Below are 288358 nucleotides of genomic sequence, written 5' to 3'. Positions count from 1 at the left end.
CTGCTAGGGCTTCTTCTAAGCTATGAACATAAAGGGTAAAAAGAAAGAGGGCCAGATCACACCCTTGTCTGACCCCCTTCCTAAACTTAAAAAAATCAAGAACATTCCCCCTTCAACCCATATATGACCTTTGCTTCCACGTCACTATGGAGTTGCACCAACAAGTGCCCGATCTTAGGATTTGCTCCTTGTTTAACCAGCATTGCCCATAGTTTACCCCTCACAGCATTATTAGATGTCGCAGTTAGATCTATAAACGCCAGGTATGAACATCCTTGCCTGGCCCCTACATACTTTTCTCTTAACAAATGGAGATTCAGACATTGGTCAACCATCTCCAGCGCCATCCAAAAACCGTCCTGTGCTTAGGATCAAATATTATTGTCATACACCCAAAATTCCATCCTGTCTAAAAGAATTTTGCCAAAGATTGTCACTGTAACGTCAATTAATGTGATAGGACGGTAACATGCAGGGTCTTTCTGATCTCCTTTTTTTTTAAATTGGGACAATAGTAGCTTTAGACCAAGCCGGGGGAGGAGTGGAAATGACAGCAGCTCTAAACACATTAACCAGTATCGGTGACACAGATCTAGATTGTTCTTAAAAACAGCAGCCAAGACACTGTCTGGTCCTTGAACCTTCTTTGAGAGTGAACTGTTAATTGCCAATATCACATCACTCAAATGTATAACCACTTCCTCACTATTAGGGCTATCAGGTCCGTCTGTCACACATTCCATACAATCACCATAATGCAAGAGTACATATTTGTGAAGTGAGTGACCCATCTGTGTTCCGGTATAAAAATCTCAGTGCCCTTGTTTGAATTTGGAGAAAAAAATGGAGTATTAACTATTTTCCAGAACTGTGCTCCATCATTTGCAACTGAGGCATCCATTAGTTTCTCCCATGTCTCCTCTTTAATCATCTTTTTCCTCAATGCAATTGCCTCTTTATACTAGGCTCTACACTTCTTGACTTCAGACTGATTCGTAGGAGTAGCATTTAGGACCTGTATAAGTTCAGCGTGGGCACAAGTGCATGATTTATCAAACCATTTAACTTGTTTTTTTCGGTCAGGGATATTTGGTGGAGTTAATGGAGTTTAAAAGATGCACAGAAATCTGCAAAGGCTCCCAGCACCTGATTTGGTACAATTTCATTGCTTAAGCATTGTTCAAATTTTACCTTGTTGCTGTCAACAACATGGGACAAGAGAATCTTCAAAACCATTTACATTGCACACCATTGTTCCTTGAATATGCAATAGGACATCCAACTACCTGTTCACCCAATCTCAAATATCCATTATGAATTGTAATGACTAGAGGATTATGGTCACTTAAACCACAAATTAACTGGAAGGCACCCATTTTATTAGAAGAGGACTTGATATCATTATGTAGTCAATCGTTGAACCTCGCCCCCGCCCCGTAAAAGTTATATCAGGAGCAGTATGATTAAGTGAGATATCAATCATCAGGACTAGATCACAAATCCTCATAAGATTATTTAGTTTATCCCCACAGTGGTTATGAGTAAAATGGGAGTAATTTCTAGAATCATTATACAATCCCCCACACACCTTAACGTCCCCAAAATAACGAAGGGTGGCATTAAAGACCCCACCCCACACAATTACATACTCATTATCCATGGAGGATATCATTTCCTCAATACTATTTGCAAGAGAAAGTATAATTTGAACATTAGATCCCACAAAATTGTTATGATAAAAATTAACAATTACCATTGTCGGACTACCTTTCAAAGATAATACTACAAATTGATAAAAGGGGGAGTCGGTCTGGGCTTTAACAACTTTTACTCCTGAGGAAATATCGATCAAAGTCATCAAACACTGCTACTTTGCCCGGCAGGGGCTTGTTTCGCCAGTGTTGTGACTGATTGAAAAACATTATTAACCTCTGAGCTGGCCCATATTTCTTGTAGGCAAACTATCTGTTTATATTTTAACATAGAAAGCCAATTACCATTTGTGATTTTCTCCCTGATTCCGGCCACATCCCAAAAAAGTATATTCAAATCATGTGTAGAGTTCTCTGCAGCTCCTGCAGAGTGTACAGTGGGTTCTGACCAAAATGTATTGGAGCTACTGAGCTCTCTTTCCCACAAATGGAGAATACACCATTCCTCCCCGACCATCTTAACCTCCATACCATCACTCAACTGGACACTGATTAAAGCACCACTCTTAAACCCCTCCAAATTTGTATTGCAAGTATAAATCGTAGTTATCAAATTGGTTGGGAGAGACGGTCCCTCAGTCTTTCCCTGTCAATCTACCTCTCCCAGGGGGGCATCCAGGAGGGTGTAAAGATTCTGGTTGGGCACAGCAAATTTGATATTTTCCCCCATTCGGGTGTTCTTGCCATGTTTAGGTTGATAAAAATACCCCAGAGGTACCACTTGCATATTATAGTCGAGCTCCTGCTGTCCTCCAAATTGGTTCAGTATCCATCCTACCTGAGATGGGTTCCTAAAATGTACTACCACACAATCACTAGCTATTTGCTTCTTAGAATAGCCTAGCCACTGAAAAATCCTTACATCAATAATACCCTTCCAAAGAGACTCTGTGGTTGCACCCACCAATAAATTATTAAACCAATGGACTACCTTGTTATTTAGTTGATGATCCTGTTCCTAAACTGGGTGGGATAACACAGGAATTTATTGTGCACAACTACATATGGAGTACATTGAGAGGGAGCTGCAATACATGTAGATTTTGATCCTTAAAAAGTAAACCAGCCTCACATTTCTGAAATTCTTCACCTTCAGAGCCCCTCAACCTCCCTTCACTCCCCTGAGATGTCGCTGCTAACTTCTCATGGAGTACTTTAGTACTGACTGGTTTACCCATAGTAACATCCATTTTCTGAGTGTACGCTGTAGGTCTTAATTGTTCCTTCCTGTTTTGCCCATCACTAACACTAACAGTCTCTAATAGTGGATGCAAGGGTAGGTCTCTTTAACCCCCTCTACACCTTGAACAGGTGAGACATTGACTTTCACACACTCCGAAAGATCTTTTAAGGTAGAATCGATACTATTCAATTTACCAATCAAAGGTTTAAGTGCTTTCTCCACGATACGTTCGACCAGTCTCCATCCAGGGACTTACCCTTCTCATGCAAAGAGCCCAGGGGAGCCCCTGTAACTGTCTGACCTTTAGCCTGTAACTGATGCACCTGGGGGTAACCCTAACAGGCCCATTGGATTTAGTTCCTTTAGTCTTACTGATACCCAATTTTCGGAGGGTGGAGAGACAGTCCCATCCAATCACACATTATTATCATTAACAGTCACGACAGCACCACCCACATCACCTCCAGTGAAATGTCTAGGTCCTTCCGAATGATGCAGCCATTTTGGGCACATGGAGTATCGCCTTTGGTTCTTCCCTCCACAACCTTCTGAACACACCGACTAGTCACTCCTAGCAAGGACTGTTGGCTAGGGTCCTTCAATGCAAGCTGAGGAGGGGAAACCAGTGACTTCCTAAACACGCCCAATCTCTCCTCTTGTGACTGAATTTCAGTATTTAGGGCAGACATGGCTGTGGTGAGAAAAGACATAATGGAGACCTTAGTTGTAGTCTCCTTCATGGTGGCTATACTTGCAGTTGCACTCACCTTCATTTAGCCAATTAGGAGCAATTAGAAGGCATCTGTAGCTTAAGAACCCAAAACCAAGAGGAGAGGCCCGTCCCAGCATCGTCCAGATGCGAACGGGCCCACTCTTTACCCAGACTTCGCCTGGGCACGCACCCGGGCACGTCCCGCATTGTGGGAGCAGCTGGCTCTCCTTAAGCGTCCCATAGGCACGAATGGGAAACTCAGCCCACCTTCTGCAGCCGAGAGTGCCGGGAAGTGAAGTTCAGGCTCCCCCCGCTGTAATTGAACGTCCCACGTCGCAGGAGCAGCTCGCTCTCCTTAAGCGCCTCCAGGCGTGAGTGGGAACCGTGGCAGCCATCCTCCTGCAGCTGTGAGTGCTGGGAAGTGAAGTTCAGCTCCCCCCCCCCCCTTGTAACAATAGCACGTCCCCGTGTCTTTACGTGCATTCTGTGAGGCTAAAGCGTGGACTTGCCACAATTTACATACATACTGCTCTGTATGTTTCTCAATAGTCAGTAAGAACCCTTAATTAAATGCTACACGGGCTTTCAAGTTCGGCACTTTTTTTTTTTTATAGGAAATGCATCTTTTCTGCTGCACACTCCAGTAGTGTTTTTCAGATTTTTTTTTTCATGATTTATGATTGAGATTGCTAATCACACACAAATTAACCAGTGCCGCTAATTATAAAAGAAGTAGTAGGCTTTTAATTAGCAGGAACACCACGCACATGAAGAAACAAATCTGGAAATTACAGTTGGTAAACTCTCAAAAATCTAGAATTTGTTCAGTGAGCATCAGAGTGTGGGGATGGTCCATTGGAGTTTGTTTCTAATCTCCTAAATGTTATGACACGTTAATGGCACAGAGTAAATAAATCTCTGTGGCCGACCCTGCCCTGCTGTCATGAGACATCACATCATTTAGATGGAGGAGGCTGATGGCCGTGAAGGGCTATATCTGGGCGGATGCAAAAGGATCCGATCAATGACTCCAGCCAATACTCCTTGTGTTTAGGGCCTGTTCCCAGAACACTTAACAGCTGTAGCAATCACCGAATTTTGGGCCGACAAAACATTCACAGAAAGGCGAAAGCTACATTTTAAGAAGCTTGTCTAAGGAAAAATTACCAACGATGTAATTTCATGCACAGTTTGGGCCGACAAAATATTCCCTCAAAGAAGAAAGCTATAATTTGAGCAACATGCCTAAGGAAAAATTACCGATGAAGACATTTCATGCTTAATAGTTGTAAAACAAGTGTCCCTAGTCCATTTAGCATCCGGCGCGTTTCGCTGTCACTAAACAGTCACTCACATTTAGCAGAGCCAAGGGCATCGCTGTAACCATGTTTAATAGCATTGTAGTGCAATCTCCACTGGGTGCCTGTGCAGTTTTGTGCGGATCTGCGAAGGCTATCAATGTTGCTTACGATGTTTGTACCACCTACGGCCACATACTGCAATTATTCCACTCAGCAAGCCATACAATAAAGCTAGTTCCAGGGCACACACAGATTCAATGTTCTGCAAATAATCTAAACAAACTTTTCGATGATGGGCAAACAAAATGCCTGACTTTGGCCTACTGGAAGACACTGCAAAACCCATGTGGGCAGTAATACTGGTGGCTCGCTTGATTTCAGAACTGGGCGTAACAAATTGAGTTGTTGAGACATATTTGCTTTGATCACATGAACTGGCACAATCAACTGTGAATCGGTGTTTCGGTTCAGCACAAACATGAGTTTAGTAAAATGAGCACTTCCTCCAGGTGCTACTTAAGAATGGCTTCCAACTGTCTCAAGTTTCATAGATTGTCATTCATATTTTCAGAAAGAAAAAGCGCAACATTCTCTGATTAACTTCTTTATTCTCTTTCGCATGCATGTGAGCTTACCATCTCAGGACAGTCAGGCCCGAGGGACTGAGTCAAAGCGGTTTTGTTATAAAATGTCAAACCAATTGTTGATTAGTATAATACATAACTAAAAAAAGAAATTAGACTAGGCCCTCAGTACGAGAGGCCCTTTAGTTCTGAAGGGACAGTAAAAACGACTTTCTGGGCCCATGGAATTATGAGTTAAGTAGGAATATCTCTGAAAAGTGGTACAGCACTCAGGGATATCACCTACTTAAAGCAAGCAGTCTCAGGGTTGAATACTATGAAAAAACATGTGGGAATTGGCAGGTAAGTCCTATTTCCACATGTCACTCCCCAAACATTCTGAATTCTCATTTTTTCCCACCTCACTGATACCAGAACCTCTGGTAAAGGTAAATCCAGGGTGAGGAAAGTATAGGGACAATTACATGCCACTCGTCATGAGTGCCTAGCTGTGAGCTGGAAATGTTCCTGCAATAAAATTAAGCCTCATGCAGACTAGGTTTAAGTGTTCTCTAGTTTATGGACATACCTCTTTTGGCTGGTACCATGATTTCCACAGTTATAAAGAAAGTTAATTGAAGGACATAAAGCAAATAGTCAGGGGGATGAGACCTCTCTGATATCCTAGGAAACCACAACCTTGATGTTTTATGATCAAGATTTTTATTGGTCGAGACTCTCTGGTTTTGAAACATGACCTCTATATTTTTAGATTACACCTTTTGGTATTCTTTTACTCTTTTACATATTGGTCATCAGGGGAGCTCCTCTGCTAAGGCACAGGAGCGTCGCCCCACTGGATTGTGGGGAAAGGAAAAATAAAATGATAATAACAACATGCTATTATCATTTTATTGTTCCTGGGAGATGGGGCGGGCGGGCTGGGCTGGAGGGAGGTGGCAGGAGGAGGGCTATGTGCACCACAAAGTTCACATGTCTGTTTGGCCAGCCGTGTTGGGTCGGCCAAACAGACGTGCACTTTGCATGTTCTATGCCAGGCTGTATTGCACAGCCGAGTAGAGAACATGCACAAGCTCCCAGTCCCAGTTTGAGCAGCGAAGCAAGCCGCTCAGACCAATCACAACGCTGCTGTCATGCTGGTGACAGCAGCGTCGTGATTGGTTGGGAGCCTGTGTGCAGCCCGGAAGAGGAAGAGGACGGCAGGGAGACGAACGCTACTCCCTCCACAGGCAAGTGTTTATTTGCTTTTTTTTTCACCCCCTCCTGCCCTACCAACCTCATTAAGTGGCAGCCGCCACTGTTGGACATTGTTTCAGAGAATGAACTGAATATGAATCTGACTGAGCTGAGTATTTATCATAGTCTCCCTTTTAATTTCCAAAGCAGCTTCTCTCTAACACTGTTTGCCTGACACGTTGCAAATCTTTCACACTCTACTTTTAGGTTAAAGTAACACTGGACTCAAATACATTTGCTCCTTAGTTTTCCACTTCCACAGAGAAGGAGACAACACAGTGTGTGTCTATCTTCAAAACTTCCATGAGTACAGAGATTTCTCTTTCAAATTGTCTTCTGAATTTGTAAGGCTCAAAAGCTTTCTAACCATTCTCAATCAATTCCAATCCATACTTTTCAAACAGGTATTTAACTAATTACAACTCCAGCATGGCAGTGACCTAATGATGCAAGATCTAGGCCCATCCTATGCATGTGGCATGGTTCTACCTCCCCTCTGATCAGAACTTGTCAATGCTTGTGTCTTTTTTGGATTGCTGGAGCGCTCTCTTGTGATCAAGGTGACCTAAACCACTATAATAAATTCCCATAACTAAATAAATAATTAAATACACATCTTAAACTATTCATAGGAAGATTTATCCTAATGATTTATTTGCAGGTAAACTATGTATACTTGAGCAAAAAATGATAAAAACAGCTGAGTTGAACAGTAGGTTTTAATGTCTGATTTGAAGGCAAGCAAGAATAGAGAGTTCTGATTGCAAAGACTGTAGTTCCAAAGTGTCATTATTACTATGAAGACAAAAAGGTTACTTATGTGCTGCACTGGTTCCTTTTCAAGTGTATGGCCGTTAAATTCGTGAAAACTGTGCAGTCCCACAGAGTCAAGAGATCAGAGAAGATGTTTTAAAATGAAGAAAAAGGATCTCTAAACGCCTAAACAAATAAGAAAGACAATTCAAAAAGAACACTTTCCTTGCATTTTTGCATTAAAAATTGTATAAATACTAAGAAGAACATTATAAAAATAAAACTACCACCGCTGTGCTGCATGCTGGTTTCGAGTTCCCCGAGTGGCTTTAAAGTGCCAATGTTTCATATTTTTTAGGTTAAGCTACATGCCCGTAAACACGTGTTTCTCTCATCGTTTCTATTTTACAACGGGGAAACGAAAAGTATTTAGGTAATAAAGCAACTGTACGTTTTCGGCTCACTTCTATGACAGAAATTGACATCAAGAATATAGAAAAGACACAGCCCAGCTCAGATATTTTCCCTAAATACCATATTCAGAGAGATCCTGACATACGATTGGGGGACCAGTGTGGAATTCTGCAGAAAAATTCAATATATGAAGACTCCTACACTCCCTCTACCCAGCTCAACATGAATCGTTACACTGAAAGGGGGCAGTTGGGGGTCTGCAGAGTTTTGCCAAACGTTTGGATAGAAAGGGAAAGGCTAGAGTGGTTGTAGGGGTTAGATGGCAAACGATATGTTTCCAGGAGAGCTTAACCATTGCTGCTAATTCTTTGTAAAGTACCCCAGAGTGATAAGTTGATAAAATAACCTATGAAAGGACTGATCACCTATCTGATTTCCTTCATGACTTTGATCTTCGATAGATCAGAGAATAATCAGTGGCTTTGCAAGTTATAAGAAGTTTAAAGAAGCCCCCTCGGAAACAAACTTAAATGAGTGGTTAATAGCCATGATAGGTCACCATCCACAACATATGGCTGGCCAGAGAATGAAAAACACAACTTGGCCTCAATGATTGTCTGGATTATTCTGCCATTTATTTAAAACAAATACTATACATATTCACAGAAATCTAACTAAAATACCTACCAATTTTAAGTGCAGAAAAATATGTTACTTCTCTAACAGTATTTCTAAGAATGTTAAAAAGGCCTTTTGCTAAACTTTGGTTTTCTAGTGTTCATGTGTGACAGTGTAACCTTGAAGCTGCTGCGATAGGCATATGTATTAGCGGGGCTGTAAGAATATCGTGCCTTTCACCATAGTGGGGCTCAACTTGCTCATTTGGTACTTCTATTAAAAACACTTTCAGTAGTATTGCTGTTGATTTTATTTTTTCCCCTTTATCTAAGAAATGTTATCAAAGGCATGACTAATAAAGGCATTCGGTGGCAAGAGGCAGTTAGTTGAATCATGCACTCTATTAGCAGTCAGGCGTTAAGACATTGAAGGAGCCAAGATTCCATTAATACCACTTCTGATGAACATAGCATTCATATGCTGGTTTGTCGTCAATAAGTTTTGTTTAGGATCAGAGCCTAATTTCCAATTGCCAAATTTCCATTGTAGGTTATTTTGCTCACTGACCCTTGAAGAAAAATGACCTGTTGTGCTTTGGACTCTATTAGGTCTCTAGACAGATTGCTATTTGGAAGACTTATTGATTCTACTAGATCTCCAAGCAATACATCTAGAGTCTCTTAATATTAGATTGTGTGTAGTTACTCAAAAGTGCTCAATATCTACTCAACATCTGAACTGTCTGTTTTTCATCAACGCTTATCTGTGGGTTCTTACCCGTGTCTAATCTTATTTTCTCTGATGTTTACAAAGTCTTTGCCACATGGTGTTCAAATATTACACGGATGGTTCACTCCACTCTAATTTACATGTGATGCAGTGCTCTCAAGTTGTTACTTGTTTTGGAAGCAAACTTAAAGATTTACTCAATCTTAAATTTGATTAATCATTTTGTGTTTTGTGACATTAAAGGCATTATTTTGCTTTATGATCTACTTGTGAAACCTCCCTCATGATCTATGGTTTGATTTCAGTGTTGTCCTGAAAAAAGTGGTGAAATGGCTATGTTGCCACTTGAACGTGCATCAACCATTTTAACGTAGGCCCATCGTTTAAGATCACCAGTACATATGAATTATGAAATAAACTTTACTGTTTGTTGATCTCTGAACATTTTTTTTTTTTAGAAACTATGAGAGAAGGAGTGTGTGCACTATCTAGAGCAGAGGTTTCTTGGCTCTCATATTCAAGAGAAGACTGACTGAACTGAACTGATTAGGGTTGTATAAAGTATGATTTGTCTTTTGCTTGATGTGAATTATTGAACTAATTTGAAATAAAACTATTCATACGATTGTATAATTCTGAACTAAAATGAGTAAGAGGATTTAATCAAAAGAACATTGGTTACTTACCTATAACTATGGTTCTCCAGTATTGGTATCTTTCATAGATTCACATGCTTGAATCATCCCAGTCGTCAAGGTGGGAGTCCCACAGTAACCTTAAAAATACACAGCAGTAAGTGTACTACACTAGGCCTCAATTGTATAGACAGTCACTGCTATAGCCTATTAAAGTTATTTTTTTTAAAATAACCAAACCTGAACTACAACCAATCAGGCAACAGCACCATCTGGAACACTCCCAACAGAGGCTGATTTCCTCAGATTTTATGGTAAGAGTGTGAAGTATATAGTTTCATATATGAAAGGAGCCTCTAAGGGGAGGAGGGTGGGTCGCATGTGAATCTACGAAAGATACCAATACTGGAGAACCATAGTTACAGGCAAGTGATCAATTTTCTTCTCCAGTATTGGATCTTTGATAGATTCACATGCTTGAATTAGAATAGCAAGCAGTAAATTGTTTTTACCATAACTTTACTGGTTATAACAATAATAATAATAACAATGATGATAGGCATAGTTAAAATAATAGTAATAATAGTATAGATAACGTACCTATTATGTGGAAAGTGGGAAAAAACACAGAGGCTCACCTTAATTGAATAGATCTCTTAGCACTGCTTGCACGTCGGCTGTTTCTGTTTTGTACATCTCATCCAGGCAGTAGTGCTTCATGAACATACATTGACCGGACCATGTTGCTGCCCAGCAGATATGTTGCCGGGGCACTCCAGCAAATAGAGCTGCGGATGTGGCTACAGCTCTGGTAGAATAGGCTTTAACCTTACTGCATAAAGGGTTTCCTGGCTGAGAATGACAAAATTGTATAGTCAGTCCAATCCATCTGGCGATGGTCTGCTTAGATACAGAAGAGCCTTTCTTTGGATCTCTGTATGCTACGAACAGCTGGTTTGATTTTTGTATTTGATGCGTTCTTTGAAGATCAAACTTTAGACATCTCCTTACATCCAGCCAATGTTGAGTCTTTTCCCCTACTGTTTGCGGATTAGGAAAAAATGTTCTTAAAATCACTGGCTCATTCAGATGGAAATTGGATGGTATCTTCGGTATATACGTAGGATTTGCTCGAAGTATAACACTGTTTGGAGTGAACTGAAGAAAAAGATTCTTGATGGTGAAGGCTTGCATGTCACTCATTCTCTTCGCTGATGTGAGAGCTAATAAAAGTGATGTCTTCCAAGTAAGGAATTTTAATTCTATTCTGTGAATCGGTTCAAATGGTGGCTTCATGAGTTGCCCTAGCACTACATTTAAAAGCCATAACCGTGGAGGTTTTTGCACCGGAGGGAACACTTTAGAAAGACCAATGAAGAATTGTTTTACAATCCTGGAAGAGTATAATAAAGGACCATGCTGAGAGCGTCGGAATCGTGAAATTGCCGCTTATGTACTCTTATCGATGAATAAGAAAGCCCGGATTTTGCTAAATATAGCAAATAAGGAAGTATTTGCTCCAATGGCGATGACATAGTATGGATTCCTGAAGTAACACACTATAAGCAGAAACGCTTCCATTTAAGCTTATAGGTCTTACTGGTAGTTTCGGCCCTGGCTTTTGCTAATATTTCTCTGCAGTCTGGTGGAAGGTTCAAGGTGGAAAACTCATTGAATTCAGGAGCCAGGCTGATAAGTGTAAAGACGATGGGTCTAGATGTTTGACTTAGCCCTGGTTCATGGTCAGCAGGGCTGGTGTCTGTCTGAGTTGAAAATTGGTTTTTCGGAGTATAGAAGGAGTTAAGTGACCGAGAACTGTCTGGGCCATTTGGGTGCTACGAGAAGGAGACAACATCCCTCTGTTTTCATCTTGCTGATCACAGGGGAATCAAAGGAATCGGGGGGAAAGTGTAGGCATAGATTCTTGACTATCTCATCAAAAAAGCATTTCCCCATGACCCTTTTTGGGGATGCCAGCTTGCATAATATGGGCATTTCTTGTTTTCACCTGTGGCAAAAAGGTCTAGATTCGGCTCGCCCCATTTCTGGAAAAGATGGCCGAGAATCTCCTGATACGGGATGATCATTCAGCTTAACAAGTCCGCCAGGTGGTTGAACTGTCCCGGCACATGTTCTGCTTTCAGAAAAATTTCATTCTCTATGGCCCACTTCCAAATGCTCTGGGCTTGATGTGAGAGGCCTCCATGTTTGTTCAGATGGAACGTACTTGTGGTGTTGTCCATTCTTATGAGGACAGTTGAGTTCTGTATTTTTGGCAAGAAAGCTCTTGGGGGCATATTTAAACCATGTTTGCGCTGAATTTGCACCATTTGTTTACGCAAATTCGCCACAAACTTAACTCCATATTTGTATTTTGACACTAGACACATCTAGTGTCAAAATATTGGAGTTAGGACCATTTTTTGGATGCGTGCACCTACCTTGCGTCAATGAGATGCAAGGTAGGCGCTCCCATCTAAAAAACGGTGCTAACCCCATAGCGCCATGCTTATCCCCCGTGCTAAAATGACACAAAGGTAGCTTTGCACCATTATTTAACACCTGGGTCAGACCAGGCGTTAGGGGGCTGGGGACCATTTCCATGGTGAAACAACATGGAGTGTACCCACAGGTGCCCACCCCAACCCCAGGAACAACTCCACACACACACAAGGGACACCAGAGGATGGGTGAAACCCCATCCCAGATAAGTAGGGTAAGTATAGGTAAGTATTAAAAAAAAAAAAATAAGTGCCATTGGGGGCCCTGACATGGCCCCCCCTGCCTGGCACTGGGTGCAATGGCCATGCCAGGGGACCCTGGTCTCCTGTGCTGGCCATTGGAGTGGTGGGCGGGACTCCTGTCTGTTATAAGACAGGAGTTATGTGGTATGGATGGTTTTGCTTCAGGAAATGACGCTAGGCTGGTTAGAGGTATTTTTTTGCCTCTAACCAGCCTAGCGTCATTTTTTGAGGCAAAACCCCCTTCACCTGTACCGCCACCCCCACCCGACTAACGTCATTATTTCTGCCGCGAGCCCAACCTAAGCGCTGGCTAGCGGCATTCCATAAATTTGGCACCCAGCTGGCGCTTTGGAATGTCGAAAGCCGGCGCTATACTTTTTGACACAAAACTATGTTTTCATAGTTTTGCGGCAAAAAGTATAAATATGGGGGTTAGTGCCAAATCGATTCCCTTTAGCTCCAGTTGGTTTATGTGAAGCTTTTTGTCCCTTTGCGTCCCGTTGCCACTTATTTGCAAATCCTGAAAGTGGACACCCCAAACTTCGAGGGATGCATCTGTCGTTATTATGAAATTCTGAACCTGCTGCAGAAATGAGAGGCCTTTTGACAGATCTGACGGTTTTGTCCACCAAGACATGGCAGTTTTTATCCCTGATGTGATCTGAATCTGATCCTCAAAGGAGCCATTCACCTGGTCCACTAGCTGTCTAATTGTTCCTGTAGAGGCTGCATATGTAGTCAGCAATTCTGAATCAGCGAAATACATGAAGAAATCATTCCCACGAGCTACTTGTAGATCTGTACTGAAACACACTTTTTTGCTGATAGCTTGTGAGCCATCTGGCAGATTTTTCACTGTCTCTCCTGGGATGTAAATGGTTTGCTTTGTGTACTATCCAGTAATGCGCCCAGGAAATTCAATCTTTTTGTGGGATGGAAATGTGGTTTTTGATAGTTGATGGTAAGGCCCAGACTTTTGAACAACTGCTGGCAAATGGACACGTGTTGCACCACCTGATGTCCTGTGGATGCCTTTATGAGCCAATCGTACACGTATGCAAAGATCTGCATTCCTAGTTGTGTTATATGAGCTGCTACTGGTGCTAGCATCTTGGTAAATATTCTGGGGGCTGACTTTAGCCCAAATGGTAGGACCCTGCACTGTAGATGCATACCAGTTACCAGGAAGCAGAGATATTTTAGATGATTTCGATGTATTAGGATATGAAAGTCGTGTCCCGGAGATCCAGAGATGTCATGTGATCTCCTGTACTTAAGAGGCGTAGAATGTCCTGAATCATTACCATGTGAAATGTTTGTTTTTTCAGGAACTTGTTTAAGGCTCGCAGATCTAAAATGGTACGCCAATTGCCCGAAGGTTTTTTCACCAGAAAAAAGAGGGAGTAAAACGCCTGGCCTCTCTGAAGAGGTGGGACAGTTTCCAATTCTCCTTTGTGTAGCCTGGAAGCTATATCCACGAGAAGTTGCTTTAAACGTGGAGGCAGTGGTCCTGATGGAGGAGTATTTGGAGGTTTCTGGAGGAATTCCAAAGTATGCCACTTGGATACTATATCTAGTACCCGTTTGTCTGATGTTATCGCTGACCACTGAAGGATGTGGTAACTTATGCGGTCTCCAATCTTTGATACAAAAGTGGGGTAGGTAGCTGGTATCCATGTGCGGTCACTGTTTTCTGCCTGTTTCTTTGCGACAGGTTGAAAGTCTTCCTCTTGTGGGGCGCCTGTAGGCAGCAGTTGGTGGGAACCTGTATTGCTGTTGCTGTTGTCCATAATCTGGTCGAGAGCCTGTTTGGCCTGCTTGATATTGTTGCCTGCATGGCTAGTATCCACCGCAAAAGGAATAAGTTCCTCTGCCTTTGGCCCCTCAAAAGGATTGTTTTTTGTACTGCAATGTGCCCAGAGATCTGGCTGTGTCCGTCCCGCCTTGATAGACTGCAAAGCTTCATCCACATGTTTGCCAAAGAGGCGTTCACTATTGTATGCCATATCGAGTATCTTGCTCTACACTTCTGGTCTAAAGGAGAAAGATTTCAGCCAACCCTGCCTGCGCAAAACTGCAGCCCCTGCCAGCTACCTGAACCCCATTAGTGAGATGTCAATGGCACAATAAATTATTTTGACTGCAATCCGTTCCCCCTCTTGTAGTAATTTCTTTGCCTCTAGTTTAGCATCTTCAGGTAGGTGGTCGATGTGTGTGGATATATCTGATCACATTTGTCTATCGTATCTGTCTAGAATGGCCAAAGACTTTGCAGCTTTGACTATTATTGCTGCAACTGAGGAGAACATTTTGCCAATACTATCAAAACGACATCCCTCTCCATCTGGTGGGGAGGATAATGGCGAAGAGGGATTCTTTGAGTGGCGTTGTGCTGCCTAAAAGACCACGGAATCTGGTTTAGGCTGTCCTATTAAGCAAGTTGGAGAATCCTCTGGGGCTTTATACTTCTTCTCTAAACGTGGTATTTGACAAGGTATTGTAGCTGGATTCTTCATCACTTTTAGCCCTTCCTGCCATATAAAATCTGCAGTAGGTATGGCTCTCACTGACTTCTTTGCTGGTTCCTTTCAGTCATAGAGGAAACACTCTGTCTCTCTAGATAGGATGGGTAACTTGATGCGTTTTGCTGCTCTCTCCATTAGGTTATGGAACCCACCTATATATCTTCAGGTAGAGAGTCTACAGGTCCTGCGAAAGGTGGTGATGGAGTAGGTATTGGGTATTTGTTCCACTCACTAGGTGTAGCATCTGTTACTTCTCTATCTTCTCTTTCCTCATCTGTGGTTTGAGGGTCATCCTGGGATGGTTGGTTGAAAGGCATAGCCACATCTGGTCTGTATGGAATTCCTGGATGTATAGGGACATGAGTCTGTGGTACTGCTTCCTGTTCATAAGGTTATGTGGCCGGTGCTGCCGATACTGGAGGTGGAAACCTTCTATAGTAATCGTCCAACATAGTTTGAAGATTCGTTACCAATGACATTGGCTTAGTTATGAAGGTATCCCTATTGTCGAATTCAGAATGCGAGGGATCTACCTGGTTTCTTGCTGAGTAATAGTTGTCCTGGTAGTGATTATCATCACCATCATCTAGATCTTGACACTTGACATTGAGCTGCGATGGACTTCTGGCTACCCACTTTTTGTCCTGAGAGTATACATCATCCTCGTCGTCTAAGAGGTGTTGAGGAAGGTATGGTAACACTTTGTTTGGTCGTAGTATGCATTGGTAAATTGTAGAGGATTTTTTCCTCACTGTTATCAACGACAGTGGCAAAAATCTTGCTTTCTCAGTGTTTATCATTGACGGGTTTCGCGTCGATGGATCTTTCGTCGAAGGGTTACTCGTCGACGGGTCTGTTGTTGACTGACTCTGTTTTTGTGTTTCTCGTTGACATGTCCCTCGTCGACGGGTGTATCATCGATGGTGTACTTTTACATATTCTAGCAGTTATAATCGTCGTCGATGAGAAATCGCGACGATTTGAGAATCATAGGCGGCACTGCTGTGGTAAACATTAAAGTGATTGCCGTCGTCTTTATCATAGACGTCGTTGTCGAAGCATGTGTCATCAACAGTTTTTTCACTGACCAGGATTGTGTGTCAGACTCTAGAGGGAATTTCTTTATTTTTGTAGTCAACAGTAAAGACAGTGAAGCACTTTTTGGGGGTGCTTTCTTCACGGATGGAGTTGTAGGCTTTGAGTGAACCTTTTTTAAGGCCTTTGAATAAGTTTCTGTTGATGAGGCATAGCTTTTCTGACCTTTCTGTTGTGCCATTGAAAAGTGCTTGGATTTTTTGAGTACTTTCTTAGGTGGTTCAAAGGAAAGTTTATCTTTACTTTTAGGCCTTCTAAGAGATTGAGAGGCCTGTGAGGAGGCCTCACTCTCATTAGAAGAAGGGCATTCCATTGCTTTTTGCCTCTGCAGCCATAGTGTGTCTCCGATCTCTGTCTTTAAGAGTCTTATGAGTAAAGGTTCGACATGTTTTGCAATCTCTCACCTTATGATCCAGATGTAGACAGTATATACACTTCTTGTGTGGGTCATCAGTTTGAAGCCTTTTCTTCCTACAAGTGTCACAAATTCTGAAGAGTCTTTTTTTAGTTTGTTGGGACATCATGTCCAATGAAAAATACAATATATCTGACTGATATTTTCCTGTCAGTTTAGCTAGAAAGAACAGAAGCTGAGCAGAGCTCAGAGAGACACCCTTCACACGACGTGCAGTAGAAAATCTGAGGTGATCAGCCTCTGATGGGAGTGTTCTAGAGGGTGCTGTCGCCTGATTGGTTGTAGTTCAGGTTTGGTTCTTTTTTTTTTTAAAAGAGCAGGGATGTGCTATGGCAGTGCCTCTCTATACCATTGAGGCCTAGTATAGTACACTTACTGCTGTGTATAGTTAAGGTTACTGTGGGACTCCCACCCCGACAACGGGGATGATTCAAGCATGTGAATCTATGAAAGATTCAATACTGGAGAAATAACAATTTCTCAAAGAACTTTGTAATAAATAGTGTGCAACAAGTTGCAAGGTCTTTTTATTCACCAGATTGATCAGCAGGGTCTTTGTGGCATTTATAGTATATGTTAATCCCCTCTACCTGTACACTGAAGTAAATTCTGGTGTTCCTTGAATACTGATTTTCCACATTTCCAAATGGTAATGGAGAGGGAACTGGCCATATCCATCATCACTTGAGGTCCAAGAACTAGTACTGGAAGTGGAATCAATTAAAGACCAGGTGAATGACAACTCTATTTTGAACTGGTTTCATTCAAGATAATAATCTTAAATTGTTGTTCAGTAGGTAAGAAGGCAATATTGAATGACATTTTGAAATTACCATGCTTGTCAAATTTGTAGGGGTTTTGCGCTACAAGGTTATATGCCAAAACTTGAATTTAGGAATTAATTGGCCACATAGCAAAGAATGTCCGTCATGGGATTGGAAATAACATAAAGTTCAATGAGCCAAAGTTTTATAAAATATATATATTTATTTATATTATGTGGTCCTGATACTGAGGGTGTAGTTTCGGTGTACAGTCCTGCACATTGCATTGTAGGGCTTATTGTGTGTACGATAGAGCTTATCACTGAAACAGTTAAGGTTTCTCCGTTTATCTAATAACGTTCGATTCTTCTATTCAGTTTCAGCCAACTGAGCTGAAAACCTGTATCTGCTTGTAATATGTATACATGTACTTTAAGCAAAGGGAAAGAGTTCTCAGTCTTAGGTTAACCATTGTGTAAAACATGTCCAACCGCAATGCTCTTTTGACAAGAAGAAAAGGTTTGAGCCAGTCAATAAGGTTATGTCTTTTGCAGTGTTTTCTTCCCAGAATCAAAGCTACTACCATTGACATTGAAGAGTACGTGCTTCCATCCAGGGTGAATGTCAGTAATATACGTATACAAATGCTGGAACAAACATTAAAACAAAAAGTATTGACTTCTTAAAAGATCTGTACAGCAAATGTTCTGTAGACCATTACACTTGAACAAAAAGGGCTGGCATTATGGACAGACTCACGGTAAATTCTGCCAAGCCAGAGCGCAAATTCCTGTATGAAAGGTAATACCTTTGACAGGTAGGAGACAGCTGAAAGATGCTTCTGCCGGACAGACGCCTAAAGAAAACGATTTCAGAGGAAAAAGCAGGTTATCTGCGTATTGTGCAGACTTACCCTGTTGCAAATACACGCATCATTACTAAAGATTAACAAAGAGAGGAGTTGCCAGAAAATTAAAATACCCAAACTTGGAACCATACATCTCTTTGCACGCCAAGTGCGTGAGCCAGACCTTCTTTTAAAGAGTTCCCTTCTTTATATCACAGTGGTGTCTCTAGAACTGCTTTTTAGGGTGGGACAGAAATAAAACTGGTGGTGCCACCTACAAAGGGCAATCATAAAGAGTGTGTGTGCACGCGTGAGGGCTTGTGTGTGTGCATGTGTGTATATATACATATTTAAACTATTTAAATACGACTACTTATTTATATGTGTATAATGCTTTAAATGTAAATATAAATACTACACAGAAAGTCATGTCTAAAAATGTAAAGTAAGTTGAAGGTTCACGGATTGCTACAATTACTGCTATGCAGCAAAAGGCATGTGTTTGCCGAGGTGAGTTGTGTGTGTTTTCTGTGATATATTCCAAGCGACAATCTATAGCTTTGCTGGTGGGGCCCAACGGGCCTGGGCAAATGTAGATGTGGCATGTGGCCCATCTGGCTCCCCTCTAGGGACACCAGTGCTCTTTCTTTTCCTTCCATTCAGCTATCCACCCATTCTTTCGTCTTTCCATGAATTCAGCCACCCATTTGTTCTTCCCATTAACCTTTCCATAATTTAAATATACTTTCTTGCATCAACCATTTAATTTCTCCTTACATCTTGTCACCTATTTACCCATCAATATATGTATTTATCCATCCGTCCTTCCAGTCACTCTTACTTTTACTTTCATCCACCCTCTTCAATCCTTTCATTCATCTTTCTTTTTGGAATCAATCCGTTCTGTTATCCATCATGTAACCCCTCCTCCTATTATTTCATCATTCTGGCCATCCTTTCACAGTGTTAATAAAAAAAAACTTTTGTCTTCAAACTTGCAGCTAGGAGTTACCCATAATCAACTAATGACAGTTTTAGTGGGATCCAGTTCACCAAACAAAGCGGACCTGAGGCAGACCTGCTTTAGCGGGCTGGACGGGTACTAATCCACAGCTATCAAATAATGTATCTAAGTTTTATTTAAGGCACACAGAACGTAATCCCTGGAATCCTCGTAGCATGTTTTAGTTTTAATACTTTTTAGCTTTTGCGGGTGGCTATAGTGTCATGGCACTGGTCTCATTGACTCCTGCGCAGGATTCCTGCTTTATGTGTACTCATACAATTATTTGCCTGTCTGGCAGTCTCTTAAAGAATCAACGCGGGGCATTTCTACCTTGTCTTGAGAGGAAGGGGATAACGTTTAAAAACATAATTTATAGTGGATAGAGGAAAAGGGAGTGCTGTTTCAAAATGGATGTGAAAGAGTATGAGAATGGTAAGTTCAAACCGAGTCAGTCTGGCCTATAGGGCTGTCAGGCAGGCGGGCCGTTTTTTGGCTGTTTTTGGGCCTGTTTTATGGTCTGTTTTTTACCTTCGAATTCCCGGCTGATACCACAGACGTTGCCTGCAGCAAGCACACATACATCAGGACTCCTATACCCTGCAAAACACCTGTGCAGTATATTTTATAAATTCAAAATGCCCTAATTTGCATATGGGGACATTTTTTTATATCTGCTTCGCTAATGGGCCCACTTTTATTTTGTTGCCCAGGACTGTTTTCTGTCCCAGTCGACTCTTAGAGTTCACAGAATGGTAGGATGGAGCCAAAAGCATTTCAGTATGCATAAGCTAGGAGAGAGTGGGAATTTCCTTACTGTAGTAGATGATGCAAACCACAGGGATGGTGTGAGGGGTCAAATTCTGCCACAAATGGCAAAACCACCTTGTGGAAAGAGCAGAATATCAAGTGTATTATTTTACCAGACAAGCCTGCAGTGTGAACGCCTCACTCTTAGGGGCCAGATGTAGTAACAAAGCAAATTGCGACTTGCAATTTGCGAGTCCCTGCGACTCGCAAATTGCAAGTCGCAATTTGCTATGCAGAAAGGTGTCTCAGACACCTTCTGCGAGTCGCTATGGTGTTGCAAAGACCCACCTCATTAATATTAATGAGGTGGGTCGCAATTTGCGACCCCATAGCGACTCAGGGCACTCACAGGGATGGAGGCCTGCTGGGTACAGCAGACCTCCATGTCCGTGACTGCTTTTAAATAAAGCAGTTTTTTTTTTCAAAGTGCAACCCGTTTTCCTTAAAGGAAAACGAGCTGCACTTTGAAAAATAAACCAAAACCTTTTGTTTCGGTATTTTTCAGAGCAGGTAGTGGTCCATTGGACCACTGCCTGCTCTGAAAAATGATTTTTCCCATGGGACCCCTTCCCGTTTGCGAGTGGGTTACCATCCACTTCAAGTGGATGGTAACTGCGAGTCCATTTGCGACCACTTACGCGGTCGCAAATGGAATTGCATACCACTGCGACTCGCAAATAGGAAAGGAACACCCCTTCCTATTTGTGACTCGGAAATGCATTTTGCGAGTCGATTCCGACTCGCAAAATGCATTTCTACATAGCAAACACGCATTTGCGACTCGCAAACGGCGATTTTGCTACATCTGGCCCTTAGTTCAGTAACAGACTGGAGTCGTGCTCAAAAGAATAGCATTTTGCCAATCTGCAAAGTTTTATTGTGTATTGATCATTTTTCTAATTTTGCACATCACTATGATGTAATGTGATGTGTGCACGCACAAACACACTTGTTGAGAAACGTCGGGTGAGAGGAGTTTATGGCTACCCACATAGCATAAAATCTATGTTAAGGTAACGAGGCACATCAAACTCCTTCAGCACTGTCACTACATGCGACCTCACACATTATATTGCACATTACATCGGTAGTGAGCCATCGAGTTGTAAAACGTATTCAGAGAAATGTAAGAGAAGCTTATGCCCATGCATTTTATATACACAATGCAATAAATATATAATTTACATAAAGCTTTGGTCCCCGCATGGAACTTCGTTTGCGGACTTCAACAGTGAATTTTATCCCTACTACGAAATTAAGCGCTAGTGTGTAATGTATCATCAAGGATTCGTGGATACTAATCAATATTGTTAAATTGCCTTACATTTATCTAATACTCTGGACCAATAGTCATTTGTGGTAAAAATGTGCCAAAATCACAGTTGCTGCATATATTGTGCATGCTTTGGTAAAGCCCGGAGATAAAACTTGGCAACTGTGATAAACAGCGTTTTTAAATTTTTTCCACTGAATACACAAACCCGGGATGGTAACAGCTAACATAATCTAATTTGTTAAATGTACCACGTGCTCCCAACTACTCAGAGCCTCAGTATGGTCAGGGTCCAAAGATCTTAGATCCTCGAATAAACTTTCAGTATATGGCCAGAAATGTCAATTTATTTGGAGTTTCTCAAAAACTGATTTCAACATTTTCCCCTTCCAATATTGATCACAGTAAGCTTTGGCTGTGAATCGAATTTGATAAACTTACGCTCATATTTACAAAAAGGAACAAAATCAAGAGGTTGCAATAAGTAATACAGTAATTAGGGCTATTATGTAACACAACCATTTACCTTTCAGTAGAAAAAAACACACCTTCTCATGGACAAATAGAAATGGAGATGTGGGGATGCTTTCTCATTGCACTTCTTCTTACAAAATTTGAAGTTACAGCTATTGCTAGCAAACGTCAGAAGGAAAAGGGGTTTGAGCCATGAGACAAACATAATTAATGTGCAAGAACCGAAAGACTTTCCATGAGTCTAGCTGGTGCATGGAGTCTACTGCAATCAGAATAAGTGATCAAACCCAAAAGACACCTCCGAGAAGGGAAAGTACAAACGTGGTACCAGTATTAATGGATAGAGCGATGAGGAAAGTACAGAGTTTATGTTACGTTACTGGGTCGTGGGTCGTTCTTCTTTCATGGACCATCATCTGATTCCATCAACAATATGTTGAAAATATCACAAATTGTACCAGCTGCCAGAAGCACTTATTACGTAGTTTAATGTAATTCATTCTCTGTGTATTGGTCACATTCTACTTCTTTTGGCTGGTGAGCCTTGCATAGAAGCACCTTTGGAACCAATTTACAATAAGGTCCCTTCAATATGATACAGAAAAATCACCCATTAAATGGCACTAGTGACTCAGTGGGGAAGACAGATATTTGCACAAAAACCCACCATTACACCTGAACCTAGTTCATATAATCGAATTATACTTTTGTACACCTGGCATTCCAATGGTGCAGATTAGACCCGACAAGATAATGAAGTTCACTATGTTGGTAATGCTGGAAATAAGTACACATGGTCAGCATTAACTAAACACAGTTGAAGTGTAAGGGATGACTGGACTCCATTCAAGAATTCCGAAGTGAGATAGATAAGGTCATTAAGACAGAGATTAGGTCATTAAGTGAGTGAACGTCCATCGAAATAAGTAGAGACCGTTATATTAGAAGTTCACAACATAATTGAATTTAAAATTGAGCCAAACCTTATGAAAAAGCAAAGGGAGATGATAATAGGTAACGAGTCAGACTAGGGAGAATTCACTTTAAAATATGTAGGAAAAAGGCAAGATGTCATTAAAGTATTGGGGTGAACAAATGATTTCCCTTTACTTGGCATAAATCCTTAACTGTATTGCAGTGCAACTCTTATAAAGGTCACCTATATGTTATAAACATTACCTTTCTTTCTAAGGGTTCAAACACTTAGAATGTAGGCTTCCACAACAAACAAGATGTTTTAATGAATCTGTTTGCCCAGCACCGTTTAGTCTGACTGGTTTACAAAGTAGTCTTTCTCGAACAATAACTAAATAAAGAAAGAGTCTTATTTGGTTCTGGTCGTAGGGATGAGGTAATTAGTTATTTGTGGTTTCGAAGTGTGCTTGACGGAGTAATGGTCTATCAGGTTTTCATGGAAAACAATTGTAAGACTGGATATAACCACCTTCCCATGAACGGAAGAAAGTTCTTACAGGTTAATGGGCACAGTGGTCCCAGCTAAGTCAATAGAGGAATGGGCCCTAATGGGTCAGGTTATTAAAAGAAATACCTGTGTGCATTTGAAGGCCACAAATGGGAGATGGCTAAATAGGGGGAACATATTACAGTGAAACTACAAATAATAAACATCCAAGTGTATTGATGAAGTTAACAAAGATCGCCCAACACAAAACTTCTGAATATGTTGTTGGTAAGTCAGAGCTCTGGCTGGTTGTGGCACCATGGTAGTGAGGATGACTCTACAGTTGTAATAGGTCACACAGTATTTCTAAATGTTGTAAAGGTCATTGCAGTTTTTGCTGTAGAACGGTCTTTTAGATGGAAAGTCAACCATAAATTTACTTGAACTACTTCAGCAGGGCACAGTTCAACAATTATGACACATTTCTTGATTGTAAATGTACATTATTACTTGGATAATTTATTTTAAACCGCTTCCAAATAAGGATTGAACTGATAACTTCTTTAAGTGAAATTAGCAATGGGATTTGCTGCATTTTTGGACCTGGATCAGAAAGGCCTCATTGTGGTGGTGCATGGAGATAGCTTATGAAGTTAAATGATGTAAAAAAAACAAGTATAGTATGCTTAATAATTCACTGCTATAAGATCCTAATTGGTTTTGGAAGCATTTGAAATCTCTTTAGACCAAACAACAACTAATAAACTGAAAGAAAGAAGTCTGTGGGGGCTTCATTTGAGCAACAGGCAGGTGGCATATTATGGGTTTATTACCTTCTCTGACTCCTCAATGGCTTTTTGTATCTCTGTTCCAAACCTTCTTGCCCACTCCACTTCCTAGCCATCCAACTGGACAAACAGAGCTTGGGAAAGGACCTGAAGGCCTCTTCAGTGAATCCTAGCAGACGGTTACTCTTCGGCTCTATCTATCTGCTGATGGAAGATACTACGCTTCCTGAATTGCACTGGTGCTCCATCCGTCCCCGGGGCTGATGTGCGCTAATGGCAAATATCTGATGTTTTATTGTTGGTTTTAAAAGTGTAATTAGTTCAAGTGTAAACAAAAAAAATCTGCTTAATTAAGAATTTTTAAACAGGGCAGAGAGAGATTCCGGAAACATTAACAAGCGCAGGCTGGCATCATAAAATTGATCGGCGAAGAAGGAGAGAGGAGGAGGTGGAGGGCATTAGAGGTATTATTCAGTTTACATTTGACGTTTCAAGCAAAATTGCCTTCTGAAGCTGGAGTAGGTTTATGGCAATGGATCTCGGCAGAAATCTATAATGATTTTTTCATGCATTAATGGGAATAACGGACAGCAGTGAGGTATTGTTTAAAGAGATGGACGGCATTCATGCAAAGCTGACAAGTCATACATCATGGCGGACAGCAGGCCGGACGCAGTCTGCTCTGCCAAGGTTAATGCCTGGGAGAGTTAATGCACCTCTGTATCTTAAAAATGTCATAAAATGAAAAACAGGGACTGGAAAGGATGCTTTTTTTCACCTTAAAGATTTCTTCTCCTTATGCTTCTTCATGCAAAGGCCCATTGACCATGGTTAGAAACCTGTTGTGCAAGAGGACCCAACCATGTACAATGCTGTTGTCACCCTTGATCTTTCCAATGGGTCTCTGATCCTGCAGTATAAAGAATACATTTTACTTGCTTCATCACCCAAATTCACAAGTCTTCACAGTCATGAAATCCATTATTTTTGATGTTATCAGTAACCAAAAGTCTTCTACTGACAAGGTTGGTGATTCTATTGCAAAGACAATGCCCTAATATGAGCAAGCAATTCGTGTTCTATTCAATCCTAATCATCAATTTAAATGAAACGTGGCTTGGGGGTGCAGTCTTCAGCAAACAGTATGATCTATGACTCCCTATTCTTTTTAGTAGAAAATAAATCATCTGCTTAGAGGGAAGAGTTAATGCATAATAATTCCACAGCCACCAGGAAGTCTATCTCCTTCCTTTGCAAGTTCAATTTTCGGATGACAACCATTCTCCTACCATGTTCCTTCTGCATGTAAAAATAGATTACTACATTTAAAACTTAAAATTCCAAGTAGAAACTGACAGTTTGGAAATTGGTGAGTAAATAGAGAAACTGTGCGACAATGAAAGGGGGTGGGGCCACGGCCAACCTCTGCTGATTCCTACTGAAGCACACATAGTGACTTTTTAAGGTGTCCCGCTGTCCTTGCATGAGGTGCTACCTCATGAGAATGCGGTGTATGGATGTGCTTTTAAGACATGGGATAGCTAATTCTTCTGTTAAGTAGGAAAGGACGAACTGGCTGCTCACTTCTCCAGACATTTTCCACGTTAGCATGACCAGTTCATTTCTTGTGCGAATATTATGCTACTGCTTTGGACTACAAAAGATACCCATTCTACATAATGATAGGAGGGAACCGTATATGAAATCAGAAGTAGGTGCCATTTTCCAAATAAACAAAGAGAGCCTGCTCATTGTAAGGCGAATACATTAATACCGCTTTTACAGGAGGGTCACCATTAGAGCACCAATTTCAAGAAAAAAACCCGAAATGCACCGTGTTTCTCTTCCTTAGGAGCAAGTTCCTTTGAGTATTTGCTGGTGGCGAAGATCTCTTAGTAAAAAATAAAAGAAATGAAGTTCGAAGTCTGGATGTTTTTTAAAGGCAAGATAATAATTTTAACGTCCCAATGGTTATTGTGAACTAAAGACTGTAGCTGGTTTACATGTAAAATGTGTGAATAACGTATTTTATGTATAAAATTAACTATTTTATACATACAATTACCTATTGAGTTAAAACTCTATCTCAATCCTCATTTTTAATATTTCAAAGTAAACAATCAACATATATATATATATATATATATATATATATATATATATATATATATATATATATATATATATATACATTACACTACTACAGTACCTTAATGGAAAAAACATAGTATTTGAAAAATAGATTGAATAGATTGCTCTAGGGTTCTGGGGGTGGGGGGTGTGATTTTGATTTCTCAGGTAAAAGGTAAAGAAAGTAATACATCTCCTTTGGGTGACATCCACTGCTGCAGCCGCCTTTTTTGGTGAAATTGTATTCATTAAAACTAAAGTGGCAAACAACGAAATACTTGCTACGTGCCCCTGACTCTTCTTAATTTCCATCTTTGAAATGGCTGACTCTTGCAACTAATGGCTTAACAATAGACGTTTCACAAGCGTAAGGTGTAATGGCACTTGCATCCTTCGTGATAAACACATTTCCTTCTGCCACTGGCTCCTTTGTCTTCAGGTGTTGGCTGAAGACATTGCCAGTCACCTTGTGAATCAGCCCACTGGCGTATTCCAGTCCCCCTATCTTTCTAATGGTCGTTTAGATGTATCGTTCCACTTGCACTGGCATACACGGGTGACCATGTTATATTTTAAAAAGTATGTTCAACATACATTTAATTCTTTATCTCACCCAGGCGTTGTACACACAATGATTTAATTTTGGTTGTTTTTCACGGCATCATGCCTTTTTTATTGGTTTTGATAGCATTGGAGAGCACATAACAAACCTATTGCGTATTTATTTTTAAGTTCCATCAATGGCTGAAGCGCCTGCTTTTGTCTTTAATCCTTGCTGCGCTTTAAAAACACCAGGAAACAGAAAAAGTGAAATCATGTCCTTTCTTGCTTCAGATGCTGAGAAGGTAACAGGATATATCTTTCTTAATGTTTTATGTTGCTCTGTTTTCTTTTTTTTATCACGATCGGACTTTCACCCCTGCAGCCTAACAGGTGCGGAAAGTTGCACGAACTCCATGCCAGGATCTCCTCAGCTGAACAACAAAATGACTGATTCTTTATAGAGTGTCCTAGCTCCCAAGACACGTCAGGATTTAATTTAGTTTGTTTGTCGGAGCTTTGAAAATGAAAGATCCAAATTTAGTTTTCATACTTGTTGTTTCAGGATGATATCGTTCTACTCTCCACAAAGATGTGTATTTTTCTGAGTCCCTAGGCGTAAAAAGATTAAGACCTTTCTAGGGTTTCATTGCGGCACCTTCCATGTAAATGTAATCTAGATTTTGCATTGCCGAATTGAGTTGATCAGAATCACTCTTTCTCTCTTTTTTTTAACCTTCTGTGTACCGAAACACATTTTGTAGAATAATGCATTTTAATATTTGGGTTACTACGGTAATCTTTAGAGAGAGGAGGGAGGATAGGATGTAAGTACTGGCAAGTGAACGATGAATCAGAGTAATGAGGACTACTGATAGGTATTCAAAGCATAACTTCATCATCTCCTTCCTCGTTCTATCTCTTAAGGTATGAGGATCTACCGAAGCACTATGCTTTCATTTTCAGCATCCTACCTTAACACAACGAAATATTGAGAGATAGTGTAATTCAGAACCAGGGGCCATATGTATCATGCATTTTTGTGGTTACAAACGGCACAAATGGGCCGCATGCAATTTCAAAAATGCATTTTGGTATGTATGAATTCCAATCTGCGATTCGGTAACATGTTATAGAATCGCAATTTGGAATTGCGTATACATATCGATTCGGTATTAGGAAGGGGCGTATCAAGGGCGTCCCTTTCTAATACCAAATCGCAGCGGTATGTAGGAATGTTTTGTGACCGAAATGCGGTCGCAAAACATTCGCATTTTACCACTTAATTCAAAGTAGGTGGTAAACAATTTGTAAACAGGCTTTGTGAATGGTAGCAAAGAACAAGTTACTTACTTTGGGTAACGCATTATCTTGTAGAGACTCTTTCTAGCTGCAGATTCCTTACCTTTGATTTTCCAGAGGCGCCAGGCTGGATCCAAAATCTTTTGCTGAACAAAACCCTTACGCCCGCCATCGGGTGGCTCCATTCGGCTCCACATGGCGTAAACTAGCGCAATGTGTAAAAACTATGTCCTTGATAAAGGAACACCTTAACCCTAGTTACAAGTCCACAGAGTGGGAAGGCATGGGTGGGTGTAAGGAATCTGCAGCTAGACAGAGTCTCTACCAGATAATGCATTACCGAAGGTAGATTAACTTGTTTATCTGATAGAGATTTCCAGCTGCAGATTCCTTACCTTTGATCAGATACTCAAGCCATATCCTATTGGCAGTGGGCTGCGGATAATGTTGCAGACTAAAAAGTCCTGTAGGACTGAACAGAGTAAATGCCCGTCCCTGCAGACCTGACTGTCCAGACAGTAGTGTTTGGCAAACGTGTGCAGGGATGCCCACATTGATGCTTGGCAGATGTCCAGGACTGGAACTCCACGTGCTAACGCCATTATCACAGCTTTTCCCCTGGTGGAATGGGCCCCTAGGTCCTCAGAAGGCTGCTTTTCAGCCAGTCTGAAACTAATTTTAATATACGGAATGACTCAGCGCGAAATGGTCTTTTTCTGTACTTTCCCACATACCCCACAAAGAGTTGGTCATCCAACCAGAACTCTTTTGTGCGGTCAGGGTAGACCAACAACGTGCTTTTTGGGTCCATATGGTGGAGTCGCTCCTTCTCCTTAGAGGGACGTGGGAGAGGAAAGAAGGTGGGCAAGGTGGCAGTTTGACCTAGATGAAATGGGGTCACCACCTTGGGAAGGAAAGAGGCACAGGTGGGCAGCACTACCTTTTCTGGAAACACTGTGAGATATGGTTGCTTGGATGATAAGGCCTGTTTCTCACTCACCCTCTGGGCAGATGTTATTGGCACTAAGAAGGCTGTCTTGATGGTGAGCAGCCAGAGGGGACAATTGTGGAGTGGCTCGAAAGGAGCACACATGAGGTATGTGAAAACTAGTTTAAGATCCCACTGAGGCATGACAAAAGGCATAGGGGGAAACATATTTACAAGCCCTTTAAGAAACCTATTTACAAAAGGGGACTTGAAAAGAGGGGATTGATCAGGCACCCGCAGAAAGGCTAATAGAGCAGATAGATAGCCCTTCAGTGTCCCCAGAGAGAAACCCTGCTGGGCCAGAGAAAGAATGAAGGGAATATCAGATAGAGAAGCAGAGAGAGGATCTATAGACTTCCCTGTACAGTATCTTACAAACCTTTGCCAATGGCAGGCATATACCCTTTGTGTGGAGGAATGCCTGGTTGCCAAGATAACGTTACAGACTTCGGGAGGAAGATCAAAGCTGTCAATTGCTTCCGCTCATCCTCAATGCTTGAAGGCGCAGAGTTGACAGATTCAGGTGGAGGACCCTCCCCTCCTGCTGCAACAATAGATCCTCCCAAAGGGGCAGCCTAATCGGAGGATCGATGCTCATTTGGAGAAGCTTGGGATACCAGACTCTCCATGCCCAGTCCGGAGCCACAAGAAGTACTTGTGCCCGGTTGGTCCTGATCTTCTTGGGAACTCTGGGTAGGAGTGGTATGGGCTGAAAGGCGTACAAGAGGCCTGAGCTTCACTCGTAACGAAAGGCGTCGCAGAGAGAGTGCCGCTTTAGAAACTCCAACACACAATACTGCTGACATTTTACGTTCTCTTTGGAGGTGAATAGAGCTAACAAAGGCTCTCTCCACGACCACCGAATGGAGACGCCACTCGTGAGCCACTAGACATCGATGGCTAAGTTCATCCGCCCTGACATTCAGAGGAGCTGCCAGGTGTTGAACCACGAGTGTTATGCTCTGCTGTTCCAGCCATGTTCAGAGATGCAGGGCCTCTTTACAAAGGGTACATGACCCCACCCCCCCCTGCTTGTTGCAGTACCACATGGCATTGGTATTGTCTGTAAACACCTGTACTAATTTCCCCTTGAGAGAGGGAAGAAATGCCTTCAATGCTACTCTGGTCGCCCTGAGCTCCAACATGCTTATGTGGAGTCTGGAATCCACCAGAGACTAGAAGCCTCTGATCTCCCCCTTTCCCAGTGGCCGCCCCATCCCAGGAATGATGCACTTGTCACTACTGTGAGGTCTTGTTGAGGGAAGGGAGAACAGTCTTCCTCTGACCCAATCGTGGTTTGTTAACCACCACTGTGGGTCTTTCACAGTTCCCACAGAGATCTGGACCATGTCGGGGAGATTTCCCTGATGTTGCACCCACTGGAACTTCAGGTCCCACTGCAGAGCCCACATATGCCATCTGGCATGATTTACCAGAAGTATGCAGGAGGTCATTCTGACCAAAATCCAGGACAGAGGCTGAAACATCTGTATGATAGCCAGGATATCCTGGACTTGCTGCTCGGGAGGATAAGCCCGAAACTGCATTGTGACCAGAACAGCTCCTATGAAAGAAAGTGTCTGAGAAAGAGAGTCAGGTGTGACTTCGGCATCTTTATAGTGAACCCCAGCAAATGCAGGAGGTTTGCTGTAGTCTGGAGTTGGGAGACAACAGCCTGGGGAGAACCTGCCTCCAACAGCCAGTCATTGAGGTAGGGAAAGAATGAAACCCCTGATCAGCGTAGATGAGCTGCAACCTCTGCCATCTCTTTGATGAACACTCAAGGGATTGCTGGTAGAGTCAAATGGCAGCACGGTGAACTGAAAGTGTTCGTGGCCAACCATGAACCGCAGGTAATGACTGTGGGCAAGCAGGATGGGGATATGAAAATATGCTTCCTGCAAGTCCAGCACTACCAACCAGTCTTCTAGGTTTACGGCAGACAAGACCTTAGCAAACTTGAGCATCTTGATCTTCTCCTTCCTGAAGAAGAGATTTATGGTCTGTCGGTCTAGACCAGGGCAAAGACCCTTATTCTTTCTGGGTATCAGAAAGTAGCAGGAATAACAACCACTGCCTACTTCTGGTATCCGGACCCTTTCTATGGCTCTCTTAGCCAACAGAGCAGTAACTTGCTCTCGGAGTAGTGACAAATGATCCTCCACCAGCCGATCGAATATTGGTGACATAGGAGGAGGAAAGGATTGAAAAGGCAGGGCATAGTCCTTCCTGATGATCTGCAGTACCCATGTGTCTGATGCTATAGACTTCCAGTGGAAGAGATGATGGTGTAGTCTCCCTCCAACTGGGCAAGCATGGTCTTGCAGATCCAAACCAGGAGGGCTTTGAGGCTGTGGGGGGCTCTGTGGCAGAATAATTTTGGCCTGCAGACCCTCTAGGTCTGAAGGTACCGCACCCACCTCCTCGCATACCCTTGGTTTGTTGAGTAGGACAGTGGCTGGCATAGGGCTGGCGCGGTGCCACGCCCCTTCCATAGTCACGAAAGGCAGACGGTGGACGAGGGGTCCCCGAGAGGCCCAAGGAATTCGCCATACCCCGGGAGACCTTAAAGTGCTCCAGCTCCGAGTCTGCCTTCTCACCAAACAAGCGAGTGCCATCGAAGGGCATGTCCATCAGATTTGCTTGGACATCCCCTGAAAAAACAAAATTCCTCAGCCAGGCTTGTTGCCTTAAGGCCACTGTTGACGCAACAGTTCTCTCTGGCGAGTCAGTCGTATCTAAGCACACCGAATGGTGAACGTAGCTGCGTCCCTCCTGTCTTTCACTGCTTAGGAGAGCATGGCCCACACCTCCTCTGGGACCTGAGGCAGCACTTGTGCAACCATGTCACAAATGGTATGGGAGAAACGTACCAATAAGCAAGAGGTGTTCACCAACCTCAGTGCCAGGTTGGTGGAAGAAAACAATTTCTTCCCAAGATGGCCCAACCTCTTGGATTCCCTATCTGGGGGAGCGGAAGGTAATGCGCCATGGAAGGCTTGGACTACCAAGCTCTCAGGGGAGGGGTGTTGACTGAGAAAGCTAGGGCCGGCGGGAGCTGGGCGTTGGCAGTGGGCAATTGTCCTCTTAACAGGAGCCCCTGTACAGGGCTTGGACCAAGTTCTCAGCAGGACGTCTGTAAGTGCTTTGTTGAGGGGCAAAAGGGTTCAGATGTAGAAACCCCAGGCGAAAGCACTGCGCTCAAGATATTTGTCTTGACAGCCAATGAGGGCAGTTTGAGGAACTCCGCTGCTCTACGCATCACCATTGCATAGGACGCTCCCTCCTCCATAGCCACAGTGGGGGGAGAGAGAGCAAGCCAGTATCTGGAGAGGTGTCTAGACCATTGGCCTCTTCAAGCTTCTCATACCAGTTCAAAGATCTTTCCAACTGGTGTTCTAAAGGGTCCAGTGACCCCTCCCACTCTTTTTCCTTGCCTGGCTGTGAAACATAAAGCTCAGGCAATGATCTGACACCTGTGGACGCCGTCGGTGGTGGAGTCAGCGGCGTGCGACCCTGTTCCGCGTCCGCATCATTAGATATAAGAATAGGTCTGGGAGCATTGGTGTTGTGACCAGCGTCGGAGAAGGTCACCTAGGTACAACCGGCACTGAATCGGATCCAGACTCAGATCCACGAGACTCCCCTGGAGCTGAGACCAAAGTCGCTAGTGTGGATCCGGTTGGAGCCTCTTCCAACCCCACAGAACCCGAAAGCACGCCATCGGAGTTTGCCCACTGGAATACACAGCGCATGGCCTTGTAGAACTCCTTTAATTGAGCAGGTGTCAATCCGCTCCCAGAAAAGGTGGGAGGTGCAGAGTCAAACTGGTTAGTGGCTTCCCAGAACCGTGCCGGGAACGCTGATGTTCCCCGCTCATCGGCCAATGGACGAAGTGAAATGGAAGTACTCTTGGACTTATTATTATTATTATTATTCTTTCCCGAGTGTACCAAAGACCTTGAATGGGAAGAAGAGGTATTGGGGCTCCAAGATCAGACCTGTGACCTCCTTCTCGAACAGGATTGAGACCGTCTCAGAGTCACATGTGCCTGTCATGGTCACGCTCAAGGCACCAGAGGCAAACGAGATGGGGGTCAGTGACCTACATGGTGCGGTAAAAGGCGCCACATGGTTTGAAAAAAGTTGAAAAAAGGCTTGTCAAAAAGCGACAGAGGAATAGCTCTCTCCAGATCTGGCCTCACGCACGTGGAAAGAAAGGATCTGATGCCTGTGTGGGGCCTATACAGGTGGCTGCAACATCACTTCCGGCACCAATGACACCATGCGGAGCCGAATGGAGCCATCCAATGGCACGCACGAAGGGTATTGCTCCGCAAAAGTTTCCAGATCCAGCCTCACGCCTGGGGAAAATCAAAGGTAAGGAATCTGCAGCTAGAAGTCTCTATCAGATAATGTTTTTTATGAGCAGACAGTGGTTCCACGGACCACTGCCTACTCTTAAAAAATGAAGAGAAAACTTTTAATTTTTCTTTTTAAACGCATCCTTTTTTCCTTTAAGGAAAACGGGCTACATTAAAAAAAAAAGATTGCTTTATTTAAATCACAGACATGGTGGTCTGCTGAGCCCAGCAAGGCAACATCCCTGTGATTTCAAATGGGTCGCAAATTGCAACCTGCCTCATTAATATTCATGAGGTAGCTCGACTTGCGACCCATAAGGAAACGCTAAATGAAACTCATGGAGTTTCATACATTCAAATAGCGATTACTCAATTGCGATTCACAGAGAATCTCAATTAGGCAATCACAATTTGGAATAGTGATACATATGGCCCCATATCTTTATTAATGTACTACCTAGAGAAAAACAAGTAGAGACATTTTATTTCAAAGTAGCCCAGATTGGACAGGAGTGCCAAAGGCAACTTGAAAGTCCCAGGTAACATCAAGTTGCTTGCAGGAGACGAACATGGAGAGGAAACCCACGTAGCAGCATTATACATTTTTTAAATGGAAGCTCCCCTACATTCTGACCAGGAAGCAGCCAAGCCTCATGTAAAGCGTCCCTGAATGATGAAGAGACAATTCAACCTGACATTTTGCAAGAGAACGCGGGTCTTCCCCAAATGACCAAGGTTTGAAGATGACGGCTTGCAAACCATTCATGCAACTCTGAAGTTAATAAACAAGTTAGGCCACTGGTGAAACATGCTCTTATATCCTGAATTTCGTCCAGCAGGTGAACACTTGATTCAGCCTCTGAGGACAGTTTGCAACAAAGGAAGGGAGGACAACCTTCTCAAGGAAAGCAGAGTTTAGTTTAGGAAGAAACCCTGTACCCAAACGTAAAATCATAGCATCCGTAAAAATCAGTATATAAGGAAGTTTGAACTGGAGAAATCCTAAATCATCCAGATGCCCATGTTAGCTCCCAGAAAGGACACTTTGCAGGGGAGAAATTTATTAGATGCCTCTTCTAAGTGTTTGAAGGGAGTAACCTGGTAGGTGGATAAACTACATCTACGTCCCAAGGGAGTGTCACATTCCAAACCTGGAAGGCAGTCTATGCTAAGGTTCTCAAAAGGCTCAAATGCCACTGATAGACCAAAAGCAAAATCATCCTCTGAGAAATGAAGTACTGATTCAGAATTACACTGAAGGGTGACAGACGATGAAGAACACACTATTTAGTGGAGTAAGCCTAATGATGACCATAAGCTCACCATGTGCAGGGCTTGTGGGAGGAATGAATAGAAATGGAAACATGTAAACCAAACCACAAGTAGCAAATGGCTACCCTCTCAACTTTCTTGGCATTAAAGTCTGGTGCAGGCAAGAGGCTTCATTCACAAAAGGACAGAGATAGAAGGGAGCTCCAGGATCAAATGAGTGAACCAATTTTTTGCAAATCACCATGAGAGAAAGTAACTGGAACCAGGACTTTCTGGGCCAAATGGGGGAACCACTAACAGTAATGCAAACTTCACAAGAATCCTTGATAAGAGGCAGCAAATCAGTGGAAAGGAAAGCAAACAGTTGACCCAGTGGCCAAATGCACAGGAGGGTATCCATCCACAGAGCTCTGTGAAGTGGGAAACAGGGAAAGAACTGTGAAATCAGAAGACTGAGGCCCTCCTTATGACAACGGCGGTCTTTTGCCAAGACCACAATGCATAATGCCGCCATCATACCGCCAGTGCAGGCAGTACAGTGACCACCGTATTTTGTGTCACCAACGGATTTCTGCTCATTCACTGGTGGAAATCCGACACCGTAGGCCTGACCAAAGGCAGGTGAGAGGCTGTTCCACCTCCAGCACCGCCACGCCACAAGGACTGCGCCCGCCATATTCCGATACGTAATGCGGCACAGCGGACCCTGCACGGTGGCACGGGGCTGGCAGTGGAACAGCCAATACCCATCCCCTCCCAGAAGACCACCTCCTCCAGACAGGTAGATGGATTGACCGAAAGGTGGGATGTGTGTGGATGCATGGAGGGGGTGGGTGTGTATGAGTGTGGAGGGGGGAGGTGTGTGTCTGAATGAGTAGGGGGAAGGAAGTGTTTACATGTGGAGGTGGAGTGTGTATGAATGTGGAGGGGGTGCATTTGTCAGTGTGAGATCAAGGGGGTGCATGAATGTCAGAGTGAGAGCAAATTGGGGTGTCTGTATGTATGCCTGTGGTCTGGTGGGGGTGTGTGTGTGTGCAAGTGTGCGGGTGAGTGGGGGGTGTATGCAAGTGTGTGGACAGGAGGGGGTGTTGTGTGCATATGTGTGGTGTGTATGTGTAGCAGTATGGGTGTGCATGAGTGCATGTGTGTTGCATGCTAGTGGGGGTGCATGTGTGCAAATCTGCAAGCGAGTGGGGGTGTCTAGGTGGATGTGTGCAGTTAGGTGGGGGTGTTCGTATGGAAGTGTGAGGGAGGTGTGTGCAAGTGTGTGGATGAGAGGGGTTGTGTGTGAATGTATGCGTGCGTGGAGGGGGTGGGGGTGTGGATGATTGCCGAGGGGGGTGGGGTGGTAGATGATTGTGCAGGGGGTATGGATGATTGCCAAGGGGGTGGGGGTGTAAATGATTGCAGAGGGAGGTGCGTATGTGTGAGTGGGTGTGTGTGTATGTCAGTGGGAGAGCAGGTGGGGGTGTTAGTATGGATGTGTGTTGTTGGGGGGGTGTTTGGAAGTGTGGGACGTGTTGGGGGTATGTCTGCCTGTATGTGGATGTGTGGGGGGGTGCCGACGACAAGAACGGGGATTCCTGTTGCCGGGTGCATTACCACAAATGTTTTTGTGGCGTGGTGACCACCGCTAAAAACCTGGCGGTTCGCTGCCTCTTAATACGGCCAGCAGCCTTAGGCCTGCCACCGGCCCAGAGGAGCTCATCGGTGGACCAGTGGGACAGTGGCCGCTGCGAAACTGGAAGTCTTGTGAAACTCAAACTCATAAAGAGGGCCTGAATCTGTTGAAATAAGTTGATCACTGCGATATTAAACTAAACTAATTTCAAATCTTTTGAAACATCAGAGGACATAGAGATATCTCCTAGCAGGAGGTAAACGCTTGATAGCAAGACATGTCCCAGGACACAGATGCAGGCAAATCCAGAATACTACAAACAGACGGGCTGCCTAAACATGAAAACAAAAAAATAAAGTGTCAGTCAACCAAAGAGGACTAAAAAGAGGAGCTGTATCCAATAAATAACAACAGCTCACCATGTCCTCCTGCACCGTGAGCCAATCCTTAGCCAAACCACATTCACTGTGCAACAAAGGCGATAGCTGTGAGTGTAGGCCTATGCCAGTGGGAGAAGATCAAGCCACCATGAGTCTGTAAAATGTCTCTATGCTCTACAGGTTCTGGCAGAGGTGAGGGTGGGACGTGACTGGGTTTCCGAGAAAATTGTGAGTCTGTAGAAGTTGGATGGTGCAAGTAGATCCTGAAGAGCATGATGTTAAGGCGAAGCAATGATCAAAGGTGACTGGGAAGGCATGAATCATTATCTCCTCTCCTTATAAGACAGCAATCAAAGGGGACAGAATGTTCAATAATACACATAGATCTAACTTCAGGCAAGATGGAGAGAACACAGAGTTGCTGATTGTCCTCTTCCAAACAGAACTACAGGAACTAATGATGAGGTGGTTGAAATGTGGTGAGTAAGCAGGTGCCCAGGAGATTGACCAAGGGCATACCTCTCTTGCATATACAAGTGGCAAGATTCTCTGAAGTGTGCCCATTTTGAAGTAGGAGGATACCACAAAACGGACGGTTCAGCCTCTTCAGATCTATGGTCAGACAATAATTCTGTGATTACTTTTTGACCAGGAAAACAATGACGTACCACCCTAGATCCTGATCTGCCAAAGGCACAAGGACCAGAGCTTCCTTTTGGACCAGAACTCAGTATATCTCTCCTACTGGTACAGAGGCGTTGGAGTCTGAAAGATGCCAGCATCGTGAAGGCAAAGATGAAAAATGGATGATATACCCTATCTTCAACATGTCCAAAACCTGAGCAACAGCAATTAACTGATGCCTATAAAAAGAGATCAAATCTGCCTAACACACAGGCTCTTAAATGCCAGAGATATGGTATAGTGAAGAACGCATTTGTTTGATGGGAGGGTCTGTTTGATTCCTAGGAAAACCACTGCAATCTGGCTTATTTAAAAGGGCCGGTAGAAGCTGTTTCATACCTTCGATATTTAGAACACAAGTAGTAGGGTTACAACATACTTTGGGCTACATGTACATACGTTTTGCGACTCGCAAATTGGCTGCAGCGTTATTTGCGACCATGCAAAAAGTGAAATGGTATGTTCCAATGCCATTTCGGTGCCCCAAATAGCGATGCGACCAATTACAGAATTGCAAAAAATTGCGACTCGAGATTGCGACTCACAATTAAGAAATCACAATTTGCGAGTTGCAAACCGCATGTACAAGGCAGTCGCAAACTGCAAATAGTTGCAAAAAGCCCGTTTTGCACACCCAGATTAGCACTGATTCCAAACAGGTGGTAACCAGAACCAAAGTATAAAAGCAGACCCAGAAGGCATCTGGGTTTTTCAAAATGGCTGCACTCTACGTGACTGCATGGAGGAGGCGCGTCCAGGAAGCTCAGCAGAGGAGGAGGAGCTGGAGACAGGAGAGGATATGCAGAACCAGGCAGACCATATTTCAACAAGCTGAGGAGGAAATATATGACAAATACAGACTGAGCAGCACAGTCATCTTTAAGATTAGTGAACTGCTGAAACCTCAGCTAGAACACCAGACCTTGCGCAGCTGCTCCATCCCCACACATGTGCAAGTGCTCTGCTCACTGCACCTCTTGGCCTCAGGAAGGTACCAGGGGGTGATTGCAGTTGCTGGTGGGGTGTCCCAAAGTGCCCTGTCACGATTCTTTAGACAGTTCTTAGATGCCCTATTCACACAAATGTCCAGATACATATACCTACCCAGCAATGAGGAGGAAATACACAACGCCAAATTGGACTTCTACAGAATTGCAAACTTTCCCCATGTAATGGGGTGTGTGGACGGGACACATATACTAATTTGCCGACCTGCAAATCTGGAATATGTGCTCTGCAATAGCAAATGTACTCAGTCACTCAACACCCAAGTGGTATGTGATGCCCATAATGTAATAACTGATATAGTGGCAACATTTCCAGGGAGCACACATGATGCATACATATTCAGGCACAGTGGGATACCCCAAAGCCTAGAACGTGGGGAGTTCGGTGAAGGATATTTATTAGGTACTGTGTAGTACGCACCAATGTCATAATTAAATGTCACTGCATAACCATGTGAAGCCATGCTCATATGTGCTGTTTTGTTCCAGAGGTGACAGTGCATATGCTCTGAGGCCATGGGTACTCACCCAATATCTAACACCTGCCAATCATAATGAGAGGCGCTACAACATTGGACACTGGCGCACCAGAACCGTCATTGAGAGGACTTTTGGCATGTTAAAGTCAAGTTTTCGATGCCTGCACAAAAGTAGTAAGGCACTCCAATATGCCCCAGAGACTGCATGCAAGAATGTGGCGACATGTGCTATCCTACATAACATAGCAACCAGACGTGGGCTACATATCACCCTAGATGACACAGATTCAGAGAATGAGGAGCAAGAGCCACCGCAACGACAGCCTGGGGATGGTAGCATCGCACAGGAGGGCAAATGGAGACGGGACAACATTGCAACGCACTACTTTGGCAGGTACATGGCAACCCTTACAGCACTCACAAATGTAAGACACACATAGCCTGGTTGTGAAACTAAAAAATTCCTTTAATGTCAGGAGTGTAGTATTGAACTGTTGACGTTTAGCTAGCAGTAAAAGAGTAAAATGTAACAACGTCTGACACATTAATATAATGTGCCTCAGGCTAATCCCAAAGAGGCAACATCACACCCTCCTACGGCTACGCCCACCATGGCCCGTGCTTGGTTGGTCCCCTGATGTCTGGCGGGCACTCCTACTTCGCAGGATGCGTGCACCTGAGGCAGAAATGCTGCTCATGCTTGAGATGTCCTCACTGTCCTGAGGGGTGTCACCAATACCCCTTGCTGCCTGGGAGTTCTATATTAGGCCCACTGCATGACTAATGTGCCCTAGTCCCCTTGCCACATCTCTGGCAAAATGGCTGAGTTCCACCTGTAGCGTAACAGCGCGCCTTGACCGGCAGGTAGTTGTCGTGGCAAGGCGGCCAATGTAATGACTGAGCCGATCCAAACGGGCAGCAGTGTTGCGCTCTCTGCGCCTTGCATGGGCCCGATCAGCTACCATTTCCCTACACAGGTCATTGATGGTGGTGGTGAGGTTTACAATGTTGTTATTCATGTTTGTAAATTGTGTTTCAACATTGGCAAATCCCTGTGTGAGGATCTGTTGCAGTCTGTGCAGGTTCCGGTTCATCAACCGCATTTGTTTATTTTGCAGGCGGTGACTGCTCAGTAGGGATGCCTCTAGTCTAAAGAAATGTTCACTTGTGACATCCTTCTCACCTGCAGCCTGTGTTTGAGGATGCCGTCTCCACCCACATCCATCTGTTCGAAGTGGCCGACTCACACCCATCTGTGGCACCGGTGTCAGGTTTCCTGTCTCAGTGTCCACATCTGTCGCTTCAGTGGTCTCACGTGCATGGTGGACATTTGGTGTGGTACTGCACTCCCCTGCAGAAATGCTGAACACCTTGTCTATTGTGATGGTGGCATCGTCATCTCCCTGCACACTAGGGTCATCGGTGGATACTTGAGGAAGACCTGTGGGACACAGGGGATACACTGTCAGTGCCTCTCTGATGTGTGGTGTAACAAAATAAATATTCCTAAAAAGTTGGACTACTGTACTACATTGCCCATAATGCATTGTCCTTTAGGTTGCAATATAGGCATGGAACAAATTTGTATTACTGTGGTTGTGTGCATGGTGCATTGAATGGTGTGATTAACTGAGATTTGCTACTTACTTTTGGAGGTTCTGAACTGTCCAGGTCTCCAATTCCTATGACAGCCTCTGGCTCCAGAGTGGTCTCCACTATGCTCTCTATAGCTGTAGGAGGTGGTACTGTGGATGGTCCTCCACCTGTTCCGTGTGCCTCCCTCATCCGCTTTGCCACCCTTTCTTTGGTTCAGGACCTGAGGTCGTACCACCTTTTGCGAAACTCCTCGATGGTGCGATGGCTGACTACAATTGCATTGATCTTGCTCTGAATGTCCAGCCAGGTCTTCTTTTTCTGTGTGTCAGGGACACTCATTGCTGCCTTGCTAAACAGGACCTCATGGTGCAGGCAGCACTCCTCAGTCAGGACCTCCAGCTCCTTATCAGAGAATTTGAGTTTTCTCTTCCTCCCTGCAGTGGTTGCCTCCTTAGTCTGAGTTGCCATGGCTGCAGTTGCTCCTTTCAGCTGGGTTTGCCTCTGCTGTCTGTGCTGGCTAGACTCCTCCCAGTTCCATGGGGGGTACTTCCAGGTTCTGATGTCATCAAACAGCACCAGGAAGTGAGTTTTCACATTTTTCTTGCACCCGTTTGCAAATTTGCGACTCTGGGCCACACCCATGTGCAATTTCGCAAATCGCGATGCGACTCCACACTGAATCGGAAAATGGAATTGTGATTTGTAGTTACATCCCGTTTTGCAAGTCGGAAATAGCAATTCGTATTGAGTCGCTATTTCCGACTCGCAATTTTTCTGCTTCGTACATGTAGCCCTTAGTACTTAGCTCATGAATGAAACATCAGGGATAGCTTCGTGTTTTTGAAGGATTTGTGAAGCACTGATGCCAATTTTTCAGTAAACTATTTTTGACCTATAAAGGCATATGTAAAACGCAGTTTTTGCAAGCCCAGTCCATTTTCTACTTGTGTAAATGAAAGTGGCACTGAAGCCTCATCAAAATGCCAGCAGTCGAAGCCTTCAAAGTGTCACAGAAACATCACAAAGAAACTTTGCCCTCGTCCCCATGATGGCCAAAAGCTGAAAAAGTGCTTTAATTCCAGCACAGCTGTAGATGAATGTGCTTAAAACTTTTTAAGGCTGCACGCCCAGCTTATAAAATAATGCAATCAACCCCACTAAAAATGTCCACATTTGTTTTCTGACCCTCATCACCTTCAGTCATTCGATGCCCATTGTAGGTTCACTATGCCAAAGTCACGTAGGGCAGGCCCTGTTTAATATGCTGCATCTCTGTTAGGTTCTCCACAAGGATTAAAGAGACACAGGCCTTAGGGTTCCAACTGCCGAACAGGCAAATGGTGTATAATCACTGGACTAAAAAGGTGAGCGATAAATGAACTGACATCAACACACCTAATATCTGTAGCCAAAATTGTGAATTCTTTTCTCTGGACTTAAAAATGGGTTTCTGGTTGGCTAAGGTAAGCACCTCGGCCAGACAGAACCCATCACTCTAGCCATGGTAAGGGAGTTACACACTCAAGAAAACCCCTGCTGGTAGCTTGGTCAGAGCAGTCAGGCTTACCCCAGAGGCAATGTGTAATACATAATAAATACACCCCAAAAAAGACTCCCACAATGTTATATAAAAATATTAATTATATTATACATAGAACAAAACAACAGAAATCAATATTTACTTTGCCAACTAGGCAATTGCCGAAACCCTCACAATGTGTGCAATAAAGAGAGACTGTTACGTTGCAAAACATCATGGAAGAAAACAATACTGGGAACCTTATGTAGCCTCTAAGACAGTATTTGTGCGGCTGTCAGTAGAAACCACAACATATTTCATTCTCAGAGCTTAGAATGCCACATGTAATGAATCAGGCAAAGGGACAACCCAATAATGCCCACAACTGTAGTCAAAATATAGATATTGTGCCTCTGTACTCATATTACATGTTAGGCTGCAAGTTGTTCCCAAACATAGGTTACTGGCCCACCTGCCTACCTACAGCATTGAATACAGTAATCGAGGGCTCAGCAGGAATGGGGCCTCAGTCGAGGATTGCTTCCTGTCCTGCCAGGTACTTGGTGAATGCCCCCTTACAGGTATGAACGTCGGCGGGGAGACCTTTCTAGGTCCCCCGCATGGGGAATAACCAAAGGTGGCTAATGTGGGCTTTTCCTCTCAGAGAAGTATGATACTATAAAAGAGCCTCCTGGCTCTGGGGCCGTGCCAGAGACCTCGCCGGGTCCCTCACTCCCAAGAGGTCCCACTGCAGCTGTCCCAGAAAAAATATACTTCTCGATGTAGTGAGCCCGTGTGGGTCCTGGGAGCAGTCTCTTTTTGGGAGACGGCTGCTCTCCTCTGCACCACTCACCGCTTCTCCCTCAGTGCTGCAGGTAATCCAAAGCGGATGCTAGTGTCCGCGCATGCCGGCCGCATCTGACACTCCAACACTAAAGGGGATGCCTGCCTGTGCCCCTAGATAGTGCGTGCTTCATCTGCGCTCACAGGACACTGCTGGTGGTCACCGCTGTAATCCCCCTTTTCCCCGCCCCTCCTCAAAGGGGGAACAGTGTAGCACTCCTGGTATCAGAGCCAAAAAGGAAACACTACCCCAAAGGGATGCAGCAAAGCTGCCTAGCTTCTCTGGGTCACAGTGCTCAGCACGTGCTGATCATGGCTCCGCACGACCTAAAGCACTCCCCACGCGCTGTCTTTTGGGAAGTCCAAGCACTCTTCATGGCTGACCAGGGGAGAAAGGGGCACTCCAGTCTAGCCCTCCTCACGCTGGAAGGAAAACTTATGGCAAAGCAGGGAGGGGAACACACCACCCAGTCCCTGGAGACCAACTGAGGAGCACAAAAGCAGCGAACCAGCAGCAGACCAGCACATAAGGGTCCTTGAAGTAAAGTGACAGTCTTTCTGGTAGCCCAGCAGGCCACAGGTCAGCACAACAAACAAGTCAGTCCAATGGCAGTTCCTCCTGGCAGCATAAAAGTTACTCCTGCCAGTGTGAAGTCTGTAGAGTCGGCAACACCTGGGTACAAATCCATACGGTGTCTCCATTCATGGGGTCACAGCCCCTGTACTTATACTCAAAATGTCTTTGATCTAGGGGTATCTTCAAAGAAACCTTAGAAGTGTGCAACATCCCCTTTTAACCCCAGCCCTGGCTCCAGGCATCAGTAGGGGGTAAATTGGCTCTTTGTTTAAGGGCAGGACACAACCTATCCAAATGTAAGTGTGCCCGCCTCCCTCTCTCCCAGCCCAGGAAGCCCATTCAGTATGCAGATGTAATCTTGTTACACCCTTAACCCTCTCAGCGTGATGGCTGTCAGGAAAGTATGCACAAAGCCCAGCTGTCACTCTGTCCTAGACGTGTATTGGAATCAGGCTGCAAAGCACAAGAGTCATAAGCACAATGAAATGCTCACCTTCTAATAGGGGCATCTCTATAATAGTAATGAAAAATCAACCTACACCAATAAGCAGAATTTCTCACTACCCTTCCAAACATACCACACATGCCCACGCTACTCCTCACAGATCGAAAATCACCACTTAAGTACCTTTAAGGGAAGTCCCAATGCTAGCCTTTGAGAGAAGTAGACCTCACAGCAGTGAGAAACTAAAATGGCTGTTTGTCACGACAAGTACATGCCACACAATGAAGACAAATGTCCTACCTTTTAGCAAAACAGCACCCCACCCATAAGGGCCTACTTTAGGGGTGACCTATATGTAAAAAAGGGGGAGTTCCAGGCTTGGCAAGTGACTTTAAATGCCAAGTCAATGTGGCAGTAACTGTACATGCATGCCCTGCAGTGACAGGCCTGAGACAGGCTTGAGTGGCTACTTCTGCGGGAGGCGCAATCTATGCTGCCGGCCTACTAGATGGATTTAAATTACAGGCCCTTGGATACTACTGTACAAGGGACTTACAGGTAAATTAAATGCGTCAAACAGGTATAAGCCAATCATTCCAAGTTTAAAGGAGACAGCACATGCACTTTCACATTGATAAGCAGTGGTAAAGTGCTGAGAGTCCTAAAGCCAACAAAAAGATGGTCAGAAAAACAGGAGGAGGAAGGCAAACGTTTAGGAGATAACCTTGCAAAAAGGGCCAGGTCCAACACGGACCATGACCTTTCTCACTTATAATACAGAATAAAATACTTGTGAAACTATTGTTGAAATTTGTAGTAAGCAGAAATGTTATTCTATGTTAAGGGGATTTACAGAGCACACAGCTGGCCCGGAACAGGGCTTCCCAGCGCTAAACCACTGTCACAGGAGTACCACACAGATCATACGAAGACAGACCATCATTAAAGACACAGGGAACCAATACAGAAAATAGCCAAGACACCAAAGACATTAAAATCAGATTATTTGATTGCCAGTGAAGAGATATAGGCCCTCATTTTGACCCTGGTGGTGATGTATCCCGCCCCATTATGAGTGTGGCCGGTTGGCCGCTGCCAAACTGCCACATCTCCACGCATCTCAGACCGGCAGTCCACAGATGAACGGCGGCAGCATTATGAGCCGGCCTATCGCCATGGTTTCCGCAGCAGTAGTACCACCACGAAAACCCTGGCGGTAGGGCTACAGGTGACAGGGAAATCCTTCCCTGTCACCGGTATACGTCCCCCCACCCCACGAGCAAACACCTGATCCCCCCACAACACTACAGTCACAGCATCCCCACCCCTCAGCAATCACCTGACACCCACCCCACTACAGTCATAGTGCCCCCCACACTCCCAGCAATCACCTGACCCCCGCCCGCTACATTCACAACGCCCCACACCCCTGCATCATGCACACACACACACACGCACCAGGCATACACCCATTCACCTCCACTTCCAGACACACATCCATTCACACACATCCATACACGCATTCACTCACACATACTCACCCAACTGGCACCGTGCCTTTAAGGCCCTGAGCACCTCCAGTATCCCACCATGCCTCACGGGTAAAAGTGAGGTGACAGTTGGTTCAGAGTTAGGTCAGTACCTTTCTTTTTACGGTGCTAAGAAGAAATGGATTAGACAAATGAGTACTGCTGTACCTCTAAAATCACGTCTAGGGAGGAGGGTGGGTTGTTTATGACTTTGATGCGGATACCCCTGAAAGAGAACTAGGATTTACAGGTAAGTAACATATCCTTCTCTTCCGGGGGAGCCTCATCAATAGTCATAAATACTGAATAGATTAGCAAGCCCATCCCATACTCCTGCGGACAAAGAGGTTGAAGCGCAATCAGTCTATTTATCTTAGTTAAATAAATTTCTTAATGAAGCCTCACTCACTTGAGTGTCTGTTTTAGCATCTGAATCCAAACAGTAATGCCTTGTAAAGGTATGCACCGAACGCCATGTTGCAGCCTTGCAAATTTAGGAGATGGGTACATTCTTAAGAAGTGCTATTGTCGCTGCATTGCCTCTTGTAGAATGAGCTTTAGGCTTGGCAGCCAATTGTATGTTAGCCAATTGGTATGCAGTCACAATACATGAAACTATCCATCTAGAAATCTTCTGTTTTGAGGCCGCCCTGCCTGTTCTCATGTGTCTGTAGTTTATAAACAAGCTATCAGATTGTCTGATGCTCTTAGTCTTATCAAGATAAAATTTTAGCACCCTCTTCAAGTCCTGCGAGTGCAATGTTCTCTCAGCCGGAGTAGCAGGTTTGGAAAAGAAAGTTGGAAGCGATATGGTTTGATTAATATGGAAGTCTGAAACCAACTCAGGTAAAAACCCCGGGTGGGTCCGTAGACCTACTCTGTTATCGTGAAAAACTGTATAGGGTTCTTTTGAACAGAGAACCTGAATTTCGCTGACCCTTCTAGCTGAAGTAATGGCAACAAGAAAAGCTGTCTTCCACGTAAGGTGTTGCAAAGAAGCTTTGTGAATGGGCTCAAAGGGAGCGTCCATAAGTCAAGACAAGACCACATTCAATTCCCATGGAGGTGAAGGTGTACAAATTGGTGGAAAAACGTTTTTCAAACCCTCTAAAAAATCCTTAACCACTGGCATAGTAAAGAATGATTTTTGTGAGGGCGATTTACGAGAAGCCGTAATGACAAATGTACCTTATTGGAGGAAAACTGCAGTCCTGACTTCACAAGGTGAAGGAGGTAGGGCAGAATAACCTCCACTTGCGCCAGAATAGGAATGAAATCATTCTGTCTGCACCATATGTAGAATCTTTTCCATTTGAGCACATAGGAGCGTCGCGTTGAGGGTCTTTTGGACTCCTTTAAAATATCCATGCATTCCTGTGAGAGGCCTAGATGCCCATACTGCAGGAATACAGGAGCCATGTCATCAAGTTCAGCGAGGGAAGGTTGGGATGTAGAACTTTCCCCTCTAGTCTGTGGAGAAGATCCGGTCTGCACGGCAATCTCTTGTGAGGTTTTTCTGACAACTGGAGGAGATCTGTGTACCAATATTGGCGAGGCCATTCTGGGGCTATTAGTATCATCCTGGTTCTGGGCCTATAGAGTTTGTTGATCACTGTGGAAATTTGGTGAATGGGTGGAAAAGCATAGAGAAATGTTTCTGACCAATCTATCAACAGGGCATTCCCCTTTGTCCCTGGTCGGTGCAACCTGGATGCGAAGTCTGGGCATTTTTTGTTGCTTTCGTCAGCAAACAGATCTAATTGAGGATGCCCCCATAGCTGCAAAATGTCTGCTACGACGTCGTCGTGAAGCACCCAGCGGTGTGAGTCTGATAGATTTCGGCTTAGGGCATCCACTTTTGAGTTTTGTTCCTCCTGCAGGTGAACCGCTGTGATTGACAGTCCCTCGGTAGTAACCAGTGCCAGATGGTTTGTGACTCTCGAGACACAGGGCGAGATCGAGTTCCCCCTTGTCTCTTTAAATAGTACATCGTGGTCAAGTTGTCTGTTTGGACTAAAATGGATTTGCCCTTGATGGATGGGTAAAACTACTTGAGCACCAGATGAACTGCCCTCAGCTCCAGAGCAGATTGATGTGGTATTGCTGTTCCTTTGTCGACCAGAGGCCTTGGGCTTTGAGAGGACCAATGTGAGCTCCCCAACCCTGTAGTGATGCATCCGTTACAAGGGTCTGGTTAGGAGTGATCTGATGAAAAGGTACCCCTACTAACAGATGTTGTCTGCGAGTCCACCACTGTAGCAAGGTTTTTGCCACAGGTGAGAGAATGATTCTGTCTTCCCATCTGGCTGTGAGTTGACTCCACTGATCTTCCAGGTTCTCCTGAAGAGGCCTTATGCGTATTCTGGCATTCGGGACAATGAAAATGCAGGAGGTCATGCAGCCCAGTAGCGACACTATTTGCCTGGCTGTAGGTCGTAGAGTGTGAAGAATAGTGTGACACTTCTGTGCTATTGATAATAGTCTCTCTTCCGAAGGATACACTCTTTCTAGATTGGTGTCCAGCATTGCCCCTAGGTAATGGAGCCTCTGGCTTGGAGTTAGTATGATCGTTTGAAGGCTGACCTGTAGACCTAGATTGTTGAAGGTGCCCAAAACGATCTTGAGGTGCTTCAAAGTTTGCTCTGCAGTGCTGCCTTTCAGTAACCAATCGTTGAGATACGGGTAAATGAAGATTTTCTTCTTTCTCAAGTGTGGTGCTATTATTGCTACACATTTGGAGAATGTTCGAGGAGCTGATTTTAGCCGGAAGGGCAGTACCCTGAATTGGTAATGTTGGGATGCAACTACGAAGCGAAGCAATTTGCAGTGTTTCACTGTAACATGGATGTGAAAATATGCATCCTGTAGATCTATGGAACACATCCAGTCCCCTTGATGGAGCTGAGGAAAAATCTGATGAAGGGCCAGCATTCTAAACTTTTCTTTTCAAATTTACTTGTTCAGATGTCTCAGATCCAAAATGGGTCTGAAAACCCTGTCTTGACCTTTCTTTTGTACTAAGAAATAGCAGGAGTACACTCCTTTTCCTCTTTGCGAAGGTGGAACTTTTTTGATAGCCTGTTTGTGTAGCAGAATAATAACATCTTTTTGTAGCAAAGACTGGTGGAGACACTTTGGCCCTCATTTCAACCTTGGCGGGTGGCAACCGCCGCCTGCCAAGTTGGAACCGCTGGGCGGCCGACAATAAAGCCGCACTCCCGCCTGGCCTATTTGGAGATCTCCATTGGGCCGGCGGGCGGAAACCTGGTTTCCACCCGCCGGCCCAGCGGGGATCTCAGCCCCAATATGGGAGCCGGCTCCAAATGGAGCTGGCGTTGTTGCGGCTGTGCGACGGGTGCAGTTGCACCTGTCGCGCTTTTCACTGTCTGCTATGCAGACAGTGAAAAGCTGCATGGGGCCCCTGCACTGCCCATGCCAGAGGGCCCCGTGACTCCCCTTTCCGCCAGCCTTGTCATGGCGGTTCAAACCGCCATGAAAAGGCTGGCAGGAGGGGGACTCGTAATCCCCTGGGCAGCGGGATTTAAACCGGCGGGACAAAAGTGGCGGGAAACCGCCGGTCCCGGTGGTGGGACCGCAGCACTTTCGCCACAGTCGTAATTCCCAAGGAAGCACCGCCAGCCTGTTGGCGGTGCTTCCGACAAAACAGCCCTGGTGGTCAAAGATCGCCAGGGTTTTAATGGCCCCCTGTTTTTGTTGGTGGCACTGGACAAGGAGGAGACTTGAAACGTAGAGAATACCTATTCTCGACAATATTTAGCACCATTTGTTGTTTGTTATGACGTGCCACTCGTTTATATAATTCGCAATAGTTCCCCCCACTGGAGTGGTTGACAGAATCAGGGGAAGCGAGTCCTCATTGTTTGCCCGATGTTTTGGGGGTAGACTGATTTTGCCTACTTTAACCACGTTCTCTTGTTGTCTTGCGGGACAGATAGAACGGTCATCCTTGTCTTTGCTGCGGCCTTTGGGGCCAATGAGCGGTTTGAACCATCTGCTGATATGGACGCCTATCATATGGCCTATACCTTCTTCAGTATTCCTTGCGTCTGTCTAGCCCTACGGCTTTCAGAGTGTCCAACTCCGACTTCATTTTGGCCATCACATCATCCGTATTGGTCCCAAACAAAGAGTTACCAGTGAATGGCAGGTTGAGGATGCAATATTGAGCCTCCTGTTTTAAACCTGTGAGGCTCAGCCAAGATGACCTCCTTGCACATATTCCATGTGCATATCCATGAGCCGCTAAGTCTGAGCCATCCGCAGCTGAACTGATCACCTGGTTGGCTACTAGACTTCCTTCCTGAAGGATCTCTTGGAAATCCTGTCTGTCATCTCTCGGCAATTTGTCTACGAACCTGTTCAGAGAGTCCCACAAAGAACAGTTGTATCTTCCTAAAAGTGCAGAGGCACTAGAGACTTTCATGAAAGCTGCCGAGGTACCACACATTTTCCTACCCAATGAATCCAGACGCTTGCCCTCCTTATCTGGAGGGCCCGTTGATGAGGAGGCCACCAGACGGGTCTTTCGGGCAGCAGCTAGAATGACCGAGTCCGGTGGAGGCTCAGCTCTGAGAAATAAAGGATACTGGTCTGGGTCCACATATTTCTTTAGGATCTGCGCCAGCGCTGCATGCAGGATTGCTAGTGTCAGAAAAGTGTCCATGGCTGGCTGCAGAAGACCAGGAACAAATGGTAGCAGTTGCCTGGAAGAAGTACGATGGTGTAGTGTTTAAAAAATGAACGACAATGATGTTGACAGTTCCGGAAGGTCCATATTGAGCTTCTGGGCTCCTTTAACCAACACTTCATTGAAAGTGGTTATATCGTCCCCTGGGGAAACTCTTGCCGGAGGATTTTTTGTCAGAGTAGGCAAATAGGCCCTCATTACCACCCTGGCGGTCGGTGATAAAGCGGCGGTAATACCGCCAACAGGCCGGCGGTAACAGAAATGATATCATGACCATGGCAGAAACCGCCAACAGATACAGCCACTTTAACACTCTGACCGCCACGGCGGTAGCATCAAACACCGCAGCGGTAACCACCAACAGCCAGGCGGAAGACAATGTACCGCCCACTGCATTACAACCCGCCCATCCCCCAGCTTTTCCGGGGCGGTACCAACACCATCAAAAGCACAGCAGAAACAGAACATAGAAGGGAAATGACTCACCTCTTGACATTCAAGGAAGAACCACAACGCCATGGAGCCCAAGCTGCAGGTGTTCCCCATGCTGGTGTATCTTCTCATACACCAGGAACATGAACGCCGGCAACGACGACCATGGTGAGTACTACACCTAGCACACAGGGGTGGGGGGAGGAAAAAGAGAGTGACACACACATGCAACACGCAACACCCCCACCCCCAACACTATACACACAAACACATGCAACAACATTACATATACACCCCATAACCGTCTGGAATAACGCAAGGACAAATGGAATGGAGTAAAATTAGTGTAATATTAGTAATTTTAAGAAATACGTTTATAAAGAAAAACCAGTATGTACAATATATACAATATATACAAATGGAGGGACAATGCCCACTCAAAAATGTCCATGGTCCACTGGGCAAAAACACATAGGCCAAGCCCACACTTGACTCCTGCCTCAATCCGGAGAGAACACTGCATGGGCATCAGGTTGAAAACACACAGGCACCTCAGGGGGAGGAGGAATGGAGGGGCACCTCAGCTGGAAGAGGGTACAATGCCACTGGTCCTGGAGGGAGCTCCATGCCCACTGCTTGGTCCTGGGGAGTGCAAAGCCACAGTCTCTCAAGTGGGAGCTTTGCCCACTGCTTAGTCCTGGGGAGTGCAAAGACACAGTCTCTCTAGTGGGTGGTTTGTCCACTGATTGGTCCTTGGAGTGCAAAGCCACAGTCTCTCAAGTGGGTGGTTTGCCCACTTTTTGGTCCTGGGAAGTGCAAAGCCACAGTCTCTCTAGTGGGTGGTTTGCCCACTGCTTGGTCCTGGGGAGTGCAAAGCCACAGTCTCTCAAGTGGGTGGTTTGTCCACTGCTTGGTCCTGGGGAGTGCAAGGCCACAGTCTCTCTAGTGGGTGGTTTGCCCACTGCCTGGTCCTGGGGAGTGCAAAGCCACAGTCTCTCAAGTGGGTGGTTTGCCCACTGCTTGGTCCTGGGGAGTGCAGGGCCACAGTCTCTCTAGTGGGTGGTTTGCTCACTGCTTGGTCCTGGGGAGTGCAAGGCCACAGTCTCTCTAGTGGGTGGTTTGCCCACTGCTTGGTCCTTGGGAGTGCAAGGTCACAGTCTCTCTAGTGGGTGGTTTGCCCACTGCTTGGTCCTGGGGATTCCAAGGCCACAGTCTCTCAAGTGGGTGGATTGCCCACTGCTTGGTCCTGGGGAGTGCAAGGCCACAGTCTCGCTAGTGGGTGGTTTTCCCACTGGTTGATCCTGGGGAGTGCAAGGCCACAGTCTTTCAAGTGGATGGCTTCTTCCACTGGTTCTGGAGGGGCCATTGTGCCCAGTGTGCTTAATCCTGGCAAGGAGGGGCTGAGTGTATGCCTTCTTCCACTGGTTCTGGGGGGGCCTTGTGCCCAGTGTGCTTCATCCTGGCAAGGAGGGGCTGAGTGGATGCCTTCTTCCACTGGTTCTGGAAGGGGCATTGCGCCCTGTGATGCAGATCTTTTCGAGTGCAAGGTCACAGTCTCTCACCTGGGTGTCACAACATCATGTTTTGCAGGGGCCAGGACGCACTGCAGCCCATGTAGTCACCACTACACACAGCACTCCGGCGGTGACGGCTGCTCAGTGTATGCCAGTTGCGCTGCAGGTGGTGGTGCAGGCAGTGGTGGTGGTAGCCTCCAGGCCTTCACCTGCAGCCTCGGATGGCTGCCCACTGGGGCTGCTGCTGCTGGCAGTGGTGCTGCTGGCGGTGGTGCAGGTGGCGGTGCTGGCCACGGTGCAGGTGGCGGTGCTGGCCGCGGTGCAGGTGGCAGTGCTGGCAGTTCTGGTGGTAGCCTCCAGGCCTTCACCAGCAGCCTCGGACGGCTGAAGTGCCATGGCTGGTGTTCTGTTCCCCTTTCTGCCCTTGGCAGATGGCGGTGCCTCCTTGCTTCTGCAGCTGGAGTCTTTGATTTGCCCTTGCTGGCTGGTTGTGCGTCCTTCCCCTTGCTGGCTGCTGTCCCCTTCTTGCCCTTGCCAGGTGGCGGACCCTTCTTGGCCTTGGCAGGCGTTGCTGGCACACTGGCTGGGATGACAGGTGCCTCCTTGGAGCCTCTCACAGCTGCAGAAACCACAGTGGCCATGGACTGGGTGGCTGAGGTGCTGGGATGGGTTCTGGCCCCCTGGCCCGAGGTGAAGGGTGGGGGGGGGGGGGAGGGTTAGGGAATAGGTCAGTGTTGCAAAGGAAAAGCTTCTTAGGGACTCTGGGGTAGGAAGAGGGTGAAGGTATGGGAGTGGAGGAAGAGGGAGTGGTTGTAGGAGGTGTCAGTCTGCTGTGTTTGGGTGCAGGTGCATGCCTGTTCGGTGTGTGTGCTTGCGTTTGTATACTTTGGGAGGAGAGAGGACACAGGGGACATGTGCATGGATGTGGGGGTGGTGACTGCCAGTGAGTAGCTTGTAGTGATAGGCGTGCTGGTGATGGAGGTAGTGGATGAGGATGTAGTGCATGCAGGTGTGAGTAGAGACGCTACTGGGAGGGGGGCTGGACAAGGTGGAGGGGGGGACACAGTGGAGACAGTGGATATTGGTGTGTCTGCATGGGGATGGTGCTTGTGTGAGTGCCTGTGAGATGAAGTATGCTGCTTATGTTTGCCTGAGCCACTTCTGTGTGTTGATTTGGGTGATTGCTGGTCTGAAGGTATGCTTGGGAGAGGCTGGGGTTGAGGGGATTGGGACTGGGTAGAGGAAGTTGGAAGGGGTGAGGCTGGAGACAGGGACAATGGCTGCCAACAGTGCGGAGGCCAGAGCCTGGAATGCTCTCTGTTGGGCCACCACGCCAGAGGAGCTTCCATCGGAGGAGGAGTCGCTGTTGGCAGTGTCCCCTCCTGTCTCCGTTGTGGTGCTTCCCTCGCCCTCTGTCCCACTGGTGCCCTCACCGTCGGTGGATTCAGCCTCCAGGCCCATGTGGGATGCAGCTCCCTCCGTCGCTGGTGCCTCTGCTCCTCCGCCAGATGATGCTAATGGACAGAAGGACAGGGTGACAAAACAAAAAGGGGGGGAAGACAGAGGATAAACTTGGTCAATGCCAGCAACAACACTACAGTTGGCGTACACAACACAGAGGGAACAGTCCTATGCAGTAGGCCATTTACTACCAGTTACAATGCTAGTCACCAGGCCATGAGGTAGGATGCCTAATGCCATTAGCTGCACACCTGAAACCCACAGGACCCTGCCCAGTAGTAGATACCCACTAACATTTTTGGGGTTGGAGTGCTTCTGATCTTGCCCATCATTGAACATACTCTCCCATGTTTTCCCTGGCCTAGGGGCACCCACAGCCCACATCCCCACCCAGGTAAAACCTTAATGCGGGCAAAGTCATGATTCTTATTCTGTACTTACACCCTTGTGGCTGCTGTGATGCCTTCAAGCGCCTATCCAACTCCGGATAGGCCACCGCCAGGATGCGGAACATAGGGGGGTGGGGTCAGGGTACGACGGGCACCCATTCCTCCTTGGGAGGCCATCCCCAGCTGGGCCTCCGCTGTCTTCCTTGCCCAGCGGCACAGGTCCTCCTAACGTTTGCAGCAGTAGGTGCTCCGCCTGTCAAAGACCTCCAGGGTCCGCACCTCCTTGGCGATGGCACGCTAAATACCCTTTTTCTGATGGCCGCTTACCTGCAGAAAACATACAGCAGAAAAGGAATTAGTCATACCATCCGGACTGTCATACTCCTGGCCCACCATATCCCTCCCAGACCCGTCCGCACATACATTCCCCACCATAAATGCAGCACTCTGCCCAGGACCCCTCAGACCCCCCCTACATGGGGCTTACACACACAGCAATCCATACATTTATGGGCCACGCATCATGCTCACAGTGTACTTACTTGTTTGTCTGGAGGGCCATAGAGTAAAGTGTACTGGGGTAGGACCCCATCCACTAGTCTCTCCCACTCCTCTGAAGTGAAGGCGGGGGCCCTTTCCCCAGACACTCGAGCCATTGTCGCTTCCAGACACAGTTCACAGCAGCACCTGCAGTGTAGGTCCTCCTCTGTTGAGGGTCAGGTAGCAAGTGAGTGAACAGATCAAAAATGACGGTCACGACCGCGGCGGTGCGTACCGTCACTGCTGGCGTACATCGCCATTGGCTCCTGGAACCAATAGGGCCCAATGATAACCACTGCGATGTTATGCAGTGGTCATCGACCACCGACCGCAACGGCACACAACGCCAGCGTAATTACCTCATTTCCACTTGTCCCTCCTCAAAGGTCAGGCAGCCCCCATTTCAGGGGGGCACAGACCATGGCACCTTACTGCGTCACAGCAGACATTGGCACGTCAACTAACTCTCGAGTTCACATACTGTTTCTGTAAATGAAGAAATTAATATTAATATTGACATATGTGTGAATATGACCCTCTGCTCTCCGTTGTTCACCCTAGAGTTCAACCGCTGAGGATGAATAGGAAATAGAGACATCCCCCCATGTACAGACCCCTGGTGGACCTGGAGAGAATAGAGGACAGGCACATTTTCCTGACCTACAGACTTGATAGGGCCACAATCCAAGAACTGTGTGCCCAATTGGAACTAGTCCTGATTTCAGCTATCCGTTAGCCCACAGGTATCCCCCCTCTAGTGCAGGTCCTGTCAGTGCTCCATTTCCTGGCAAGTGGTTCCTTCCAAGCAACAGTGGCCATGGCATCAGGGATGTCTCAGCCAATGTTCTCAAATGTGCTGACCAGAGTGTTGTCTGCCCTGATGAAACACATGTGCAGCTACATCGTATTCCCCCAGGTGGAGGATTTAGCGACAGTGAAGACTGACTTTTATGAACTGGGACATATCCCCAACATCATTGGTGCCACTGATGGTACACATATTGCATTTGTTCCCCCCCCACCCCTGGAGAAATGAACAAGTGTTCAGAAATAGGAAAAGCTTTTACTCTCTGAATGTGCAGATGGTGTGTTTGGCAGACCAGTACATCTCCCATGTCAATGCCAAGTATCCTGGCTCTGTGCCTCTGTGCATGATGCCTTTATCGTGAGGAATAGCAGCATTCCATACGCGATGTCTCAACTCCAGAGGCACAGGGTGTGGCTAATAGGTGAGCCCATGGTCCCCACCCAGTTGATGTAGGTATATGGGTGTGGGTTTAGCCCTAAGGGTGAGTGTGTGGCTAACAGGTATCCCTCGAATATTTGCAGGTGACTCTGGTTACCCCAACCTCTCATGGCTACTGACCCCAGTGAGGAATGCCAGGACAAGGGCAGAGTAACGTTACAATGAGGCACATGGGCGAACAAGGAGGATCATTAAGAGAACCTTTGGCCTCCTCAAGGCCAGATTATGGTGCCGCCACCTGACAGGTGGATCCCTGTACTACTCTCCCAAGAAGGTGTGCCAGATCATCGTTGCATATTGCATGTTGCACAAACTGGCCTTGAGACGCCAGGTGCCTTTTCTGCAGGAGGATGAGCCTGGGGATGGTGGTGTGTCAGCGGTGCAGCCTGTGGACAGTGACGAAGAGGAGGCAGAGGAAGAAGATGTGGACAACAGAAGTACACTGATTAAACAGTAATTCCAGTGACACACAGGTAAGACACTGTAACTTCACCTTCCATTGCAGTTTTGTGTTTGACATTGAACATGGCAGCCTGATTTCCCTATTTCTATGGCCACTTACTGTACCCTTTGGCATCTCTATTTTCAGATCTCTGTGCCCCACTCTGGCTCCTGGTGTGATTACTGCTGCCCACTGCAGGCCATACCTATGTAAATATTACAGTACATTTGAATTGCAATGTTTACAGTTTGTGAAAGTAATACATTTGTCATAGGATTCACAGACTCAATACTTGAATTTGTTCCAAGGGTGTTTATTTATGTGCTAATAAGTGTAGGGGGTATTGAAATGGGCTGGGTTGCTGATGGAGGAATGTCCAGGGTAGAGTCCATTCTATTTGTGTCCCAGGTGCATTGTCCAAGGGGGCATAGGATGTGGAGCAATGGCAGTTCAAGGTGGACAGGGTGACAGAGTGGGACAGAGGGTGACAATCAGGAGAGTCTTCTTTCCTGGCGGGGGTCTTGGCAATGTTCTCTGGCTTCTGCCTGGATCGCAGGGCCCGTTTGCGGAGTGGTTGTCCTTCTGCAGCGGGTGGGGTGCTGGTGGCCTGTTGTTCCTGTGGCGGGGCCTCCCGTCCACTAGCGCCGGCGGAGGTGGAGGCCTGTTCTTTGGTTTGGCTAGTGTAAGGGGCCCGCTGGTGTGCCACTGCCTCCCTCATGGTGTTGGCCATGTCTACCAGTACCCCTGCAATGGTGACTAGGGTGGTGTGGATGTCCCTCAGGTCCTCCCTGATCCCCATGTACTGTCCCTCCTGCAGCCACTGGGTCTCCTGCAGCTTGGCCAGTATCTGCCCATGGTCTTCTGGGAATGGTGGTATGCTCCCAGGTTCCCTGCAAGTGCCTCGTGAAGAGTCGGTTCCCTGGGCCTGTCCTCCCCCTGTCGCACAGCAGTCCTCCCAGCTTCCCTGTTGTCCTGTGCCTCTGTCCCCTGAACCGTGTGCCCACTGCCACTGACCCCAGGTCCCTGATCGGTCTGTGCTTGTGGAGTTGAATGGGGTCCCTGTAGTGGTGGGCACACTGCTGATTGGTGTATGGGTGATGGTGTTTTGTGGCTCTGATTCAGTGAGTGCTCCTGGCTTGTCTCTCTCTCACTTGCCAAAATGTTTGGGTCGTAAAGGTTTGTGGGTATTGTGAGTGTGTGTTTTATATTGGTGTGGGTGTGGTGTGTGTATGTGTGTCAGGTGTGTGTATTTTGAATAGTCCAATGTGGTGTTGTTTTGTATGTGTGTGTGTATTTTGAGCGCATCGGTTTATACCGCCAATGGTTTACAGCGGTTGAATGACCGCCGCAGTGATTCGTGGGTCATGATGCTGTGGGCATATTTCTGTTGGCGTAACAGTGTGGGTTTTGGTACTGCCAGTTTATCACTGACCTTTGGTGTGGCGGACTTGTGTGGGTGTCTGTATTTTGGCGGATTTCTCTGTGTGGGTCATAATACCCGTAGCGGTATACTGCCACGGTCACAGTATGTTGGTGGCAGTCAGCATGGCGGTAGGTGGCACTTACCGCCAGGGTTGTAATGAGGGCCATAGTCTCTAATCGAAGACTCAGAAGCCGTGGACCATGGAGGGGATCTGGTTCTCTGGTGACAAGATCTAGAGACCTGAGATCTTGATCTTCGCCTGGATTGTGATATACTTCTTGTGCGCGACCATGAAGGACTGCACCGTCGTCGTGGTTTGGGCTGCTTTGAGGATGGCATTGTCGTCCTCTTGGCAGGAGTTGTTGGAGATGGCATTTGTGGAAAAGAAGCCGAGGGAGTATACAGCTGGGAATATTGCGAATCTGGAGATTGATGAGCCAGAGTATTGTTAAGGCTTTCCAACCACCTCGGCGATAGATTTATGGGGGAGAGCTTCCTTGAGTTGAGGCCCTTGAGGACGCCACAGATGATCTACTCGGTATAGTGACAACCGGGTCCTGAGGAGGTAAAGTTGTCTCAGCAGGTGAAGTTTGCCCTGTCGCTGTCTTTTGTGGAGGACTGGGACATTGAGAAGTCATTTGTGATGCGACCGTCAAAGGTGAGGAGTGTCTCGACGTCGAACAACGGTGTAATGTCATCGACTGAGATCTTTGAACCCTTGACGTCGAATGTGACCTTCCTGACTTCTCTAGTCCCGACGTCGAATGCCGCGACGGATGACCCAATGGAGGGGTATGTCTTGACGTTGACCGCCTCGACGTTGAGCGATGGCCCAATGGTGGCGAGTACCTTGATGTCAAGTGGCGTCTTGTTGTCAGTGGAGAACTTGACCTTGCCTTTGAGGTCGACTTTGAAGTTGAATGTTTCGATGTCAGAGGATCTTGGTTTGCCTTTGACGGCGTATGTGTACTCCTGTGCTTACTCAACATCAATTGGTGGGTGGCCGTCGACGGAGATCTATCCCGATGAGGGAGTTGTTTTCTTGACATCATGTCCCTCGACGTTGTCTGAATCGCCATCGACGGAGGTGTACTCCTCGACGTTGGTTGACGATGTTGATGTGACGACGGAAGTGATGATGTCGACGGCGAACAAACAGGAATTTTCCTACCAGCTGACGTTGATCTTGCTCGCCACTTGTCAGAAGATTCTTTGGCCCTCATTACAACCCTGGCGGTCGGTGTTAAAGAGGCGGTAATACCGTCAACAGGCTAGCGGAAAACAAAATTGAATTACGTTAATGGTGGAAACCGCCAACATAGACAGCCACTTTAACATTCTGACTGCCACGGCGGTACTAACAAACAGTGCGGCGGTAACCACCAACAGACAAGCAGAAGACAATGTACCACCCACCCTATCACAACACTGCCAATCCGCCACCTTTTCCGGGGCGGAACCAATGCAAATAAAAACACGTCGGAAACAGTACACAGAAGGGAAATCACTCACCTCTCCACACCCTACGAGGAACCAGGATGCCATGGAGCCTGAACTGCAGATCCTGCCGGCGATGGTCTTCCTGCTCCTCTATCAGGAGCTCCAGAGACGGCGGCGACGACCACGGTGAGTACTGCACCTACAACACAGGGGACGGGGGAGGGAAAAGAGAGCGACACACACACGCAAAATGCAACATCCCCACCCCCACCATCACCCACAACACCATACACACAAGTACATGCTGCAACATTAAATATACACCCCCCCAACTCCCCTTGAATAACGCAAGGACAAAAGGAATTGATTTGAACTATTGCTATCAATAAAAATCCAGTAGTCAAAACTCTAAATACAGTATATACAAGTATGTACACCAACTACACATGTCCGGATAGTGCACCAATCATTGTCTGTGGACCACTGGGCCCAAAATGCATGGGCGAGGCCCACACTAGATCCCTGACTCCAAACGGAGAGAACACTGGAGGGGCATCAGATGGAAAATAAACAGGCACCTTAGTGGGAGGGGGGGCGCCTCAGCCTGATGAACGCACGACGCCACTGCTCCACGAGGGGGCTCCATGCCCATTGATGTATCCTGGGGTGTGCAAAGCCACAGTCTCTCAAGTCTCTCAAGTGGGTGGGTTGCCCACTGCGTTATCCTGGGGAGTGCAAATCCACAGTCTCTCAAGTCTCTCAAGTGGGTGGTTTGCCCACTGCTTTATCCTGGGGAGTGTCAAGCCACAGTCTCTCAAGTCTCTCAAGTGGGTGGGTTGCCCACTGCTTTATCCTGGGGAGTGTAAAGCCACAGTCTCTCAAGTCTTTTCAGTGGGTGGGTTGCCCACTGCTTTATCCTGGGGAGTGCCAAACCACAGTCTCTCAAGTCTCTCAAGTGGGTGGTTTGCCCACTGCTTTATCCTGGGGAGTGCCAAGCCACAGTCTCTCAAGTCTCTCAAGTGGGTGGTTTGCCCACTGCTTAATCCTGGGGAGTGCAAAGCCACAGTCTCTCAAGTCTCTCAAGTGGGTGGTTTGCCCACTGCTGCATCCTGGGGAGTGCAAAGCCGCAGTCTCTCAAGTCTCTCAAGTGGGTGGTTTGCCCACTGCTTTGTCCTGGGGAGTGCAAAGCCACAGTATCACAAGTGGATGCCTTTCTCCACTGGTTCTGGAGGGGGCTTTGTGCCCAGAGTGCTTCATCCTGACAAGGACAGAGGTAGTGGATGCCTTCCTCCACTGGTTCTGGAGGGGGCTTTGTGCCCAGAGTGCTTCATCCTGCCAAGGACAGAGGTAGTGGATGTGATACTCCACTGGTTCTGGAGGGGGCTTTGTGCCCAGAGTGCTTCATCCTGCCAAGGACGGAGGTAATGGATGTGATACTCCACTGGTTCTGGAGGGGGCTTTGTGCCCAGAGTGCTTCATCCTGCTACGGACAGAGGTAGTGGATGCCTTTCTCCACTGGTTCTGGAGGGGGCTTTGTGCCCAGAGTGCTTCATCCTGCCAAGGACAGAGGTAGTGGATGTGATATTCCCCTGGTTCTGGAGGGGGCTTTGTGCCCAGAGTACTTCATCCTGCCAAGGACAGAGATAGTGGATGCCTTTCTCCACTGGTTCTGGAGGGGGCTTTGTGCCCAGAGTGCTTCATCCTGCCAAGGACAGAGGTAGTGGATGCCTTTCTCCACTGGTTCTGGAGGGGGCTTCGTGCCCAGAGTGCTTCATCGGACGAATGACCACTGGAGATGGCAGCCATGTCTGCGGTGGTGCCACTGGCTCAGGATGTCGCAGGGCCGCTGGCAGTGCTTGCGGCGGTGTCAGTCGCTGCGGTGCTTGCGGCGGGCTCTGTGGTGCCGGTGCTGGCTGCGGGCCCTGTGGCGGCGGTGCTGGTTGCGGGCTCTGTGGCGGCGGTGCTGGCTGCGGGCTCTGTGGCAGCAGTGCTGGCTGCGGGCTCTGGGACAGCGGTGCTGGCTGTGGGCTCTGTGGCAGCGGTGCTGGCTGCGGGCTCTGTGGCAGCGGTGCTAGCGGCGGGCTCTGTGGCGGTCTTCTCCGCTGTACAGGTTGGCGTCGACGTGGACAGAAGGTGTGACACTAGTCCCTCAGTCGGTGCCACCATGCCCTCTTCTGACCTGCCCTTCAGTTTCTGGCCCTTCCCCACATTTGAAGGTGGCGCAGCTGTCTTGCCACTATCCCCTTTCGTTTTCCCTGACCCCTTGGTGGCAGGTGTTTTTGGCTTCTCCCTCCAGTATGTGGGCAACGTTTTTAGCTTGGTAGGTGGCAGGATGTCCTTGTCCTCGCTCCGTGGCACACTGGCAGCCCTGATGGTTGGCGCACTCCAATAGCCTGCAGTTGCTGGCACCACTGTGCCTGGGGATGTGGTAGCTAAGGTGCTGGGTTGGGACCTGCCCTAGAGGAAGGACGGGGGGAGGTGTAGAGAAGAGGTCAATATAAGCCAGGAAAAGTTTTTTAGACACACTGGGATGGGTAGATGGAGGGTGTCTGGGAGTGGAGGAAAAGGTAGTTGTTATAGGAGGTGTACGTCTGCTGGATTTTGGTGAAGGTGCATGGGCCGGAGGCTGTTGTGAGGTGGATGGCTGTTAGGTCGGTGTGTGCCTGTGTTTGTGTAGTTTGGGAGGAGGGCTCACTGACACACTGGGAGAGGACACTGGGGATGTGTGCATGGTAGTGGGGGTGGTGAGTGCACGTGAGCGGTGTGTGGTGATGGGCATGCTGGTGATGGAGGTAGTGGCTGAAGATGTAGTGCATGCAGGTGTGAGTGTAGACGAGACTGGGCGGGAGGAGGGAGACGTGGAGGAGGGGGACACAGTGGAGGCAGTGGATGTTGGTATGTCTGCAAGGGTATGATGCTTGTGTGATGCCTGTGGGATGTGTGGTACTTATGTTTGCCTGAGCCACCCTTGTGTGTTGATGTGTGTGCATGCTGGTCTGATGGTGTGCTTTGGATAGGCTGAGGTACAGGGGATTGGGTGTGGGTGGAGGAAGTTGGAGGGGGGAGGCTGGACACAGGGACAATGGCTGCCATCAGTGCTGGGGCCAGAGCCTGAAATGCTCTCTGTTGGGCTGCCTGCCCAGAACGAATGCCCTCCAGGTATGCATTTGTTTGTTACAAATGCCTCTCGACACCCTGGATGGCATTCACAATGGTAGACTGCCCAACAGTGAGGGATCTCAGGAGGTCAATAGCCTCCTCACTGAGGGCAGCAGGGCTGACTGGGGTAGGGCCTGAGGTGCCTGGGGTGAAGGAGATGCCCACCCTCCTGGGTGAGCGGGCACGGGACACATGCTGAGGGGCTGCTGGGAGGGAGATGCTGGTAGGGGGGGTGGCGGCTGTACCTGTTGATGCAGGGTGCACAGAGGGGCCCTCCACCGCAAGGGAGCTCCCATCATAGGAGGAGTCGCCATCACTGCTGTCACCTCCTGTCCCCGCAGTGGAGCTCCCCTCGCCCTCCGTCCCACTGGTAGCTTCACACTCCATTGCTTCACCCTCCAGGGCCAAGTGAGTTGCAGCTCCCTCCTGCTCCAGTGCCAATGCTCCTCCGCCTGATGATGCTATTATACAAAAGAACAGGGAGACCACCGAAAGGGGGGGAAAGACAGAAGAAAGACATGTTCAGTGCATGCAACACCACTACCGTTGGCAGACACAACACACAGGGAGCAGCCTCCTGCACTACGCCATGCACTGACAGTTCCTAGGAATTTCAGCTGACCATGGGGTACGAGGCCTAAGACCAATTGCTTCACACCTGGAAGTCACAGGAGATTGACTAGGTGTAGAGGGCTCTTACCACTGGTGGGGTTGGGGTGCCACTTAGCCTGCCTCACAAGGGACCTTGCCTACCAACTTCGGCCTGGCCTAGGAGGACCCACTGCCCACATCCCACACCCAGACAACTCGTAATGCTTGTGGCTGCTGTGATGCCATCAAGCTCCCATCCAACTCCGGATACGCCACCACCAGGATCAGGAACATCAGGGGGGTCATGGTGCGATGGGCACCCCTCCCACGTTGGGAGGCCATCCCCAGATGGGCCTCCGCCGTCTTCTTGCACCAGCGGCGCAGGTCCTCCCACCTTTTACGGCAGTGGGTGCTCCGTCTGTGGTAGACCCCCAGGGTCCAGACATCCTTGGCGATGGCACGCCAAATACCCTTCTTCTGCTGGACGCTGACCTAGAGGAATGGTAGAGGGGGAAAGGAAATTACTTACCTGTCCGGGTCGTCATACTCATTGCCCACCAGTTCCCACCCATGCCCTGAGGCACATACACTCCCCATCCGCACATGCAGGCCTCAGCACCCCCCATGTATCTTCCATCCACACCACTCAAAACAGGCATTGCCCATGCAGCATGCTCACAGTGTACTCACCTGTTTGTTTGGAGGACCGTACAATTGCGTGTACTGGGGGAGGACCCCATCCACTAGTTTCTCCAACTCTTCCAAAGTGAAGGCAGGGGCCCTTTCCCCAGACACCGTAGCCATTGTCGCTTCCAGACACAGGTCACAGCAGCACTTGCAGTGTCGGTGTAGGTCCTCTCCTGCTGAAGGTCAGGTATCAAGTGAGTGAACAGACAGAAAATGGCGGTCACATTCGCAGCGGTACTGTCACCGCCGGCGTGCATCGTCATTGGCTCCTGGGACCCATAGGGCCCAATGTTAACCAATGCAGAATTGCACCGCGGTCTTCCACCGCCCACCGTGACGGTGTACAACGCCAGAGCTGTTACCTCATATCCCCTTGTCCCACCTTATAGGTCAGGCAGCCGCCATTTCAGGAGGCCACATGGGATGGATGTTAACTGCGTCAGACGTTTCTGCACATAAAACACATTGTGATACCTAAGTGTTGGATGACCCTCTGCTCACTGTTCTCCTCCATAGGGCACGTCCGCTGGGGCAGGTGATGAAATGGCGGCATCCTCCGGTGTACAGACCCCTGATGGACCTGTCGACAATGGAAGAGTCACATACAGACTTGATCGTGCAACAATCCAGGAACTGTGTGCCCAGTTGGAGCCAGACCTCATGTCAGCTATCCACCATCCCACTAGAGGGGCAGGGGAAACGATTGTCCTGAGGTCATAGATGGGCCGGGCTGGTCATCTTGATCCAGGCGTGCAGAGCTGCTGACAACTCTGTGGGCCTCTTATGTAGGAGGACTGGATATGTCTGGCACCTCCTGTCCGGTGACGTTGAGTAGGGTTTCTGTTGGGGTGTAAATGCATGGTGTGGGTGATGTGTGAGGTGGTGTTGTGATGTGTGAGGGGATGTGTTGGTGTGTGTTGTTTGTGGTACGTGGATGTTGTGTAAGTGATGGTGTTGTGTGTCTGTGGATGCTGGTGTTGTTTTAGGTAGTGTCTCTCTCTGGCCTGCTTTCAAATTTCTGGTAGTAAGGGTTTGTGGGTGATGTGGGTGTGTGTTTTATATTGGATTGGGTGTGTGGGTGTGGTATGTGTATCAGGTGTGTGTATTTTGAATTGTCCAATGTGGTTGTGTTTTGTATATGTGTGTATATTTTGAGCGCGGCGGTGTGTACCGCCAATGGTTTACCGTGGTTGAAAGACCGCCGCGTTGATTTGTGGGTCGTGATAGTGTGGGCGTATTCTTGTTGGCTTGACGGTGTCGGTTTTGGTATCGCCAGTTTATCACTGACCTTTGGTGTGGCGGACTTGTGTGGGTGTCTGTATTGTGGCGGATTCCGGGCTGTGGGTCGTAATACCTGTAGAGGAATTCCACGGACACAGCGGTATGTTGGCGGTCTTCTGCACGGCGGTAAGCTGCATTTACCGCCAGGGTTGTAAAGGGCCTATGTTATTAGATCTTACACCGGTGTGGCTGCAGCAGCAATTGTATGCCTTTTCTCAATATAGTAAGGGGAATGATTTAAAGATGAATACAGCCAAAACAAAGGTAATGTTTTTTACAAAAGGTAAGAGGCTTCCCCTTAGGTTCAAGTGGTGGCTGAATGGTGTCCAAATGAAGGTGGTTAAGGAATACAGATACCTTGGTGTGTTACTTAGTCATAGCCTAGACTTTCAGGGTCTTGTCTCTTCGCATGAATCAAGGGTCAAGGCCATGGAAGGTTCACTCCAGAGACTAGATTTGCCTTTGGGACACAAGATCAGTTGAAGTGTTGAGAAAGGCATATAAAGCGAAAATAGTTTCCCTGTTACTCTACCGGTGTGTGGTTTTGTTACAAAATGATGCTAAGCACTTGCAAATTACTGAAACAACCATCTGGAAAAAAGTGTTGGGGTAACTTAAAGGCTCAGTGAGCAGAGCACTGATATTAGAGTTGGGCCTCACTAATGTTTTTTTTTAATATAGCCCAAGGTTGCTTAATTATTGGTCAGGTTTGATGAAATCGGATAAAGGCTCCCTGTGTTATCTTATATTACTTCAACTGCAAGGGAAACTGTAGCCGGGTGGCGGACTTACCGGCTACATGCAGCATCGGGAGCCGATCGGAACGGCATCCCTGGGATAACATAAGAAGCCCACTCACTGACATCGGGAATCCGGACATCCGGATTCCTGGAAATCTGCCCATGAAGGACGACCCGGAAGAGCAGAGAGGGGAGGAGGCGGAAGCCGCCGGAGTCGGGAACCCGGATATCTGGGTTCCCGAGAGCTACAAAAGTGAAAAAGGACTGCGCACACGGTGCGCAGCAGAAGGAAAAGACACCGAAACAAAAGACACGGAGAACACGGACAGAGGAGACAGCCGAGAAAACGCGAGGAGGCTAGAATCATACCATGAGGAAAGAGGGACTCCTACCCTCCGGGACAACTCGACAGAGGAACAACGCGGTCCCAATAAGCCTGAACTCCGCAATGTCCCTGGAGGGACATATCTAAAGCAGGTACGGTCCTGCCTGAGGGAAAAATTACGGTCTATGGTGGGAAGGGAGGAGGGTGGAGAGGGCGAGTAGAGGGAGGAATAGAGGGGAGTTTGGGAATAGAATACTTCACAGTGTAAGAGAAGCACAAAACGTTAGGCACAGAAAATAGAGAGGCTCTATATTTATAAACAAAAAGCTTAAATACACAGAGGTGACGTGATGGGACCTATTCCGCACACAACCCTCCCCCCCCTTTCCTGCACTCCTATTTCCCTTTTGTCCCTTCGGGAGTGGAAATATATATCCAAATCACCCAGTCACGCTCTTTCTCTCTCTCTCCCTCTCCCTCTCTCTCTCTCTATCTCTACACCCTCCCTACACAATAAAGAATACAGATCAGTTCCCAGACACACGACTTACCTGCTTTTCGTTCCTCTTTTTCTGGTCTTCCCGATCATACCACCAGCGGAGAATCATCTTCAGGCACCGGGAATCCTGAGAGGGAGAAGAGAACTGAGGAGATCACCAACCGTAAAGAACACAGATAGTGACTGTTATAAAGACATAAGCGAATCATAATAAAATCACGTATATTCACCCACCTACCTGAGTGTCATTTTACTCCCTATCGCTATACCCACTGCCACAGTGGTGTCAGAAGTGGGATTTTGGAAAGAGCGATAGAGGATAGACCACAGGAGACAATATGGAAGTAAAACCCACACTGGAAGATATGATACAGCAACTCGCAGAAGGCCAACGCCATCTTCAAATGGTATGGGAGGCCCAACAAAGGAATGCCAAGGAAGATAGAGAGGCCCTCCAGAATGCATTAAAAAGTCATGCCACTATTATGGCAAATAATCAGTTGGTGCACGAAACGGCCCTTCAAAAGCTAACGGACACCATTGCTGCTAGTAAGGTCCACCCTAACGTACCAAGTTCGGTCCTCCAAAAGTATCAAGAGGGGGAGGACCCCGACGCATTCTTTACAAATTTTGAAAGAGTAGCTTCCCCTGCCCACTGGCCCGAAGAACGTTGGGGTCAATATGTGGCCCCCTTACTAACGGGTATCCTACAAACTGCATATCAGGCAGCCTATCCAGATGGGACAACTCCATATAAAGACATCAAAAAGAGTATCCTAGAGCCGGTAGGACATGACGCAGAGTACTACCGCCTACGATTTCGGAAAATAAAATGGGGCCCTACCGAAGGCCCCCGGACATTATATTATAAAGTAAAGGATCTAGGACTCAAATGGTTAGGCCCCATTGGCACAGAAATAAAATGGGGCCCTACCGAAGGCCCCCAGACATTATATTATAAAGTAAAGGACCTAGGACTCAAATGGTTAGGCTCCATAGGCACAGAAAGAGAAGATGTTATAAAAGCTGTTATCCTGGAACAATATTTGGAATCCCTCCCTCAGCTCACCCGTAGTTGGATCCGACAGCACCCTAACGTCGATACAACTATGGCAATTGATTTGGCCTGTGCCTACCACAGGTCGACGGAGTTTAAGAGCGGAACCTCTAAAATAACAAGTCCTTCGACCCGACCTCCGACAGTACCTACTCGGTCCTTTCCCCACAAAACTGTTGAGGATGCTACGTTGCCCAGAGCAGGTGAAAAACCTCCTATCCAGCAACCTCAGTGCTATAGTTGTGGGGCATGGGGACACATAGCACGGGTATGCCCTCACAAGGAAGACAAAACAGAACCCATGGAAATCGGGATTACTAGGGGAAGAGTCCTATGCACAGGGAAAGGTAACACCCGATATAAGCACGAGATAAAGGTCAACGGAAAACCATTACAGCCCTGATAGACTCGGGTTGTAGTCAGTCTGTTCTCAGGACCGGTGTGGTAGACCTGCCAGAATATCAGTCACCACAATGGGTTTCCATATGCTGTATCCACGGGGACAAAAAAGAATATCCCCTGGCCTCCGTTCGTCTCGAGTGGGGAGGGAGACAGGAAGAGGTCCAAATGGGGGTTATGGACCGTTTGGTCGAAGAATGTATTTTAGGGACAGACTATAGACACTTTCCTGAGGTATTACAGAGAGTAAAAACCAGAATCCAATCAGACTCTTGGTGGGCAGAGGCTCCCTTTTCATGTATAACAATAGAGAGTGAGCCTCTCTGTTACAGACCCACTAAATGGGAGAAAAGACGTGAAAAACAACTCTATTGGACATGGGAGAAGGAAGAGGACCAAAGGAAGGTCATGGGCACTATCCCCACTCACTTACCCTCATTCCGGGGCAGTCAACGGGAAGACCCATCCCTTCAAAATGCATGGAAAACAGCCAAAACAGAAAGCACAGGCGAGGTGGGTCCATACTTCCTTATCCACAAAAACCTCCTGTACCGAGTTATCAAAATGATAGTACTGAGAAAAGAAAATTAGTTGTACCTGAACCCTACCGTACACAGGTGCTCTATCTTGCTCACAATCAACCATGAGGGGGTCACTATGGCAGAGAGAAAACAGAGGAATATTTATTATGCAGGTTTTATTGGCCGGGGGTTTATGCACATATCCGACAGTACTGTACCCAATGTCCCAAGTGTCAATTAGTAGATCCAGGACCCCAGAGAAAAGCACCCTTACAACCCTTACCAATTATAGACATTCCCTTTTCCAGAGTGGGGATGGACTTGATAGGCCCCTCCTCCCATCCACCAAAGGGCATACATACATTTTGGTTCTCGTCGACTACGCCACCAGGTATCCAGAAGCCATACCCCTCACTAGCATGACGACCAGAAATGTAGCCCAGGCCATGATTGGCTTCTTTTCCAGAGTTGGGTTCCCCAACGAAATCTTAACTGATCAAGGTACCCCGTTCATGTCAGCTTTAATGGCGCACATCTGTAAGACTTTGGGAGTTAAACAACTTAAAACCTCGGTATATCATCCACAAACCGATGGCCTAGTCGAACGATATAACCGTACTATAAAATCACTATTGAAAAAAAAGTCTCAGAATCAGGGCGAGACTGGGATCGGAAATTCCCACTGGTCCTTTACGCCATAAGGTCCCACAAACAAGCCTCCACGGGACACAGTCCTTTCAAGCTTGTTTTCAGGCGACAACCCCGCAGTTTACTAGATATGGCGGCCAAAACATGGGAAGAGGAAGAAGAAGGCGACAAGCCCCTTTTAGACTATGTCCAAGAACTTAAGTCCCAACTACAGACGGTATGGGAGGACGTCCGTAGTCATATGGAGAGCGCTCAGAGCAAACAAAAGAGTTATTATGACCAGGGTACGAAAGCAAGACAATTCCATCCCAACGATAAAGTCCTCATACTACGTCCCAGTTTCGACAACAAACTGTTAGCGAAATGGGAGGGCCCCTACACCGTATTAAAACCGATCTCTCCTGTTACCTACCTCATAGAATTGTCAAAGAACCAAAATGAGTACAAATCTATCATATCAACTTGCTGAAGAAATGGGAGGAGCCCAATATGTCCCGTAGTGTGACAGTAGAGGGCAGGAGGGAAGTAGAAGGGGCACCAAACTAACCTTACAGGGCAAGTGCCAGGAGTTGTGGCAGCACAATACATCACACAGGGCAAGTGGGAGGGCAGGGCAGCACAAAAGACCATGGAAAACAATAGGGAGGCAGCGGGCCATGTACACTGACAACAGAGGGCAGGGGAAGAAGGCAAGGGAAGCAAGCTGACCATACACGGCAGGCAGGAGGGGCAGTTGCAGCACAATGGACCATAGAGGGCAGGAGGAATGAGGCAAGGGAATGCCAAAAGACCATGAAAAGCAGGAGGAAAGGGATAGGGCCAACAGAGGGCATGAGGGTGTGGCAGGAGCAGCAAGCAGGACTGGCAGGATGGGCACTGGAAGCACAGCATAACATAGAGGACAACAGGGAGCCTATAAAGGCATACATATGGACAACAGAGGAAAAGTGGGAGGGGGTCAGAGGCAGCAAGCTGACCACACATGGCAGGTGGGAGGCGCAGAGGCAGCACAAAAGACAAATCATGGCAGCAGAAGGGTTAGTGGCAGCACAATGGCTATGGTGAGCATGAGGGAGGCGGCAGGGGCATGCCGAGAAGACCAAGGAGGGAAGAATGGACGGGTAGGGGCTGGACACACACAACAGAGGGCAGGAGAAGGGGTTAGGGACTACATAAAAGACCACGCAACATAACAGAGCATGGTGGGCAGAAAGGGGTGGCAGCAAAATGTGCCATGGAGGGCAGGGAATAGGGGACACTGGAAGCCACCTGACCATGCTGGGCTGGAAGGAGGGGTTGTGGCAGCTCAACTGAGTTCTCAGAGTAAGCAGAAGGGGCAGTTGCAGCTCCATGGAACATGGTGGGCAAAATGGAGAAAGCAGGGAATTGCACACAGACATCGGAGGGCCGGGGGAACCAGGGTGGGGCAGCAAGCTAAGCATAGAGGCTAAGCAGGGTGACAGTGACAGGGCCATAGACTCAAGCAATGGAGGGCTGATGGAGTGGGCAGGGAGGGCAAGCTAACTGGAGGGAACTGGCAGCACATCAGGACATGCATGTCAGGAAGGAGGGGGAAGGTGCATGGCTCAGACAACAAAGGGCAGGAAGGAGGTGGCTACAGGCAGTAAGCTAACCATACAGGGCAGACAGGAAGGTGTTGGTAGAAAAACAGCCAAACAGGGCTGGATTGTGAGGGCAGCTGGCAGGGACTTTGATAATGGAGGGCAAGGAGGATGGGCACGGGACATCACAATGGACAATGCTGTGCCAGGCCCTGTGTCCAAACCTCTTCCCCGCCACCCCCAAGTGCATTGTGATGGACATCTTACTTTACATTAAAAAAAAACTAGAAAAAAACAAAGGTTAAAGTGATGTTATAGTTAGGAATTGTAAAAATATCTAACTTTACATTAAAATATAACCTTAGAAATTCACTGAACAAACAATGGTTAGAGGGATGTTATAGTTAGGTGAAAATGGTACATAAAACATAGCATTTGATATTAACAAAACCACTGAAATTCACCAGTTATAGCTATCTCAAGTAACTATAATGTGCCATATAATAACTATAACTTGCGTCCCCGCCATGCAGAGTATTATGAACAATGATGGCATTTCAGACGTGATTAGGGATATTCTAAATGTAGTCAATAATTATGTAATGAGTGATTTAATATGAAATGGTAAAAGCAGGGTGGCGGAGCCCCTGGAATCAATTAAAGATCAGGCAGGGGGCTTACATGACCTCCTCCCCCTAATATATATGTTTTAGCCCCAGGGGATGGGGTTGCCTGGACCCAAAGGCTGTGCATTGTGTAGGGTTTGCAGCCTGCTGGGGGGTTTTGGACACAGGGCCTGGCAGCAAGCGAATCTCTATGGCTAACCCCCAGCTGTGCATGACCAAAGGCTCTGCGCGGCCTGAGGTTAGCTCCCTCCAGGTGACTGCCTATGTCAAACTCCATACCACGTGCAATGAGGGGCATTGTGCAGCGTGGGGTTGGCTGCCTGTGAGGGGGCGGGGGTCTGCTGCAGGGCCTGGTTGCATATCTTATCATTAGATAGATAGATAGATAGATAGATAGATAGATAGATAGATAGATAGATAGATAGATAGATAGATAGATAGATAGATAGATAGATAGATAGATAGATGTGGCAACATGCAAACAATCTCTTTATGGACTCCAGTAGGTATCAGCAGAAGAGATACACTACAGTATTTTTCACATATCTATATACGTTTTTATCACTCCCAACTGTGTTCTTTAACTACACACATTCCTTTCTAGGCTTTGCATTCTGTGCTTATGACAAAATTGAATTTCCAATCATTATACTTGCCCTGGTATTTCCTCTTTGCTTCTTTTCCTCTTTTTCCCAAACGCGCAATTAAAATGATGAGGACCGCCTGCAGAATGTGAAGAGGGCCCCCCTCAGGTCTTCCATATCTCACACACTTTCATTAGCCTTGGGGACGTAAGGGGCCCCCATAAACGATTTGGGGGCCCCTGAAAGGTCGAGGGCCCCTGCGTTGCAGGGGCTGCAAGGGCTTGTGTTACACCCCTGCTTTCCCCCTTGTTGTCGACAAATTAATGTGTTCTATCGCTGATTTCTTTATATTGTGACCTCTGCTTCCATCCCAGCCACACGTTGTCTCTCTTCTCTAGAAGTCTCTCCTTCATTTCTCTTATTTTCTCTGTAGATCATATAATAGCCACTCATTTTTTTCTCCTAGATCTCTCACCCTTTCTCCACCTGCTGTCAATCTATTCAACTCATTCCTCTTTTCCCAACAGGTCCTTATTGTATTTATTTGTTGATTTAGATCGGAGAGACCTTCACAATAAAGTGATTTACAAATAGCTCTGTCATTGTTCTCTTCGTCTCTTCTTTTTGCTCTTTCTCGCTCCGTCTCCCTCACGCATACCCATTTTACTTTCCTGCTCTACTTTCCCTTTGTCTCCTTCCAACATGTCCTTTTCACCTACACCTAGCTTTATTTAAAAGTGTGTTTGTATGCGTATGCTTTCCCCCTCTTTTTTGGCACGTTGGCCCATATTTAAATATGGGCTTTTGTCTCCAAGCTTTTGTACGCTCCTCCCCTTTATTACTATGTTCCCTGCTTCTCAGTTCAGGCTGATATTGTCCGATGGAGGTCACTTCAATATTGATCTTCCTTCGCTATCGGTGGTCAGCTGAGCTAATCAGCCCTGCTGGGTCACTCGTTACCGTGATGAATAATAACAATCACAATAATAATATCTGAAAAGTGGCCGCTCGCTGTAAGCATATGGGACTCTAAGTATATCCTCTTCTCCCTGCTCCTCCCCCACCCAGCCGACTCCCAAACACTGCATTCACAGACACAGCTACAGGCAAAATCAATAGAGTATGGAGCCAGCAATGGAATATTTGTATTCTTTAATTGGGAAACGTGCTTTGACAAAGCCCAAGGATGGAGGACGTGGGCTGCAAGAAGGCACTCCAGCAAAGAAGAAGGGAGGCGGGAGGGAGTGAAAAGGGAAGGCCAATGGGAATATAAACCACATGGCAGAGAGGGGGAAAGACTAGGGAGACTAGCAATAAAGAAAAAAAGACTGGAAATAGTTAAGGAAGAGAAAGATGTTCTGGGGGGGTGCAGAGTGCTGGTTCAAACGGAGACGGGGAAAGGCGCTACGAAAACTGCACGGATAATAAAGATAAGGGAAGAAGGAAGCTAGAGAAGTGATTTAAGTGGACATGCAAGAGATGAAGAACGAACTGGAGAGGTGGAGCGAGCAGAGGAAGTGATAACAAGCCAGAAAACACAGCGACAGGAAAAGATAAAGGTTAAGGAAAAAATAGGCTGAGAGAGATATTATAAGGAGAAATATGGTTGTGAGGGGAGACGATCGGCGGAGAGGAGGTAGAGAAAAACAGAGGTGGGACAGCAAAGAGAGGAAACAAGAGGAAAGGGAGAAAATTGAATAATAGATTAGAAAGGAAGCAGAAATCAATGCAACAAAGATGAATGAAGTGTGATGGATGGAGGGAAAGAGAAAGGGAGAGGGAAGGGACGGTCCAAGAGAGGAACATGAAAAGAAATCACAAAAATGCAGAGCTGACAAAAGGCGGGGACAGAGACAAAAAGGTATGTGAGGAAAGGCCAGAGAGAGATAGCAAAAGAAACAACAAACGCAAATAACTGATACACAGTGCAAATTATCAAAACTGAAAGCAAATGAAGGATCTGGGGTGAAAAGCTCAAAGGAAGGGAGACACTAATAAAAAAAGGACGAGGGGCATAGATAAACAGAAAAACTGAGAAAGTGAAAGTGAAAGTGAAGAAGGAAAGACAAAAGAAAGTAGAGGGTGACTAGGGTAACATGCAATACAGGAAAAAACATAGCAAGGAGACCTAAAATAAAGAGAAACGACGTTATGAAAACGAGAAAAGGAATCACATACTGTGGAAAATTAATTTCAGCAGTATTGAGGAAATCCCTACATTGTTGTGTCACTTTATACAGTAGCATATTTGATACTAATTTGTGGCAATGCAACTGCGATTTCCTATAGCAACGGACATATTTCTAGCATTGATTGTTGTGAATTAAGACCAGGACTCAATGAGCTGGGATGGCACCTATGAAAAGTAAGCAACAAAACCAACAGCTTTTAAAAGAAACAACTTTGTGGGTTATATTTATTGTATAAATAAATTATGATTAATGTTAAACAGTACATCAAATTATGTGACATTAAGAACAATGGATATGCATAAATGAAAACTGACAATCCTGTATACCTTTGGTCAGCATCAACGTACCCACACATCCAATTTGCTAAGAAAACAAAATTCCTCTTTTTGTCCTTGGGCAGTTTTCTTTACCCCAAAAACCTTATAACTGGAGAGAGGACTGAATTCTCAGAATTAAAAAAAACTGTGTGCTGGTGGCCCGGATCTTGGAAACTATTTTCTAGATCCCAGGCGAATAACTAACTCCTGCACGCATGAGTAAAGATAAACTAGCTGCAGAAACAACCTGCACCAGCCCACTCCTAGGGGACAGATAAAATCTGATAACATGCTTGCCTTATATCAACCTCTAAGTGCTAAAAACACAACCAATCACAAATATGTATGACAATTTCCAAACAAGAAAGAATCAACTTCAGGGGTCACATTTGCTGTACCAACCATGATTAAAACCCACCTCAAAAGGATCCGTAAAATTAGTAACAACGATCACACCAGCTTTAATGACAATTGAAATACTTTAATATGGCTGATTCTGGCACCCTGCAAAAGATTTAGGGTGTCATTTTGGATTTGTTGGATGAATCGATCACCATGCTTGCAGTTCTCTCACAGCATAGAGAGGTGGAGAAACCACAGGTTATCCTATGACACAGCCTTATCTGACGGAAATCCTTAACCTGGCAACTCGCCCACCACTGGGCAATAGGTCACAGTGATATACAGTCTGACCTATTTAGGACCTAGTGCGTGTCGCACGATTTCCCTGCTAAGGATCTTCTTGCATAGCATGGTTTGTTGAGTGGCGAAAATACACAGCACCCACTCAGCAAACAACTCTTCCTACAAAGTCTCCACCACACTAGTAGATGGAGTTTAGGTAGTGAGATCCCTGTCAGGTGGAACAAGACCACAAATTTTGAGGGTCGCTACAGAGGTCTAAAAGACCTTATAAGAGATATACTAGTGTGGTGAGGCTAGTTTAGGGAACAGTGGTCTCTTCTGGTAATAACTGGGCTGAGCTAAACAAAGTCTGTAAAAGGCTGCCTGCAGGTATGGTACTGTATACTTTATTGGTATCAGGCTTAAGTTTTCACGAGTTATGTCCTAAAATGGTGCAATATTGATGGTCAAACAATAGGTAAAGGCATACATTGGGTTCTCATAATGATGAAAAGGGAAAAAACAGAAGAGAGGCTCTTTGTACATTTATCCCTGCCTAATTCATTCTTGCAAACATTAAAATGATGACATTGAAGTCGCACTTACATACTAGACACGTTTATTGCCCAATTAGCAATCACTATTGCTAGAGCGCCTGGTCCTTAGTAAGTAAACTTACAAGGAGACGCGTATAGGCCAATGAACCTTTTGATTTGCATGGAGTATCCTAATCATGTAGTAACCAATGTTCATCAATAATCAATACACAAATCAATAACCACTAGGAGAAACACTAATCATTAGTCAATAGTGTCAACATTTCATGAATAACCACAACTAAATATACGTTTAACAATTTTATTTCTCTATTAATTACAATACTAATTCATGAGGTTAATTCAAACTTTATTCAATCAACTCAAGATGAATTCATTAGCAACCACCAATAACATAATCTAATCAGAACTTCAGAAAACATATGTTCTAATGCTTCAGCCTCAAGACAACAAAGATGAATATGACAACATCAATAGCAGAGTTCAGCAAATCAGTCCGTCAATCATTTGTCACTGTCAGCGTCACATCATAGGCACCTTACCTGACCCAGATTAGCATTAGCATGTGGGACTTCATGCAAAAACAATTTAGAACATGAATTTGGAATAACATCTAGCTAAGAGAAAAACTATTTAGACAGCGCAGTTGGTACCTAGAAAGAAAAGGCACAAAAGTTAATCAGTCACATTGTCAGAGCTACCTATCCACGGAATGGATCAGCAACAAAGTCAGTCTTCGTCTTCAGGTCATCAATCGATCAGCAACGCATCAGGCTCTCAAGAATATCGAATCTCTTCGAACATCCATGCCTAACCTCCGACATCTAACATCTGCATCAGTTCTGAAGTTTTTTCCCTTTGTCACGACATTATCAAAGTTACCCATTCCATCGTCAGTTGATCACCAGTTATTTCCCTAACCAGTAACTTTAATTTTACAAATCTATGGATTCTAATATTACGCCGCTCTCAGGTTGTTGATTGCTTCACTGTACGATGTCCTCATCATCCAGCTCATCAGTTATCGAAAATGTTGCATCTTCTTACCCAGTCTGTGTCTCTTTTGTTCGAGTCCTGGAAAAGTACATCTTGTCTGCTCTACACAGTCCTTGTTGCAAATTTGATTCCCTCATCTCCTGTTCGTCGGTTCATTGCAGAAAATTCTAGCTAAGCAGACTTTATTAACAGGATCAGTTCAGCACGTTAGCTTCTCTACACTGCATGATTATTCTGCTTCTGCATGAGGCCTGGCAAAACTAGGCCACAACTTCGGCTAAGTTAGCTCTACAATATAATGTAAAACATACGTTATACATCTCAGTATGACATATTACTACATTATTATAACACATTTTCAACATTTCACATATTTTTAGTCATTTTTAGTATAATTCGTGAATCTTGATGGCCACTCTTCGTGGGCACATTTTCAAACGTGCACATTTATTTTTCCATTTTTAATTATTTCTACCATTTTCTTGTTCATCAAAATGCACAAACACTCATTAATATTTCTCATAAGATATCTGCTTCAGCAATCCCTCATCAGATGACTAAATATGTCATCACACTACTTTTACCATCATCATTTTCATAGTTCAATCTCCTCAGTGTTTCATCTCCTTCTCAAATCTTCTCTATAGATTCTTTCCTTGTTTTGTTCTTCCCTCCTCTGATTATTTTTAGACCTTTTCAATTTAATCTTTTGACACAATTTACATATACCCCATAATCCTAATATGCAAGCAATCACAATTAATATTCCCTGATGATTTTTAACAATACCCCATTCCAAATGTTACTAAGCCAATTTCCCACTAAAGCAAATCCCTTTCCAACCTTTTCCCAAACACCTGGTATTGTTAGGGATATATGAGCAGCAATGCCTAGAGTTAATCATTTTACAGATTCCGCCATCCTTTGCTACAAGGATGTATAAAGCAAGGCGATTTTGAATCGTCATAGTTCTATCGTAAGCTAATTCATTATCTATCAGGAGTATTGCCCCTGGTAAATTTGTCAACATGTTACCAAAATAGTAGACAACTTTCGTATCTTGATCGAAATCAGGATGACTCCCAGTGAAGGAATCACCGCACCAAAGATATCTCCCACAACTGCAGAAGAGGTTTCCCTCCTCTGTCTCTTGTGATGTAATCCAGTCAATTTTTGAATCTTCTCTAAGTCATCTATCTGATAAATCTTTGGGAAAACTATCCCCAAATTACATGTCCCATACCATCCTCTTGGAAGACAGTAATAAGCATTAAGTCCACAAATATAATAGATACCAGGAATCACAGGGTCCTGACTGTTCAACATAAAGGTCCATTTACTCTGAAACAAAAACACATGCCTACATTCACTCGTTCCCACAAATAAAGTGTCAGTGCATGATTTTGACCTATAAATACAAAGCTTCCCTACGTGTAATGCATCTAATGCTAATTTCCCTTGCGTTTTAATTGCAGTGTAAGCATAATCATTCTTATAAGCCTTTTTCTCAAAACCTTTTTCTAATTTTTCTTTTAATGCTTTTCTCCTGTCATCAGAAGCTCTTTTCTAAAGGTGTAAGCAAGCATGTGAGGTTATTTCTGTGCGTCTATGCGGTTCCAAATATTAGTGTAGGCTCAAAGAATCCTTTAACTAATACTATATCATGATCCTTAACTACTCTACTCAGATACCTAATAATAGGAACAAACAAAAACACTACATCGTAATTAGAGTAAAAATATTGTATATATTCTTGATTATAGAATCTTGTTAGTAGCAAACTACAGATTATTCCGTAGGTTAGCGGAAGACTGTGGTATGTAACTCCTTCCTCTACTGAGGAATTTGCATACACACAAGACAATCCCTTGCATCCATCGTCTCAACATACTCACTCAACAAGCGATAGAAAACTTTAGAAGAAAGCTCTCCTTGAGCATTAGTATAATCATGCAAGTATTTCTCATTTGACTTAAAACTTCTCCAAAGCCATTAGTGTAGTAGTCTCAGGAGCAGAAGTATGAGTGGCTCCTTTCACATCAAGAACAGACATTCCCACAATCACCACTATAAACAAGATCCCACACGTAATCACCAATCCAACACTCATATATCTACAGTGCCTAGCATTTCTACCTTGATTATTCAACTCAGCCATGATCTGTAAAGAATCAGAAGTAACTCTTATATAAAGTGCAGTAAAAATCAAAAAGGAATTCTTCTCTCGCAGTTCAATCTTACATTCAGGAACCCTTTTCTGTATGTCAAAATTGATTAGTAGCTTGTCACATCTGGTTTTCAATGTCAAATCAGGTTATCAATGCCTCTTCTGGTTTATTTTCAATAGTCTCTTAAGGATTCTCAGATTAGTTCAACAATTCAGCTTTTTGTTCCCCTTCAGGTTACATCAAAGTACTGACTCGGAACCTCTCTATCAAAACAAAAGGACATAAACTTGTGTTGCCATTCATTAGTTGTTGCATACGCCCATTCAGGACCTGCGTAAAGACGACTTGCTATTCTCTTTCTTTTCAACTTTCGATCACCACTTAGTTCTCCTTCACTCAATTTTTATTTTCTCGTAGTATCTACTTCTTACTCTATTGTTTCATTTATGACCAATTCCTTTCCTTTCCCTACCTTCGACTCAGGCCAATTATCTCCTTTTCTTGATCCTTCTGTCAGTATTCTTCTCAGGATTTGACTCTTCTCCTTCTCTTTCTCTACAGTGTTTTCTCTTGATGGACCTGCAACAGGCTCAGGAGGAGTCGGATCATTTTGACTTTGATCCATCTCAATTCTTTCCCCCTCTTGGTCTGGCACTTGCTCTGTCTGCTTTTAAGCACCGTCTGCTTCTGGGAGAACCCCTGCTGTGCTAGGCTCTCCTGCTGTATCCGTTGAGATTGATTCTTCCGCACCCTCCTGTAAATCTTCAGTTTCATCTCTTACAGGGGTAATAGAACCATCTTCCACAGGCTCTTGTTCAAGTTCAGGCTCTCTTGGTTCCTTTTCTGGTTCAGGTGCGGCAACCTGTTTCGCTGTTGTTGGTACTCTCAACAACACTTCTTCATGATCCTGTGGACATCCCACTCTCTTCGTATGACTCATGTGTATCTAGTTCGGGAGTCCTGCACACTTCACAGCTGTCGTAGTCGTTAGGATCACCTGATAAGGCCCTCTCCAGCGTGGCTCTAAAAACATCTTGGGAACATGTTTTTGGACAACGACCCAGTCACCGTCTCTCCGATTGTGCCCTGGATCATGGATGGGTGGCAGGATGGTGGCCTGCACCTGCTGAGAGAAAGAGCCAACTACATCAGCCAGACCCTTGCAGTAGTCCAACACCATATCATCTATAATGTTTACAAGTGCATTTGGTGGAACTGCTGGTAATCTCATTGCTCTGGTCATGAGGATCTCATGGGGCGACAGCCATGTTTTTCTGTCAGGTGTTTTTCTGATCGACATCAATCAGATTCGTACCTGCACACATCTTTGTAATTCTGGATTTAAAGGTACCATTAATCTGTTCCACTAGCCCTGATGCTTCAGGGCGATAGCTACAATGCAACTTTTGCTCGATGTTTAGTGCTGCACAAAAGAGTTTAATCACCTCGTTGTTGAAGTGAGTTCCCCTATCTGATTCTAAAGAGATCGGAAACCTGAAACGTGGTATCAACTCCCTAAGTAACAACTTCGCTACTGTTAGACTGTCATTCCTTCTTGTTGGGTATGCTTCAACCCAGTGACTAAAAATGCACACAATCACCAACACGTACTTCAAACCTCCACACGCAGGCGTCTCAATGAAATCCAATTGCATTCTGCTGAATGGACCTCCTGCTCTTCCAATGTGACTCAAATTCACCACTGTCCCTTTTCCCACATTTAGATGCTGACAGATTATACAGCAATGAAATACTGCTTCTGCTGCCTGCCTAAATTTGGGATTGAATCAGTCGATCTTAAACAAACAAACCATGGCATCACTCCCAATGTGTGCCTGGCCATGATAATACCTGGCCATCTGTAATAATAAACTATTTGGCAGGACCATCTGACGCTCCTCAGAATCCCAGATCTCATCAGGTCTTTGAACACATTTTAATTTGGACCAAAGTTGTTTCTCTTATTTGTCAACATTACTCTGCAATGTTTTCAATTCTTCCAAAGTATCGATCACCTTTAATGCAAAACTTGTACATGTGTTATCTTCCGCTGACATTAATTCCCACTTGTCTTTGAACGATATACAGTACAATGCGCAAAACCTTGCGACTTGATCCGTATATCCATTTCCTAGTGAGATGTAGTCCTGTGTCTTTTGATGTGCACTGCATTTCACCACGGCAATTTCTTCAGGCAACTGTATTGCATACGGCAATTCTTTTATTCTGTCGCCATTTCTTGCTGGTGAACCAGTAGAGGCCAGGAAACCTCTTTGCGACCACACCTGACCAAAACCATGAACAATTCCAAATCCACACTGGCTATCCGTATAGATAGTGACTCTCAGTCTAGCAGATACGTGGCACGCTCTAGTAAGAGCTACCAATTCTGCTACTTGTGCAGAATATACACCTCAATGCCAAGAAGCTTCTAATGTACTTGTAATCGCACACACAGCATATCCTGCTGTTAATGTTCCTTTACCATCTCTGAGACGTAAGCCATCAACAAAGACAATTTGGTCATTTACTTCCAATCATGTATCTCTGATATCTGGTCTTGGTTTTGTACATAACTCAGTTACCTCAAGACAATCATGCTCAATGTCTTCTTCTTTTTCAATTTCAACAGTATCACTTGGAAGTAATGTTGTCGGGTTCAGCACTGTAAATCTTTTCAATGTTACATTTGGAGTACCTAGAATAGTCCTCTCATACCTTGTCAGTCTGGCACCAGTCAAATACTGTGTTTTTGTCCTTGTCAGTAAAATCTCAACAAAGTGAGGTACCATTACCATTAGAGGGTATCCTGTCACTACTCCCTCACATTGAGAAAGACTTTGACCAACTGCAGCAACTGCATGCAAACAACCTGGTAAGGCTGCTGCGACTGGGTCCAAGGTAGCTGAAAAATAGTCTAGTGGGTGATACGCACCTCCATAGACCTGTGTCCAGACAGACAAAGAACAAGCATCACGTTCATGACAAAACAATATGAATGGTTACGTGTAATCAGGCATTCCCAACACTGGAGCTCTGCACAAACTCTCTCTCAACTCAGTAAATGCTTTCATCCTGATCCTGATCTAGTGTAATGGGATCTGTAACATCCTTGTGTGTCAGCTGTTGCAATGGTTTGGCAATCTCAGCAAAATTTGGAATCCACTGATGACAATAGGCTACCATTCCCAGAAACGTCCTGACATCTCTCTGTGAAGTCAGGGTGCTTCTCTGCAATATCATTGTAATCCTTTCTCTGGAAATTCTCCTTGACCCTTTCTCAATTTGGTGTCCCATGTATTTCACTGATTTCTGACAGTACTGTAATTTAAAAGGTACACTTTATGTCCAACTTTTCCTAAATGATTCAACAGGGCAATCAAGTGGTACTTACACTCGTCCCTCGTTTTGGACGCAATTAGTAAGTTATCAATGTACTGCACTAGAGTCGATTGGTACAGTAGTTCCAATGACTCCAGATTCTTTTTCAAGTTCTGATTGAACAGAGACGGTGACTCCTTGTACTCTTGAGGAAGCCTGTGCACAAGCTGTGGACTCTGTCTAAGAACTTGAAACTAAAGAGAAACTGACTATCCTCATGAAGAGGCACAGAAAAGAAAGCTTGTGACAAATCAACCACTGTGAACCACTCTGCATCGCAATGAAGCTGAAACAATATTACTACTGGGTTTGGCACTATAGGGCAACACTTGACCACCATGTCATTCACTTTTCGCATATCTTGCACAATGAGCACTTTCACACAAGGCTTCTTTAAGCCCATTATCGGTGAATTACATGGACTGCTCCAGACTTCTTTCAAAACTACTTGTTTCAGAAAATCTCCAATTATTTGCGCCACTTTCATCAGAACATCCTGTGCCATGTTATACCGTGGAAGCTGCAGGAACACTACATTCGGCTTTAAAGTGACCTTAATCGGTTCCACTCCCTTGATCAGACCCACTTCTGTACCTGTCAGGTCCCACACATTCTCCTGTACTATTCCCTGAAAGTCTGGATGCAATTCTTTCACAGTAAACATCGGGAAAAACTCATTAGGGATTTCATTCTCAGTTTCAGGAGTTTGTTCTTCCTCATCATCACTAATCATCTGAACAGTAATTGGCAACGATATTGCATCTGGTGCTGCTCTGACACCTGCATTTTGTGACAGGGCTACTCCCATACTCTGATTCATCACTGGTGTCACATCTGACTGTGTCCCTGTCATTGGTGTGAACTTCGGCAACCCCTGTGGCTGTGCTTGAGGCAACAACATTGGAGTCGGCTCAGTCTGAACTAGCATCAGCCTCGGAACCACTCGCTCCGTAGGAACCACTAAGTTTGAAGTTGTCTCAAGAATTGGTACCTCTGGATAAATTCTCTGTAACGGTGGTGGGTGCATCTGTGCCTGGAACACCGAAGTAGTCACTGCATTAGGAGTACTCTGCACTACCCCTTGTACCTATCGACTATCTGTTTGCACTGGTCCCACTGACCCCGACACTTAAGCTGGGGCAGTTGGAGCAGAACTAGTACTTGGACCCACTTCATGCACTGCAAATGGTGGAGTTCAGTCTCTCAACACCTGAGTAATAAGATCCTCAACATCTGGATCTTCTTCTTCCACATAAGTCTTTTTCTTCTTCTTACCCCTGACAAATTCTTATCACTTTTTCTACTATCCTCTTTCCCTTCTGACTCATCTTCCTCTGTGATAGCAGCAAACAACTTAACACCCTTCAATGTCACCATTCTCCACTTCTTCTGTTCCCAATCCCATCTCGCCTCTGCTAAGGAGTTCTCTACCCTTCTTATTCTCCTCTGGAATTTCATTTCTTGCTGCTGTCTTGCTATGGGCTCCCAAACCGCTAATGCCTCGAACTGTGCCGGTCTTGGAAGTGGCTTCATCTCATACAGTGTCATTTGTAACTGATCCAAAATTCTCAAACGCTAAAGCTCCCTGTTTCTCTGCCAATTTGCACCACTGCATTATCCAAAGACATGGCACGACACCTTGCTCCTCCATCACAATAAATGCAGCAGAATTTTCCAGTGGGGTAGGCTCCCCCACTGTCGCCTTAATGTATGTAGCGCCCTGGCACTCCTAAACGCTTTGAAAAACGTAATCTTTCTATCTTTTGTGTGTTCGATCCAAAAAGGATATGACTTTTACTCCCAAGATTCCCTTCACCCGTTTTCTCAACCAATTGGCTCTCACGGACGGCTGCTAATCCGCTCACGACTCTTCTTACTAACCAACCTATCCCAGCGTGACTCACTCTGACGTCACACTCACACACTGCAGCTGACAAAGTCTTGCAGCTTGTCCTCCTGAGCTTCAATTAACGCGAAACGAATGCAAAATTATTGCGAGCACTATACAAAAACCAATAACCAAAACAAACCTGCTGGTTTACTACAGGAAGGTTCACAATCGCTTCAGAGACCTTACAGTTTTCACTGATGGCCCTTTCGCTCCTGCAGCTATTCCTCTTTCTCAGTCTCCCACATTTGCAAGCAAAATCTGACCCGCGAATTTCACTCTCAACTGATCAAAATGGGTCTGTGTTGGTGCACATAGGACTCGCCAAATCTCAGTCGAAAATTTCTCTTACTCACTTAATTTACACACCGACTTGTTGACCACGCCCAATCAACCTACTAAACCAGACAGATTATAACATATAACCAAGTGTCTCCTACACTTGTCAATATACTCCGGAGTCTTAGACCATGCAGGGTCCGTACATCACCAACAACTGTGGACTATTTTTCAGCACAAAGCGCCACCCTCATGTAAAGTTCGATGACTTCCCTTCTCTCGTACTGCGAAGTACGCACACTTCTACTAAACCTCAACTGGAGTATTCAGACTCCCTACTTTACCTCTCATTCATCACAATTCACCTACGATCTGTATAAGCCTTTGCAAGTGCAGCCTACCACTTTTGCACTATCACTAGAACACCGAGAACATACCCAACTTTACTAATGAGATCCAGGATCTGGGAAAGTCATTTCTGGGCTGACATCATGCTTGCTACAATTGCCGTTACGAAAAATGAAATCCAAATCACAATAATAATGAACAACTAACTCTAACTCAAACTACCACCATAACCATCAGTCACCACATAACTAGTTCTCCAAGCAAACTAACCATCACGCTGCTACCAAAATCTGCTAGTGCGCCTGGTCCTTAGTAAGTAAACTTACAAGGGGACGAGTATAGGCCGAAGAATCTTTTGATTCGCATGGAGTATCCTAGTCATGTAGTAACCAATGTTCATCAATAATCAATACAGAAATCAATAACCACTAGGAGAAACACTAATCATTAGTCAATAGTGTCAACATTTCATGAATAACCACAACTCAAAATACGTTGAACAATTTTATTTCTCTATTAATTACAATACTAATTTATGAGGTTAATTCAAACTTTATTTAATCAACTCAAGATGAATTCATTAGCAACCACCAATAACATAATCTAATCAGAACTTGAGAAAACATACGTTCTAATGCTTCAACATAAGACAACAAAGATGAATATGACAACATCAATAGCAGAGTTCAGCAAATTAGTCCGTCAATCATTTGTCACTGTCAGCGTCGCACCATAGGGACCTTACCTAACCCAGATTAGCATTAGCATGTAGGACTTCATGCAAAAACAATTTAGAACATAAGTTTGGAAAAACATCTAGCTAAGAGAAAAACTATTTAGACAGCGCAATTGGTACCTAGAAAGAAAAGGCACAAAAGTTAATCAGTCACATAGTCATAGCTACCTATCCACAGAATGGATCAGCAACAAAGTCAGTCTTCTTCTTCAGGTCATCAATCGATCAGCAACGCATCAGGCTCTCAAGAGCATGAGCCCAATGACAGAATATCGAATCTCTTCGAACATCCACACCTAACCTCCGACATCTAACATCTGCATCAGATCTGAAGTTTTTCCCCTTTGTTATAACATTATATCAAAGTTACCCAGTCCACCCCCCAATTCCTAATTGGTCAGTTGATCACCAGTAATTTCCCTAACCAATAACTTTAATTTGACAAGTCTATGAATTCTAATATTACGCCGTTCTCAGGTTGTGGATTGGTTCACTGTACTATGTCCTCATCATCCAGTTCATCAGGTATCGAAAATGTTGAATCTTCTCCTCCAGTCAGTGTCTCTAATGTTCGAGTCCTAGGAAAGTACATGTCCTCTGCTCTACACGGTCCTTGCTGCAAATTTGATTCCCTCATCTCCTGTTCATCGGCTCATTGCAGAAAATTCTAGCTAAGCAGACTTTATTAACACGAGCCGTTCAGGGTCAGTTCAGCATGTTAGCTTCTCTACATTGCATGATTATTCTGCTTCTGCATGAGGCCTGGCAAAACTAGGCCACAACTTCGGCTAACTTAGCTCTACAATTTAATGTAAAACATACGTTATACATCTCAATATGACATATTACTACATTATTTTTACACATTTTCAACATTTCACATATTTTTTGTATAATTAGTGAATCTTGGTGGCCACCCTTCGTGGGCACATTTTCAAACGTGCACATTAATTTTTCTATGTTTAATTATTTCTACCATTTTCTTGTTAATCAAAATGCATAAACACTTGTTAATATTTCTCATGAACATATCTGCTTCAGCACTATCAGTCTATGACAGGGATGGATTATTAACCCATCATTGGCTGATTAAGCTCAAAAGAGAATCCTTGTGACAGATAAAGGAAGAAAGAAATAATCTTTTAACGAAGTATGATTAGCAGTACTGTTGAGATTAAGAATTAAGTTATGCAAGAGATCTGAGTATTGGTTGAGGGGGGTGAGAACTCACCTAAAATAATAATCACAATCCTTGTCAGGGTAAACCACAGAAGTCACTAATCAAACCTGTTCTGGTGGCTTGGCACAAAAGCAGTCTGGCTTAAAACAGAGGCAATGTGTAAAGTACTTATGCAGCACTCAAACCATAATGAATTGAAAAAAAAGATCCCAATCCAATTCAGAAAAATAGAGTGCATTTTAATAAATACAATGACACTAAAAAGGCACAAATAAAATAAGAGATATGATTTTTTTTTATTTTATAATAAAAATGGCTCCAAAAAACAAAAAGTGCCAACTGTGATTATTTGGTTGCGTCAGACTGGGTCAAAGTCAAAAGGTAAAGCTAACTGCGATGCAGGGTGGGTCTGATACAGGGACCAGGTTTACCTTGGTGAAAGTGTACCTTCTGACATAGAAACTTTTATGAAGAAAAAGTGGTCATCGACGAGTCATAAGCGGGGCAAGCTGGAAGCTGGATCTGAACCGGGGCTTGACAACGGCATGCTGCTGATTAGCAGGATCGTGGTGTGGCCATCGATGAAGGATAGAAAGCTCCCAGCAGCTGAAGTCTAAAGTGTGTGCCCAGGAAGGCCTCTACATTAACAGGTTGCTACTCTGCATTGGTCCACATAAAGCCCTCTACATTTGGACTTAGAAACTTTTCTGGAAGTCAGCTCTCCTTCAGATGGAAAACAAGCAAGTTGAGGCCGACCAGTGAAATTACATCTACAGTTGCAGTTTTAACGGCAATCCCCATCTCTGTCGTTTCTCCAGGCAGAAAGTTGCCAAAACGTTTCTTGTAGCTTGGTGACAGGAGGAGTAAACTCCAACACCAGTCAAGGGTCCAGAACCTGGGCACCATTGGTGATTAGAACTCAGTTTAACAGAGGCCAGCAGCAGGGTCCAGAAAAGGTCAAGTTGGTTCTGGGCAGCTGGGACATTGAATGAAAAGGGCCTCTGGAAGCTTGTGGTTTCCCTGTAGCTCAATCAGGGGGTCAGCCAAGCCAACTGACCCTTGGAGTTACTAGTGGGGTTCTTGGTTCAAGGCAATCAGGTCCAGTCTTCCTTCAGGGTTTCACACAGCAGGGCAGTCCATCTTCTGTCTCTCCACAGATCCAGGAGTTTTCTGAGGAGAGGTCAGTGAGGTCCACGTTTATGCACAGGCTGGGTGGAGGTCAAGCCTTTGCCCACCCCTACGCCACGTCTGGTCAGTTCCTCCATCCTCTACCTCTACTGGGTATTGTGCCAGCCCGACTAAAGCTTATTTTCAGATGACAGTGGTTCTCATTGGAGTATAAATGGCTTACCTGAATTATCAGAAAAATTAATAAGTAAACAAGCTAAAGTCAGTCGGTACATCAATGTATTTGTGCAGGGTTCATAAATGATTGAGTAAAGCCCCAAAACAACTGTGAAACCTATAATATTCAAAAGACACACACATTAACACATTACAACATAAAAAAGCTTTTTAAAATAGGCCAAAACAACCTAAGATAATTTAAGTCCATACTTGTGACCCAATTAATTGAAAGAGTCACATTTTTAGGTTTGTTCTGAGCACCATTGACGATGTTTCAACCCTTTAAACAATGCAGGGTCTCATCAAGACAAAACAGATAAAAGGGCGCACCGGAAAGAAGAACACAGACATATAACAATGAACATGCTGTAAAAATAAAGAATAGAATAGACAGAATTAAATTGAGGGAAGAAGAGAAAGTGTTAGAACACGCACCTAATCCAAAGCCAAAACCCGTGTGCACAACACCAACCGTGCAGTCATATAGATCCTATTTACAAGGGTAGCTTGGTACTGTATATAAACAGAAAATAGAGGTCCAATGAACAAAACTTGTTTGTGGCTATTCTCTGTCAAAAGTGAACCACACAGGTGTGAGAATATGGCAAACACAGCTTACTCCCAGAACTAAAGCCACAGGTAACTGATATATCCAGCGGTCCTACACATACTCCTGGTCCACTCCTGGTATAAATGCAATCAGGCGGTTAGTCAAAATGTAAATATTACATCGCATTACAGAGCCCCACGGAACCACGTGGCTTACTTGCACCGAATGGTGAATACACATAAGCCTCTGTGTCAGCCGATACGTAACAAAAGCACTGCTTTTAATTTTTAATCTGGTATTTGTCACTGATAAAAGGCGTGATGGGCGCACAATGTTCTGGTCAGTTGGGCCACTCAAGGAAAAGGGCCTCTGGAAGCTTGTTGTTTCCCTGTAGCTCAAAAAGTGGGTCATTCAAATGGCCCTTAGAGTTACTTGTGGGGTTCTTGGTTCATGGCAAGCAGGTCCAGTCTTTCTTCTGGGATTTCACACAGCAGGGCAGTATATCTTCTGACTCTCCACAGGTCCAGGGGTTTATGAGGAGAGGTCCTTGGGGGTCCAAATTTATGCCCATTGCCAGCCTTTGGTTGTAGGTCAAGCCTTTGTCCACACCCCTAAACCACTTCTGGTCGGTTCCTCCATCCTCAACCTCCATTGGGTATTGTGCCAGCCTGACTAGAGAGTCAAAGGGTGATGCACGCCTAGGTGTGAGGTTTATCTGCCAGTGACAGAGTTAGACACCCTTTGAAGATTTGGCAGGGCACAGACCCCAGGTCATCCTGTCAAGGGAGGAGTCCCCCTCCCTACTCCCAAGTCCAATGTCCCCTCTCTGGGAGCAATACATATTTCACCACAAGAGCCGTCAGGGGCCAGGTGAGAGCTGGACAAGTCTTTTGGATTTACGTGGGAAAATGATAACTTTCTAAAAGTGTGTTTCCCATAATAGTGATATAAAATCCTACTTGACCATTACATTTGGCTTTTAAATTACAATTAAAAGGAGGCCTTGAACCATTCTCCTCTAGCTACTCTAAAAAAAACAAGTTAGTACTTATTAAAGGTAATAGTGCACTCCAGGGTTGCCTTATGGGAGAGTCAGCCTTGCCACAGTGAATAACGACTGTACGACGAAACAACGACTGCAAAAAAAACTACTGCCTTAACAACGAGGTCGGAACACCGACCTCGTTGCTACTACTAATGATTTTACCACGAATGCCTTAACAATGATATTTTGTTGTAAAGGCATTCCTGATAAAATCATTAGCAATAGGCACCATTCACCCTACAAGCCTCACCCCACCCCCCCAACCCCACCCCAAAACCTAAAACCCCCTGACCCCCCACCCACTCCCCAAAACCAAAAACGCCCCACCCCCCCAACACCACCCCAAAACCTAAAACCCCCTGACCCCCCACCCACTCCCCAAAACCAAAAACAGCCCCACCCCCCCAACCCCACCCTAAAACCTAAAACCCCCTGACCCCCCACCTACTCCCCAAAACCAAAAATGTCCCACCCCCCCAACCCCACCCCAAAACCGAAAACCCCCTGACCCCCCACCCACTCCCCAAAACCAAAAACGCCCCACCCCCCCAACCCCACCCCAAAACCTAAAACCCCCTGATCCCCCACCCCCTCCCCAAAACCTAAACCCACACTTACCTTCGCCAAGTCCCTTCTTTGTACCTTAACAACGCATGTTCGTTGTTCAGAACATACGTAGTTAAGGCACAAAAAAACGAAGTCGTGGTTAAAAAAAGCGTTGTCGCGCTTTCGTTAACCACGACCTTCGGAAAAAAAAAGTCGTAAAAAAAGATGTTTCCCGTGAATAACAAGTGTGTACGCTTTTAATTGCCTTGACATATAAAACCTAAATTATACATATTTTACTTTTTAAATACCATGCACCCTGCCACATGGGCATTAAGGCCTAGTTAAAGGTAACTCATAATGATTAAAAAGAAGATTTAGGCTTGGCAAAAATTTTGCTTTGCCAAGTGAAAATGTCAGTTTAAAACTGCCTGTCCAGGCTATAATAGAAATCCTGGAAGAATTTTTGTACAGGCTACAATGGCAGACCTGGAGATATGTTTTACAGGGTTATGTTAGTGGGTGGCACAATGAATGCTGAGCTCACTAACAGCATTTAATTTAAAGGTCCTGGGTACATGTAGTGATATATACTACAAACGTATAGGTAAATTAAATATACAATTTAAGTATATACAATTTTTACGTTTAAAAGGAAACATACAATAACCTTACCACTGGTTAGCATGGTTAAAGTTTGCAGTGTCCTATGGCCAACAAAAATGGGTACAGGAAAAGAAGGCAAAATAACTGATGTGACACTGCAGAATGTGTACATTTCCTGCAAGTTCTGTCCAAGGAATGTTGTCATTAAGACTAGATGTGTGGAGTTTATACAATGATCTCTGTTCTTTGACTTGTAGTTTTTGTTGCAGTGAGGACTGTTCACCATTTTTAAGAAATGTCTCCAGCACTATGTCAAAATTAAAGATAATGGCTTGTCATGTAAGTATAGTATAGCTACTCCCATGTTCTAAAATTCTGAAAAATACTTTATGCTTTGTCATACCAATGTTATGTAGCAGCAGTTCATTGTGTATGTAATCTAAGTTGTTGGTTACTACTAATACCCAGATCCATTTCTTTGGTGATACTTGTGTAAGGGAGCTCACTACATCTGACGCATCTAAAGTGACTGTGTGCCTAACTTTTTGAAACAGAACAGCGGTTATTGCCACTTCAATCGTCCTGTGTTTAAAATGTTCCAACGTTTAAGGCAGATCTTTTTGATTTAACTGGAACTTGTAGAGAAGGCTATCACACAAATCAGCTGCTCCTTATGAGGGCAAACATGGTCCTCCAAGAGAGCATCATGAATGTTGTTACATCCTGTTTTATAAACTCTTATGCCGATTTTATTTAGATACTGTCATAATGTAATTCTTAATGATAAGATCTTGGATCTGTTCATCACTTTTTTGATATTGGAACAGTTCTGTCATAGTCTCAAGCACTTATTGTATGATATGGTTTCCTCACTGCACAGGGATGATAACTGTCAAATCTCACAATTTTGCCCCATGGAGGGAGAGGGGACTCACTCGCCTGGGTGATCTCTATGGCGACGGCTCATTGCGCTCTTTTCCAGACCTTGCGGAAGCACATGGCGTGGGGCCAGGACAGTTTCTCTCTCACACTGCCGTGAGAACAGTGATCAGGGAGATCTGACATTCGGGCCCGTCTGAACCCTTACCCCATTGGGGGCGACACTGCATACTGACTCACTGTCTTGGCGGGAAAGTAGTCTCAGACCTGTATATGACGCTGCAAGAGGTCCGTAGTACCCCACAACTGCGCAGTAAAGCTAGATGGGATGACTGTCTGGGCTTTAACTTAATAGACAAGCAGTGGTTGATGACACCGGAACAAGTGAAATATGTCTCACTCAATGCCAGGCTAAAATGTTCGCAGTTCAACTACACTCACCAAACATACCTAACACCCCATCGCCTTCACAGAATCTTACCCGAGATGTGGTCACAATGATGCTACCTTTCTACATATGTCATGGAAGTGTCCGTTACATCGCACCATTTGGTCCCAGGTACTACAGCAGATCAGAGATCATTGGCACACCGTTTGCCCCAGACCCACTCCTTTGCCTTCCAGGGGTTACAAGGAGATCAAAGCAGACCAAACATACGTGTCCCTTGTATTTGGTGGTGTTATCTGACCTTCAAATTCAAAGTAGTTTGTGGTAAGTTGGAGCCCAGAACAGTCAAAGCTAAACTTTTTAGTTATAACATAGTTCCAGTCCTTCTCAATTAACCATTATTCAATAACTCATAATGTCTCCTCCTGTTGTATATTTGTGTGTGAAGACTCTATATCAATCCCAATAAGAAACTAATTATTAAAATCAAAGGTGAAGTCCTATATAAGATTCAGGACATTTTTGGTGTCTTTAAAGTCTCAAAGCATCGCAGTCACAATAGGTCTACGGAACCAATTGAAGAATTTGGAAAGAGAATCCAGGACAGATCTAATTCACAATAAACTGGAGAAGCTATTTTTAGATGTATTTATTTTAGGCAGGGTATAGAAAAAAACCTAACTACTGCTTAGTGATCCACCCCTTAGCCTTGCTTCCTCGAAGAGCAAGTTACTTACCTTCGGTAACGCTTTTTCTGGTGGATACACTAGCTACCTGTGGATTCCTCACCTAATGAATTCCCCCCATGCGCAGCATTCAACGGAAACTTCTTTCCAGCTCTGCATGTCGGCGAGGACGTCACAACTGCCCGACTCAACGCGGCTCCGCCTGACGTCATCGTGGCAATAAAAGGCCCTCGCCGGCATGCTGACGTCAGTTTACGCCATTTTTGACGTGCCTTTGAGACGAATAGATAAATATTGACATTCCAAACACCTCATATCTATATCCAAGAAACCTTTATAGAAAAGACAAAAGCCAATAATAATAACAATACCAATACACATTCGTAAAAGTTCTGCTCAATCATGAATAAATGCCAAAACATATAAATATAAACATATATACAAATATATATATATAAATGCATAACCTCATAATGCAGAAAGAATGAAATATACATGTACACACCCAAGGAAATCTTGGCATGACCAGACAGACAACAGGGAGGCGGGAGGGACCGTGAGGAATCCACAGATAGCTAGTGTATCCACCAGAAAAAGCGTTACCGAAGGTAAGTAACTTGCTCTTCTGATGGATACAACTACCTGTGGATTCCTCACCTAATGAATAGAGTCCCAAAGCAGTACAACCTAGGAGGAGGGTGTCCGTCTGGTCATACCAAGAACTCCTGCAGCACAGACCGCGCAAAATGGCCATCCCTCCTCACCTCCGAATCCAAGCAATAATGCTTTACAAAGGTGGTGAGGGATGACCAAGTCGCGGCCTTACAAATGTCTGCCACTGGAACACCTCTAGCCAGGGTTGATGCAGTCAATTTAGCCCTGGTGGAATGGGCTCTTATCCCCTCAGGAGGATCTTTCTTCGCCAATAAATAATAATTCTTAATACAAAGAATGACCAACCTGGATAGCGTTCGTTTGTGGACAGCCTTCCCCTTCCTCTTCCCAATGTATCCGACAAAGAGTTGGTCGTCCAAGCGGAACTCTCTCATTCTGTCTATGTAAAAGCTGAGAGCCCTCCTTGGGTCCAGTTGATGGAGCCTCTCCTCCTCCTTAGATGGATGCGGAGGATGGTAGAATGTCGACAGAGTGACGGACTGTCCCAAATGAAACAGAGTCACTACCTTGGGAGGAAAGCCGCCCTGGTCCTCAGTACCACTTTGACCTTATGAAAGGTTGTAAAAGGTGGGTGAACCGAAGGAGCTTGAAGCTCACTCACACGCCTAGCAGACGTGAACGACATCAGAAACACAGTCTTTAGAACTAAAAACCTTCAAGGGCAAGAATGAAGTGGCTCAAAAGGGGAGCCCATCAAAAAGGTTAAAACCAGATTTAGATCCCACTGGGGCATGAGAAACGGAGTGGGAGGAAACCTATTGGTAAGCCCCTTCAAAAACCTTAACGCTAAAGGGGATTTGAACAAAGAGGGTTGATCAGGAAGACATAAGAAGGCCGAAAGGGCCGAAAGATAGCCTTTGACAGTGGCCACAGCGCAACCTTGCTGCGCCAACGACAAAGCAAACATCAATATGTCCGACAGATGGACACTAAAGGGATTAATTTGTTTCTCTCCACACCAATGAACAAATTTAGCCCATCTGCCCGCATAGACACAACTTGGTGGAGTGTCGCTGGGCCGATAAAATAACTTCCACCACATCCGATGGGAGAGAAAAAGCACTCAGGTTGCCCCGTTCAATCTCCAGGCATGAAGGTGCAGGCTCCGGAGGTGGGGGTGTAGAACCCGCCCCTGCGACTGCGAGAGGAGGTCTGCCCTGAAAGGGAGACAGAGCGGAGGGCACAGCGAGAGTTGGAGAAGGTCCGTGTACCACACCCTTCTTGGCCAATCCGGAGCTATTAGTATGACCTGGGCACGGTCTTGGCGAATCTTCCTCAGGACTCGAGGAATCAAGGGTATGGGGGGAAACGCGTAAAGCATCTGGCCGTCCCAGGACATCTGAAATGCGTCCCCCAACGCTCCATGCATTGGATACTGAAGGCTGCAGAACGACGGGCAGTGCGCGTTCTCCTGAGTGGCAAATAGGTCTATCTGGGGAAAACCCCACATCCGAAAGATGTAAAGAACCAGATCCGGATGAAGACGCCACTTGTGATCGTTTTGAACCCGGGCCAGATGGTTTGCTATTACGCAAACCTGATGGTCCTGTGCCCAGGACCAGAGCCGCAGAGCCTCTCTGCAGAGAAGATACGACCCTACTCCTCCCTGCTTGTTGATGTACCACATCGCAGTCATATTGTGCGTCAAGACCTGAAACGACCGACAGCGAAGGGAAGGGAGGAAGGCCTTGAGGGCCAAATGTATCGCCCACAATTCCAGCAGGTTTATATGAAACACCTGCTCCACTGGAGACCAACGACCTTTGATCTCCAGGTCCCCCAGATGAGCTCCCCACCCCAAAGTGGAGGCATCCGTTATCACTGTGGTCACTGGAGGTGGCAACGAGAACGGCTTTCCTTGAGACAGGTTGCTGACCGCAGCCCACCATTGAAGATCCACTGCAGTGTCTCTGGAGATCCTTATTGATTCCTTGAGATCCCCTTTGTGCTGAAACCACTTCCTGCGGAGACACCACTGAAGAGCCCTCGTGTGCCAGTGTGCATGAGTGACCAACAGAATGCAAGAAGCGAACAAACCGAGCAAATGAAGGACCTTGAGGGCTGGAACAACAGCTCCTTCTTGAAGCATTGGAATAAACACCTGAATGTCCTGAATCCGCTGTGGCTGAGGAAAGGCTTGATTCAATGTAGTATCCAGCCCTGCCCCTATGAACAGGAGGCATTGAGAGGGCTCCAGGTGATGAGACTTGGGCACATTTATCGAAAAGCCCAGACTGAACAACAACAACTGGGTTTCCATCTGCAGATGATGCAGCACAAGCTGCGGAGACTTGGCTTTGATCAACCAATCGTCCAGGTAAGGGAATACTGCTATTCCCTTCCTCCTGAGGTCTGCTGCAACAACCGCCATCACCTTCATGAAGACCCGAGGTGCGGAAGTAAGACCAAAAGGAAGGACCGCAAACTGGTAGTGTTGCGACCCTACCACAAAATGGAGATACTTCCTGTGGGACTTGAGAATAGGAATATGGAAATAAGCATCCTGCAAGTCGACAGACACCATCCAATCCTTCTTGTTCAACGCCATAAGTACCTGTGCTAGAGTCAACATTTTGAATTTCTCCTGTTTGAGGAACCAATTCAAAATCCTCAGGTCCAGGATAGGCCTCAAACGACCATCCTTTTGGGGATCTGAAAATACCTTGAATAACATCCCTGACCCCTCTCCTGCTCGGGAACCAACTCTACTGCACCTTTTGACAATAGGGACAGAACCTCCTGTTCTAACAACAGATGATCTTCTGAACAAAAGGAAGGATGGGGAGGGGAGGGAGGAGGAATCTCCCGAAAGGGAAGGGCATAGCCTTTCTTTACCATACTGATGACCCAGGAATCGGATGTTATCAACTCCCACATGGGAAGAAAAAGAGACAACCTTCCCCCTACTGGAGAGACATGGGACGCAATGGTTAGAGGACTAGGGCTGCTTCCCCTGTTGCATGGCCCCTCTAGTGCGGACTCTACCACGCCCCCTAAATGATCTATAAGGGAGGCTTGAAGACTGTTGGCCTGCCTGCTGCAATCTCCCACGAAAGGAGGCCCCTCGTCCAAATACGGGCAGCCGCCTAAAGGACCTAAAAGAGGTCGAAACAGCCTGCAGGCCCAAGGATTTCGCAGTGGCCCTACACTTCTTAAAGCGCTCCAACGCAGAGTCCGCTTTAGTGCTAAACAATTTAGCTCCATCAAAAGGCAAGTCTAGAAGCGTGGCTTGAACATCCGATGAGAACCCAGATGTGCGCAACCAAGCATGATGCCTGGTGGCGATGGAGGTTCCCATGGGTCTACCAACAGAGTCCGTGTTGTCAAGTCCCGACTGTATGACCTGCGTTGCCGCTGACTGGGCATCCGAGAGGAGTTCATGCAAGTCTTGGGGCATGTCCGGCAACGCTGCCTTTGCTGCATCCATTATTGCATGAATGTATCTGCCTAGGATACACATAGCATTAGCTGATTTCAATGCCATGCTGCACGTGGAGAAAACCTTCTTGGCCGACTGCTCCATGCATTTGGACTCCCTGTCAGATGATACACCAGGGAAGGAGCCAGGAGCAGACCGTGACAAACAGGACGCCTGCACGACCAGACTCTCTGGAGACAGATGTTTCGAAAGAAATTTGGGGTCTCCAGGCGCTGACCTATACCATCTGGCCACTGACCTGCTCACTGCTGACGAAGAAACCGGCTTCTTCTAAACCTCTCCTATGGGATCCATGAGAGCTTCATTAAATGGTAACAACGCATCCGCAATGGCCGTGGCAGGATGAAGCACCTCCGTCAGGCTATTGGTTTTAACTTGTGCAATCAGAAGGGGGAGTTCCAGGAAATCAGCAGCCTTCCTGATGACAGAATGGAACGAGGCTGCTTCCTCAGTATATTCCCCTGGCGAGGCCAAATCCCACTCCAGGGAAGTATCCAGTCCACTGGCCGTGTCCAACCCCTGAAACTCACTCTGGGGCTCCACAATCTCCCCTTCCTCAAGGAGCTGCCTCTGGTACTGTCTCTCCTCCAACAACCTGAAGGCCTTCCTCCTGGACCGCAATTTGGCCTCCAGTCCCGGCAACGACAAAGAGTGTACTGGCATAGGAGAGCGTCGCCGAGAAAGCGTCATCACAGGATCTCCAGACCCCTCCGACGCCAGAGATGGATCCATCAGCACCGTGGATACTCGACCTCCACCCATCAACGCCATTCAGCTTCGGGACTCCTCCATCTCAACGGACACCGGCGTCGACGGCCTCTCTCTCGACGTCGACGGCTGTACCGCCGGCACCGGTGCCGGGCTAGTGTCTCCTGCCGGACAGAATGGCATAAATGGCGTCGGCCATGATGGAATTGATCGTGTAGAGAAGAAAGTATCCAGAAGTTTTATTGGAGCAGGTATAATGGCAATTTTGGCAGTTCAAATACCAGGAGCACTTAAGTAATGTACAGTAAGTAGGTTGGGTTGAGGGACTTCACCTGTATGTGCATGTTTTGAAACACATGGAGTTCTGACACGTCACTATAGACTCTGATCTTAATATATTGGGTCTTTGTACAATGATTGCTCCCCCTTTGTCAGCTGGTTTAATCACTATTTGAGAGTGAACGTAATTCCATGAATGCCTATCTCTCGCTTTTCTTTGGCTTGTTATTGAATGGGATATCATTGACAATGGACTCTACTTCTGAAATGACTACTTATTTGAAAGTAAGATTGGGACAGAAAGAATTGAACAGATGATGGAATTGATCGTGTAGAGAAGAAAGTATCCAGAAGTTTTATTGGAGCAGGTATAATGGCAATTTTGGCAGTTCAAATACCAGGAGCACTTAAGTAATGTACAGTAAGTAGGTTGGGTTGAGGGACTTCACCTATGTGTGCATGTTTTGAAACACATGGAGTTCTGACACATCACTATAGACTCTGATCTTAATATATTGGAGAATAACAAGGTTTTCACAGTGATGTGTGTTGATCACTAGTGTGTTGATTTCTACCAGGCTCTATATAATTAGAGTGCATACATTATTATGTAGCTTTACATTTGTGCTTGTGTACAAAGTATAGAAATAGAAGAGATATAATGGATATTTTTATGTTCTTCTATATACACTGTTCACAGCCTTAAACGTTCTGAGGAAGGCAAGGGGAGATATAACCCAGATGAAACACGTGTTGACTTGGCTGGAACGAAAGTGAAGAAATAATAAAGAAGAAGAATTTTGGAACATATCATAACTTATTGTTTGTATACTAAATGGAATGCGGGTGCTTTTAGTTGTATGTATGTGTAGAACAATCTTCGGATTGCTCTTTTACAAGGTTTTGCAGGGGAGGTACCTTGTTAAGCACTGTTTGGTTTACTAAGTATATACTTGTGGAGAGCGCCTTGTCCATTTAATACCACCCGTTCAAGTAGTTAGAATGTGTGAGAACCTTCTCTGCATCGCAAAACTAAGTAGTAATAGTGAATTAAAATTCACTAAAAAGGGTCATTAATAAACATCAGAAGATCTTAAACACAGGAAAAATTAAGTGCCAACAACCACTAATCTCTTTCAAAAGAAGCCTACGTTTGAGAGGTGTATTGGTGCACAACAGACTCACACCAATACATAAACCAAAGATAGACACCACATTATAGGGGTTAATACCCATTATGGGACCAATCTATATGTGACAGATGTTGCACATGCCCTTACCAAGTTTCACAAAAGAAGTACATCAGGATACTGTCAATAACTTGCCACTTAGATCACATATGAACTGCAAAACTGAAAATATGGTTTAAGTGGTCATCTGATGTAGGCTATGATAGATCAGTATGACCAACATAAAGTATCTATCAGAATCAGATTACACTGAAGTAGCGTTAGGTACCAAAAGTAGCAATATCTTAAATTTTCGACACAGTGAGAATGATCTTAGTTGTATAGCCCTGGAGAAACTTAATAAAAACCATTAATGGCCCTCACTGCAACAATGACTACTAATCAAAGAACAGAGATGGGTTTATAATATCTGTACCATTGTGATGATCTTAATGACAATATTACTAGGACACAGCTTAATTATTAAGATTTTCATATTTTCACACATGTTGGCTACATGGCTATCTTGACACTCCAGCTAATCATTCTTCATGGAAAAAATATTTCTATCTGCTTTTATGCCTGACACGGAGAGATTGCCTTTTGATTTAATGGGCCAACAGGTAAATGGGCACTGTGTCCTGCCATAGACTGATAGAGATTGTTAACTGGCAACAAACTCATTCGATATCTACGTACGGCTTAAATATCATAATTTTTATTTTCACAAGAACTAATCAGCCAGAAATAAATGCACAATCTTTACTCTTTACCTCTGGGTTAAATCACTACTGCCTCACAATCTTTAAGTCTACCTGAAAGCCCATATACTAGAAAGAAATCTGGGTTATTCTCCCTTCTACCCACATATACCGATGGAGTTGGTTTTGCACTGTCTCCTGCCTTGAGTTATCAATTTCAAACTCGATGTTGTACAATACGTTTTTCGGTCTGTTTTCTCATTTATTTATGTTTCCTATGTAATGTTCTAGTTCTCGTGGAAAGTGCTCTAACACTTTTGGGTGATGTCCATTCAATATAAAACCCCATAAATAAATAAAATAAAGACAAAACCGTTTTCCGTTTTTATTTACACTTCTCATAATTACAAGAGAATAGTGTGTCCTCCGTCAAACTGATCGTTCATCCTATTTTGACACAGCATTCTATGATACATCTCATGAACAACTGATCAAGAAATTAATGAATTCAGCAAATCCACACAAGAATGTAGCCTTTTAAACACTTTGGCTCAGACACGTCCAATTACTACAATTAAAGACCACTGTCCTCTCTAAACTAGTTGCAGCATGCTAGAATAAAGCTCATCTAAAATTGATCCAAACATAGATGTTAGCACTAGGCTACTGCATGCTACACCAAGAAAACACCCTTATTCATAATATGACTTAGATCCACCCAAATAAGTACAATGACATTGGAAGGCTACTTTCCCCTCTGTAGCAGACAAGAAATCACGGACACATGCCCGGTCTGAAGCTTACTTGGTGATCACGTGACTGTGTCATGTGACTTCATCGTATTAGCATTCACATCAGGCTCCTAGCATTAAACGTTTGCAGCATATCTCATAAAACCAGCCTTGTGGGACACAAGTTTGTCTTTAGAAGGCTGACCAAATCTATAGGTCAATTAGGAAGAACCTCTATGAGAGAAGTGAGCTGGAACGCACAGATATATGAAGGCACTCTATTTATGAACCGTGCCTTACTTGTATGCTCTACCTCCCAGTGTTTGACTACATATGGACCCTGTGCCTCCCCCTTCTTGACGTTTTCACTCAACCCTAATTGGGTAAGGACCAAACTGACAGAAACTGCTTTGCTAAAAAGTGCACCTTGACTGTTTGTCAGTTGGCTTTTCGGTACCTTTCAAACTGGGTAGTACCTTGTGCATGTGTTTACTGCGAGGTGTTGTTTTAACCGCTAATAACACTAATGTATTATGGGATTCTATTAACTGATAAGGAAGAAAATAAGTTACTTACCTGTAACTGTGGTTCTCCAGTACTGGTATCTACATAGATTCACATGCTTGAATCAATCCGCGTTGGGAGTCCCACGGCACCAATGGAAAGCAGTGCAATTATAAGTATAGACTGGAAAATCCTTAGGCCCTTCAGTTTAGTAACATATGCCAGTTGTTTTAAAAAAGAGACTAAACTTAACCAATCAGGTTGCAATACCCTCTAGGACAGTCCTCTGAGAAGCTCCAGTCCCTCAGATTTTTTTAGAGCATGACTGTAAATAAACCCCAAATGACAGAGGAGGTGCGCCTCTCAGGGGAGGAGTGTGGGATGCATGTGAATCTATGAAAGATTCCAATACTGGAGAGCTACACTTACAGGTAGGAAGCGTATTTTTCGTATGCCAGTATTATATCTTTCATAGATTCACATGCCTGAATCAAATTAAATAACGGTTAAATAGCACATTTGTACGAACCTTAAAATACATTTATATATGTAGGAAGTTAGCTCTGTATATACTATCTCAAAGTGAGAGATAGTGTGCACAGAGTCCAAGGTTCCCCTTAGAGGCTGATAGTGGCAAAATAAGATAATACTAATGCTCTATTTTGTGGTAGTGTGGTCGAGCAGTCGGCTTATCAGAGGGTGGTGTTAAGTATTTATTCTACACACACAGGCAATAAATGAGGAACAAACACTCAAAGACAACTCCAGGCCAATAGTTTTTATATAGAAAAATATATTTTCTTAATTTATTTTAGAACCACAAGAATCAAGATTTGAGACAAGTACAAGACAAGTACATATAATGCAAGGTAATTCACACAGGTAAGTAGAGAACTTTGATTTTAAACAGTAGTACACACAGTTTAGGTTAAAATGGCAATAAGCTATTTTAAAAGTGGAAACAGTGCAAATATCAACAGTTCCTGGGGGAGGTAAGTTTGGTTAGGTTTCTCAGGTAAGTAAAGCACTTACACAGTCAGTCTCCTGGGCATAGGCAGCCCACCGTTGGGGGTTCAAGGCAACCCCAAAGTCACTGCACCAGCAACACAGGGCCTATGGTGCTCTGGTTCCGGTCTGCTGGCAGGTAAGTACCTGCGTCGTCAGGGAGCAGACCAGGGGGTTTTTGTAGAGCACTAGGGGGGACACAAACAGGCACACAAAACACACCCTCAGCGGCACAGGGGCGGCCGGGTGCAGTGTGTAAAGTAGACGTCGGGTTTGCTATTGAAAGCAAGGGAGGGACCCGGGGGTCACTTAGGCGATGCAGGCAAGGCACAGGGGGGCTTTTCGGCCAGCCAACAACTAGGCTAGGAAGGGGGTCGCCTGCTGGTCACTCCTGCACTAGAAGGTGGTTCTTCTCGGTCCTGGGGGCTGCGGGTGCAGTGCTTGGTCCAGGCGTCGGGTTCCTTGTTACCAGGCAGTTGTGGTCAGGGGGTGTGAGAAGGTAGCCTCTTTCTAGCACTGTTACCCCCACTTTTGGCCTGTTTCTGAGTATATGTCAGTGTGTTTTTACTGTCTCACTGGGATCCTGCTACCCAGGGTCCCAGTGCTCATAGTGAAAACCCTATTTGTCAGTATGTTTTCCCTGTCTCACTGGGATCCTGCTAGGCAGGACCCCAGTGCTCATATTTCGTGGCCTGTATGTGTATACCTGTGTAGTGCCTAACTGTGTCACTGATGCTCTGCTAACCAGAACCTCAGTGCTTATGCTCTCTCTGCCTTTAAAATTGTCACTATAGGATAGTGACCATTTTTACCAATTGTAATTGGCACACTGGAACACCCTTATAATTCCCTAGTATATGGTACCTAGGTACCCAGAGTATTGTGGTTCCAGGAGATCCCAATGGGCTGCAGCATTTCTTTTGCCACTCATAGGGAGCTCAGACAAATCTTACACAGGACTGCCACTGCAGCCTGAGTGAAATAACGCACATGTTCCTTGTCACCAGGCAGTTGCGGTCAGGGGGAGCCTCTGGATCCTCTCTGCAGGCGTCGCTGTGGTGGCACAGGGGGGTCGACTCAGGGTACTGACATCGTCGTAGTCGCCTGGGAGTCCTCTCTGCTGTGTTTGTTCTCTGGAGCTCGAGACGGGGGAGTCGGGTGCAGAGTGAGAAGTCTCACGCTTCCGGCGAGAAGAGAGAGTTCTTTGGAAGTTGCTAAAATATTGCAAAGTTGTGGCAGTTTTTCAACAGTGCCGCTGTTCTCATGCGTTTCTTGGTCCTTTGGGTTCAGGGCAGTGCTCTGAGTCCTCAGAGGTTGCTGGTCCCTGTCGGATGTGTCGCTGTGCAGGTTTTTTGAGTCTGGACACGGGCCGGTAGGGCTGGGGCCAAGTCAGTTGGTGTCTCCGTTGTCTCTGTGGGGCTTTCAAGTCAGCAGTAGTTCTTCTTTCTTCAGGTTGCAGGAATCTGATTTCCTGGGTTCAGGGTTGCCCCTAAATACTAAATTTAGGGGTGTTTTTAGGTCTGGGGGGCAACAGCCAATGGCTACTGTCCTGGAGGGTGGCTACACCCTCTTTGTGCCTCCTCCCTGAGGGGAGGGGGACACATGCCTATTCCTATTGGGGGAATCCTCCAATCTCAAGATGGAGGATTTCTAAAGGCAGGAGTCACCTCAGCTCAGGGCACCTTAGGGGCAGTCCTGACTGGTGGGTGGCTCCTCCTTGTTTTCCTCATGATCTCCTCCAGCCTTGCCGCCAAAAGTGGGGACAGTGGCCGGAGGTGCGGGCATCTCCACTAGCTGTGATGCCCAGGGCTGCTGTAACAAAAGGCATGAGCCTTTGAGGCTCACCGCCAGGTGTTACAATTCCTGCAGGGGAAGGTGAGAAGCATCTCCACCCAGTACAGTCTTTTTCTGGCAACAGAGTCACAAAGGCACTCACCTCATGTGGTCAGAAACTTGTCTGGTTGTGGCAGGCTGGCAGAAACTGTCAGCCTAGCACTAGGAGTCGGACTGGTATTCAGGGGGCATCACTAAGATGCCCTCTGGGTGTATTTTACAATAAATCCCACACTGGCATCAGTGTAGATTTATTGTGCTGAGAAGTTTGATACCAAACTTCCCAGATTTCAGTGTAGCCATTTTGGAACTGTGGAGTTTGTATTAGACAAACTCCCAGACCATATACTCTTTATGGCTACCCTGCACTTACAATGTCTAAGATTATGCTTAGACACTGTAGGGGCATAGTGTTCATGCACTTATGCCCTCACCTGTGGTATAGTGCACCCTGCCTTAGGGCTGTAAGGCCTGATAGAGGGGTGACTTACCTATGCCACAGGCAGTGAGAGGTGGACATGGCACTCTGAGGGGAGTGCCATGTCGACTTAGTCATTTTCTCCCCACCAGCACACACAAGCTGTGAGGCAGTGTGCATGTGCTGAGTGAGGGGTCCCTAGGGTGGCATAAGACATGATGCAGCCCTTAGAGATCTTCCAGGCAACAGAGCCCTTGGTACCAGGGGTACCATTTACAAGGGACTTATCTGTGTGCCAGGGCTGTGACAATTGTGGGAACAAAGGTACAGTTTAGGGAAAGAACACTGTGGTGGGGCCTGGTTAGCAGGGTCCCAGCACACTTTCATGACTGCCATCAACAAAAGGCAAAAGGTCAGGGGGTAACCATGCCAAGGAAGTAATTTCCTTACAATATATATATATATATATATATATATATATATATATATATATATATATATATATATTTACAGTTATACATATGAATATAGAGAAATTTGCATATTGGATTAGAGGATGGCAGGATGTTTTAATACCGGTTGGCCCACTGGTGCATCTCAGTGAACTGCAGCCTCCAAGCAGAAGTGCTCCGTAAAAGTGTATCCATTCTTCCAGGTCACTGCTTTGCATATATATCTTGGAAAGACACACCAGCAAATAATGCTGTTGAGGTTGACATAGCTCTTGTGGAATGAGCATGCACACTTGTTTGCAACAGCGTGCCAGCCTTCTGGTGACAGAATTGAATGGTGTTAGATACCCTTGTTGCTATGCTCTGCTGTGAAAAAGGATAGCCTTTCCTCAGAGCACTGTAAGCTAAGAAAAGTTGGTTGGAACTGCGGAAAATCATCGACTCATTCAGGTGAAAATCTGATGGAACTTTTGGAATAATTTTTGGATTTGTTCGAAGAACCACTCTTTCGTTCCTGATATGCAAGAAAGGTTCTTGAATGGTTATAGCCTGTATCTCCCTGACTCCTCTTGCTGATGTTAAAACCAAGAGAAGATCCAAATTCCAATAAAGAAATTTAGGGGATGATTTAGATTTCATCCCGTAGCAAACAATGGGGTTTAGATTTTGGCAGATGGGATATCTGTAACCGTTGGGACCGGCCCTTAATGTCTGCTTTATGGATGGGCTCAACATGGCCTCTCAGTTGTGAAAGTACAGTGTTCAGTTGAAATGGCTGCTATGTGAACTTTAATGGACATAGAAGCAAGACGCGATCTTGCTAGATGTAGTAGAAAAGGAAGGATCTCTTCCAGTGCAGATGATATTGGATGTACATTACAGCATTGACACCAGATGCAAAATTGCTTCCATTTGAAGCCATAAGTGTTATTTGCATCTGCACGAGTTCTGGCTAAGATTTCTCTGCATTCTCCTGGGATGTTCAGATGCGCAAACTCATTGAATTCAGGAGCCAGGCTAACAAATGCAAGGATCTGGGATCCGGGTGTCATACTTGACCCCGGTTTATTGTTGGTAGGGATGGAAGTGGCTTTAGTTGGATGTACTGTCTCTCTGAGAGGAGAAGTAACTCCCTGAACCAAAGTTGGCATGGCTATCTCAGAGCTATGAGAATGATCTGACAGGGTTCCGCTTTTATCTTCATGAGAACTTTTGGGAGGAGAGGAATCAGAGGAAAAGTGTAGGCAAAGATTCCAGACCATGCAATCAAAAACACATTCCCCCACGATCCTGGTTGCGCATCTCAGCTTGTGCAGAACAGGAGTTTTCTATTCTGGGATGTTGCAAACAGGTCTAGGTTAGATTTGTCCCATTGGTGAAATACTTTCTCCAGGATTTCCTGGTTCATCTCCCACTCCTGGCAAGCTGTTTTTATTTTGCTCAGAGTGTCTGCTACGATGTTCTGCTTCCCAGGGACATGTTCTGCTCTCAGATGCACTTTGTGATAAATCAACCATTCCCAAATATTTTGTGCTTCTTGGAATAGCGTGTGACATCTGTGCCGCCCTCATTGTTAATGTAGTGCTTGGTTGTGGTGTTGTCCATGCAAATGAGCACTGCAGAGTTTTGTATTCAGGGAATAAAGGCTTGTGAGGCTAGATATACAGCCTTGAGATTGAGCAGATTGATGTGTAGAAATAGCTGAGAGTTGCTATTTGCCACTGACTTGCAGATCCTGGAAACAAGCTCACCAACCCCCTAAGGAAGCATCTGTGGTGATAACTAACAGAGAAGCCTGTGGCATAAAGGTCAGACCTATTGAAAGGTTTGTTTTTTGAGTCCACCAGGACAAGGCAGCAATCATGTCTGGAGGATAAGATTGTCAAAAGATCTTGTTGTTTGTATCCACTGCCTGTCCAATTCTTCCTGTAGCCGAAGCATTTGTAGGTGGCAGAATGGAACTAGAGAAATGCAGGATTACATCATCCCTAGCAGGGACTTGTAGAGGCAAAAGGAAAGTTACTTTTTTCTTTGCACCAGTTGTGCCAGAGCTAGCAATCTCATCTGTCTTTCTGGTGTGGGATATGCTTTGTTGAGCGCCGTATCCAGTGTAGCGCCTTAGAATGTTATTCTTTTGGATGGCTGGAGAACGTTTGTGGATTGAATGTGAGATCCAGCTTGTTGGACAGGTATATGCAGGTGGTTGACCTCTGTGCAGCATGGCAGTAAGCTGTTTTGACTAGAAAGTCGTTGAGATAAGGAAACACTTGATGTTTCTTTTGTCTCAGGAAAGACGCAGCTGGTGCCTGAGGTAGGTGTTTGGGTTTCTGAGATCCAGGATTGGTCACCACTCCCCTGACTCCTTCCAGACCAAGAAGAAATAGGAATAGAAGCATTTCCCTTTCTGATGTACTGGAACTCTTCTATGGCTTCTTTTCTGAGCATGGTCTTCTCTTCCAGTTTAAGAAGTTGCAGATGCTTTGTGTGGATTTTTTGGGGCGGGGTTGGTAGGAGGTTTTGAATGAATTTCAATGTGTGGCTGAACTGAATGAGATCTTATACCCACAGGTCTGTTGTTATTTTTACTGTTGGAGACTGTTAGACATGTCAGCCTTAGGGTCGGCTTCCTCAAAATGTTTTGCCTTCTTACCTCCATTTTGCCTGGATTTTTGCTCTGTTGGCCTTTGGACTCTGTGGTCGTTACCACTTAAAACTAATGCTAAAGTGCATGTGATCATTCCCCTAAACATTGTTTCATTGGCATATACCTGACTGGAATATTTAATTTGCATGTAGGTTCCTCGTAGAGTGGTATACCACATACCCAGGGTGTGCAAATTAAACAAATTAAATGCTACCAGACTCCCAAATTTGTTTTCTCACTACTGAGAGGCCTACCCCACCCATAGGGTAACATTGGGGATTCATTACTAAAATTAATAAATTGTAATCCCTATACCAGAGGTGGTAGATCTGTCATGTTTGCTACCTATGAACTTGTAATGAGAAACCTTCTTTAATGGTAAAGTCAAATTTATCACAGGTTTGAAAATGCCACTTTTAAAAAGTTGCCATTTTCCTGCCCTTAGCCTTCTGTATCTGTAACCTGCCTTAGGTCACATGACTGGGTGTAACTGACAGTTGGGACTTTGTGAATTCACCCCAGTCACACAATAGGGGAATCAGCACAGCCTGAAGAGCCATTAACTGACTTGATGGGGGGGAAGGGAAGAGCTAATTATAGCTCCACTTGCAACTGAATAGGCTGGGCTCTGCCACCACACAATAAACTTAACAACCCTGTATTTGTCAGTGCAGCCAGCTAGTGCCAGAACAGGGGAGGCAGGAAATTCCTCGAACTTCACAGAACCCTTCTGGAAACTTCTCCGAACTTCTAGGAGCAGAGTACCAGGGTATAAAAAGAGGGCTCTCAGACCTACTCCTGAGTTAACTACTGGACATGTGGAAGGACTCTTAGCGGACTGCCAGCTGCTGTGACCTGCTGTGCCCTCTGCCTGACTGCTACTGTACCTTGAAGGACTGCTTTTCTGCCTGTAGCCTAATTGGGACTTTTTGAGACTAGCCCTCCTGCAGAGCCCTGCATCACCAACTACACCCAGGACTCCAGAAGATACAATAAGGACTAGTTCAGCTGGTCTCCTGTTTGAGCTACAGGGACATAACAGGCTCCCACCATCTTAAACCTGCTCCTGGGCCCAGCCTGAGTGTGTCCCGTACCCCCAAGAGGTCTCCCTCCTCTCTTGGACCCTTGGTTGGGGTGCTAAAGATGCCCAGGTGGCCATTTTCTAAAACTGAGGACTTGATATTTTGAAACTTATTTTAAAAATTCAGAACTCTGGTTCTACTAATTGGATTTTCATGGTTTTGGTGTCAAATATTTTATTAAAATGTTCTCTATTCATCTATATTGGTTTGGGGATTTTATTGTGTTGTGTTTTCACTGTGTTGATGTTTGTGTACTGCACAAATACTTAACACATTGCCTCTAAATTTAGCATGACTGCTTTTTGTGCCTAGCTACCCAGGGTTAAGCACATGTTAATTTACTGACTTTTTGTGGTTCACTGTGCAAGGGATTGTGGCTGTTGCTTGACCAGGGTTCATACCCCGGTCAACACACAGCACAATTTTTCACAGAGATGTTTGTATATCCTCCCTCTCAAATATGTTGTAAGAAACAGGGGTGTAGCTGGTGCCTGTAATTCATCATTGACGGCGGCCTGTGTCTTTTCTTTGCCGGCCCAACTTTCCACTTTGAAGTGGTCTAGTATAGGCTACCTGTGGGGTTGCCTCTGTTGGTATTGTGGGCGAAACGGTTGTGACGCCACTGGGCACGTTGGGAACCGGTATTGCTGGTAACTTCTATAGGAGGGCTGCCCACTTCCAAGTGCCCCTCAAAAAGATGTTTTCCCATACTGCAATGTTCCGAATGATTTGGCTGTATCAGTCTTTGTTTTGATTGCCTGGAGATCGTCATCAATACGTGTCCCAAAGTGGGCTTCACCATCATATGGAAGATCCAGGATTTTACTTTGAACTTCTGGCCTGGGGGGGGTGGCCTTGAGCCAGCCCTGTCGCCTTAGAACTGCAGCCCCTGCCAGTAGACGAAAACCAGTATTGGCAATGTCCATGGCACGATCAATAATCTCAGATGAGGCGCTCTCCTTCCTGTAATATCTTTTTGGCTTCAGGCCTCACCTTGTTAGGAAGTCTGCAATATTTGGCCACATTTGGCAATCATATCTCTTTAGGACAGCCAAAGAGTTTGCTGACCGTACTGTAAACGCTGACACTGAGGAAAGCAATTTCCAATGTTATCAAGGCACCTACCTTCTGATATCGGAGCAGACAGGTTTTTTGAGCGAAGCTTGGGTGATCACGGAGTCGGGTTTTGGATTCCCGGTGAGGCATGCAGGATAGTGTTTTGGGGCTTTAGGTTTCTTATCCAGGCACGGAAACACAGCAGCTACTGTGTCTGGATTTTTCATGGTTTTCATTCCCTTATCCCAGATATAGTCAACTATGGGTATAGCCCTGACACCCTTACGGAAGGGTTCCTTGAAATCATATAGAAAACAGTCTGACTGTTTTGTTGGCATGGAAAGTTGAACCTTCTAGATGCTCTCTCAAGGAGATTATGGAAACCCCTTATATCCTCTGGAGGAGACTGTGTGGGAGGTGGCATTAGAAAGTATGGTGTTGGTATTAATAGTCATCCCATTGTAAGACTCAGGCAACAGCAAGGGGTCAAAGTTTGCTTATCGGCATATAATTATTTTATTTAGTGTTTATACAGTCCCAAGATAAAGATGGTCGTAGAATAACACGTCTTCTTCTCTCTCTTATTTCAGATCCAAAAATAAGTACAATGTGTCACTGGTACCTCGGAGAGAAGGAATCACATGCAGGCAAGTTATCATTTCTTTTATAGGGTTGAGTACCACCACCTGCACCATGTTTGTAGTATTCAGTGATTCTTTTTAATCTGAGCTTTCTATATATGTACAGTGCTATGAAATCCAATAGGAAATTAGACAAAGAGTGTATAGAAACCTACACAGCCCTACCCCTATAGCATTGCCACCATCAAGTGCCAGTATGTGCACAGTGGGAGAAAACACAGGAGTTTACACTTAGGTTGAAAAAAGCTCTATGCTTTTGATATTCCACACTCTTCCCAGTCAGTTTCCCTTTCTGGTCTCCTCCTGTCTTCCTCAATCCCATTCCCAACCACACACCTGCGATAGCCACACTCTTCCTGGAGCGTGGCTGGGATTGTCAGCCTGCCGGCGGGGTTCTTCTTCTGCGGCATCTCCGTGTTGCCGCTGACTCACTCCCGCTTTGCCTCTGGATCACACTGTGTGTGTGTCTTTCTCATGGCCTCCTGCGGTCATAGCTCTGGTCTTGGTCTCTGTGAATGTCAGTCCCTCTGAGTTGTTGGCGTTTTCTATCTTCCCAACATCATGCCTCCACAACTCACCCTCCAGCCATGATGATGCGTTCTCTTGGTTCTCTGGCATCTCTTTGGGTTGGTTCTGGAACCTGAACCACATTCCTAGTCCTGCCTTCTCTGTTTCTGGAGAATCCTCCTTAAAGGAGTAGTGGCCAGTGTGCAAATAAAAGGGTTCCTTTATATGTGTCCCAGATGCCCGATCACACCCACTCATCATGAACATCACGAAGCTCACCCTTTTCTCTTTATTACCTAATGATGAAATATCTTGTAGGGGAATGGTCTGTGGAGTATGCCTCATAGATGCAGGTGGAGGCAATGTTCGTGGTGGTTGTGGGGTGGATGGCTGTAAAGGAGGAGACTTTGAAGACAGAGCTATCTACCTAGGCGAAGATGACATAGGAGGAAAATGCTTTCAATAATCTGCCATCATATACTTCAGATCAGAGACCAGAGATCTTAGGAGACATATCATTTTCTCCTGATAGTGTTGTTGAAATTGTTCTTGTTGAGGAGGGTAATATATTTGCTCCTAATAGCCTTCTTCCTTGTCATCATCATCTTGTTGATATTTCACATGCAGTTCTGAAGGACTGTGTGTGACACCAAACAAACCATCATCATCTGAATCATCCTCAGTCAAGAGGTGGCTGGGTAGTAAAGGTGATACTTTACTCGATAATGTATCCTCTGACCTCTGATATTTGGTTTTCTCTGGTTTTTGGAGTTTCTCCTTTGATTTCTCTCTCGTCTACAGCAGTTTCACCTATGATGACACTAGAAATGACTTTGTCGTAGATAGCGTTATTGCGGTCTACGAGGCGGGAATTATCTTCAGTGTCGACAGTACTGGTGCAGCAGAGTCATCTCGAGGATGTGACCGTACCTACTGTGGTCACCGTTGTCGTAGACAAGGTCGTAAATACTGCCTTAGTTGTTCTCGTCATCAACTGTATCGAAGACGATCTCAAATGTTACAAATATGCAAAAAATCTTTATTATTTCTTTATTTTAACATATTTTATTTTTTGTATATTTGTAATATTTTGGGTAAGGTGGGGCTGTCACATGCACTTTACACAGTACAAAGCTCCAATGAGGCACTGGTAAAGTTGGTATTTGAACTGATTTGTATACTATGGTTATATGTAATGCAGATATGCTGGAGGATCCTAGTTGAAGTGGTTAATTTAAGGATGAATTATTATTTTGCATAAACGATTTTCCTGTGAGTAAGTTGGATTCATTGTTTACTTGACAAAGGCTACGTGGTAGCTGAAACTTGTTGTGTGCCAGTAAATAACCTGAAGAAGGAAATCGGTGTGCAGGCTTTATTATTGTTCGATTTGTGGATTAATAATGTGACTTGATCTATATATCTAAAACTGTATAGAGCTCATTGGGGAGACTCCCTCACATGACATGCAGCAGAAAATCTGAGGGACCGGAGCTTTCTCAGAAGAGTGTTCAACCTGATTGGTTGGAGCTTAAGGTGAGTCTCTATTTTAAAAACGACTTGGATATATTACTAAACTGAGGAACCTAGGGCTTTTACAGTCTATACTATGCTTTCTAATGGCACTGTGGGACTCCCATCTCAACAACGGGGAATGATTCAAGCATGTGAATCTATGAAAGATCCAATACTGGAGAAAAAGGATTATAATGACTCTGTTGTGTTTCATATTTTCATGATATTTTTACAGGTTAGGGCTCATCCTTGAGCATTCTAAACAAATATGAGATTATTCTGAAAATATGCTATGCATGTGTGTGTGTGTGTTTGACAGGTGCCCACACACCAATATTCATTTTTTAGGAAAATTACTAAATAGGGATATCACAACACAGATGTACTTAAATTAGGGTCCAGTTCCCAAAGAAAGCCCTAGACCTCGTATGAGACTTTAAGCAAAGGGCTGAAACATGTAGACTAAAGGGAGTGGAGCACCAGTGTCTGGCCTGCAACATAGCTGGTCTTCTGATTTTAATATTACCACAGGTATTCGCAAAAAAATGACTGGGGGGTTCTTTAGATCATTTTAGTTTGTTTTCAGAGGATCATACTGTCAACTGTGTTTGATCTAAACCACAAAACAATCCCCATTGAGCGCTCCCAATTGTAGAAGCCCACCTGAACTACAAACAATAAAGTGTGGATGAGCAGTCACCCAAAGACGAAGCAACCACCTAGGCTGGCAGGTGTGGGGGGTTGCATCCTTTTTAGGGGCACAGTTTGGTTGTTATTATTCACTTTTTTCTAACTCTTCTGATAAAGTACACAGGCCAGATTCATATGTCAAAGGTTTCCATTGTTATTGCCTTTTTGGAATGTCCCAATGAATCCTGATGGTGGCCTCTCATCATCGTCTGAATAAATAATTTCTTCTTCCACCTGCTTGTTAGAACGATCACCATCATCTTCACCATTTCCATTGACAAAGTTCCAGAATATTTCTTAATTGGTAAACTAATCAACTGCAGTGAACCAGTGGTCATGAACAAACTTGTTGGTGGCAATGTAGTTTAAATTGTCATTGTCATTATTCTCATCGACTAGGACACTATTGTTAGAGCGAACGGCAATGGTTGTACAGTAGGCATCCATGACGTTAACAGGATCACCACTGATAGGATTATCGTAATCACCAAGGTTGTTGTTATCAAAGAGCAGGATGTAATATATTGCTGGTCATCAACTAGGTCGGTCTTCGTTCGCAAAACACATTGTTATTGTTGACAGTGTTTTGATTGTCACCGATGGAGGTGCAGACAGTGATTTCTTCAGTGAAGATGGTGTCTTCATTATTGCTGTTGAAGTAAGTCCCATCCTGCTTGTTGACTGGATATTAGCAGGTGTTGCTGTTGAAGAAGTTTTATGAGACTTCTTTGAAGTAGATGCAGTAGATCCATTGCTGGTTTTTGGGAACGTAACTGCATATGAGCGTTAGTTCCAGCTCCAAAAGTATTTTCCTTGCCGGCAGAATCAGATAGCATCTCACCTGAAGATGGCTTTACCTCTACTGAATTCCTGAGTGTATGAGAATCCAATTTGTACTTCTTAGATTGTAAAGTGGCCTCGTGGGGAGCACTCATGGTTAACTCACAATTAGGTGAAGCTGGTTTTAGAGCCAAAAGAAGCCACCCTGTCTCTAACTTTAAGTGATTCAATGCTGAAACCTTTACATGTGAAGCATTTCTGTGCAGAATGTCCATCCATGTGGAGACATAGTAAACACTTTTTGTGTGGATCATTCATGAGAAAACATTCATGCCCCATAGATGCTAAAAGGATTGAAGAAGCTTTTCTTCCTTGAAGACTCTGCCATGGGTCAAAAAATACTACGTCTCTGGATCAGCCACCCAACCCCGGGAGGCTGATCCAGTCGGTGGTTCAGAAACCATGTTTTAGATGTAGTGGTATCAGAGCCAGGAGGATAGTGGAGATGTTCCCAGAAAGTCTACTTCCCCATACTCCAAAAGGGACTGACCATTTACTTTTACAATAATGCACATGCACCTACAAACTTATGCACATTGGAACTCTAGTGATTCCATGAAAAAACAATCCTTCTCTAGTTTCTCTAAGATTACTTCACTCTAAAAAGTTATTTGGCATTAAATTTCGAGTCCCATAAGAATCCATTGGCTAGAAGTAGACTTGGTATTACAAAGTAAGGCAATCGCAGGGGTAAAATCAACAAGGAACAATGCCTGACATCGATAGCAATCTTATGGAGTGTGTTCCAAACTGGCATAAACTGCTACTTGAAAAATAAATTCACGCTGAGGAAGAGCCACCTCAGAAAATTGTGTAATATTGCAAAATCCAATCATAAATATGTATCAAAGCGCAAATATGTATGATCGTGTTACTCTTCTCATTTCTATATGCGCTTACTATACCTGTAGACCTTAGAGTTCTTTGACCTTGCAAGTGGTTTAGAAACGTATGCACTATTAAGGGGTTCGGTCATGCTTCGACCATTGGAAGGCAGCTGCACAAATTGTTTTCAAAGTGAAATACTCCCAACTACATTTATTCTTAACACATTTTGTTCATTTCTTTTAAATGAGCACTCCTCTTGAAAACAGGAGTCCACGTTGTGATCGCTCAAGAATAAACTCAATAAACAAAAAGTGTTTATTACAAGTGCATGAAACAAACCGCATGCTGTCGAAAGAAATGTCCTTAATTTATTACGGGTTGGAAGTAATTTACTTTGAATACAAATTGTTTGTGACACAGCACCAAACAGCCTTCCGGTGATAATGTGCTTTACGGATACCTCCCCACAACCATCATGAACATACCATCAAACGGCAAAAGCAACTAAATTGATGATTTAGAAGAATTTCATATCACTGGCTTCCAGAATGCGGTGTTTGCTGGTGGTGAAAATAAATGAGATTTTTAGATTACAACGTCTCCCTTCATATTTGGAGATTCCGGCCCTCAAGAGCTGTCCACAGTTTGCCTTTACACATGTCAGCTTATGTACTTTCGTACAACAGCAGATATAAAATTCCGCTTCCTGAACAATGGATGATCAAAACATATTTGAGTTTAGCCCATTCATAGGAACATCATTAGTTGGCACACTCAGCAGGCAGCATGTCTCCCAATGAACATGTACATTTGCTGAATGCCGTTGCCATGGCGTTGTCTTTTAGTATGCTCCATCTATCTCTTGATCGCCAGGTCTCTGCACAGTTTCCGTCTACCCTGAGTTCAATGCCTTCCACCCTTGGCTCTTTGAACCTCCAGGGACTCTTAATGGAAAATGACAAATAATAATGATGCCAGCATCCCCTTCACGGATATGTGTATTTAGTTTAATAAGGCAGAGATATCATCTTTTCAAAATGAACGAGGGCAACGATCACATCCCACATAATCCAGGATGGCACGAGTATACGAGTCAATGAAAACCAGAGCTCTATGACACAGCTCTCCATGTTTAAGCACCAAAACCAACCTCCACTGCCATTAATTAAATATCGCCGATATTACAGCCCTTCCTAGTACGGATGAGAACATTGGGTATTAGTTTTGCATTAAAGACCTGGCGATGGCAGGGACCCTGAATAACTACACCCTCACTTCTGCTTTGTGGATTTCTAACACAACAACAACCATGTTACACTGTGACTGGGTATCCAATGCACTCTGAGGGACACAGAGCATATTTCAAATTAATCCTTAAAGTTAATAACTGATATCTCTATTTTTGTTTTTTGTTGAAAGTTGGGACAGAGATCTCCCCTGTATGGTATACGGGTTTGTTCCCTTGCCCTGAGTGCCCAACTGCATGTATGCATCCTATCCTGACTTTTTATTTGTTGGCCCTGCTGCTACGCAAATCTAGCCATGTGCACAGAGACCTAGGCATATCTCTGACACAAGGTCCTGGACCTGTCTTGTGACTTGGAGTGACGCACCAAACATATCCTCATTGTTGACAATAGATAACTATCTCTGTTATGGGTAAAGCGTATAGATTGGTGGTGGCAGCACACCTTGGTTAAAGAAATCAATTGTGTGACCAGATCTTTTCCTTTATCAGTGGGTTGCAACATAGTGGCACAGCTGTGTAAAGATCCACTTCTATTTGTATACCTGGTCCACTGTGCTTACATCCAAATGCATGTTAACCGTCTGTTTATGTAGAAAGGGTATCACATCCATGCATGATGTGTGAATAAGCCAGAGTAACAAAGGCCAGTGGAATAAATTTTGGATACTTCTGTCCTGGCCTAGAACATGATGGAGAGCAAGGACTGTGATTACTGCCTGCAGTCCTGTAGCTCAGAAAAGTCCTACGGTTATGAGCCCTTTTGGTTAGTATGGAGCTGCTGATTAGTCTTAAGAACTGACAGTAGCCTACTGTCCCAGTAATGAGTACAGTGCATAGAGTGGTGGTGGCGGCACGCCACTGTAAGAGAATTAATTGTGTAACCAAACCGTTTTATTTGGGCCACTCAGGTTGAGAACTAGCCGATCAATGTAAAGTTCTGGTTCTTTGTGCATGCTCAGACTCTTCTGCTGACACCAGAGTGTGTTTTAGGCATGTTTGGGATAGCAGCAAGTGTAACACATGTATGGTGAGTGAGTCAAGGAATGGAGAGCACAGGATACGTTTTGAATAACCCTGGCCAGGCTTAGCTCAAGATGGCTGGCGACAACTGTGCTCCAAGACAGTGGAAGTGTATTGCCTGCATTCCTGTGGGTGGAGGGAGGAGACCCAGACAGGAAGTGAGGGATGGAGACAGGGATGCCTTTAGAAATTCTCTGAACCTTTTGATTACAGAGGAGCTGCTGATTAGTCTTCCTGGACAGTGCCATCTGGTGGGTGGTAGGTGTGAGATGTGGGACTGCTATTGTGAAATGTGAAGTATTTACGTGAGTGCTGGCCTTTTGTGTTCCAAGATTATTCCTTCATTAGGGCTGTTAACAGACAGGTGCAGAAACTTCACACCTCTTTTTTGTCTCCAAGTTGGTACCTCCAAGTAGCGACAGCACCCAGTGTTACCAGAGGTGAAATACCCCACTCTACACAAAGGCTGTTTATGAAAAACGGTCTGGGAAGAGCACCTGGAAGAAGAACCACTTCAAACACATTCTATAACTTGAGGTAGTGGATCCACATTCCCTACCTATAAGTTAAGTGGTACTGAAACCACCCTGCTTTGTTCCAGTTCCAAGTTGTTATGAGCAAGGAAGGGCATTCTTCACAAAGTACTCAAAGAATTGCTGTGCAACCACAGCTGGCGTATTCCTGATGGCCAGTCACCTAGAGGTGAGGATGCATCACCTTGAGGAGCCATGTACCTGCCCTGACGCACCTAAAAGCCAACATGCCTGCTGAGGGCGACCAAGAGCCTTGCAGGAGAGACATCCTAGGAAAGAACAAGGTACAGCGCATCTCCAGTGACTATGGGGCATCTCTGAAGCAGCAGAATGCACAAGACCAAATTGGAAGTACCCTGATGTCTGTGGGCTCCCAGATTCTCACTCTGGTTCCTGAAGTGAATTGCATGATTGATGAATGACCAGTCTGGGCTGCAACTGCTTTACCACAGATGGCTCAGTCGGGTTGCATCTGCCAAATATACAGGCCTAGACAGGGGCTGCACTTGGCATTTGCTGAAGGTCCAGATGGGACTGTATATACCGAACTGTAGGCCCGGACAGGCCACTGAAGGCTCAGTCGTACTGCATCTACCAAATATTGTTGGCAATGATGAGGACTGCAACTGCTCATTTCAGAGAACCCCCCTGGACTGCATCTACCTTTGGTCCAGTCAGTGCCACAACCCTTCAGGACTGTAGATCGCTTGACCCACAGGCTACACTTCTATGATGGAACAGCACCACGAAGACCCCCGCAGCCAGCATCTGAACCTCATCCCCGCAAAATGATGTGCCACATTTTCTGAAGGAAAAGCTGGCAGACACCTACTGACAGCCTCTGGTAACCAGCTCTGACGAGCCTGGCTCTGAAGATCTCTAACAAGGGCTTGTCTTTTCTCCAGGGCCCTTTTGAGTGCACAAGAGACCAAGTCTGGGGGCGTGGTGGCAGTACAAAGGACAAGTGAGAACTTACCTATTCTGAGAAAGGGTTCAGATAAAGACGGCTCTCATATCCTTGAATTTCATGGCCTGTCCCTTATTAATGCCAGCATTTTATTTCTTCTACTGTAGGACCTTCCAACTCAGTTCAACATAGGAACTAAACTAAATGGAGTAAAGGGGATGTGTCCAGGATCACATGATCTGATTAATTACCTGGGCTGGGAGACAAAATCAGGTCTCATGGTCGACATTCCACAACTTGGCCCCAGGGCTTCATGGTCTTCTGCCTGTGTGGTCAGACACTGTGTCATGCCTTAGTAAGCAAATGCAGGTACCCCCATTACATGATAAACTGATGCCTTTCCTTGTTGTCTTTCAAGTGGCCATCCCCTTACTTTCCATCCTCTGCACGAGTCCTTTTCTGGAGTACAGCCTATCTTAAATCACATGCATGTTTGCCAACATCTCCATTAATGTATTGCTCTAAAAATGCCCACACTTCATTTAACAGATCACAAACTTGTTCTTTGAAAACATATCCCTGCAATCTAATAATACCTAATCTTCTCCAGCCTATTGGTTAACCCCAGCAATCGTTTGCATGAGATCACACTAACGATCACATCTAACCCTAACAATTTAATCTGACAGAAACAAGAGCAAATGCTTGGAATGAACTCCTTAAGAATACAAAACTAATCGCAATAATCAACAACTACCATTAACCACTTGATCAACTACTTAGCTTGGGCTTCAGACCAGAATGCTACCTGTCGTAAAGTGCTTCAATACCTCATCAGGGTAGTAAGCACTATATAATTTCACATATAAAACAATTCCACCTTCAAAATGTTCCAATCGTTAACAAGATATAAGATCTGCTGGAATGAAGGGACTGCAGGAAAGATGCAAGAGTTTTAGGTACGTGAGATAGATGGGAAGGGCAGAGGCAAAGCAGGGCAAGGATCGATGGGGGGAGGGTGTTAGCTTTTCAGATTCCCAAGATCCAGTTACCACACTGTCGAATAGGCACCGTCATTAGCGATTTGCTTTATTCTGCATGGGCTGCCAAGGTCTGTGTGCTCCACAATAAGCTTGAAGGTGATCCTCACCTCTGCCCTACCGGTAGATTTCCTTGCCTGCCGTCCATCCATCACAGAGTCCCTTCGGCAGCCACTCTCCCATGCAACTGATTTCAGCTGGCCTACATCAGCTATTGATCTATCGATCGGGCCGGCACTGGATGATTCAGAGGAGCTGCTCCCCACAGAACAATCTTTTAAAGGAGTAGATTTGATGTTCTGTTTATTCTGTCTTCAATGCGATGGATTGAGCAAGCTTCGGGGGCAGCAAAGGGGATCTCAAACACTTAAAACAAAATCCGATCGCGGGGGCAAACATTAGGTGCCGTTCACGGGAAAGATCATTTCATCCAAAGGAAGTGTTTTTGATGACTGCAAAATCCTCATTAAAAGAAAGAATTTTATGAGAAGTCTTGTGAAATGTGAGTCCAGGCGCTTGCATTTTCCACCAGCACCCCCCTTTGCGGCGTGGCCTTTCTCCTTATTGGCAGCTCCCACACTGGAATCCAGTTCCTCTCAGCAGCAGAACACAAAAGCATTATGATATACAGTTTAGAGCATGTTTGTTAAGAGACTGCAAATCGATTGGCAAAGAGCTACTCATTGTGCTGTTACTTCGTTGAATTTAGCTCGCAGATTTCCACTTCTAAAAGGATGAAATACTTTACCGACTAATTTGGGATTAGAACCTGTAGCCCTGGTGTTCAGAATGCCAATTCCACAGCTAGGGCCACCTGTACGTAGCCTTTTGCACGTCGCAAGCAGCGAATTGGGCCGTTTGCGATGTGAAAAATGCACTTTGCCATGTACCAAACCATTTTTGCGATTCGGTAAACTATTTACCGAACCGCAAAAAGGGATTGCGACTCGCAATGAGGAAGGGGAATTCCCTTCCTAATTGCGACTCGCAGTCCGATGTATGATTGTTTTGTGACCGCGAATGCGGTCGCAAAACAATCGCAGTTAGCACCAGTGTCACACTGGTGCTAACCCATTCGCACATGGGAAGGGGTCCCCATGGGATTCCTTCCCCTTTGTGAATGTCAGTTAAAACATTTTTTCAGAGCAGACCACTGCCTGCTCTGAAAAAATGAAACGAAAACGTTTCATTTTTTGTTTTTGAAATGCATCTCGTTTTCCTTTAAGGAAAACGGGTTGCATTTAAAAAAAATTTTAAAAATGCTTTATTTAAAAGCAGTCACAGACCTGGTGGTCTGCTGTCTCCAGCAGGCCACCATCCCTGTGAAGGCCGCCATTCCCAAGGGGAATTGACACTATGCAACATAAGGTTTTGCAAGCTGCAAATTGCGAGTCGCTCTGACTCGCAATTTGCGAGTCGCAAAACCAAACGTTGGTACATGTAGCCCCAAGTGCCTTAATCAGCTAAATGAAATTCTCTAGTAGCTAGTGGAAATACTTCGAAAACAACACAGTTTCCAAAGCACCTAAAACTGCAGGGGAATGAAACGGAAATAAATAGAGAGAAGCAGGGCTGATCCTAGGAGTCTTAGGGCCCCACGCAGAGTGTAAACATGGGTGGGGGCTCTAGATGTAACATCACAGAAAGTCCCAGCATTGCTAAAGCAGCTTTGCAAGAAACTACTTATCTAATGTGGATATCACTAAAATGGCTAAAAATGTAAATAACAATCCCAATAAAATAAGCACATATATTTAAAGCTGCACAATGTGATTGAAAAAGCTAGGCCTATGTCTCTCCAAAACTGATATGATTCCTTATGATACTCACTAACAGTTTCCAGATGAGGGCAACAATTAAAGACGACTCATTAAGGTCCTCATAACAACCCTAGTGGTAAATCCTGCTTACCGCCGTGCTGACGGCCGCCAACATACTGTGGTCGCGGTGGAAATCTGCTACAGGTGTTATGACCCACATCTTGTAATCCGCCACAATACAGACACCCACACAAGTCCGCCACACCAAAGGTCAGTGATAAACTGGCGACAGCAAAACCTACACCGTCACGCCAGCAGGAATACGCCCACAGTATCACGACCCACGAATCAACGCAGCGGTCTTTCAACCGCAATAATCCATTGGCGGTACACACCGCCACGCTCAAAATACACACACCATTTACATAACACAACCACATTGGACAATTCAAAATACACACACCTGATGCACATACACACACCACACCCACACACTCACACCACTATAAAACACACACCCAACATTACCCACAACGCCTTACAACAATATTTTCGGAAGAAGCAGAGAGAGAGAGAGAGAGAGAATAGCAAAGACAACACCAGCATCCAGAGGCACACAACACCATCACTCATACAACATCCACGCACCTCAAAGAACACACCCCAACACATCACATCACACATCACAACAAACATCACCTCACACATCACCCGCACTACATTATGGCACCTCAAAGACACCCCATGTTTTCTAAGGAGGAGCTCAGGGTCATGGTGGAGGAAATCATCCGGGTAGAGCCACAGCTATTCGGATCACAGGTGCAGCAGACCTCCATTGCAAGGAAGATGGAGCTATGGCGGAGAATTGTCGACAGGGTCAAAGCTGTGGGACAGCACCCAAGAACACGGGATGACATCAGGAAGAGGTGGAACGACCTACGGGGGAAGGTGCGTTCCGGGGTATCCAGACACCAGGTAGCCGTACAGAGGACTGTCGGTGGACCCCCACCTCCTCCCCCACAACTAACAACATGGGAGGAGCAAGTCTTGCCGATCATGCATCCTGAGGGGCTCGCAGGTGTAGCAGAAGGACTGGACTCTGGTAAGTCAAATCTTTACTATTATATCCCCCCACACTGCCTGCATGCCATCACAAACTCCTACCTCTACCCTCACACCCATCACCCCAACACCTCACAGATACCCCACTATCACAACCCACACATCCCAATACCAAGCCCTACATGTAACAAAAATGCATGGACACCCATTACAGACCTGCATGGACACCCATCACCAAAGCATGTCCAGTAGAGAGACTCACCCAGGCCACAAAATCACCACTCACACAAGGGCCAAGGCAATAATGCAAGCACAGGAGTAGAGGGAAACACTGCCTAAGATGGCACATACAGACACAATAACTATGCATTTACAACCCAACAGGACCCCTACCCAACGTCACCAGACAGGAGGTGTCAGCCATATCCAGTCACAGAAGAAGCCCACAGTGACAACAGCAGCTCTGCACGCCTGGATCAAGATGACCAGCCCGGCCCATCAGGAACCTCTGGACAGTCGGTTCCGCTGCCACAGTCCCAAACCACCACTGAACCTCCTCCCTCAGGAAACACCACCACACCACCCACCCAGCTGGTCCATGCCACTGACTCCAGGACACGTCAATCAGCAGTGTGTCCACCACTACAGGGACCCCAGGCAAACCCACTGTAATGGGTTCTTGGTCTACACGTGATGGATATTGAAATGACGCTATAGGCACAGGGCTTGGTTGATATTTCCTTTATTTGTATTCTATTCCAGGGTCTTTCTTATCTCTTTCTTGGGGGAATGTGTCTTCTTCCTTTTAGTTGATAACTGTGAGGTGATGTATTTGCTTTCCTTCAGGTCGTTCCGGTGGATGCCCGAAACCCATCTGTCTGATGGTCGAGTAGGGTCAGGAGCTCGTCCCAGAAGAGGTGGACCGGTTCCCCAAAACAGTAGAAAGGACGGAAAAAAGGTAAGTGTAGATGTTGATTTAGGGTTTTTATCGGGTTAGTGCGGTTGTGGGAGGGTAGGGGCGCAGGATTGTGCGTGGGGACTAGATTTATAGTGTTTTCACCTTCCTGTATATAGATTCTCTCTCTCTCTTTATAGTAGTTTTATATAGGAGGATGGTTATTTTCACCACCTTGTCCGTGTGTTAAATGGTATCGCCTTCCCTTAAACACCTCTTCCCCAATCCTCCCTCCACTCCCTCAAGGCTTCTCCCACCCTTCAGCCATTCAGGTAGAAGTTTAATGTGAGGTACGATCGTACCTGAGTATGCCACGCCCCTCCTGGGACGTGGCGTCTTCCTTCGTTTCTCCTCAGCGTCTCTCTGGGGATCTCCGGATCCTCCCGCAGCTGTTCTCCGGTCTCAGGTCTCCGTCGGTCTTCGTTTGCGGTCTCCCTTCTTTCAGTTTCCCCGGGTCGCTGTCCTCCTTGGGTTCCGGGCGTTTCTCTATCTCCGGTCTCCGTCCACAAGTCTTCCTCCGGCTTGTCGGACCCACACACGTTTTGTCCTACGGCTCTCTCTATTTCCGTGTTTGTGACTCGGAACTCCTCCTCTGACGTCACTTCCGGTTTAGTTGTTCGCTCTGCCGTACCCCCGGGGTATGGGGTTATCGACTCGTGGTTCTGGTTCGTAACCGTGGCAATAGACGCCCGGTTACACCCACAAATCCAGGACGATCAGGGACCTGGGGTCAGTGGCAGTGGGCACAAGGTTCAAGGGACAGAGGCACATGACAACAGGGAAGCTGGGAGGACTGCTGTGCGACAGGGGAAGGACAGGCTCAGGGAACGCACTCTCTAAGAGGCACTCTCCAACATCATGGGAGCATACCACCATTCCCAGGAGACCATGGGCACGGTACTGGCCACATTTCAGGAGACCCAGCAACTGCAGGAGGAACAGTACCCGGGGATCAGGGAGGACTTGAAGTCCATTAACACCACCCTGGTCACCATTGCAGGGGTGCTGGCAGACATGGCCAACACCATGAGGGAGACAGTGGCACACCAATGGGCCCCTGACACATGCCCGAACGATGAACAGCCCTCCACATCCGCCAGCGCTAGCGGACAGGAGGTCCTGCCACAGGACCAACAGGCCACCAGCACCCCACCCCCTGCAGAAGGAGAACCACCCCGCAAACGGTCCCTGCGATCCAGGCACAATACAGAGAACATTGCCAAGACCCCTGCCAGGAAATAAGGCTCTCCTGATTGTCACCCTTCTGTCCCACTATGTCACCCTGACCACCTTGAACTGCCATCGCTCCATTTCATATGCCCCCTTGGACAATACCCCTGTGATACAAAGAGACCGGACTCTACCATGGACATTCCTCCACCATCACCCCAGCCCATTGCACATCCCCCTCCACTGATTAGCACTTAAATAAACACCCTTGAATCACAAAACAATCTGGAGTCAGTCTGTACTTTCACAAATGTGTTATTACAACCTCTCTGACAAATTTCAATGTCAATGTTTATTTGCACATACCAAAGTATGACAGTTGTTGGGCAGCAGTGAACATAGCAGAAGGCAGAATGTGGTACCTAGATCTGTGAAAAGGAAAGGCAAAGTGAACTGTCAGGGTCCACACAGAGGTAAAAAGGCAGACTCATGCAACGTCCTAAAGTAGTCTGATATGAGAGGAGCAGTGCCAGTCTCTTACGTGTGTCTCACTGGAAGTATTGCATGATGATGTTGTTTCAGTTGTCAATATCTTCTTCTTCTGCCTCCCCTTCTTCACTGTCCACAGACCTCCACAGCTGCCGCAAGACCAACATCAGGACCATCCTCCGTTTGAAAAGGCACCTGGCGTCGCAAAGCCAGGTTGTGCAACATACAGCATGAGACGATGATCTGGCACACCTTCTTCGGTGAGTAGTATATGGAGCCACCTGTCAGATGGAGGCACCGGAACCTGGCCTTCAGGAGGCCGAATGTCCGCTCTATAATCTTCCTAGTTCGCCCATGTGCCTCATTGTAGCGTTCCTCTGCCCTTGTCCTGGGATTCCTCACTGGGGTTCAGCAGCCATGGCAGGTTGGGGTAACCAGAGTCACCTGCAAATATCAAGGGGTATCTGTTAGACATACACAAACCCTTAGGGGCTCTCCCATACCCAGACACCTATTCAAACTGTGTGGACCTTGGGCTCACCTATTAGCCACACATGGTGGCTCTGGAGTTAGCCCATCACATAAGGGATGCTGCTATTCCTCAAAATGTAAGCGTCATGCACTGAGCCAGAATACTTGGCATTCACATGGGAGATGTACTGGTCTGCCAAACACACCATCTGCACATTCATGGAATGGTAGCTTTTGCGGTTTCTGTACACCTGTTCATTCCTGCGGGGTGGGGCAAATGCCACATGTGTACCATCAGTGGCACCAATGATGTTGGGGATATGTCCCAGGGCATAGAAGTCACCTTTCACTGTGGGCAAATCCTCCACCTGGGGGAAAACAATGTAGCTGCGCATGTGTTTCAGCAGGGCAGACAACACTCTGGACAACACGTTAGAGAACATTGGCTGAGAAATCCCTGATGCCATGGCCACTGTTGTTTGAAAGGAACCACTGGCCAGGAAATGGAGCACTGACAGGACCTGCACTAGAGGGGGGATTCCTGTGGGATGGCGGATAGCTGACATCAGGTAAGGCTCCAACTGGGCACACAGTTCATGGATTGTGGCACGATCAAGTCTGTAGGTGATAATGATGTGTCTGTCTTCCATTGTCGACACGTCCACCAGGGTTCTGTACACCGGAGGATGACGCCATCTCATCATCTGCCCCAGCGGATATGCCATATGGAGGAGAATGGTGAGCAGAGGTTCATATAACACATAGGTTGCACAAGGGTGTTTTGCACTATTGTGATTTCATTGGTGTGTGGCGCTGTCTGTCTGTATTCCTGCCCAAAAGTGCTGGGATGCAGTTAGGTGGCCTGCCATATTCCCCCCTGAAATGGCGCCTGCCTGACCTGTAAGGAGGGACAAGGGGAAATGAGGTAACTGCGCTGGCGTTGTGCAGCATCGCGGTAGGCAGACGAAGACCACTGCGCAATTCAGCATTGGTTATCATTTGGCCCTATGGGTTCCAGGAGCCAATGACGATGTACGCCGGTGGTGACGGTACACACCGCCGCGGACGTGACTGCCATTTTCTATCTGTGCACTCACTTGATACCTGACCTTCAACAGGAGAGTACCTACACTGCAAGTGCTGCTGTGAGCTGAGTATGGAAGCAACAATGGCTACAGTGTCTGGGGAAAGGTCCCCTGCCTTCACCGCAGAGGAGTTGGAAAACCTGGTACATGGGGTCCTCCCCAGTACATGCTACTCTACGGTCCTCCAGACAAACAGGTGAGTACACTGTGTGCATTGTGGATGGGACATTAATGTATGGAGTGGTGTGGATGGAAGATACATGGTAGGGGGGGGGCTGTGGCCCGCATGTGAGGATGGTCAGTGTATGTGTTCAGGGCATAGTTGGGAAGTTGTGGCCAATGAGTAAGAAGAACCGGACGGGGAGTAAAATCCATTCTTACTTTACCTTTTCTGTAGGTCAGCGCCCACCAGAAGAAGGGTATTTGGCGTGCCATCGCCAAGGAAGTGCGGACCCTGTGGGTCTATCATAGACGGAGCATCCACTGCCGCAAGAGATGGGAGGACCTGCGCCGCTGGAGCAAGAAGACGGCGGAGGCCCAGCTGGGGATGGCCTCCCAACGTGGAAGGGGTGCCCGTTGCACAATGGCCCCCCTGATGTTCCGGATCTTGGCGGTGGCATATTCGGAGTTGGATGAGCGCTTGAGGGCATCATAGCAGCGACAAGGGGGTGAGTACAGTCTCATTCAGCTGACTCTGTACGCTTTACGAGGTGTCTGGGTGGGGGATGTGGGCTGTGGGTTCCCCTAGGCCAGGGCAAACTTGCTAGGGTAGGTCCCTTGTTAGGCAGGCTCTGTGGCACTCCAACCCCAATAGTGGTAGTGGCCATCTACAACTAGTCAGGCTCCTGTGGGTTCCAGGTGTGCAGCAAATGGGCTCACTGTTGGGCAGTCAACCATTTTGAATGCCATCCAGGGTGTCGAGAGGCATTTGCAGCAAACAAATGCATACCTGGAGGGCATTCATTCTGGCGTGGCGACAAAACAGAGAGCATTTCAGGCTCTGGCATCAGAACTGATGGCAGCCATTGTCCCTGTGTCCAGTCTCCCCCCTCCAACCTCCACTACCCCGACCCAATCCCCTCTACCTCAGCCTATCCCAAGCACACCATCAGACCAGCATGCACACACATCAACACACAAAAGTGGCTCAGGCAAACATAAGCACCACACATCCCGCAGACACTCACACAAGCACCATACCCATGCAGACACACCAACATCCACTGCCTCCACTGTGTCCCCCTCCTCCATGTCGTCCACCTCTCTCCCAGTCTCGTCTCCACTCACACCTGCATGCACTACATCCTCAGCCACTACCTCCATCACCAGCACGCCCATCACCACACACCGCTCACGTGCAATCACCACCCCCACTACCATGCACACGTCCTCTGTGTCCTCTACCAGTGTGTCTGTGAGCCCTCCTCCCAAAGTACACAAACGCCGGCACAAACCCACTCAACAGCCATCCACCTCACAACAGCCTCCAGCCCATGCACCTTCACCCAAACTCAGCAGACGTACACCTCCTACAACCACTACCTCTTCCTCCACTCCCAAACCCCCTCCATCTTCCTGTCCCAGTGTGTCTAAAAAACGTTTCCTAGCTACTGTTGACCTCTTCCCTACACCTCCCCACCGTCCTTCCCCTAGGGCCAGGATGTCTAGATACCAGCATGGCACCTCAGCCACCAAATCCTCGTCCAGTGTGGTCCCTGCAAATCCGGGAACATCGAAGGCGGCACCCATCAGGGCTGCCAGTGTGCCACCTAGTGAAGCCAAGGACCACCCTATTCCGCCACCTGCCAAGGTAAAGAAGGGGCCAGCATGTCGAAGAGAAAGGTCTGCACCAACCACCCAACTAGGCCTCGTCCAGAACCAAAGAGGACAGTGCCAAGGTCCCAGCAGCGACTTCCAAGGTGGGGAAGGGACACAAGGGCAAAGGGAAGTCAGCTCAGGGCACGGAGCCTCTGGGTGAGGGACTGGTGTCACCTCTTTTGCAAGACAGACCAGCAACCTGTACGGTGGTGGCCACCGCCACAGCGGACGCCACCTGCACCGCGACCTGCATGTCTGCTGCCTCTACTACAGTCACCAGCATCATCCCCAGTGGGCACCCTTCTGAGGCTGCAGGAGACGGCCTTGTGTCTCCCTCCACAAATGCGGACACCTGCACCACCGGCAGCATCTCCGCTGCAGACACCGCCGCAGCCACCGCCACCTGCCACGTGACGTGCCCAGCCAGTGCCACTACAGCGGACATCAGCAGCATCCCCAGTGGGCAGCCATCCGAGGCTGCAGGAGACGTCCTGGACCCTGCACACACTACATGAGGCACCACCACCAGCACTACCAGCAGTTTGCAGGCTAAGTCGCCGCAGGGTGGAGTGTGGCTCTGCCTCCATGGAGTATCATGCTACCTGTTCCCTGATAATCTTGTGGCTCAGACACCCAGGTGAGGGAATGGGAACTACCACACCACAGGTGCAGCATCACTGGGCACCTTCCCCCCTCCAGACCCAGTTGAGAACAGCATCCACTCCCCCTATCCTTGGCAAGATGAAGCACTCTGGGCACCATGCCACCTCCAGAACCAGTGGAGAACAGCATCCACTCCCCCTATCCTTGGCAGGATGAAGCACTCTGGCACCATGCCCCCTCCAGAACCAGTGGAGAACAGCATCCACTCCCCCTATCCTTGGCACGATGAAGCACTCTGGGCACCACGCCCCCTCCAGAACCAGTGGGGAACAGCATCCACTCCCCCTATCCTTGGCAGGATGAAGCACTCTGGGCACAAAGCCTCCTCCAGAACCAGTGGAGAAAAGCATCCACTACCCCAGTCCTTGGCAGGATGTAGCACTCTGGGCACCATGCCCCCTCCAGAACCAGTGGAGAACAGCATCCACTCCCCCTACCCTTGGAAGGATGAAGCACTCTGGACACCATGCCCCCTCCAGAACCAGTGGAGAACAGCATCCACTCCCCCTATCCTTGGTAGGATGAAACACTCTGGGCACAAAGCCCCCTCCAGAACCAGTGGAGAAAAGCATCCACTCCCCCTATCCTTGGCAGGATGAAGCACTCTGGGCACCATGCCCCCCTCCAAAACCAGTGGAGAACAGCATCCACTCCCCCTATCCTTGGCAGGATGAAGCACTCTGGGCACAAAGCCCCCTCCAGAACCAGTGGAGAACAGCATCCACCCCCCTATCCTTGGCAGGATGAAGCACTCTGGGCACCATGCCCCCTCCAGAACCAGTGGAGAACAGCATCCACTCCCCCTATCCTTGGCAGAATGAAGCACTCTGGGCACAAAGCCCCCTCCAGAACCAGTGGAGAACAGCATCCGCTAGAGAGACTGTGGCTGTGCACTCCTGAGGACCAAGCAGTGGACAAACCACCCACTTAAGAGACTGTGACTTTGTACTCCTCAGGACGAAGCAGTGGGCAAATCACCCACTTCAGAGACGGTGGCTTTCTACTCTCCAGGACCAAGCAGTGGGCAAACCACCCACTTGAGAGACTGTGGCTTTGTACTCCCCAGGACCAAGCAGTGGGCAACCCACCCACTTGAGAGACTGTGGCTTTGCACTCCCCAGGAACAAGCAGTGGGCAAACCACCCACTTGAGAGACAGTGGATTTCTACTCCCCAGGACCAAGCAGTGGGCAAACCACCCACTTGAGAGACTGTGGCTTTGCACTCCCCAGGACCAAGCAGTGGGCAAACCACCCACTTGAGAGATTGGGTTTGCACTCCCCATGACCAAGCAGTGGGCCTGGAGCCCCCTCGAGGAGCAGTGGCGTCGTCCCATCATCCGGCTGAGGTGCCCCCGCTTCCCTTCCCCCTGAGGTGCCTGTGTTTCTTTAGACCTGATGCCCCTGCAGTGTTCTCTCCGTTTTGAGGCAGGTGTCATGTGTGGGCTTCGCCTATGCTTTTTGGGACCACTGGTCCACGGACATTTAATGGGACAGTATACAGACTTGTGTACTTGCTGTAAATATTTGTATATACTCATGATTTAAAGTTATCTTGGCCTATCTGAATTTTCGATTATTACACTTGTTAAAATCATTTTATTTGGTCCTTGTTTTCTTCCAGGGGGTGACAGGGTGTATCTGTGATGTAATTGAATGTGTTAGTGTGTATGTTGTTCTGGGTGGGGGTGTTGCATATGTGTTTCACTCTCTTTTTCCTCCCCCCTCCCCTGTGTGCTAGGTGCAGTACTCACCGTGGTCGTCGCCGCCGTCTTTGATGTTCCTGGTAGATGAGGAGGTAAACCAACATGGGCAGGACCTGTAACTCGGGCTCCATGGCATCCTGGTTCCTCGTTGGGTGTCGTGAGGTGAGTGGTTTCCGTTCCAAAGACTGTTTCCACCGTGCTTTTGATGGCGTTGGTAACGCCCCGGAAAAGCTGGCGGATTGGTGCTTTGTAATAGTGTGGGCGGTGCATTGTCTTCCGCCTGTCTGTTGGCGGTTACCGCCGCGGAGTTTGTTGCTACCGCCGTGGCGGTCGGAGTGTTAAAGTGTCTGTCTGTGTTGGCGGTTTCCACCATAGTCGTGATTCCATTTTTTTTCCCGCCGGCCTGTTGACGGTATTACCGCTGCTTTGTCACCGACTGCCAGGGTTGTAATGAGGGCCTAAGACTTGATGTCTTAAAGAGATACCCATGTAGTGGCTGAATTGCACAGTGAAAAACTGGAAAATCTAGAACAATCAGGGTTCCCCACCTTGAACATACTGTGTAATCCTAGGCAAATGCTTCATTTCATCAACCGTTATTTTGGTCATTATCACACTTTAGAGTACGTTCAAATATGTGCAGTCACAGTGTGTACTGCACAACACCTCTTGTGTTTGATTAAATAGACTATACTTTTGTTTCATGTTTAACAAGAATCTAGTCCACATGTAGGGACCACATGAACCCTGGCAGGTTTCTTAGTCAGAGCCACTAGAATTATGTGATGTTGTGGTTGTGTTTTCAGCATAATTATGAATTTTCTGCATAAGCCGTTGGCTGCATAACTTGCAGCATTTAACATAAACTAATTTTGTTAATAGCTCAAATGGATCAAAAAGTTACAAAAAATGCAGCAACACTTATTTCACAGTGGAAAGCCCTTCACAAAAGGTAGACTGGTCATCTGTATGTTGCTTAGGCCCTCATTCTGACCTTGGCGGGCGGCGGAGGCCGCCCGCCAAAGTCCCGCCGTCAGGTTACCGTTCCGCGGTCGAAAGACCGCGGCGGTAATTCTGACTTTCCCGCTGGGCTGGCGGGCGGTCGCCTTCAGACCGCCAGCCAGCCCAGCGGGAAAGAGGCTTCCACGATGAAGCCGGCTCGGAATCGAGCCGGCGGAGTGGAAGCTGTGCGACGGGTGCAGTTGCACCCGTCGCGTATTTCACTGTCTGCGCAGCAGACAGTGAAATACATGTAGGGGCCCTCTTACGGGGGCCCCTGCAATGCCCATGCCAGTGGCATGGGCACTGCAGGGGCCCCCAGGGGCCCCGCGACCCCCCCTACCGCCATCCGGATCGCGGCGGTCCGACCGCCGGGATCTGGATGGCGGTAGGGGGGGTCGGAATCCCCGCGGCGGTGCAGCAAGCTGCGCCGCCGCGGAGGATTCAATGGGGCCGCGGTACACTGGCGGGACCCCGCCAGTGGTGCCGGTCCGACCGCGGCTTTACCGCCGCGGTCGGAATCCCCATTGGAGCACCGCCGGCCTGTCGGCGGTGCTCCCGCGGTCCTCCGCCCTGGCGGTCAAAGACCGCCAGGGTCAGAATGACCACCTTAGTGTTGCATAAAAGTGTTGGACAGGTAGTAATGAGATTAAGCCGTTGCTCAGACAGTGTTACCTCATTATTTTGTCATTTTTACTGTGTTATGACTATCACAAAATGTGCAGCGTTATGCCACATAATTTGCCTTTTCTTGCTGCATAAGTTAGTGCCTAATTTGGTCCTTTCCTGCCACATTTGAGTGGCCATGCTCTTACTTTATTGATGCCATTATCATCAGGGACAGGGGCAAGAATGTTTTTCAGTTCATGTTTAAAAACTCACACTTTTACTAAATACATCTCAGTGAAGTTATATAATCTGTTCTACAAAACGTAAAATGCTTCTCTGTGTTAAAGAAATATGATTTTTTCAGTTTTGATAACACTGTCTCCCTTTCTCAGACCTCCAAGGATTTTGCGGCACAGATTAGCATACTTTGCAGCACACATTTTTTAATTTTGCAGCACTTTCTATAGCCTTACAGTGACACTTATTTTACTTGCAATCATTCCGTTTCAGCTATAAATTAATGGAAACTACTCCATTTATACTCTGCTTGCTCCGCTTTAGCGTCATTTTTTTACGCTAAAACTGCACAAACTTAACTCCATATTTATATTTTGACACTAGACACGTCTAGCGTAAAAATATGGGAGTTAGCTCCATTTTTGGAATGCGTGAACCCACCTTGCCTCAATGAGATGCAAGGTAAGCGTTCGCATCCAAAAAATGACTCTGTTACTGTAGCGCCATATTTATCCCCCCATGCAATAAATGGAACACAGGCGGGAGGCAGACCTAAATAATGGCACTAAGGGGGTCATTACAACATTGGCGGTAAAAGGTGCTTACCGCCGTGCAGAAGACCGCCAATACACCGCCGCGGCCACGGAATTCCGCCAAAGCTATTATGACACACAGCTCGGAATCCGCCGAAATTCAGACACCCACACAACTCTGCCACACCAAAGGTCAGTGATAAACTGGTGAAAACAAAACCTCCACCTCCACGCCAACAGAAACACACCCATGCTATTACAACCCACGAATCCACGCGGCGGTCTTAAACCGCAGTATTCCATTGGCGGTACACACCGCCGCGCTCAAAATACACACACATCTCCAAAACACCGCCACATTGGACAATTCAAAATACACACACCTGATGCACATACACACACCACACACCACACCCACACACTCACACCACTATAAAACACACACCCACATCACCCGCAAACCCCTACGACCGAAAAATCACGAACGAAGGCCAGAGAGAGAGCACAGAATAGACAACCCCATCACACAGAGGCCCACAACACCATCACCCACACAACATCCACGCACCAAACACCACACACCACTACACATCACCACACTCATCACCACATACACCACCCCACACATCACACACACCACCCCATGTCACGCCAAAGACACCCCCGCTTCTCCGAGGAGGAGCTCAGGGTCATGGTGGAGGAAATTATCCGGGTAGAGCCACAGCTATTTGGCTCACAGGTACAGCACACATCAATAGCCAGGAAGATGGAGCTATGGCGCAGAATAGTGGACAGGGTCAACGTCGTGGGACAGCACCCAAGAAATAGGGAGGACATCAGGAAGAGGTGGAACGACCTACGGGGGAAGGTGCGTTCAACGGTCTCCAGGCACAACATCGCAGTGCAGCGGACTGGCGGCGGACCCCCACCTCCTCCCCCACAACTAACAACATGGGAGGCGCAAGTCTTGACCATCATGCATCCAGAGGGCCTCGGAGGAGTCGGTGGAGGATGGGACACTGGTAAGTCAAATCTTAACTATCAGATCCCCCACCCTACCTGCATGCTATCACACAGCCCCACCCTCACACCCTCCCCTATCACTCCAACTCCTCACTAATGTACTAATAACACAAACCACACATCCCAACACCAAACCCTGCATGACACAACTAAGCATGGTCACCCCTCACTAAAGCATGCTCACTGCACATAGCCAGAACAACCCCCTAACCATCATCACACAAGCCTCCACACAGGAATGTTTGCACTGGGGTACACAGACACCCACCCATTGCACACCATCACACACACATGCAATTATCATGCTCTTATGCCCCTGCAGGAACCCGAAGGACCGTCACCACACCAGAGGGTCCAGACAACACCACTCCACCCCCAGAAGAGGCCCACAGTGACGATAGCAGCTCTGCCCTACTGGATCCTGATGACCAGCCCGGACCATCGTGGGCCTTGGGACAGTCGGTTCCCCTTGCACAGGCACAGCCCAACACTGACCTTCCACCCTCTGGTAACACCAGCACAGCACCCACCCAGCGGGCCCAAACCTCCCAACCCAGGACAGGTCAATCAGCGGTGTGTCCACCACTACAGGGAACCCAGGGTAACCCACCACCCTAACAACAACAGGGACCTGGGGGAAGTGGTAGTGGGCACACGGTCCAGGGGACGGAGGCACAGGAACACAGGGGAACTGGGAGGGCTACTGTGCGACAGGGGGCGGACAGGCCAAGGGAACCCACTCTACACGAGGCCCTCTCCTCCATCATGGGAGCCTACCACCACTCCCAGGAGACGATGGCGACGGTCCTGGCCAAGTTTCAGGAGACACTGCGCCTGCAGGAGGAACAGTATTTGGGGTTCAGGGAGGAGCTCAGGACCATCAGCTCCGCCTTGGGCACCATTGTAGGGGTGCTGAAGGACATACAGAACACCATGAGGGACACCGTGGCACTTCAAGGGGCCCCTGACACTAGCCAGGACGATGAACTGCCCACCACCTCCGCCGGCACTAGTGGACAGGATGCCCTGCCACAGGACCAACACACCAGCACCCCACCCCCTGCAGGCGGACAACCACCACGCAAGCGGTCCCTGAGATCCAGGAACAGGACAGAGCAAGATGGCAAGACCCCCGCCAGGAAATGAGACCACCCTGTTTGTCCTCCCACTGTATCACCTTGTTACCCTGTCCATACTTAAACTGCCCCAGCTCCACTTCCTATGCCCAGATGGGCAGTGCATCTGTGAGACTAATAGACTGGACTCTGCCATGGACATTCCTACGCCATCACCCATCCTCTTTTTACAACCCCCTCACATTTCTAAGCACTTCAATAAACACCCTTGAAACACAAAACAATCTGGAGTCAGTCTGTGATTTACTAATTATGTATTATCAATGACAGTGTCATAATGCGTTTCCCATTGTAAGGCTAACATACCTATGTCACACATCACAAGTCCTTGAAGGATGCAAGCAGATGACACGTTGGTAACCACACCGGTGAAACCGTAATGGAAAGGTACAACTCAGTTACCAAATAGTGTTTGAAATCGACAAACCGGATAGAGGTAGACGTGTGAAAGTCAATGTAATGTTAAACATGCAAATGTTCTCACCTGTGTGTCACTGGAAATATTGCTGTATGACTGACTCCCTGTTGTCGTTGTCTTCTTCCTCAGCTTCCTCCTCATCACTGTCCACAGGCTCCACAGCTGCAACAACACCGTCATCTGGATCATCCTCCTGCAGAAAAGGCACCTGGCGTCGCAAAGCCAAATTATGGAGCATGGAGCAGGCGATGATGATGTCGCACACCTTCTTCGGTGAGTAGAATAGGGATCCACCTGTCATATGGAGGCACCTGAACCTGGCCTTCAGGAGGCCGAAGGAGCGTTCGATCACCCTCCTAGTCCGCCCATGGGCCTCATTGTAGCGTTCCTCTGCCCTGGTCCTGGGATTCCTCACTGGGGTCAATAGCCAGGAAAGGTTGGGATAACCAGAGTCCCCCAATAGCCATACACGGTGCCTCTGGAGTTGACCCATCATATCAGGGATGCTGCTATTTCGCAGGATGTAGGTGTCATGCACTGAGCCAGGGAACATAGCATTTACCTGCAAGATGTACTGGTCTGCCAAACATACCATCTGGACATTCCTTGAATGATAACTCTTCCTGTTCCTATACACCTGTTCACTCCTGTGGGGGGGGACCAGAGCTACATGGGTGCCATCAATGGCACCTATGACGTTGGGGATATGTCCAAGGGCATAGAAGTCACCTTTTACTGTAGGCAAATCTGCCACCTCAAGGAAAATGATGTATCTCCGTACGTCTTTCAGCAGGGCAGACAGCACTCTGGACAACACGTTGGAAAACATAGGCTGGGACATCCCTGATGCCATGGCCATTGTTGTCTTAAAAGACCCACTTGCAAGGAAATGGAGCACTGACAGCACCTGCACGTCAGGGGGGATTCCAGTCGGATGGCGGATTGGTGACATCAGGTCTGGCTCCAACTGGGTACATAGTTCCTGGATTGTGGCACGGTCAAACTGGTAGGTGACGATGACATGTCGCTCTTCCATTGTCAACAGGTCCACCAGCGGTCGGTAGACCGGAGGATTCTGCCATCTTCTCAACTGTCCCAGCTGATGGTGCCTACGAAGGACAACAGCGAAGAATCAGTCATTATTCCTCCAGGTATGTACCCACAGTTACACACAAGACTACACCACCCACAGAACCCTTCCTGTATGTGTGTTGAGTGTAGGCCTAGCTATGTGTGACGCAGAGGTAAATTAAGCCATGTGGGCCCCTGAAATGGCGGCTGCCTGACCTCTAAACTGGGACAATGGGATTGTGGGGTAACAGCGCTGGCGTTGCACACCGTCGCGGTAGGCGGTCGTAGACCGCGGAACAATGCTGCATTGGTTAACTTTGGACCCTATGGGTCCCAGGGGCCAATGAACAGGTGCGCCGGCGGTGATGATGCGTACCGCCGCGGACGTCACCGCCGCGGACGTCACCGCCATTTTCTATCTGTACAATCACTAGATACCTGACCTTCGACAGGAGAGGACCTACACTGCAAGTGCTGCTGTGACCTCGGTCTGGAAGCGACGATGGCTGCTGCGTCTGGGGAAAGGGCCCCTGCCTTCACTGCACAGGAGAAACTGGTAGACGGGGTCCTCCCCCAGTACACGCTGCTCTACGGTCCTCCAGACCAACAGGTTAGTACACAGGGAGAACGTGGGGTGGGATGGGCTAGGCCTGGGTGTAGAGGGCTGGTTGGAAGAGGGAAGGGGGCAGAGTTCATAGTACATTAATGCATGGGAATGAATGGGCCACATGGCCAGAGTAGGGAGGGGGGCTAGTCACAACGACGGTGCAGTTGTTAATGACTGTTCCTCTTTCCTTGTGCATGTCATGTAGGTCAGCGCCCACCAGAAGAGGGACATTTGGTGTGCCATCGCCAAGGAGGTCCGGACCCTGGGGGCCCACCAGAGACGGGGCACCCACTGCCGTAAGAGATGGGAGGACATTCACCGCTGCAGCAAGAGGATGGCAGAGGCTCAGCTGGGAATGGCCTCCCAACGTGGGAGGGGTGCCCGTCGCACCATGACCCCCCTGATGTTCCGGATCCTGGCGGTGGCCTACCCGGAGTTGGATGGGCGCTTGAGGGCATCACAGCAGACACAAGGGGGTGAGTACACTCTCATTCAGCAGACTTTGCACGCAGTGGAGGTGTCTGGGTGGGGGAGGTGGGCTGTGGGTGTCCCTAGGCCAGGGCGAGTTCGGTAGGCAAGGCCCCTCCGTAATGTAGGCCATGTGGCACTCTACCCCACCTCAGCAGAGTGCCAAGTCGAGGTATAGTTGCCCCTGTGGCATCCATGTGCACAGATGTCCACCATTGCCATGTAGGCCATATCCCAGGAATTGCATGTGCAGAGGGCAGGAGCACGGCGTAATGCAGGGGGCTGCTGTGTCTGTCTTGTCCGCCAACGGTAGCAGTATGCCATGCACTAAAACTCTCTTTCTTCTGTCTCCCCTCCTTTTTCTGCTCTCCCTGTCCTTTTGTACATCAGCATCATCAGGCAGAGGTACAGTGGCACCGGAGCACGAGGGAGCTGCATCCCACATGGCCATGGAGGGCCAGACCACGGACTCTGAATGCACCAGTGGGACGGAGGGCGAGGGTAGCTTCACGTCGGCCACCAAGCGACACGGACTCGTCCGCCGATGGGGGCTCCCTTGTGGTGGCAGCACCATCTGTGCGCCCCACTTCTACAGGTACAGCCGCCACCTCCCCTACCAGCACCGCCCTCCCAGCAGCCCCTCAGCGTTCGCCCCGTGCCCGCTCACCCAGGAGGTTGGGCATCACCTTCGCCCCAGGCACCTCAGGCCCTGCCCCAGTCACCCCTGCTGCCCTCAGTGAGGAGGCCATTGACCTCCTCAGGTCACTCACTGTTGGACAGTCTACCATTGTGAATGCCATCCAGGGTTGCAACACAGTAATGCATTCCTGGAGGGCATTCATTCTGGTCAGGCTCTCCTTCAGCGAACCCTGCAATCTCTGGCCTCAGCACTGATGGCAGCCATTGTCCCTGTGTCTAGCCTCCCCCCTCCAACCTCCTCCACCCAGACCCAATCTCCTGTACCCCAGCCCATCCCAAGCACACCTACAGATGAGCATGCACACAAGTCAGCACACACAGGTAGCTCAAGCAAACATAGGCACCACACATCCCACAGGCACTCACACAAGCATCACCCACATATAGACACAGCAACATCCACTGCCTCCACTGTGTCCCCCTCCTCGTCGTCTCCCTCCTCCCTCCCAGTCTCGTCTACACTCTCACCTGCATGCACTACATCTACAGGCACCAGGACTCGCACCAGAACACCCAGCACCACACCCCGCTCACCTGCACTCACCACCTCCACTCCCATTTACACGTCCCCTGTGGCCTCTCCCAGTGTGTCTGTGACGCCCCCTCCCAAAGTACACAAACGCCGGCAGTCACTCACCCAACATCCATCCACCTCACGACAGTCTCCAGTACCTGCACCTGCACCCAAAACACCTAAAGTGACACCTCCTACAACCACCTCCTCTTCCTCCACTCCCAGGCCCCCTCCAACTACCCATCCCAGTGTTCGTCAGAAACTGTCCCTCTGTAAAGTTGACCTTTTTGCCCCCAATCCCCACCCCTCCAATTCATCAGTCCCGTTGCAGCGCCTCAGCCAAAAAGCCTCCAATACCAGTGTTGCCTGTTCAAGGTTTGTGGAGTGCTCCGGCCACCAGGGCAGGCAGTATGACCCGGAGCCAAGGCACTGGCAGCCCACCCCCTGTAAAGGCTCTAAAATTGGAGAGTGGACGACGGGACCGTGTGAAGACTCCTGGTGGGAAAACAACTCACATGGGTTCCAAGGGGATTGGACAGTCAGCTGTGACTCCACCAAAGGTGGGGAAGGGCCAGAGGAAGTCTGCCCAGCCTGTTGTGAGTGTCACGGCGGAGAAGTGCGCCATCATTTCCGGCGGTCTAGACACAACCGCCAGCACCGTCGTCACTGGTCCAGAGACCACCGCCAGAGTCATTGCCCAGGAGGGCACAAGTATCGTCAGTGGTCAGGAGACCACCGCAAGAATCACAGCCCAGGAGGGCCCAAGTATCATCACTGTTCAGGAGACCACCGCCAGAGTCATTGCCCAGGAGGGCCCAAGTATCGTCACTGGTCCAGAGACCACCGCCAGAGTCATTGCCCAGGAGGGCACAAGTATCGTCAGTGGTCAGGAGACCACCGCCAGAGTCACAGCCCAGGAGGGCCCAAGTATCGTCACTGGTCCGGAGACCACCGCCAGAGTCATTGCCCAGGAGGGCACAAGTATCGTCACTGGTCAGGAGACCACCGCCAGAGTCACAGCCCAGGAGGGCCCAAGTATCGTCACTGGTCAGGAGACCACCGCCAGAGTCACAGCCCAGGAGGGCACAAGCATCGTCACTGGTCAGGAGACCACTGCCAGAGTCATTGCCCAGGAGGGCCCAAGTATCGTCACTGGTCCAGAGACCACTGCCGGAGTCACAGCCCAGGAGGGCCCAAGTATCGTCACTGGTCCAGAGACCACCACCAGAGTCATTGCCCAGGAGGGCACAAGTATCGTCACTGGTCAGGAGACCACCGCCACCGCCGGAGTCACAGCCCAGGAGGGCCCCGGCTGCCACAGCCCAGGTGGGCTATGATGGAACGTCATGCCACACACCAATGCCCAGTGTAGGGAACGTCATGCCACACACCAATGTCCGTACCAGAACCGCCATGGCAAAGCACCACTGAACAGTCCTGAACCAGCATATCGAAGCACCGCTGAACAGGGCAAAGCCCGCCATGGCAAAGCACCGCTGAACAGTCCTGAACCGCCATGGCAAAGCACCGCTGAACAGGGCAAAGACCGCCATGTCGAAGCACCGCTGAACAGGGCAAAGACCGCCATGGCAAAGCACAGCTGAACAGTCCTGAACCGCCATGGCACAGCACCGCTGAACAGGGCAAAGACCGCCATGTCAAAGCACCGCTGAACAGGGCAAAGACCGCCATGGCAAAGCATCGCTGAACAGGGCAAAGACCGCCATGGCGAAGCACCGCTGAACAGGGCAAAGACCGCCATGGCGAAGCACCGCTGAACAGGGCAAAGACCGCCATGGCAAAGCACAGCTGAACAGGGCAAAGACCGCCATGGCAAAGCACCGCTGAACAGGGCAAAGACCGCCATGGAAAAGCACCGCTGAACAGGGCAAAGACCGCCATGTCGAAGCACCGCTGAACAGGGCAAAGTCCGCCATGGCAAAGCACCGCTGAACAGTCCTGAACCGCCATGTCGAAGCACCGCTGAACAGGGCAAGAACCGGGTAGGAATGATTAGACCGCCACATCAGGCATCCTTATACCATGTGCAGCTGGGACAGTGACAGGACAGGAACTTTCACGGGGAGACTCATCCAGTCTGGGCACCAGTCCCCCCCAGTACCAGTGGAGACCTGCATCTACTTGAGAGACTGTGGCTTTGCACTCCCCAGGATGGCACAGTGGGCACCCCACCCACTGTAGAGACTTGAGCGACTGTGGCTTTGCACTCCCCAGGATGGCACAGTGGGCAAGCCACCCACTGGAAAGACTTGAGAGACTGTGGCTTTGCACTCCCCAGGATGGCACAGTGAGCAAGCCACCCACTGGAAAGACTTGAGAGACTGTGGCTTTGCACTCCCCAGGATAAAGCAGTGGGCAAACCACCCACTGGAGAGACGTGAGAGACTGTGGCTTTGCACTCCCCAGGATGGCACAGTGGATTTAGGCCCAGATCACTGTACTGGGGGTGAATGTTTGACAATGTTCAGCATTCCGTCCATCACTTGTTGTTTTTGCTTTGTCGCCCTAAGTGGGAAGGGTATGCCCAGACGTGGGTCCCGTGCTTCCCATGCCACTGGATTCAAGCTAGCCTGGCTGATGAGGGGTGAAACCCCGAAACCGGTCCCAGGATGCTTGTTTCCATTCCAGGGAAGACCTGGCCTAGCAGTTCGGGCTGGACTGTTCCCATGTGGAACAGGGTCAAGACTGATTTGCATATGGCTGGGTCCAAACTGGAATAGCATGGGCAGCAAAAAAACGATGGATTTAGGCCCAGATCACTGTACTGGGGGTGAATGTTTGACAATGTTCAGCATTCCGTCCATCACTTGTTGTTTTTACAGTGGCCAAGCCACCCACAGGAAAGACTTGAGAGACTGTGGCTTTTCACTCCCCAGGATACATAAATGGGCATGGAGCCCCATCGTGGATCTGGCTTTGCAGTCATCCGGCTGAGGTGCACCCCCTTCCCTTCCCCCTGAGGTGCCTGTAGTATTTCTATCTGATGCCCCGGCAGTGCTCTCTCCGATTGTGGTCAGGTTTCCTTTGTGGGCCTCGCCCATGCATTTTTGGGCTGTTGGTGCACAGACGTTGTGTACATATCTGCACTACTTCTCGTACTGTATATAATTATGACTGATTTTCATATATATCTGTATATTTTTGTATGACATGTATATTGCCACATTACAATGTTTGACCGAATTTCGCTTTGTCTTTTCATTCTTCCGGGGGGATTGTGGGTTGTTACTGTGATTTTTGTGAATGCTTTGGTGTGTATGTTGTATAATGCAAGGTTGGGGGTGGGGGTGTTTGGTGGGTGTCCCCCTAACTTTTGCCTTCCCCCTCCCCCATGTCGTAGGTGCAGTACTCACTGTTGTCTTCGGCGCCTACGTAGATGATGGTCGTAGAGGAGCAGAAAGACAAGGGCAGGGAGTATTTGGAGTTCCGGGTCCATGGAGTCCTCGTTCCTCGTGGGATGTGTTCAGGTGAGCGTTTTCCCATTGCCAAAGCTGTTTCCACCATGTTTTTATCCACGGTGAATCCGCCCCGGAAAAGGTGGCGGATTGGCGGGTTGTGATACTATGGGCGGTACATTGTCCTCCGCCTGTCTGTTGGCGGTGACCGCCGCGCTGCTTGTCTGTACCGCCGTGGCGGGCGGTGTGTTAAAGTGGCTGTCTATGTTGGCAGCTCCCGCCAGGGTCATAATTCTCTTTTTTTGTCCGCCGGCCTGTTTGCGGTCTTACCGCCGCTTTAACACCGTCCGCCAGGGTTGTAATGACCACCTAAGTCTGCTAAGCGTCATTATTTAACGCATGGGTCAGACCAGGCGTTAGGGTAGCTGTGGACCCATGTCCATAGCTTAACACCATGGAATGGGCCCACAGATGCCCACCCCATGCCCCAGCAACACCCTCACCCACACCAGAGGGAAACCAGAGGATGGGGGACCCCATCCTGGGTAAGTATGGGTAAGCATAAGTAAGTATACCATTTTTTGGGGCTGTGCCATTGGGAGCCCCTTACATGGGCCCCCTTGCATGGCACTGAGTCCAATGTCCATGCCTAGCGGACACTGGTCCCCTGGGCATGGCCATTGGGGTGGTGGGCATGACTCCTGTCTTTACTAAGACAGGAGTCATTTTTGGGTGCTATTGCATCAAGAAATGACGCTAGGCTGGTAAATGCCAAATATATTGGCGTTAACCAGCCTAACGTCATTTCTGGTGCCCTAACACCATTTTCTCCTACTGCCACTCTACACCCGGCTAGCATATTTTATTTTGACGCTAGCCGATCCTTACTACCGACATGCACCATTCCATAAATAGGGCACCCGGCTTGCACTCAGGAATGGCACAAGCCGGCGGCAAACCTTTTGACGCAAACTGCATTTGTGCACTTTTGCGTCTAAAAGTATAAATGTGGGCCTCAGTTCACTCATAGCACTGTCACCATGGTGGGGGGCAGGAATAGTTCTACATTCGTATTTAAAAACTCTTACTTATAATAAATACTTCTCAATGCATTGCTATAGCATGAAGTATTAATGTCAAAGTGCCCACGTGTTATGTGCAGTTTCCTCCTCAGCACTGTAATGACATCTGTGCTTAGCCACTCAACCTCAAGACCTTTGGGTTTTTTTATGTCCTGAGGGCAACCTCTCCAAACCTCTGTCTGTTATTAGGACTCTTATCATGGTCCTGGCTTTCTGCTCAGGTCAACTGTAAAAGGAAGCGGTTACTATTTGAGGCTGTACAGTGGTAGGTAATTCTGTAAGACCCATTTAGCAACTAACTACCGCCTCCTTTGCCCTTGTTAACTGATTTTGCAATTATTTTGTGGATCCTAAAATTGCTAAATGCTGCTTTACTCCATCCTAGGCGAGTAATCCCCATTGCTGATGGAGATATATTCTTTCTTTTCCTGGAAGCCCTGCAGCCTGCAGGACACCCTGCTTTTCATTCATGCATGGACAAGGCTCACTTCACACCTAAGGGTGCCTTATGCACCCATCTTATCGCTGTTATTATGCAAATTTGGCGATTAGATTTTTAAAGCCCTTACATCCCATGGCTGGGAGGCCTAGTGGAGGGGGCCTCTCTCTCCCTCCCCTGGGCCTCACAGCACTGAACAACTGCAGCTCCCTGGGTCTAGTAACACCGAATGATTGAAAAGTCGGTGTTTTGGTGTGGGGCCCCTTAGATGTGAGCAGCTGCAAGGCCCTGGGCAGCTGCCCACACTGCATATGCCTAGCGCCGGCCCTGGACGCAAGATACATAGCTGTAACCTTGGAACCATGTTTTTGTGGCACAAGCGTGGTACCAGGCATGTAATATCTCCAATGTGAAGGTAGGATTCCCTGGTACAAGGCACACGGTAAGCATTTACTTATTTAGGGGTCGTAACAAACATTTCAAACACAAATGTTTACAAAAGAACAGTAGCAGTGCCTAGTATTTTAGGCAGATGACTAATTAGCTAGTACCAGACAGAAACGTTATAATGGGGTAATTAAAGCCGTTTTGCGAGCTTAATAAAAACATAGACATCCATGTTAACACAGACTCATAACTGGAAAGAGATAAAAAATGTATGAAAATATATGTGTGTGTGTGTTATCAGCTTCTCCTGGATAGTGGGGCTGGCTGTTACGATTAGAGTAGGAGACTTTTAGTGGGATGACAGTGTAGTGTCAAGGACCTGCAATTGGATAAAGAAGAGAGTGGTTTGCCTCAAAGCATAAACCCTCAGCATCAACTTTTAATTTGCCTTTTTAGTGATCAGTACATTAATGGGCAAATTCCACTTTAATGGCATTCTTTTTCAAATTCAATAAGCCCTAAAAGAAAATATATTTTCCCTCAGGTTACTTCGTCCCCTCCATTCATTTCCCCACGCATCCTCTTTTTTCTTCCCACTCACCTCTGCTCTTCTATTGCCCCCGTTATATAATTTTCCTTTTCCTTTTTTCCCTTTTTTTTCAAAGGCCCTGCAGCTGCATATAGCTGCCAGGATATTTGCATCTTTATTTTTGTTCTTCTGCACAGCTTCTTGGTCATGTAATTTACAGCTCGAAAATGGTCACTGGCCATCTTCAAATGGTTATTTTAACTTAAAAGCAAAAAGTCAAAATGACCTTTGAGATGTCACGACATGTGGACATAAGTCATTACATCATGATGTATAGACATTCTAGAGGCCATCTTGGAATGCTTTTTTTCAAAATGGTTGCCCATACATGCGTATAGTGCATTGTGTAAAAGATTTTCTCAAACAAAAAGCATTCCAAAATGCTTCTGGAGGTGAACATATGCTGTCACACACCAGAGGCCATTTTGATATTTTGCCTGCTTTTTTAAAGGAATTGGGGTATTAGCTAAAATTTGCAACTACTGACCTCAAACAATAATCCCAAGCCTTGTCATGGTGAACCACTAAAATCACTAAATAAACTTGAGTTCAAACCCCGGTAGCTACGACACACAGCACAAAGGTGCAAATTTGAGGTAATATGTAAAGTATTTATGCAGTACCAAAACACTAATAAAGCCAAAACACAACACAGGAAAAATCCCAAACAAATTTAGAAAGATATAATACATTTTAACAAATAAAGTGATACCAAAAACAGCAAAAACCCAGTAAAGGGAACTAGACATATGAATTTCTAAAGCTGAAATAAAAATCGCTCCAAACAGTGTTAAGCACCAACTGCAGTCAACTGGTTGCAGGAGAGCAGGACCTAAGTGTGATTTGAGGCTGACTGTGGTGGACTGCGGTTGGATCCAGACACCAGGTTCAGTCTGATTTGAAGTATTACCTTCAGACTTAGGATCTGATTTGAAGTACAGCGAAAACTATACTCCATAGCAAAGGCAAAGAAACATACTTTCCACTTTATTGAAGGTCCCCCCACCCCATTTCGAGTCGAACTGACCTTCAGTATGTCAGCGGCAGAGACTACTTTATTTCCACCGCTGACATATTCATCCAACGGCCTAATGCAGTATGGATGTCTTAGGTTTGGCATCTGACTGCCCACCCGATTCAGAGTGGGCAAGCAAATGGGCTGTTTCCACTAGTAAGGGACAGTGAAAACCTGTAAATGATCGCCACACCATGAGAAAAATCTTCCATGGCGAGGGAGCTCTTGCTTTTTTTCCTAATTTTTAAAAGCAAAATCCCACTTTGAGACTTTGTTTTTGAAAATTAAAAAAATATTGAATGTTTGCGGTACAGTGTCCGTCAAAGTGTCAATGTATTGACAGGAACTGCTATGACAGTTGTTCCTGTCAATGCAAGAGATTTCAGCTGGGGCAGCACAAGTCTCTTAATTTGGCAGGCAGGTACTATGTCAGGACAGAAAGTACTTCACTCTGTCACCTTGACAGAGTAAATCCAGTCCACCAAACCGTAAATCAGCCCTTAGTTTCTGAAACAGAAGTCCAAAATATTCAGTGAAGCTATGAAGCAGGCTGTTGTGGAGGAGGGCGCCACGAGGTTAGATAGTAGTCGGACGAGGTCCCAGCGAAGCCTGAGACTTTTGGCAGGAAAGCTCTGTGTTGGAAAATTCGAATTTCACACCCAAAGAAGGACCCTCGCCAACCATATACTTTAAACACCTTAGTCTGGAGCAGATTTCTTCGCTCATTTTTAGTCACTTTTTTGGAGCTGAGATTATTCCAGCAGGGAAAGGCTGCAGGCTGTAGCTGAACAGGGCTTCACGAGGCCAGATAACTTATATGAAGGCTTTGCTGAATTGGATTTGCTGCTGCAGAAAAGCTCAGAGGGGGAGAAACCTGAAGCTCTAGCCCAGCAGCACTGCACCTCTGTCAGACTGTCTCTAGCAGGTTTGTCCAAAAACTGCGGAGGTCTTTGGAGCCAAAACATTTCTAAGTTCCAGGTTGCGAAAGATGTTAGGAGGAGTATATTCTTAAAAAGCCCAGAGTTTCAGGACCTAAGGGACAGCTCTTGGGTCAAGACTCCCTCCAACCATGGCTAGTAGCAGAGTCCAGGGCAGGTCGCTTGGAACTAGTCAGCTAGGCAGTTGCAGAAAATACCTCTTGCAGTTTGTGCCCTTGTACTTTGAACAGGAGGTCAGTAGGTGTACTCTTGGGAGTGCACTTCTTTTTCCTGGGTGAAAGAGGGAAAGCAGGTCCCCTTATCTTCCGAAGTTTCAGTAGTGTGCTGAGGAGTGTATTCAGGATGCCACATTTATGCCTGACATCAGCCTGTAGGTGAGGATGACTACTGACTCCTTTCTAATCAATGGGGAGTAATGGTTTGCAGGTTTAACCCTACCCACATTTGAAGCATGCTCTGTGTGCCCTCCAGCAAACAATCCTACAGTTCCCCTCTCTGCCTACATCCAAGATGTTCAACCCCTTCTCTGCTTGTGCAGCGCCTATGTGACCTCCCCAGGGGTCACTTCAAACAATTTCTAGATGCAGCTCCCTACCCACCATGACTGGAGCATGGCTTACTGGAGGAACAAAGAAGGGGCTGTGCAAGTGTCATATGACATGCGCCTGTAACGGGGGAAGCCCCTCTGAAGATAATTAAGATCCTGGGCATTTCCTAAAGGCTCATCCTGCCAGTGGAAAAGAAACACCTCCTCACACCTAAGCCTTTGCCTCATACTACAATGGGAGCAGTTTTCACAATTCATTTAAGGTTAAGCACTATGAGGGTAGCAGCTGGAGGCTAATGCAAATTAGCCTCCAGAAGCTTTAGGCAAGGAAAAGATAACTTTCTAAAAGTACTTTTTCCTTAATATCCACTAAACCTCTGACTTCACCAGGGAATCGTGCTTTTAATAAATATGACAAAGGGTCCAAGAATTACATTTCAAGCTGCTTCCTAGCTGGAGACAGTATAATTTTATTTAAATTGAAAAACTACATTTAATATTACATCCCAGTTTTTTCTATGCTGTAAAAGAGTAACCCATCTCCCAAACTCTAAATCAGGCCCTATGGAGGATTGAAAGTAGACAACTTAGTCATCAAAGCCACTTTTCAGGCTGGAGACTTCTGGTCAGTGCCAGTCTCCCTATGGGCACTGTAGACTTAACAATAAAACTGCCTTGGGGGGATCTAGAAGTCAGATAATACTAGCACTTGTCCTTATGTCGATGGTGCAATAGACAGTTTTGGACATCATACCAGCAGGATAAGCAATAGCACTCAATGAAAAACAACAGCTTGATAAATTAAAATCTAGTAGAGTAATTAAGAAATGTGGTTCCAAACTATTCCTGAACTTGAGGAGATTATTTTCAGGACTTGCATGGAAAAGAATTGTGATCCACAATGAAGTGTCACATATGCATAGAAATTTGTTGCAGAATGTCTTGTGTCTGAGTAATTTGTCAATTTGTTGTTGCCTTTAAGGAGGCTTTGAGTATGTATGATTCTGAATGTTCTCTGAAAACTCTATTATCTTTTGGAGAGAGTTTTCCTTGACCTACCTACCAGTCACCTACAAACATACACATCAGAAACCGAAAAAGGGAGCACACTGACTCACACTCATACACATCACGTTTTTTGTTACCCCAGAAAACCTGACAATACAGTTGTGCACTTGAACAAGTGTGTGATGTCAGCTTTAAGCAACATGACAGGACTCTTTAAGGATTGTGCGGGGTGCATATTGAACAGCAAAGATGTTTTCTGTGAATTCAGACAACTGCAATATTCAAATATGTATCTTGAGAAGCTATGGCACATTTGAAACCTCATTCTGTAATTGAAGGGGAATTTAGTGCAGCACAAGTATTTAGAAATGTTTCTCTACAGAGTCATTTGTTTGGGGTTTTGAGATCTAACATGGGTTTAAATTCATCTGTCACGGTGTTTCTTTCAACCAAGAAGTAGAGAGATTATGGACCCTATGTATAAAACTATTAACCTAACACAACACCTGTGATTCACATAATAACAGGCTTTGAGACCACAAAATAGTGTTGTGTTTTTAACTTTATAAAAGCTACCTGCCAAGTCAAACGAGCCTTTCAACATCAAAGTAACTTTGGAATGTCTTCCAAACTGCAACTATAAGGGAGTGTGAAAAGAGTGCTCTCCTACACCTTGGTCCCATTTGCACATTTGAAATTCAAAATGCTCTGTATCAATGGTTCATGGCCACAATTATAATCACAATCTTTTCATCAGTGTCTTGCTTGAGGGAGGATGATAGCTGGTTCTGAGAGTCAAGTTGGACGGCCTTAGGAAGAACAGACAGTGGTAGACCAGACCATTGCATGCTGTCCTTGATGACAATGATCCCAAGTGAACACTTTTTTAACATAGCCCGTGTTCTTAAAGGTTCATGGGCTGATTTAAAAAACAACTGCGCACTTGGAAAGAATGTGAACACAGGGATGGAGGTCTGCTGCCCCCCATAGGCTTCTAGCTCTATATTCTGCCTAATTAATATTCATTATGGCATGTTTTGCGTCCTCCTACAAATCCATATTTTCTGATGCCACTCATCAATACATCAGTCACATTGCAAAATGTACTTCAAATTGCAAAGTGCAGTTTGCAGATACTGGTTTATGACCTGGGATTCATACACCAGACCCTTTATTCCTGTTCCCTGGTCTGTCAAAACTGACCTTCATCAACACATCCTTCTGGACCAATATTTGTACTTCATCTGCAGTAGGTGCACAAGAAAACATATTGATGTTCCAAGAAGACTGGTGGATGGGGAACTTAAGGTCATAACAATTCTTTGCAAGATTTAGCACCCATTTGTCTTTGGCTATAGTCTGGCATGCTGGAAGATGCTTTCAAATATTGCTTTCTGGTTTCTGGAGCTTTTCACTGGCAACAAAGGGCTGTCAGTTTTCTCACTCCCATTAGAACATTGGAATGTTGGCAGCTCCATTGAAAACAATGGAGTGCTCTGGGCATTTACTGGCCGGTAAAAGCCAGCAGCACATTCCAATCTTCTTTGATCACAGCAGCAGCTGTGAACAAAGCCTCACGGAGCCTGAGGGGATTGTAATCCCCTCCGGTTCCGTGAAGCCTTTGTTTTATTTAGGAGAACATTCTGCCCTCTAATGGCAGAATGTTCTAATAGCCTTAGAACCCGCCGTAGCAGGCTCTACCGGCTATTAAAGGCCCGAGCCGCGGGAGCAGGCTTTAATAGGCAGTAGAGCCCCCTACGGCGGGTTCTAAGGCTATATTAAATTGTTTTTCTTTCTGCTAATAAACATGCAAGCTTTTGATGTTGCTGTTGCAGCTGTGTACAGCATTAAGGTGTAAGAATCCACTGGTAGGTAAAGACTCTGCCATGTGTTCTGATTCTGACCTTCAATACATCATACTCATGGACTTGGTTTCTGTATTTACATTTTAAACTTTTCATCCACATATAATCCTAAGAGCATGCTCCACAGAAAGGTTAATTCTGTATTTTCTGTTAAGCATGTGGAGTTAGTAAAGTGAGACCTTGTTTGGGGGCCATGGGGAAGGCAAGAGCTGCAGGGCCTCAACTATGGAGATTGAGGTAATTTGCCACTAATGTGCCATTGCCTTCTGTACTATGGCTCTGCAAACTAGTCCAGGTAAAGCGCTTTCTGCATTTCATTCTAAGGGTAGCAGGACAAGCAGTCTCAGACTTCTGGGGGAGGTAGTGTGGCATTGCTCAAGCACAGGGCTCAACAATCAATCAGCAGATATAGGGCCTGATTTTAACTTTGGCGGACGGCGGAGGCCGTCCGCCAAGGTTCCGCCGCCAAATGACCGCACCGCGGTCACAAGACCGCGGCGGCCATTCTAACATTTCCTCTGGGCCGGCGGGCGCTCTCCAAAAGAGCGCCCGCCGGCCCAGAGGAAATGCCCCTGCAACGAGGACGCCGGCTCAGAATTGAGCCGGCGTAGTTGCAGGGGTGCGACGGGTGCAGTTTGCACCCGTCGCGTATTTCAGTGTCTGCATGGCAGACACTGAAATACTTTGCGGGGCCCTCTTACGGGGGCCCCTGCAGTGCCCATGCCATGGGCATGGGCACTGCAGGGGCCCCCAGGGGCCCCGCGGCACCCCCTACCGCCATCCTGTTCCTGGCGGGAGACCCGCCAGGAACAGGATGGCGGTAGGGGGTGTCAGAATCCCCATGGCTGCGGAGCGCGCTCCGCAGCCATGGAGGATTCCCCCGAGCAGCGGAAAGTCGGCGGGAGACCGCCGACTTTCCGCTTCTGACCGCGGCTGAACCGCCGCGGTCAGAATGCTCGTGGGAGCACTGCCAGCCTGTTGGTGGTGCTCCCGTGGTCGGTGGCCCTGGCGGCCACCGGCCGCCAGGGTCAGAATGACCCCCATAATCATTTAATTTCTCACCCAGTGATTGCCTCTACTAGGAAGAAAGTGCTTTACATTACTGTACTAAACAATTCAATGAGCACACAAAACAGTGTTCCAGAGTCCAAATTGTAGTCCCACACAGCTCCTTCTTAACCCCTTTCTGAGTCAGGAGTAGAGTAAATTAGATCCAGGTGCAGTTATAGACGCTCACAGCTTAAATGTGATGTCTTTGAGTTACCTTAACCCTTATTGGGATAGGCAATACATCTCAAGTCCTTCTGATGTTGCGTTGTACTATGACGGCCCTCCGAGCACTTGTCAGGAACTGCACTGAAGCAGCATGTCTTTCGGCTGGTGTCATAGCCGGCACAGACATCTGGCAACATGCGCACCCAGCCACCGCTGCAGAATTCACGGCACTGAGACCTCTGCTTGTGTAGTGTTGGGCCAGCTGCAGCAGTTTACTGCGATGCAGCTCTGCCAGAACAAATATAGCCTGTGAGTCAGGCGTTCAGCAGTCTTAGAAGGATGCATCCCAGGTAGACTGAAGGTGAGTGCAGTCCAAGGTGGGCTGGGAGCAACCCTGCATTTGTAGCTCTTGTCTTGGGCTACAGCAATCATGCAATTGCAGCCCTTATCCGGACTGACAGCGGTCAGGCAATATCAGTCCACGTCTGGAGCTATGGCAACCAGGCCCATGCAGCTAGGCGTCTACAGCAGTCATAAAGCTGCAGCCTCAACCAGACCTAAGGCAATCAAGATGTTGCATTCTGCTTACAGGTAGACAAAAAGTACACTGTTGCTGTTCCTGGAATGAACCAATCTGTGTGATTTAGTGTTCCATAGCCATTATGGTCCCCTCTAGGTTCCTCTCTGGCAGCTCACATCTTCCTGCTTCTCTCACAGCCACCGGGGATGCACTGTAACATGCCTCCCCTGTATAGTCTGACATCCTACAGGACCAGGCAGATTCTTTTGCTCCCTGAGCAGGCAGGCAAGTTTCTATGTGCTTCAGTACAGGCCCACAACTTTTACAGTAGAAAGACCAGATTTCAGGTGATGTCCTCTCAACTCTCGAAGACTGGCCTTCAGTCTGACACCAGCCCTTGGTTGCACAGCAGTTCTTTGAGTACTCTGCAGAGCACACCTTTGTTTGACCATAAAGGCCCCTGGACCTCGAACCAAGAGGTGTTGTTTGGGTCCCTATGTTACACGCAACTTCTAGGCCTAGGATGTGGATCAACTGCCTCAAAGTGTAGAACCAGTGTGGGGTGGTTCATCTTTCAAGTGTCCTCTACATGCTGTAGAGTGATGCTTCTCATACAAGGTGGCACTGATGGTGCCTCCATCCTGGAGCACCAACAGCGGAGGCACAAAGAGGTGTGAATATTCTGCACTTGGATGTCATCAGTCCAACTGATGGAGTAATCAGGGACAAACAAAAAGGCAGGCTCACCCAGAGACCTCCTCACCTTTCGCAACAGTTTATTTGTGGCTTTAGAAAGGTGACTATATCATTGCCCAGTAAGTTTCTCAACAGTATGGATTGAGGAGACTTTGTGGAATACATTTCACCAGTTTAAGAACTGAGGGCCTACCCTTCTGCAGTTTTCCCTAGTGTAGAAGAACTCTGACCAACACCATTCTTGTGGTGGAGGCATACTACAGGCTGTAGTGATAGAGGGAGTACCTCTAAGAGCTGTGCCTTAGTTTTAGAGGTGCAAGACAGGAATCATCTTCCTGAGGACATAGACACTAGAAGCTGAGATTTTTCTGCTGGAGATCATTTTTGTGTTGGTGACATGGTCTTCTGTTCTTTCTTAAGTTAGCCCTTTCCAGTATTGCTTATCTAGATGTCAATATACGTCAGTGGTAGAACATTAGCTTAAGGTCAAAGACTGTAATGTCTCAACATTGAGCAAGTCGCTGGCAAAGCTCTTGCAAAAACTTGATTTAAATGGTGTGATTTTTCAGAGTCCATGAGGTATCAGAGTGGATCCTACATAGGGCAGAGGTGGAGTAATCCTCTCCATCTGCCCTATCCCTATAGCTTAAATAGGACTATGAGCAAAAAGGGTATTTTCTCTTCATTATAAGAGGTAGGTTAGCCCCAAGGTAGGCTTACTGAATGCGTTCAAATTCCTACATAGCTACATACCTTCACCTTCCATATGTCATATAGTCTCATGAAGTGAGAGCCTAGAAGACAAACAACATCCTTCTAGGACATCTTTCCAACACATGATTGCAAGTATTGAAAAGAGCAGGCACCTTGTCTCCTCTGAAAAAAAAGACAAAAACAAACTCCAGAAACAAAAGTTCTATAGGTGACACTCTTGGAAGTCAAGTGAAATCAAACTGCAATTGGCATTAAAAATGTAATCCAACAAAGAAAATGTCAAAAAGGCTAAGCTTTTTCAGTGACAATTGCTCAACAAGGGAGAAAAAAGAACTGCCCAGCTGGCAGTACAGTGCGTTCTGTTAAAATGGCAGTAGTTGATTCCTCAACAGAGCAGAGTCACAATTCTTATAAACAAAAGGTGTTCCTATATGCACCATTAAATTATTCATTTTTGGGGGGTTATTAAAGTATGTTTTTAAGTCACAAGTACATTATATTTATAAACAAAAAGTCCTGGGATAGCAAACTTCGGTCCTCATTATGGGGTGTTTGGATACCTGAGGGCCAGAATTTCTAATTACTGAAAAGTAAAAAAAACAATGGGCCAGACATGCAGAGATAGCTTGTGCTATCCTTTGGAGCAATTGTTTGATTTTCCTATCCAGCTCCTCCATGCCTCATATGAATGTCAATAACAAGGTAATGTGGTTGTGGCTGCCTCACGCTAAACATAGCAATGAATTGTTATTGTGACCTGGCAGCCCTATGGGAGATGGGCCACCAGCTCAAGGGTTTCCACTGATATTAACTGCAGAATATGGCCCATCCTTTTTTGAAATGTGAAAGCCTTCAATGCCACTGTGTCCAGTATGGCCATAATGATCTTAATGAAGGATTTCTACATTAAGACAAAAAACACCATTCGGCAATAGTTCAGTTCTTTGATCAACCAGTCATCTAAGAGAGGGAAAGCATGAAAAACTGATTCTATTTCTGTAAATTTCCGTAAATGTAATATGTGCTCCTTCAACTGTCAATACTTTGGTAAAGAAAATAGGTGTTGAGGTCAAGTTGAAAAAAGCACAGCCAATTGAAATTACTCCTTGTCCACTGCAAACCAGAGGAACGTTCTTTGACAATTCATCGAGGAGTATGAAAGTGGGTTCTCTGAAAGTTCATGGATACTATCTATTCACTGCTGTCTAGAAAGCATTGCAGAGAGACCGTCTTTATTTTTCTTTAGAAATTTACTTAGAAGTCCAACATAGGTCATTTCACTTCTTGAGCACCTTTGCTCTCTTTCTGAAGGAGATGTACTCTATCTCTCTATGGCCACTTTGGTCAGCATAGACAATATTTATATCATCAAGATATTTGTGAATGTGTGAGATGGAAAAAGAGGAAGGAGGCATGGGAAGGGGCATCCTGGATAATCAAAGGGAATACCTAATTTGACACACCTGCTGTTCTGAGATACCCTTTCTCCCTTCTTCATGGGTAATTCATCCCTCATCCTGCAACGGGTGTTGTGTGACCAGAATATAGAGCAATGTAGGTGGTTTCACTGTTGTGTGAAGAAGAAATTAAATATTGATTTGTTCTAGTTATATTTCAGCCCGTGGATGCCTGAAATAAGTGCTGCTACTGTGATTGCTGATAAAGTGGGCTGCAGGATCCTCACACGTAAACACCAAACACTAAAGCTTACAGTGTTGATCTGAAATAGATGCCGTAACCCTTTCTGTCTGACTGCTGCATCACTGTGGTGTTCTGAATCCAGGCCATAGTGCTGCATAAAGGTGTGGATGCTCTTCCACACTGCAGCACGACAAACCCTTTCGAGAAGAACACCTGCAAACAGGGCAGCTGGCGTGGAATCTTCCCTTGTGAAGTGTGCCTTTACCTTACTTGAAAGTGGTTTGCCCACTTTGGAGTTGCAGAACTGTACTGTTGCAGAAATGCACCTTCTGATGGTTGCCTTTGTAACTGGAGTGCCTAGTCTAGTCTGTCCATAAGCAACCTATAGTTGCTCAGTTTTACAAAACTGTTTGGTATGATGCAAGTAGAACTTAAGACATCTTTTAATGTTGAATGTAGGGAGAGATCTCTCTGTTGGAGATCTTGGATTTGGGAAGAATGTTCACAATATAATGGTTTCATTAGGATGAACTGCGATGGCACCTTAGGAATTAATTTTGGATTAGTCCTTAGAATGACACAATCATCCTTGAACCTGAGTAAAAGCTCTTGGCTAGTGAACGCTTGTATCTCACTCACTCTTCCAGCGGATGTGAGACCCAACAGCATTGCTATTTTCCACGTGAGTAATTTCAGATCCACTTTGTGAATGGGTTCCAACAGAGGTTTGATGAGTTGTGAGAGAACTACATTAAGGTGCCAGGGTGGAGGTGTTTGAACTGGAGGGAAGACTCTGAACTGTCCATCCATGAATTTCTTGACTCTCTTTGTGGAACACAATGAGAGAGATTGTGAGGAGCATCTACATCTAGATATTGCAGGACAATACGATGTACCTATTTAGACACGTGCACTAAACCTGAAAGAGACAGAGAGAGAGAAGATAAGGTAAGATTTGTTCCAGTGAAGCCACTGACAGATGCAGGTCGGATTGTTGACACCATAAGCAGAATCTCACCCATTTCAATCTATAGGATTTGTTAGTTGAAACTGCTCTTGCTTTTGTGAGGATATCCTTGCATTCTTGGGGAATAGTCATATCCTGGAATTCATGGAATTCAGGAGTCATGCATGTAAATGGGGAGAGCTTGGGTCCTTATGAAGAATTTGGCCCTGGTTCATCGTTAGTAGTGTTGCTTGGTATGAAGACGAACAGGCTTGTACTCCGACATGAGGCGAAGCTCTTTGAACCAGTATTGCCTGGACCACCTCGGATTGGGAAACATCCTTTTTTACGACTTTTTTATTACGAAATTCGTGGTTAACGAAAGCGTAACAATGCTTTTTTTAACCACGACTTCGTATTTTTGTGCCTTAACTACGTATGTTCTGAACAACGAACATGCGTGGTTAAGGTACAAAGAAGGGAGTTGGCGAAGGTAAGTGGTGGGTTTAGGTTTTGGGGTGGGGGTGGGGGGTCAGGGGGTTTTAGGTTTTGGGGTGGGGTTGGGGGGGTGGGGTGTTTTTGGTTTTGGGGAGGGGGTGGGGGTTAGGGGGTTTTAGGTTTTGGGGTGGGGTTGGGGGGGTGGGGCGTTTTTGGTTTTGGGGAGTGGGTGGGGGGTCAGGGGGTTTTAGGTTTTGGGGTGGGGTTGGGGGGGTGGGGCATTTTTGGTTTTGGGGAGGGGGTGGGGGTTAGGGGGTTTTAGGTTTTGGGGTGGGGTGGGGCGTTTTTGGTTTTGGGGAGGGGGTGGGGGGTTAGGGGATTTTAGGTTTTGGGGTGGGGTTGGGGGGGTGGGGCGTTTTTGGTTTTGGGGAGTGGGTGGGGGGTCAGGGGGTTTTAGGTTTTAGGGTGTGGTTGGGGGGTGGGGAGTTTTTGGTTTTGGGGAGTGGGTGGGTGGTCAGGGGGTTTTAGGTTTTAGGGTGGGGTTGGGGGGTGGGGCGTTTTTGGTTTTGGGGAGTGGGTGGGGGGTCAGTGGGTTTTAGGTTTTGGGGTGGGGTTGGGGGGGTGGGGTGGGGTGAGGGATGTAGGGTGAATGGTGCCTATTGTTAATGATTTTATCAGGAATGCCTTTACAATGAAATATTGTTGTTAAGGCATTCGTGGTAAAATCATTAGTAGTAAGGACGAGGTCGGTGTTCCGACCTCGTTGTTAAGGTTAGTAGTTGTTTTTAATTCGGTGTTCCGTCATATAATCCCTCGGATTAATCATGTGACACCTCTCCACTTTTATCTTGCTGAGAACTTTCAGTATCATGGGAATGGAAGGAAAAGCGTATGCATATATCTCAGGCTATTTTGTCAAAAAGGCATTCCCCCACGACCCTGGGAGTTGGTGCAGACTGGTGCAAAAGGGGCATTTACTTTTCTCATTTGTCTTGAGGAGCTCCAATGCTAGTTTGCCCCAAAGCCAAAATATTATGTTGAGTTCCGTCTGTTTCAGTTACCGTTTGTAGCAGCTCTCCAGGGATCTGCTGAGCTTATCTGCCAAAATGTTGTATGCTCCTGCTGCATGATTGGCCTTCAGAGTGATGTTGTGTGTTGCAAGTCAGTGCCATAGCTCCTGGGCTTCCTGAGAGAGTGGCAGGGACATTCTACCTCCTTATTTGGTGATGTAGTGCATGCTGGTCACATGTCTGTACGGATCAGCATTGAAGAACCCGGTATGCAAGGTAAGAAAGCTTGGAGGGTGAGAAAGATAGCCTTGAGTTTCAGGCAGTTTATATGCATGGACGTTTAGATGGTAGACCATCTCTCCTGGATATGAAGGTCCTGTAGATGTCTGCCTAAGCCTTCAAGGGAGGTGTCCGTTGATATGATAAAGTCGGGTATTAGAGGCAAAAACATAAGGCCCTTTGAGAGATCTGGGACCACCAAATTAGTGCATGGACCATCTGTGGTGAGATATTGATGGACACACCGAAATGGACTTTCTTCAGGAGACTTTGAGAGTCAGCTGACTTCGTTTTTGCTGTCTTTCTTGGGAAAGAAATGCCTTGCTTGTATGGTATTGAGGGAGGAGCCCAGAAACGTTATACTTTACTTTGGAACAGTGGATGACTTCTGATGATTTACTGTGAGACCCAGTTTGTAAAGCAATGTAAGACAAGCCTCTATTGCTTTGGCAACTTGTGTAGGTGTCTGGGCTTTTAGCAGGCAGTCGTCTAGCTAGGGAAATACCTGATGATCTTCCTTTCTGAGGGTGGCTGCAACTGAGGCCAGAATTTGGTGAAAATGTGGGGAGCTGATTTGAGACTGAATGGGAGGACTCTGAACTGGTAATGGGTGTCAGCGACGGTGAAGCAAAGGTTCTTTTGATGTTTGGGATATATGGGGATGTGAAAATATGCATTCTGTGAGTCAAGAGTTGTCATATAATCCCCCATGGTTTAGGAGATGCAGGATGTCGGACAGAGTGACCATGCAGAATGCTTGCTTCCACAGAGATTTGTTGAGCTTTCTGAGGTCTAGAATGGGTCTCCACTCTACTGATTTCTTCTTGACAAGGAAAAAACGTGAGTAGAAACCTGTGCCTTTCTGGGAAAAAAGGAACTCTTTTGATTGCTCCCTTGGCGAGCATAATCAATAAGTGAAGAAGAGGGGGGTGCGCTCCCCTTGGTGGTATGTTTGGCGGTCTTTCTATAAACTTCAGGGAATGACCATAGGTTACAAGATCCAATAACCATCTGTCTGTAGTTATTTCCTGCCATTGTGGAGGATAATTTGAAATGTTCACACCCATGTAACAGGGAGAAGTAGGAGTAGCTGGCACCTGATCAAGGTCAGTGCTTACGAGTGACGTCCTGGGAATGGATGGGCTGCTTGCATTGAGTACTCTGTTTTGTGTAGGTTGCTTATGGTGGCGGATGGTATGGCTGCTGCTGGTAGGTAGCTCTATACTGAGGTTGAATGGGCTGGTATTTCTGGTAATGCTGGTATCGTCCTCTGTAGGTAGGAAAGTCTCTACTGCATGCTCCCAGAGAGGGTAATTTTCTAAATTGCAAAGTGTACAGGGATTTTGCTGTGTCTGTCAGTTTTGATGGCTAACAAAGCATCATCTATGTGCCCCACAAATAATGTCTCCCCATTGTGTGCCATATCTGGAATTCTGGGCTGTATTTCTGGCCTGAAGGATGTTGATTTCAGCCACCCTTGCCGACACAAAACTGCTGCTCTTGCCAACTGCTGGAAGCCAGTGGAGGCTGTGCCCATCATGAGGTAAATAATTTCTGAAGACATGCGCTCTTCCTCTTGCAAGATCTTCCTTGCATCTGACTTCTTGCCTTCAGGCACTAGTTCTATCAGGGCACTGATGTCAGACCACATCTGCCTATCGTAACAGCCTAAGATGGGTAAGGAATTGGCCACACAAACTATTATGGCAGACATGGTTGAGCACTGCTTTCTGATGTTATCTAAGCGCCCGCCTTTCTTGTCCAGCAGTGCTGAGATGGGAGTAAAAAGATTGTGCAGCTTGGGAGACCACTGAATCGGCTTAGGATGTCCAGTTAGGCAAGCAGGGGAATCTTCTGGGGCTTTGTTCTACTTCTTATCTATACGTGGTACAACCGCCACTACTTTTGCTGGGCCTCACATTAGCTTCCCATACGTAGTCTATAATTGGGACGGCATGAATAGACTTCCGCGTCTGCTCCTTAAAGTCATAAAGGAAGAAGTCTGACTGCTTCACTGAAATGGGTAAATCAAACTTCGCTACAGCCTGCTCCATCAAATTATGAAAACTCCTAATGTCTTCTGGGGGGAGTCCGCAGGATGAGGTGGAATAAAGAGCAGATAATCATCCCATTCATCATGGGGTGGGTAAGAATCCGGGATCTCACCTTCTTCTCTGTCATCCTCTGATGACGTTGAATCCTCCCTTGGGGTGCTGATATAGTGGAAGCAGGTGTGATCTTGGAAGTTATTGGTGGAGGAATACGTTTTGTTGTTACCGGAGATGCAGTAGAAACCGGTGGAGGCAGAGCCGCCGGCTGGTCTTTTCGGGGTTCTGGAAACCTTCTTCAGTAATCCTGCAGCATGGTCTGTAAATCCTGAAAGAGCAACAGAGGCACCTGAACATCACTCTGTCCAGTGGGTGGCTCTAGGTAGTCTTGGTAGTTTTGCAAATGTCTTTGCTTGGTGTAAGGATTTAGTAGTGGCCATAATATGACTCTTTTCCTCCTCATTCTAGTATTTTCCAATGAAGTTCCGATGGGCTGTGGGATGGTCCAAAAGAGCCTTCATCCTGTGATTCCTCAAGTTCCAGCAGATGGTGGATATGGTGAGACTTTGCTAGGGGATGTATCCTGAGGCCTTAAGAAGGTCTTAGAAATAAATTTTTGTCATCATCAACGGTGTAATCGACGATGTCGTCATTGAGGTAATACTATTGTCGTAGGTTTTGAAGCACTCATCAACGGAGTCTCTGATGACGAGAAAATCTTCGCTGATGGTACTGGAAAGTCGATGGATGGTGTCATCGTTGTCGCCACTGTCGATGAGACAATGGTGACCGTGGTTGAAGTGGTCGTTGATGAGAGTGTTGTCAATGGTGAAGTTGTCATCGACAGTGGTCTTGAATGCTTTCCAGTCCTCGTTATCGACGGGTTTGAGGAAGAAGTATGAGGGTGATCTCTAGCCCTGGCGGATGGCGTGTTAGGTTCACAGGAGGCAGTTTTTTAGGAGAATTTAAGCTGTTTCTCCTTTTTAGGTAGATCTTTGAGTGACCCGTGATAAGAAACCTTAAGTACCTTCCTGCTTTCCTCAGAGGTCCCTTGGTCATGGGACCTTTTTCTCTTGTGAGACGTAGTAGTGGTGTCCCTATCTTCCTCAAAGGATGTAGGTTTCTGCATCTTGGCTTTTTTGTAGCCATAAGAGTAGCCTCCCCTCTCTGTCTTTCAAGACTTTGCGGCAAACTTTGTAATCCTTTACCTTGTGTTGGGGGTAGAGACAGTAGAGGCAATCTTCATGTGGGTCATCCACATGAAGTCTTTTCTTTCCATATGTCTTGCAGGATCTGAAGATACATTTCTTTGATGCATTAGACATTATGAAGTGTTGATTAAAGATTTCTAGAAGCTGGAATGAAGAAAACTAAGCAGAGCTCAGGAAGACTCGCTTCACCTTACTAGCAGTAGAAACTCTGAGAGACTGGGGTTTCTGTGATGAGAGATCTAAAGGGTGCTGTCATCTGATTGACTGGACTTTGGGTCTTTTCTAATGATGTGAATAAACTGTGAAAGTGAATGCACTTTAACATTGTTTCATTTGTAAAATGTCTTTATACTGCTATTTAATGATGCACTGGGACTCCCACTTTGATGACGGGGAATAGTTTAAACATGTTAATCTGTGAAAGTTCCAATACTGGAGAACCACAAAGCTTACAGTGTTGATCTAACTGGTGGGCTGGGGAAGGGCTAATCCTTGCAAGCATACAGTTACATTTCTACGGCGGAGGCTCTCAAAGTGCCGCCTGCCTTATTGTTAAAAATGTCTTTCACCATCAAAGGCATTTCTATCATCTAAACATTAATAAACCTGGTGATAGGCATACATGCATGCTTTTGTGCTCTTAGATTAGGCTGCCTGGGTAATTGGGTCTAATCAAGTGCATATCCTTGATTAAATACAAACATTCTATTCCTCGTGTTGCAAAAATGGTCATCCTATACAGTCAGACAAATCTGCTGTGTGTGAAGCAGCTAATTCTCAAAGGGTGTGGTAATACCAAGCAGTGAGGCAGATGGCATGGAGGCTATGATGCGTAAACTATACAGGCAAAGTTCTTGTGACTCACTGAGCCCGATTTTTAAATTTATGGTTAGTGTGACCATAGGCAAAACATTCGTGCATAGGATGGGCCAACGGACATCTCGATAACTTGAAGCAGCATTTAGGACCTGAGTAGCTTGTATGTTAACGCAAGCATTACCTGTGGGTTTTGGAAAGCAAATGAGATTAGTTTCATCAATTTCTCATTACAGTAAAAGAAGATTCAACTGTTTGTGAATTTTCTGAAAGAATTTGGAGTTAGAGGAAGGGCTTATTCTTAATAGAGGATTGAGGATAACACAGACATTCTGCTAACTTTGTAATTACTGCTGTGAAGAAGTATTTTATTAGGGAAACAGGTGCAATAAATTCACCTGCTGGATATATGTCAGTTACACTTTGAGTGTGCAGGCATAAATTTTCATCTCGCTATTATTGTTCTTTTCCAGTTCAGTATAACATTATAGAAACCTTACATTGCATTGGCTGGAAAACAGAAATTATTTTTTCAATTGTAGATAAACATACCAGTCAATGGTGTGGAAAAACCCTGGTGCACATTTTCTCTCTTTGGGTGTGAGTCTTGTGCCTTTGAGTACAGTCTCACTCCGTGAGTTTCAATGAATAGAACCCACTGTCACTCACTGTTTGTAAGTCTCACTTCTTGGATCACAGTCTCACTAATTGTAAATCTCACTTCTTGAAACACAGCCTTTTTCATCTGAAATAAGTTCAACACTATGTCAGATAGTGTCACTTACAGGGTGAGAGTCCCAGACGTATGTCCAAAGTCTCTTTCACCAAGTGTAAGTCTCATTCTTTAGAGCACTGCATCTCTCATTTGTTGTGAATTCAACTTCTTGAAGTAAAATCTTACTGAGTGTCAGCTGCAAGACTTGGGGCCCAATTACCAGATTTGAGGACATTTTTCTGAAGATTCTGGGGAGGAATTACCAATGCAGCCTAGAATCTCCACATAGAATTCCTGCAATCATGAGTTAGTCTTCTAGGAATGCAGAATAACTATGAGGACCTGTATTTTAACAAGTGGAATTCCTCATGATATTCTCGGTTCCACAAGTTTAACACAGACATTTACCACTTACTCTTAGCCAGATTGACTGGCCAGTAGCATCGGATCTGATGTTTTATGATCTGGAAAATCTGGACCACTGATGACTAAGCAAAGCAAATTCCACACAGAAGTTTGCTGCACACAATTTTTTATCCAGGCCTTGGAGCACATAACGTAGTCGCTTACTGTGAGACCCACACTTTGGCATACAGTGTTGCGCCGTAGACGCTGCCTTAGCCCGCAGCACGACCCACCCTAATACCAATGACCTTCCTCTGGGAACGCTGCGGGTCAACGCAGCGGCCCACTGTGATTGTTCTGGCGTCGTGTATTAAATCTGCGATGTCTGCATACAGAATGACTGGCGGCCCTTAAAGCACAAAATGAATGTGGCGGCTCAATTTGGAGCCACGGTTCCTACGTCACATATGTAGTATACACTCACCTTCTTCCTGGGGCCATGTTCTGCCCTTTTTCCCTCCTTCTTTTCTTGTTCACAGCATGCTCAGGGAACTACATACATATATATATATATATATATATATATATATATATATATATATATATATATATATATATATATTTAATTCAAATATGGCGGTTTCTCTCTTTTCTGTATTATTCTTTCCCTATACAAGATGGTTGCCTCTTACATCCTGTTACCTCACTTCCTTTCTATGGGTACATAAGGCACTAAGTTTTTCATTTTCTTTGCGTTGCAACACTCTTCACTTCCTGTTAAGGTGTCCACGCTCCATTGGTGCATCTTGCTCCCACTTGGTGTATCTTCATATCCTGCTGGCTTATCCTGCTACTTTGGATCCTCCTTGTCTTCTGTTAATTCCTGTTTTCAGTACAGGTCCTTTGTTGTCTTCTTCTGGACTCTCCTCTGCTTTCCAGTTGTGGTCATCTTTTCCTTCTCGGGTGTTCCAGCCTTTACCAGAGGATTTTTCCCTTCTGTGTTTTTTCCCTCTTGGAACTCCTTCTGGAGGGCACAGTCTGCTCTGACGTTTCTTCATAGGCAGCACTGTGGCTACCAGAAAGGGTCACCCTTACCTTAGACAGACCAGAACTTTTAAGAACGACATTGGAAATCTTCAAGACGTTTCAAAGCCAGAATACAAGATATAGAACCTGACAGATTGCAACGCCCAAAAACCCGTTCTGGCTCCAACACCATGGAAACACCGCAACCCACGCCTCCAGAAGTCTTAGTAGAGGCAACCCAAGCCTCCTGAGACCATGCAACAACAAGCCCACGAGCTGGAACAACAACAAAATTAAAATGTAGCATTTCGCCAGGTTTTGGCAACCAAGAAGTCTGATGTACAGACTGGTTCGGCTACAACAAATTGTTATTCTAGCAATCCAAATGAGTTTAAAGAATTCCTGATTAATTTACGGTGTTTTTTTGTCCAGCTCAATTTTCACGGGATAGAACCAAGGTTGGTTATTTGATGAGCGCCTTGTCTGGTACTGCACTGGCTTGGGCGATACCCTTGGTAGCCACAGAAGATTCTCGATTATCCAATTACACTACATTTATAGCAGATTTTAAACATGTGTTTGAGAGACCTGGCTTAGAAACTTCTGCGGAAGAAGCCTTGTGTGCAATTCAGCAAGGAAATCAGGATGTCTTACAATATATGACTCAGTTTAGACAATTGGCTGCAAAAACCACGTGGGTAGAACAAACCCGGGTGATGGTCTTCCATGGAGGTCTACAAGATGAAATCAAGGATGATTTAGTACATCCTCCTCGTGCTGAGACCATGGCCAGCCTTATGGATCTAGCATTGTCAACTGAACACCGCCTTCATGAACGTTGATTAGATAAAAGAAAAGCACGTGCCTCACCTCATCTGGGGGCAGCGCATTCAATTATTAACCAACCTGTTCCTTCACAAGGGGAGACTTCAACTACAACAGGTGAAGAACCCATGAAGATTGGTCTGACTAGAAAGCCCTTATCTGAAGCTGAACAAGAAAATACGATAACAGCAGGCTTGTACCTATATAGTGGTTCCTCTGTTCATTTGATCCTTAATTGTTCAGTTCATCCAGAAAAACTGTTGGAAAACACCGGATCCCATCCTCTGTGAGAAGGGAGAAGACGGGATGGTCAGGAACACCTCCCATATGTTCTTCTAACGAGACCTCCAACTCTCTTTTTTTCTGCCCATGCTGTTAAGTTTACCCAATGGAAGAGAAGAAAGACTTGGACCGGGGTGTTAGAGGAATGTATTTAGATGAGAGTTGAGCCATGGAAAGACAAATAGATTGTGTACCGAAGGACACACCGGAACAAGTACACACAGTAGACAGTACTCCTCTTGTATCAGGACCTGTCAGAGAAACGACTCAGTTGTTACGTTTGACTTTTGGAAAACATAAGGAGTATCTAACTTTTGACTTGATAGCCTTGTCTAATCATGTCATCATATTAGGTATAACAGGGTTGGTCAGACATAATCCTTATATAAACTGGGAAACCAGGACCATCCCCCTGATGTCACAGTTCTGTCAACGCTTTTGCTATACTACTGAGAACTATCTAGTACACAAGGAGGATGTACTAACTCACCCATGATTTCATCTCGTAGACCTCACCTAGAGATTCGCCCCAATTTAGAGAAGACATCCATACTTCAATCATCGTAGTACAGGGAATACCCAGTCATTACCAGCTATACGATGAGGTTTTCCAGAAACCAGAGAAACTGGTTACCCCCTCATAGGGAGTTCGACTGTTCCATACACTTGAACAGGGAGCCATGGTACCCTTCGTAAGACTGTACACCTTCACTGAACCAGAAAAAGAAACACTAAAACAGTACCTTGATGAGAACGTTCGGAGTGGCATGATCACACCTTCTTCTTCACCAGCAGAGGCGCCTCATTTTTTGTACCCAAAAAGACAAAAGATCTTCGTCCATGCATCGACTTCAGAGGATTAAATAAGGTCACTATAAAGATTGATATCCTTTGCCCTTAATCAAGGATATTCTGAAATTCACCAAACTGAACCTCTGAGGCGCCAATCATCTCCTTTGTGTCAAGGAGGGAGATGAATGGAAGACTGCATTCAGAACACCTTTGAGTCACTTCGAATACTGGGTAATGCCCTTTGGACTAATTAATGCTCCTGCTATCTTTCAAAGATTCATGGATAATGTGTTCACAGATCTTTTGAATATATTGTTGTAATATATTTAGATGACATTTTGGTGTATTCTGTGGATCCTAAGTTACACCAAGCACATGTCATTCAAGTCCTGGAAAGATTACGACAGAACAGCCTGTTTTGTAAACCAGAAAAATGTGAGTTTGATAAGTCAGGGGTGGAATATTTGTGGTATTGAATAAACAAGACAGGAATCACCATGGATTCCAAAAACGTACAGGCAATATTGGACTGGTCTTCACCTACAACAACAAAAGAAAATCAGTGTTTTTTGGGACTGTCAAACGTCTATCACCGATTCATCAGTAGGACCGGAACACAAGGTACAGAACGTGACATACAGTCTCATTCACATGGCCTGTCTCCCACGTTTTGAACATGTCTAATGGTCTATTGACTCTAACAGAGTTATACACTTCTTGTAAATCAAGAGCATTAAGACTCAGTTCTTGGAATACACCCTCATTAATTTGATGTAAATTCTGCACCTTGGGCCTAGGCTCATTCTTTTAGTGTAAGTCTCAAACCTTGGTGCACAGATTCACCCGGAAGACCACTGTACTGTGTGACACAGCATGTGCACCACATTGTGGGCTGCTGTATCGTCATGGTAAGCACCATTATTTGAGGGGCTCCAAATCATCCTCCTTTTTATCTGTGTTATAAATATTTCTTAGATGTATATACATATAAAACGTATCCTTGTATTTTTAGATAATTTTAATTAAATCAATTTACATTCTTTAACGTTATTTTTTAATTATCATTTTTTTGTAGGAACCTCCAAACTATTTTCCTTTCCTTTTTAATGTTTATTCAATAGATGATTTAAAATGCAATAAATGACCATTCTTTACATTGTTTAAATGTGAATGAATTCAATTTGTATTTAATATAGCAATTCTAATAATACTTTAATATATGTATTTGAGGAACAAACTCTCTTCTTAATTCTATTTTAAATATTTAAATATATGAAACTATATTTAAATATTTAGTAAATGTATTTATATTAAATAGATTACAGTATTTAACTGATATTCCTAATTTTAATTAAATTAAGGCACATCATTTTTTTTATTTATACTTAGTTTCTTTTTTTTGTATGTATACCTATTAATGTTAATGTTGATGCGGTGCCAGTCAACGTAGCTGTCACCACAAAGCACCTGGGTAGTGGCCCGTCGATGTACTAGTGGCATTGTAATGAGCACTGAACTCTAACATTTTGTGGTGGGGGCACCATGATTGTGCAGAGTCTGACTCACTGGGGTAAATCTCACACCCTGAATCATCCTATCGGATTCCTTTGGTGTAAGTTTCACTTCTTGGAGCAAAATATAATTCACTAAGTGTGTATTTCATATCTTAGAGCACATACTCACATACTGAGTGTGACTCATACTTCTTGGAGCAGATTCTCACTCTTGGACATTCTCCATTGTCCACCTGGATTTAACAGAATGGCACGCACATGATTGCGATCCAACCCCTTCAAACCTCACTCCTGGGTACTCTTGGCCTTGAAACCACTGCTGAGGACTTGTCTAGTGCTCAAGAGCCCATGAGTTACCCATTCAGACTGCTAAGGAGTACAGCAGCTGAACTGCTAGGGCAAGATTTCAAAACATACTTTTACTTGGAGTGGTCAGAGCAAAAGGGCAGGGTCTGTCCTATGAGCACGTGCATAACCACACATGGTGGTGCCTTGCTTCAAGGGCAAGAATTGGTGGCTGATGTATGCAGGAACGGGCAGGGACAACGTAGGCAGAGGTTTAATTATGAGGGCAGTACAGATGTGTTTTATATAGCATGAACTTGGCCCACGATCAACGGAGGACCTTACATGAGAGCCTTTTTAGGCACGGGGAGGTTACGTAATTTACCCAAGGTAAGAGGATGCTGAGCCGAGGCCTTGATTGAAAGCTGGAATGCCGAGTTTCAAAGTCTGCAGCGCTAGTCATTAGGCGACATAACCTTCCTTGTGACTGCGGACACAATAAAGTTGGCATAAAATAGTGGCCATGGTGTACAGGAACCAAGGACAGTATATGTGGAAGGGTCAGATTGTTCGAGGTCGAGGTGAACAGAGTAGTGGGAAATGAGACATAGGAAATAAAACCTCTGAACACTGTAACAACATGGTGGTTGTGGTGTGAAGGAAGGACGTGAACAGCCACCCTACAACGTGCAGGATAGCAGGGAACGAAATTGAAAAACAACCTAGGGTTACCAAAACAGCATGGAAAAAGCAATATGCAGTATGAAGTGGGTGGAACAACAAAGAAGGTACAAGGTGGTGGAAGCCAGATGAAAGAGAAGCCGGAGTATGACAGCACAGAAAAAAAGAACAAATGCCAACGCCTGCAGCAATAACATAAAAAAGGGGCGGCAGAATGTGTAGCTGTCTGTTTTGAGCTATCATGGGGCTAAAGGGGGACGTCAACCAAATTCAGGAGTAGGAAGTTGAACTAAAGCCTGCAGGACTCTTGTTGCCAGGGGCATAGGAAATGGGACCAGGAGAGAGTAGTATAAGCAAGGTAAGCTGGTGCTTGCCAAGGCTAGCAACAGCTTGTCCTAAACATGCAAAGCTGCTATGGGCTTCTTGTTATAGATATTGACTTATGAAATGCAGCCTGACACTCTAGGACCGGCACAATTTGACACACAGATTACATGGCAGCAGGTAAGCAAAAGCCAGGAGGCATCTTATGCTTCTCGTCATCCAGAAGAAACTGGAATGAAAAATGCATAGGGTGCCTGATTCCGTTTAGAGTTCAATTATAATTATTATATTGCTTGTGAAGTTTATTGTTTGGGGAAAGGTGCAGAAGTTTAAACAGAGCATTTTAACTAATAACTCAAATCTGTCATCCCACACAACTCTATTTTGTTCTCTTACTGTAAGTCTTTGACTACCTTAGCCCAACCACAATGGACTACTACTGAACCGTCAATAAATGCTTACTATTGTTTTATGCAACTTAATTAATGCTAAACTGATATGTAATAATTTACTTTACCTATCGGTTCTTAACCAAAAAACTGTTGGGCTGAAGGAGGATTCAGAAGGCAGTCTTCAATATCTTGTGCGAATGGTACTGTGAGCCAACTTAGACATGCCCAAATTTGGACCAGCCAATGCCCAATGAGAGGGTTTCTATGACAACCGCGCAGCTAGCAGCGATGCTGAATGCTTCCTCTCGTCTCCTCTCCTGCTCCTTTCCCCGGGACGAGACCTCAGCATCGATTCCAGAATATGCTCCTCGCATGTACGATCCGTGCAAACAGTATGTAGGTATTGATCGGACTCCCTTGCTGCGCTGCTCTGCGCTGCTGGCAGAAACAAAGAGAAAAAAACAGGCGTAAAAAGGGAAAGGCTTGGACGTCAGCCTGCAGCTCAAAATGTACCCCATAGTGCGATCCTTCTGTGTGCAGGAGATCTGTGCGGCTCACAATACTACCACATGGATAGGAGACGTCTCACCCCTTAGTGAGATATTGCACCAAACCAAAATCACGCCAGAAATGCCCGGACTTTTCATATGATGCCACAGTTTAAAATGTACATTGCAGCCTTTGCAACGTGCAAGCAGGTCGATCTAGCCTCGCCTGTAAAACCCAATGTACATTCAGCCTTTGAACAGTGAGATCATATGTGGATATCGTAAACATCTTTCGTGAATCGGGCCGTTCTGGACCTACGTCGGCACCCTACGACTAAGGTAATATCTAGGCCAAGATACCGTCGTTACTGGACACAAAGAATTCAGCCCAAAATATAATGACACTTATATATGTAGTCCCCTACTAAAGTAAGGATCTCACAATCAGGTGCAAAATCCACCATACTATTCCTATTGAGGCGATATCCTTCAGTTGAAACCCTGCCTATGCCAACACTGGTGTCACCCAGTTAGCCAAAATCTACAGCTCCTTGGTGGCAGTGTTGCATCTCCTCAGAAATAACAGAAGCCAGCTCTGAAAAATATCCATCAGATCTTTCACCCATCATTATTCACCTCTCATGGCCCCTCGCCAAGGTACCATATGTTCATACCCCAGTAATCACGCCCTCTGACACGCTCCAAGGCACAGCGACATTTCATGCCACCTTTCACCTCATGCCTGATCATATGGACCCTGGAAATGTACTTTCAAAGTGTGGTGAATTTTCAAGACCCATATTCTGAATTATAATTATACAGAGGGAGTTTTTACGAAGTATGTCAGGAACATTCTTTCAGGTGTCTATACGAGACAAGCATAGTCACCATTTCTCTCTGGCACAGAAGAGACGCTAGTACAAATATTTCATCCTGCACCACAGCTGCCAAATGACTGCTCCATGGAGTGGAGCCAATGACTGTAAAAAAAAAGTAAGAAAAAAATATATATATATTTCGGCCACTAGGGCCATAAAAGAGTACATAAACACATAAAATACAAAATAATAAATAGTTAAAACCCGTCATCTTCGCATTAGAGAAACAACTCTTACCTAGTTTAGGAATTCGTATCAATAGCAGAAAAGTAAACAAGGCATGATTGATCGAGGAGTATACCCACATGAGCACAGTAGTAAGGAAAGAAAACAGCTTGAGGATAGCAGTCAAGTGGCAGATGCAGTGGATGGGCAAAAATCCCCTCATTGATATGAAATGCAACATTATATAAAATAGACCAATAAATAAGCCAGAAGAGAACTGCCCTATCACCTCTAGAGGGAAAAAGCCATCCTTCTTAACAGCCAGATTGCACCCAGAAACGTATCCACTGCGCAGGCACATAATAGCCAAGAGTCGGATCTTAAGATTCGTAAGGCAGTAGAATGCCTGCGTGTGCCCAGCTGTCTTTAAGTGGGTCTAACAGCCAAAAGCAGCGTGGACGTACGTAGGCAGGGCATGCAAAGAATACATGGGGAACCGTTTCGTTGGAGAGTACACACTGGACAGTCTGCAGATTCCATGGACAACCATTTCAGCAGCACTCTCTGAATTGGAAGTATAGCTTCCTGTCCATTGGCATGGTAATGGAGTCCCAAAACAGCACAAGGCTGCACGCAGACTTAACATTGTGAAATTCTTGCGACAAGCAAACACCGGCAGCTTTACGGGAGTCTACGGCCATTTTCAAAGCCAGTACTGTTGCTTCAGAGACTCTGCAGAAGGAAAATCGGCCTCAGCTGGAGTCTCTCCACAAATCCCGTATTCCAAGGAAAGCAGCAACATTTTTAGCTTTAACCCCTTCGCTACCAGGCCTTTTCCCCTTCAGGTGCCAGGCCTTTTTTTGGCTATTTGGAGCAGTTCGCACTTAGGCCCTCATAACTTTTTGTCCATATAAGCTACAAACGCCAAATTTGCATTCTTTTTTCCCAACATTCTATGAATTCTAGAGGTACCCAGAGTTTGTGGGTTCACCTGATGGAGACTAAGAAATTATCCAAAATACAGCAAAAATGTTGTTTAAAAAAAATAAAATGGGAACAAAAGGGCTATAGAAGGCTTGTGTTTTTTTCCCTGAAGATGGCATTAACAAAGTGTTTGCGGTGCTAAAACTACCAGCTTCCCAGCTTTCAGGAATAGGCAGGTTGAATCAGAAAACTAATTTTTCAACACAATTTTGGCATTTTACTGGGACGTGCCCCATTTTTACTATTGTTTGTGCTTTCAGCCTCCTTCCAGTTAGTGACAGAAATGGGTGTGAAACCAATGCTGGATCCCAGAAAGCTAAACATTTCTAAAAAGTAGACAATATTCTGAATTCAACAAGGGGTAATTTGTGTAGATCCTACAAGGTTTTACTACAGAAAATAACAGCTGAAATAAAAAAAATATTGAAATTGAGGTGAAAAAAACAGCAATTTTTCTCAACGTTTTACTCTGTAACTTTTTCCTGCAATGTCAGATTTTTGAAAGCAATATACCGTTAAGTCTGCTGCACTTTTCTGGTTGCGGGGATATATAGGGCTTGTAGGTTCAGTAAGAACCCTAGTTACCCAGAGCCAATAAACAAGATGCACCTTACAATGGGTTTTCATTCTATACAGGATATACAGCAATTCATTTGCTGAAATATAAAGAGTGAAAATGAGGTATCAAGAAAACCTTTGTTTTTCCAAAATGGGCACAAGATAAGGTGTTGAGAAGCAGTGGTTATTTGCAAATCTCCGAATTCCGGGGTGCCCATACTAGCCTGTGAATTACAGGGCATTTCTCAAATAGATGCATTTTTTTACACACTGTCTTACATTTAGAAGGAAAAAATGAGGAGAAAGACAAGGGGCAATAACTCTTATTTTGCTATTCTGTGTTCCCCCAAGTCTCCCGATAAATATGGTACCTCACTTACGTGGGTAGGCCTAATGCTCGCGACAGGAAACGCAACATGGACACATCACATTTTTGCATTGAAATCTGACGTGCTTTTTGCAAAGTGCCTAGCTGTAGTTTTTGGCTTCTAGCTCAGCCAGCACCTAGGGAAGCCTACCAAACCTGTGCATTTTTGAAAACTAGACACCTAGGGGAATCCAGGATGGGGTGACTTGTGGGGCTCTCACCGGGTTCTGTTACCCAGAATCCTTTGCAAACCTCAAACTTTGGCCAAAAAAACACTTTTTGCTCACATTTCGGTGACAGAAAGTTCTGGAATCTGAGAGGAGCCACAAATTTCATCCAGCATTCCCCCAAGTCTCCCGATAAAAATGGTACCTCACTTGTGTGGGTAGGCCTATTGCCCGTGACATGTAATGCCCCAAAACACAACGTGCACACATATCACATTTTCCTCCAAAAAACAGCTGTGTTTTTGGAAATAGCCTAGCTGTGGATTTTGGCCTCTAGCTCAGCCGGCACCTAAGGAAATATACCAAACCTGTGCCTTTTTGAAAACCAGACACCTAGGGGAATCCACGGTGGGGTGACTTGTGGGGCTCTCACCAGGTTCTGTTACCCAGAATCCTTTGCAAATCTCAGAATTTGGCCAGAAAAACTCTTTTTCCTCACATTTCAGTGACAGAAAGTTCTGGAATTCGAGAAGAGCCACAAATTTCCTTCCACCCAGCGTTACCCCAAGTCTCCCGATAAAAATGGTACCTCACTTGTGTGGGTAGGCCTAGTGCTGTCCACAGGAAGTGCCCCAAAACACTATGGGGGTGATTCCAACTCTGGCGGGCGGCTACTGACGCCCGCCAGGCAGAAACCGCCATTTGGCCGCCACGCGGCCAAAATTCCGCGGCCCCCATTCTGACATTCCCGCTGGGCCGGCGGGCGCTAACCAAGTTAGCGCCCGCCGGCCCAGCGGGAATGAGGCCGCAACACAGGAGCCGGCTCCGAATGGAGCCGGCGGTGTTGCGGCGGTTCAACGGGTGCAGTTGCACCCGTCGCGCTTTTCACTGTCTGCATGGGCAGTGCAGGGGCCCCCAGGGGCCCCAGGACACCCGTTAACGCCAGCCTCTTCCTGGCGGTGAAAACCGCCAGAAACAGGCTGGCGGTACGGGGGTCAGAATCCCCAGGGCCGCGCTGCCCTGGTGGATTCTCCCAGCCGGGGCAAAAACGGCGGATGACCGCCGGCCCCGGCAATCCGACCGCAGCTTTACCGCCGCGGTGAGAGTGGGGATTGAAGCACCGCCAGCCTGTTGGCGGTGCTTCCGTCATTCGTGGCCCTGGCGGTCCAAGACCGCCAGGGTCAGAATGACCCCCTATATAGACACATCAAAATTATCAAAAACAAAACTACCTGTTTTTGTGTGGGGGGGGCACCTGCGTTTTTGGTCCAGGACTCAGCAGCCATATAGGGAAACCTACCAAACCCAAACATTTCTGAAAACTAGACACCCAAGGGAATCCAGGGAGGTGTGACTTGCGTGAATCCTCCAGTGTTTTCTTACCCAAAATCCTCAGCAAAGCTCAAATTTAGCAAAAAAAATACTTTTTTCCCACATTTCTGTGTGGGATCACAGCACCAGAACAAATTTCATACCACCCAACATTGCCCTAAGTCTCCCTGTAAAAATGATACCTCACTTGTGTAGGTGAGTCAGGTGCCTGTGACAGGGAAGAGCCAAAAACATGTCAAAATTGAGGGGGAACCAAAGTGAATCCAAAACAGCAGTTTGAAAAAAAATATTTTTATGCTGACAAGTGGGGCCGAATTTTTATCGGTATACATGCGACAATGCTGGGTGATAGGAATTTTGTGGATTTCTGCAGATTCCGGAAGGTTCCATCAGAAAAATGTGGGAAAAATGTGTGATTTCCAACAAAACCGGAGGTTTGCAGGGCATATGTGGGTAAGAAAATGGTGCGGGGTGCATGTGAAAGCACACCGCCCTGGACTCACCCAGATGTTTAGTTTTCAGATGTGTCTAAGTCTTGTGGATTTTTCTATATGGCAGTGTCCCAAAGTCCAAAAGGTGCAGCCCTCACCATTCCAAGTGGGACGATTTTGAGAGTTAGCCAAGCTCTCATGGCACAAATGTGAAATCAAAACCCAAAATAATCAAATGTCCTCTTGCTTGCTGTGGCATAAGATGTTTTAGTGTGCAGGAGAGAGTTGGGGTGGGGGCATAACCATTCCCAAACTGGTTGGTAGCCACCATCCCAGAACAATTGTTTTTCAATTCCCTGCCATCTAGTAGGATTTCTGCCCCCACCCCTCTGGGAGTGGATTGGGGGTAATTGCCCCATCTGTCCACTGGTGAGCAGAACAACTTTGTCCCCATTTATTTGGGGTGGGGGTATGGCCATACCCCCACCCTCTTTTTTTTAAAAGAATCTTCCCTGGTGTCTGGTGGGGTTTCTGCCCCCCTGCAGGGCAGATGAGCCTTACAAAAATAGGCCGATCTGTCCCCACGGGGGGCAGAAATGGCCTAAAATAAATTTGCCCCCCAGGGGAGTGACCCTTGCCTAAGGGGTTGCTCCCCTTGCGTGAAATTGGTGCAAAAAAAAATCCATGGTGTTTAGTGGTTTCTGCCCCCCTTGGGAGCGAATTGGCCTAAGAAAAAAAGTCCGATCTGCCCCCAAGGTGGGCAGAAATGGCCTAAAATAAATGTGTCCCCCAGGGAAAGGACCCTTGCCTAAGGGGTCACTCCCCATCTGTAAAAAAAAAAAAATCATTGTGGCTAGTGTTTTCTGCCCCCCCTTGGGAGGCAGATCGGCATAATTAAAATAGGCCAATCTGACCCCAAGGGGGACAGAAATGGCCTAAAATAAATTTGTCCCCCCCCCCGGGGCGCAACCCTTGCCTAAGGGGATCGCGCCCCTTGCATGAAACTGACCTAAAAGAAATTCCCTTGTGTCTAGTGGATTCTGCCCCCATGGGGGCCGATTGGCCTAATAAAAATAGACCGACCTGCCCCAAGGGGGGCAGAAATGGCCTAAAAACAATTTGCCCCCCCTAGGGGAGCGACCCTTGCCTAAGTGGTCGCTCCCCTTACCAGTAAACATATACAAAAAAATCCCTGGTGTCTAGTGGCTTTTTCCCCCCTGGGGGCAGATCAGCCTCGTCAATATAGGCAGATCTGCCCCCAGGGGTGGCAGAAAAGGTCTAATAAAAAAACTGCCCCTTGGGAAGCGACCCGTGCCTAATGGGTCGCTCCCCTTATGCAAATTTCATTAAAAAAAAAAACTGATGTCTAGTGGCTTCTGCCCCCCCTGGGGGCGGATCAGCCTAATCAATATAGGCCGATCTGCCTCCGGGGGGCCAGAATAGGCCTAATAAAATTATTGCCCATGGGGAGAGAACCTTGCCTAAGGGGTCGCTCCCCTTATGATACAACACACAACCCCCCCCCCCCAAAACACAATCCCTGGTGTCTAGTGGATTCGCCCCCCCCCCGGGGGCATATCGGCCTAATCAATATAGGCAGAAAAGGCCTAAAAATAATTTGCCGCCCTGGGGAGCGGCCCTTGCCCAAGGGTCCGCTCCCCTTATACACAGACAACAAAAAAACAAAAACCCTGGTGCCTAGTGGGCATTTCTGCACCCCGATCGTGAAATGCTCAGAATGACATCAGAAGAAAGGAAAAGCCTTTCCTTTCTCTTAATGTCTCTGCCTGCCCCCTCCTCCTGAGTGGAAGAGAAATGCTTAGAATTTCTCTTCCGCATCGCGCTCAAAGCATGCTTCCATCGCAATGGGAGGTGACCTCTGATGAGGTCAGCATGCGATTGCGTGCTGACGTCATCAGACATCACAGGGGGGCGGGGGTGTCAGGGGTGGAAGGTGAAGCAATTCCCCTTTCAACCCTGACCTGGGGTGTGGGGTGCGATGGCCCTAGCTCCCCCCGAGGGCTGGTCCCAGGACGTAATGGTTACATCTGTGGCACCTGAGCGGGGTTAAATGAAGGCTTCTTGAAGTCTTTCCCAATGTCAGGGATGTTACAATGTCCTTGGCTTTAATGGCATGGCCATGGGTACATGTTAGAACTCAGCAGTCACTGTTGAACCAGGAGAGGTTTATGACCGCACTTCTTGCAGAGCCTCTCAGGGATTGTGAACTGAGACAAAATGCGCTAAAAAAAAACGTATGCAAGTCACTGTAACACACCAAGTCCCCTATTTATACTTTTTTGTGCAGCATTTGCGTCATTTTTTGACAGAAAAGCTGCGCAAACTTACAAAATATAGGCCCATATTCATACTTTTTGATGCAAACTTGCGTTAGCTCAGGTTTGCTTAAAAAATTATAGCGCCGGCTAGTGCCATTCCAAGATGCCAGCCGGGTGCCATATTTAAGGAAAAGGGCACGCCGGCGCTAAGGCCAGGTTAGCGTAAAAATACATGATGCTAACTTGGTAGGGGAGGCGTGGGGAAAACTGGAGGTTGTGCGTGAAAGAATGGCGCTAGTCAGGTTAGAGTCAAAATAATGACTCTAACCTGACTTGCACCATTGTTAGACGCACAACCCCCATGGACATGACTCCTGTCTAAGTAAAGACAGGAGTCATGCCCCCCAGCCCAATGGCCATGCCCAGAGGACTTAAGTCCCCTGGGCATGGCCATTGGGCACAGTGCCATGTGGGGGGGCCCAAGTTAGGCCCCCCTATGGCACTTTAAAAAACAAAACAAAATACTTACCCCTACTTACCAATACTTACATAGAATGGGGTCCCCTATCTTCCGCTGTCCCTTTGGTGTGGGTAGGGGTGTCCCTGGGGCCTGGGGAGGGCACCTGTGGGCTTATTCCATGGTGTTTCACCATGGAAATAGGCCCACAGGTCCCCTAATGCCTGCCCTGACCCAGGAGTTAAATAATGGCGCCAGCAAGCTTAGCATCATCATTTAGGCCCACCTCCCTCCCGTGCAGGGTTTTTGGCATGGGAGGATAAAAAAAGGAGCTAGGGCCTTAGAGTCATTTTTTGCCCAGGAACGCCTACCTTGCATCTCATTGTCACAAATTAGATTTCCACAGGCAAAAAATGACTTTAACTCCAATATTTGGTGCTAGACATGTCTAGCGCCAAAATATAAATATCGAGTTAAGTTTGTGCCAGATTTGCGTAAAAAAATGATGCTAATCCCGCGCAGAGTATAAATCTGGGCCATAGTTGTATTTTGTAAGTTTGCGCTGCTTTTGCATCAAAAAGTGACGCAAATGCGGCACAAAAAAGTATAAATATGGCCCCAAGTCTGCATCACTCTTAGGGCCTCCCTCAACTCAGGTACGCACCTTTTGAAGGTCTTGGCTTATGGCAAATAAAATGTCCGGCCGGGCTGCCACTTGACACCATCCATTTTAGATGCCTCATGCCAGTTGTAAACTCAAAATCCCTTCTGTAAGAAGGTGGACGAGGGTCAGAGGGATGATTATCACAAAGAGCCGACATAGTAAGTGACAGTGGATTGTGGTCGCTCCCTGACTTTTCTATGACAGCCATGTCATCGACTATTGGCCAGAGCCTTAGGTCGACTAAAATATTGTCAATATGACTTGTGTGATTTGGTTTGTTAAATGTATAGGCCCCATTTGGATCCAACCTAGTACGACCATCGGTGGCCCTAAGCCTGTATTCAATAGAAAAAGCCTTTAACATATTTTTATAGGAGGAATAACCAAGTGAGGGAACAGCCAATATTTCGTCCTCTTAGCAAGTTAATTGAACATCATCCGTGTCAAGGGGTTCAAAGGTGGGATTGAAGTCCCCTGCCAGGACCCCTGCCAGGATGAGGTAATGTTGGAAGGGGCACCTTTCCAGATAATCCTCAACAGTTTGCAAGGTTTGGGAGGACAGGTCAACTTTGGTCCCTCTCGCATATATGATGAAAATAGCAACCCTTACATTTTTGGCGTAGGTAAGCTGGATGCCCAGAATATCCATTGAGTCAATGTCTAGTTGCTGAATTTGGCAATTAAGTGAAGCTCTAACCCACACAGTTAAGCCTCCTGAGGCTCTCCCACAAGGCCTGGGTTTGGCTGGAACAAAGAAGTTGAGGTAGCCTTGTTTAAATTGAGTTCACGGACCACGTCTCCTGCAATAAGCAAATGTTGTGTTCCTCAATTAATCTGTTCCAGTCAGGTAAGGCCACCTTTGACCTAAGGCCAATGACTGATCTGCCTTTAGGAACACCACCTTCTTTCTTCGTGCAAATAGTGTCAGTTTACAGTGGAGGGCAGATAGGATATCTGCATTTTTTCCAAATGTCCTGTTACCAGTACCATCCTTTCAATGTAGTCCCAAGTCTTTATGCAGAAATGTAGTAGCAATTCATCTGAGAGCAATCTGTTTTCTACTGGAAAAGATAAAGCAAGTGATTACCATCTCTCACTACAAACCTCTGGACGAATTCTGCTGAGCAGTAGCAGAATCATACAACTTTCATCCATGCCCAGGTAGTGCTTTATGTTTTTCACCCTTATAATGTGCACAATCTTAGTAGCTTACTGGAGGGAGCTCCCAGTGGCAGCTTGTGAAATTTGAAAGTGGTGGGCACAATACTTTTCCACGCATTTCAATAAGGAAAGGAGCAAAGCGAGTGACCAACACTGGCCAATGGGGGATTTGGAGTGGAAGGGCCTCTCCCACTCTGAAAATGTTGAAAAAATGGGGACAGTGACTTTTCACACACATTTTCTAAAAAGCACAGGCCTTTCAGTCTTACCAACGGTGGTGCTTGGGCCCCTAAAACCCTTCCCTTTTCATTCCTATATTGCTGAACCCACTTTTCATTACTCTTCAGCTGCCTAGGGCTCGTCCAGTTGTCCTTCACACAAGTAAAACGACCACAGCACCACCACTGCTACATGCTCTGTACTTTTCTTTTTCTTGAGAGGTTCATTTGTATGTCACTTGCACTCCTCAATCTCTTTTTGTTTAGCAGTGCTATCTCAGTTTAGCTCTACAGCTTCTTACCCCCATACTCCCAACATCTCCCTTGATTTCCTCTGTCACTCTTAATTCAGGAACACCTCAGTTAGAAATGGGGTCTCTAGCTGGCAGACGTTTGCACCCTGTCCATGTAGGGACCCTCACTATAGTCAGGGTAAGGGAGCTACACAGCTAAGATAACCCCTGCTCACCCCTTTGGTAGCTTGGCTCAAGCAGTCAGGCTTATCTCGGAGGCAATGCGTAAAGTATTTGTATCCACACACACAGTAACACAGTGAAAACACTACAAACGGACTCCACACCAATTTAGAAAAATAGCCAATATTTATCTGGGTAAAACAAGACCAAAACAACTAAAATCCAACATACACAGATCAAAATCTCTCTTTTTTGAAAGTGTAAGCAGGTCTTAATCCATAGGAATCAATGTATGTATCTCTTATGCACAAAGTACCTGGGATGCGTAAAAAACAAAGAGGATGTGGGCCACAGTGGAGGTGAGGCGATGGAAGAGCAAAGTGATGCACTGGTTCCTTACTGCAAAGTGTCAGGTGCTAGCCGGCGCCTACAGGGCCGATCAGGAGATTGTAGTCATTAGGGACTACACCTCCCATGAAGCCCAGCGCGGTAGAGATCGCGTAAGAGTCAGCACACCCCAGAAAGGGTGTGCGTTATTCTGTGCTAATGAGACAGGTCGGAGCCTCAACGAGGTCAGAGCAGACGGCGTTCCCAAGGGGGAAATCATCGGCGGCCGGAAAAGAGGAATGAGATTCATCAGGGCCCCCTCCTGGAAACTGACATTTTACCGGCAGACGGAGTTTCTAGCTGCTCCTCCGTTCAAGATCCAAGTACTAAGGAGGTGGTAAGCGGCAAGCTGTGCTACTTGCCGGAGGCTATCGCCTTTCTTTATTTCTGCATTCCTTATGGCCAGGTTGTGAGTGACTGTCATATACTGGAGCACTTTACCTTTTGATATACCATAATAAAGGAACGGCGATCTTATGAGACATAGGTGGTCATTCTGACCCTGGCGGTCTTTGACCGCCAGGGCGGAGGACCGCGGGAGCACCGCCGACAGGCCGGCGGTGCTCCAATGGGTATTCCGCCCGCGGCAGTAAAGCCGCGGTCGGACCGGCACCACTGGCGGGGTCCCGCCAGTGTACCGCCGCCCCATTGAATCCTCCGCGGCGGCGCAGCTTGCTGCACCGCCGCGGGGATTCCGACCCCCCCTACCGCCATCCAGATCCCGGCGGTCGGACCGCCGGGATCCGGATGGCGGTAGGGGGGGTCGCGGGGCCCCTGGGGGCCCCTGCAGTGCCCATGCCACTGGCATGGGCATTGCAGGGGCCCCCGTAAGAGGGCCCCTACATGTATTTCACTGTCTGCTGCGCAGACAGTGAAATACGCGACAGGTGCAACTGCACCCGTCGCACAGCTTCCACTCCGCCGGCTCGATTCCGAGCCGGCTTCATCGTGGAAGCCTCTTTCCCGCTGGGCTGGCGGGCGGTCTGAAGGCGACCGCCCGCCAGCCCAGCGGGAAAGTCAGAATTACCGCCGCGGTCTTTCGACCGCGGAACGGTAATCTGACGGCGGGACTTTGGCGGGCGGCCTCCGCCGCCCGCCAAGGTCAGAATGAGGGCCATAATCTTTTGCCTTTTTTTTGGCAGCAATTCAGAATGAGATTTACTGTTTGCAGGATTCCAAACAGCCGGGACAAATGATTCTTGTCAATATTCAAGGAGATATGAACGAGTTACTTCTTCAAATATACGTGACATTAACAAAAGGCTCAGTGTGTTAGCTGAATCATAGGAAGAAGTGCAAAATAGATTTTCTTCACCTTATTCTTTCTCCTCATGTTTGTTTCTTTATACGTACTGTAGTATTGTTTAGGAGGAGGGGCGGTGAGACCCTTAAGTGATTATTAGTGGCCGTAGTTGGCTTGGGGCATCCATTGGTGATACTGATGGAACATAGTCAGGCTTTGGACTAGTTCTGCCCTTATGAGTTATGGGCAGGCCAGGTCGTTTTGGTTTTAGTGAGACCTTATGAGAATAGACAGACAATGTGATAATTAACACTGTGTATTTTTCTTTACAGTTATCCCGTCCCTGCTGATCCTTCCCCTTCCTTCCCTCGCCTGATTACTCCAATGCACTGTGGTTTTTTATCGGGGACTTGGTGGTGTCAGGAGGTGGACCTTGTTTGCATCACACCGAGTCTGAGGAGTACCTACACCGTGACAGAATAACGCACCCACGAATAATACTCCTCCTGCTCGGTGTAATGCAAAGATGGCATCTATGGATGATGTATTACAGGCGTTAGTGGTAGTGCAGCAAGAGTTGGCAAATTCTAGAGTGGAGGCAGTGGCCCTAAAGGACAAAGTAGAAAGGCTTACTAGGAATCCCTTCGATGCCTCAGCATCTACACCGCAGGTAACCGTGAACGTCTCCCCTCCAATCCCTTTGGCCAGTCCGGAACGGTTTTCAGGGGACCCCAGGAAAGTTCAGGCTTTTTTAACACAGTTGTCTCTTCAATTCTCTTGTAGACCGGCGTCTTTTCCCTCTAACCTTTCCAGGGTAATGTTCGCTATTTCTTATCTCTCGGGAGATGCAGCTAACTGGGCAGTGCCGTTAGTTAGAAACGATGACCCCTTATTATCGGATTGGAATGCCTTTCGGTCGGCCTTTGAGAAGGTGTTTGATCACAGAACAACCACCTTTAGTGCTGATAGAGAATTGCTGGAGCTGAGACAGGGGAGGTCTGACCTGGTTACTTATCTTACGACCTTCAATAGACTGGTGGCGGAATCAGAGTGGCCAGAGGAGAAGAGAATGTCTCTCTATTATCAAGGATTAAGAGACGACATGAAGGATATCCTAGCCCAAATAGATCCACAGCCTTCCACGTGTACTGAACTTGTGAATCTTACCTTGAGATTGAGTCATCGGCTAGCAGAGAGAAGAGGAGAGCGTAGAGCGGGTGATAGGCGGCCGGGCATTCCAGAAAGGGAGGGGCGACCAGTTCCTAATTCCCATGATTTATGCGGGGAACCTATGGAAGTGGGAGCCGTTAGGGCACCTCTGTCAAGGGCCGAAAAAGAGAGTAGGAGGGTACAGGGGCTGTGCATGTATTGCGGCAGGAAGGGTCATTATGTGAGAGAGTGTCCCCAAAAACCAAGAAAAAGGTTCTCCTACTCCCCCACTCAAAAGGCCGCGGTGACGTCAGGGAAGATATCAGAGAAAGAGGATTTGCCCTTTATAGAACCCCTATCGGGGTTCCGGTTGACTTCTTTAACCCTCTTGCCACAAGAAGAAAAGGCGTCACACCTTTTGTTATCCGTAGAGCTGGTATCCCAAGATCGAACCAATCCTGTGTGGGCAATGATAGACTCAGGAGCCACGGGAAATTTCATAGATGAAGGGGTGGTTAAGAGACTGGGACTTCCGAGAATTCCAAGAAAGAACCCCGAAATAGTGTTGGCAGTTGACGGTACACCACTGAAGTCTGGACCCCTTACTGAACAAACTGAGGATGTGGGGTTGGTTTTCAATGGAGTATCTCCGGCACGCAGAGAAATGATCAGGCTAGATATAATAGAGGCTCCTCAGTATGAAATAATTTTGGGAATGCCCTGGCTAAGAAAAAGCAATCCTGTTATCGATTGGCAAACCAAGACGGTTAGTTTTCAGTCCTTGAGGAGTGAGAAAGGCTGTTTCTTATATGATAACCCCCCCGCGTTAGCGTTGGCTCAAGGGTTACAGTTGGCCACAGTGGTGGAGAAAGCTGTGATATTGCCCTCTGTTTACGCCAAGTTCAAGGATTTGTTCGACGAAGGTCAGGCGGAGACATTGCCACCCCATCGTATATACGATTGCAAGATAGATCTGATTCCGGGAGCACTCCTTCCTTCTTGTAGGGTATATGCTCTATCAGACCCAGAAACCAAACATTTGCGAAGATATCTGGACCGCTTCCTGGAAATCGGGTTCATTAGACCATCTTGTTCTCCGGCAGCTTCTCCACTCTTTTTCATAGCTAAAGCGAATAAAGAGTTGAGAACCTGCATCGATTATCGAATGCTGAACAAGAACACGATAAGGAATAGATACCCTCTTCCCCTCATTCCTGTGTTATTGGAACAGGTGAAAGAGGCAACTATCTATACAAGGTTGGATCTGAAGGGGGCTTACCATCTGGTCAGAATCCGTGAAGGGGATGAGTGGAAGACGGCGTTCAAGACCCGTTATGGCCTGTTTGAATACTTGGTAATGCCGTTCGGGTTGTGTAACGCCCCGGCGGCTTTCCAGTACTTTCTGAACGATGTTCTCAAAGAATACGTAGACCACTTTGTGATCGTTTATATAGATGACATATTGGTGTATTCTACCTCCCTAGAGCGGCACATGGAACATGTTTCCCTAGTACTCCAAGCATTGCAACAGCACCATCTTTATTGCAAACTGAGCAAATGCGAGTTCCATGTACAGAAGGTTGAGTTCTTGGGGGTGGATTTAAGCCCGGAAGGGTTCTGCATGTCGACAAGAAAAATACAGGCGGTTCAAGAGTGGCCAGTGCCCACTAGTGTGAGAGACGTGCAATGCTTCCTGGGGTTTTCCAATTACTACAGAAGATTCATCTGTCATTTTTCCCACATGGTGTCACCTATAACAAGGTTGCTAAGAAAGGGTGTGTCTTTTGTTTGGTCAGAGGAGGCAGAGGAGGCCTTCTGCTTCTTAAAACAGGCCTTCTGCTCAGCGCCTATACTTCAGCATCCACAGCCAGAAGTACCTTTTATAGTCGAAGCAGATGCCTCGGATATAGCCATTGGGGCTGTGTTATCCCAAAGAAACAAGACCTCGGGACAGCTTCATCCGGTTGCGTTTTTATCTAAGAAGCTATCTGCTGCGGAACTCAACTATACGGTGGCAGAAAAAGAACTACTAGCCATCAAAAAGGCATTTCAGGAATGGAGACACTATCTCTGGGGGGCCCAACACCCGGTCACGGTATATACTGATCACCGAAACTTGCAGTATATGAAGGAGGCTAGACAGCTTACCCAGCGGCAAATGAGGTGGATGCTGTTCTTTTCAGAATATGAGTTTGTAGTAACCTTCCGTCCTGGGGTCGACAATCGCAAGGCAGATTCACTGTCTAGACAAAGGGACGCGAGGAACATCGCTTCAAGACCTGATGAAGCAATCATCCAACCGGAAAAAGTGCTTTGTGCCCTTCATATCTCTCACTTCCTAGAAAAGGTCTCTAAGCATAAGTCTGCTGCTCAGTGGAAGGAGTGGGCCGAAGTAAGTCAGGACCGTACCCTTAAGCATGGAATACCGTTGCAAGGTAATCGTTTGTATTTACCAACACATGAACTTCGAATGCAAGCCTTCAATTGGTGTCATGATGCGGTAACAGCTGGTCATCCGGGGTACACCAAAACTGCGCAAATAGTTCAACGACATTTCAGGTGGAAAGGTTGGGCTAAGGACGTTGCGACATGGGTGGCTCGGTGTGAGATATGTGCTCGATCCAAGGGAGAAAACGCGAAGAGCCAGGGCAAGCTGATGCCTTTGCCCACTCCGGAAAAACCATGGCAAACCATCAGCGTGGATTTTGTGGTAGGATTGCCAATGGATCAGGGGTACAATGCTATCATGGTGGTAATCGATAGTCTTACCAAGATGGGTCACTTTCTCCCTTGTAGAAATCTACCTACAGCCGGTCAGACCGCCCATCTAATTCTGTCTCAAGTGGTGCGGTTACATGGTTTACCAAGAACCATTATTTCAGACAGAGGCCCCCAGTTCATTGCTAGGTTTTGGCGCATGTGGTGCAAGGTTCTGCGCATTGAATCCGCCCTATCCACCAGTTTCCACCCACAAACCGATGGCCAGACGGAGCGCCTCAACCAAACCCTGAAGAAATATCTGAGGTGCTATGCAAAGGACGCCCAGGAATCGTGGGTGTCATTGCTATGGCTGGCCGAACTATCGTACAACAATGCTTGGCATAGCTCGATAAGGGAGTCTCCTTTTCGTGCTAACACAGGATTCCACGCGGAGATGTTGCCCATAATCATACCTCGGGATGTCACGGATCAACCTACTGTCCATGCTATGGTTAAGAACCTACAATCCATGCAAAAAAAAATACGACTTAATTTGGATAAAGCCAAGGAACAGTATAAGAAATGGGGTGATGTACATCGGCGTGAGGGGCCGGTGTATCAGCCAGGGGATCGAGTGTGGCTTTCCACCAAGTATATACGCTTTAAGATCCGTAGCATCTTTCATCCTCGTTACATTGGTCCTTATGAGGTGGTACGCAAGATAAACCCTGTGGCTTACCGTCTCAACTTACCTGCTTCCTTAAGAATCCATCCGGTGTTTCATTGCAGCCTTTTGAAGCCAGCTCTGTCAGCGACCCGGCGGGCGGTGCCTCCGGTGGTTAGAGACGGGCAGCTGGAGTATGAGGTGCGCAAAGTGTTGGATTCCAAACTACGGGGGGGTAAGTTATGGTACTTGGTTTCGTGGAAGGGGTATGAGGCCGAGGAGGATTCATGGGAGCCGGAAGGCAATGTCCATGCCCCTAGGGCGGTGCAACGGTTTCATGCTTGTCATCCCACTAAACCTGGCCCTAGGAGGCGCTTTGGAGGTGGGCGTACTGTCAGGTGCTAGCCGGCGCCTACAGGGCCGATCGGGAGATTGTAGTCATTAGGGACTACACCTCCCATGAAGCCCAGCGCGGTAGAGATCGCGTAAGAGTCAGCACACCCCGGAAAGGGTGTGCGTTATTCTGTGCTAATGAGACAGGTCGGAGCCTCAACGAGGTCGGAGCGGACGGCGTTCCCAAGGGGGAAATCATCGGCGGCCGGAAAAGAGGAATGAGATTCATCAGGGCCCCCTCCTGGAAACTGACATTTTACCGGCAGACGGAGTTTCTAGCTGCTCCTCCGTTCAAGATCCAAGTACTAAGGAGGTGGTAAGCGGCAAGCTGTGCTACTTGCCGGAGGCTATCGCCTTTCTTTATTTCTGCATTCCTTATGGCCAGGTTGTGAGTGACTGTCATATACTGGAGCACTTTACCTTTTGATATACCATAATAAAGGAACGGCGATCTTATGAGACATAGGCCCTCATTCTGACCTTGGCGGGCGGCGGAGGCCGCCCGCCAAAGTCCCGCCGTCAGGTTACCGTTCCGCGGTCGAAAGACCGCGGCGGTAATTCTGACTTTCCCGCTGGGCTGGCGGGCGGTCTCCTTCAGACCGCCAGCCAGCCCAGCGGGAAAGAGGCTTCCACGATGAAGCCGGCTCGGAATCGAGCCGGCGGAGTGGAAGCTGTGCGACGGGTGCAGTTGCACCCGTCGCGTATTTCACTGTCTGCGCAGCAGACAGTGAAATACATTTAGGGGACCTCTTACGGGGGCCCCTGCAATGCCCATGCCAGTGGCATGGGCACTGCAGGGGCCCCCAGGGGCCCCGCGACCCCCCCTACCGCCATCCGGATCTCGGCGGTCCGACCGCCGGGATCTGGATGGCGGTAGGGGGGGTCAGAATCCCCGCGGCGGTGCAGCAAGCTGCGCCGCCGCGGAGGATTCAATGGGGCCGCGGTACACTGGCGGGACCCCGCCAGTGGTGCCGGTCCGACCGCGGCTTTACCGCCGCGGTCGGAATCCCCATTGAAGCACCGCCGGCTTGTCGGCGGTGCTCCCGCGGTCCTCCGCCCTGGCGGTCAAAGACCGCCAGGGTCAGAATGAGGGCCATAATCTTTTGGCTTTTTTTTGGCAGCAATTCAGAATGAGATTTACTGTTTGCAGGATTCCAAACAGCCGGGACAAATGATTCTTGTCAATATTCAAGGAGATATGAACGAGTTACTTCTTCAAATATACGTGACATTAACAAAAGGCTCAGTGTGTTAGCTGAATCATAGGAAGAAGTGCAAAATAGATTTTCTTCACCTTATTCTTTCTCCTCATGTTTGTTTCTTTATACGTACTGTAGTATTGTTTAGGAGGAGGGGCGGTGAGACCCTTAAGTGATTATTAGTGGCCGTAGTTGGCTTGGGGCATCCATTGGTGATACTGATGGAACATAGTCAGGCTTTGGACTAGTTCTGCCCTTATGAGTTATGGGCAGGCCAGGTCGTTTTGGTTTTAGTGAGACCTTATGAGAATAGACAGACAATGTGATAATTAACACTGTGTATTTTTCTTTACAGTTATCCCGTCCCTGCTGATCCTTCCCCTTCCTTCCCTCGCCTGATTACTCCAATGCACTGTGGTTTTTTATCGGGGACTTGGTGGTGTCAGGAGGTGGACCTTGTTTGCATCACACCGAGTCTGAGGAGTACCTACACCGTGACACAAAGGGGAGGTGATGTGTCGATTTTGTTCTCACAGGTGAGATGATGCGTTGGTTCCTTACTGACAGGGGAGCTGATGCACTGATTCTTTCCTTGCAGGAAAGGCGATTAGTTGATTTCCGGACACGTGGCTTCGGTTCATTACTATGGTGTGGGGTCGATGAAAAATTGGCACCCCGGGGTGATGCATGGAAAATCCAGATGTGGTATGTTTATGGGACTGTGGTGAAACAGGCGCTACATTGACTCTGCAGCTAGAAGACAGGCGCTGTGTCGATTCTCCAGCTGCTGGAAGATGCTGTGTCGATTCTTCAGCTGAGAGGCGGGTGTTGCATCAGTTTTTCACATGCAGCGCATTGATGCATAGATGTTCTCCTTCAGATCACCAGCTTACATTTCCAAGGGTCCAGGGACTGGCATTGGCACCACTTGGCAAGTCAGGACCCTCAGCAGAAGAGCCCAGGCACAGGCCGATGAAGTCTTTGATGTCCCTGAGACTTCTTAACAGGAGGCAAGCTCAGTCCAAGCCCTTGGAGAACCTTAGGAAGCAGGATGTAGAAAGCCATGTCCAGTCCTTTTACTCCCAAGACAGAAGCAGCATGCCAGCATAACAAAGCAACAGACAGAGTGGCAGTCCCTCCTACAGCATCCAGCTCTTCTTACTGGCAGAATTTCCTCAGTACAGAAGGATTCTAACTATGTAGGGTCAGAGGTTCAGTACTTATACCCATTTCTGTCTTTGAGGTAGGCAAACTTCAAAGAGAAATCTTTGTAGTGCACAAGACCCTGCCTTACCCTGCCCTGGCCCCACAATCCGGGGGGTTGGAGGCTGCTTTATGTAAGGACAGGTACAACCCTATTCAGATGCAAGTGTCAGCTCCTCCTACCACTCTAGCTCAGGAAGATCCATCAGCATGGCTATGCGTCATCAGGATATGCAGGGAACACCTCAGCTCCTTTTGTGTGACTCTCTAGAATGAATGCACAAACGCCTAACAGTCATCTGACACAGATGTGTATTCAGCAGACCGCCAGAGGCACAGAATGGTCAAGCAAGAAAATGTCTACTTTCTAAAAGTGTCATTTCAAACTCATAATTCAAAAACCAATTTCACCAAAATATATATTTTTAAATTGTGAGTTCAGAGACCCCAAACTCCACATCTTCATTTGCTCCCAATGCAAAATTACATTTAAACCATTTTTGAAGGCAATCCCCATGTTAGCCTGTGGGGGAGACAGCCCTTGCCATAGTGAAGAACGAATGCAGCAGTATTCCACTATCAGGACATGTAAAACACACCAGTGCATGTCTTACTTTTTAAATACACTGCACCATGCCCTTGGGGCTGCCTTGGGCCTATTTTAGGGGTGACTTAAAATAGTAGAAGGGAAGGTTTGGGCCTGGCAAGTGGGTGCACTTGCCACGTCGAAATGGCAGTTTACAACTGCACACACACACTGCAGTGCAGTAGCAGGTTTGAGACATGTTTACAGGGCTACTCGTGTGGGTGGCACAATCAAGTGCTGCAGGCCCACTAGTAGCATTTGATTTACAGGCCCTGGGTGTACATAGTGCACTTTACTAAGGACTTACTAGTAAATCAAATACGGCAGTCATGAATAAACTAATCACCAATGCATTTTAGACAGAGAGCATATGCACTTTAGCACTGGTTAACAGTGGTAAAGTACTCAGCGTCCTAAAGTCAACAAAACAGGTCAGAAAAAATAGGAGGGAGAAGGCAAAAAGCTTGGGGATAACCCTGCAAAAAGGCCCAGGTCGAATAACCTCAGAGCACCTTATACTCACTGCCACTCACCAAATGTATGGGTTCTTCATGGGGTCCCTTGACCAGGAGTTGCCCTTGTGGGTATCCCAGCTCCACTGCTCAGCTATTCTCAGAACAGCCTCTCTTCTTGCATAACCATCACACTCTCACATACTCTCTAATTCTCTATGTCCCTTTGTCACACTCTCAGTCACTCTACTTCTCTCATAGCCGCTCTCTAAGTGGCTCCCTCTCTGTCCCTCTCTCAACCACTCACTTTCACAGCCCCTCGCTCTTTCAGTCACTCACTAACTCAATCTCTGACACTGACTCATTTGCCCATTCTCTCACTCACTAGCTCATTGACTATTACTCTCGGTCACTGTCCCTCTCTCGGCCTTCCAATATCTTCTTCTATCTACTTCCTAGCCCATTATTATATTTCTCCTCCTCTCCTCAATCGGGACACACTATTCTTTCTACACTTTCTCATATAACTTTTCTTTCATCCCAAAATAACAAGCTTCACCACCTTTTTTCTTCTTCCTAATCTTGCCAAGTCTCTACTGCACCTCCTGGAGCATAAGGGAGAGCCTTTCAACTTAACCATAACTCCTAATTATTCCCCTCCTTCATTCTCCTCTTCCTCAGCTATCCCTCCTCATCATAGTTCCCCAATGAACAAAAACTGCTAAAACACCGAGAACATGGTGGCTTATTCAAAACCAGACCTCCTCTTAATTCATCATTGGAAACTGGTTAGGAGATGGTGCAGCACAAGATGTCATACCAAATGGAGACAGAATCCTTACTTGCAACTGCTCCAAGTGGACTGGAGAAAGATCAGCAGTTATTTGAAAGGAGACCTTCCAAACCACCAGACTTAAATAATTTGACATAGCCAAATGCAAATCACCCTCGTCTGTTTCTCTTCCTCACTTACCTTCTTGGTGATATGCAGGCATCTGCTGAACAACTGAGCATTCAGACACATTCCAAGATGCAATCTCAGGTATCCTAGTAAACCACAACAATCTCTGCACTTGAGTCATGAATATCTGGTTCTAATCTCCTAACATTTTCCAACTTGAATCAAACATGTCTAAACTAGAGCTCCTCAGCTTATCCAATTTGCCTTTGGACCAACACACTCAGCTGGACACACCTTGGATGCAATCTTCATTAAGTCAGCATTCATCAAAAAAACATGAAATCTGCCTGTAGTCTGGAGCATCACCTACTCATCTCCTACTCTTTGAACCTCCCTATGGGAAGAACCACTGCTGTAATAGTGATCAACAACACTGTAAACTGACAGTTGAACAGTCTCAAATTCTCACATCTCAACTCCCATTTTACCAGCATTGCTATCCCTAACCAATGTGAGAAGTGGGAAACTACTACAAATAGTTATCAGCAGATTTTGAGAAACTCTTATTATCCACGCTTCCTTGCAAAGACTAAAGGCCTCATGGGTCAGTGAGAATGTCCCCCAGGAACAAACCCACCACCAGCAACATCGGGTTAAGTAAGAAACCTGGGAGTAATGACTCCAAATTTTTCCAGTCACAAAAGTGAACCAAGTCTCAAGAAGCACTTAGCACAGTATATAAACACTTTGACAAATCTGTCCACGCATAGGTTTCCAAAAGAAACTAAAGACCACAAATCCCTTACCTTGTCTCAACTACACTAATAGACTTACCCTCTGGATGTCATATTCACTGCTATGAAGGGAGAGTCTGAAATGCTGCAGCACAAAAAAGTCTGGCCTTTCACAGGTGTTATCATATCCCACAGATCTCTAAGCATTTTACTGTCTACGAATGATCAAGCAGTACACCTTCAAGGCTCTCTGCATTGTCCACACGGCAATCCATTGCAAGGGACCATAATTCATCCAAAAACTTCACATGTTCACACAGAGTAGAACCCTTTGCTCTAAAATTGCACTACTGCCGACTATTTAATCCAACAAGAAAGGTATGCATTGATGTAACTACAGTTCTCCAACATAGGTATTTATTATAGATTCATAAGATTAAGGCCCTCATTACAACCCTGGCGGTGAATCCCGCTTACCGCCGTGCAGAAGACCGCCAACATACCTTTGCGGAAGCGGAATTCCGCTACAGGTATTACGATCCACAGCTCGGCATCCGCCACAATACAGACACCCACACAAGTCCGCCACACCAAAGGTCAGTGATAAACTGGCGATAACAAAACCGACACCATCACGCCAACAGGAATACGCCCACACTATCACGACCCAGGAATCAACGCAACAGTCTTTCAACCGTGGTAAACCATTGGCGGTACACACCGCCGCGCTCAAAATACACACACTCTTACAAAACACAACCACATTGGACAATTCGAAATACACACACCTGGTACACATACACACACCAGACCCACACACTCACACCACTATAAAACACACACCCACATCACCCACAAACCCTTACTACCAGAATTTTGAAACAACGCCAGAGAGAGACACTACCAAAAACAACACCAGCATCCACAGAGACACAACACCATTACTTACACAACATTCACGCACCTCAAACAACACACACCAACACATCCCCTCACACATCACAACAGTCACCACCTCACACATCACCCACACCACATCATGGCACCTCAACGACACCCCAGGTTCTCTGAAGAGGAGCTCAGGGTCATAGTGGAGGAAATCATCCAGGTAGAGCCACAGCTATTCAGATCACAGGTGCAGCAGACATCCATTGCAAGCAAGATGGAGCTATGGGGCAGAATCGTCGGGGATTCCTGTGGGATGGCGGATAGCTGACATCAGCTCCAACTGGGCACACAGTTCCTGGATTGTTGCATGATCAAGTCTGTATGTGACCAGGATGTGTCTCTCTTCCATTGTCGACAGGTCCACCAGGGGTCTGTACACCGGAGGATGCCGCCATCTCATCACCTGCCCCAGCGGACGTGCCCTACGGAGGAGAAAAATTCGAGCAGAGAGTCATCCAACACTGAGGTATCACAATGTTGAATTTTCTGAAACTTAATAAATCCGCAATGTGCCGGCATCTGTCTATATTCCCGGCCTAGATAGGTGTGACACAGTTAACATCCATCCCATGTGGCCTCCTGAAATGGCGGCTGCCTGACCTATAAGGTGGGACAAGGGGATATGAGGTAATTGCGCTGGCGCTCTACACCATTGCGGTGGGCGGTCGAAGACCGCGGCACAATTCAGCATTGGTTACCATTGGGCCCTATGGGTCCCAGGAGCCAATGACGATGTACGCCGGTGGTGACGGTACTTTCCGCCGCGGACGTGACTGACATTTTCTGTCTGTTCACTCACTTGATACCTGACCTTCAACAGGAGAGGACCTACACTGCAAGTGCTGCTGTGACCTCAGTCTGGAAGCGACGATGGCTCATGTGTCTGGGGAAAGGGCCCCTGCCTTCACTTCAGAGGAGTTGGGGAAACTAGTGGATGGGGTCCTCCCCCAGTACACGCAACTGTACGGACCTCCAGACAAACAGGTGTGTACACTGTGAGCATGCTGCATGGGCAATGCCTCTTTTGAGTGGTGTGGATGGAAGATACATGGGGGGGGCTGAGGCCTGCATGTGAGGATGGGGAGTGTATGTGCGTCAGGGCAAGGGTGGGAACTGGGGGGCAATGAGTATGACGGTCCGGACCGGTAAGTAATTTCCATTTCCCCCTGTACCATTCCTCTAGGTCAGCGCCCACTAGAAGAAGGGTATTTGGCATTCCATCGCCAAGGACATCTGGATCCTGGGGGTCTACCACAGTAGGAACACCCACTGCCGTAAAAGATGGGAGGACCTGCGCTGCTGGAGCAAGAGGACCGCGGAGGCCCAGCTGGGGATGGCCTCCCAACGTGGGAGGGGTGCCCGTCGCACCATGACCCCCCTGATGCTCTGGATCCTGGCGGTGGCATATCCAGAGTTGGATGGGCGCTTGAGGGCATCACAGCATCCACAAGGGGGTGAGTACACTCTCATTCAGCCGACTCTGCACGCATTATGAGGTGTCTGGGGGGGGGGGCAGTGGGTTCCCCTAGGCCAGGGCGAAGTTTGTAGGCAAGGTCCCTTGTGAGGCATGCTATGTGGCACACCAACCCCAACAGTGGTAAGAGCCATCTTCATCTAGTCAGGCTACCGTGACTTCCAGGTGTGCAGCAATTGGTGTTAGGCCTCGTACCCCATGGTCTGGTGAAATTTCTAGGAACTGTTAGTGCATGGCTTAGTGCACAGGACTGCTCCCTGTGTGTTGTGTCCGCCAACTGTAGTGGTGTTGCATGCACTGAACATGTCTTTCTTCTGGCTTTCCAGGTCCCAGCCCAGCACCTCAGCCACCAAATCCCCAGCCACAGTGGTGCCAGCAACTGCGGGGTCATGGAGTGCGCCACCCATCAGGGCTGCCAGTGTGTCACGTAGCGAGGGCAAGGACATTCCGCCACCTGCCAAGGTGAAAAAAGTGCCAACATCCCGGAGGGAGAAGCCTAAAGTACCAGCCACCAAGGGTTCAGCAAAAACCAAAGGGGATAGTGGTAAGACAACTGCGGCACCATCAAAGCTGGGGAAGGGCCAAAAGCTGAAGAGCAGGTCAGGATAGGGCATGGTGGCACTGACTGAGGGACCAGTGTCACACATTCTGTCCACGACCACGCCAACCTGTACGGCGGCGAACACCGCTAGCTGCCCCGCCACCACAACCGCCACCTGCACCGTCACCTGCACCGCCCCCCGGCATGTCTACAGTCTCAGCGACAGTCCCCAGCCTCTTCCTCAGTTGGCAGATGCCCGAGGCTGCAGGAAACATCCTGCTGTGTCCCTCTGCAGGTGCTGACCCAAGCACTGCCCCAAGCACTGCCGCAAGCACCGCCGCAACAGACACTGCCGCAAGCACCGCTGCGACAGCCACCGCCACCAGCACCGCCACCTGCACCACCCCCGGCACGTCCACAGCCTCAGCAACAGTCCCCAGCCTCTTCACTAGTGGGCAGCCGTCCGAGGCTGCAGGAAACATCCTGCTGTGTCCCTCTGCAGGTGCTGACCCATGCACCGCCGCCAGTGCCGCCTCAAGCACCGCCGTGACAGACACCGCCGCAAGCAACCGGCACCGCGGCATCCTCGGACACAGGCGCCACCGCTGACATGGCTACCATCCCCGGTGGTCAGTCGTCTGAGGCTGGAGGAGAGTTCCTGGACCCTGGACAGCTTCATTGAGGCATTTCTTCCATCACTGTTTACACCTGCAGGTGAAAAGCGCAGCCGCAGCAGTGTAGGGTATGTCACTGCCTCCATGGCGTATCATGCTACCTGAACCTCGCCAATCTCGTGGAATGCACACCCAGGTGAGGGAATTGTACCAGCCACACTGCACGTGGAGCACTCTAGGCACCAAGCCCCCTCCAGAACCAGTGGAGAGATACATCCACTACCTCTGACCTTGGCAGGATGAAGCACTCTGGGCACCAAGCCCCCTCCAGAACCAGTGGAGAAAGACATCCACTACCTCTGTCCTTGGCAGGATGAAGCACTCTGGGCACCAGGCCCCCTCCAGAACCAGTGGAGAGATACGTCCACTACCTCTGTCCTTGGCAGGATGAAGCACTCTGGGCACCAGGCCCCCTCCAGAACCAGTGGAGAAAGACATCCTCTACCTCTGTCCTTGGCAGGATGAAGCACTCTGGACACCAGGCCCCCTCCAGAACCAGTGGAGAAAGACATCCACTACCTCTATCCTTGGCAGGATGAAGCACTCTGGGCACCAGTCTCCCTCCAGAACCAGTGGAGAATGACATCCACTTGAGAGACTGTGGCTTTGCACTCCCCAGGGTAAAGCAGTGGGCAAACCAACCACTGGAAAGACTTGAGAGACTGTGGCTTTGCACTCCCCAGGATACAGCAGTGGGCAAACCACCCACTGGAAAGACTTGAGAGACTGTGGGTCTGCACTCCCCAGGATAAAGCAGTGGGCAAACCACCCACTGGAGAGACTTGAGAGATTGTGGCTTTGCACTCCCCAGGATAAAGCAGTGGGCAAACAACCCACTGGAAAGACTTGAGAGACTGTGGCTTTGCACTCCCCAGGATATATCAATGGGCATGGAGCCCCCTCGTGCAGCAGTGGCGTTGTGCGTTCATCCGGCTGAGGTGCCCCCCTCCCTCTGCCCCTGAGGTGCCTGTATATTTTCGATCTGATGCCCCAGCAATGTTCTCGAGTCAGGTATCATGTGTGGGCCTCGCCCATGCATTTTGGGCCCAGTGGTCCATGGACAATGATTAGTACACTATCCAGACTTGTGTAGTTGCTGTACATATTTGTATATACTGATTTTTTAAATTGATTACAATCGTTATAATCATTTCCTTTTGTCCTTGCGTTCTTCCAGGGGATGAGGGGGTGTATATGTAATATTGCTGCATGTATTTGTGTGTATGGTGTTGTGGGTGAGGGTGGGGGTGGGGGTATTGCGTGTTGCGTGTGTGCGTCACTCTCTTTTCCCTCCCACCCGCCCCTGTGTTGTAGGTGCAGTACTCACCGTGGTCGTCGATGGCGTCTTTGCTGCTCCTGACACAAGAGGAGGAAGACCAGCATTAGTAACACCTGTAGTTCGGGCTCCACGGCATCCTGTTTCTTCGTTGTGTGTCGAGAGGTGAGTGTTTTCCCTTCTGTGTACTGTTTCCGCCGTGCTTTTGATAGCGTTGGTTCTGCCCCGGAAAAGGTGGCGGATGGGCCTCTTGTAATAGGGTGGGCGGTACTTTGTCTCCCGCCTGTCTGTTGGCGGTGAATGCTGTGCTGTTTGTTTCTTCTGCCGTGGCGGTTGGAGTGTTATAGTGGCTGTGTATATTGGTGGTTTCCGCCACAGTTGTAATACCATTTTTTTTCCACCAGCCTGTTTGCGGTATTACCGCCACTTTAACACCGACCGCCAGGGTTGGAATGAGGGACTAAATCATTTCCCCTCACCGGGATTTCCTGGTATTTTTAATATTGCAATATACAGTAATTAACACGGCCATAGGAAAAAAGAGCACATTAATTTTCAGTTGCAAATTCACCTCATTTGGAAACAGCCCAATCTTCAGTCACTCTGTTAAATGTGCTGAACACTTCACTTCAAAACTTAGATTTCGTTGCACAACAGTAGAGAAAGACAGTCAATACAGTGAGCCTGACTGGACAGACAGGTGCTTGCATGAAAATCTATGAAATATACCAACTCTTTTGAAATGTAATTACAAGTAAGTGTGGTATTTCTTCTCCAATGTTGGGTCTGTCATAGATTCAAATGCTGAATTAGAGAAGCAAGCAGTAAGTACAGTACTAAAAAAATAGTACAAACCGGGTAGCAGGTTCGTTTTCAGTGAAACAGGTTGTATGGAATGCCTTGAATTACCAAAAAATCTACTGCCGCTTTCAGATACACACACTATTGTGTCTGGCGAACCTTTAGTTTTTGTTCCAGCATGTCAGATAATATGGACAGGCACATCTTCATACAACACCAATGTAGGTGACATGCTGTTCATGTACTGCACTGTTACTTTTCCCTTAATGGAATGATTTTCCTTGTTGTTACAAAACGTACAAGTCGGTCTATGCTGAGTGTGGTAATGCTCAAGCAAGAGGTACACTTTGGGGGTCATTACAACATTGGCAGTAAAAGGCGCTTACCGCCGTGCAGAAGACCGCCAATACACCGCCGCCACAGCGGCATTCCGCCACAGCTATTATGACACACATCTTGGAATCCGCCGAAATTCAGACACCCACACAAGACGCCACACCAAAGGTCAGTGATAAACTGGCGGAAACAAATCCTCCACGCCAACAGAAACACACCCATGCTATTACGACCCACGAATCCACGCGGCGGTCTTTCAACCGCGGTATTCCATTGGCGGTACACACCGCCGCGCTCAAAATACACACACTTCTACAAAACACCGCCACATTGGACAATTCAAAATTCACACACCTGACACACATACAAACACCACTCCCACACACCCAATACAATATATAACACACACCCACATCACCCACAGACCCCTACTACCAAAAATTAGAGACGAAGGCGACAGACAGAGAGCACAGAATAGACAACCCCACTACACAGAGGCACACAACACCATCACCCACACAACATCCAAGCACAAAACACCACTACACTCACCACAACCATCACCACATACACCACCCCACACATCACCCACACCACCCCATGGCACGCCAAAGACACCCCCGCTTCTCCGAGGAGGAGCTCAGGGTCATGGTGGAGGAAATCGTCCAGGTAGAGCCACAGCTATTTGGCTCACAGGTACAGCACATATCAATAGCCAGGAAGATAGAGCTATGGCGCAGAATAGTGGACAGGGTCAACGCTGTGGGACAGCACCCAAGAAATAGGGAGGACATCAGGAAGAGGTGGAACAACCTATGGGTGAAGGTGCGTTCAACGGTCTCCAGGCACAACATCGCGGTACAGCAGACTGGCGGCGGACCCCCACCTCCTCCCCCACAACTAACAACATGGGAGGAGCAAGTCTTGACCATCTTGCATCCTGAGGGCCTCGCAGGAGTCGGTGGAGGATGGGACACTGGTAAGTCAATTCTTAACTATCATATCCCCCACCCTACCTGCATGCTATCACACACCCCCTCCCTCACCCCCTCCCCTATCACTACAACTCCTCACTAATGTACCCATCACACCAACCACCCATCCCAACACCAAGCCCTGCATGACAAAACTAAGCATGGACACCCAGCACTAAAGCATGCCCACTGCACATACCCAGTACAACCCCCCAACCATCACCACATAAACCCACACACAGGAATGCTTGCACTGGGGTACACAAACACCCACCCATTGCACCCCATTACACACACACATGCAATAATCATACTCTTATGCCCCTGCAGGAACCCGAAGGACCGTCACCACACCAGAGGGTCCAGACAACACCACTCCACCCCCCATAAGAGGCCCACAGTGACGAGAGCAGCTCTACCCTACTGGATCCTGATGACCAGCCCGGACCATCGTGGGCCACGGGACAGTCGGTTCCCCTTGCACAGGCACAGCCCAACACCGACCTTCCACCCTCTGGTAACACCAGCACAGCACCCACCCAGCGGGCCCAAACCTCCCTACCCAGGACAGGTCAATCAGCGGTGTGCCCACCACTACAGGGCACCCAGGGTAACCCACCACCCCAACAACAAAAGGGACCTGGGGGCAGTGGTAGTGGGCACACGGTCCAGGGCGACGGAGACACAGGAACACAGGGGAACTGGGAGGGCTGCTGTGCGACAGGGGGCAGACAGGCCAAGGGAACCCACTCTCCACGAGGCCCTATCCTCCATCATGGGAGCATACCACCACTCCCAGGAGACAATAGCGACGGTCCTGGACAAGTTGCAGGAGACCCTGCGCCTGCAGGACGAACTGTATTTGGGGTTCAGGGAGGAGCTCAGGACCATCAGCTCCGCCCTGGACACCATCGCAGGGGTGCTGAAGGACATACAGCAGACCTTGAGGGACACCGTGGCACTCCAAGGTGCCCCTGACACTAGCCAGGACGATGAACTGCCCACCACCTCCTCCGGTGCTAGTGGACAGGACGCCCCGCCACCGGACCACCACACCAGCACCCCACCCCCTGCAGATGGAGAACCACCACGCAAGCGGTCCCTGAGATCCAGGAACAGGACAGAGCAAGATGGCAAGACCCCGCCAGGAAATGAGACCACCCTGATTGTCACCCCAGTGTCCCACTTTGTTACCCTGTCCATACTTGAACTGCCCCAGCTCCACTTCCTATGCCCAGATGGGCAGTGCACCTGTGAGACTAATAGACTAGACTCTGCCATGGACATTCCTCCACCGTCCCCCATCACCATTTTACAACCCCCCTCCATTTTTGAGCACTTAAGTAAACACCCTTGAAACACAAAACAATCTGGAGTCAGTCTGTGATTTAGTAAAAATGTATTATCAATGACAGTGTCATAATGGGTGTACCATAGTAAAGCTAACATACCTATGTCACACATCACAAGCCCTTGAAGGATGCAAGCAGTTGACACGTAGGTAACCACACATGTGAAACCGTAATGGGAGGGTACAACTCAGTTATCAAATAGTGATTTAAATCGAAAAACAGGATAGAGGTAGACGTGTGAAAGTTAATGTAATGCTAAAAATGAAAATGTTCTCACCTGTGTGTCACTGGAAATATTGCTGTATGACTGACTCCCTGTTGCCGTTGTCTTCTTCATCAGCTTCATCCTCATCACTGTCCACAGGGTCCACAGGGTCCACAGCTGCTACAACACCGTCATCGGGATCATCCTCCTGCAGAAAAGGCACCTGGCGTCGCAAAGCCAAATTATGGAGCATGGAGCAGGCGATGATGATGTCGCACACCTTCTTCGGTGAGTAGATTAGGGATCCACCTGTCATATGGAGGCACCTGAATCTGGCCTTCAGGAGGCCGAAGGTGCGTTTGATCACCCTCCTATCCGCCCATGGGCCTCATTGTATCGTTCCTCTGCCCTGGTCCTGGGATTCCTCACTGGGGTCAATAGCCAGGACAGGTTGGGGTAACCAGAGTCCCCCAATAGCCACACCCGATGCCTCTGGAGTTGACCCATCATATCAGGGATGCTGCTATTCCGCAGGATGTAGGCGTCATGCACTTAGCCAGGGAACATAGCATTTACCTGCGAGATGTACTGGTCTGCCAAACAGACCATCTGGACATTCATCGAATGATAACTCTTCCTGTTCCTGTACACCTGTTCACTCCTGTGTGGGGGGACCAGAGCTACATGGGTCCCATCAATAGCACCTATGACGTTGGGGATAAGTCCAAGGGCATAGAAGTCACCTTTCACTGTAGGCAAATCCTCCACCTGAGGGAAAATGATGTATCTCCTTACGTGTTTCAGCAGGGCAGACAACATTCTGGACAACACGTTGGAAAACCTAGGCTGGGACATCCCTGATGCCATGGCCACAGTTGTCTGAAAAGAGCCACTTGCAAGGAAATGGAGCACTGACAGCACCTGCACGTCAGGGGGGATTCCAGTCGGATGGCGGATTGGTGACAACAGGTCTGGCTCCAACTGGGTACATAGCTCCTGGATTGTGGCACGGTCAAACCGGTAGGTTACGATGACATGTCGCTCTTCCATTGTCAACAGGTCCACCAGCGGTCGGTACACCTGAGGATTCCGCCATCTTCTCATATGTCCCAGCAGACGGTGCCTACGAAGGACAACAGCGAAGAACCAGTCATTATTCCTCCAGGTATGTACCCACAGTCACACACAAGACTACACCACTCACAAAACCCTTCCTGTATGTGTGTTGAGTGTAGGCCTAGCTATGTGTGACGCAGTAGTAAATGAAGCCATGTGGGCCCCTGAAATGGTGGCTGCCTGACCTCTAAAGTGGGACAATGGGATTGTGGGGTAACTGCGCTGGCGTTGCACACCGTCGCAGTAGGCGGTCGTAGACCGCGGCGCAATGCTGCATTGGTTAACATTGGACCCTATGGGTCCCAGGAGCCAATGAACAGGTGCGCTGGCGGTGATGATGCGCACCGCCGCGGACATCATCGCTGCGGACGTCACCGCCATTTTCTATCTCTTCAATCACTAGATACCTGACCTTCGACAGGAGAGGACCTACACTGCAAGTGCTGCTGTGACCTCGGTCTGGAAGCGACGTTGGCTGCTGCGTCTGGGGGAAGGGCCCCTGCCTTCACTGCACAGGAGTTGGAGAAACTGGTAGACGGGGTCCTCCCCCAGTACACGCAACTCTACGGTCCTCCAGACCAACAGGTTAGTACACAGGGAGCACGTTGTATGGGCTAGGCCTGGGTGGAGAGGGCTGGTTGGAAGATGGAAGGGGGCAGAGTTCATAGAACATTAATGCATGGGAATGAATGGGCCACATGGCCAGAGTAGGGAGGGGGCCACTCACAACGACAGGGCAGTTGGTAATGACTGTTCCTCTTTCCTTGTGCATGTCATGTAGGTCAGCGCCCACCAGAAGAGGGACATTTGGCGTGCCATCGCCAAGGAGGTCCGGACCCTGGGGGCCCACCAGAGACGGGGCACCCACTGCCGTAAGAGATGGGAGGACATTCGCCGCTGCAGCAAGAAGACGGCAGAGGCTCAGCTGGGGATGGCCTCCCAACGTGGGAGGGGTGCCCGTCGCACCATGACCCCCCTGATGTTCCGGATCCTGGCGGTGGCCTACCCGGAGTTGGATGGGCGCTTGAGGGCATCACAGCAGACACAAGGGGGTGAGTACACTATCATTCTGCGGACTTTGCGCGCAGTGGAGGGGTCTGGGTGGGGGAGGTGGGCTGTGGGTGTCCCTAGGCCCTGGCGAGTTTGGTGGGCAAGGCCCCTCCGTAATGTAGGCCATGTGGCACTCTACCCCACCTCAGCAGAGTGCCAAGTCGAGATATAGTTGCCCCTGTGGCATCCATGTGCACAGATCTCCACCATTGCCATTAAGGCCATATCCCAGAAATTGCATGTGCAGAGGGCAGGAGCACGGCGTAATGTAGGGGGCAGCTGCGTTTGTCTTGTCCGCCAACGGTAGCGGTATGCCATGCACTAAAACCCTCTTTCTTCTGTCTCCCCCCCTTTTTCTGCTCTCCCTGTCCTTTTGTACATCAGCATCAACAGGCGGAGGTACAGTGGCAGCAGAGCACGAGGGAGCTGCATCCCTCATGGCCATGGAGGGCCACACCACGGACTGTGAATGCACCAGTGGGACGGAGGGCGAGGGGAGCTTCACGTCGGCCACCGGATCACCAAGCAGCGACACGGACTCGTTCGACGATGTGGGCTCCCTTGTGGTGGCGGCACCATCTGTGCCCCCCACTTCTACAGGTACAGCCGCCACCTCCCCTACCAACACCGCCCTCCCAGCAGCCCCTCAGCGTTCGCCCCGTGCCCGCTCACCCTGGACGGCGGGCATCACCTTCGCCCCAGGCACCTCAGGCCCTGCCCCAGTCACCCCTGCTGCCCTCAGTGAGGAGGCCATTGACCTCCTCAGGTCACTCACTGTTGGGCAGTCTACCATTGTGAATGCCATCCAGGGTGTAGAACGAGAGTTGCAACACGGTAATGCATTCCTGGAGGGCATTCATTCTGGTCAGGCTGTCCTTCAGCGAACCCTGCAATCTCTGGCCTCAGCACTGATGGCAACCATTGTCCCTGTGTCTAGCCTCCCCCCTCCAACTTCCTCCACCCAGACCCAATCTCCTGTACCCCAGCCCATCCCAAGCACACCTACAGACCAGCATGCACACAAGTCAACACACCCAAGTAGCTCAAGCAAACATAGGCACCACACACACCACAGGCACTCACGCAAGCCTCAGCCACATACAGACACAACAACATCCACTGTCTCCACTGTGTCCCCCTCCTCCTCTTCTCCCTCCTCCCTCCCAGTCTCGTCTACACACACACCTGCATGCACCACATCTACAGGCACCATGAATCGCACCAGGACACCCAGCACCACAAGCCGCTCACCTGCACTCACCACCTCCACTGCCATTTACACGTCCCCTGTGTCCTCTCCCAGTGCGTCTGTGACGCCCCCTCCCAAAGTACACAAACGCCGGCAATCACTCACCCAACATCCATCCACCTCACAATAGCTTCCAGTACCTGCACCTGCACCCAAAACACCTAAAGTGACACCTCCGACAACCACCTCCTCTTCCTCCACTCCCAGACCCCCTCCAGCTACCCATCCCAGTGTTCGTCAGAAACTGTCACTCTGTAAAGTTGACCTTTTTGCCCCCAACCCCCCTCCAATTCATCAGTCCCGTCGTAGCGCCTCAGCCAAAAAGCCTCCAATACCAGTGGTGCCTGTTCAAGGTTTTTGGAGTGCACCGGCCACCAGGGCAGGCAGTAGGACCCGGAGCCAAGGCACTGGCAGCCCACCCCCTGTAAAGGCTCTAAAATTGGAGAGTGGACGACGGGACCGTGTTAAGACTCCTGGTGGGAAAACAACTGACATGGGTTCCAAGGGGATTGGAGAGTCAGCTGTGACTCTACCAAAGGTGGGGAAGGGCCAGAGGAAGTCTCCCCAGCCTGTTGTGAGTGTCACGGCGGAGAAGTGCGCCATCATTTCCGGCGGTCGAGACACAACCGCCAGCACCGTTGTTACTGGTCAGGAGACCACCGCCGGAGTCACAGCCCAGGAGGGCCCAAGTATCGTCACTGGTCAGGGGACCACCGCCGGAGTCAGTGCCCAGGAGGGCACAAGTATCGTCACTGGTCAGGAGACCACCGCCGGAGTCAGTGCCCAGGAGGGCACAAGTATCGTCACTGGTCAGGAGACCACCGCCGGAGTCATTGCAGGAGGGCCCAAGTATCGTCACTGGTCCAGAGACCACCGCCACTGCCGGAGTCAGTGCCCTGGAGGGCCCCGGCTGCCACAGCCCCGCTGGCCAGTGATGAAACGTCATGCCACACACCAATGTCCAGTGTAGAGAACATCATGCCACACACCAAAGTCCAGTGTAGAAGACGTCATGCCACACACCAATGTCCAGTGTAGAGAACGTCATGCCACACACCAATGTCCAGTGTAGAAGACGTCTGAACAGTCCTGAACCACCATGTCAAAGCACCGCTGAACAGTCCTGAACCGCTATGTCAAAGCACTGCTGAACAGGGCAAAGACCGCCATGGCAAAGCACCGCTGAACAGTCCTGAACCGCCATGTCAAAGCACCGCTGAACAGTCCTGAACCGCCATGTCAAAGCACCGCTGAACAGAGCAAAGACCGCCATGGCAAAGCACCACTGAACAGTCCTGAACCGCCATGTCAAAGCACCGCTGAACAGGGCAAAGACCGCCATGGCAAAGCACCGCTGAACAGGGCAAAGACCGCCATCGCAAAGCACAGCTGAACAGTCCTGAACCGCCATGTAAAAGCACCGCTGAACAGGGCAAAGACCGCCATGGCAAAGCACCGCTGAACAGGGCAAAGACCGCCATGGCAAAGCACTGCTGAACAGTCCTGAACCGCCATGTCAAAGCACCGCTGAACAGGGCAAAGACCGCCATGGCAATGCACCGCTGAACAGTCCTGAACCGCCATGTCAAAGCACCGCTGAACATGGCAAAGACCGCCATGGCAAAGCACCGCTGAACAGTCCTGAACCGCCATGTCAAAGCACGGCTGAACAGGGCAAAGACCGCCATGGCAAATCACCGCTGAACAGGGCAAAGACAGCCATGGCAAAGCACCGCTGAACAGTCCTGAACTGCCATGTCAAAGCACAGCTGAACAGGGCAAAGACCGCCATGGCAATGCACCGCTGAACAGTCCTGAACCGCCATGTCAAAGCACTGCTGAACAGGGCAAAGACCACCATGGCAAAGCACCGCTGAACAGTCCTGAACCGCCATGTCAAAGCACCGCTGAACAGGGCAAAGACCGCCATGGCAAAGCACCGCTGAACAGTCCTGGACCACCATGGCAAAGCACCGCTGAACAGGGCAAAGACAGTCATGGCAAAGCACCGCTGAACAGGGCAATGCACCGGGTAGGAATGAATGGACGGCCACATCAGGCATCCTTATCCCATGTGCAGCTGGGACAGTGACAGGACACGACGTTTCACGGGGAAACTCATCCAGTCTGGGGACCAGTCCCCCCCAGTACCAGTAGAGACCTGCATCAACTTGTGAGACTGTGGCTTTGCACTCCCCAGGATTGAACAGTGGGCAACCCACCCACTGTATAGACTTGAGAGACTGTGGCTTTGCACTCCCCAGGATGGCACAGTGGGCAAACCACCCACTGTATAGACTTGAGAGACTGTGGCTTTGCACTCCCCAGGATGGCACAGTGGGCAACCCACCCACTGTATAGACTTGAGAGACTGTGGCTTTGCACTCCCCAGGATGGCACAGTGGGCAAACCACCCACTGTATAGACTTGAGAGACTGTGGCTTTGCACTTCCCAGGATGGCATAAATGGGCATGGAGCCCCGTCGTGGATCTGGCTTTGCAGTAATCCGGCTGAGGTGCCCCCCCTTCCCTTCCCCCTGAGGTGCCTGTAGTATTTCTATCTGATGCCCCGGCAGTGTTCTCTCCGATTGTGGTCAGGTATCGTTTGTGGGCCTCGCCCATGCATTTTTGGACTGTTGGTGCACGGACATTGTTATGTACATATCTGTACTACTTCTCGTATTGTATATAATTATGACTGATTTTCAAATATACATCTGTATATTTTTGTATGACATGTATATTGGCACATTACATTGTTTGACCGATTTTCGCTTTGTGTATTCATTCTTCCGGGGGGATTGTGGGTTGTTACAGTGATTTTTTGTGAATGCATTGGTGTGTATGTTGTAATATGCAAGGGTGGGGGTGGGGGTGTTTGGTGTGTGTCCCCCTAACTTTTGCCTCCCCCCTCCCCCATGTCGTAGGTGCAGTACTCACCGTTGTCTGCGGCGCCTACGTAGCTGTTGGTCGTAGAGGAGCAGAAACACAAGGGCAGGGAGTATTTGGAGTTCCGGCTCCATGGATTTCTCGTTCCTTGTAGGATATGTTCAGGTGAGCGTTTTCCCATAGCAAAAGCTGTTTCCGCCGTGTTTTTATCCACGGTGAACCCGCCCCGGAAAAGGTGGCGGATTGACGGGTTGTAATACTGTGGGCGGTACATTGTCTTCCGTCTGTCTGTTGGCAGTGACCGCCGCGCTGCTTGTCTGTACCGCCGTGGCGGGCGAAGTGTTAAAGTGGCTGTCTTTGTTGGCGGTTTCCGCCAGGGTCATAATTCCCTTTTTTTGTCCGCCGGCCTGTTTGCGGTATTTCCGCTGCTTTAACACCGTCCGCCAGGGTTGTAATGACCACCTTTATTGCTAACTGCCCATTCCACTGACTCCTGTGGCTCCTTTGACACAATGCCAGAGCTAATGCTTCATTATGTGATGATATAGTACAATAAAGTGGTGTTGTATGCTATTATGATCACTAGCTGTTCCCTTAAACCTGGCAGGAAAGCTGGGAGGCCTCCTAAGGTTTAGATGAATGGCGAACTGCTCCCCATGATGCTTTCGACCAGCTCGCCATTTATCTTGTTTTCTGCATAAAATGTTCCAAAGCGGAAGACTGTTTATCAAAAGCAAAATGCCAGTGACACTATGCCAAGTGACTTTTCACCTTCTCTGCGGGGATCATTGTTTTTTTTCCCTGTATCACAAGGTGGCATTGGGCAGTGAAATCCTTTGACGGTCACCCTACCTTAAATAAGACGCTCCTCATGATGGGCCAGCACGTCAAAAGTATACCAAGAGGGAGTCAGCTGAGCGTCTATTGTCAGAAAACCTGTGGTTCCATCAACAGTAAAGAAGTTTGGGGAACATAAATGTAACAAACAGGAGTACTGCCAATCTACGGTAAGGATCGTGCACCACCAACCTCTAAATGAGGGCCAGTGAGTAGTCTAACTACAGATACTTCAGTTAATATATGCCTTAGTTAGCTATGCAGCTTTTTTCAAATGAATCAAAAGGCAATTAAGTTATTAGAGTCCATTCCATTCTTCTGTTAGATTCAAACAAACCAAATAATAGTGATCCTGCCCTAAGGGGAAGATAGGATAAACCAGATGAGAGAGATGAAGAAATAGTATAGAAAACATGTAGCAGGACAAGAAAAGCCTACCCGGAGAAGAGCAATAGCTTGATAGAAGATGGTGCTAAGAAAGTAGTTAACATGCAGAGGTGGCCAATCACATGAATGTCATAGTCTATATAAATGATTGAGGAAGCATTAGTTCAGGTAGATTTCAAAAGGGGAAATTTTTAATTTTCTTCAGAAAAACATTTAGAATTCAGACAGTCTAAAGCTAAGTGCTAAGAGTTCTACACTAAATGCAGCCCCATAACAGGATTTATAGCAAAGAAGGTCATATAATGCAAACCAGGCAAAGTGGGTGCGTCAGAGAGCTGTACAATTTATTATCCACCTTGGAAAATTATTATAATTTGTTTTGTGTTGCTTGTGTCCCTTTGCTTTTTACACCATATTTCACATTTCCACTACCCTATCAATGCTACTGTATAAAGTGGTAGACTTCAAGGTACTCTATGTTACCAGTGAGCGAAGCCCAAAAACCAATGATTGGAAATCACCCACAACCACTTGTGATATAAACCAGAAAGCATTTCCATTTGAAGAAATAAATTATTTCTTACCTGAAATCCTAGTTCTCCTTTAAGGGAATGTCCATTGAAATCATAAGCACTAAATAGTTCCCTATATGTGCAGGGATCCCAGAGCACTTTCTCCAAAGTCATATTTTGTGTGATAGATGTATAGTTGCCACCAGGCCTCTACTATACAATGTTACTACTTACACTGGGAGGGCAGGACTTGCCGGAGGAGATAGATAAAGGGACAGTTGGTCACTTGAAGCTACTGCTGAACAGTACACTAGTGTGAGCTTGTCTTGTGTCCATCACTTGCTGTACGTTTAGGCAGCAGTATAGGTCTTGTGTTACAGACCTGACATGCCACACTGGCAATGATGACAGCGACTTATTCCCCATCTGCCACATGCCACCTTGCTTAAGTGCAGCCTGCTGTCTCCACTGTAATTGTGCTGGAGAATCGACAGACATCTGCATAAGAAAGTCCACCTCATGACTGCAGCCGCCCCATTAGCTGGCCGCCATTAAGGTTAACTGGGTGACAATGGCAGCGCTCCTTCCAGCCCAAGACAGCACCCACATTGCTCCTGGAGTGGACTGCATGTACAGCAGCTAGATCTGAGGCCCGGAAGCGTGCGAGCTGGTGTGCGATACAAGCACCACCTAGGGCAGATTCCTAGTACTGCTCCAGGGGGTCTGGTGAAGGAGAAAAGAAATATGGGAAGTGAAAGCGGCCCAAAGCGTGCTGGGCGCCATGTGCACAGCTCAGCAGTGTGCAGACTTTGACGAGCCCTGAAACAGGCATAGTTCAGGCTGCATCCAGACAGAACCTCAATAAGTCACCCATTGGTGCATACTTTTGCATGGGAAAACCTGCCAACGGCTAATGCTGACTGGACTTAACACTATTTTATGGGAGTGAAGCATTGGGACATGAGATAGGAGTGCCCCATACATAACAAAGTCAGAAGTGGTGCGCAGGAAAAAAAATCATATAAAGGAAACGAAAGAAGGGAAAGGTAGAGACAAAAAAGAGAGGGGAAAGCAAAGACACAAAGAAAATAAAGCATAGCTCACATAAACACAGGGGCACAGAGCACAGCAGCAACACCATGAATGACCAGCACCAAGATCAGGCATGCCAGCCACCCGCTCCATCTGTACACTCCTCCGTAGCACCGCTACGTCCATAAAGCGAGCTAGCCAACCCTGCCACAGCAGCACGAAGGTTGCATTCCTGCAGCACTATTTTCATGCCACCCGTGAGACTGACAGAGCCGTCAAGAGATCATTCCTGATACACTTTAGGGAAGCAGAACTCTACAATCTATCTGAGATTTTCCTCAACACAGGGGGTGATGCATATTTCGACGTGATTGTAGTGGTACTAAACAGACACTGACCTGCAACTTAATCTTGATTATGAGCACTTCAAACTACACTATGCTTGACAGACAGAGGAAGAATCAGTAGACATGGTCTATGCGCGCCTAAGGAAGCTAGCAAGCATGTGCATGAACATCGACCAGCAAGAGAATATCAGTGCGCAAATAATCTAAGGCTGCAACTCGGCAGTACTCCATCGCCTCATCGTCTCACAGTCCAGAATTTCCCTAAATGACATTCTGGTCCTGTCCAGTTCCCACAAGTATTCGAACAGCAGGGTGGAGGACATGGAACTAGCTCTAAGCAATAGTGCAACTCCGAGTGGAACACCAAAGAATGTGAAGGTGAAAGAAGAGAGGGTGGACGTGATTCAGAAGAGACCAGCACAAGCACAGCCGACAGACACCCCCAGAATGAGACAGAGGCCAAGTGCTGCAACTGCAACTGCAGCCTGGACCATGGACCATGGAGTCCCACACATATGCCCAGCGAAGGGGGACGCATGCTCAAGATGTGGCAAAGTCAACCTTTTTGCCAAAGTGTGCAAGACCAAAGGGCAAAATCCCAACACAGAGCTGGTGAGGAAAACGGCTGGTGCGATAAGACAAATATCTCTCGATGAAAGGGAAAGTAAAGACACACCTGGCAGCAGTGGACAGGATACTGCCCTGGATGGTGATGAAGACGAGGAATTTGCCATATCATTTGCTGGTAGGGAAGGCAACAAGAGAAGACCACCCCAATGTGCACCATCAACATAGGAGGTACGGCCATCACAGCACTGATTGATACTGGGGCGTCTATAAATGTTATGGACTCAGCACAATTCAACTGGATCACACCACGCCCCACCCTGTCAGCCACCAAAGCGCAAATATGCACCTACTGAGGCACGGAACCACTGCCACTCAGGGGGACCATAGAAGGTGGCGTGGTAAGCCGTAATCGGTCAACCAGAGCGAGATTCCATGTCACAGATGGCAACACCGGCACACTGCTGGGGTGCCACACAGCAGAGGATTTAGAGCTGGTATTTTTCACAAAGCAAGTGCACGAATCGCAAGTTGAAAAGAAATGGCAGGACTTGGAGGAAAAGTGTGTCATTGAGAATGTCTCCAGGCCCACTCCATGGGTGTCGCCACTAGTCACTGCTAAAAACCGAAACAGCTGGGACCCATCAGATTGTGTGCCTACATGAAGCTCCCCAACAAAGCCATCCAAAGGGAGCAATACCGAACACCAACAATGGATTACATAGTTGCAGGCCTGAATGGTGTCCAATGGCTCTCGAAGTTAGATCTGAATGCTGGCCATCACCAGCTGGAGTTTGGCTCAGCCAGCAGTTACATCACAACATTCTCCACGCATGTGGGTCTCAGGCGATACTGGAGGCTGGACTTCGGCATTTCATCTGCTGCAGAAATTTTCAAGAACACCTTCAAGGAAACACTGGTAGTCGGCATGATCAACATAAGCAACAATATCTTCTCCAGCAGATTGGAGGAGCACCACATATGAGGGCCACTTTGAGGGGGTTGGCGGAGTGTGACCTGACCCTGCACCAACAAAAGTGTTCCTTCTATAAGAACTCAATTGGTTTCTTCGGATACATCTTCCCACGTGTTGGCATGAGGGTGGACCCCAAGAAAGTTGACGCCATGCGCATAATCCCACTCAAGTTTGGAGCTTCCAAGGTATGGCAACATACTGCAGGAGATTCATCCCAAACCTGGCAACGTTGTCTGAACCACTAAGAGCAGTAATAAAATCAGAGGCTACGTAGAAATGGGGACCGCAGGCTGAAAAAGCTTTCTGGCAATACCACAATCACATACTTCAACCCGCAAAGAATAACAGAGCTGGTAGTTGATGAAAGCTCTGTAAGGCTAAGTGCAATCCTCCTGCAGGAGAAAGCAGAAGGGTCATGAGTACCAGTAGTTTATGCAAGCAGAGCACTTCTGGACACCAAAACAAGGTATGCCCAGATCTAAAGGGAAGCGTGGACTATTCAGTGGGCCTGTCTCTTTGTTTGCTGGGTCATCCCGACTGGCTTCCCAGAGGACTGAGAGGTGAGCTGTACAATTGCAACGGTACTCATTTGAAGTAGTCTACCAACTGGGTGCCAACAACCTGGCGGATTATCTGTCCAGAAACCAGGCGGCTCCTACAGTTGGGGAGCAAGTGGAAGACAGTAAAGGAGCAGAAAACATTGTGCATATGATTGTACACAAACCTTCCCAAGGCACTTAACCTCAAAGAAATTCAGGATGTGACAGATGGGGACAGAAACATATCCAGAGCAAAGAAGGCACTTGTCAGATGACAGCAGAAGCATTTCCTTAATGAGTCAGGGTCACTGACCCTCACTGACCAGATGACAAGACCCCAGTTATGATGAGTGCGAAGTGAATTACGCACAAGTGAGGAGGGGCTGCTGCACTGTGGTCAGCAGATTGCGATTCCACAGAGCCTGTGGACCAGAGTAATTGATTTGGCACAACAAGGCCACCAGAGATTGGTAAAAACAAAAGCGAGACTTCGGAGCAAGGTGTGGATTCCGGGGATGGACTCTCACATAGAGGAGAACGTGAGAAGCTGTCACTCATGTGCAATCACCAGCACTGAAGCACCCCCAGGTCCTGTGATAACACAGGAACCCAGTCTAAAACCATGGTTGAAAGTAAGCATGGAGTTTGGGAGTTTCCAGATGGGCACTTTACAGCAGTCCTCCTAGACTCTCACACTAAGGCCCTCATTTCAACTTTGGAGGGCGGCAAGCGCCGCCCGCCAAGTTGAAACCGCTGCGTTGCTGCTGATGCAGCCGCACTCCTGCGGTGTCTATTTGGAGATCCCCACTGGGCCGGCGGGTGGAAACCTAATTTCCGCCCAGCGGGGATCTCGGCCGCAACACAGGAGCCGGCTCCAAATGGAGCCGGTGGTGTTGCGGCGGTGCGACGGGTGCAGTTGCACCCGTCGCGCTTTTCACTGTCTGCTATGCAGACAGTGAAAAGCCCCATGGGGCTGTAGCAGGGGGCCCCACGACTCCCCTTTCCGCCAGCCTTTTCATGGCGGTTCATACCGCCATGAAAAGGCTGGCGGGAGGGGGACTCGTAATCCCCTGGGCAGCGCTGTAAGCAGCGCTGCCCTGGGGGATTACAACCGCCAGGACCAATGTGGTGGGAAACCGCCGGTCATGGTGGTGCGACTGCAGCGCTTCCGCCGCGGTCATAATCCCATGTGAACCACCACCAGCCTGTTGGCGGAGCTTCCGTCAAAAATAGCCCTGGCGGTCTTTGACCTCCAGGGTTGTAATGAGGGCCTAAGTTCCCAATTGTCGAAGTAATACACTTGGCTGTGTTCTCAATAATCAAGCAAGTCCTACAGAAGATCTTCGCTCTGGTTAGGGTTACCCAAGGAAATCAAGTATGATAATTGCCCTCCATTTCAGGGGCAGGAATTCCAAGAATACCTGGCATCCCTAGCCATCGGACACAGGAAGGTGACTCCTCCCTAGCTCCAAGTGAATGGAGAGGTGGAGAGGTTCATGAGAACCCTGAACCAGGCATTGAGGATCGGGTCGATCAGGGTGAAGATGCTGAGTGCTGTCTACATCGCTCACTGAGGGGATATCGACAGACCCCTCACAGCACTATGAACTGCACACAGCTGATCTCTTGTTTAGAGGACCTATGAGGTATCTCTGCAAGGCCAGAGTGGCAGCCTGCAATCCTGTATGTACAGGCCACCCAAGAAAAAAAACAAGCTACCAATGCCCGAGCCAGTATAGATAGAAGGGCCGTGACCCCAAACATCCAAGTGGGGTACTATGTCAGTTTGCAAGACCGCCACCCGGGGTGGAAGTTTCACACCCTGTTTGAGGCTGAAACCTGGCAAGTGATAGAGGTAAATGGCACAATGGTTACCGCCAAGAGAGGACAACAAACCATAGTCAGAAATGTATCATGGTTCAAGAAGGTGACCATCCCCACCAGGAGTACTGAAGGAACATGAGGGAATCTCGCTGATGAAGACTCTGCCAAGTTGTCAGGAATGAAACACCGAATGGAGGCATTCAGTCGGGTGATACCAGCATCAACGCGAACCCAGACTCCCAGCAATCTGAAGCCCAAAACAGTGATGGAGCAGCATGCATCCTGGCAGATGGAGCCTGGGCCTGTTCCAAAACAACAGACAGGAATGACGAAGGGCCCAGAGTCAGTGGTATGACCTGCGTCCAAACCATGCACCCAGCCAAAGACTAAGAGATTATGGCCCTCATTATGACATTGGCGGTAAAACCCACTTACCGCCATGCTGACTGCCACCAACATACCGTGGTGGCGGCGGATATCCGTTCACCATATTATGACACACACACACCAATCCGTCACTATTCAGCCTCAGACACAAGTGAGCCACACCAAGGGTCAGTGATAAACTGGCGGTATCAAAACCCACGCCGTTACACCAACAGAATTACGCCCATCACATTATGACCCATGAATCACCACGGCGGACATTCAATGGCGGTAAACCATTGGCAGTACACACCGCTGCGCACAAAATACACACACACATACAAAACAACACCACATTGGACAATTTGAATTACACACACCTGACACCCATCCGCACACCACACCCACACACCAACACCATTATATAACACACACCACATTACCCACAACCCCTTATGAATACAAACCATTGGCACGAGACAGACACCACGACTACAGACAAAACCAGAGTCATACACCACCTACACCTTTACACCACCCACGCACCCCACATCACCCTACACACCTTCACCTACACAACTCAGACAACACCCATGGCACCACAAAGACTACCCAGATTCTCAGAGGAGGAGCTAAGGGTCATGGTGGAGGAAATCATCAGGGTAGAGCCATAGCTTTTTGGAGCACAGGTGCAGCAGATATCCATTGCTAGGAAGATGGAGCTATGGCGAAGGATCGTGGACAGGGTCAACGCTGTGGGACAGCACCCCAGAACAAGGGACAACATCAGGAAGAGGTGGAATGACCTACGGGGGAAGGTGTGTTCCACTGCAGAAAGACACCAGCTCGCTGGACAGAGGACTGACTGTGGACCCCCACCACCTTCCCCACAACTAACAACATGGGAGGAACAAGTCTTGGCAATCATGCATCCTGAGGGCCTGGCCAGAGTAGCAGGAGGACTGGACTCTGGTAAGTCAACTCTATACTACTACTACCCCCTACCTGCATACCATCGCATACCCTCACTCCACCATCTCCCACACCCCCCACCATCACATATGACTCATCCCAATGCCAAACCCTGCATGCCATACCAATGCATGGACCCACTCACAGACCTGCATGGACACCTATCACTAAAGCATGCACACTAGAGAGAACTAATCATCCCACCATACACCAACATACACAAGTGAAAGCTGCCAGGGCAAATATAAACCAAGAGGGCAACCCACTGATGCACAATAGACACACACAGAAAAATATAACACTGCATTTACATCCCCACAGGTACCCCAGCCAATGTCAGCAGCGAAAAGGTGTCAGCACTATCCCGTCCCCCCACAGAAGAGGTCCACAGTGATGACAGCAACTCTGGTCACCTGGATCTGGATGACCAACCTGGGTCATCAGGGACCTCTGGACAGCTGGTTACCCAGGCACAGTCATACACCACCACAGAGCCTCCCCCATCTGGAAACACCACCACAGCAACCACCCAGCGTACCCATACCTCTGTCCCCAGGACACGTCAATCAGCAGTGTTTCCACCACTACAGGGACCCCAGGGCACACCTCATACACAAGACAATCAGGAACCTGGGGTCAGTGGCAGTGGGCACACGGTTCAAAGGACAGAGGCACAGGACAACAGGGAAACTGGGAGGACTGCTGTGCGCCAGGGGGAGGACAGGCCCAGGGAATAGACTCTCCAGGAGGCACTTGCAGAAATCCTGGGAGCATACCAACATTCCCAGGATACGATGGGCCAGATCCTGGACAACGTGCAGGAGAACAGGCGGCTACTGGAGGGACAGAACCAGGGGATCAGGGAGGACTTGCAGGCCATCAACACCACCCAGGTCTCCATAGGGGGGGGTGGCAGACATGGGCAACATTATGAGGGAGGCAGGCACACAACAGCGGGCCCCTGCTACTAGCCAGATGTCTGAACTGCCTTCCACCTCCGCTGCCACTAGTGGACAGGAGGCCCACCACAGGACCAACAGGCCACCAGCACCCCTCCCCCTGCAGAAGGAGAACCACACCGCAAACGTTCCCTGCGATCCAGGCAGAAGCCAGAGACTATTGCCACGACCACCGCCAGGAAATGAGACTCTCCTGATTGTCACCCTTGTGTCCCACTCTGTCACCCTGTCCACCTTGAACTGCCATTGCTCCCCTTCCTATGTCCCCCTGGACAATGCACCTGTGCTACAAATATACTGGAACAATACCCTGGACTTTCCTCCATCATCACCCCATCCCAATGCACTTGCCCCTCTTCATTTTAGCACGTCAATAAACACCCTTGGAAAAAAACCAATTATGGAGTATGTCAAATGTTTTAAGTATGTATTTGTAAAACGAGGTTCAAACATTGCAATTCAACTGTACATTGAACATCTGCAAAATGAGTTGCCAAAGGGTACAGTGAGTGGGCATAGAAGTGGGAAATAACAGCATGCCAGTGCCAAAGATAATCTAAAAAATGACAATGAAATGTGAAGTAACACAGTCTTACCTGTGTGTCATTGGAAGTATTGTTGAATCACTGCAGTTCTGTTGTCCTCATCCTCACTGTCCACATTGTCCACTGCTGCCACACGGACATCTCAAGTCTCCTCCTCCTGCAGAAAAGGCACATTGCATCTCAAGGCAAGGTTGTGCAACATGCAGCATGCCATGATTATCTGGCAGACCTTCATGGGTGAGTAGCACAGGGATCCCCGAGTTAGAGGGAGGCACCTGAACCTGGCCTTCTAGAGGCCAAAGGTGCGTTCAATAATACTTCTTGTTCGCCCATGTGCCTCTTTGTAACGTTCTTCTGCCCTTGTCATGGCATTTTTCACAGGGGTCAGTAGCCATGATAGGTTGGGGTAACCCGAGTCACCTGCAAATAGCGAGGGACAACATTTTGGCACACACTATCCTATATGTCCCACACCATACCAATACACCAACATCTACTGGGTAGGTACCAGGGCTCACCTATTAGCCAAACCTGGTGCCTCTGTAGTTGGGCCAATGCATTTGGGATGCTGCTATTCCTCAGGATAAAGGCATCATGCACAGACCCTGAACACTTAGCATAGGCATGGGAGATGTACTGGTCCGCCAAGCACACCATCTGGACATTCATGGAGTGAAAACTCTTTTGATTTCTGAACACCTGTTCATTTTGCTGGGGGGGGGAGGACAAATGCAATATGTGTTCCATCAATTGGCCCAATTATGTCGGGATATGTCCCATTGCATAGAAGTCAGCCTTCACTGTGGCCAAATCCTCCACCTGGGGGAAAACAATGTAGCTGCACATGTGTTTAATCAGGGCAGACAACACCCTTGTTAGCACTATTGAGAACATTGGCTGTGACATTCCTGCTGCCAAGCCCACTGTCACCTGGAAAGAACTAGTTGCCAAGAAATGGAACACCGATAGGACTTGCACAAGCGGGGGATCCAAGTGGGGTGACGGATAGCAGATATCAGGTCAGGCTCCAGACGTCTGAACTGGAGGAACTGGAGTAGGGCAGCTCCGTGATTGTGGCCCTGTCAAGTCTCTCGGTGAGGATAATGTGCCTTTCATCCATTGTTGCCAAGTCCACCAGGGGTATGTACACGGGGGTATGTCTCCATCTCCTCTTCATCTGCAGTGGTTACAGTCTAAGGGGCAAAAGAGTGAGGAGCTGGTCACAAACTGAACATTGGAGCCACAACAGTACAATGCATGATGTTAATTTGTAATGTATAAGTGGTATTTGTCCTGTATGTCCTATTTTGAACTGTGATGCAGTTATTATCCAGGGCCTGCCCCCCCCCCCTGAAATGGCGTTCACCTGATCTGTGTGGAGGGACAGGTGGAAGTGAGGTAATTCCGCTGACGTTGTGCGCCATTGCGGGAGGCGGTCGGGAACCGGCGTGCAACTCCTCATTGGTTATTATTGGGCTCATGGGATATAGTGGACAATGGTGATGTAAGCCGGCGGTGACGGTATGCACTGCCGCGGACGTGACCGCCATTTTCTATCTGATCCCTCACTTGCTACCTGACCTTCAACAGGAGAGGACTAACACTGCATGTGCTGTTGTGACCTGTGTCTGGAACCTACCATGGCTCGTGTGACTGGGGAAAGGGCCCCTACCTTCACTTCGGCGGAGGTGAAGCAACTGGTGGATGGGCTCCTACCCCAGTACGGAATGCTGTATGGGCCTCCAGACCAACAGGTGAGTACACTGGGAGCGCGATGCATGTTGCATGAATGCATGGAATGGTGTGTGTGAGACGGCCTTGTGTAGGGAGGGTGGGTGGATGTCCCCTGGGCGGCATGCAGCTTGTGTGCAGGGCCCTGTGTGTGCAAATGGCTATGTGAAGGGGTATGGTGGGCCATAAGTGTAACAGGCAGGACGGTCTGACTGATACTATTTCCTGTGTGTGTTTCTCTGCAGGTCAGCGCCCATCAAAAGAAGGGTATACGCGTGCCATCGCCAAGGATGTGCGAAGCACCCACTGTCGGAAACGGAAGGAGGACCTGAGACACTGGGCACAGAAGATGGCGGAGGCCCAACTGGGGATGGCCTCCCAACGAGGAAGGGGTGCCTGTTGAACCGTGACCCCCCTGATTGCCCACATAATGGCGGTGGTCTATCAAGAGTTGAATGGGCGCTTGAGGGCATCACTGCAGCCACAAGGGGGTGAGTACAGTGCCCATCATCACTACTTACACATGGTAGGGGAGGTACCCGGGTGGGGGATGTGCCAGTGGCTGCCCCTAGGCTAGGCCTGACATTGAAGAGTAGGTTCCATGTTGGTACTGAAGTAATCATCCTGCTACCTAGCTTGTAGACATCCTCAACTAGTCAGGGCTGTGTGGGTCCAAGGTGTGCTGCATTTGGTGGTATGTGCCCCTCCCCATGCCTTGGTGGCTAGCAAAGTAACTGGTAGTTCAATGCATAGTGCGTAGGGCTGCTCCCTGTGTGTGAGGGTGCTGTGTACGCTAACTGTGGTGTTGGTGCAGCCATTGACCAAGTGTATCCTTTGTCTCTTCCCCCCGTTTTTGTTTTGTCATCCTGTCCTTATGTGCATTAGCATCAACTGGTAGAGGAGCAGAGGCACCAGTGACGGAGGGAGCTGCATCCCACAGTCCCCAGGAGGCAGAGTCCGCCGACGTTGAGGGCACCAGTAGGACAGAGGGCAAGGGGAGCACCACAGCAGAGACTGGAGGGGACAGTTCGAACACAGATAACTCCTATGATGGAAGCTCCCTGGTGGTGACAGACACTTCTGTGACCACCCCCATACCAGCACCGCCCTCCCAGCACCCCCTCATCGAGTTGCCCGTGCCCGCTCACCCAGGAGGGTGGGCATCTCCTTCGCCCCAGGCCCCTCAGGCCCTGCCCAGTTAGCTCTGCTGCTCTGAGTGAGGAGGCTATTGACCTCCTGCGATCCATCTCTGTTGGGCAGTCAACCATTGTGAATGCCATCCAGGGGCTGGCAGCCCAAATGCAACAGACAAATGCATTCCTGGAGGGCATTCACACTGGCTTGGCGGCCCAACAGAGATCAATCCAGGCTCTTGCCTCCTCTCTGATGGCAGTCATTGTCCATGTTTCCACTCTCCCCCTCCAACTTCCTCTTTCCAGTCCCATTCGCCTCAACCCCAACCTATCCCAAGCACACAGGCAGACAAGCATGCACACAGGACAACACACAAGAGTGGCACAGGCAAACACAAGCACCCACATCATCCCATAGGCACTCACACAAACACCATCCAGATGCAGACATACCAACATCCACAATTTCCACTGTGTCCCCCTCCTCCTCCTCCTCCACCTCCCTCCCAGTTCTGTCTACACTCACACCTGCATATACTACATCAACATCCACTACCAGCATCACCACCACATCTAGCAGAACACACACCTCACTTGCAGACACCCCTATAACAGCCATGCACACGTTCCCTGTGTCCACTCCCACTGTGCCTGTCACCCCCTCTCCCAAGGTACACAAACGCAAGCACTCAGACACCCAACAGCCATCTACCTCACAACACCTCCCACAACCACTCCCTCTTCCTCCACTCCCAAACTTTCTCCCTCTTCCCGCCCCAATATCCCTAAGAAGTTTTTCCTCTCCACCATTGACCTCTTCCCTCCCCCTCCCGTCCTTCACGTCTAGCCAGAGTGACAAAAACACAGGCAAGCACCTCAGCCACCCAGTCCACGGGCCCAGTAGTCTCCACACCCACTCGTGGTGGGAAAGGATCCAGGGCACCAGCCAGCCTCAAAGAAAGTGTGCCTGCCCCAGCTGCTGCCTGGAAGGGCAAGGAGCCTGCCCCAAGTGCTGCCCGGAAGGGCAAGGAGCCTGCCCCAAGTGCTGCCACAAAGGGTAAGGGGCCTGGTGCAGGGACTCAGACGGAGCCCCCACAACCATCCATGGTTGTACAGCCATACAAGGCTGCAGGGGATGGGCCGGATCCTCCCTCCACCACCAGCAGCAGCAGCAGCACCACCACCAGCAGTGGGCAGCCATCCGAGGCTGCAGGGGATAGGCTGGAGCCTCCCCCCACCACCACCAGCACCACCACTGAGCAGCCGTCACCGCCGACGGATGGAATGTAGTCCTGCCTCCATAGGCTGCTGTGCGGCCTGCCCCCCTGCAAATCCTGTGGGTATGAGACCCAGCCGAGAGACTGTGACTTTGCACTCCCCAGGATCAAGAGCACAGGGCACGATTCACCCTCCAGAACCAGTGGGTAAGACACCCACAAACCCCAGCCTCCCCAGGAACAAGAGCACAGGGCACGATGCCCCCTCCAGAACCAGTGGGTAAGATACCCACAAACCCCAGCCTCCCCAGGAACAAGAGCACAGGGCATGATGCCCCCTCCAGAACCAGTGGGTAAGACACCCACCAACCCCAGCCACCCCAGAATCAAGAGCACAAGGCACGATGCCCTCTCCAGAACCAGTGGGTAAGACACCCACCAACCCCAGCCTCCCAAGGATCGGAAGCACAGGGCACGATGCAAACTCCAGAACCAGTGGGTAAGACACCCACCAACCCCAGCCATCCGAGGATCAGCAGCACAGGGCACAATGCCCCCTCCAGAACCAGTGGATAAGACATCCACCAACCCCAGCCTCCCCAGGAACAAGAGCACAGGGCATGTTGCACCCTCCAGAGAATGTGGGCAAGTCACCCACTTGAGAGACTGTGGCCTTGCACTCCCCAGGATCATGCACAGGGCATGTTGCCCCCTCTAGAACCAGTGGTGCTGTTCCATCTGCCAGCTGAGGTGTCCCCCCGTCCCCTGTCCCCAGGCCCCCTAAGGTGTCTGCTTATTTTCCAACTGATGCCCCTGCAATGTTTGCTCCATGTTGTTACAGGTGACAAGTGGGGCCTTGGACTTTGGCCTGTGGCCTACGCACAATGAGGACTGGGCAGTGTCCCTTGAACTATACATATGTATATACCATTAGACTGAATTTTTGTATTTCTACTGTGTTGTTATTATTAACCTCACTTTATCATATTCCTGTTGTCCTTGCATTATTTCTCAGGGGTACGGGGTAAAAATGTTTTATTACTGCAGCTGATTGTGTGTATGGTGTTGGGGGTGGGGGTGGGGGTGTTGTGTGTGTGTGTGCCGCTCTCTTTTTCCTCCCTCCCTCCCCTGTGTGCTAGGTGTCTGTACTCACCGTGGTCGTCTTCATCGTCGTTGGTGTTCGTGGTGGAGCAGGACGTAGAATATCATAGGGAATATTTGAAGTTAGGGCTCCATGGCAGCGTGGTGGTTTCCTGTGTCTCCAAAGGTGGGTCCTTTCCCTTCTGAGGTCTGTTTCCGCCAGGCTTTTGATGTCATTGGTACCGCCCTGGAAAAGGTGGCGTATTTATGTGTCATAATACAGTGGGCAGAACATTGGCTTCCACCTGGCTGTAGGTGGCTAACGCCGTGATGCCTGTTGTTTCCAATCCTGGCGTTCAGTGTGGTAAAGTGGCTGTCTATCTGAGTTCTCACCGCCATGGTCATAATTTGGCAGTAGTTACCGCCAGCCTGTTGGCGGTATTACCGCCACTTTAACACCAACCACCAGGGTTGTAATGAGGGCCTATGTGTGCAGACTGCAATGATGATCGCACTGAATTACTGATTTTCAGTAAAAACTGGGAGGGATGTAGAGTGCCACCTGGCCTCTATTATACAATGCCACCATTTACACTCCAAGTGCTGGCTCAGCCATAGCAGATAAATAAAGGGACAGTTAGTTGTTTGAAATCACTGCTGAACAGTACACCAGTTTGAGCGTGTCCTGTGTTCATCGTTTGCAGTGCATTTAGGCCACAATGTAGGCCATGTGTTACAGGCCTCAAATGCCACAATATCTTCTCCTTACTTTGGAAAGGTCTGGAAGTATATATAACACAAAAGTAGAATTTAGCAGCCTAAAAACAGGCTACATTGCCTATTACACTATTTTAGTTTAAAAGATGGAAGAAATCATATGAAGACTTTAAAAGGTCGATAAATGAAGGAAAAGTGGCATTTTAAAAACATCCTTCACAAACCCATTTTGTTTTCTTTTAAAGAGAACATTTGGGAAGAATAGAGCAATGTATTTGTATAGGTTTCAGCTATGTAAGAAAGACAACAGAATACTGCATCTTTAAGGGCGCCCTGAACTCCAGTGTCCCATTATGCCCTGTAGGTAGCAATTGACTCTGTTCTTTTTAACGCAAGAGGTAACAGGAAAGTATACACCAAATTTTAACTCTTCTACTGGGGAGAAGGGAGGTTGGTTATGTTTCAACTGAGATTTCCTTGAAGGATAACTACGATTACAGCTAAGCATTGAATAGAATGGTTAGCTCATTCTTTAAGCCACAAGGGAAAATATAAAAGGTTTAAACTAAGCAAAGAGATTAATCAAAGAAGCTTGCTTATGTGGGCACCTGTCCTAGAGTCTGAGGGCCCAATTCACAAAGTTAAACTTAGACCTAAGTTTAGACCTGAAGTCTAAGGGCCCAATTTATAAAGGTAAACTTAGACTCCAGGTCTAAATTTAGACTTCAGGTCTAAGTTTACCTTTGTGAACTGAGGTCTGTCACTATCTTTTCCCACCCTGTGCAAGAGGCGTTTTTGGATTATGAAGTGGGGAAAATGCACCGTGAGAGGTCCCAGTGTCATCCCTTGCCTTTTGCCAAGTTTACTGCAGGGATGGGTCATTAACTTGATGGGCCCTTAAATTTGTGTCTATCTCCCATTGTTCTTGTGTTAGGAAGACATTCTGTACAGGTTGCTTTTTTCCTTCTCTTCTTTCTCTCTCGGTCTTTACTTTCTTAATTGGACAATTAACCTTGACAGCTTTTTGGGAGAACAGAGCTTCCGCTAGCCACCCTTTTCCATCAGAGCCTGTTTCCCAAATGAGGAAGGTGAGGTAGGACCCCTACTTCTATGAGACTTTTGTCAGCTGACAGGCTGACAATAGGCACTCTGGTGAAGGCATCTTTCTTTTGGTTTCCATGAACACAATGAATTAAAATACACTGATGTGATAAATTCTGATGAGGGAGAACTAAACAGATGTTTAGAGTTTAAACAGATTGTTTACACCCTGAATCTAATAAAGGGGTTACCCACTGATGATTCACCTTTACCCATACCTAATAGCTGGGAACCGGTTCCTGGGTATATTAAATTAAGTTCTATGTCCAATTTATTGCCATGATTTCTTCCTCTGATTTCTTTTTCAGACAAAACTGAGCATTGGGACCCCACTCAGCACATTCAAAACAAGGGGACCCTGTGTTGTGTGTGGGGGGGGGGAGATTTGTAAGCTTGGTTAGAGTAGGTTTGAACTGTGGGAATCCAGTTTTACAAAAAGTGCACAAACTATCAGGGTAGTTTGGTAGACTGGGGTCTTAGTGGAGTCTGTCAGGGTCTTAAAAGTCTGAGTCCGAATAAAGGTGTTGACCATTTCAATGGGTTGTTCTACAGAGTGGGTGCTGTCTTAGCTGACGTTGGATGTCTATGGAAAGGGTTGCCAAAAAATCTTTTGCTCTATATTTTTTTCATAGTCTCTTCATTAGAGGATTTTTGGGGTCTTAACCATGGGTTGGCCTTATCTTTTAACTTAAAAACAAGTCTCTTGGAGTAGCAGCAGATATGACCCTTTCTTTATGGAATCTAAATGAGGAGGTCTTCTCATCTATCAAAAGTCTCTTGTCTTTAATATCTTCGTAAGAAGTAATACCTGCTGGACTGGCTACTTGAAAGGTGGGCTTGTTGTTAGGCCAATGACTGGCTTGTGCTGCTCATTCAATGTTTTTGAAGAAACCTGTGGGATCCCCCCCAGCCGTGAACTTTTGCAAAGCAACTGCAGGCCTGATGAGTGGAAGTTCTTTGCTTTGGGCCAGCCCCATAGTTACTTGGAGTTGGTTCCCTGAGAGTTTCTGTAATTGTTCATTTTTATTTCCTGGAATCCTGATCAGCGGCTTTGATTTAGAGCTCACGTGCCCACTCTAGCTTCTGCTGTCCTTTAACTAGCTGATGGAACAAGCACATCCATCCTATTTCAGCGACAAATTTATCCCAGTTCTGACACCATGTATTAGGCAAACAGATTCTTCGGTTTATGTTAAGTTTGACACACTTTGGGTAGGCTTATTGTTTTATGTTGACCATTTGCATAAGTGGAGGAAACAAAATGTTAGTTGCCAGTTATCTTGTCCTTGGGTGGACAATCATTGTTGAGTTTGGAGGATGTGTCATGCTTGTGAGGTCCTGGTACTCCAACCTGCCTTTTCTTCGTTTGTCTACCCAGCTGCAGCTCCAGACAGGGTGGTTCCCCAGCATAAAAGAAACTGTCATAAATAACTGAGTTGATGTTCAGGCTAGCCATAATTTTTCCCTTTCTCAAAACTGTTTAGGACTATTTTCACCCCTCCATGAGAGTGGCGGGAGCCTGGAGCATCTTCTGTCTTAGCACAACTGGAAACCGCTGGTCACTCATCGAGGATGAAGACCCTTTTCTCCATGCTTCGGGAGGCTCTATTGATGCCCCTTTGCTGATGTCCTTCTCCCTCTCTCCTGCCTCAGCTCCTTCTTCGACTTTCATTCTCTGCTTCCCCGTCATCAGATAGTCATCTCCATCGTCCTTTTTCTCATTCGACGTTGTCTTCCTCCTCTCCTCCCGTTTCTTTCTCTTCCGGTTTTAAAGCCTGGAAGTAAAGAATCAGGAGTCTTTCTTTAGCATTTGTCTTTGTTTGTTTCTTTGTGTCCATCGTCAATGTAAATTCTTGTTTCTTTTCCCACAGGAAGCGGTGTGTCCTGAAACGTCACCGGGCTCTAGTTTTCAGGTAAATTATCGCCTCTGTGAGAAGCATATACAGAATCTCTTCGATTTAAAGAAGTCGGATGCCTTTTTAGATGGCCTTCTGGTTTCTCTTAACACATCCATTCAGTCCTCAGGAAGATTTAAATGGCCAACTTGTATGGTTCAGGAGTCAAACTGCCAAGTTCAAGGATTGAAGGTTGGGGTGCAGTACATGGCCTCGGAATTTGTGCAGAAGGTCTGGTCTGCACAGCAGTCTCATGTGTGGCTGTTCTGAGAGGTGGAGAAGAGCTGTAAATCACCATTGATGGGGCCACTCCAGGCAATAAAAATCATTCTGGTCTTTGAGTGAAATAGCTTGATGGTCACTGATGGCAACAGAGGAAAGGCATAAAGAAATGTGAGTAACCAGGTGATGCATAGGGCATTCCCAATTGTGCATGGTTGGTAAATCCTTGAGGTGAAGTCTGGGCATTTCTTCTTTTCTCTGTTTGCAAATGGCTATTTGACGGAAACCTCTGTCACAAAAGATGGCTTGCAACACATTGTTGGTTAATACTCATTTATGGTTCTCTTGAAAGGTTCTGTTCCAAGTGTCCTCTTGACTATTCTGGATGCCTGGTATATGGACAGGCATAATCGAAAGATTCCTGGATACTAGCCATTTCCAAATTAATTAAGCTTTCAAGGGCAGGGTTCTGGATCTTGCCCTCTGCTGCTTGTTCAGATAATGCATGGCCATTGCTTTGTCTCCCTGGACAAGGAAGGAGCTTGGGAGGAAGGACAAAAGGAAAACTTTTAGAGCTTGATGCTCCACTTTTAACACTAGGAGGCTGGTGTGGTATGTCTGTTCTTCTGGAGACCACGAACATTGAATCTCAAGCTAATACATGTGAGTGTCCAAACCTGATAGGGAGGCATCCGTTACTATTGTCTGTGTTGGGATTCCTTGATAAAAACGAATTCCCTTGAACCGATTTTCTGAAAGACAGCCAGCTGAGTGATTGTTCTGCATGTGTTTTTAGGGTACCTTTCCCATTTCTCTATGAGTTGGTCTCACTGATACTCAAGACATTCTTGCAGAAGTCTCATGTTTAGGCATGCATTTGGTACCAGGATGCCACTGATCACAGGAGAGACTATATTTGCCTCACTGTTGAATGGGCGGTATTAATCAGACTGCAAGATTTCTGAAGGATAGATAAACGTTTTTCTGCTGAAGGCAACTCTTTTGTGTTTTCTGTATCTAAAACTCTTCCCACGTAATGAAGGGACTGTACTCGGATGGAATTTTTTAATATTTTTTTTATATGCAGTCCCACTCAGTTGAGGGTGACAACAGCAATCTGGAGAAAGTTGGCATGTCTACTTATGCGTTGAAGCTGTGATCCGTCAATTGCCTACATAGGGGTAGATGAATATCTTCAATTTCCTGATATGTGCTCCAATGACTGCTGTGCATTTTGAAAGCTCCTAGGTGCAGATCTAAGACTGAAAGTAAGGACTTTGAATTGGTAATGGTCGCTTCCCACTGTAAACCTCAGGAATCTGTGTTTTTTGGCTGTTAATATGTGAAAAATAGAATTTTTTTAGATCTATACAGAATAGCTAATCCCATGATAGAAATGGGGGTAGATCTGATGCAGAACCAACATTGAACTTTTCTTTGTGAATCACTTGTTTGCTTTCTTTAGATCCAGAATGGGTCTGAAGTTGTACTTTAGTTCTTCTTAATGAGAAAGTAACTAGAATAAATTACCATTCTTTGTGAGGAATTGGGACCTTCTCCAAGAGAAGTTTTTCCGGATGAAAAGGGGATGACTTCATTGGTGGAATTACGGATATGGGATACTTCAATCTGAGATTATATCAATTTTGCACACTATTTCAAACCCATTTGTCAATTATTTTGTCTTTCCACTCTTCTAGGTAAGATGTAATGCTTCCTGCACCAAAGGTGGGTAACGAAAGTGTAACGAAAGAGGGTGAAGTGGGAACTCATTGTTTGCTATCAGTGACAGTTATAATGATTGGGTGGACTGTTGGTGACCTCCTCTACCTCTGGACTGACAAACCTGCTGCTGTTGGTGTTGATTGTGAGGCCAGTGAGGGGTTTGAGCACTCTGTGGGTAATACTGCGATCGTAGGGTTTAAAAGAATGTCTCCTGTCTTCCTTTCTCTTCTCCAATTCAACTGTCCACAATGTGTCTAGTTCCATTTTTACGCAAGACATCCCTTTATCAGCATGTGATCCAAACACTGTGTTCCCTGAAAATGAGAGATTCAAAAAACTTAGGCCCAGATTTAAGAGGACCTAGCTCTTCCTTGCACCACATTAGCGTCATATATTGTTTACGCTAATGTGGCCCAACGAGGCCAAAATTGCCACACCATAGTTACAAAGTGGTGCAATGCATGCATTATGCCTATTTGTAACCCCCCTGCACCACAATATGCCTGCGCTAGGGGTACTGCAAAAATGGCACAAAGAAATATAAACTATTTCTTTGTGCCATTTTTTGCTGCATTTTTAATGCCTGTAGCCATTAAAAGGAGGCACGCCATTTTTTATAATGGGACGCAATGTGCTTTGCAGGATTAGCATCAAATATTTTTAGGCTAATCCTGCAAAGCACCAAACTAGCACCAAATATTTTGACGCTAGTTACCTAACTACCGCTATGGTGCACCGTATCTTAAGTACGGCACACACATGATGGCATTAGGGGGGCGCTACGGGGCACAAGAAAAGTGACGCTGCATTAGATGCAGTGACACTTTTCTTAAATCTGCCCCTTAGTTGTGCTTCATGTTTCAATCCATAGAGTCTAGACCAAAATTAACAACATAAAGCCAAATCATGAGAGTATCAAGGGGAAGGAATGTATCTGCTGCAGCAATGATGACTTGGTTGGATACCATCATACCTTCATTTATGATCTCTCTAAAGTCTTCGCATCTGTCTCTTGGCAGGTTGTCCATGAAATGCTGCAGTGAGCCCTAGAGTACCCTCTCGTACCAGATGACTTCACGCTGGTGGCCACTGTGTCATATACCTTCTTTCTAACAGAGTCAAAGATTTAGGCCCTCATTACAACCCTAGCGGTCGGTGGTAAAGCGGCGGCAAAACCGCCAACAGGCCGGCGGGAAAGAAAATGGAATTATGACCATGGAGGAAACCGGCAACATAGACAGCCACTTTAACACTCCGACCGCCACGGCGGTACAAATAAACAGCATGGCGGTCACCGCCAACAGACAGGCGGAAGACAATGTACTGCCCACACTATTATGACAGGCCAATCCGCCATCTTTTCCGGGGCGGAATCAACGCAAACAAAAACACGGTGGACACAGGACTTGGAAGGGAAAACACTCACCTCTACACACCCCACGAGGAACCAGGAAGCCATGGAGCCTGAACTCCAAATACTCCCTGTGATAGTCTTCCTGCTCCTCTACCAGGAGCACGACCGACGGCGGTGACGGCCACAGTGAGTACTGCACCTACAACACAGGGGAGGGAAAAGAGAGTGACACACACATGCAACACGCAACACCCCCACCCCCACCCACAACAACACACACACCAATACATGCTGAAACATTACATTTATACCCCCCCCCCCCAGGAATGACGCAAGGATAAAAGGAAATTATTTGAACAATCGTAATCATGTAAAATCCATTAGTCAAAACTTTATATACACTATAAACAAATATGTACACCAAGAATTCAAGTCCAGGTACTGCACCTATATAGTCCGTGGACCACTGGGCCCAAAATGCATGGGCGAGGCCCACACTCGATACCCGATCGAAACGGAGAGAACACTGCAGTGGCATCAGATTGAAATAAAACAGGCACCTCAGGGGGAAGGGAAGGGAGGGCACCTCAGCCGGATGAGTGCACGACGCCGCTCCATGCCCATTGATGTATCCTGGGGAGTGCAAAGCCACAGTCTCTCAAGTCTCTCCAGTGGGTGGGTTGCCCAATGCTTTATCCTGGGGAGTGCAAAGCCACAGTCTCTCAAGTCTCTCCAGTGGGTGGGTTGCCCCCTGCTGTATCCTGGGGAGTGCAAAGCCACAGTCTCTCAAGTCTCTCCAGTGGGTGGTTTGCCCACTGCTGTATCCTGGGAAGTGCAAAGCTACAGTCTCTCAAGTCTCTCCAGTGGGTGGTTTGCCCACTGCTGTATCCTGGGGAGTGCAAAGCCACAGTGTCTCAAGTCTCTCCAGTGGGTGGGTTGCCCACTGCTGTATCCTGGGGAGTGCAAAGTCACAGTCTCTCACGTCTCTCCAGTGGGTGGGTTGCCCACTGCTGTATCCTGGGGAGTGCAAAGCCACAGTCTCTCAAGTCTCTCCAGTGGGTGGGTTGCCCACTGCTGTATCCTGGGGAGTGCAAAGTCACAGTCTCTCTAGTCTCTCCAGTGGCTGGTTTGCCCACTGCTGTATCCTGGGGAGTGCAAAGCCACAGTCTCCCAAGTCTCTCCAGTGGATGGTTTGCCCACTGCTGTATCCTGGGGAATGCAAAGCCACAGTCTCTCACGTCTCTCCAGTGGGTGGGTTGCCCACTGCTGTATCCTGGGGAGTGCAAAGCCACAGTCTCTCAAGTCTCTCCAGTGGGTGGGTTGCCCACTGCTTTATCCTGGGGAGTGCAAAGCCACGGCCTCTCAGGTGGATGCCTTTCTCCACTGGTTCTGGAGGAGGCTTGGTGCCCAGAGTGCTTCATCCTGCCAAGGACTGAGGTAGTGGATGTGAATCTCCACTGGTTCTGGAGGGGGCCTTGTGCCCAGAGTGCTTCATCCTGCCAAGGACTGAGGTAGTGGATGTGACACTCCACTGACGGTGGGGCAACATCGGAGCTGCCCAGGCACCTGGAACTGACCACCAGCCTCGTACGAATTACCACTGGGGATGGCTGCCATGTCTGCGGTGGTGCCACTGGCTCAGGATGTCGCGTGGCCGGTGGCGGTGCTTGCAGCGGTCATTGGGGCGGCAGTGCTTACGGCGGTCATTGAGGGTATGTGTTGGCATGCAGGTAGGGTGGGGGTTATGGTAGTTAAAGATTTGACTTACCAGAGTCCATTCCTCCAGCTACTCCTGCAAGGCCCTCAGGATGCAGAATAGCCAAGAGCTGCTCCTCCCATGTTGTTAGTTGTGGGGGGGAAGGGGGTCCGCCACCAGTCCTCTAAACTGCAATGTGGTGTCTTGAGACCACGGAACACACCTTCCCCCGTAGGTCGTTCCACCTCTTCCTGATGTCATCCCGTGTTCTTGGATGCTGTTCCACTGCGTTGACCCTGTCCACGATTCTGCGCCATAGCTCCATCTTCCTAGCTATGGAGGTGTGCTGCACCTGTGACCCGAATAGCTGTGGCTCTACCCGGATGATTTACTCCACTATGACCCTGAGCTCCTCCTCAGAAAACCTAGGGTGTCTTTGTGGTGCCATGGGGTGGTGTGGGTGATGTGTGAGGTGGTGTGTGTTGTGATGTGTGAGGGGATGTGTTTGTGTGTGTTGTGTGAGGTGCGTGGATGTTCTGTGGTTGATGGTATTGAGTGCCTGTGGATGCTAGTTTGTTGATGGTGGTGTCTCTCTCTGACCTTCTGTCGCAATTCTGGTCGTAGGGGTTTGTGGGTGGTGTGGGTGTGTGTTTTATATTGTATGTGTGGGAGTGGTGTGTGTGTATCAGGTGTGTGTATTTCGAATTGTCCAATGTGGTTGTGTTTTGTAAGAGTGTGTGTATTTTGAGCGCGGCGGTGTGTACCGCCAATGGTTTACCGCGGTTGAAAGACCACCGCGTGGATTCGTGGGTCATGATAGTGTGGGCGTATTCTTGTTGGCGTGACGGTGGAGGTTTTGTTATCGCCAGTTTATCACTGACCTTTGGTGTGGCGGACTTGTGTAGGTGTCTGGATTTTGGCGGATTCCGAGCTGTGGGACGTAATAGCTGTGGTGGAATTCCGCTGCGGTGTGTTGGCGGTCTTCTGCACGGCAGTAAGCGGGATTTACCGCCAATGTTGTAATGAGGGCCTTTCTCTCCCTATCTGGAGAAACTGCAGAGAAAAGAGCAGTGGTGTCAATCTTGCGAGTGGCTGAGACAACCATGGAATGGGGTGGTGCATCCGAGTGGAGGAGCAATGGATCCTGGTCAGGTGGTCTGTATTTCTTCTGCAGATGAGAAGAAGCTGTCTTAACAGAGGGTGGAGTCAGGAAAAAATCTGTGACTGGTTCAATGAGACTTGGGAACAAAAAAAATGGTAGCCTCGAGACAGGCTGTTGGTGCAGCGTATCAAAAGTCATAGATGTCAAGGCTATAGTTGCCAGAAGATGGATATTTAACCTGTTGGTACCATTTATAAGGACATTCCGTAAGGTTTTGATGTCATCCACAGGAGATATCCTTGCTAGAGGAGAAGCTACATGGGTAGGTGAGTAACGGCCAGAAAACATGGTCCTGTGATAAGGCTTTGAAGACCTTGATCAGGGTGTGGAATCCCATCTACATCTTTTGTTTAAAAATATTTTATTGAGTTGCAAAAATTAAACCAGACGTCCCACAAAAGGGTCCATTCTTCCCATTTACACCCCTCCCCCCAAGTAGGCAACATCTGACAACCCTGTAAGCACAATCCTTCCTAAAGTTCACAATGGGTTCTAAGCAAAGTTCGTTGGTACCACTGCACAGATCAGTAGCCAGCCGCCCAGCTCCTTAAAGATTGTTACTTTCCTAGAGTAAAAACACTCCATGTAGACTTTCTGATATATTCCACCAAATTAGCCCCCACAGTGTTTCAGCCCATGTCTTTTCCCTGGGCCTTCCATGCTAACCAGATCTTTTCAAACATTTTAGGACAGCCCCGGGTCTTATAAATTTGTTCCTCTGCTCTCATACACCAATCTAAGTTGGGTTCCCAATCCTCTACACCTGGTGCACATGCACTGTTCCATTTTTGGATCCCATCCCATCTAGGGACAGTTAAGGCCACATCACAGAAAAGGCGCATATGCTTGCCTAATGATTGTTCACCCAGATGCCTAACATGATGAGTTTCAATGTGAGGTCTTGTATAGTATCAATAACGCCGGGTACTTTATTTGGATTCAAGCTAACCTGGCTGAGGAAGGGTAATACCCTGAAACCGATCCCAGGATGCTTGTTTCCGGTCCAGGGAGGACATGGCGTGGCAGTTCGGGCTGGACTGTTCCCTTGTGGAACAGGGTCAGGAATCATTTGCATATGGCTGGGTCCAAACTGGGGTGGCATGGTGATCAAAAGAACGATTGATTAAACCCAGATTTGTGACTGGGGGTGAGTGTTTGCATTGTTCAGCACTCTGTCCATCATCCTTTTGTGTTACTTTATTAACCACGCCTGCCCAGAAGGACCTCAGCCTAGGACACTCCCATAAAGTGTGAATTAATGTGCCCCGTTGAATGCAACCCCTCAAACACCAATCAGAGGGCATCTATTCATGACAAAGAGTTGTGTCTTTGTAAAGTATGCCCTATGCAGGTTTTTGAGTTTGACCACTCTAAAGTTCGCTCGGATTGCCACCTCCCAAGAGTAATGTCATGTCTCCCCCCACTCGCCATCCTCAAGCCTAACTAGATCTCCCTCCCACCAGTCTCTGAGGGGCTGGAGCACCGGGTGCTGTTTGCCAACAGGGTGTTGTATACTGCTGATATGGTGTGCCTGTGCAGAGGGGAGAAAAGTACCCTAAACTCCAGGGGACTCTCCTCCAGGAGTTCCTAAACCGAATCCTGTCTACATCTTGAATGAGATTGCCTGGGAGACCTAGAAAGATATTGGCGACTGTGATACCTCGCCTCTGACCTAGACCTATTGCGAGGTCTGGTATGTCGGGAACAAAATATGGAATGCGTTAGAGTGACCGGAGCAGGTGTTACGGAGGCCAACTAGGTTTGATGAAGAAATTACCAGTGGAGTTGGAGGTTGAGGAGGAGAAGACTCTGCTGGTGGCTGAGGAGGCAGAGAAGGAGGTGGTGTTGCAGATGGTAAAGAAAAATGACATGGCATGATGACTGGGGAAGCAGGCTTGGAAAGTAAGTAAGCCATGGAGTACTCAGAGTCTGATTTGGAGCAAAGCCTGTGCACTTTCATCCTTGGAAGCCACTTCACCATCTTCTTTTTTTGCAGTTTAAGAGAGTTTCTTGATATCGAACCATGTCTTGACATTGAGGAGCCTCTTGACGTCAATGGTCTCCTTTTCGTCGACATGGTATGAGTGCTCAATGCTGACCCAGCCCATGATGGCGAGCAAGTAGGTGATGTACCACTTCTTGATATCAGTGTCCTTGATGAGGAACTGAGATGTAATTTTTCACCTTGTCTTCTCTTTTTAGATCTCCACATGTAGGAGTCTTACAGGGCGAGATAGGCACTGATTGAGGGAAAGGCCTCTCCCCTTCCCTCAGATGTCTTTCCAGCCAGGGAATGTTGCCTTTTTCACCTTCTTGGTCAGGCAGGTGAAACTGCTCACACTCTCAGGGGGGCACATGGAGAGGGAGCTGCAGTGTCAACATCTTCTGGGGTCATGAAAATCTGGCAAACAGCTGGAATGGGTCTGTTTTGGTCATTTCTCTGCCCCAATCTGGGCAGTTAGGGAAAACAGGTGGCATTTTGAAAAGTAAAATATTACCAGTCAGGAAATCATGAAAAATACTCTCCGCCATAAAGGGTGTTGAGTGAATCATTTTTAAGAAGCTTCTGAAGTGATTTTAATGTAAACAAACCTTAAAAAGAACCAAGCTCAGTGCTACAAGATGCTGTCTGCAGAAGCTGGAAAAAAAAAAAGCGTAAACTGCCACCTACAATGCATGATGGGACACTGGAGGTCATCATGCCCTTAAAGGTGTAGTGATCTATTGTGTATCTTTCATTGCTGTAGCCCATAGCTACAATACCCTAGCCATCCATATCATTCACTTTAAAAGAAAACAAAAAGGGTTTCTGAATGATGTTTTTAAAATGTTACTTTTGTTTCGTTTAGTGACCTTATTAGGACTTGATGTAATTTCTTCCATCTTTTAAAGTAAATTAATAGAATTGGCAATATAGCTTTTTTGGACTGCTTAATTATACTTTTGTGTCATCTGTACTTCCAGGACTTTCCGAGCTAAGGCAAAGATGAACATTATACACAAAATGTGACTTTTGGAAAAAGTACCCTGATCCCCACATGTGGTTGGTACTATCAGTGCTTAGGATTTCAATAGATTTCCCTGAAGGTGAAGTATTGATATGTTTGCCTGGTTCAAAAGAACGAGGCAACCTAAGGTTTTGCCTGCTGAGTGCAATTATGTTTGATTTTTCAATCTGAACTCTGCCACTAATAACTCTCTGTAAGGCGTTTAATTTTTTATTAATGTTGTAGCAGTAGGTAATGCAATGAAATGCACCCTTGTTTTCTCTTTACATTGCCACAACTTGAGACCAGGTGTGACTGGGCTCCAGCGACGACTCCAGCAAGATTTACCTGGTCAGGTCACTCGCAGGACCCCGAAAGGTGCCCTGGAGGGACATTAGAGAGTAGCTCTGCCCGAAGCGAGAACTGCTTCCGGTTCCGTCTGTTGAAGAGGGCGAACAGGGACAGGAAGCAGAAGAGAAGGGAGACGGTGGAGAGTTGGAGAGAGACAAAGGGATGCGCAGGAGAGAAGACGCAGGACCTGAGCCAGCGACGTGCAGGAAAGAAGACGCGGGGCCCGAGCGAGAGGAGACAGGGACGTGCAGGAGAGAAGACATGGGACCCGAACGAGAGGAGAGAGGGATGCGCAGGAGAGAAGAAGTAGGACCCGAGCCAAAGGCAGAGAAAGAGCCAAACAAGGCAGAACCCGAGGACGGAGGAGGACGGCTACTCGAGGTGGCCTGGGGAGCCAAAGGAGGAAGACTCAGACCAGACAGCCATGCAACACTCCTGGATAAGCGTGGCAAAACCAGGTACGGTCTTTCTGGCACAGAACCATAGCCTACACGAAAAGGGGTGAAGGGCAGTGAAGGGACATGGGGAGAGAACGCACCCCAAGGGCGATGGTTGTGGAGTTCTGGTAGAGGGCCCTTGTAAAGGCAGATATGCATGGAGTCATTACATGTTTTTAGGTCACTAAGAGTGTATGATCCCCCATCTGTCAGTCTCAAGCGCTTTCCCGCTTTTCCCACACCATATCCCTGAGACCTGAGGCACTTACCTGACTCCGGTTCCTTGTTCTTCACTCGACCATAACTGCCAATAATCAACTAGTTCATGAGAATGCACTACTACAGTTAACAGAGACCATTGCGAGTGGCAAGGGAAAGGTCAGTTTATTTTTTATTTTATTTTTTTATAAAGAACTTTTATTGATTTTTGCAAAAGAAAGAAAACCATGATACAAACATCAAAACACGATGCCAACGGGCACCCAACATTGGTCGAACCTGTGATCCCAGACAGCACTAATATTAGAGATGACATGTTGTTCAGGTGCCTATTGCGGTCTCCCATTTCCCCCATATCCTATTGTATTTATCCGGACATCCTCTAGCCTCATATACAAGTTTTTCACTCTGTCCACCAACTTTGCACCAATCCACTCCCCGTCTCCATTTAGCCAGCGATGGGGCACTCTTGGCCTTCCAGTTTGCCACTATATCCCTCTTAGCCACTAAGCACGCCACCCCGAGGAAGATTCGATCCGGTCTCCTTAGTTCGGTGTCACCCATGATCCCAAGAAGGAGGGGCAAAGGCTCTCTTTCTATATTCTCCTGCAACACCTCAGAAACCTCCCCCAAGACAGCTCCCCAATAGGCTACCAAGGCCGGGCAGGTCCATACCATGTGAAAGAAGTCGGCTGTGGGATTTCTGCAGCGGGGGCACTCCGCAGTGGGGCGGAGGCCCGCTCTGTGTAGTTTGTCGGGTGTGAGGTATGCTGTGTGCAAAAAATAAGTTTGTATCAGTCTAAAACGGGTAGCAATCGCCAGGGCACGCGGGGCCATTAGCGCCTCACCCCATTCCACCTCTTCCATGGGGCCCACCCACCCCTCCCATCTCTGGCGAAGCACCCCCAGGGAACCCGAGGTGTCGGAGACCAGGGTGCGATATATCTGGGAAACACCTCCCTTGCCCAAGCTCCCCATCAATGCCTTGGCCTCCATGGGGCTGCACTCGGGTATGGTTTCTCCCACTCGGATATGTACTGATAAGGCATGTCGGAGCTGGAGGTATCTGTGGAACTGTGTCTTATTTAATGAAAAGTTTTTCTGGAGATCTTCGAAGGATTGTATGTGTGACCCATTCCAAACATCGCCCAGTGTGGAGATGCCAATGTTATCCCAATTCTGAAACCCCTCCAGGCCCGCCACCTCCACCAATTGCCTCCCCTGCCACAATGGGGTCTGTTGGGTAAGACGGCCCCACCACCCTGTCGATTTTTGAGCCGTCCGCCATCCCTGCAGAACCACCTTGGTCACGTCCGGGATGTCTCGAGAGATCGGACCTCCATAGAGGGTGTCCCAAATCCGTGGGTACCCCATCGTTTGGAGCTCCAGTCGGTATGCCGGATCTGTCCACCCACCCCCCATCCAGTCAATAATTACAAGTATTTGTGACGCGAGGTGGTAGTAATGGATATTAGACATGCCCAAACCTCCATCATACACATCTCTCTGGCAGGTTTTGAGTGCTAACCGTGAGCGGGCTCCGCTCCATATAAATTGGCGTGCCAATGAGTCCATTTCCCCAAACCATTTCCTAGGAATGGGATGGGGAAAATTTTGCAGGAGATAGAGGAGCCTAGGGAGAATCATCATCTTGTAGAGCGCTATTCTACCAAGCAGGTTAAGAGGGAGTGTCCTCCAGTGTAGGAGATCGCTTCTAATCTTCCTGGTTAACGGTGTAACATTAAGTTCCCATGTCAACTCAGGGAGAAGTGAAATAAATATTCCCAGGTATTTAAAGCTGTTTCTTCGTACTGGAATATTCCGCTGCCAGTCCACACAGTCTCCAGAGCGGTGTAGGGGGACCAACAGGGACTTGGCGGGATTCAGGATCAACCCGAGGCTTCTGCGAAAAGGCTCAGGATCTCTAGCACGCGGGGGCCACTTTTAGCCGGGTTGGAGATATATAGGAGGACATCATCTGCGTATAGCGCCACACGGTCCTCTGCGCAAGCGGGCCAGGACCAGCCTTCGATCAGGGGATCTCTTCGCAGCAGTATCGCAAGAGGCTCTATCATTAATGCGAAGAGCAATGGGGATAGCGGGCAACCCTGCCGGGTTCCGCGGGCAATAGGGAACGGGTCAGAGACCACTCCATTCACCCGGACTCGAGCTGTCGGTTTGGAATACAAGAGTCTCACTAGGCCTCGGAATTTGGGGCCGAGTCCATTTTTCTGCAGGACCAATTCAAGGTAGGACCAATCCACTGTGTCAAAGGCTTTTTCAAAGTCCAGTAAGAGTAATGCCAAGGGTGTGTGTGACAGAGTCCTGCGATGTGCCAGAGCCAGATGCAGCCGCCTAATGCAGTGCCTGGTGCTACGAGTGGGCATAAAGCCACATTGATCAGGGTGCACTAGTGTGGGCATTATCTCTTTCAATCTAGAGGCCAGGGTCAAGGAAAGCACTTTGATCTCAATATTCAGAAGTGAGATGGGTCGGTATGCCGAACAATGCCGCGATGGGGGTTGGGTTTTTGGTATCACAACTATCGTAGCTTGGTCAATCTCGGTGGGGAATCGGCCTAGTCTCTCGGCTTCTCCATACATATTGAGTAAGTGGGGACCCAATATATCACTGCATTTGTTATATAGCTCTGCCGGGAGTCCGTCAGGGCCTGGAGTCTTGCCCGATGCCAGGCCGGAAATTGCACTGGTGATCTCTGCGAGGCTAATAGTTTCATCCAGTCTATCTCTTGCCTCCAGGGAAATCCTGGGGAGAGTGACGTCATTCAAGAGGGGGGTCTCTTTCTCAATGGCAGGGCGGGGGTGCATTGCATAGAGGCGGGCATAGTACGAGGCAAAGCTTTGTGCAATTTCAGCAGGTGTCCTGGAGAGGGAGCCCGAGGGTTCTAAAATCTCAGGTATAACCCTGCCGGCCAGAGGGCGAGCCGCCAGCCAGTGCAGGAGCTTCCCATTTTTATCCCCCCAGCCATATATGCGGGCTACCGAAGCTCTCCAAATGCACCTAGCCGAGTCTAGCATTATGTGTTTAATTTCTTCTCTAACCATAGTCAGCTGCCTCAGGGCAGTGGCAGACGAAGAGGTCGTTTGTTGGCGTTCCAGTCTCAGGGCCCTAGCCTCCAGGTCAGAGATCTGGGAGTTCCTGTCTCGCTCGTGGGAGCGGAGAAGGTGCTTGGCATGCCCTCTAAGGGTAGCCTTACAGGCGGCCCATAATGTTCCCGGGGACCGGACCGACCCCAGATTCAGATCAAAATATTGGGTTAGTTGATTTCTGATCTCCTGGGTGTAGTCTTTGTCTTGTAAGTACCATGCGTTTAGGCGCCATACCGGGCGTCTGGAGGGATCTGCTCCACCTAGGCGGACCCGCACTGGTGCGTGGTCCGAAACTCCCCGGGGAAGTATCTCTGTCCCTGTGACGCTTGAGAGATCCAAAGCGGACATGAATACCAGATCTATTCTGGATTGCGTCCGGTGGGCGGCCGACGTGTGGGTGTACCGACGATCCCTAGGGTGCCAGGTTCTCCATACCTCGCAAAGGCCAAGGCTCTCGGTCCAACCAGTCAGAGCCGAAGCCCTGGCTAATCTACTGGCCGTGATCTCGCCGGATACATCCAAATCGGGATCGAGAACCGCGTTGAAGTCCCCTCCCAACAGGGTGATCCCCTGGGGCAGTCCCACAACCACTCGGCGGAGCGAGTGCAAGAAGGCATCAAGTCTCGTCGGGGGGGCATACGCAGATATAAAGTTTATCGGTGTTCCATGAAGAGTCCCCATGGCCACAACAAATCTGCCCTGTGGGTCGACCTGCGTGGCTGTGATCACCACAGGCAGAGAGCGATGAAGTAAAATGGCTACCCCTCTAGAGCCCCTGGAGAAGCCCGCGTGGTATACTCTGTCATATCCTCCCCGCATGAGCATGGGGCACCTAGTCCCAAGGAGGTGAGTTTCATGCAAGAGGACCACTGAGGGGGAGTACCTGCGGAGAGTGTTAAATACTGCTGACCTCTTAATCTTGTCCAACAGGCCATTTACGTTCCAGGAAAGGACCTGGGTTAATGAGTGCCAGGCATGAGTTGCGTAGGTGTTACATAGGGCTGAGTGTCAGGCTGTGGACCCAGGGGCGACCATTCCAAACATAACAATGAAATAATAAGAGACCTAACCAACTTATTCCTATTCCTATCTAAACTAACTTCAAAAACCCCACTCCCCAACCACCCCCCTCCCCATACTCCCACCCCGGAAGCATCTGTCGCCCAAATACCCAACCAAAACCAGACAGCCAGCAGGACTGTCCTTGGGGTGGAGTGGTGGACCCCTCCATATAGTCGGATCAATTACAATTAGTGATGGCCTGCCAAGTCTCGGGTGTCATATATTAGAGAGGCTTGGCGCCTTCTGTAGTGACCCTTGTAAGGTCTGCATAGGTAAGTCTGACATCCCAAGTCTTTTGGACTCCCATCAGTGGGTGTCAAATGCGTCATATTAACCGAGGGCCGGGGATTGGCTCAAGTTGTTGTCATCTATTGTTTGGCTTGGGGTCTGAGGCCCCGAGGGTTCCGCGGGTTCCCTCTCTGTTTGTGAGCCAAAGTCTCGGATTGCCTCATTATTTTCAAAGGTGATTGTGTCTTTCGGTCTCCCTCTCCGGGATCTGGTGCGCCTCCGGCTCCTCCGGGCACCTCCTGGGGCGAGGGGACCAACCCGAGGGGCCCTCTCCGAGTGTCCCGAAGGCCCCCCTCGGGCTCCGACGCCCTCCTCCGTCAGCCAGTCCCAAGCCTCTTCAGGTGTTTCAAAAAAATGCGCTCGCCCGGCCAGGAGGACCTTGAGCCGCGCGGGGAAGAGGAGCATGTATGAAAGTTGCATCGCTCTAAGTTTCTGCTTAACGTGTTCGTACGACCGGCGGCGGGTCTGGACCTCACGGGTATAGTCTGGGAAAATTAGGATTTTATGGTTCTCCCATTGAAGATCTTCCAACCTCCTAGCCTCTTTAAGGATATTGTCTCTATCTTTGAAGTTGAAAAAGCGCGCAATCATTGGACGTTTTGGGCCGCCTGGAGGGGGGCGAGGAGCCAATGCCCTGTGTGCTCTTTCGATCGCGAACCAGGGCGAAAGGGACTGCTCTGGCATCCAGGTTTTAATCCACTTCTCTAGGAACTCAGATGCACCACCATCTTCTATGCCCTCTGGGAATCCGATGAAACGCAGGTTATTGCGTCTTGACCGGTTTTCTGCATCTTCCGCACGGCGGTGAAGCTCGCCGGTTCGGGTCTGCAGCTGGGCCACTTTACTTCTGAGGTCGGCTAGGTCGTTTTCAGTCTGGGAGACTCTAGTTTCAACCTCAGTGATCCGGTTCACTGCGTTTCTGAGGTCCTGTCGAACAAGACCAACGTCTTCTCGCACTTCCCCGATCTTAGTCTCTACCGCAGACTGTGATGATTGAATGGCTTGAAGGATGGCACTCACTCCGTCTGGTGCGGGGCCTCCGCTGGCCGTGTCTCCCTCTCCTCGCTGGCCCGCCGGCGTCGTGAACTGGTCAATCTTTTGCTGGGAGGGTGGGGGTTGTTTGTTCGCCTTGTCTCTCCCCATCACAATATCGGAAACAGGAGTCAGGTAGCTCACTTCTTGCGGTCTTTCAAGTCAAGCCTAGGTCCCCTGCGCGTTTGTAGTTACCACAGTTATAAAGAGGGCGTGGGGAGAGGCGTTCAGGCCCAAGTTGTGGTCTTCTCCACCTTTGCCATCCGGTGACTCCACGATGGGTCCGGCTCCGTCCCGGCCCAGCCGCTAACCGCCATTAGGTATTAAATGGTAAGGGGGGGGGGTAGGGCATCCTCTTTCCCTAACTCCTCTCCCCTCCCCCACCCTGCTGTCACTTCGTGCCGTTACCTTCAGTAGGGCCTCGACCGGCCTTAGTGTTGATCACGCCGCACCCGCGACGCCACGAGGTCACTCAAGGCCTTTGCCCTTCGTTGGGCCGGATCGCGGTGTGTTTCCCGGCGTGGCAGCGGTCCGCGGTGGGCCCGTTCAGAACGGGAACCCGGAGAGGGTGGCCCCAAGTCTTTCCGTTCAATTTTGGTTATTCGGACGTGTCAGTATCCTCAGAGAGGCCTCGTCCCATCCGCGGACCCCCAGCACACCTTTGTCATCACTCACGACACCAGGAAGTCCCTCTCCGCAAACGCCTCTCCGCCGCTCCAACCCCGGCCCGCGGGGTCTCCCCTGGGTGCAGCGCAGCCTCTCAGCTCTCCTCGGCCGATGTCCTCGAGCCGGTGCACGGCCTCAGCGCCACCCACACAGCGCTCTCTCTCCCTAGATGCAGCAGCACTGCTCCTGCATGCCGCGAGGACCACGTTTGGAGCGCAGCCTCAGCTCCCTCCAGGGTTCTTTCCTCACCCCGCCACACCTCCGTTCCAGTTCGGCCGCATCGGGAGAGATCGTCGGTCCGGCCCCGACTCAGCCGCGGAAATCAGCCCCGGCCGCCATTTTGTTTCCAGGGACGGATCGGGCGCGGCTCGGGAACGGGGCCGCCCTCATGAAATCACTCGCCGCCGGAGATTCCCAGGGGTCCAGGGGTCGCAAGGATCGTCAAGACGACGTCCTCAACTCGGTCAGGCCACTCTAACTACGGGCGGATGACGGAGGGGTCCAGAGCACTCTCAGAGTGCGACCGCCATCTTGACGCCCAAAGCCACGCCCCGGGAAAGGTCAGTTTAATAGCCTATCCATGTCCTTATTTAAAAAAGGACCAAACTTGAACTATAACCAATCAGGCGACTGCACCCTTTAGAACACTCCTCAAATTTTCAAGCACAAGTGGGAATAGATGAAGAAGTTACTTACCTTCGGTAACGCTTTTTCTGGTGAATACACTAGCTACCTGTGGATTCCTCACCTTATGAATTCTCCCAATGCGCCAGCATTCGACGGAAAATCTTCTTCCCAGCTCTCCACGTCAACGAGGACGTCACAATTGCACGGCTCCGCATGCAACTCCATCTGACGTCACCCTGGCAATAAGAGGTCCTCGCCGGTGTGCTGACTTCAGTTTCACCCTTTTTTGCGTGCCTTTGAGGCGAATAGGTGAAAAACGCCCTCACGATAGCCCAAATAAATACATACATATAACCATACTGATGTAACATAAGTACAACAATTATTTATATAGAAATTATTCAAAACATATATACACTTATAATACAAAAGTCTTGGTATGGCCAGACAGGTAACGGGGAGGTGGGTGGTACTGTGAGGAATCCACAGGTAGCTAGTGTATCCACCAGAAAAAGCATAACCGAAGGTAAGTAACTTGTTCATCTGATGGATACAACTACCTGTGGATTCCTCACCTTATGAATAGAGTTCCAAAGCAGTACCGCACTCGGAGGTGGGTGCCTGATTAGTCACACCAAGAAATCCTAAAACACAGAACGTGCAAAATGGCCATCCCTTCTGACTTCCGAATCCAAGCAGTAGTGCTTCGCAAAAGTATGAAGGGAAGCCCAAGTTGCCGCTTTACAAATATCTACCACTGGCACACCCCTAGCCAAAGCTGAAGTGGCAGCCTTAGCCCTGGTAGAATGAGCTCTAATACCCTCAGGAGGAATCTTCTTTGCTAACGAATAACAGATCTTAATGCAAAGAATGACCCACCTGGATATAGTTCTTTTATGGATAGCACTGCCCTTCATCTTTCCCACATATCCAACGAAGAGTTGGTCATCCCAACGAAAGTCCTTTGTTCTCTCAATATAGAAACTGACAGCCCTCCTGGGGTCCAAGCGATGGAGTCTTTCTTCCTCTTTTGAAGGATGAGGAGGAGGGTAGAAAGATGAAAGGATAATAGAAAGGAGTCACAACTTTAGGAAGGAAAGCCGCCCTGGTTTTGAGCACCACTTTGTCAGCAAACAATTATGTAAAGGGAGGTTTGACACTAAGGGCCTGAAGCTCACTCAAACGCCTAGCAGATGTAATAGCCAAAAGGAAAACTGTCTTAAAGGCCAATAATTTTAAAGGACAAGAAAGCATGGGTTCAAATGGTGAACCCATTAAAAAAGTCAAAACCAGATTTAAATCCCACTGAGGCATAAAAAACGGAGTGGGAGGAAATTTATTTGTTAAACCATTTAAGAACCTAACAACAATAGGTGATTTGAACAAGGAAGGTTGATCCAGAAGGCAAAGAAAGGCTGACAGTGCCGACAAATAGCCTTTGGCAGTCGCAACTGCACAACCCTTCTGTGCTAAAGTTAAAGCAAACAACAGAACATCAGACAGATGGGCTCTCAAGGGATCAATTTGTTTCTCTCCACACCAAGCCACGAATTTTGCCCACCTGCCGGCATAAACAGTCTTAGTGGAGTGTCGTCTGGCCGATAAAATACCATCCACTACCTCTGGTGGGAGAAAGAAAGAACTCAGATTGCCCCGTTCAATCTCCAGGCATGTAGGTGCAGGCTCTGGAGGTGGGGGTGTAGAACCTGCCCCTGCAACTGTGACAGACTATTTGCCCTTAGATGGAGACGGCAGGGCGCAGTGAGAGTTGGAGAAGGTCCGTGTACCACACCCTTCTCGGCCAATCCGGAGCTATTAAAATGACTTGAGCCCGATCTTGGCGAATCTTCCTCAGAACCCGAGGAATCAAGGGTATGGGGGAAACGCGTAAAGCAACTGGTCGCACCAAGACATCTGAAACGCGTCCCCCAAAGCTCCTTGCACCGGATACTGGAAGCTGCAGAACGACAGGCAGTGAGCGATCTCCAGAGTGGCAAATAGGTCTATCTGCGGAAAACCCCACATCCGAAAGATGTGAAGGACCAGGTCCATATGGAGACGCCACTCATGATCAGCCGAGAAATGCCGATTGAGACTGTCCGCACGTACGTTGAGAACTCCGGCCAAATGATTTGCTACCAAGCAAATCCAATGGCCCTGGGCCCAGGACCAGAGCCACAGAGGCTCTCTGCAGAGAAGGGAAAAACCCTATTCATCCCTGCTTGTTGATGTACCACATCGCAGTAGTATTGTCCGTCAAGACTTGAACTGACTGACCGCAAAGGGACGGGAGGAAGGCCTTGAGAGCCAGACGTATCGCCCGCAATTCTAACAGATTGTTATAAAAAGTCTGTTCCACTGGAAACCAAAGACCTTTGATCTCCAGGTCCCCCAGATGAGCTACCCAACCTAGAGTGGAAGCATCCGTTATGACCGTAGCTACCGGAGGCAGTAGTGAAAACGGCCTTCCTTGGGAAAGGTTGCCGTCCATAGCCCACCACTGTAGATCTGCTGAAGCATCTCTGGAGATCGTTATCCACTCCTCGAGATCCCCTTTATGTTGAAACCACTGCCTGCGGAGGTACCACTGAAGAGCCCTCATGTGCCAGCATGCATGAGTGACCAACAGAATGCAAGAAGCGAACAGACGGAGCAGGAGCAGGACCTTGAGGACTGGAACAACCGCTCCATTTTGAAACATTAGAATCAACGCCTGAATGTCCTGAATCCGCTGAGGCGGAGGATAGGCCCGATTCAGTGTTGTATCCAGTACTGCCCCTATGATCAGGAGGCGCTGCAAGGGCTCCAAATGAGACTTGGGCACGTTTATCGAAAAGCCCAGATTGAACAACAACTGAGTTGTCATTTGCAAGTGATGCACCTCAAGCTCTTGAGACTTAGGGGGTCATTACAACCCTGGCGGATGGTGTTAAAGCTGCGGTAATACCGCAAACAGGCTGGTGGAAAAAAAAGGGAATTATGACCGTGGCGGAAACCGCCAACATAGACAGCCACTTTAACACTCCGACCGCCATGGCGGTACAGACAAGCAGCGCGGCGGTCACCGCCAACAGACAGGCGGAAGACAATGTACCGCCCAAAGTATCAGAACCCACCAATCCACCACCTTTTCCGGGGCGGATTCACCGTGGATAAAAACACGGCGGAAACAGCTTTTGCAATGGGAAAACGCTCACCTTTACACACTCCACGAGGAAGAAGGCCACCATGGAGCCCGAACTACAAATAATCTCCGCGCTTATCTTTCTGCTCCTCTACGATCACCATCTACGTAGGCGCCGAAGACAACGGTGAGTACTGCACCTATGACATAGGGGAGGGGGAGGCAAAAGTCAGGGGGACACACATGCAACACCCCCACCCCCAACCCGACCCTCACCCACTACAACACACACACCAATGCATGTCCAAACAGCACAGTAACAATCCACCCCCCCACCCCCCGGAAGAATGCAAAGACAAAAGGAAATCAATTCAAACATTGTAATGTAGCAAAATACAGTAAGCTAATATATACAGATATATATACACATTCCAGAATTGATACATTACGATTAGTAGTGCAGGTATGCACATATCAATGTCCGTGCACCACTGGGCCCAAAATGCATGGGCGAGGCCCACACTAGATACCTGTCCACAAACGGAGAGAACACTGCAGGGGCATCAGATAGAAATACAACAGGCACCTCAGGGGGAAGGGAAGGGGGGGGCACCTCAGCCAGATTACAGCACCACGCCAGATCCACGACGGGGCTCCATGCCCATTGATGTATCCTGGGGAGTGCAAAGCCACAGTCTCTCAAGTCTCTACAGTGGGTGGGTTGCCCACTGCATTATCCTGGGGAGTGCAAAGCCACAGTCTCTCAAGTCTCTACAGTGGGTGGGTTACCCACTGCATTATCCTGGGGGTTGCAAAGCCACAGTCTCTCAAGTCTCTACAGTGGGTGGGTTGCCCACTGCATTATCCTGGGGAGTGCAAAACAACAGTCTCTCAAGTCTCTATAGTGGGTGAGTTGCCCACTGTACCATCCTGGGGAGTGCAAAGCCACATTCTCTCAAGTCTCTACAGTGGGTGGTTTGCCCACTGTACCATCCTGGGGAGTGCAAAGCCACAGTCTCTCAAGTCTCTACAGTGGGTGGGTTGCCCACTGCATTATCCTGGGGAGTGCAAAGCCACAGTCTCTCAAGTCTCTACAGTGGGTGGGTTGCCCACTGTACCATCCTGGGGAGTGCAAAGCCACAGTCTCTCAAGTGGATAACAGTCTCCACTGGTTCTGGAGGGGGACTGGTGTCCAGACTGCATCAGGCTCCCCGTGACGGTTCCTGTTCCGTCACTGTCCCAGCTGCACATGGGCTAACGATGCTTGATTTGGCGGTCTTTTCCCTGTCCAGCGGTGCTTTGCCATGGCGGTCTGTGCCCTATTCAGCGGTGCTTGACTTTGCAGTTTCTGACCTGTTTAGCGGTGCTTTGCCCTGTTCAGCGGTCTTCACCATGGCGGTCTTTTCCCTGTTCAGCGGTGCTTTGCCATGGCGGTCAGTGCCCTGTTCAGCGGTGCTTGACTTTGCAGTTTCTGACCTGTTTAGCTGTTCTTTGCCCTGTTCAGTGGTCTTCACCATGGCGGTCTTTTCCCTGTTCAGCGGTGCTTTGCCATGGCGGTCTGTGCCCTGTTCAGCGGTGCTTGACTTTGCAGTTTCTGACCTGTTCAGCGGTGCTTTGCCCTGTTCAGCGGTCTTCACCATGGCGGTCTCTTCCCTGTTCAGCGGTGCTTTGCCATGTCGGTCTTTGCCCTGTTCAGCGGTGCTTGACTTTGCAGTTTCTGACCTGTTCAGCAGTGCTTTGCCCTGTTCAGCGGTCTTCACCATGGCGGTCTTTTCCCTCTTCAGCGGTGCTTTGCCCTGTCGGTCTTTGCCCTGTTCAGCGGTCTTCACCATGGCGGTCTTATCCCTGTTCAGCGGTGCTTTGCCATGGCGGTCTGTGCCCTGTTCAGCGGTGCTTTGCCCTGTTCAGCGGTCTTCACCATGGCAGTCTTATCCCTGTTCAGCTGTACTTTGCCATGGCGGTCTGTGCCCTGTTCAGCGGTGCTTTGCCCTGTTCAGCGGTCTTCACCATGGCGGTCTTTTCCCTGTTCAGCGGTGCTTTGCCATGGCGGTCTTTGCTCTGTTCAGCGGTGCTTTGCCCTGTTCAGCGGTCTTCACCATGGCGGTCTTATCCCTGTTCAGCGGTGCTTTGCCATGGCGGTCTGTGCCCTGTTCAGCGGTCTTCACCATGGCGGTCTTATCCCTGTTCAGCGCTGCTTTGCCATGGCGGTCTGTGCACTGTTCAGCGGTGCTTTGCCCTGTTTAGCGGTCTTCACCATGGCGGTCTTTTCCCTGTTCAGCGGTGCATTGCCATGGCGGTCTGTGCCCTGTACAGCGGTGCTTGACTTTGCTGTCTGACCTGTGCATTGGTGTGTGGCATGACGGTCCCTCATTGCCCAGCGGGGCTGTGGCTGCCGGGGCCCTCCAGGGCACTGACGCTGGCGGTGCTCTCCGGACCAGTGACTACAGTGCTGCCCTCCAGGGCACTGACTCTGGCGGTGGTCTCCGGAACAGTGACGATTGTGGTGCCCTCCTGGGCAATGACTCTGGCGGTGGTCTCCTGACCAGTGACGATTGTGCTGCCCTCCTGGGCAATGACTCTGGCGGTGGTCTCCGGACCTGTGACGATAGTGCTAGCGGTGGCGTCCCGGCCGCCGGGGAGGATGGCGCCCTTCTCCGCCGTGCTGCTCTTCCCAGACTGTGCAGACTTCTTCTGGCCCTTCACCACCTTTGGAGGAGTCACAAGTGACTCGGCACTCCCCCTGGGACCCTTGTGAGCAGTTTTGCCGCCAGGAGTCTTCACCCTGTCCCGTCGGCCACTTTCCAACTTAAGGTGCTTTCCGGGGGTGGACTGGCAGTGCTTTGGCTCTGTGTCACACTGGCTGCCCTGGTGGCCGGTGCACTCCACACACCTTTAACACGCACCACTGGTACTGGACTTTTTTTGGCTGAGGTGCTACTACGGGACCTATGAATTGGAGGGGTGGGGGTGGTGGCAAAGAGGTCAACGTTGGTGAGGAAGAGTTGCTGACGAAGACTGGGATGGGTAGCTGGAGGGGGTCTGGGAGTGAAGGAAGAGGAGGTGGTTGTAGGAGGTGTAACTTTAGATGATTTGGGTGCAGGTGCAGGTACTGGAGGCTGTCGTGAGGTGGATGGATGTTGGGTGTGTGGGTGCCCGCGTTTGTGTACTTTGGGAGGGGGCGTCACAGACACACTGGGAGTGGACACAGGGGACGTGTAAATGGTAGTGGGGGTGGTGAGTGCAGGTGAGCGGGGTGTGGTGCTGGGTGTTCTGGTGCGAGTCCTAGTGCCTGTAGATGTAGTGCATGCAGGTGAGAGTGTAGATGACACTAGGCGGGAGGAGGGAGACGAGGAGGAGGGGGACACAGTGGAGGCAGTGGATGTTGTTGTGTCTGTATGTGGGTGATGCTTGTTTGAGTGCCTGTGGGTTTTGTGGTGCTTATGTTTGCCTGAGCTACTTTTGTGTGTTGAGGTGTATGCATGCTTGTCTGATGGTGTGCTTGGGATAGGCTGGGGTACAGGGGACTGGGTCTGGGTGGAGGAAGTTGGATGGGGGAGTCTAGACACAGGGACAATAGCTGCCATCAGTGCTGAGGTCAGAGATTGCAGGGTTCGATGAAGGGCAGCCTGACCAGAATGAATGCCCTCCAGGAAGGCATTACCATGTTGCAACTCCCTTTCTACACCCTGGATGGCATTCACAATGGTAGACTGCCCAACAGTGAGTGACCTGAGGAGGTCAATGGCCTCCTCACTGAGGGCCGCAGGTGTGACAGGGGCAGGGGCTGAGGTGCCTGGGGCAAAGGTGATGCCCACCCTCCTGTGTGAGCGGGCACGGGGCGAAGGCTGAGGGGCTGCTGGGAGGGCGGTGCTTTTAGGGGAGGTGGTGGCTGTACCTGTAGAAGTGGGGGGCACAGATGGTGCCGCCACCACAAGGGAGCTCCCATCGGCAGATGAGTCCGTGTCGCTGTTTGGTGATCCGGTGACCGACGTGAAGCTCCCCTTGCCCTCCGTCCCACTGGTGTATTCAGAGTCTGTGGTGTGGCCCTCCATGGCCATGTGGGATGCAGCTCCCTCGTGCTCCGGTGCCACTGTACCTCCGCCTGATGATGCTGATGCACACAAGAACAGGGAGAGCACAAAAAGGGGGGGGGACGACAGAAGAAATACAGGTTGAATGCATGGCTTACCGCTACCGTTGGCGGACAATACAGACACAACAGGCCCCTGCACTACGCCGTGCTCTTGGCCTCTACAGATGCAATTCCTGGGATCTACCCTACATGGCTATGGTGGTCATCTGCACACATAGAGGACACAGGGGCATGTATGCCTGTACTTGGCACTCTACAGAGGTGGGGTGGAGTGCCACACGGCCTGCATTACGGAGGGGCCTAGCCTACGGAACTAGCCCTGGCCTAGGGAAACCCACAGCCCTCCTCCCCCACCCAGACCCCTCCACTTCGCGCAAAGTCCGCAGAATGAGAGTGTACTCACCCCCTTGTGTCTGCTGTGATGCCCTCAAGCGCCCATCCAACCCAGGGTAGGCCACCGCCAGGATCCGGAACATCAGGGGGGTAATGGTTCGACGGGCACCCCTCCCACGTTGGGAGGCCATCCCCAGCTGAGCCTCCGCCGTCTTCTTGCTCCAGCGGCGAATGTCCTCCCATCTTTTCCAGCAGTGGGTGCTCCGTCTCTGGTGGACCCCTAGGGTCCGGACGTCCTTGGCGATGGCACGCCAAATGTCCTTCTTCTGGTGGGCGCTGACCTACATGACATGTACAGGGGAAGAAGAGAAGTCATTAACAACAGCACCGTCGAAGTGGGTGGCCCCCATCCCTACCCTTGCCATGTGGCACATGCATTAACAGCCCTTCATGTTCCCTGAACTCTGCCCCCTTCCTACTGACATCCAGCCCTCTCCACCCAGGCATAGCCCATACAACGTGTTCCCTGTGTACTTACCTGTTGGTCTGGAGAACCATAGAGTAGCATGTACTGGGGGAGGACCCCGTCCACGAGCTTCTCCAACTCCTGAGCAGTGAAGGCAGGGGCCCTTTCCCCAGATGCAGCAGCCATTGTCTCTTCCAGACCGAGGTCACAGCAGCACTTGCAGTGTAGGTCCTCTCCTGTCGAAGATCAGGTATCGAGTGATTGAACAGATAGAAAATGGCGGTTACGTCCGCGGCTGTGACATCCGTGGCGGTGCGTCTCATCACCGCCGGCGCACTTCATCATTGGCTCCTGGGACCCATAGGGTCCAATGTTAACCAATGCAGCATTGCGCCGCGGTCTACGACCGCCTACCGCAACGGTGTATAACGCCAGCGCAGATACCTCACATCCCATTGTCCCACTTTAGAGGTCAGGCAGCCGCCATTTCAGGGGGCCACATGGCTTCATTTACTACTGCGTCACACATACCTAGGCCTACACTCAACACACATACAGGAAGAGTTTTGTATTTGGTGTCGTGTTCTGTGTAGCTGTGGGTACATACCTGGGAATTTGTTGACTCTGTGGTCACTGTTGTCCTTCCTAGGCACCGTCAGCTGGGACATGTGAGGAGATGGCGGAATCCTCCGGTGTACCGACCGCTGGTGGACCTGTTGACAATGGAGGAGCGACATTTAATCTTCACCTACAGGTTTGACCGTGCCACAATCCAGGAACTGTGTACCCAGTTGGAGCCAGACCTGATGTCACCAATCCGCCATCCCACAGGAATCCCCCCTGACGTGCAGGTGCTATCAGTGCTCCATTTCCTTGCAAGTGGGTCTTTTCAGACAACAGTGGCCATGGCATCAGGGATGTCCCAGCCTATGTTTTCCAACGTGTTGTCCAGAGTGTTGTCTGCCCTGCTGAAACACGTAAGGAGCTACATCGTTTTCTCTCAGGTGGAGGATTTGGCTACAGTGAAAGGTGACTTCTATGCCCTTAAACATATCCCCAACATCATAGGTGCTATTGATGGGACCCATGTAGCTCTGGTCCCCCCCGCAGGAGTGAACAGGTGTACAGGAACCGGAAGAGTTATCATTCCATGAATGTACAGATGGTATGTTTGGCAGACCAATACATCTCCCAGGTAAAACCTATGTTCCCTGGCTCTGTGCATGACGCCTACATCCTGTGGAATAGCAGTATTCTGTATATGATGGGTCAACTCCAGAGGCACCGGGTGTGGCTATTAGGGGACTCTGGTTACCCCAACCTGTCATGGCTATTGACCCCAGTGAGGAATCCCAGGACCAAGACAGAGGAACGCTACAATGAGGCCCATGGGCGGACTAGGAGGGTGATCGAACGCACCTTCGGCCTCCTGAAGGCCAGGTTCAGGTGCCTCCATATGACAGGTGGTTCCCTATTCTACTCACCAAAGAACGTGTGCCACATCATCATCGCCTGCTCGATGCTTCACAATCTTGCTTTACGATGCCAGGTGCCTTTTCTGCAGGAGAATGGTCCAGATGGCGGTGTTGTGGCAGCTGTGGAGCCTGTGGACAGTGATGAGGAGGAAGCTGAGGAAGAAGACATAGACAACAGGGAGTTAGTCATACAGCAATATTTCCAGTGACACACAGGTGAGAACATTTATTTTTACTATTACATTCACTTTCACACTTCTACCTCTATCCTGTCTGTCATTTAGTAGCAGTATTTGGTAACTGAGTTGTACCTTTCCATTACGGTTTCACAGGTGTGGTTACCAACGTGTGTCATCTGCTTGCATCCTTCATGGACTTGTGATGTGTGACATAGGTATGTTGGCATTACAATTGAAAACGCATTTTGACACTGTCATTGATAATACAAATTTACCAAATCACAGACTGACTCCAGATTGTTTTGTGCTTCAAGGGTGTTTATTTAAGTGCTCAAAAATGGAGGGGGGTTGTAAAATGGTGATGGGGGATGGTGGAGGAATGTCCATGGCAGAGTCCAGTCTATTCGTCTCACAGGTGCTTTGCCCATATGGGCATAGGAAGTGGAGCTGGGGCAGTTCCAATCTGGACAGGGTAACAAAGTGGGACAGTGGGAGGACAATCAGGGTGGTCTCATTTCCTGGCGGGGGTCTTGCCATCTTGCTCTGTCCTGTTCCTGGATCTCAGGGACCGCTTGCGGGGTGGTTCTCCATCTGCAGGGGGTGGGGTGCTGGTGTGGTGGTCCTGTGGCGGGGCGTCCTGTCCACTAGCGCCGGCGGAGGTGGTGGGCAGTTCATCGTCCATGCTAGTGTCAGGGGCCCCTTGGAGTGCCACGGTGTCCCTCATGGTCTTTTGCATGTCCTTCAGCACCCCTACGATGGTGCCCAGGGCGGAGCTGATGGTTCTGAGCTCCTCCCTGAACCCCAAATACTGCTCCTCCTGCAGACGCTGGGTCTCCTGAAACTTGGCCAGGACCGTCGCCATCATCTCCTGGGAGTGGTGGTATGCTCCCATGATGGAGGAAAGGGCCTCGTGGAGAGTGGGTTCCCTTGGCCTGTCCGCCCCCTGTCGCACAGCAGCCCTCCCAGTTCCCCTGTGTTCCTGTGCCTCCGTCCCCTGGACCGTGTGCCCACTACCACTGCCCCCAGGTCCCTGTTGTTGTTGGGGTGGTGGGTTATCCTGGGTTTCCTGTAGTGGTGGACACACCGCTGATTGACGTGTCCTGGGTACGGAGGTATGGGCCCGCTGGGTGGGTGCTGTGCTGGTGTTTCCAGAGGGTGGAAGGTCAGTATTGGGCTGTGCCTGTGCGAGGGGAACCGACTGTCCTGAGGCCCACGATAGGCCGGGCTGGTCATCTGGATCCAGTTGGCCAGAGCTACTGTCGTCACTGTGTGCCTCTTCTGTGGGTGGAGTGGAGATGTCTGGACCCTCCTGTGTGGTGACGTTCCGTAGTGGTCCTGCAGGGGTATAAGAGCATGATTATTGCATGTGTGTGTGTCATGGTGTGCAATTGGTGGGTGTGCGTGTACCCCAGTGCAAGCATTCCCGTGTGGGGCTTTGTGTGATGATGGTTAGGGAGTTGTTATGGGGATGTGCAGTGAGCATGCTTTAGTGAGGGGTGACCATGCTTAGTTGTGTCATGCAGGGCTTGGTGTTGGGATGTCTGGTTTGTGTTATTAGTACATTAGTGAGGAGTTGGAGTGATAGGAGAGGGGGTGAGGGTGGGGGTGTATGATAGCATGCAGATAGGGTGGGGGATATGATAGTTAAGATTTGACTTACCAGTGTCCATTACTCCACGGACTCCTCCGAGGCCCTCTGGATGCATGATGGTCAAGACTTGCTCCTCCCATGTTGTTAGTTGTGGAGGAGAAGGTGGGGGTCCGCCGCCAGTCCGCTGTACCGCGATGTTGTGCCTGGAGACCACAGAACGCACCTTCCCCCGTAGGTCATTCCACCTCTTCCTGATGCCGTCCCGATTTCTTGGATGCTGTCCCACAGCGTTGACCCTGTCTACGATTCTGCGCCATAGCTCCATCTTCCTGGCTATGGAGGTGTGGTGCACCTGTGAGCCAAATAGCTGTGGCTCTACCCGGAGGATTTCCTCCACCATGACCCTGAGCTCCTCCTCGGAAAACCTGTGGTGTCTTTGGCGTGACATGGGGTGGTGTGGGTGATGTGTGGGGTGGTGTATGTGTTGATGTGTGTGGTGATGTGTAGTGGTGTGTGGTGTTTTGTGCGTGGAATGTTGTATGGGTGATGGTGTTGTGTGCCTCTGTGTGGTGGGGTTCTCAATTGCTGTGCTCTCTGTCACTCGGCTTCCTCAAGATTTCTGGTTGTAGGGGTTTGTGGGTGATGTGGGTGTGTGTTTTATATTGTGTTGGGTGTGTGGGAGTGGTGTTTTATGTGTATCAGGTGTGTGCATTTCATATTGTCCAATGTGGCGGTGTTTTGGAGATGTGTGTGTATTTTGAGCGCGGCGGTGTGTACCGCCAATGGAATACCGTGGTTGAAAGACTGCCGCGTGGATTCGTGGGTCGTGATAGCATGGGCGTGTTTCTGTTGGCGTGACGGTGGAGGAATTGTTTTCGCTAGTTTAACACTGACCTTTGGTGTGGCGGACTTGTGTGTGGGTGTCTGAATTTCGGCGGATTCCGAGATGTGTGTCATAATAGCTGTGGCGGAATTCCGCGGCCGCAGCGGTGTATTGGCGGTCTTCTGCACGGCGGTAAGCGGCTTTTATCGCCAATGTTGTAATGACCCCCTTAGCTTTGATCAACCAATCATCCAGGTGATGGAATACCAATATTCCCTTCCTCCTTAGACTTGCTGCAACCACAGCCATCACCTTCGTGAAGACTCGAGATGCTGAAGTAAGACCAAACGGAAGGACCCCACACTGGTAGTGTTGCGACCCCACCACAAACCGGAGATACTTCCTGGGCGACTTGAGAATAGGGATATGAAAGTAAGCATCCTGCAAGTCGACAGATACCATCCAATCCTCTTTGTTCAATGCCAGAAGCACCTGCACTAGAGTAAGCATCTTCGATTTTTCCTGCTTGAGGAACCAATTCAAAATCCTCAGATCCAGGATAGGTCTCAATCGACTATTCTTCTTGGGGATCAGGAAATATCTTGAATAACAACCTTGACCTCTTTCCTGCTCTGGAACCAACTCCACAGCGCCTTTTGATAATAGGATTTGAACCTCCTGCTGCAACAACAGGAGATGATCTTCTGAACAAAATGAAATACGGGGAGGGATGAGAGGAGGAAACTCCCAAAAAGGAAGGGCATATCCTTTCCTCACAATATTTAGAACCCAGGAGTCTGATGTGGCTAACTCCCACTCACGGAGAAAAAGACATAACCTTCCCCCTACAGGAGAAGTGTGACTCAAAATGGGTAGAAAACTAGGGCTGCTTCCCTTGTTGTTGTCCCCCAGAGGAAGAGGATGATGGAGGGAGCTGCTGGGTGGCCCCTCTTGTCCTAACTCTCTCCCGCCCTCTAAAGGATCTATATGGGAGGCTGGCAGGCTGTTGGACTGTGGACCGGGGTCTCCCACGATAAACGGCTCCACAACCAACCTCTGAACCTCCGAAAGGACCTGAAAGGGGTAGTAGTGGAAGCCTGCAGACCCAAAGACTTTGCTGTGGCCCTACTGTCCTTGAAGCGCTCTAAGGCAGAGTCAGCTTTGGCTCCAAACAGCTTTTCTCTGTCGAATGGCAGGTTCAATAGAGTGGTCTGGACATTTGTAGAAAAGCCAGAAGACCTCAACCACGCATGCCTCCTGTTAGTGATTGAGGTACCCATCGCCCTGGCCACTGAGTCTGTAGAATCCATACCACACTGGATAATCTGCTTAGCTGCAGATGAGCGTCTGACAGGAGCTCACCAAACTGCCCTTGCATATCCTGCGGTAGGTCCGGAACTACAGCTTTAGCCGCGTCCATCAAGGCGTGCATATATCTCCCTAACACACAGGTAGCATTTGCCGCTTTCAGGGCCATACAGCAGGATGAAAAAGTCTTCTTGGCTGACTGCTCCATTCTCTTGGACTCTCTGTACGAAGGAATAACAGGGAAGGAGCCTAGTGCAGAACGTGGTGAACATGAGGCCTGGACTACAAAACTCTCCGGAGTCGGATGCTTTGATAGAAATCCCAGATCTCCCAGAGCCACCCTATACCATCTTGCAACAGATCTGTTCACAGCTGGCCATGACACAGGTTTCCTCCAAACCTCCAATATAGGTTCCATAAAAGCATCATTAAATGGAAGCAAGAGTTCTGCTGAAGCCGAAGAAGGATGCAGGACCTCGGTCAAAATGTTTGTTTTAACATCAGCATCCGGTAACGGAAGGTCCAAGAAATGTGCCACCTTCCTGGCCACAGAATGGAAAGAGGCCGCTTCCTCTGTAAACTCCCCTGGAAATGAAAGATTCCACTCTGGGGAAGTGTCCAGCCCACTGGCTGCGTTTAGGCCCTGATAATCTCCCAAGGGCTCAGCAATCTCTCCTTCATCTAGCAGCTGTCTTTGGTACTCTTGTTCTTTTAAGAGCCTCAGTGCTCTTCTCCGCGACCTCAACCTCGCCTCCAATCTCGGCATCGACATTGAGTTAGCCGACGTCGATGACACCGGCTTCAGGACCGATAGACGCGGACCAGGAGAAGAAGGAGACACACTATGATCCAATCCGGATCCATCCGGCGCCGGAGCTGATCCCATCGGCGCCGTAGACAACTGAGGCTCCGTCATCTGCGTCGACTGTGTATGAGGCGACATCACCAGCGCCACAGACGATGTCATCGGTGCTGTAGGCCTATGAGGCAAAGTTATTGGCGCAGAACTAGCACCCTCAGCCGGATAAAAAGGCACGAACGGTGCTGACTTATAAGGGGCTGCAGAGCCCAATGAAAATGCCAAAGGACCCGTGGGACCAGCCGGTGCACCAGCAGGGGCCATAGCATTGAACATGTTGAACATGGCATTAAAAAATGCCGTCGGATCCACTCCGGGAGCAGCGAAGGCAGGATACCGCTGATCTTCCTGCGGCACTTGCGCTGGCTGAGCATCAGAATCTTGCACCCCAGGCGAAAAGCGAGGACTCTCTTGGGTGCAACCACATCAAAGGAGAAGCCTGAGGGCTTTGAGGCTGTGGAGTCTCCGTAGGACTAACCTCCCACATCGCACAACGCCGTCTAGATGGAGACCTGGACCGTGAACGACCTCTAGCTGAACGACGCCGAGAGTTGTGTCGGCGCTGCTTCTTACGCTTCTTCGAAGAGGTATGTGGAGATGATCTGCAATGACTTCTGTGCCCTTTCTTCGCCTTAGCCAGAAAGAGTTTGGCTTCTCTCTCCTTCAGCGCCTTTGGATTCATGCTTTGGCAGGACGCACACTCCTCAACGTCATGCTCCGAACGTAGGCACCAAAGGCAGTCATCGTGAGGGTCCGTAACCGATATGCGACCCCCACACTCCAGACAAGGTTTAAACCCTGACTTTCTAGGAGGAGACATTGTAACCAGAGACGAAAAGGACACCTTCAAAACAGTAACTAGAGCTAGGAGAAAACCATTAGTGTCGAAGGCACGGAAAAAAGGGAACTGACGTCAGCACGTCGGTGAGGACCTCTTATTGCCATGGTGATATCAAACGGAGTTGCGTGCGGAGCCATACAATTCTGACATCCTTGTCGAGGTGGAGAGCTGGGAAGAAGATTTTCCGTTGAATGCTGGCGCATTGGGAGAATTCATAAGGTGAGGAATTTCAATTACTTGCCACCCAACGAACGCACGACTGCTTCGGCTCTTCAGCTCTACGCCCTAGGTTCGTTGATATTAGGCTTATCAGGGCCTTCCTCACTTTACTTGGTCATCACTCGGACCTATAGCACCCGATGCTCTGAAGTTACTACCTCAAATTAACCTTATACTTTGCAAGAGCTCTACTCCCTTGCCTTACCACAGGCTCTCCAAGATTGTCTAGCTGGCCGGACCTAGCCTTGATGAAGTCACCTGAGTGACGAAACACGTGTTGGCTGAATTTTGAAGAACGCGCAATCTTGAGGTAGACTGTGCCTTTAATTAAAGACATTTTCTCCAACAAGTTCGGGATCTTCACGTATTCTTTCTCCAACTTTAACCGTTCTACCAAGGATACATATCCTTGCTACGTTATTGGAATATTTACATCTGTGTGCTGTGGTCACATTGCAATTTTAGGAATCCATAGGTAGTTGTATCCATCAGAAAATCCCGAGCTATAAGGGGAGCCTCTCTGGGGAGGAGGGCGGGCGGCATGTGAATCTGGAGAACTGCAGTTATAAGTAATGAACTTATTTTCTTCTCCAGTATTGGATCTTTCATAGATTCACATGCTTGAATCAGAATAGCAAGCAGTTACTGTATTTGCATTAGCGCAAATAGTGAATGGTGGGTAGAAAGTATATACATAATATTCATATGCAATATAATAAATTTATTTACATATATATATATATATATATATATATATATATATATATATATATACACATATATATATATGTATATATATATATATATATATACATTGTAGATTCAAATCTAAGTATATACATAATAATATTCATATGCAATATAATAAATGTATTTACATGTGTATATATATATATATATATATATATATATATATATATATATATACACACATTGTAGATTAAAATCCGTATAGATTAAAATCTGCATGAATACATAAACACATGGAACCAAAAGAGGCTCCCCTTAATGAAATAAGTGGTATAGTGAACCAATCCAACCGCTGACTGCTGTATGACAGCGCTGTGCCGATTCCAGGTACTAATGCTGCATGAATTATATGCACACTTTTCGAAGTCGCATCACAACATATCTTCTCTAGAGGTACTTACGCAAACAAAATAGTTGAAGTGGAACTGCCCCAGTTGAATGCACCCTACTTTTCTCTGTGAGGGGATTGTTAGTCTTTGATTGGCAGAACTGAACTGCAGCTGAAATTCATTCCACAATGGTTGACATTGTGACTGGAGAACCCTTACGAGTGTGACCATCTAAGTCCAACAGTTGGTCAGTTCACATGAGTTGTTTAGTGCAATGTAAGTAGAAATTTTAGATATCACCTTATACCTAGAGTATGAATAGATCTCACAGCTACTGATGTTGAATTTGGGAGAAAAGTCAGAAATATTATTGGTTCATTGAGGAAAAATCTGAAGGAATCATGGGAATAAATATGTGGATTGGTTCAGAGAAGTACTAAATTGCCTGTGAGACGAGAGAAGGCTCTTGAGTTGAGAAAGCCTGCATCTCCTCTACCCTACTTTTCGGGGTGAGCACTAGTAACAAGACGACCTTCCCTGTGAGAAATATGAGGTATGCTCTGTGAATGGGTTCAAATGAACTCTTCATGAGTTGAAATAGAAGTATGTTCAGGTGCCAGCCTGAGAAGTGCCCCTTTCTGAAAGATCCAATACTGGAGAAAAAGGCCAGGCTGCAGTGTATCTTGACTACATTGTCATCTTCAGTCCTACCTGTAATTCCCATCTGATGTACTTAAGAGTCGGTGCTAGGCACACTTAGCTTAGGAAAGAAAAACTAACAGTGAATCCCAGTAAGTGCTGAATGGCCCAGGAATCAATACAATACTTAGGGTATAATATCCGACAGAGCACTATCAGACCCCAAGTTAATAAAATAAAGGCCATACAGGAAATCCCATACCTCTTGCCAAAAAAACAGATTTGATCATGTTTAGGATTGGTCGGGTATTACCGAAGATTCATTCCTTACTTTACTGACAAGACGGCCCCTCTAACCAATTTGCTACAAGCCAAAAGCCCCAATAAAATAACATCCCTAACAACCACACAGAAGGATGGGTTTGACACTCTTCGGAACATTCTCTGTACCCACCCTGTTCTGTGCTGTCCCGATTTTTCTAAACCTTTTGTCTTAGAGACCAACGCTTCTAATCTTGCAGTGGGAGCTGTAATACTACAGCCGGACAGCCAAGAAGAACTCCACCCAGTGCTGTACATTAGTCGTAAACTAGTGCCCCGAGAACAGCGATACCGGACCATAGAAAAGGAATGTTTATGTATAAAATGGGCAGTTAAAGCTCTTCAATATGATTTGTTGGGACGGTCGTTCATTGTACTCACAGACCACACACCTTTTCCATGGCTTTCCAGTAACAAAGACACTAACCCCAGAATTCTTTGCTGGTTTCTAGCCCTACAACCCTTTCCCTTTGAGACCCTTCATTTTCCGGGGAAGCATCAGATCCCAGCGGACTACCTGTCGAGGACCCCGGGGACCTCATGGCCCGATTGGCCATGCCTGGAAGGGGAGTCATGTGACGGGGCTCCTGCGGCGACTCCAGCAAGATTTACCTGGTCAGTTCACTCGCAGGACCCTGATGCTTGCCGCTGAGGGACATCACAGAGCATCTTCGCCCGAAGAGAGAACTGCTTCCGGTGCCAGCCTGATGAAGAGGGCGAAGAGGGACGAAAAGCAGAAGGGAATGGAGACGGAGGAGAGTTGGAGAGAGACGAAGGGACGCGCAGGAGAGAAGACGCAGGACCCGAGCCAGAGGAGCCAGGGATGCGCCGAAGAGAAGACGCGGGCCTGAGCCGAAGGCAGAGAAAGAGCCCAACAAGCCAGAACCTGAGGACAGAGGAGGACAGCTACTCGAGGCAACCTGGGGAGCCAAAGGAGGAAGTGTCCAGACCCGACAGTCACGCCATGCTCCTTGATGAGCGTCGCTAAACCTGGTACGGTCTTTGTGGCATAGAACCATAGCCCATGGGCGTAGGAAGTGTGGGGGATGCGGGGGATGTATCCCCCCCCAGATTTTGGAGGTTGGGGGACACGGGGGACGAAGGTGGGAGGGACAAGGGGACACAATACTTTCCCCTCTCACATCTATTATTCAGAGGGCCATTAGCGCACAAAAGCGCTACTTATAATAGCCCTGTACCGACCATCCTCCAATCTGATAGGAACAGAATGAAGGTGAGTCAGGAGGCCCCCTGCGCCTTTTCCTCTGCCCTTTTGTTTGTCCTGTTCACATCTGTGGGCATTAAGGGTGCTCATAAGAACAAAGGGCACGAGGAGGAGAAAAGAGTTTTGGATGATTACTGCTTGCATCACATGCCGCCTTGAAGAGCAGCACTGCAGGACGCCTTCAAGAGGAGTGACAAGACAATGAGGAAGATCTAAAGAGATAACAGAGTAGCACTCAGCCTGACACCTGCAGGCTAGAAAGGAGACTCTGTGAAACACAATATTTGTATTTGCCTAAGATCACACCAGTTGGTGAAACAGTGAAGTCGAGATTGAGCCCAGATTTTACCTTTTCACACAACAATTTAGCTATTAGAAGGGTATATTTTTCTAACATTTATGTTTAATGTTTTGATTTCTAGGTACTGAAGCGCTTGATTACAGTGTGGGTAACAGGGAGAAACCATATTTCATTTTGGGCCGTTATGCCTAGCGTTATTATTTATGTTGTTGTTATCGTAACATACTTCAGCATATTGAGGTATATTATCTTTTCTCTATCTTTTCTTCACTCTACTCTGAAACAATCTACCCTATGCCACTGCACCCTACACCACTGTTCTCCACTCTGGGCTACTCTACGCCCCTGCAATCTATACTGTACCACTCCACTCTACACCACACCACTGCAATCTATTCTATTCTACTCTATCCATTGTACACTACACCCCTGCACTCTGCCAGTGCACTGTTTACCACTTTACTCAAAACCAATGCACTCTATCCCACTGCACTCTATGCCAATCTACTCTGCACCACAGCACTCTATTCCACTGCTTTCAATGCCACTGTAGTCTGCGCCACAGCACTCAATGCCACTGCACTCTGTCACTCTACAATACACCACTGTACTCTGCAACCCTCTAATCTGCAACATTACACTTTCTGCCACTGAACTCCACAACACTCTACTCTGCACCACTGCACTCAATGCCACTGTGCTCTGTCCCACTGCACTCTTTTCTGCACCACTGCACTCTAATCTACTCTACACCACTCCACTGTAGGGCACTTCACTCTACTTTGAAATCATCTCCTCTATGCCACTGCAATCTACGCAACTCTACTCTATGCTATGCAAGTCTAATCTATCCTGCACCACGCCAATGTACCCTACACCACTCCAATCTGCTCTGCACCACTCTATGCTACTGCACTCTACATCACTATGCTCCACTCTGCAACAATCTACCCTTCACCACTATACTGTACTCTGCAGCAATCTACTCCATGCCACTGCACTCTATGCCACGTTATTCTACTCTGCACCACTGTACTCTACGCCACTCTTCTCTGCATCACTCTACATCACTGCACTCTACACCAATGCATTCTGTGCCAATCTACTCAACAGCACTGCCCTTTATGACACTCTACTCTGCAACACTGCACTCTGGCACTGAACTATACTCCTCTCTACACCACAGCACTCTACTCTGCACCGCTCAACTATATGCCACTTTATTGCACTATACACCAGTGTACTATATGCCACTACACTCTATGCCACTCTACTCTGCATCACTGCACTCCACCACTGCACTCTACACCAGTCTACTCTACCTTGCACCACTCCACTCTACCATGCAACGCATCACTCTATGACACAGCACTCTGAACCACTGCAATCTATGCTGTGCCACTCCACTCTGCTCCCCTCTACTCTTCACCACTCTACGCTACTGCACTGTTCGCTAAACCAGTGCAGTATTTGCCAATGCACTCTACACCACTTTACTCAAAACCAACGCACTCTATGCCACCACACTCTACACCAATCTACTTTGCACCACTGTACTCTATGCCACTTCACTCTAGACCACCCAACTCCACTCTATGACACTTCACTCTGACATTACACTCCATGATACTAGACTCACCCTACACAACTCCTTATACACCACTCCATTCCAATTTACTCCACTGTATGCCACTCCACACCACTCTATGCCACTTCAATCTACGATACTTTACTCAATGCCACTGCACAACCCTCTATGCCACTCCACTATACAACAATGTACTATGTTCACTGTAACACTCTACCCAACTTTCTCTATGCCACTTCACATTACTTACCTTCACTCTACTCCAGTTCACTCTTCCTTATGCCTTTCCACTCTACGACACTCTATTACACTGTGACACTACTTCACTCTACTACTACTAGTATTAGTACCCCAGTAGTTATGCTCTCTGCCTTAAATTATGGTTGTTGCATACTGGTAACCCAGTATTTCACCCAAAATTGGCATACTGGTGCCCCCTTATAAGTCCCTAGTATATGGTACTTAGGTACCCAGGGCATTGGGGTTCCAGGAGATCCCTATGGGCTGCAGCATGTCTTTTGCCACCCATAGGGAGCCCATGCAAAGGCTTCTGCAGGACTGCCATTGCAGCCTGCATGAAAAGGTGCATGCACCCTTTCACTGCCAGTTACACTGCACCAGGTCAAATATAAGTCACCCCTATAGCAAGCCCACCAGCCCTAAGGGCAGGGTGCAGAGTAACTGTGTGTGAGGGCACCCCTGCACTAGCAGAGGTGCCCCCATGACCTCCAGGACCATTTTCCCAGACTTCCTGAATGTGGGGATGCCATTTTACATGTGTACTTGAAATAGGTCACTACCTATTCCCAGCTACATAATGGTAACTCTGAACATAGGTATGTTTAGTATCAAACATGTTGGAATCATAACCCAAGGCTTTTGCAAGCATTGGTTGTATAATTTCATGCACTCTGGGGGCTCCTTAGAAGACCCCCAGTATTGCCATTCCAGCCTTCTGAGGTTTTCCAGGTAGGCCCTGCTGCAGCCACCTCTCAGACAGGTTTCTGCCCTCCTGTTGCTTGAGAAGCTCAAGCCCAAGAAGGTAGAACAAAGGATTTCCTTTGGGAGAGGGGTGTTACATCCTCTCCCTTTCGAAATAGGAGTTACAGGCTTGGGAGGGGTAGCTTCCTTCCCGAGGCCACTGGAAATGCTTTGAAGGGCACATTTGGTGCTCTCCTTGCATAATCCAGTCTACACCGGTTCAGGTACCCCCAGAAAGGGGAGTGACCACTCTCCTGTCCATCACCACCCCAGGTGTGGTGCTCAGAGCTCCTCCAGAGGGTCCCTGTGTTTTGCCATCTTGGATTCCAAGTTGGCAGCGAACACTGGGAGCATCTGAGTGACCAGTGCCAGCAGGTGGTGTCAGAGCTGCCCCCTGATAGGTGCTTACCTGTTTAGCTGACCAATCCCCATTTCATGGCTATTTAGGGTCTCTCTTTTGGGAGGTTCTTCAGATTCGGATTGCAAGACTCCAGCAGGAATCCTCTGCATCCTTTACTTCACCTTCTCACTGAAGAAACTGCATCTGGACCCTCCAGGAACTCCACAAACTGCAACAACGAAGCAAAGATAACTTCTGCAACATTGTATCTTCAGCTCTTGCCAGCAAATGCAACTGTTTCCCAGTCATGCATCCTCAGAGGACAGCGTGTCTTCAGCCTGCACCAGAAGAATGAACGAAACTCCCTTGGGGTGAAGGAGTCATTCCCCTGCTTCAGCAGGCACCTCTCTGCAACGACGACATCTGCTTGGGTCCCCTCTCCTGTTGAGTTGCATGGATCCTACATCACGGGTGGTGGACTGAAGTGGTCCCGATGGTCCTGACGTCCTACTGTCCAACTTTGGTGGAGGCAAGAGCTTGCCTTCCCACGCAAGACAGTAACCCTGTTCACCACATGTTTTTCAGTTGCCAAGGCTTGTTGGCATACTTCTATGAAATTCTTTGTGCACAATGTAACTCTGGCCCCCAGCACTCCTTCCTGCAATGCACAGCTTCCTGAGTGGTTCTCTGGCGGTGTGGAATCCTTTGTTTTTGTGCTGCGTGGGCCTCCTTTTGCAACTCCTTTGTCCCCGTGTTGAAGGACTCCTGTGTGCACTGGTTTGTTGGCGGAATCCAGCGACGCAAACCAGACTGCCATCATCCATCTGGCGTGGGATATCATCTGTACCAACCAGGAACCCGCATCCATCTTCTTGGGTGCAGTACTGACTGTTGTTCTTCACCGGTGGTTCTTCTTTTGCACCTTGATTCGGGTTAGCAGGGGCTCCTGTCCTCCCTGGACTCTTCTGTGCTTCTTGGACCTAGTCCCTTTATTCCACAGGTCTTTAGGTCCAGGAATCCACCCTATGTGTCTTGAAGTATCTTCTGGTTCTTGCATTATCTTCTTTCTCGTGTTCTTGTGTGTTCTAGGAAAGTTACTGTGATTTACTCCTGCTTTCCTGGGCTCTGAGGTGGGTTCTATTACTTACCTTTGGTGTTTTCTAATACTCCCAGCGCCCCTTTACATACAACACTTGCCTAGGTAGGAAACCGACATTCACATTCTACTTTCTTAGTATATGGTTTGTGTTTCCCCTAGGCCCATTTCTAACCATTGTGATTTTCACTAATAGCACTTTTCTAATTGTTTTTATTGCTATTGCTGCATACTAGTGTATGTAATTGGTGTATTACTTACCTCCTAAGGGAGTATAGTCTCTATGGTATTTTTGGCATTTGTGTCACTAAAATAAAGTACCTTTATTTTTGTAACACAGAGTATTTTCTTTCATGTGTGAGAGTGCTGTGTGACTACAGTGGTATTGCACGAACTTTGCATGTCTCCTAGATAAGCCTTGGCTACAGCTACCCCTAGAGAGCCTGGCGTCCAGACACTGCCTACATTTCACTAATAAGGGATAACTGGACCTGGTATAAGGTGTAAGTGCCATTGGTACCCAATACAAACCAGGCCAGCCTCCTCTAAACCACTGTACTATATAGGTTACTTTTTACATTTTTCTTGTAATTGGTGACATTGGGTCAGCCAGATAACTTGTGTAATGCCCGAATACCAGTCTTTCTCGATTTCCCCTGTTGATGTTTTCCCACTACATTTGATCTTTTATATTTTGATTGAATAAATGTATGAAACATTTAATTTGCATACCACTTTAATATCATTGTTTATGGGAATGGTGATGCATTTTATTCAAGGGACACCTGTTCCTTTAAAGTTAGTTTACTGCTCCATTTTAGGACACTGTACTTACTCCATGACACTACGCCACACCAGTCGATGACACATCATTCTCCTTTATGCCATTAACTTTGAGCCATGCTGAACAGTAGTCTCACTAGTGTACAGCATGGCTAAAACACATTGGCAAAGGCAATAGAACTTGCATAGGCGAGACCTTTTGGCTTTTCTCAATGCTTGTATATAAGGTATGAACTTCAAGGTGACTTGCAATATCCTTATGTACGCCAGGGGTATTTTACCCCATATAAATATGGTCACGCTACCAACTTTCCCACAAACCACTTAAAACCTTAGTGCATAGCTTCTGTCATTCCAAGCTATTAAAGTAGAGCAGAAGAAAGAAAAGCAACATTCCTTTTTTGCTTTAAACAGCTGCGATAATTATGCTCTGTGACCTGATCTGCCTTTTATCTTGGCTGCTAGCTCTGGCAGAAGCCACCTTAATGTCAGAACTCAACTGTAATAACCCTATCATAGTCATTTTCCGATGTCTTTTCTTTATAATCAGTGAATGTCTTTTCTTTATACGCAGTGACTGGGTGCATCACAAACAGCCGTTTCTAAAGAAATGAGTCACTACAGTTTATACAGAGATTAGAGAATCCATGTTTATATAGCCTGTAACTGCAAGAGCTTCTTCAGTTGAAATGCTTCTAGTTATGACTGATGTGGAGCTGAGCTGCCCAAGATCGCACACAGCAGTAGAAGTGTTATTAGAACTATGGTTTCTGAGCACAGTTTACAACTCTTGTACCTAATCGCTTTTGATATCTCCAGTGCAGTTCCAATTGGCATGAGGCGAAGGGCATGGTGGGTGTGGGGCGTAAAGGGTATGTTCTTCCTTTTTACCCTCCTACCTTAATTTGCTTGGTGCATGAAGATGCAAGGTTAATCAACATGTTATTTTCACATTTGAGCTAATTACTTTGTGAATGTAAATAACAATTAAAGATACTTTCAGACTGTGAAAACATGCCTTCCTTTCTCCCTATTTCACTTCCAATATATATGATTGTGTATATTTATCGGAGCCTGCAGTTCGTAAACAACGAGCGATTTGTATAGGGTTGATTGAAAGTCCCCAAGGCTGTCCTTCTCCCCCCCAGAAATGTATTGTCTCCTACGCCCCTGCCGTAGCCTACAAGAAAGTGGGGAATGACGGTGAAGAGACAGGGGAGAGAACACACCCTAAGTGTGACGGTTGTGGAGTTCTGGTGGAGCCCTTGTAAAGGCAGATATGCATGGGGTCATCACATGTTTATGTCATTGAGAGTTTATGATCCCCACCTGTCACATACAAGCACTTTCCCGGTTTTCCCACACCGTATCCCTGAGACCTGAGGCACTTACCTGTTCTTCTTTCGTTCTTCACTCGAGGCGGACTGGCAGGAGTACCATGGACGACCTGAAGACGTGCCCAGCCTAAAGAAATTCAAGGAAGAAAAGAAAAAAAGAAGATGTAAAAGGAAGAGTGACATTAAGTACAATTAAGTGACAGTAAAAGGGGAAGAGAAAGAAACACAACTTACAAACCACCTGGTTACCCGTTCGTTCTTTTAGCGTATAACCTGCGCCACCAGGTTACTTTAAATTTAACTGAACTCAAACATGGGCAATGCTGTTGCACAACATATTTTATTGCGCTATATTCAATTTACAGTGACCTTAAGATTTTCTGGTAAGTGTTTGTGCAGTTTACCGTTAGAATATTTGTTTTGTGTGTGAAAAAATACATGTGAATGTGGGTGTGTAACACTGAAGTGAGTGCTCGATAAAAAATAAAGCCACTGAGAGGGCTCAATAAAAAATAAAGCCACTCGACTCTACAGCATACTGTCTCTGAATAATGGTCGTGTGGAGCATACAATTCGTGTTCCTATGCATGAATTATTGTGCAAAAGCTGCGCTGCTCTACGTATGTCATAATGCTCCTCAGTTCACCATGTCTCTTCTTTCGAGCATCGCTATGGGCCGTGATTTTAATACTTTATAGAAAACAGAAAATATCGTATTTCTTATGTAGCTTTATTTCTTTTAAACCACATGTAAAACACTCAGCTTTGCAATCTTTAGCACATGTATTTTGATAAAATATATCTATGTAGTAGATTGTGGTGCATCAGGATGAGTAGGTAATAGATAGATAGATAGATAGATATTTTGCGCCGACATTTGCACAGACCTATAAGTGCAAATTCAACACTTATGTCGACCATCCCGCTGCAAATGTTTTTGGACCATTTAGCAGATGTAAGTGCTGTTTTTGCACAGAACAATGAGTGCAACTGTTGGTGCTAATCTGCATCCCGTCAGTGAAATGTAATACAGGTAATCTGGGCCCGTTGGGATGCATTCTCAATATGCTGTCTGAAGTAACTCACGTTCAATGGAACAGGACGGCGCATTGATCTGTGGATCCCTCTTACACCTAATTGCCTACCAACATCCTACTCAGGCCCATGATAGGGGAGCTATTTCATTCACCCTCTTCACGCTAAACTTTTCACGGGGTGCTTGTAGGGTGGAAAGCACTTTGTAATGTAGGGCTTCACCCCGTAATTCTCTCTGTTTCCAACCATTCATAAGCGGTCAGCAGCTCTCCAGTGATTATGGGACTGCGTCTGCTATTCTCTGCCCCTGTCATTAGGACATAGCAGCCCATTCAGCTGATGACAGGAGCTCAATTGCCCTTCAATGCTTACCAGATAACTGCGCAGCTCTTTAGCCACTTGTAATTTTCAATAATAAACAAAGGGGAGAAACCCACCAACACAATCATTGCCATGAAGTGCTTAGTCCTGGAGAGGGAGATTGAAGGGCGGGACAGTTGTCAGGGAGAGAAACATGAGCGGTAAAATCCGTTTCCAGACTGACGAAAGTCACGTTTTAGAAAAACGATCTGCATTACACAATGTAGGGCTCCTACAGCACACATTGATTGCACCTCGATCCCATTCCCCACATTACCGGCCGTACACACAATTACAAGTCCTCAGTTTTTACCATTTCACTGGTTAGCAAAACAATGAACTGTTTCTGTAAACTCTCCTACTTCTTCACTGGAATTTACGCGAATTTACGCGACACCAGTGCTACGTCCTGCACAGGCAGAGGGGTTCTCTATCAGATACCACCTACCACCTTTGGAGAGATGTAACTGGGCACAGACTGCATCTCCCCTAGAAAAGCCATATGAATGCAGCACCCCATCTCCCTAGAGAACGAGGGCGTTATAAGAGTCAGTCCCACTTTAGCTCCCCTTCAAAAATAAAAATGCACCAAGATCCCTCGGGGTTCAGAAATTAAATGGCCAATTCAATTAAATCTGTTCATGTGAGATAACAAGGTAGTCTGAAGTATCCCTGCTAATCATGAGCCAACGTTCACCTACCATTTGGCCTCCCCTACAACATTCTTAATTGCTGGAAAGTTAATGTGAAGAAAGTACAAACAAATCATTAATTCATCTTCCTAGACAGATGCACCTCATCCACGAGAAACAAGTTCACTCCTCTAAGGCTTCCATGTTAGATGGTTCTTACAAACCCAGTGTTCACAAGCTTCAACGTTTTTCTGTTCAGGTAATTAACTGATATGTTAAGCACAACAACAGAAGATCGTCCTCGCCACATTTTTCTAGGGATGGTGTGAGAAAATGCTACTACTGCTTTGAAAAAACTGCTTTAGACAAACAGGAGAGTTCAGCTATCAACAGATTAATTAAATCTCATCTCCTGCAGCATGTCAAATCATTATCTGACAGGTGCAATATGATCAAGGAAGGAAGCGTAGGTCCCTTTTCCAAGGCACTATTCACCACCTATTTTAATCCCCCAATCAAATTCTTCTGGTGTGAACTACTACATCTTGAAACTAACCTTACCATCCCACCATTCAAAACTAATAGTACAGTAAACACCACCGGTACCACAAATGTAGGAATGTCATAACACCAGGACCTGAATGCCACCAACAGCGAGGAAAAGAGGTTGAGTAAGACAGACTAAATTGTAAGACCCTAGCACTATCTGATAAACACTGCCAAAATTTGATGCTTGTATCAAATCAAGCCACACATAATGCTTGTAGCAATTGCACCTCCTCGTCCCAATTCTATGAACCTGGCATGGAGCAATCATAGACTCAACTGCCAGTGTCTGCCCCTATCCTGAAGAAGTGTGAGCTAACGTTTGGTGGATCAATTCATGTCCCACCAAGGACCCTGTCTAAGACCTTGCTGAACTGCTATCGTGAAACTCAGGTCCCATCTGCTTACAAGAAAAGTGTTAAACTTTTTTAAATTAGCCAGACCCTTATATACTTTTCCAATGCGCCACCGGGCAGTAAATGAAACCAGGGGTCCTGTTGAGAACTACATGATCCCCATTCCTAAGCTGGTCAGTCTTTGATACATGGATTGATATCACCAATGAAGCCTGAGCCCAACAAACATCTGCCATACTCCACCTGGGCCCTACTTTTACCTGGACGCCTTTTTCCCCACCTGAATGCCCATTAAAAGGCAAGACAGAAAACTGTCCTAAAGAAGAATCGTCTTAAAAACTGAGTTGTAGACCCTAGGCAGAGCCCTTACCAGCTTCTCCAATTTGCCTCAGTCAGTGGGTCTTCTGGTATACCCCTTACTCACCTTAGCCCTCTTCCTAACCTTCAAGGCCTGCATGACACGAAAGGAGGCCTCTAGCCTCAGCGCACCTGCAGCTTTTGGAAAGGAGGACAGGGTTGCAATATGTCGCCCGACATATGCTGCTGAACTTCCCTCCCTTTTTAGTTTTGTCAGGAGAGCCCATAGTGATTCCAAGGAAAACACTGTCAGCCCACGAGCCCCTGCAATGTAATCCAAATACTGACAGAATGCCCTCTCATACACTCTTCTGATGTTTGTGGCCAGGCTGGCCGTGACAAGGTCAGGTAGGACAATGCACCAAGATTCCATAGATACTTAGAGAATGAGCTAGGCTCCTCCGCTGCCTCAGGGTGAAAGTGCCTGCAATTCTGCATCCTGAAATGATACAGAGCATCAACAGCATTGTTCTGTACACAAGGGACATGCTTAGCTTTAAACAATATGTAATTCCTTAAGCATACAGGGCACCATCCTTCAGCAATCTCAAAACCAACCTGCACTTAGCATGCTACCGACTTCTCAACTCCACTGCAGCCATTTTATATGATTAAAACACCACAGCTCGATCACAGAAGCAATCAGTTCCGGTGTACAAGGCCACCAATGTACGAAAGAACTCCACAAATGGAAAGTTCCTTACCAGTCCAGAATCAAACCAATCACTGGGACATCTTTGGCAGCTCTATTGACTGCCTGATATTGCTCCAAAGCCAATATTTCCTGTCGCATCAGTGTACAAGCACATTCTAGATTAGATACCTACAAGACTGGCCAGATACAACTACAACTAAAACCTTTAGATAAATTAGACAAAATGAGCAGATCCTTCAGCACATAACCTTCCCCTGTGATGTTTCTCCTTGAGTTCCCCAATAGCCTGCTCAATGGACCTGGAGAAGGGGTGGCCCATAAGCATAATGTACAAGGCAAAATTAAACTGAACTATCAAGATCTGTAGCTAATGCAATCTTATTTTGTGTGCTTTTAAGCAGACCCTAATGGCACCCGGAAAGTCTTTAGTTTATCCCTGGATAACCTACACAGACCCTGCAGCATATCAATTTTGATACCTAAGAAGACCAATGTTTGTTGTCTGACGTAGTTTTAGCTTTTGCTAGAGCTATGCCTAGGGTAAAGCACCTCCAGGAAGATATTGAGGAAAATATTTCACTGCTGGGAATCCAAAGGAACCAAGAATAAGAAATCTGCTAGATAGTGAAGTACTAAAGCTGATAGTGTTTAAACAACCTCTCCAGAAAAATGCTGAACTTTTCAAAAAGAGGCAGGAGACAGAACATCCCATGGGCTTGCATTTGTCAACATGGTAATGCAATTACAGGAAGAGGGCTAGGACAAATAAGTAAGGGGGTTAAGTCAGTCAGTGATGCAAGGGAGTTTAGTCAGCATCTGCTTGGTACATACTAGCGAAGTTTACCCAGGCATCTAGCTTCACTTAAAGGAATGATTCATTATCAAAACGAATGACTAGTGCTTAACAGCAAAAACTGTAGATGTGCATAGTTACAAAGACAAGCCTCTCACTGCTTCTTGTAATTGTCATTAAAACATTTGCCAGTTTTTTAAAGTGCAAAGCTAGCTTTTTTAAAAACAAACCAAACACACACATTATATTCCACTCAAAGGAGAAAGGCTTTTGGCAGTAAGGCACCAACAATGCAGACATGCACAGCAACGCTGTCTCACCCACTGCAACTCAGGATTAAGGACAGCTGTAAGCACAAGCCAGTAACACAATCCCCAATAATTGACAGCCAATTAAAAGATTTCCTGCCCTTATTTAGCGGGATATCTGGCCGAATAAGCTCTGCAGTCAAAACGTTTCTTCAGTCAAAGTTGGTGAAGGGAGAAGTTTTATTATTTTTCCCAAATTTGCAGACAAAGCTATAGCTTTGCAGCCCCCTAATAAAAGCCTCAGGAAAACCAATCAATTAACACCTAGTGAATCCAAAACACAGGGGGGCAAACATAAATTTCAGAAAGTCTTCTTAATACCCAACAGAAAAGATAAAGAATAGTTTAAATCTGGGTTTGTGTCAGTTCCTATAAGAAACAATACTTGAAGGAACACTGAAGAACAAGTTACTTACCTTTGGAAACGCCTTATCTGGTAGTGACATATTCTAGCTGCAGATTCCTTACTTTAGAATTTCCCCCAGGCGCCAGTCTGGATCTGGAGATTTTTCTTGAGCAGTAACCCTGTGGGCCACAAGGTGGCATTGGTCAGCTCCATGCTCATCGTCGGCATCATGCGCGCCGGATATGATATCGCAGGACCTATATAGGTGCCACCCTGGCGCACTGACATCAGTTTCTTTTCACAACCTTCCATGTCAGAAGCGCGTAGCCATGAATAACACTGACCACTGGTGCGTCAAAACTAGGGCCCTGAAAGGGAAGTCACTGTCCCAAGAAATCAGTCTGCAGAGCGGGTGGATGGGGGGGTCGGTAAGGAATCTGAAACTAGAATATGTCTTTACCACATAAGGAGCTACTGAAAGTAAGTAACTTGTTCATTTGATAGACTTTTAGTTGCAGATTTCTTAGTTTAGAATAGATATCCAAGCAATACTATCCCCGGAGGAGGATCTGCGAACCAAGATCATACTAGGAAGTCCTTCAAGACCGAATGGGCAAAGTACCCGTCCCTCCAGATGTGACTGTCCAGACAGTAATGTTTGGTGAACATGTGCAGTGATGCCCATGTTGCTGCATGACAGGTATCCAGGACTGGAACTCTGCATGCTAACGCAGTATTAGCAGCTGTTGCTCTGGTAGAGTGAGCACTCAAACCATATGGGGGTTGCTTTTTAGCTAATGCATAGCACATTTTAATACCGAAATCCACCCATTTAGAGCTGGTTCTCTTCTGCACTGCCAGGCCTTTTTTCGCACCCACATACCCAACAAAGAGTTGAACATCCACTCGAACTCTTTGGTACGATCAAGGTAGAAAGCCAACATTCTTTTTGGAACTAGGTAGTGTAGTCTCACCTCTTCCTTAAAAGGATAAGGAAGAGCGTAAAAAGTAGGCAGGGTGATGTATTGGCCTACATGAAAGGGCGTTGCCACTTTTGGTAAAAAGAAAGCCCTTGTGTGAAGCAGGATAGATGGAAAGGTAGGGTGGCTTAGATGATAATGCCTGCAGCTCACTCACCCTGCGGGCAGAGGTAATGGCCACAAGGAAGGCTGTTTTCAGTGTTTGAAGCCTGAGAGGACAATTGTGAAGAGGCCTAAAAAGAGCACACATCAGAAATGTCAGAACCTATTTCAAATCCTATTGGGGCATGATAGTAGTAAGTAGAGATACTTTCTGCCATCAAAAAGTGACAGTTGTCCTGCCCGTGGCAGTGACGTCACTTCTGTTACCGGGACTTCTCGGTTCCTAGGGGTCCTTCCCCAGCTGTGACATCACTTCCTGGCAGGGGGAGGTGTGGTGGTGTACATGACCGTGTTGGGTCATGTGTGTTGTGATGTGCTAGTCATGTGTTCATGGTCCAAAAACGTGGCTAGGATGCCTTCATAACAGGTATGGGCCCAATTGCCCTGTGTCTAGGGCTTTGTCACAGGCACAATTGTGGCACTCTGTGGGGTGCACAATATGTGAGTCTCTAACAAAGCAAGCCCGGGCATGTTCAGACAGCCGCAGTCATGAAATCTTGATCAGACAACTGGAGGGCTCCTCAACGAGAGGCTCGGGCAAATACACAGAGAGAACACTCCACCCCCCCCCCCAGGGTCCCACTGTCTCCCTAAGCCCATCTTTCTTATCTTGGACGGTGCATATTTGACTTAAAAAAGGCCTTTTGTTAGAAATGTCCTGACAAATTTATAATTGAATCAAGACTGCTATGAAATGCAACCCATACACAGGTGGCTGGTTCTCCTGAACTCCCAAAAGTGCTTCCATCTCATAATTAGCAAGCTGTATTAAGTATAAAATATCTCCGCAATGACACACACACACAATCAGAAGCATCCAACTGCTCTGAAATGTAACCCATACGCAGATGGCTGGGACGCCTCAACTCCCCAAAGTGGTCCAATCTTATAATTAGCAAGCTCTATTTAGTATAAAATGTCATCCTAAGGCTGCACACACACACACACAATCATAAGCAGCCAACTGCTATGTAATGGAACCCATACGCAGATGGCTGTGACTCTTCAACTCCCCAAAGTGGACCATGAATAATTAACAAGCTCTACTAAGTATAAAATGCTGTCCCAAGGCCACACACACACAATCAGAAGCAACAGGGAAACACTGAGTTTAACTCTGTGGACTGAGGAGCCCCAAGCAAGATGGAGCAAAGCTTTGAACTGAATTGCGGGGAGCAACTGGGCAATACAGGACAACTTCTGCTGCAGGTAAAAACATTGATAGCATATATCTTTTAAATATTTTTTTTCCATTTAATGTGTTGCATAGGGAAGCCCTGTTTCTGTTTTTCGATGTCTGAAAAAATGTCTGCTTCTTTTATGATCTAAAAAAAAACAGTGTGTTAGCTTAATCTTGTAGTGGCTTAGCATGCTGCAGCTCACGTGGAAATAAAAATTATTGTTTAAATCATGGGTTTTGCCTGGGGGATAAAAAAAAGCAGCAACATGCTTTGAATGTGTTTTCGAAAGTCCTGGGGCATGATGGATGGAGGTATAGAAAGAAAAACTGTATGTGTTTAATGTAAGCTTTGATTAGGAGTTATTTCTGATATGCTTTGAGCAATTCTGTAACAGGCATATGTAAAACAGTAAATTTTGAAAAGACAACCCTTAGGGGCTCAAGGACCAGCAGTGGCTCCTCTGCTACAGCGGAGGAGCGTTGACCCCCTCGTCAGCAGCAGCAGCTGCAAACTTGAAAAATAAAATTATAATGAATATGTTTATTATCATTTTATTTTTTGGGGGCGGGGCATGGGGATGATAGGCACCAGTGGGAGTGGTAGATGCACTCCCCTCAGTGCGCATGTGTGTTTGGCCGGCCATTTCAGGAAGGCCAAACACACATGTGCACTAAGCTGTCTCCAACCCGGCATTGTGTCGCTGGGTTGGAGAGAGCAGGCACTGACTTCCAGTTTGGCTGGGAGCGCAAATCGAGAGCACTCAGGCCAGTCCTGATGCTACTGTCATGCTGCCAGAAGCATGAGAGCAGCGTTAGGATTGGCCGGAGGGCAGGCTGGGAGCCTGTGCCTTCAGCAAGGGACCCAGAAGAGCGGTGAACCGGCGGTGATGCAGGAGATATTTTTTTTGTGTGTCTTTTTTGTTGTGTGCCCGCCACTTTGCCCCGACTCCAGCTGCCACTGTCAAGGACCTCTGCTGTGATTTAGGGAATGGTCACTGAAGTATGTCGTCTTTTTAATTGTGTTGCATCTGCTTAAGAGGCTGCCGGCTGCGCAGAAATACAATCTGTTGTTTAAACCACGATTTTCCAGTGTTTTTTGCCCAGAAGTCTCTAGCTCTTGAATATTTACTTGTAAATGTTTAATGTTCTGTATAATAGCACAAATTGCTCTGATGCAAAAAGTGTGTTGATTTTCTAATATGCTTTGAGCAATTCTTTAATGTTGGAATTAGGACTTTAGCACAGTCCTTGTGCTTGGATGCCAGAAGTGTTTAGTGCTGTTTCAAAGCCCTAACTTAATTAGCCCTTTATGCTAAAAAGTTCGATAAGAATGCCAGTTCCAGCAGCTTTATAAGATTTATTATATTGTGAAACAATACATGTCTAGAGTATTTTTAAAAATTACATAATCAACTACGAAAATGCGCTTTTTGTTAGAGTTGTGTTTAAAGCAAATCTGTTTGCTCTGCACACAGGATCTCCCAGAATTAACATGGAGCCATGAGGAAACAGTTGAATTTAAAGTGCTATTTTTCTGAGACCATTGCTAACTTCATTGTCTCAACATCATAGATGGTTTTTAAAAACAAATATTTTTATGCAGGTTACAAGGCGGAAGTGCAGATAGCTATTGAAATGCTAAAACAAATCTTAGAGTCTATAGATCCATCGGACAGCGTACAGCATAGCCCTTCTATTACAGGTGAATATGGGGTGGGTTTGTAAAAATGATGTGTCAAGATTATCCCGTGAGGCCTACGAGCGGGGACAGTTTTGCACATTCCAAAACCCCAAAGATTCCATTGTGCGCACACAGAGAGTGCTAAATTGATATGTTATATTGGAAATGTGACAGTGATTCATTTTTCTTCACAGTTCCCCTGGAAGCTCACAATTATGCCAAATCTCAGCAAAAGGTAGACCCTCGAACAAAGGTGTTGGCTGGAGCCTCCAGGAGTCCTGGAAAGGTTGCAACATCATTCAAAAAAAGGAAATCTTCGGGCCTACAGACGGTCAGGCTTTAAAGAAAAAGGTTCCACTAAGCGGCAAAGTAGGTGTGTTTTATAAAATCTAGAACCAAAAGAACCCTAATGTATTTTTGTCTCAAGCATTGTGCTCCTCCAGCATCTAGTAAGGGCTAAAAAAAACACCTAAACAATCTCCTTACAACTTTATGATTGTAACCGCCTGTCTAACTATTGCTTTACATTTTTTTTCCTAATGTGTATTATTTTGTTTCCATCGTAGAGCCAACACAAAAGAATGACACCGGAGTACCACAAAAGGTTAAGCTTAAATCGACGCCGCTAAAGGACATCACGAAGATCAGTCAAAACAACCCAACACCAGCGATCGGTGAGAGATGCCCAATGTGTCAAAATGAACTGTGAGCAGACTCTGCAAACGCAGGCCGTAGAGACACTTGTTACTGTAACCTCTACACTGCCTAACCAGCAAAAACCACAACCAGTACAGTGAACACGCATACAGGAAGGCCAGTTTTGGCTAGGGGTGTAGACCTAAAAGGGTGCACACTTCCAGTCGCAGATATACAACAGCCAGGGTTATATAAAAAATGAGGAGGTAGATCTCACGATAAACAACCAAAAACAAGCCATCTTTCCTTAAAGAGGAAGATGAAAAAACCCACAGTCCTGGACCTACAAACCATCCTGTTAGATATATACTTAAAAAACACAGTTACAGTGCAGCCAAGTCCCCATAATCTTCATGCAGGTAAATGTTCAACAGCTGTGAGGGTGAATGTTGATATGCTCCCCAGAGGATCCCCAAAACCGACTATAAATGTCTCATATATCCTTTGGGATGAAGAGCTTGAAAACGATCATCCAGACCAAGACCTGTATTCTGCATGTATGTGGCTTCTCAGGAGGGTAACCGGGGAGCCTCAACCACATATACAAATCTCATGAATCCTAGTTGATGAAGGGCTTGAAAACAACCACTCTCAAACGGACATACCTTATGTAGGTTCAGGATTTCTCAGGGGTCTGACAGGGGAGCCAGCAAGTTCTGAAACACCAGCCAGAGCCACAGCCGTTCACAGTGTTCCTTTTAATGTAGACCCCGAGGGAAAGCAGTCACCTGTTCCCAGCCCCAGCGTTTCCTACTCCTCTACCGCGCATAGCTATTATGACTAACATTTGAATTCACCATCTCAATGTCAATGGTTACACCTCCAGGTGCGTATGATCCCACCAGCACTTCATCAAGTGTAAAACCTCCATCACCCTCCTCAACAAAACCCGCCAGTAGTACAGGATGGAGCAGATGTCATAATCAGAGTATAGGGAGGAGGTGTTCTCAGGAGCAGCCGTCGGATACTCCCCTAGGTGTTCAGATTGGGAACCGCATTTTTTGAACTCCCCAATTCCAGACCTTTAAAATGGTGTTATTGGTGGTAGCCCAAGAGCGGTGCTCAGGGAGAATTAGGAAACTATACTCCCCACCCCTACTGTCTCAGATAATGCCCTGGAATATGGGGCTTTAGCCCAAAAAGCTGTACTAGGGTCACATGTGAAAGGCATGCAACAGGTTTTCAGAAAACTAAAATCCAAACAAAAGGCTAAGGCCATAAAACTGTGGAAGACAGAAACCAAGAACCCCCCCTTGAGGGTTGAGCAGAGGGAGATAATCCAGGGGGTACAAGGGTATAGAAGAGAGATGTTACAATCTTGCGAATCAGCCATTGCAGACGTAGAGGTTATTTCATCTTGACGAGGTCTGCGATGCTCCCTAAAGAGCGGGTGTTCCAGCTTTATTAGTAACACAGTCCAAAGTTCCAAGTATAAAAAAAAGGTACAAGACATCCTTACTAAAGTGCAACGGTTCTTACGAGACTGCACTGCCAAAAAGTAGTTAGAACCTCGCAGACAGGGGCTAAAAGTTCCAAATACCACAACAGCGCACCCTAAAATGGCAGGGACTGGACCCCAGAACACAAATTTAGGAGAGGGTAACAGGCGCTCCAGGCAGGCCGGTAAGAAACAAAAGTGGGCTAATAGCGCTAACCAGCATAGGCTTTTATTCAGTAAAATTAAAGAACGCCAGAATTTGTGCTACAAGAAAGCTTACAAATGCACTGCCTCAGAATGTCAGCCTACGCAAAATGATTCACCGGAGAGCTCAACATCCAGCACAAAACCCAAATCTGAGGATTCAGGTATGGTGTTCTTAGAGAGCATCAGAAGGTATTGGCGAAATGTAGAGAGATTTAACACTACAGAGTATTACTAAGAATTCTGGTTTGTAAACTAAGAATGCATAAACTCACCGGATCAGGGTTTTTAGCTATTTACCAGGCTGTACAAACGCTTGTAGAGCGGTTGTTACATGGCCTGGGGCCGATTTCCTTCAGCTCCGTTTCCACAGGCAGGTTATTGACAGCCCCTTGTTCACCAGATGAACACCCCGCAATGTGTCTGATGCTGTGGAATTTTTAGAAAACCTCACTAAACATTTACAGAGTAAAGCAGAAATAGGACCTTCAGAATAGTCGCCCTTGTTATTCAGGGTTGAGAAGGGGGCGTTTCCAGACCTTTGAAGAGTATCTTCTACAGTAAAGTAAATTAAAAAAATACAGCGGTAGTTGCTCAACTTTAACACCGTCGCGACCAACAGCGGCTAGCATCCCTGGGTTACTAATGGATTGCAGCACTACCAACACTGTTGTCCTATCTAGAGCAGCTGAAGCCCATGCTGCACTTGAAATACCTCCCGACAGACTGGTAGGCTTTGGAGAACTGGGTCTTTTTGAGAACTATTTTGCCATCACTGTAAAAGTTATTTACTCCAGCAGATCGTGGAAGTACTGCACATCCGGACAGCCTGTGAAAAGTAAGACGGTTTACATTCTACATAACGAAAATCACTTTTTATGGTATCTTGAACCTGAAGGGTTTTCTAGGAGCCAAGTACGCGTGCACCCATTGCAATCACATCTACAACACACAGACAGCTCATCAATGTGAAATGCATTGTAAAATGTGTCAAAGGGACGGATGCATCGTAGTCGCTGATCAGAAAGTGAGATATCCTAGATCAGTGGTTCCCAACCTTTTGGTTTCTGTGGACCCCCACTTTAACATTAATGGAACCCAGGGACCCCCACAGAATCATCATGGGAATCCGGGGACCCCCGCCTGAGTCATTACTGGAAGCTGGGGACCTAATTTGTCAATATTTGTTAATATTTCTTAATTTTCTAGGCTCTCGCGGACCCCCTGAGAAGGCTTTGCAGACCCCCAGGGGTCCCCTGACCACAGGTTGGGAACCACTGTCCTAGATGTATTCTATTCTGTTGCTAGCAAAACTGCCTGAGCATACACACTGGGGTTATTCAGTGCATTCCTAAAACAGACTGTGCAGGGTGCTGGTACTACACAGCCGCTGATCACAAATACAAAGGTATGAAATGCCCCAGGTGTAAGGTGTCTTTCCTCTGGGAACAGACCACATGAGTTACATGACTAAAGGCCGGACACAGACCAAAACAGAAGACTACATAGTGTTCAATATAGAGTGCACCCAAGAGACCAGAGTGCATCAGCCTGACTATATTTTCGTGCACCATCTAACTTCTGATGAAAGCTGGGAGTTTGAAGGCCCTTCTTGCATGAACAAATTCCTTAACAAATTCAGAGGGTAGATACCCTAATAGCCTATATAACTCAAATGCATTTGACGCGTTATTTTGCAAAATATGATTTGTGAAAAGATGACTGTAGAACTCATCACCCAGGGCTCCAACCTGATGTTGCTAACAGTTGTACCTTAACATATAAGGTAATAGATACTTTGAATTTCCTGTCCATGAAACTGAGCAAGTTGTGAAAAGCCTTTGGTTTTCCGGGTTGTAAACGTTACTTACCCCAGTTTTTTAAACACCTGGGCAAATCAGAATTATGAGGATCCCATGCCTCCTCCAGACAGCTATGGTGTTGGGTATATATTATGTCAGAGGAGAAAGAGAGTTTTCTGCAGTGGTATGGTGAAAACCACGAAAATAAGTTTTATTTTCAAACCAAGTTCAAACCTTGGTGTTAGGCAGATGTAATGATCTTGAGAAAAGCTTGCAATCTCTTCAGAGACATTGGCCCTCATTACGAACATGGAGGGATTGCCCGCCGCCGACCATGTTGGCGGTCGACGAAAGACCGCCGGTGGCGGCGGCAGGCATCCCGCCATATTTTGACGCATGGAGCCTCACCGCCATTGATTATATGGCAGTCTGAACCGCAATGCCATTTGCGGTAACGACCGCCACCGCTGTGTTTGTAATGACCACCATTGTTGTAGAGATGATAAAACAAGAAACCCAATACCACCAAGATGACAAAATCCAGAGTACATCAGCCCTTTTCAACACGTCATGCTGGCTTCCATGTATATGTCTATCTACAAGCACATGTTTTTACAACCTGAAAGTATAGCTCTAGTGCAGCCTGACCTCTATAACGGTAAACAGAAACATTATTTTACCGCCTCTGTTCAATGGCTCATGTACATCTCTGATAAGAAAAACATCTTCATCCAACACACCTTACAGACTGGTGAATGCCGTGTGGGCCCTTATTTCCTAGATGGGTATGCTGTAACTAACTGCATGCCAACGGCCATTGAAAACAACGGTTGCTTTTACCACAGTTGTCCCCACTGCTACAAGCCATACGAGTTTAATAAGCTGCTGAGTACCTAATTTGAACATTTGCACAGGCGTACTCTGTTAAATGCGCAATATGTTGAACACTGTGATTTTGTTCTGAGATCCCTCTGGGCCTGTGAGTGGATGGAAATGTTAACATCAGATGTGGAACTCTGCTCCTTCATTAAGAGCAATGAGTTACCCAAACCTTTGGAGCCCTGCAACACCTTATTTGGGGGTCGTACAAATAATTTACAGTTGTATAGGGCCGTGGGAGAGGGTGAGAAAATACATTACTACAATTTCACAAGTCTGTATCCATTTGTGAAGAAGTTATTTCCCGTAGGTCACTGTACAGAGTAGACGGTAAGCTAATGTTCCACCTGTGTCAAACATGAGCTGATAGTAAAGAGACTAGTGACTGCAGACACACTGAGGAGCATAGGGCGCTCACTGGGACCTGGTGTAGCACAGAGGCACAGGTGGCCCTAGAAAAGGGATACAGACTTGGAAAAATACACAAAATTTGGCACTTTGAGAGGACTACAACCCAACACTTTTCTGTGTATATCAACCTATTTCTCAGAGACAGCAGGAGGCATCGGGATTTCCAGATGGGTACATTTCCAAGGCCTCAAAGCAAAAATACATTGATGATTATTACGCTCACGAGGGTATATGCTTGAGACCTGAGTTCAATAAAGTCAACCTTGCCAGATGGCAGTTAGCCAAGCTGTGCCTCAATTCCTTATGGGGAAAATTCGCACAGCATACAAACTTGTCAACAAGACCATCATCACAGATCCCGACAAACTGTTTAAATATATTTTTGCGCCGTGTTACAAAGTATCCAGCTGTGAGTTTATTGATGACAAAACTGCAGTGCTATGTTGGAAATACACAAAAGAGTACCCCACAAGTTATAACAATATAAACATCTGCATAGCCTGTTTCACAAATGCTCATGCTCATTTAGAGCTTTACAAGGGGTTGAATAAACTTCAGGAACGGTGTCAGTATCACAATACAGACTCTGTTATTTTTGTAAGCAAATTAGGAGATCAAGATCCCCAATTCGATGATTATCTAGGCGATTTCACCAGGGAGCAAGAAAAGGATGAGAACTTAGTCCAGTTCACGTTATCAAGGCCCAAGACCTATTCAGAACTTCTATCAATGCAGTATGTATGAAAGTCGAAGGCATCACCTTAAATGTAAACAAAAGCGTCAAAATCAATTTTGACGGTCTAAAGGATCTGGTGAGCGAATACTCTACCTGGAGCGACCATGAAAATGATAAAACAATTGTTGTAGAACAACCTAGCATAGTCTAATCCAAAAAAAAGGTTGCAAATTACAACCCAGCCGTTGCATAAAACCTTGCAGGTAGTGTTTGATAAAAGGGTCCTGACTGAAGACTACAAAACCGTTCAGTACGGGTAATGAAGTTGCATTAGATTCTCGCAACCCTGACTATGGACACCAGTAGCAGCACCCATTCTCCTACATTTTAGCAGGACCCTCAAATTGCGGTATGTAGCAAAGTCACTCTTTTTGACATGCCTACCCCCACTTTTTGTCTCTTGTCAACATGATGAGACTGTTTTCACTGGGATCCTGATAACCAGGACCCCAGTGATTGTGCTCTCTTCTATAAATGTGGTTTTCTTGGTACCCTTTACACCCCACAATTGCCATACTGGTGTACCCCTGTAAGTCCCTAGTATATGGTTCTTAGGTACCCAGGGCACTGGTACACCAAGGGTCCCCTATGGGCTGCAGCATGTATTATGCCACCCATTGGAGCCCTTGAAAACTGTGTCTGCAGCCCGCCATTTGCAGCCTGTCTGAAAAGGTGCATGCACCATTTCACTGCTGGTCACTACACCAGGTCACTATAAGTAACCCCTATCGTAGGCAATTCCAAACCTAAGGACAGGGTGCAGGTCCCTGTGTCAGTGGGCACTCTTGCAAAAGCATAGGTGCCCCTATGAACTCTAGTTCCAATTCCCTGGACTTCGTAAGTGCGGGAAAGCCATTTTAGCTATGTACTGGCCATAGGTCACAGCCTATGGCCCAGCTACATAATGGCAACTCCGAACCTAGGCATGTTTCATATCAAACATGTCAGAATCATACCCAAATACTGATGCCAGTAATGGTAGCCTGATTCCATGCTCTCTTGGGGCTCTTTAGAGGACCCTCCAGGTTTGCACCTACCAGTCTTCCAGGGTCTGCGAGCAGCCCAAGCTGCTACAGCCTCCCAGACAGGGTTCTGCCCTCCTGCTGGTTGACCAACTCAAGCAGGGGAAGGCAGAACAAAGGATTCCCTGTGGAAGAGGGTTGCAACCTCCCCTCCCTTGGAAAAAGGTGTTAGAAGGCTGGGAGGGATAGCCTCCTCATGCCACCAGCTTGCTTTGAACGGCATATTTGGCACATCCAATTTGCACCACTCCAGGGACCCCTGGTCCGTGCTCTGGCAAGAAACTTCACAAAGGAAAGGGGAGCAACCACTCCCCTGTCCATCACTACCCCAGGAGTGGTACCCAGAGCCCCTCCAGGTGGTTAAGTGACTCTGCCATCTCCTCTGGAATGACCTCTTCCGCTCCTGGCCACTGGAACTGCTGCTGGACCCACATGAAACGAATAAGACTTCAACACCGAGATGACTTCGCCCTCCAACATTGTTTCTGCGGCTCCTGTCAGCTCTTTGCAACATTTCCACGGCTGTGCATCCTCTAGGGTGGCAAGACTTCAGCTGCACCAAAGAAGCATGAAGAAATCATCCTTAGAGTGAAGGCACCTAAGGCAACAACGTCCGGCTACTGAGATCTTCTGTACTCTGGATCTATGAAGATTCTCCAATGCAGGTGGTGGTTCTACATGGTCCCCTGGGTCCTCTTTGTCTTCTGTCTGACTTGGGAGATGGTGAGTGTAAGGAAATGCCTCCTTGGCATGGTTATCCCCTAACGTTTTGCCTTTGCTGATGCTAAGTTTTGATTGAAAGTGTGCTGGGACACTGCTAACCAGGCCCCAGCACCAGTGTTCTTTCCCTAAACTGTACCTTTGTCTCCACAATTGACACAGCCCTGGCACTCAGATAAGTCCCTTGTAACTGGTACCCCTGGTACCAAGGGCCCTGATGCCAGGGAAGGTCTCTAAGGGCTGCAGCATGTCTTATGCCACCCTAGGGACCCCTCACTCAGCACATGCACACTGCCTCACAGCTTGTGTGTGCTGGTGGGGAGAAAAATATAAAGTCGACATGGCACTCCCCTCAGAGTGCCATGCCAACCTCACACTGCTTGTGGGCTAGGTAGGTCACCCCTCTAGCAGGCCTTACAGCCCTAAGGCAGAGTGCACTATACCACAGGTGAGAGCATATGTGCATGAGCACTATGCCCTTACAGTGTCTAAGCCAAACCTTAGACATTGTAAGTGCAGGGTAGCCATAAGAGTATATGGTCTGGGAGTTTGCCAAACACGAACTCCACAGTTCCATAATGGCTACACTGAAAACTGGGAAGTTTGGTATCAAAGTTCTCAGCACAATAAATGCACACTGATGCCAGTGTGCAATTTATTGTAACATACATCCAGAGGGCATCTTAGAGATGCCCCCTGAATACCAATCTGACTTCTAGTGTAGGCTGACCAGTTCCTGCCAGCCTGCCACATACCAGACAAGTTGCTGGCCACAAGGGGGAGTGCCTTTGTCACTCTGTGGCCAGGAACAAAGCCTGTACTGGGTGGAGGTGTTTCTCACCTCCCCCCTGCAGGAACTGTAACACCTGGCGGTGAGCCTCAAAGGCTCACCCCTTTTGTTACAGCGCCCCAGGGCATCCCAGCTAGTGGAGATGCCCGCCCCTCCGGCCACTGCCCCCACTTTTGGCGGCAAGGCTGAAGGAGATAATGAGAAAAACAAGGAGGAGTCACCCACCAGTCAAGACAGCCCCTAAGCTGTCCTGAGCTGGGGTGACTCCTGCCTTTAGAAATCCTCCATCTTGGTTTTGGAGGATTCCCCCAATAGGATTAGGGATGTGCCCCCGTCCCCACAGAGAGGAGACACAAAGAGGGTGTAGCCACCCTCAAGGACAGTAGCCATTGGCTACTGCCCTCCAAGACCTAAACACACCCCTAAATTTAGTATTTAGGGGCAGCCCAGAACCCAGGAAATCAGATTCCTGCAACCTGAAGAAACAAGAAGGACTGCTGACCTACAAGCCCTGCAGAGAAGACGGAAGATGAAAACTGCTTTGGCCCCAGCCCTACCTACCTGTCTCCTGACTCGAAAACCTGCAACCAGCGACGCATCCGACAGGGACCAGTGACCTCTGAAGCCTCAGAGGACTACCCTGGATCAAAGGACCAAGAACCTCCCATGAGCAGCGGCTCTGCTCAATTTCAACAACAACTTTGAAACTTTCTTGCAACTTTAAAGAACTTCAAGTTTCCCGCGGGAAGCATGAGACACCCCCAGCTCGAGATCCAGAGAACAAACACCGCAGCCCCCAGGACCTAAAGGAACCAAGCCTCAGTGCAGGAGTGACCCCCAGGCAACCCTCTGCCTAGCCCAGGTGGTGGCTGACCCGAGAAGCCCCCCCTGTACCTGCCTACACCGCTAGAGTGAGCCCTGGGTCCCTCCATTGTTTCCTATCTGAAACCTGACGCCTGCTTTGCACACTGCACCCAGCCGCCCCTACAAAACCCACCTGGTCTGCCCCCGAGGAAGTGGGTACTTACCTGCTGGCAGACTGGAACCGGAGCACCCCTGTTCTCTATAGGCGCCTATTTGTTTTGGGCACCTCTTTGACCTCTGCACCTGACCGGCCCTGAGCTGCTGGTGTGGTAACTTTGGGGTTGCCTTGAACCCCCAACGCTGGGCTGCCTATGCCCAGGAACTGAGACTTGTAAGTGTCTTACTTACCTCACAAACTAACCTTTACTTACCTCCCCCAGGAGCTGTTGATTTGTGCAGTGTCCACTTTTAAAATAGCTTATTGCCATTTTAGCAAAGACTGTATATGACATTGCTTTTATTCAAAGTTCCTAACTTACCTGTGTGAAGTACCTTGCATTTTATGTGTTTACTTCAAATCTTGAACCTGTGGTTCTTAAAATAAACTAAGAAAAAATATTTTTCTATATAAAAACCTACTGGCCTGAAGTTTGTCTGTGAGTGTGTGTTCATTAATTGCCTGTGTGTGTACTACAAATGCTTAACACTACCCTCTGATAGGCCTACTGCTCGACCACACTACCACAAAATAGAGCATTAGAATTATCTAATTTTGCCACTATCTTACCTCTAAGGGGAACCCTTGGACTCTGTACACACTATTTCTTACTTTGAAATAGTATATACAGAGCCAACTTCCTACAGTGAGCCCTTGCCTCTTCCTCCAGGACAGAATCTCTGTGCACCCTGACTTATGCATCAACCAAGGCTTGTTGACTCCTGCTCCAAGGAATCTTCAGGCCCCCAGCACTTTACCTCTGCAAGGACAGTCTCCTCTCTGCTGCTCCAGCGATGTGGCACTCCTCTTCAGGTGTGCTGCAGGGCCTCATTGTGACTTACTATGCCTGCTGCCAGTGGGTTGCTCTTGAGGGCTCCGACTGCTTCTGCTGGCTTTCCTGTCTGCTGAGGGTCAGCCCAGCTTCCCTCCAAGGGTCGAGTCCCCAGGACCTTGCTGGTCCTCTCCAGCCCTGCAAATCTTCTTCAGCACCAACTAGCATTTGCTTGTGCTTGTTGGTGGTGCTCCTGACCATTGACCCGTCTGCAATCTGATGACCGTGGAGGGACAGCTCCTAGATGACTTCAGGGACTCCTCAGCAGCTCATGGACTCCGCAGGAGGCCTTCATCCATTAGCATTGTCCCGGATCTTCACCCACGGAGGGGTGGCCATTGCCTTCTGCCCCGCCTGGACACTCCTGCGTGTACTGGACTCTGTCCCTTTCTTCCACAGGTCCTCTTCTTCCGGAATCCACCGCTGGGTTCCATATTAGCCTATGGGATGATGATTAAGCAACTTACCTCTGCTCGCCTGGTCGTTAGGGGTCTTCTAGATACTCACCTTTTAGGATTCCATTCTCTTCCAGCCCTTGGCTAACTACCCCATATCCTCTGGTTGGGTACCCATTCTCACATTCCACTATTTTAGTATATGCTCTGCCCCCCCCCCCCCTATAGGGCCCTGGCTATTTTCTAATGCTTTATGCTCATCCCTAGTACTTAACTGTGTATATTTTGTGTGAACATACCTCCAGAAAGGGGGGGTTGCCTATAGTATTCTAATTCAGTGTTACTATAATAAAGTGCCTTTATGGGGGTCATTCTGACCCTGGCGGCCGGTGACCGCCAGGGTCACCGACCACGGGAGCACCGCCAACAGGCTGGCGGTGCTCCCGAGGGCATTCTGACTGCGGCGGTTCAGCCGCGGTCAGAAAGGGTAAACCGGCGGTCTCCCGCCGGTTTACCGCTGCCCCATTGAATCCTCCATGGCGGCGGAGCGCGCTCCGCCGCCATGGGGATTCAGACACCCCCTACCGCCATCCTGTTCATGGCGGGAAACCCGCCATGAACCGGATGGCGGTAGGGGGTGCCGCGGGGCCCCTGGGGGCCCCTGCAGTGCCCATGCCAATGGCATGGGCACTGCAGGGGCCCCCGTAAGAGGGCCCCGCAAAGTATTTCAGTGTCTGCTTTGCAGACACTGAAATACGCGACGGGTGCAACTGCACCCGTCGCACCCCTGCAACTACGCCGGCTCAATTCTGAGCCGGCGTCCTCGTTGCAGGGGCATTTCTGCTGGGCCGGCGGGCGCTCTTTTGGAGAGCGCCCGCCGGCCCAGCGGAAATGTCTGAATGGCCGCCGCGGTCTTTTGACCGCAGTGCGGTCATTCGGCGGCGGAACCTTGGCGGACGGCCTCCGCCGTCCGCCAAGGTCTGAATCACCCCCTATGTCTGCAACATTGTGTGGTTCTTTTCATGTGTGATAAGTTACTGTGGTATTACAAGTGCTTTACACTCCTCCTAGATCAGTCTTGGCTGCTCACCACAGCCACTACTAGAAAGCCCTGGCTTCCTAGACACTGTAACATTTACTAATAAGGGTTGCTTGGACCTGGTATAGGGTGCCAACACCATAGGTGTCCACCACACACCAGGCTAGTCTCCTACATGGTAAAAGCTATTTTATAAAGAAACTATTAGAAAATGCTCCCAGTGTTTTATACCAAACCCCTAACAATATTGTTTGGCTTCATTTATGCTGGCAAGATCTTTATACGGCACTATCCTGATAGTTCCCACACATCAAATGTATAGAAGGCATACCGAATAATCTCATTGATGATGCATTGTTACCTAGAGGCCTTGTAAACATTGTGATTGTAGACGACCTTATGAGTGAAGGGGGGGATCACCCTGAGTTAGATAAAGCTTTTACTCAGTATTCACACCATCGCAATCTAAGCATATGGTACATCGTGTAGAACTTGCTTTACAAGGGTAAGAGCAATCTTTCTGTAGCTCTCAATGCCTCACACCTGATTTTATTTAAAAACAAACAACAGATATCCACTATAACTAAACAGATGTACCCCGGAAACACCTTGTTTTTTTAAGCTACTAACAACTCTACAGAGAAACCCCATGGTTACTTACTGGTAGACCTAAAACCCAATACTCTAGAAGTCTACAGACTGTGTGATAGTATTTTCCCACCCAATCTCCCCGCCCTCCATTACACACTTAAAGTGAAGTCCAAAGCCTATAAAAAGAATTGTTAAAGAGGCTCCCATAACATTTACACTCTAGACCTTAAAATACATGGTATTGACCATGTTGGATTGTCGTAATCTACCCCTCCTAAAAATGCTTGTCACAGGTAACCCTCAGCAAAGAAAGGCCATCCTGTGGGCAGCTTCAGAAACTTTAGTGGCTGCCATTTCAGAAATAGCCCTAAACGGTAATGTCCCTATATCAGAGCGCAAGTTCCGTGTTTTGAAGA

The sequence above is a fragment of the Pleurodeles waltl genome, chromosome 12 (genome assembly GCF_031143425.1).
Source record: "Pleurodeles waltl isolate 20211129_DDA chromosome 12, aPleWal1.hap1.20221129, whole genome shotgun sequence".
In the NCBI taxonomy this organism is placed as follows: domain Eukaryota; kingdom Metazoa; phylum Chordata; class Amphibia; order Caudata; family Salamandridae; genus Pleurodeles; species Pleurodeles waltl.
This window is presented reverse-complemented; position numbering follows the sequence as displayed.